This window comes from Hyaena hyaena, unplaced genomic scaffold (genome assembly GCF_003009895.1).
Source record: "Hyaena hyaena isolate Hyena2069 unplaced genomic scaffold, ASM300989v1 scaffold_38, whole genome shotgun sequence".
Taxonomy (NCBI): Eukaryota; Metazoa; Chordata; class Mammalia; order Carnivora; family Hyaenidae; genus Hyaena; species Hyaena hyaena.
This window is the reverse complement of record NW_024080670.1, coordinates 3,898,854-4,173,812: the sequence shown is the minus strand read 5'-3', so window position 1 is coordinate 4,173,812 and position 274,959 is coordinate 3,898,854. Positions and strand designations below refer to the sequence as shown.

The 274,959-nt window shown below is 51.9% G+C and overlaps 14 protein-coding genes and 1 long non-coding RNA gene across 46 annotated transcripts; 10 read left to right on the top strand and 5 right to left on the bottom strand.

Moving 5' to 3' along the window:
* Positions 1-15,467: 15,467 nt before the first annotated feature.
* On the bottom strand, positions 15,468-20,111 carry NAIF1 (nuclear apoptosis inducing factor 1). The gene is made up of 3 exons (XM_039229419.1): positions 19,572-20,111; positions 16,275-17,880; positions 15,468-16,192 (listed from the first exon to the last, which is right to left on the bottom strand). The coding sequence occupies exons 1-2, from the start codon at positions 20,080-20,082 to the stop codon at positions 17,408-17,410; spliced, it is 984 nt and encodes a 327-aa protein (XP_039085350.1). The 5' UTR covers positions 20,083-20,111; the 3' UTR covers positions 15,468-16,192; positions 16,275-17,407.
* Positions 20,112-21,196: 1,085 nt separating this feature from the next.
* Positions 21,197-52,636, top strand: SLC25A25 (solute carrier family 25 member 25). 3 transcript variants are annotated; one of them, XM_039229644.1, is made up of 10 exons: positions 21,197-21,553; positions 45,234-45,360; positions 45,442-45,529; positions 46,462-46,573; positions 47,738-47,896; positions 48,860-49,012; positions 49,301-49,408; positions 49,508-49,675; positions 50,247-50,397; positions 50,515-52,636. In XM_039229644.1, exons 1-10 carry the CDS (start codon positions 21,296-21,298, stop codon positions 50,697-50,699), a joined length of 1,509 nt encoding a protein of 502 aa, XP_039085575.1. In that variant the 5' UTR covers positions 21,197-21,295; the 3' UTR covers positions 50,700-52,636. The 3 variants fall into 3 exon arrangements, with proteins under 3 accessions (XP_039085575.1, XP_039085576.1, XP_039085577.1); XM_039229645.1 differs by lacking the exon at positions 21,197-21,553 and adding an exon at positions 35,634-35,852; XM_039229646.1 differs by lacking the exon at positions 21,197-21,553 and adding an exon at positions 42,597-42,844.
* Positions 52,637-61,779: 9,143 nt separating this feature from the next.
* Positions 61,780-67,691, bottom strand: PTGES2 (prostaglandin E synthase 2). Its single transcript, XM_039229712.1, has 7 exons — positions 66,761-67,691; positions 65,330-65,527; positions 64,560-64,618; positions 64,016-64,165; positions 63,553-63,753; positions 63,064-63,181; positions 61,780-62,381 (listed from the first exon to the last, which is right to left on the bottom strand). The coding sequence occupies exons 1-7, from the start codon at positions 67,028-67,030 to the stop codon at positions 62,259-62,261; spliced, it is 1,119 nt and encodes a 372-aa protein (XP_039085643.1). The 5' UTR covers positions 67,031-67,691; the 3' UTR covers positions 61,780-62,258.
* An 8,342-nt stretch (positions 67,692-76,033) lies between these two features.
* LOC120230201 (neutrophil gelatinase-associated lipocalin-like) lies at positions 76,034-177,636 on the top strand. Of its 8 annotated transcripts, none has more exons than XM_039229721.1 (7): positions 76,034-76,190; positions 76,701-76,837; positions 78,162-78,241; positions 78,387-78,506; positions 78,726-78,827; positions 92,861-92,891; positions 93,019-93,219. In XM_039229721.1, exons 1-6 carry the CDS (start codon positions 76,053-76,055, stop codon positions 92,878-92,880), a joined length of 597 nt encoding a protein of 198 aa, XP_039085652.1. In that variant the 5' UTR covers positions 76,034-76,052; the 3' UTR covers positions 92,881-92,891; positions 93,019-93,219. The 8 variants fall into 8 exon arrangements, with proteins under 8 accessions (XP_039085652.1, XP_039085656.1, XP_039085653.1 ...); XM_039229725.1 differs by lacking the exons at positions 92,861-92,891; positions 93,019-93,219 and adding exons at positions 79,520-79,550; positions 79,723-79,868; XM_039229722.1 differs by lacking the exons at positions 92,861-92,891; positions 93,019-93,219 and adding exons at positions 79,520-79,550; positions 79,673-79,868.
* On the top strand, positions 103,991-107,947 carry LOC120230200 (neutrophil gelatinase-associated lipocalin-like). 2 transcript variants are annotated; one of them, XM_039229715.1, is made up of 7 exons: positions 103,992-104,194; positions 104,716-104,852; positions 106,245-106,324; positions 106,467-106,589; positions 106,809-106,910; positions 107,599-107,629; positions 107,752-107,858. In XM_039229715.1, exons 1-6 carry the CDS (start codon positions 104,057-104,059, stop codon positions 107,616-107,618), a joined length of 600 nt encoding a protein of 199 aa, XP_039085646.1. In that variant the 5' UTR covers positions 103,992-104,056; the 3' UTR covers positions 107,619-107,629; positions 107,752-107,858. The 2 variants fall into 2 exon arrangements, with proteins under 2 accessions (XP_039085645.1, XP_039085646.1); XM_039229714.1 differs by lacking the exon at positions 107,599-107,629 and having other exon boundaries at positions 103,991-104,194; positions 107,752-107,947.
* Positions 118,189-122,977, top strand: LOC120230113 (neutrophil gelatinase-associated lipocalin-like). Its single transcript, XM_039229550.1, is given in 6 exon segments — positions 118,189-118,265; positions 119,976-120,114; positions 120,616-120,752; positions 122,130-122,209; positions 122,353-122,476; positions 122,698-122,977. Coding segments are annotated over 6 exon segments (666 nt in total). The 3' UTR covers positions 122,807-122,977.
* LOC120230204 (neutrophil gelatinase-associated lipocalin-like) lies at positions 146,579-151,773 on the top strand. 2 transcript variants are annotated; one of them, XM_039229729.1, is made up of 7 exons: positions 146,579-146,786; positions 147,273-147,415; positions 149,065-149,144; positions 149,288-149,407; positions 149,628-149,729; positions 150,425-150,455; positions 151,632-151,773. In XM_039229729.1, exons 1-6 carry the CDS (start codon positions 146,649-146,651, stop codon positions 150,442-150,444), a joined length of 603 nt encoding a protein of 200 aa, XP_039085660.1. In that variant the 5' UTR covers positions 146,579-146,648; the 3' UTR covers positions 150,445-150,455; positions 151,632-151,773. The 2 variants fall into 2 exon arrangements, with proteins under 2 accessions (XP_039085660.1, XP_039085659.1); XM_039229728.1 differs by lacking the exon at positions 151,632-151,773 and adding an exon at positions 150,627-150,771 and having other exon boundaries at positions 146,605-146,786.
* On the top strand, positions 160,039-165,445 carry LOC120230203 (neutrophil gelatinase-associated lipocalin-like). 2 transcript variants are annotated; one of them, XM_039229727.1, is made up of 7 exons: positions 160,043-160,290; positions 160,804-160,937; positions 162,317-162,396; positions 162,540-162,659; positions 162,880-162,981; positions 163,658-163,688; positions 163,811-164,015. In XM_039229727.1, the coding sequence occupies exons 1-6, from the start codon at positions 160,153-160,155 to the stop codon at positions 163,675-163,677; spliced, it is 594 nt and encodes a 197-aa protein (XP_039085658.1). In that variant the 5' UTR covers positions 160,043-160,152; the 3' UTR covers positions 163,678-163,688; positions 163,811-164,015. The 2 variants fall into 2 exon arrangements, with proteins under 2 accessions (XP_039085657.1, XP_039085658.1); XM_039229726.1 differs by lacking the exons at positions 163,658-163,688; positions 163,811-164,015 and adding an exon at positions 165,435-165,445 and having other exon boundaries at positions 160,039-160,290; positions 162,880-163,015.
* Positions 173,415-177,636, top strand: LOC120230205 (neutrophil gelatinase-associated lipocalin-like). Of its 4 annotated transcripts, none has more exons than XM_039229731.1 (7): positions 173,415-173,648; positions 174,407-174,543; positions 175,947-176,026; positions 176,172-176,291; positions 176,510-176,611; positions 177,289-177,316; positions 177,499-177,636. In XM_039229731.1, exons 1-6 carry the CDS (start codon positions 173,511-173,513, stop codon positions 177,306-177,308), a joined length of 597 nt encoding a protein of 198 aa, XP_039085662.1. In that variant the 5' UTR covers positions 173,415-173,510; the 3' UTR covers positions 177,309-177,316; positions 177,499-177,636. The 4 variants fall into 4 exon arrangements, with proteins under 4 accessions (XP_039085662.1, XP_039085663.1, XP_039085661.1 ...); XM_039229732.1 differs by having other exon boundaries at positions 177,289-177,319; positions 177,505-177,636; XM_039229730.1 differs by having other exon boundaries at positions 177,289-177,319; positions 177,442-177,636.
* A 2,170-nt stretch (positions 177,637-179,806) lies between these two features.
* Positions 179,807-183,218, top strand: BBLN (bublin coiled coil protein). Its single transcript, XM_039229428.1, has 2 exons — positions 179,807-180,031; positions 182,739-183,218. The coding sequence occupies exons 1-2, from the start codon at positions 179,953-179,955 to the stop codon at positions 182,909-182,911; spliced, it is 252 nt and encodes an 83-aa protein (XP_039085359.1). The 5' UTR covers positions 179,807-179,952; the 3' UTR covers positions 182,912-183,218.
* A 948-nt stretch (positions 183,219-184,166) lies between these two features.
* CIZ1 (CDKN1A interacting zinc finger protein 1) lies at positions 184,167-200,018 on the bottom strand. Of its 3 annotated transcripts, XM_039229425.1 has the most exons (17): positions 199,581-199,690; positions 198,944-199,082; positions 198,597-198,712; positions 196,995-197,066; positions 195,176-195,405; positions 192,940-193,033; positions 192,640-192,748; positions 191,511-192,127; positions 191,196-191,314; positions 190,656-190,853; positions 189,571-189,695; positions 187,557-187,644; positions 186,973-187,086; positions 186,613-186,771; positions 185,125-185,194; positions 184,851-184,972; positions 184,167-184,511 (listed from the first exon to the last, which is right to left on the bottom strand). In XM_039229425.1, the coding sequence occupies exons 2-17, from the start codon at positions 199,075-199,077 to the stop codon at positions 184,296-184,298; spliced, it is 2,583 nt and encodes an 860-aa protein (XP_039085356.1). In that variant the 5' UTR covers positions 199,078-199,082; positions 199,581-199,690; the 3' UTR covers positions 184,167-184,295. The 3 variants fall into 3 exon arrangements, with proteins under 3 accessions (XP_039085356.1, XP_039085355.1, XP_039085358.1); XM_039229424.1 differs by lacking the exons at positions 196,995-197,066; positions 199,581-199,690 and adding an exon at positions 199,822-200,018; XM_039229427.1 differs by lacking the exons at positions 196,995-197,066; positions 199,581-199,690 and having other exon boundaries at positions 192,940-193,018; positions 198,944-199,044.
* Positions 200,019-205,817: 5,799 nt separating this feature from the next.
* Positions 205,818-251,210, top strand: DNM1 (dynamin 1). 10 transcript variants are annotated; one of them, XM_039229541.1, is made up of 23 exons: positions 205,819-206,051; positions 218,914-218,987; positions 219,302-219,451; positions 219,805-220,008; positions 220,248-220,346; positions 220,444-220,604; positions 221,653-221,795; positions 221,910-222,045; positions 222,214-222,281; positions 225,159-225,297; positions 231,878-231,964; positions 235,430-235,500; positions 235,692-235,743; positions 235,949-235,960; positions 238,374-238,487; positions 242,239-242,348; positions 243,806-243,917; positions 244,327-244,338; positions 244,707-244,877; positions 246,039-246,280; positions 246,648-246,863; positions 248,981-249,017; positions 250,616-250,679. In XM_039229541.1, exons 1-22 carry the CDS (start codon positions 205,891-205,893, stop codon positions 249,000-249,002), a joined length of 2,556 nt encoding a protein of 851 aa, XP_039085472.1. In that variant the 5' UTR covers positions 205,819-205,890; the 3' UTR covers positions 249,003-249,017; positions 250,616-250,679. The 10 variants fall into 10 exon arrangements, with proteins under 10 accessions (XP_039085468.1, XP_039085472.1, XP_039085473.1 ...); XM_039229542.1 differs by lacking the exon at positions 225,159-225,297 and adding an exon at positions 223,412-223,550; XM_039229545.1 differs by lacking the exon at positions 250,616-250,679 and adding an exon at positions 249,937-249,999.
* On the bottom strand, positions 213,604-219,410 carry LOC120230110. Of its 2 annotated transcripts, XR_005527927.1 has the most exons (4): positions 219,346-219,408; positions 219,063-219,111; positions 218,215-218,302; positions 213,604-214,219 (listed from the first exon to the last, which is right to left on the bottom strand). It is a non-coding gene; the product is annotated as an uncharacterized LOC120230110 (long non-coding RNA). The 2 variants fall into 2 exon arrangements; XR_005527926.1 differs by lacking the exon at positions 219,063-219,111 and having other exon boundaries at positions 219,346-219,410.
* Positions 251,211-251,892: 682 nt separating the features above from the next.
* GOLGA2 (golgin A2) lies at positions 251,893-268,432 on the bottom strand. Of its 5 annotated transcripts, none has more exons than XM_039229531.1 (27): positions 268,005-268,432; positions 266,414-266,536; positions 265,432-265,512; positions 262,931-263,047; positions 262,594-262,637; positions 262,410-262,473; positions 261,707-261,766; positions 261,432-261,512; positions 260,602-260,640; positions 260,257-260,319; positions 260,077-260,170; positions 259,873-259,979; positions 258,693-258,751; positions 258,311-258,452; positions 257,108-257,197; positions 256,899-257,006; positions 256,611-256,698; positions 255,778-256,115; positions 255,366-255,479; positions 254,515-254,739; positions 254,361-254,436; positions 254,054-254,142; positions 253,609-253,791; positions 253,373-253,475; positions 253,182-253,288; positions 252,947-253,100; positions 251,893-252,860 (listed from the first exon to the last, which is right to left on the bottom strand). In XM_039229531.1, exons 1-27 carry the CDS (start codon positions 268,086-268,088, stop codon positions 252,634-252,636), a joined length of 3,060 nt encoding a protein of 1,019 aa, XP_039085462.1. In that variant the 5' UTR covers positions 268,089-268,432; the 3' UTR covers positions 251,893-252,633. The 5 variants fall into 5 exon arrangements, with proteins under 5 accessions (XP_039085462.1, XP_039085465.1, XP_039085464.1 ...); XM_039229534.1 differs by having other exon boundaries at positions 254,614-254,739; XM_039229533.1 differs by lacking the exon at positions 261,432-261,512.
* On the top strand, positions 268,370-273,448 carry SWI5 (SWI5 homologous recombination repair protein). Its single transcript, XM_039229570.1, has 6 exons — positions 268,370-268,373; positions 268,417-268,525; positions 268,826-268,874; positions 270,606-270,727; positions 271,436-271,530; positions 273,103-273,448. The coding sequence occupies exons 1-6, from the start codon at positions 268,370-268,372 to the stop codon at positions 273,165-273,167; spliced, it is 444 nt and encodes a 147-aa protein (XP_039085501.1). The 3' UTR covers positions 273,168-273,448.
* The last annotated feature ends 1,511 nt before the right edge of the window (positions 273,449-274,959 follow it).

Here is a 274,959-nt window from a genome sequence, read left to right as displayed (position 1 = left end):
GGCTCAGTCGGTTAAGTGTCCGACTCTTGATTTCGGCTCAGGTCATGATCTCAGGGTTCATGAGACCGAGTCCTGCATCAGGCTCTGCGCTGATGGTGCTGAACCTGCTTGGGATTCTCTCTCCTTTTCTCTCTCTCTGCACCTCCACTGCTTGCGTACATGCTCTCTTTCTCTCTCAAAAATAAATAAACTTAAAAAAAAAAAACCACACACACACACACACACACACACCAGCCTGGCTTAGTTAATAGAGCATGCAATTCTTGATCTTGGGGTCATGAGTGTGAGCCCCACATTGGGCACAGAGTTTACCTAAAGATAAATAAACAAATAAGATAAAAATAAAAATGACCACCACACTTCAGCGAATCTAAGACACCTCCGGTTGTAACGTGCACCATTACATATGCGCCATCAAGGAAAAAACTCTGCCAATTGCAGCTGTCAGGCGCACCATTGATTTTAAGAAGACATGTCTTGATTTTAAAGATGTTAAAACATAAATAAATGGGCATCTCAAACTCGATGAAATACAGTGTGTGCACAGAAAGCAAAATCAGCGTGTGAAGGGGGATAACAAAACACAGCGGTTTCCTGGGGCGCCTGGGTGGCTCGGTCGGTTGGGCGTCCGACTTCAGCTCAGATCATGATCTCGCGGTTCGTGGGTTCGAGCCCCTCGTTGGGCTCTGTGCTGACAGCTAGCTCAGAGGCTGGAGCCTCTTTCAGATTCTGTGTCTCCCTCTCTCTCTGACCCTCCCCTGCTCACGCGCACACTCTCTCTCTCACTCTCTTGAAAATAAATAAAAAACGTTAAAAAAAAACCCACAGCGGTTTCCGATCTGCCCCTCCCTGTGTCCCCACCCCATCTCCCCAAATGCAACCACAATCAACTCTCCGCTGTTTTTTTCTAGCACTTGCATGTCTCATATTTCCAGATAATAAGCACTTACGGCTCTCTTTTGATACATTCATTTTAGCCATTATCTACACCCTACCCTGCCCCTCTGTCTCCCCTATGCTACCTGCCTACTACCTGTTAGGGTGAAGGACTTATTCCTCCTGTATCACCTCTGCCCCCCCACCGCTGTTTCCACTACCCCATCATCCACTGTGGAAGTAGTGTTGCACTTTGGGGTTAAATCATTCATGACGTTTCAGATTTGTATACTTTTTTACACAACTCATTGGATATATTTAGTTTTTCCTGTGGTGAATAGTGCTGCCATGAATATTCCCGAGCAAGCATTTGGGCAGACATATGTTTTCATTCCTTTCAGGTAAATATCCAAGAGTGGATTATCTGGGTGTGCAGGAAGGGTAGATTTAATTTTATAAGAATTGCAAAATCGTTTTCTAAAGTGCTGTTCCTAATTTTACTTTTTTTAAATGTTTATTTTTGAGAGAGAGAGAGAGAGAGAGAGAGCAGGGCACTAGCAAGGGAGGGGCAGAGAGAGGGAGACACAGAATCCGAAGCAGGCTCCAGGCTCTGAGCTGTCAGCACTAAGCCCTGATGTGGGGCTCAAGCCCACGAACCACGAGATCTCAATCTGAGCGAAGTCGGGCGCTTAACTGACTGAACCACCCAGGCGCTCCTCCCCCCACCCTTCTTTTTTTTTTTTTAAAGAGAGAGAGTGTGAGTGGGGGACAGGACAGCGGGAGAAGAGAGAATCTTAAGCAGCCTCCACACTCAGCACAAAGCTTGACGCAGGGCTCGATCCCGTGACCCTGGGATCATGATCAAGAGTGAGATCAACTGACTGAGCCACCCAGGTGCCACCCCATTTGATTTTCTACCTGTGGGTCTTCCACACCCACCAACACTTGGAATTATCCTTCTTTCAAGTGTAGCCAACCCAGTAGGCAGCTGGAGATTCTCAACGTGGTTTTAATTTGTCCTTTCCTTATGACTAACGATGTTCAACATCTTTGTATGGGCTTATTGGCCCTTTGTACATCTTCTTTTGGGAAGGACCTGTTCAGATATTTTGCCCATTTTTCAGCTGAGCTGTTTGTCTTATTATTGAGTTGGAGACGTTGTTTGTAATCCTGGATACAAGTCCGTGGTCAGAGATACGTATCGCAAATCTTTCTCTCCCAGTCTCTGCCTTGCCTGTTCATTCTCTTACCGATGATCTTCGAAGAGCAAACATTTTGCATTTTGGTAGATTCTCCTTTATCAAGTTTTCACAGTTTGTGCTCTCTGTGTCCTTTCTGAGAAATCAGTGGCTTAAAAAAAAATCTCTTCACTGTGGTTACTAAAACCACAGGAGACAAATTAGGCATGTATGATTGATCCATCGTCTTGCTAAAGAACATGTCTTAGCTCCTTTCTTTCGTGGGAAATTCACTCCCATCTTGCCTTTTGCACCCCTTTCCATCGTAGGACGTCAGACGGCCACGGTAGAAGGAGCAAGCAGGTCCAGCGCTTACTCCTGGCTCCCACCACTCACAGTTCTGTACTCCTGGGAAAGTCACTGAATCTTTTCTCCCAATCCAGGGAGAAGGGAAACTTTCTTTATGACCTGAGTGGGAGGGGACAAGGTCAGATACGGAGAGGGCTGTCCTATGGCTTTGGCAGGTAACCCAGTGGCAGCTGGTGGAAGCCTTGAAGCCACCATAGACCTTTACTGCCAGGGCTCAGGTCTGGCAGGCTCTCACACCCTCCCTGCATGGGAGGGAGACTGAGGCCAGAAAGGGAAGGGGGGACCAGAGTCACACAGCTTGCCCAGACAGGGCAGAGCTCCCAATTTCTGTTTGTTCCTGAGCACTCCCCACACCCAGAGCTGCCTCTGGGCTAGATGGGCTGGTAGAATTGGCTGTGTCGTCTCCCTGGGGGTGGCAAGAGAGGCTACTCCTTGCCTGAACAGCACACTCCGGAGGCCTTCCTCCAGCCTAGAACGCTCTGGGCGATGCCCACAGAGCGGCGCCTGATTGTGGTTCTCTAGCGCCACCTGCAGGACACAATGGATAACGACACACCGCCCGGCTTCTCGGACCCCGGATTCCTCAAACTTCGGACTCGGAAGGCGCCTGGGAACCGAGCGCCCCCTGTGGCCGCCCTGAGCGCTGCGCCCTCCTCCGGTCTCTGCTGGAATTGCCCCACAGTCCCATTAAGGTAGGAGCCTGAAGCATCGAATCGAACCTAAGACGGCTTCCGTTGAAAGATGCAGCATTCGTTTTTGTGCCACTAGCAAAGATAAAAGCACTACTAAGTAAAATATAACACGGCACTTGTCACTTAGAAATTTCATTTTATATTTATTGAAGGTGCTCCCTTAAACTTAGACTTTTTAAAAATCATATTTCACTATTGTGCATACATATGATGAAAATAATTTAGTGAAGATATTCCTGAAACTTTTGCACATGCAGCGTCTAAATTTTCTGCTTCACTCTTTCCTTCAGAGTCATTGAGGTCTGTGTTGTTCAAGACAACATTGTACCGTGTCATCAAGAGCATGGGCGACACAGATTTCTTCCGAGTATGTTATTCTTGTCTCCAGACTTTCAAGCTACAAGTTTTGTTCCAAAAGCATAGGTATTGATGACTAGGTCACGGTTGCTACCGTTAACTGCAGTTGTGAAATACGTTCCGATTTCAGAGATGTCTAAATGCAGGGGAAAACACATCTTAGAATGGGCAAAGAATGGTGTCAGCACTGATTCAACAAAATTACTGGGGTGTCTGTAATCTTGCCAGGCCTGAGCAAGAGGCCCAAACAAGACTGTCTCGTTTTTGCTCTCGGGGAGCTCACAGTGCCGCCGGGAGACAGACACAAGACAAATAATCATGCAGACATAATTGCTTAATGACCACAGTTGTGCTGTGGAGGGAGAAGCAGTAGGCTGGATTGAGTCTGGAGTTAGGGAGGGCTTCCTTGAGGAAGTGGCATCTAAGCTCTGATAGATGAACAGGACCTAGCTAGGGAGAGGGCCAGAGACATGCAAGTCAGAGGTGACAGCATGTGTAAAGGCCCTGGGGTCAGAAGGAGGAGTTTAGGGGCCCCTGTGTGGCTGGAGTGTGATGAGTGATAGCGAGAGTAGCGGGAAGTGGAGCTGAGAGGTGGGAAAGGAGAGATCGTGAGGGCCTTTTTCCAAAGCATGATGGGAAGTCACTGCAAGACTTTAAGCTGAGATGGAAACTGAGGTACAAAAGGGTTAAGCAACATGCCAAGTCACAGAAAGCATTGGAGACAGACATGGAATTCAGGTCTGGCTGGTTCTAGCACCCATGCTTTCACCCCATGCTGGAGGGGGCAGAGGGGACTATCTGATCCACCTCCCCACTGTCTGGCTAAGGAGACCATGGCCTAGGAAAGGGAACAGGCACAGTAGAACAGAGACTAATCTAGAACTCAGAGCTCCAGGCCCCCAGCTCCCTTCTCTAGCAGTTCTGGCCCAGCCTTCGCGAAAGCCCCACCCCACCCTCCAATCCCCAGGAAACTACTGATGTGTGGAGAGCAAAGGGCTGTCTCTTCTTAGGCCCCAGGTAGCTGCCAGGTATCTCTGTGTCCCAGTTTGCACTGGTGGTGGTCGGTTACAACCTGCATCCCAGAGCCTGCCAAGGTCACGCCAGGCTCACAACGGACCCAGACTCCTGATGTAGTTGAGGGAGACCTGCACTGCACTCTCCGCTGGCCACCCTGCCAGGGATGGTCAAATTCCAGTCCCACTGACTTCCCGGGCCCTCTGAGCCTTCCACCTAGCCTTGACAGCAAGATGGCTCAGAGCACATGGGGACACAGTACCAAGACAGGCGGCCCACCAGCCAGGCATGTCTGCAGCCCCACTTAAAGATCCTGGGACAGACCACTCACTGTTTTCATTTTATTTTCTGGAAAAAACATGTCTAGCACTGAATCTGCAGAGTCAAAGAAACCTGCACGTAAAGATTTTTTTTTTTTAAATTTTTTTTTAATGTTTTATTTATTTCTAGGAGAGAGACAGCATGAGTAGGGGAGGGTCAGAGAGAGAGGGAGTCATAGACTCTGAAACAGGCTCCAGGCTCTGAGCTGGCAGCCAGCACAGAGCCCGACGCGGGGCTCGAACCCACGAACCGCGAGATCATGACCTAAGCGAAAGTCGGAAGCTTAACCAACTAAGCCACCCAGGCGCCCCTCCTGCACGTAAAGATTTTTGATAAACTCTCAGCACATAGTCTTCCCAGGGTTTTGCACCAATCACCACTCCTTGTAAAGGTGAATAAAGTGTGTCCCCAATTGTCTGTCACCAGTAAAGCCTGAGGGCTCTCTTTCTTTTTTTTTTTTTTTTTAAATGTTTTATTTATTTCTAGGATAGAGAGACAGCGTGAGCAGGGGAGGGTCAGAGAGAGAGGGAGTCACAGACTGAAACAGGCTCCAGGCTCTGAGCAGGCAGTCAGCACAGAGCCCGACGCGGGGCTCAAACCCACGAACCGCGAGATCATGACCTAAGCGGAAGTCGGACGCTTAACCGACTAAGCCACCCAGTCATCCCAATGAGGGCTCTCTTTCTTAAATTTTTGCTACTTGGATAGCCCAGCCCCTCTCATTACTGTTTGAATTTGCACTGTTTGTCATTGAGGAGAGGTTCTCGGACTCAGTGTGAATCAGTCATCTACAGCATTTGTTACAAAAGTGAAAAGGCATGCACACACTGGGAAAAAATACTTGCAAAAATAGAGTTAGCGAAGAACACATATGTGGATATATAAAGAACTCTAAACACTTATTAATAAGACTATTTAAATAGAAGAGACACACTGTCAGGAAAATCTACAGGCGGCTAGTAAGCACACCATTCATCTTAGAGAAATACAAATTAAAACCACAATGAGGTGCCACTTCACACCTATTAGAATGGTTAAAATTTAAATCCCACCAAATGTTGATAAGAATAGGGAGCCACTGGAACGGTCATAAACTGTTGGTGGGAATGTAAAGCAATGCATTCACTTTGAAAAACAGTTTGGCAGTGTCTTAAAATATGAAACATGCACCAAGTATGACCCAGCCATTCTGCTCCTAGGTATTTATTTTATTTTTTTAATGTTTATTTCTTTTTGAGAGAGAGAGACAGAGTGCAAGTAGGAGAGGAGCAGAGAGAGAGGGAGACAGAATCTGAAGCAGGCTCCAGGCTTTGAGCTGTCAGCAAAGAACCTGACGCAGGGCTGGAATCCCTGAACTGTGAGATCACGACCTGAGCTGAGGTTGGACCTTAACTGACTAAGCCACCCAGGCGCCCCATTCCACTCCTAGGTATTTATCCAAGGGGAGGAAAGCATTTGTATCTACAGAGTTGTACAGAAGGGTTCACAGCAGCTTAATTCATGATAGTTAAATATTGGAAACTAAAATGTCCATTAATATGTGATTAGATAAACCGATTATGGCATATCCTACTCAGCAAGCAAAGAGTGAGCTATTGATAACGCATCAACGTGGATGTACCTCAAAATACTTAGGCTGAGGGGCGCCTGGGTGGCTTAGTCGGTTAAGCGTCCGACTTTCGCTCGGGTCATGATCTCGCGGTTCGTGGGTTCGAGCCCCGCGTCGGGCTCTGTGCTGACTGCCAGCTCAGAGCCTGGAGCCTGTTTCAAAGCCTGTGTCTCCCTCTCTCTCTGACCCTCCCCTGCTCACGCTGTCTCTCTCTCTCCTAGAAATAAATAAAAATATTTAAAAAAAAAATACTTAGGCTGAGTGAAAAAAAAGCCATACAAAGGAAATCATGTTGCATGATTTCATTTAGCTAAAACTCTGGAAAATGCACACGATCTATAGTGACAGAAAGCAGACCAGTGGTTGCTTGGAGGAAGCAATGGAATGGAGCCGGGAAGAAGGGAGAATTATACAGATACAAAGAGGGGCGCCTGGGTGGCTCAGTTAGTTAAGTATCTGACTTTGTCTCAGGTCACGATCTCATGGTTCATGTGTTTGAGCCCCACATCGGGCTCTCTGCTGGCAGTGCCTGGAGCCTGCTTCAGATTCTGTGTCTCCCTCTCTCTCTGCCCCTTCCCCACTCATGCATTGTCTCTCTTCTTCTCTCAAAAATAAATAAACGTTTTTTTAAAAAGAGATACGAAGAAACTTCGTGGTGATGGAGATTTTCATGACAATTGGTGGTGATGGAGATTTTCATGACAATTCTTATGGTCTTAATTGTGGTGGTGGTTTCACAAATATACATACAATTTTCATTAAATTGTTAAGAGTGCCTGGCTGGCTCAGTGGGAAGAGCGATACTTGATCTTGGGAACCTAAGTTTGAGCCCCAAGTTGGGTACATGTAGAGATTACAAAAAAAAAAAAAATTAGTTAAAATTTTAAACTTGTTCAATATATGGAGTTTATAATATGTCAGGTACACCTTTAAAAACCCTGTATACTATATATAGAGAGAGAAATAATGGGGCCCTACCAGACCTACCCAATGATCACAGCTTGCACATGTGGGGTCCAGGAATGTGTGTTTTAGACAGGCTCCAGGTCATTTCAGTGCACACCAGAGCTTGGGAAGCACTGTTGTAGCAAAATCCTTCTGCCACCTTTACCCCACATTACCAAGACCTTAGCTGAAGGAAGGAATCTTTTAAGGGGGGGGGGGGGCCTCTTCTGTGAGGATCTGCTACATACGGGGAGAGGGTGTCTTGAATCACAAAACGTTGGTCATTTTACGGATAAGGAAACTGCGATCTTGAGAAAGAAACTGATTCTTAGGGAAGGGTCTCTTGGTTACATGTAACAGACATCACTCAAGTGAATTATGCAGTGCAAAAAGCGGAAGGGGCTGTAAAAACACAGGGGTCCCGCAGGCAGTGGCAAAGGCGGACTTGCAGTGGGAGATCCGGATGAGGAACATCAAGGAACCTTGGTCACTTGCGTCCGACTCTCAGCCCTGTTTCTTCTCACGTGCTCCCTCCTTCCCCTGCCTATGCTGAGCTATTTTTTCTACTTTTCGGTATGGAAGGGGGAGAGAGGTTTAAACAGCCTCCAAGACTGAGTGGTTCCTAAATCCCAGTTCCAAGTTTGGGGGAAGCAACCCGATTGGCTCAGTTCGGACTGTGTATCGTCCCTCCATCCAATCAGCTGTGGCCAGACGGGCGGGATCACCTGGTTCGGACACTGAGGGAGAGAGTGGAAATGTAGACCTGAGGTCGGGTCCGTGCTCTCAAACTTGAGCCTTCAAATCGCCTGGGAGCTTGTAAAACATCCTTAACCACCCCACTCGCAGCCAACACCCTGGTATCTGTTTTGGGTGGTCGGGATGTGGGCTCAGCAATGTGCATTAACAGCTAATGATCCTAAAGCTAAAACTCCTTGGGTTACAACTTGAGAAGCAGCTAGTCGAGGCAGATAACTCCGAAGGGATCTTGACCTGGAATCTGAATTGCGAACCCTCAGGGTGGGACCCTTAGGACTCTCAGCTGCTAATGACGGACACCTGCTTAAAATGGCAGAAGCAAACCTGGAGATTTGCAGGTGCTGTGACTGGATCCTGGAGGGTAGGAACTTTCCATGAACTTTCTCCTTGGGGTGACCCCCATCCGGGGCAGATGCTCATAGGTGGGTCACGTGCTCGCCCTTAACCAATCACTGTGCACAGAGGGATGCATTGGTCTCCTGGCCCAATCCTGGGCCACAATCCTACCGCGGAAACCCGAACTGGGGTCCCTCTCTCGCATTGCACGGACTCAAATGGAAGAAGGATGGGTAGTCAGGACCAAACCAGAGTGCCACAGCCAAGACCCGAAGAGATGATGGATGTCTTTTGGCCCAACCTCCCATCTGGACAGGACTCGGTTGGAGGCCTGCCCGGAAACTCTGCCCGCCTCTGCCTCCGTGGCGTCCCCTGCAATGGTCAGTCCCCATTTGTGCTTGGTTCTTGACAGGCAGGTAGCACATGAGTGTCATTACCACAAGTCAAGACTGACTCAGCTTCCAGCGAAGCAAAGAGCCCAACCCAGATCCTCCCAGTGAGTCAGGCCCTGCCTGGGCAAAGGAGGGGTGGCCAGGAGGGGTGTTCACACTGGGCACCGTTCCAGCGAGGATGGGCAACCCTGTCATATGGATGGGGAGACTGAGGCCCAAGAGAAACAGGAATTTGGCACCCAGGCCTCCGGCTTGCCAACCTCTGCCTCCAGCTGCCTTCCTCTGGCTCCTCCCAAAGGATACAAGCTGGCCCCAAAGGGTTAAGCACAGAGCTCACACGGTGATCTCTGCGGGCTGACTCTAGGCCACAGGTGTGTTTTGTTTGGCTTGCACAGGATGTGCAAATATTTCGTAGTCAATATGTTTAAACTGGGAGATTGCACATAAAAGCCCAGATTTCTGGCTGTTTTCGTAAAAAGGAAATATCTGGCAGGATGGGCCCACATTCCTGACTGTCAGACCTGCCTGAAGTCGAGTTCAGCCTCCAGCCAGCCAGGCCGATGCAGATGCAGGGCGGGGGACTTGCTTGTTATCTGAGCCACAGGACTCTTATCCGAGCGGCTGGAGGCCCGAGTTGGTGAGCCCCGGATTAGAATCTTCGGAGAACATGCAGAGAGGGGTCCTCGGGTGAGCCCCTCCCTGCCTCTTCATTTCTTCATATCTATTACCCGCCACAACCGAGGCCCTGTGTGGAGCCCTGGGGCCCCTCCTCGCCTGTGCACGGCCATCACGATTCATCTACTCCGTTTTCCTCACTTAATCTTCTCAGTACCCCTACCCCCAGAGGCAAGGGCTGCACAGGCGGAGAAACCCCACAGCCTGGTGGGGTGATGAGATCTGAGAGTCACAGATCTCAGGTGGGGCGTGTCCTCTCAGGGCGGAGCTCCTGAGGTACCTGTCACAGGACCAGGGTCCGGCCACAGCTCCGGAAGGCTGATTCATGCTCACACTCTCACGGGAGGCTGACTCACAAAGAGAAGGCTGTGTAGCCAGGCACACCTGGGGTGGACTCCCACCTCTTCCACTCACAAATTACATGCCATCAGGTGAGTCTTGCTTTCGTCTCTTTATCCGTCCAACGCAAAACATCTCGCAGGAAATGCTGCCACTATTCAATTCAATTGACAAAATGTCTGCGACAAAATGTCTGTCAAAACCTGTTGGCGAGCTGCACCATGTGCTTGAAAAGTAACCATGAGTAAAAGTGATGTTCTGACTCTTGGTTTCGGCTCAGGTCATGATCTCATGGATCGTGAGTTCGAGCCCCTCATTGAGCTCGCTGCTGACGGTGCGGAGCCTGCTTGGGATTCTCTTTCTCTCTGCCCTTCCTGCATCTCTCTCTCTCTCAAAATAAATAAATAAACTAAAAAAAAAAAGAAGACTAATGCCGTTGCTACAGGAAAGTTGTTCCTACCTGGGGGGAGATTTTGCACAGGGTGGGGGGCAGTTAGCAATGTCTGGACACAGTTCTGATTGTCACCCCTGGATGGAATGTGCTACTGGCATCTAGTGTGCACAGGTCAGGATGCCACTAACCAGCCTATGACACATAGGCCGGCCCCCCTGAGGAATGATCCAGTCCAAAAAACCAATCATGCGGAGGTTGAGACACCCTCCTACAGCAGGACCCGGACATTTAAACATGCGATTGCACTACAATGTGATAAACAGGCGAGAAAGAAAGCCCAGGGTGGGACCCAGGAAGACTCCCTGGAGGAAGTGATACCCAAGCTGGATGCGAAGGATGAATAGAAGTTAGGAAAGTGATGAGGAAGAAAGTTGTCCTGAATAAGAGGAACGGCAAAGGTAAAGGTCTGGAGGGTAGAGACAGCCTGACATTTTTAAGGAAGTAAACTTTTATTTTTATTTTTTCTCCCAGTTTTATGGAGATATACAATCAAAGGACAAGTGTGAGAGATAAGCCCACTGACCCAATCAAAGGAGGGATGCAGAGATGCGGAGCACAGTGAAGTGAGGCTTTCAGCAATGTTCTTGCAAGAACAGGTGTCTGACGGGCAGGCACACTCTGGGCGGCTACAGCAGATAATTTATCTCCTAGCATGAAGTCCCTCCCCTGATTCCTCATTGGCTGAGCGCTACAGAGGTTACAGCCGTACTCGGATGTCGCCTATGCCCGTGTAAGGCAAAAAGTAGTCTGATTGGACCAAATGTACATTCCTTGAGGTGACACAGAGACTTCAGTTCTTTGGCACACGCTCATTGCAAAGCCCACAAAAAATAAGCTCCCCAACCCCGAAATGGAGAGGGAAAGAACCAGGAAGTGAAGTGTCTAAGGGTTTGGGACTCCACTGTGCAGGGGAGAGGGGTTCGTACATAGATCCAATAGGTTATGATCCTATTGTTAAGTAGACAGCACAGCTTTTATTTGGTATTTCTGACAATGAATCACTTACTTCTCACAATAAGGAAGTGAACTTTCACTGTGGCTGGAATGAAGTACAAGATGGGAGGCAGCATCAGACCACGAGAGGCCCCTGTAGGTCACATTCGGGAGCTTACACTTCATCCTGAGAGTTGAGGGAAGTCACTGAAAGGATAGAACAGGGAGTGGCCTGGTTTGCTTTGCTTCTGAAGACTCTCCTCAGAAGGGTCTGGAAGCAGGGAGGTGGGCGAGGGGGATGCTGTAGGTAACCCAGGTGAGAGAGAGAGAGGTGGATAGATTTGAGAGCTATCAGCAGCCTTAACAACCAGAGGATGTGAGGGATGAGGCAACAAGGATGTGGCCTGGGCTTCTAGCTCGGGTAGCTGGGGAGTGGGGGTGCCACTCTCAGAGCTGGGCTAAGCCAGGAACAAAGCAGACAAGGCTGCTGAAACTGTGTAGCTCCCAGTGAGGGGATCGTTGGAAAACAAGGGAGTCCATGTGGACTCCCTGGAGTTAGGGAGAATAGTGTGGGGAGCCATGGGGGTGCACAGCAGGGGGGGACCTAGGCCCGTGGGAGGCTGGGAAGGGCCTCTAGAGGAAGTGAGATCCAGGCTGAGCCCCAGGAGTTGACACAGAAGGTGATGGATGGCCCGGATTTGACAGAGAACCAGCACATTCCAGCACAGCCTCTATATCTGTCACCAGACAGGCCATTTTGAGAACGACATCCCCCTGTGCAAATATCCATGCCAACTTTAGCTCATCTTCTCTTTCATTCATTCACTCATTTAGACAGGTGGGGGAGAGACAGAGAGAGAAGGGGACAGAAGATACAAAGCGGGCTCTGCTGACAGCAGAGAGCCCGATTCGGGGCTCAAACCCACGAGCCGAGCTGTGAGATCATGACCTGAGCTTAAGTCAGGTGCTTAACCGACTGAGCCACCCAGACGCCCCTCATCTTAATTTAAAAAGAGTGGGTTTGTCCCTGCCTGTTCCTCTCAGCAAGCACCTTGCCTTTCTCTCCAGCCCTGACCAATCGTCTCAAATTTCCCTGCAGGTCAGGAAGTCTTTTCCAGAGAGATCTCCAAGCAGGTCTGCACAGATGGGTCCCTCCAAGCCCCGGGCCCCTTTCTAATATGCAAAGATTTCCAGGATAGAAGGAGCTGAAGTACCCACCCCACCCCCCACCCCTACCTGCCAAGGGTTTTTGCTTTCTAATCTCTTGGCTCAAAGCTCCAGGAAATTGAAAGGAAGTTCAATAAGGTCTCTTTCAAAATCTGGGGAGCTCCCTTCTCTCCTGATTGGTGGAATGCAGGAATGTGGAGGAGAGGCTGTCTTTCATGGATCAGGAGTCCTGACCCCCCCATTTATAAAAAAAGCAGCAAGTTAGCTTGATTCCAGACATGGCCTCCTCAGTTCCTCCCCTCCCCCTTTGCAAGAGCCACACCTCCATCAAGAGGTGGGGTCTCCTTCCTTCAGGCCCTTGAATCCGGGCTACCAGGTGACTGCGTGACCAAGAGAAAAAGTGAAAAAGCAAAGTGTTGCTGTGCCAGAGGACAAGCAGCTTCCAGTTCTTGTTCTCGGAAGCCCACAGCATGCTGTGAGGGAGCCCAAGCAGCCGCATGGAGAAGCCCATGGAGAGGACTGAGGTGCCAGCCCCAGCTCCCTGCCCCCACGGCGTTCCCAGCCCACCATCCATCATCAGCTTGAAAGACATGGGAGCGAGCTCTCTTGGGAAGTGGATCTCCCGGGCCCAGGATGAGGCCCCAGTGGACACTGAGAGAGAGAGAGAGAGAGAGAGAGAAGCCACTCTCTCTGAGCCCTGCTCATACTGCAAAATCACAAACAAATAAATGATTTTGCCATCTTAAGCTCAAACCACTTTGGCCAAAGCTCCCATTGTGATCTCAAGACTCACAGTGCCTTTGGAGTATCAAGGCACTGCAGTAATGATGACAGCAGCCAGTGTTCACTGAGCACATGTCATATCCTAGGCACAGGCTGGGTGTTACGTCCCCGATCTCACGAAATCGGTTAATACATACAGTGCTTAGAACAGTGTCTGCACATGGTAAGTGCTCAATAAGCAGTAGCTATTTGGGGTGCCTAGTGGCTCAGTCCAACTCTTGATTTCAGTTCAGGTCATGATCTCATGGTTTGTGAGATCGAGCCCTGAGTCGGGCTCTGTGCGGACAGTGGGGAGCCTGCTTGGGATTTTCTGTCTCCCTCTCTCTCTGCCCCTCCCCCGTTTATGCTCACTCTCTCAAAAATAAATAAATAAACAAACTTTAAAAAATCAGTAAAAAATTGGGGCACCTGAGTGGCTCAGTCGGTTAAGTGTCCGACTTCGGCTCAGGTCATGATCTCACAGTTCGGTGGGTTTGAGCCCTACATCAGGATCTGTGCTGACAGCTCAGAGCCTGGAGCCTGTTTCAGATTCTGTGTCTGCCTCTTGCCCGCTCACATGCTGTCTCTCTCAGTCTCACTCTCAAAAATAAAGATTAAAAAAATTAATTTTAAAAAAACTAATAAAAAAATAAATAGTAGCTGTTTCCATTGAATAACACTGCATAATAGCCTTGGCATGCAGGGGCTGTAATTCATCATCCCCACTTTAGAACTGAGAAAACTGAGGTCTGGCAAAGGTAAGAGACACAGTGAGTAAATGGCGGGACCCAGCTCAAGCCCCAGCCTGCCTGAGCCCAGGGCCTTTGCTGGTCTCTTGGTCCTGCTTGGCAGACTATAGTTCACAAAGGACACCTTTCTGAAAGATTTCCATCAAAATGGTTTAAAATGTAAAAAAAGGCTTCCACTACTTGAACCTGTAAGCTTCAGTGGGTTGGAGGACTTGCTTGTTGCAAATTCCCACATTTCACGAAGGACTCCAAAAAAATCACCTCAGTATAACTGACAGTTTTCCAGGAGCACCATCAAAGTGAAGTGGGTTTAATTCTGTTAAACCATCCTTTTCCCTCTTGATATGAATGTCCAAAGCCTGTACAGAAAGAGAGAGGTCACTGTGTTTCTCTTTCAAGTGCCAAGAACAATATAGCACGCGGTGCCTCCTGGCTCTCCTCATCTGACCTAGAAACTTTTTTTTTTTTTAATGTTTTATTTCTGAGAGAGAGAGAGAGAGAGAGAGAGAGAGAGAGAGAGAGAGAGAGAGAGAGAGAGAGAGAGAGAGAGAGAGAGAGAGGGGGGGGGGGGGGGGGGGGGAGGGTCAGAGAGAGAGGGAGACACAGAATCTGAAACAGGCTCCAGGCCCTGAGCTAGCTGTCAGCACAGAGCCCGACGCAGGGCTCGAACCCACGAACTGTGAGATCATGACCTGAGCCAAAGTCGGACGCTTAACCAACTGAGCCACCCAGGCGCCCCTGACCTAGAAACTTCTTAAGGTTAGGCTCAAATGGTCTCTAGGTGACTTCACATCTGACTGGCAGCAAGACTAGCATAGTTAAGAGCATAGGCCACCCCAGAGAATCAGGTAGCTGTGTGACTTTAAGCAAATTGCTCAACCTCTCTGATCCTCAGTGTTCTCATCTGCAAACTGAGAACAGTATTATTACTTAAATCATGGGGCTATTGCAAAGAGTCAATGAGGTAATGCTTGTAAGGTCTAGACAGAGCAGGGGCTTGATTCATTCTGTTTTTATTATTACTAACTATGAGGGAGAGCGATAACTCTGTCCAGGAAGGCTGGGCTCCCTCCAGAATTAAGGCTGCTCTTAAGAAAGAATATTTGCTAGGCAGGATTTTTCAACTGTCAGTAGCCACTCCTGAGAACCACCTTCCCTGGGACATGATCCGTGATCCCACGATTTGTGAATCCAGCCGAGATTAAGTCTTCCAGCCACTAAGGCAAAGTTTGTCTGTAATCTTCAGGAAATACCAGAATCACCCAGAGAGCTTGTATACACAGCAGATTCTTAGAGCTCTCCTCCCAGCAGTCTCTTCTAGCTTTTACGTGGGGTCAGGTTTGGGGTCAGGTTTACCAAACAGCCCAAGTAATTCTCACCCAGAGTCAGAAAAATTGCCCTAAACTGAGGGTCAGCAGACTTTTCTATCAAGGACAGTAAATACCTTTGGCTCTGTGGGCCAGATGTCTCTGTCACAATTGCTCAGCCCTGCCACCAGAGCACAAAAACTGCCACAGACTTTCAGTAAATGAAGGGTTGTGGCTGTGTCCAATAAAACTTTATTGACAAAGACAGGTGCTGGGCCAGATCTGACCCCTGGGCCATACTATGCCAGCCCCTGTTCTCTGCCAGCCCATTATCTCCTACCTATAACCAATAAAGACACAGATATGTGTAAAAAAAAAAAAAAAAAAGTGATATGTTTTTAATTTAAAATTATGACCTGGCAAGAAGTAGTCAGTTTAAGTGATCACCCAGGATTCCTCTTTATACCCAATCAGAACAGATGCAATACTGGCTCAGGTTGCCAACCCCAGAGACAAAGCAAACTGAGTGGCAAGTCCGCAGGAAGGCCCCACAGCCTCCCTGCCAGGGCCGTCAGGCTCCCCGGAGGGAGTGTGCCCGGGCTGCCAGGGGCCGCTGCTTTCCAGCCTGTGGCGATTTCCTTCCTCCACTCACCCCCTCCCCAGCCTGATTCCTCTCCGTTGCTCTATAGCTGGCGCTGCCCCTGCCCTCCATAGAGAGGCTGACTGTACCATCCGGCAGTCACCTCCCGACCATCTCTGGGGGCACCTTGCTGTGGCTGCAACCACGGAGCAAGCAATTCCAAACACACGTGCCTAGAAGCGCAGCACCTTGACGGTTTAGCTGAGATCTGGAGCCTCAAGTAGCAATCGCTGGTCACGTGTGGCCGAGGCACCGGCAGCAAAATGGCGGTCCTGGGGAATGATCTGGGAAGACGCAGGGTCTCAGTGATGGATGGCGATTCTGAAAATGAAACAGACAAACGCCATCTGGGTAAATGCCCTACAAAAGGCGACAGAGCGTCGAGGCGGAAAGGGCACACTACCTTCTTCAGCGCTCTGAGGTCGATCTGCTCTTCCCCGAGCACGGAAGTCAAAGGTCCCGCATCTTAGGTCAGCTCTGGCTCTCCCACCTCAAACATTCAGGGCCAATCAGGCCTTCAGATTCACCCAGCCAGTGGGAGTCTCGCAGGAACATGAGGCGCCGAATAAGGGAAGAGGGAGTCCGGGGCAGGATGCTGAGCAGGCTTTTTCCCACACTGAGTTTCGGAATCACGGAGTCAGAAGAGGAAAGGAGGAAGGGTGTGGCCAGAGCTGCCCCCTCTTTCCCAGGAGGGGTCCGAGGCACAGAATAAATACAACTGTGCTGAAGCAAGCCTTCTGGAAGAAGCCAACCGGTCACCTCAGACTCACTGCAGGGGAGCCGGGGGGCAACATGTTTCCACGCGGGTCTGTTTTCTCTCAAATTTACAGCACCCAAAGCCTGATGCCTGACCTGGGTCAAAAGCTTTCAGGATGAACCACTAACGGGCTGCCCAGGGATCCAGTGGAAGACAAGATGGTGGCCAATCAGTCCCCATGACACCCAGCATTCCTGAGCCCAGAGGGCTGCACGCTGGGTGTACTGCAGAGCCAGCCCAGGGTTGGGGGGGGGGGGGTAGTGAGGAGAGCACAGATTGACTAGAATCCCCTGAGAACTGAGGCACAGTGCAAAGGAGAAAAGGGTGGAGTTTCCTCCTCAGGCCCCGCTACTGTGTCACTACCAGCACCACTGACATCTTATTCGAAGCGATGACACTGGGTCGGGTAGGGGGAGCCGTTCAGCACAGACCCCGGCTGGGAGACGGCCCCCAGCCAGAACCTTCCTTACAGTTGTCCTAGACAGAGTCTGGGTGGTGTCACAACCCTTGGTTCGTGACAACGTGTGTAGCAGCACCAGCGTCCAGCCTCCCCCATCCCCCAACCAATCTTCAGGTTCTCAGCAAGGCAGCTCAAGTGGTGAGGGTAAGAGAGTTCGAGTCCCAGGAGCCCAACAACTTCTTTTCAGTCTCCCTCACAGTCTAACAAAGAGAGAGCTGTCCACGTGGCCAGCGCTAGCCTCAGGCCAGTCACAGAGCCCACTTAGAAGACCACACTGATGTCATCCGATTACAGTAGAAGGCTGGGGCGGCCCCCGTCCTCACTGGATGATGCTGTCGGGCTGCCCGTTCTGGGCCACCTGTCCAGGGTCCGAGGCGGGAGTGGGGTTGGGCGTGTTGCTCTGCAGGTAGCGGCGGAAATCTTTGATCATGGGCCGGAGGACCTGGATGAGGACACTCAGCGCTGCCTGGGTGCCCTCCATGGCCTGGGCCTGGCGCTCCTGGGCGCAGGCCTGTACCTCCTGGGAGCGGCGGATCATCTGCAGTAGGTCGTTCTGCTGCTCCAGGTGCTGGGCGATCTCCTTCACGTGCAGATTGGTGACTCTCTGCTCCTGGATCAGCTTGGCAGAGTTGAGGGCGATGCGGCTCTTGAGCGCCTGAGGTTTGACCGAAGTGTCAGGGTGCTGAGCTATCATCTCCACGGGAGCCTCGGCTGGGAGGGCTGGTGGGGCCTCCGTGGTACAGTACTCTACCACTCCCTCCTCCAGCGTGTGGTAGGTGGTCTCCGTGGGGACTGTGGGGAAGAAAGAGCAAAGGCAGTGGCAGGTCACCTTCTAGAAAGAAAGAAGCTGGCCACATGGGGCAGGGAGGAGGCCTGAAGCCGTATTTCTGAGGGAATTCAGGTCCTTTGGCTTTATAGCTATTCTTGTATACATCTAGAACCTAGAGCGTTGAGAATCTACTTGGTAACCAAAGGACCAGTCTCAGATCTGGCGAAACCAAAGAGGCTAATAATACTAGTGCATAGAGCACCTACTATGTGCCAGGCACCATCTAAGCCCTTTGCACTCGGTAGCTTGATGAATGCTTGTAATGACACGGAGAGGCAGGCACTGTCGTGCTCAGTTTTGGAGATGAGGAAGCAGACTGAAAAATATGGAGTGACTTGCCCATGGGTACACAGTTTTATTCAACAGGCCCAGGAAGCAAACCCGGGCCTGCCTAACACCGGAGTCCAATTTGCTCCTAACCACCGCACTGGGACACTCCAGTCAATAATGGCGGCACCACGTGCTCACTGCAGTGACAGCTCTCAGCAGCCATCTTGGGTGGGACTCTCTGTGTGAAGTGTTTGCAGCCACACACTAGTCTTCCCTCCCTCCTTCTTTTATGGCCAAGCAGCTGCTTAAGTGCCCAATAAATGCCTCCCGTCTCCTTGGCCAAAGGAATACCTAGAGGTCCTTCCTGTTCTAGAGTAGCAACTGATTTAGACCAGCGCTCGATCCTCTTTAGCATCTTGATATCCTTAGAAAACATGGCCGCGGGGGGATGGCCCTCACATATACACGCAATTCCCCAGAGCCCCACTGAGAATCACTGACTGATACAGGCCCATAGCCCAGCACAACCAAGCAGTTCACAATCACTGGTACAAACTCTTATCTGAACTAAAAAATCCGACCAAACCATTGCCATTCATAGCTGAGAACCTCTGGAGGAATTCTGGGTGGGCTGTTTGGGCCTCCATGCCTGTGGGAAAGGTCAATTTTCTCTATCCTTCAATGCCAACATCAGCTCTGGGTCCCCACCCCAATCAGGAAGCCCCTTCCTCTTCTGAGTCCTTAGGTTCTCCTGAGGGAGTGTCTCATCTGTCCTATTAGAATATAGCTGGCCTGTTATTTTAAACAGTAATTTTTTAAAATTTAAACAGTAATCCAATCCCAGTGCCAAGCACAATGTTTGACATAGAATAAGGAAGTGCTAGTGTTGGAGGAGTGAATAAACGGATTAACACAGGAACCATGAGGTTTCTGAGCAGTGCCTGATGAATGTTTGCTGCACTGAGAACCCAGAACGTCTTTGTCCAGAATCGATGCCTGACTTGGGTATTATTCTTCCCATCCATCTATTCATTCAGCAAATATGTCCTGACTGCCTACTATGTGTCAGGCCCTGTGATAAGTCCCGTGGGGACATAGCCATGGTCTCTGACTTCAAGGACCACCTAGTTCAGTCAGTCATGGACATGAATGGTGGCAACACAGTTGGGAGCAATCCAGCCCATCAGGAGTCCAGACCGTGTGCTGAGGAAGTCCCAAAGAGAACCAGATCACTTCTGTCTGTGGAGCTCTCGGAAGGCCTCGTGGTCTTCCAAGACTCCCATCTGACCTTTGACCCTTTGCAGCCAACCTTCCCCCGGCTGCCCCAGCTCCTGCTGGCCCTTCCCATTTAGGCACGACGGACTGGGCGGGAGAGGTCACTCACTCTGTGTCAGGGTGACCGTGGCTGCGGCTGCAGTGGCTGTGGGTCCAAGGGCCACGGGGTGGATCTCTGTGGTACTAGGCAAGCTGATGATGGTGGCCTCGCCCAGCAGGTTACAGATGCGCTGTTGCATGGGGGTGAGCAGGACGGGGGCTACAGCTGGGCCACCGCCGCCACTGCCACCACCCGTCCCAGGCCCACCGGCTCCATCCTCCTCAGTGGGCCCTGGGGCCTCGCCACCCTCCACCGCTGCCCGGACCTGGGCAACCTTGCGACGGACCTCGGTCTTGAGGTCAGACCACTTCTTCTTGACCTCCGGCAGCTCCCTGCGGCAGGTGGCCACCGCGTTGACCCTTCTTAAGATGCCGTGCCAGGCCGCACTCTTGGCAGCCAGAGGGACCCCGGCGTTGAAATGGTTCACCAGCAGGTGCTTCTTCAGTTCCAGCTCCTCCACGATGATTTCCACCTCTCGCTCAGAGAAGTTCATCTTCCTCTTCTTGGCTGGGACGGCCATGGCCTCTCCCCACCCCCCTTTTCAAAGAAATTATAATCCCCTCAACCGCCCCAATTCCCCTTCCCTTCTTCCTCAGCCTCGCCTCTCACCCACTCCCCTACAGGGGATAGGCCGGGCTTGCCCAAGGCCAAGCACCAGGCCTTTGGTAACCCCCCTCGCTACGCAAAGTGCGTAGGGCCCAGCCCCGACCGGCCCGGCCGCTGCCAGCCAGCTGCGTAATGGCTTCCTGAATCTGCCTCTTCCGCCGGGGCGTGCGGAGATCCGCCCACTTCCCCTCTTCCCGCCTCCCAGAGATTCTCCGGGGCAACATGCCTCCCTGGTTGGTCGCGGCTCAGACATCACGTCGATCACTGGTTCTTTGGATCTGTCGCTCAGCTAAAGACCACGCCTATTTACTGGAATTGGCCTGATCATTGGTCTAAAGGTGTGTCTGTCGCTAAAGAGCGCTCCGCCCATCTGCCTTTATTCACTTCCATTGGAAAACCGTTCTGTCCTTCAGTCGTCAGTATTACGACTATTAAACGCCGTTAAATTCAGCTATTTTATTGGTGGTTTAGGGAGTTAGATTACCAAAACCCGGTCTCCTGAGGATACCTAGTGCTTTCCGCCTTGAGCCACCGGCCAATTAATTTTTAATTCTACTCACGGGGACAAACTCTGCCTTGCCGCCTCAGCTCACAAGTGCTCCTCACACAAATGCTACTTCCCACCAGAGACTACGATGTCTCCGTACACTACCGCTCCTCCCATCTTTACGATTCCTCACCCTCAACAGCGTTTCTTAATGGAAATTGGACACGGGGCCTTCCGCCTGCTAATCACGTAGCTTCTGCCTATCACGGCGTGATTTCCCCTCTCCGGCCCAGCTCAGCCAATCCGCACCTCCTTCAGTTTGAATCGGCCGTAGGCTGAGCCGGGATCGCCCCGCCTTCTCCATTGATCCTGGCAGTGCCCGGCGGCGTGGGCGGTCCCCGGGGAGGCTCCGCCCTGCCCAGATGGCCGTCCGGGCCTGTGACTGGCCGGCTGCGCACCCGGGGGCGTGGCCAACGAGGCGGTGCGCGGCGGGGCGGGGCTCCCGGAAGCGGCCCCTCCCGCCCCCTTGCCGGCTTCTTCCATCCCGCGCTCGCGGTCCGGGGACTCCCGCGTGTCTTCCGCGTTCTCCCCGCCGGCCAGCCGCCCTCGCCTCGCGCGCGGCGCCCCTGTCTCGCGCCCGATGGTGAGCAGTGTGTTGTGCCGCTGCGTGGCTTCCCCGCCGCCGGACGCCGCCGCCACCGCCGCCTCGTCGTCCGCTTCGTCGCCGGCGTCCGTGGACCCGTGCGGCGGCGCCGTCTGCGGGGGCCCGGACCACCGGCTGCGCCTGTGGAGCCTCTTCCAGACCCTCGACGTCAACCGTGACGGCGGCTTGTGTGTCAACGACTTGGCCGTGGGGCTGCGGCGCCTGGGACTGCACCGCACCGAGGGCGAGCTTCGGGTAGGCGGCGCGCACGGTCCGCGCGGTCTGGGAGGGGGCCTCTTCGCGCCACAGTTCCGGGAGCTCGGGGTGACAGGTCTGGGCTGCTTGGTGACAGGTATGAACAGCCCGGCTTCTTGAGCAGCTCCTGGGAGCGTGCCAGGTCTGGTGGACCGCCTCTTGGGCTGGGTGGGACACCCCATTTATGCCCTGGTGGGAGTGGAGCTGCTTCTTGACCTCTGTGGGTGCTTGAGCCAGAGGGAAAGGCTCTCCGTTGGCACAGGTGGGCACTGTCTGGGGCTGTCCGGTGGGCAATAGCCCTTTTTGCTTAGGTTTTCCCCAGGGTAGAGGGCCAAGTTTTGGGAGCCACCTTTTGTCACCTCCTGACCTTTCAAGCTAAGCTTGATGCTCTCCCCACCCTCCCACTGACTTTTATCCATCCTTCAGCGGCACCCCTCCCTTCCCCTCTCGTTTCCATGCCAGCCGTGGGCCCTGATCCGGTTCCTCTCAGAAACATGTGGGAGTTAGAAAAAATGGGAACTGGGGTTTGAGGCAGCTCTGTGAGGATGTGGGTGAAGACTGACAGTTTTCATCGCGTAGGCTCATCCCCACTGACATGCTTATCCAGAAGATGGGATCGTGATCTAGAGTGGAAGAATCTGGGAGGAAAGTCTTCCTAAAAGTGAAAGCGTTGCAAGCCTAGGATTTGTTACTCCCTGTTCTGGAGTGGGCTTTGGCCAAGGAGGATGGGGGGACAGAGCATGGCCATAAAGAAAAGTGCTGTCCTTTCGTTATAAGAACCCCAAGCCGAGGCTGCCCCTGCCCCTTCTGTCTCTGGTATTTCCCCCACCTGACTTGATAGCCGCAGGCACTCTTCCCAAGTATTTCATCTAGTGTGGCTTAACCTGATTTCCAGCCTGGGCTAGAACTTCCGAGTGCTTTACCTAGTAACCTGTTTCTCTCCTGAGTTAGCGTGTTTAGGCCATTTGTAGATAAAACAGTTGGAGAATCTCTCATAGCCAAATCTGAAAAAAAAAAAACCTCTGATAAAACACCAGTGAATTAAACCCATTTGTTGGTCGGGGTGGGTATATGCAAGGTGTTTTTAACTCCTGCCCATAGTATATTGGGTCAACATCTAAGGTATTTAACCTACTTAGGATCGGCCTGGAAGACCAAGCGTAACACTGTGCAAGATACAAGCTTTGGGTAAGTCCAAGAGGTTTGGAGACAAGTTTAAGATTTTTTTTTTCTTCTGAGTTTTACACAGAATGGCATTGCGAACTAGGTATTTTCCCATACATATCTGATGAGTAAGTCATTTGGAAAGATAGGCTGGCTAAACTCAGAGGGTCTGGGCTCAGTGAAGGGTGAGCCTGTGTGAACCTTTCTGCTTTTGTGAACCCACCCACCTAGCCTAAGATGCCAGGGACATGGAGGGCATCTGGCTGCAGGAGGTACTCAATATCTTTATATCATGCCTTGTGCGACAACTGTGATTCACAACACATCTGATATTGACGCCAATCCTTTTTTATTGGGAGGGGGTAGTAAATTTGTAAGGGCAAATAAGGAGAAAGTGACCAATTTTCTTTCAAGTGTTAAAAAGAAAACTTTTTAATTAACCAAAGAGAGCTTTGCCCCTTGGGGCCGCCTTGGCTCTAAAATCTTGGACTCTGACTTATCTCACTTCTGTGATATGAAACAATGCTTTATTACTCTTTTGGTGTGCGGATTTAGCATGGACTCCATTTCAACAACTCTTTCAGCTTTAGAGACCTTGAGGATGATCCGTTTTATTCACTTACCTACAAGTAAGTCCTGTGGCCAATGATTGAAGTATTAGAGAACCTGCTTTTTTTGTAAATAACTGGGCCACCGGAAGACAGGCTCCCTCTTGAACCCCCCATACCGCTTCCTGTTGAAATTCTATCAGTATTAGCTACATGCAGAAAAAGCAGGTCTGCAGTTTTGCAGAGCTAGCAAAACCAAAAGCAAACGTGGGGGCCCTTTAGTTTGAAATGGGCCTTGAAAAACACCGTATCAAATTTTGGTAGCTGCTTCACGTGACCCAGAGGGCCAGTCTGAGATGCTAGGGTTTGTGCAGGAATCCACTGTGAGTGCTTATCAGTGGTGAACCCAGGCCATGTGACTACACAGAGCCTCCTGCTAGCTTACAACAGGTCAAGTCAAGTTTTCTTTAGACATGAACCAGCAGTTTTTGGCACCTGCCTTTATTTCGGAAGAAACTGGGACAGCAGAGGGAAAATGACTTAAAATGGAAGTGGGCAGAGAAACCCATGGCAGCCAGCCAGGGACATTTTCTTTGTAAAGGGCATGTGAGCCAGAAGCCCGACCTGGGACAAAAGAGGGGCAGGGCTTATTAAAGAAAGAAAGAAAAGGGATGACGACAACAGTAGTGGCTTTGGAAGATGAGGCTTCAGCTGGAGCTAATTATAGATTGCCTATTTAAGGCAGTTTCATGTGACCAAACACAATCTTTGTTTTAAAACGAATTTAAAACCTAGGGTAGAACTCAGGCAGCCAATTAGAGGACCCAAGCTGTGTGACATGTAAACAGTGGTCCCTTTCGCTGAGGCTTGTGGGCCCTCTTAAGGGCCTAGTGTTTAACGCAGGTGAGGAGTCCAGAAGACCTGATGTGTTTGCTCACTCAAGAGATTTGCATATGTGCCATTGAGTTTGAGCTCCATGTTGACTTTGTGAAGTAAGCAGGACAGTGTTTTCACCCCATTTTATAGAGGAAGGAACAGAGCTCTGAAAAGACTATGAAACAACCCCAGAACTCATTGGCTGCTGAGGAATTACACCAGAGAAGCAACTGGAACGGTCTTCTGATTCCTGCTCCACTCCTGTATTACTCTACCAGTTGTCTCTGAGGGACACCCAGAGAGTTCCTTCTCGGGCCTGCAAAAGATGAGGAGAGATCCATGTAGAACCACAGCTGTTATTCCCAAAATAGATTTCAAGATTATCCAGAGATTATCCTGGCAAGAAATGAGAGTCCACCTTGCCCTAATTCCCTCTTTGACCTCAGCGTTGTCTAATGAGGCAATCTCTGTTGACTTGAAATAGTTGAATAGAAGATTACCAATATCAGGTGGGTGTTGCTTAATCCCAGACAGTACTGTTGAACTCTATACCTTTTACTTTATTTTCTGTCAAAGATTTCATTTTTAAGTAATCTCTACACACAACATGGGGCTTGAATTTACAACCCTGAGTTCAGGAGTCGCACGCTCTTCTGACAGAGCCAGCCAGGTGCCCCAAACTCTCTATCTTTTAAATGTTTGGCCTTCTTTGGGGAAGGTATTTACCTAGATAGCCAGACTTAGGTGAGATCGTCTGCAGAAGAAAGAGCCTTCTCAATAGAAAGGGCACGGACCACATTTCTTGTAATATAATGGCCCATTAGAAAAAGAAAAATGCTGGGGTGCTTGGGTGGCTCAGTTGGTTAAGTGTCCGACTTCAGCTCAGGTCATGATCTCACCTTTCGTGGGTTCGAGTCCCGCATCGGACTCTGTGCTGACAGCTAGCTCAGAGCCTGGAGCCTGTTTCAGATTCTGTATCTCTCTTTCTCTGACCCTCCCTTGCTCACACTGTGTCTTTCTCTCTCTCAGAAATAAATAAAAAATGTAAAAAAACTTAATAAAAAAAAAAGAAAAATGCTATTTGCAGATTGGATTGAATTCATATATTAAACTGACTGTGTTTTATTGTTGCGAAATTGGTTCCTGGCTTGCAGTAATTATCAAGTCAACTAGAAGGTTTTTTTTTTTAATTACTTGATATTTGGAAAGATGGAATGAGGTACCCCGATCCCAGGACCTAATGATAAATGGGAATATCTGAGTGGGCCTCATCTGAAGTTGCAGCTGGATTCCTCTGATGTTCAAAGAGTCATTAATTGTCGAAGCCTCATCGAAACCACGGGGGATTGAGAGAAAAAACCACAGGGGATTGAGAGAAAAGTTTGCTGATACTCATTTCCAGGACTGCTGAGTGCAGCCTCAAGATGAATCTGGTGAATGCAGCTCTACTTATTATCCATTTGCTCTAGTCTCATAAACCTAAGCCTGGGCAGACTTTTCGTTTCTAACCATTTCTTCCTGTACTAATGTGAATTTGGCAGAGTCAAAGAATTTAGTCTTGAGAGGGTCACCAGCCATCAGAGGCCAGCCTCCCACCCAGTGCGGGGAGCTTTGCTCCTATGGCATCCTTCTTAGATGGCCATCCAGCCCTCCATTGTGGACCTAGTCGGGGTCATCGTGAGTTCTTTCTTATGTCAGACAGTCTGCTTGTATTTCCAGATGCTACCCTACCCATTTGCCCCAAGTGATCCAGGGGTTCTTTAAGTATCTGAAAACAGCCGTCTTATCTTTCTGCAGTCTCTTCTGCTAAAAGCAGTTTTTATTAGGCATTTCTTCATATGCTGACCTTTTGGAGTTCGTCATCTGAGCAGGATAACATGGGAGCACAGACTTCTTTCGGAAACATTTTTACTCTAAGTCAAAGAAGCGAATCACAGAGTCATATCATGTATTATATGATCATTTATACAAAAGCCCAGAAGAGGGAAAGCTATAGCGACAAAGTAGACTAGTGTTTGCCTAGGCCTGGGAGGGGAAGGGAGTGGAGAGATACGATGATAACTAAAGGGCCTGGGGTTTCTTTTCGGGGTGAGAAAATGTCCTACGGTTGACCATGGTGTTGGATGCATATATCTGTGAACATACCGAAAAACCTCGAATTGTATAAATGGGAGATTTGGATGGTGTGCAGATTTTATCTCAATGAAACCGTTTTCAAAAACTTAGTACACGGGCGCCTGGCTGGCTCATTTGGAAGAAAATGGAGATCTTGGTGTTGTGAGTTCAAGCCCCATGTTGGGTGTAGAGATTGCTGAAATAAATTTAAAAAAAACTTAAAAACAACAACAAAAAGCACAGGACAGGATCTGTGGTACAAACCTGGGTTCAAGACTTGTTTCTGTTGCTCGCTAGCCATGTGACCTTGAGCACCCTCCCTCTGCCTCTCCACGCCTCAGTTTCCCTGTCAGAAACATGGCGGTATGAATACCTACGTCATTTTTTTTTTCATTTTTAAATTTTTTTTTTGAGAGAGACAGTGCGAGCAGGAGAGGGGCAGAGAGAGAGACAGAATTTGAAGACAACCTCCAGGCTCTGAGCTAGCTGTGAGCACAGAGCCCGATACGGAGCTCGAACCCATGAACCGCGAGATCATGACCCGAGCTGAAGTCGGACGCTCAACCAACTGAGCCACCCAGGCGCCCCTGAATACCTACTTCATAAGGTTGTTGTGGGATTAGATTAGACAAAGTTTATATGGAGCCTAGTAGAGTGTCTGACACCTAGGTGTTCAGCACAGAGTGATTTTTTGCACACTGAGTCTTTGAAAATAAGATGCCCAGCATTGGTTGTGGTCATCTACAGTTTCTCCCAGATCGCCTAGGTGAAGAGCGGAACAGAAGGAAAGAGAATGTCTGGGGACATCAGTAATTAAGGTGGTATAGCACCCAGGTCGCCTTCCTATCAGCCAAGAGGGCCTTCAGCAGTTTGGAAAAAGGCATGTGGGTTGTGGCACGGCTGGGCCCTACAGACACTAGGAAGAGGGAAATAAAGAAGTCCTTCCGGCAGGAAATCTCTTACTGAAGCGGTAGACTCACTCTACACGGAAGGAAGTGTCTGGCCCACATGTTCCCCTGGACGGCACTGGGCGCTTGAGGGGCTCTCCCCAGCCTTTTGCCTGTCTGGTGAGCCATGGATGGCCTTCTCTCACGTCTGAAGTTCACTTCGAAGTTGTGAAAATGGCAGCTTCCAGTGGAGCTGACTGCAAACCTTTGGAGATGAGCTCGCCAACCTCGATATTTTGCCAAAGTGGGACTGAGACTCAGAGGCCAGGCTGGCTTGAGGCAGAGGCAGTAGCAGAGCGCTGCCCAGTTTTGCCTCTGATTTTGACTCTGCCCAATTTAGCTCAGCTCGCACTGCCTCCTTGCTTCTGTGGCTGTGGGTACGGCGGCACTAACCCTCAAGACTTTGCAACTTTTATTTTCCCAGTTCATGACGTTGACACATCCGCCTGTAGCACCAGCTCAACATTTTAGGACCCCTGATGGTGCTCAGGAAACAGACACTAAAATGATACGCACACTCTTCCTAAGTATGAGATATAAAAGACTCAACACAATACCTAAGGGAAAAAAAAGAAGCAATTTCGGTCTTAAAGGTATACCCGCCTTTAAAGTAAATAAAAGTAAATAAATAGAGGCGCCTGGCGGGGGGCTCAGTTGGTTAAGCGTCCCACTTTGGCTCAGGTCATGCTGTCTCTGTTCGTGATTCTGTGTCTCCCTCTCTCTCTGCCCCTCCCCTGCTCATGCTCAGTCTCCCTCTCAGGAATGAATAACCTTGGGAAAAAATGTTGAATAATAAATAAAGTAAATAAACGAATACAAAGCTTAAGGAGCTTCTTATCTGCTTTGAACTCTAGGCCAGGAAGCTTGAAAAGGAGGTGAGTCATGACTCATTTTCTAGGGCCAAAGGGGAAACTGGAGATGGTGGCTCTCCCCTGTCCCTGCTGTTGCTTTGTGAAGCCTTCCGTGTTGTTCCCGACAACCCCTGGCCTCACGCCTTCTTTCCTCCAGCCCTCCTTCCTCGGCGAGAATCTGACGTGACTCTTCTCACCAAAACACAAAGGAAACCACCTATATTGTGTGGGAAAAGTCTCAAAAGCCACTGAAAGGCCAGCAGCAGGCAGAGGGTAGTTTAGAATGAGTACAAACTGTGTGTGAAATCTTGGCTGTGGGTGTGACACAGTGGAATTGTCCTGTGGGTTAAAACCAGCCAGCGACAGCCCCCACCTTCATTCATCTGTTGCCCCCCCCCCCATCCTTCCTGTGCAAAACCCGCTGCTGCTTTTGGTTAATGCCTTTAGGCTGAGTCTGCGTCCATGTGATGTTGGAACTGGAAAGGTTTTCAAGGTTTGTCCAGTTTGGTCCCCCCACCTGGCAGCCCAGAGAGGCTAATACAGCTTGTCCAGGGCCAACAGATGCACTAGCCGGGCGAAGGTAAGGTCCTTGGAGCACCCCTTAGTGATAATGCATTTATGGATGCAGTTAACTCCTTTTTTCATTCATTCACGATGGGGGATGGTATTCTTGTTGCTGGAGTCTCTTTAACCTATATAAGAGGTAAAGGTAGCATCTAATGAATCTATAGCTAAAATATGCCTTTTCTGAATTATTTCTGAGGACTGGTTTGATATACCCCAGTTATGCTCCCACAGAATTCCCAAGCCTGCCCTTCACACCCCAAGCAGCGTCTTTGCTGAAGGCAGTGGTTTGCTGGGTTTCACACCCCTGTCCTGGCTCCTCTCTGCAGTCCTCACTCAGCACCGTGCGAGCAGCTGGGGGAGAGCTATTTTTGCCCCATTGGTTCAATCTCAGTTTTAGTCTGCGATCCTGCAGTCAGTTTTAAGAAACTGAAAACATTCAGTGTTGCTTTAATAATAAATCTGCTGGTTTGCCTTTTTGAGTGGGAAAAGAGAAGGCGTGAATAAAGATAAAGTGGCTGCAGAAATTTGACTCCGCGTGTGCCCATGGGTTTGACTTCCACTGATCAAGTTTGGATTCGTTGAGAAATTTCTGATCATTTTAGGTGATTGGGTTTCTACCAGCTGGCCTCGGTGCCACATCCTGCCGCTTGCCTCAAGGAGAAGCCTGCTGTTCTAAAAGCACATCCCAGAAATATTATGCCAGTTTCCACGTGGTCTCTTGCCTTGCAGACCTTTAATTTACGTGTCACGTCTCAAAATCCTACACTTAAAAATCGGGTTAATTTTGTACACCCCTAACTTTCTTTTAGAGAAGAGAAAAAGACCTTAGGCATTGACCTTCAACTTGGGGCCTCGATGGGGACTGGCTGTTCACCAGGAGTAGATAGTAGCCCTCTCAGGAGTTTTTTCCAGAAGTGCACTTCTCTTTCCCACAGTCAAAGGAGTGTCCTTCAGGGACTTTTGCCAAAGCGAGGCTTTTTTTGGTTTTACTTCCTAAAATGGAAATAAACTTGGGGATTTCACCTTTGTCATCACTGCAGAATTGTCATCTTCAAAGCCTGAGGTTCTCGGATGCCAAAGGAGGCAAGTGCCTGGCTCCGCCTCATTGTCTCCCTACAACCCACTTGGCCAAGCCAGTCCTCATTTTCAAGGCAAATCAGTCTGGCTTTCTGTCAGATAAAATCTGGCTTCATTTTTCAGTTTAAAAAAAAAAGTTGTTATTAGGCTTCCGTTTGACAACAGCTGTTCTGAATGGTAAGTAATGCTAAGATAGATCGTAGGTAGTTAAACTGGTAGACACGGACCTGGAGCATCACCCTGGAGTCAGTCGTGGGAAATCCTCTCTGCCTTATTAGAAGACTCCTCAGGAATCTCCAGTTATTCTTCTGTGCCATGCTCTAGGGCCTTTTTGCACCCTGGGCAGTTCCTCAGGATAATTTGGAATGGGCTCCCATGGGGGGTCGATTCCACTGGAATCTTGTTTTCTTTGAAACATATGGGAGATCCTGTTTTATCCAGCAAATCTGTTTCCTGGATTCCTGGAAGAGTGGGTAACTTCTGCTGGTGATTAGCCTCATCTTAACTAGGTTCTGTTGATGTATAAGCAATAATTATAGGAAGGTAATACTTGCTCGCCCGGTCTCTGGATATGGGTGGGCTCTCATACCCAAGAAAGCCAAGTGTGGGAAAGTTGTATTATAAGAATTGCATGTAACCCAAAAGAAACTATACGGGCCTACCAGATACCGCTGGCTTCAGTGATGACGCATGATATAAGGAAAGCGATGTACTGCATTAACCCACAAGGGAACCAAAGATACAAGAGAAAGTGCTTTAAAATAAAAATATTGGCAAAGCATGTGATGGGACAAATTTTCATTAACCTCTGTCTTGGGTGCAAATTTTAAGATAAGGAATGCATGGTCTCTCCCTTGCCTAGTTTTATTATTTCCTTCCTTCTGCTTAGTCTAGGTTGATTTTGTTCTTTTCTGCTTTCTCGAGAGGGAAGTTGACGTCATTGATTTGAGGCCTGTCTTTTCTAATATGGGCTTTCCCATCTAAGTACTGCTTTGGCAACATCCCACAACTTTTTATGTGTTCTGCTTTCACACCGTTCGAAATACTTTCTCATTTCTTTCCTTTCCTTTTTTTTTTTTTTTTTTTTAGTTTTTAAAAATTTATTTATTTTGAGAGAGAGGATGCACGGAGGGAAGGAAGGAGGAGAGAGAATCCCAAACAGGCTCTGCAATGTCAGCTTGGAGCTTGATACGGGGCTCAAATTCACAAACTGTGAGATCATGACCTGAACCAAAATCAAGAGTCAGACACCTAACTGACTGAGCCACCCAGGCACCCCAATACTTTCTCGTTTCTCTTTTGATTTCTTCTTTGATACATGGATTATTTTGAGTTGTGTTACGTCGTTTCCAAATGTTTAGGTATTTTCCAGGTATCCTTCTGTCATTGATTTCTAATTTAACTCCACTAGGGTAGAAAAACATTTGGTACAAGCTGAACCCTTTTATTTTTATTTATTTATTTATTTATTTATTAACATTTATTTATTATTACTGACAGAGAGAGACAGAGCATGAGCATGGGAAGGGCAGAGAGACAGACGAAGACAGAATCTGAAACAGGCTCCGGGTTCTGAGCTGTCAGCACAGAGCTTGATAACCGGGTTCGAACTCAAGAACCGTGAGATCATGACCTAGGCCAAAGTTGGAATCGTAACTGACTGAGCCACCCAGGTGTCCTGTATCTCTATATTTAAAATATGTTTCTTACAGGCAACACATAGCTAGATCTTGGCTTTTTCAATTCCATCTGACCATCTCTACTTTTTAATTGGTATGTTTAGACCACGTGTATCTACTATTATTGATATGATTGGGTTTGAATCTACCATCTTGTTATTTGTTTTCTTTTTATTTGCTATTTCTTTTTCTATGTGTCCCATCTATTCACTTTCTGCCTTCTTTTGGGTCAGTTGAATATTTTTTATGATTCCATTTGGTCTCTTTTGTTGGCTTACTAGCTTTAACTCTCTTTTCAATGGTAGCTTTAGGGATTATAATATACATACATTTTTAACCTACCACAGCCTAACTTAACTGGTATTATATTAAATTGTTGAAGAGAGACACTTGTGTGGCTCAGTAGGTTAAGCACCAGACTTCAGCTCAAGGCATAATCTTATGGTTCGTGGGTTCGAGTCCTACGTTGGGCTATGTGCTGAGAGCTCAGAGCCTGGAGCATGCTTCAGATTCTGTGTCTCCCTCTCTCTCTGCCCCTCTGCCTTTCCCTCTTTGTCTTTCTGTCTCTCTCTCTCCAAAATAAACATTAACAAGAATTCTAAAAAATAGTTTAAGAATCTTTGAGGCACCTATGTGGCTTAGTTGGATAAGCATCCGACTCTTGATTTCAGCTTAGATCATGATCTCATTGTCCGTGAGATCGAGCCCTACATTGGGCTCAGTGCTAACAGTGTGGAGGAGCCTGCTTGGATTGTCTCTCTCCCTCTCTCTGCCCTGCCCCAGCTTGTGCACATGCTTTCTCTCTCAAAATAAATAAATGAACTTAAAAGAAGGTGGGAATATCAGTATACAGCTGACCCTTGAACAACACGAGTTTGAACTGTGCAGGTCCACTTCTACGTGGATTTTTAAAAAATAAATACACTACAGTACTGTAAATATATTTTCTCTTCCTTATTATTTTCTTAATAACATTGCTTTTTTTCTAGCTTTACAAACACTACGGTATATAATACATATACAAAATATGTGTTAATCGACTGTTGATCTTATCAGTAAGGCTTTTGGTCAACAGTAGACTAATTACATTTTTACGGAATCAAAAGTGTTTTTGTTTTTTTTTTTAGTTTATTTTACTTATTTTGAGATAGAGAGTATGGGAGGGGCAGAGGGAGAGGGAGAGAGAGAAACCCAAACAGGCTCTCCTTACTGTCAGTGCAGAGCCTGATGTGGGGCTTGAACTCACAAACCATGAGATCAAGACCTGAGCCCAAATCAAGAGTCGGTCGCTTAACCAAGCGAGCCGCCCCGGTGCCCCAAAAGGGGATTTTTTTTTTTTTTAAGTTTATTTATTTTGAGAGAGGGTGAGGAGGGGCAGAGAGAGAGAGAGAGAGAGAGAGAGAATCCCAAGCAGGTTCCACACTGCCAGCACAGAGCTGGTCGCCGGACTTGAAATCACAAACAGGAGATCATGACCTGAGCTGAAGTCGGACACTTAACTGACTGAGCCACCCAGAGGCCCCAAAAGTGGATTTTTAACTGCTCAGGGTTGGAGCCCCAACCTTCTGCAGTGTTCCAGGACCAGCTATACTTTTATTTCTACTCTCCTAGCTTTTGTGTTGTGGTTCTCATACATTTTTACTTCTACATATGTCATCAACCCACAATACATTGTTTTATTTTTGCCTTAAACTTATCTTTTAAGGAGACTTAATAATGAGAACAAAGTCCTTTATATTTACCTATACAATTACTGTTTTGGTGTTCTTCATTCCTTTGTGTAAATCTAGATTTTTCCTTCTACCTAAAGGGCTCCTTTAACATTTCTTGTATAAGTCTGAAAAGTTTTTTATTTTGCCTTCCTTTCAGTAGGTATTTTTTTGGGTTAACAGTTTCCGATGGGAAGAATACCCCCAGATATTCTATCTTCGTTCCTCTGTATGTCCTGGGTCTTTTTCTGTATCTGCTTTTAAGATATTCCTCTTCATCACTGGTTTTTGGCAATTTAATTTGATGTGCCTGAGTGTAGTTTGTTTGTTTTATATTTCCTATCCTTGGGGATTGTGGAGTTTCTTGGATCTGTGGATTTTAGTTTTCAATGAATTTGGGGGGGAAATGTAGCCATTATTATTTTTTTCTTTTTCGTTTTTTTTTTTTGAGTAGGAATTAAAAAACATTTTTTTTAATGTTTTATTTATTTCTGAGAGAGAGAGAGACAGTGTGAGCTGGGGAGGGTCAGAGAGAGAAGAAGACACAGAATCTGAAACAGGCTCCAGTCTCTTGAGCTAGCTGTTAGCACAGAGCCCGACACAGCTCGAACCCACGAACCGTGAGATCATGACCTGGGCCAAAGTCAGATACTTCACCAACTGAGCCACCCAAGTGCCCCATCTCTTCAATTTTTAATGTGTCCTTCCAGAGATAATTTGTCATGTATACACACTGAGAAATCAATGGCAGCGTATTATCCCCTTTCTTCGGCATCTTGCTTTTCTTGTTTAAAAAGATATGTTCAAGCCATTCCATAACAGTAGGTAGAAATGTCTTAATAACAGCTGGATAGGATTCCACTGTGTGGGTGTGCCAGAATCTTCCGTACCTGCTCCTCTTGTAAAGAACTTGAAGTTGTTTCCAAACTTGTACTATTATAAAAAAGGCTGCAATATAGATATCTCCTTATATGTATATATATCAAAATATATCATGTATGGGTATGTGATTTTCCATTGTGCAAATATATCCACAGGATACATCGCTAAAAGTGAAATTGTTATATTGAGGGCTTTGTGCTTTTGACATGTTGGAAGCCATGACTTCCTCTTGGGAGAGGTTGTACTGATTACATGCTTATAGCAGCATGTGAGGGTGCCTGTTTCCGTACACTGTCTGCAACACAGTTCATGAAATTTTTTTCATGGCTTGTGTTTTGTTTTGTTTTGTTTTGTTTTGTTTTGTTTTTTAATTTCTAGGGGAGAGAGAGAGAGAGAGAGACAGCGTGAGCAGGGGAGAGTCAGAGAGAGGGAGTCACAGACTGAAACAGGCTCCAGGCTCTGAGCTGGCAGTCAGCACAGAGCCCCACGCGGGGCTCGAACCCACGAACCGCGAGATCATGACCTAAGCAAAAGTCGGACGCTTAACCGACTAAGCCACCCAGGCGCCCCTTTGGCTTGTGTTTTTAAAATAATGGTTGTCAAGACGGGTATAAAGGGTTGCTTTGGGGGCGGGATACTGGTCACTGCTTATGTTAGCTAGTAAATTGAGAAGCAGATAAGCAAATATGACTTCCCTTTTACTCATGATCATCCACTCCATCCAGTCTACAGACTTCATCTGTGCCTGGTTCTGGGTACTAGGCGTAGAAAGATGTGTGACTTGGTCCCTGTCCTCTAGCAGCTCGTGGTGTAAAGGAAGACACGGGAGAATGAGTAGCTGGTATGGCGTGCATTGTTCTTGGCACAGTTGGAGAGAATGGGCTAATGGGGGGCAATTCTGAGTGTTGCTAGATGTGTTACGAGGTGTTTCCAGGGTCTCTTAATCACGTTAACCTTGATGGTGAAAGTCATCCCGGAAACAAGCAGGTGGGAGAGGAGGAAGTTGGGCTCCCGCCAGGGCGGGGGGAGGGGGGGTGCGCTAGCACCCGGAGGGTTCTGCGAGAGGGGAGGCTATTCTGGAGGTTGCCATCAGCACCTCCTGCAGAACTGCCGGCCGCATGCAGGGAATCGGCCGCCTGTGATTGGACGGCCGTCGCTGGTTGGGATAATGAACTCGGTAGTGTCGGCAGAGGTGATTGGCCGCGCCCTGCTGCAGTGAGATTGCAGACGGGGTGCTCCGGTCCAGGTCCGGGCTCCTGTGATGATCTTTAGTTGAGCGAGGACTGTTGAATAATTGGGAGCTCCAAGTTGCTTCTGCCTCCAGGAGAGATCTGTTGGGCTATTGCTTTTAGCTTTTTGAAAAAAGCCAAACATTCGATCACCATCTACCTGCAAAAGTGAGTTTTTACTGAAGAAGCTCCGGCTGCTCCCTCTCATCGCCAGCAGCCCGGCGGTGGGCCTCTCCTAGAGGGACCCCATCTCAGGCGAGGCAGGACAGCAGTGCTAGGCAATTGGAAAAAGCAGGAATCAGCCACTGCATGCAGAGCTCCCAGCCCCCCTAGGCTAGTCTTCCGAGCAGCCGTGTAGCCAGAGATCTTTGGTATTGTGGTCACATCCCTCCTCACAAGTGAAAGTCACCGGCGGCGACACCGGGAGGAAGCCGTGATGTTGCAGATGCTGTGGCCTTTTCTGTCTAGCTTTCTCCCTAGGGCTGGGTGCCAAGGCTCCAGAGAGGGGAACGATAATGAAGTCAGAGGCACCCCGGCTCCAGCTCGGGGAGACCAGATGTCAAGCTTTTTGGGGAAACAGGATGGAAGGGCCGAGGCCCCGGAAAAGAGACCCACCATTTTGCTGGTGGTCGGACCTGCAGAGCAATTTCCTAAGGTAATGGCACCCTCAAGAAGACCTCCTCCTTTAGGGGTTGTTCTAGGGTCGGTTTCCTGGAAAAAAAAAAAAAAAGCTGGAGTGTGGGTGGGGAGGAAGCGAGGACTTAGAAATCAATCACTTTGGTATTGGGGCCTGGGGAGAAGTGTTAGACAATGAAGAAACCCAGATCTTCAGTCTAGAATCTTCCGGTGGCCACGGTAAAAGCTTTATCACCCTATCATGACCGGCTCAGTGTGGCCATTTGGGGAAGGAAGGTCGAAGGCAATAGAGGATTTACCTTAGGATTTGTCATTTTGGTCCCAGAAAGCCATTTGGAAGGAAGAGACAAACGATCACACTCTGTCTTATGTCTTAGCTTGTCTGAACAATGCAGGGAGGACCTTTAAAGTTGAACCAGACTGCCTGGAGCTGGGAAGGGCCAGCCTGTCCTGCATCCCTAAGGTCAGACCTTTGGGTCTGTAAGGAAGGGAGGAGGAGGAGGAGTCAGGAGAGGCTGGAGTCCCAAGGTACAGAGGCCGGTCCCCTCACGGGTCTGCCAGGGCCATCCGTTCATCTGGTGCTGTGAGTGTGGGTCACCTCGCCTCATCTTCACAAGAGCCAAGGTAAGTCGTAGCACCCCCATTTCATGGATGAGGAAACTGAGATGCAGAAAGACTGAATAATTTGCCCAGGATTCAACAGTTACGGAGGGGTAGAGGTGAGATTTCACCCCGAGTCTGTGTGGAATTTGTCTTGTACTTGGCCTCGCTTTCCCTGAAGAAAGCAGTTTTAACGCGACCAAGTTGTGTTCTCGGGATTAGAAAGAAAGTGCAGCTTGCCTGGGGTTTCTCCTGCCTGAGCTAGAAGCGGCCTTGCTGACCTCCTGAGTTTTGGTTATTTTGAATCTGTTCCTCCTCTTTCAGGATAAAATCAACGAAAAGAGGGAAGGAGATTCTTCCCTGTGTCTGGCACATTGTAGATTCCCAAAAAAACGTTGTTTGAATTGAACTGCTGTATCAGAGAATTAAATGTTGGGTTTTCCTCTGCCAAGTGGGAGGGACCAGCTACTGGCGGTGTTTAGGTGCAAGCTTTGAGCAGAAGCCTCTGTCGGCCACGGCCACGGGCCTGTCCTGGTGGGCAGGGCCCTCTGCGTCTGTGTTCTACCTGCCGTGTGCTTTGAGCCCTGTCTCTTTCTACCTTTCGATCATCCTGGACAAGCTCAGAAATGGCAGTGGTGCTCTCCTTTGTGAGGACCTTTTTTTTTTTTTTTAACTTTTTTCTTTAATGTTTTATTTATTTCTGAGAGAGAGAGAGAGAGAGAGAGCGACCAGGGGAGGGTCAAAGAGAGAGGGAGATACAGAATCCGAAACAGGCTCCAGTCTCTGAGCTAGCTGTCAGCACAGAGCCTGACACAGGGCTCGAACCCACGAACCGTGAGATCATGACCTGAGCTGAAGTCGGATGCTTAACTGACTGAGCCACCCAGGACCTTTTTTTTTTTTTTTTTAAATATACAGACCTGCTTACCTGATGGCCAAGGGACTAAGAGACTGGCTGGCTCCCTTTTAAATTCACCCACCTTGGGCTTTAATAATTAACTGCTCCATTTCCCAAATTCATCCTGGCATCTCTTGCCAGCCCTGCCCCCAGGTGGCCTCGTGTCAGGACTTTCTGTTCTGAACAGCTTAATTCCTGGCCTGCCAATGGGGGGGAGGGGGGTGGGGGGAGGTCATGGGGCCTGGCCAGAGACCCACACCTTTCACTTTCCCCAAGAGGGAGATGGATCAGCTGGCTGGAGGTGGCAGACAGAGCAGCCCTTTTGGTTTGAAGCAAGAAAGCAAGCACATTCGGGCAGCGTGGACTCATGAAAAGCAGATAAACCGAGAACTGGGGAGAGAGTGTGTTTCTGCAGCGTGTGTCCTTGGCCAGTGCAGCGACTCCTGAAGGCGGGGCTTGGGGTTCGGGATCCGTGATCCCTAGCCTATGGTACCTCAGCTTCTCCCCAGCAGCAGCACTACTTTGTGGTGCTCTCACTTCCCCCTGCCTGCTAGGGAGTTGGGTTCCTGCAGGCTTTTCTTCAAGGAGCGAGTGGTTCCAGTTTGCCCCTTTATCTTTGTCTTGCAGTTAATCTGCAGTTGGGGAAGAAAGCCATTAGCGTGGAGTGAGAGAGGCGCCCTCGGGCCATTCAGGCTTGCAAATCCTGAGGGGCTGGCTCCTTAGAAGCTCAGAGAATTTTGCCCATTGTGTGTCTAATTGCCAAGTGTAGGCAGGTTTCATTGGAAACCGGCTACAGCGGGGCTGTCATGGCAACCCGATCATCAAATGACACTCCCAGCCACAGCAGCAAATGAGGTTCAAGAACCTTACGGGTGGGTGGGGCTAGAGCCGCCGGATGCTGGCAGGGCTCCTTCGCATATTAATATTTTTTGGCTATGTCTGAGTCATTGCAGAAGAGGGGGAGACACTTTATGACCTAATGCTACCCTCCCAGAGGCATTCTACCTGCCCTGCTCTTACTCACGCTGTTCAGCGCTTACAAGAAGCACCTGTTCTGGGCCATGAACCAGAGCGGTAGAACAGGGACGGCTGGTAGTGGCGTTGGCAGACTCCCGGGGAGCAGGAAGCTGGGGAGAGGAACTTCTTTACAGACGAGATGGGACCTGAGACCGCTAGATCCTGAGGGATCCAGAGTCGCGGTCATTGGCTTTGCACGCCAGCTGTTACATGAACAGAATCAGAAGAGGCCAGCAAAAGTAGATCTGGGCCACAGAATTCGAATAAGTCAAAAGAGCAGAGAAGAAGGGTAGATGGCAGAACGGGGAGAGGGGCGGCACGTGACGCCGTGAGCCGGTGTGAGTCAGGAGGATCGGAACACGAGCCCCGCTTCAGTCTTCCTTATTTGTGCTTCTCCAGTATGCGTTCAGAAGCTCTCGCACAGATGGGGATTTTCTTTTTTAGCCAAGCCTAAGCCTGACATTGCTCAGGTCACACCTTTCCCACACACCTGCCACCTTCCAATATGAAGCATTGCTCACCGTAATTCTCCGTGTCAGGCGTAAAGACTTTCTTTGGAAACCGAGTTCTAAAATCTCTTCTTGGCAGTGTCAGGTTTGAGCGCTCTTTTCCATGGAAGTAACCAGAGCCGGGTCCCGGGTGAGGCCCAGCCCTGCCGCCAACAGGCTCTGGGACCCAGGTGAAGCAGGGGACCTCTCTAGATCTGTTTGCTCATCTCAGAGATTAAGGATCACCCCCTCAGGGCCCGGCTGTCTGTAACCCCAGGGGTTGAGCCCTTACTTGAATCCCAAGTGCTTAGAGATGGGTCATTTGGGTGGGATTTCCAGTTCTGTGTGACAGTGGAATTCTGCAGGAACTGTGGCACTCAGGAGGATGGCTGATTTAAATAAAGAAGCGCGACGCCAATTCCAGTTTGTCCAGTGAGAACATTCTGTTGGACTCCGTCACAGTTGCACAATAAAAATATGTTGAAACCCTTTTTTATTTTTTTTTTAATGTTTTATTTATTCCTAGGAGAGAGAGAGAGAGACAGCGTAGCAGGGGAGGGTCAGAGAGAGAGGGAGTCACAGACTGAAACAGGCTCCAGGCTCTGAGCTGACAGCACAGAGCCCAACGCGGGGCCCGAACCCACACCGCGAGATCATGACCTAAGCGAAAGTCAGATGCTTAACCGACTAAGCTACCCAGGCGCCTCGAAACCCTTTTTTAAAGTCAACGTTGGAATAGAATTAACGTTAGCAGTGGAAAATAACATTTTGACAAGCACACGCAGAGCTTTTCAGAGAACAAAATGTTTGACCCCGTGATACCACTGGGTTGTGGAGTAATGAGCTCTGTTATAACCAAGGAGATTTCATCCTGGTTGTTGTTGGGGTTTTTTTCCCCTAGAAAACAGGTGTTCTTACCTGATAATGCTTTGAGAAGTTTTCTCTAAAATATAGAATATGGGTTTCACTTTTCTTTGGTACTGTTTTCAAACATTTTCTCACGTTCTGTAAATATATGATAAACCTCGATAGTACACAAAGAAAAATTCAGTAGTACAGTCATGTTGACGTGTTAGAAAATGAGCATCTCCAAGATGAACAACTTATTTTTTCAACCAAAATATTTGCCAGATTAGAGGCGCCTGGGTGGCTCAGTTGGTTGAGGGTCCAACTCTTGATTTTGGCTCAGGTCATGATCCCAGGGTCATAGGGTCGAGCCCCTCGTCAGGCCCTGTGCTGAGCATAGAACCTGCTTAAGATTCTCTCCCTCTACCCCTCCCTCCCTGCTTGTGCGCCCTCTCAAAAAAAAAAAAAAAAAAATTGTCATTATATTGGAATGACTGCAGTCATCACTGAAATGAGATATTTCAGCTTATCTCTTATCTCTGTAGCTTATTTTTGTTTCAGAGGCGAACATGAATAATTTAACAAAGGAAGATCAGCATTTCAAAATTTAGCTCTTTTATTTATAACTGTGAATCTCCTTTATTATTTAAAAAAATTTTGTTTTTAGGGGCGCCTGGGTGGCTCAGTCGGTTAAGCATCCCAACTTCGGCTCAGGTCATGATATTGCGGTGCTTCCGCGTCGGGCTCTGTGCTGACAGCTAGCTCAGAGCCTGGAGCCTGTTTCAGATTCCATGTCTCCCTCTCTTTCTGACCCTCCCCTGCTCATGCTGTCTCTCTCTCAGAAATAAATGAAATACTTAACAAATTTTTTTAAAAAATTTTTGTTTATAAGGAATCTCTATTCCCAACATGGGGCTCACACCCACAACCCTGAGATCAAGAGTCACATGCTCTCCTAACTGAGCCAGCCAGGCACCCCTATAAATGTGAGCCTCCTTTAAAATAAAAATAACAGTACATGTCCTTGTTGAGGTGGATGAAATACCCCAACGACTATGTTTGCAGACACTCAGAAAAACCCACTGAGGTCTTCATCAAGAGTGATGGTGTGTAGAGGCCCGTGCCACTGGCTTTACGAACTCAGAAGCTATTTATATCAGCACCTCCATGACCAAGTCAAGGTACAAAGGTTCAAAACAATAGTCCCCTGCCTTCAAGGACCCCAGTAGCAGTGATAAGTTGTATGTGAAAACAGTCCAAACCAGAAATTCTAGATGGGGCAACTGAAGAGAGAGCAGAGTGTCGTGGATTTAGGTGGAGGCTGAGCAGAAATCTTCTGGATAATCCAAGCCGCCTCTGAATTCCTCATCGGACAGATCGTCCCCAGTGCAGTCTGAGGCCTGTCATTACAGACTCATCATCAGATCTCTTCTCGAGGGGCTGAAAGGTCATATAAGTTCTTAAAATGTTTCCTAATGCTCTGTGTAAGCACCAACAGCTTCCTTTTGCTTAAGCTTTATTTATTTAGTCTCTACACCCACTGTGGGGCTCAAACTCATGACCCTGGGATTCAAGAGTCACATGCTCTTCTGACTGAGCCAGCCAGGCACCCCATCTTACTTTAAAATCCTTTTTTTCTAGTTCTTAACAAAAAGCTTTTTGGTAAGTTAATAAAGTCCTTTTGCTTTTGCGATTTCCAAATTATAACCATCCATTTTTATCTGTCCTGGTAGCAGCATTCGGTCTATATTAGGAAATGGTACATATAGAAGGAACATCTTTGTGACGCGGTTCTGCCTCCGCAGCACGACTCTATGACACTTTTGTTGGGGAAGGGATGATGTGGAGATGGTAGATGCATGGAGAGGAGGGATCACCCTTAACTGACGGCTCGAATCTGACCTTCCAGGACCTGAGATTTTTCTCTTTTCCTCACCTGAAAGGGATGTTCTGGAGCCATGTGCCCAATAGAACTTTCTGTGTGATGGAAATGGCTCAGTGAGTCCTTGTGGCTGTGAAGTACTTGAAATGTGGTCACACAACCGAGGAACTGATTTTTTTTTAAATTTCATTGAATTTTAATTAATTTAAAAATTCAAACTTCCCCTCTTGAATAGGACAGACCTAGGCCAGAAAGCTAGGACAGTACTGAACTTTGAAGTGTTCTGAGGGTGAGCTCTGAAGGCCATCTGGAGTTTTAAGTGACCGGCTGCTTGGTGCTTCCGGGGTGTCCCTCAGCACCCTGCTCTTTAGCGGGGATCCCTCCTGCCCCCATGTCAGCTCCTGGGTGCTTTCAGGACCCTCAGGGGAAGCCTGCTGGGGAATGGGTTGGTTCTGAGGTGCTCACATTGCAAAGTGGCCTGGAAAAAGGTCACTGGAGCCAGAGCCAGCTGGAAGGCGGCGGAACCAAGGCAGCCTGAGTCCAGGGCTCAGCCCGCTAGGGGCAGCCCCCCTCCGGATGAATGAGCCCGCGATGGGGCCGCTTCCAGGACGGCTGGGCACCCGGCACCCCGGCAGCCCCTGCCAACTTCTACCCTCACAGCTGAACTAGGCCCATTTCCAGTTAGCATTGACCCAGTCTGTACATGCACTTGGTTTTCTGCTGGGAATGACTTACTAAAGGGGAGAAGACCATTGTATTGTGTGACGCGTTTGGGGACCTTGCAGCAAAACATGCTGAAAGCTGTTTGCTCATCTGGCGGGCTTGGCAGCGGAGGGTGAAGGTTCCGACCTGCTTGACCTGCTTGCGAAGAGTTAAGTCGGAGCGCAGGTGACGTCAGCCCTGATATTTACACGCCTCCACTTGAGCAATCGCCGCCTCCTCGCGAGGGCCGGAGCTCATTGGCTGTGGGCAGGGCTTCCCGTGGGCAGGCTTTTCTCAATTAAGTAAAAGGGCAGGGCCCGAGCAGCCAATGACAGCCGCCTCCCGGCAGACCTGGTGCGAGTGTCCCCGGCCGGCAGCAGTCCCTGGCTTGCGAGCAGCGCGCCCGGCTCCCAGTCAGCATGCTCTGCCTGTGCCTCTATGTGCCGCTCATCGGGGAGACCCAGACCGAGTTCCAGTACTTCGAGTCCAAGGGGCTTCCCGCCGAGCTGAAGTCCATCTTCAAACTCAGCGTCTTTATCCCCTCCCAGGAGTTCTCCACCTACCGCCAGTGGAAGCAGGTCTGTGCGGCCCCAAACCGGCGGAGTGAATGCATGAGTGGTGGTTGACGGTGCGCGTGCGCTAACTGCCCGTTTCCCCCGCCACCTCCCCTCCCAACCGCCCCCCCGCCCCTCGCCTGCGGGGAAAGAATGTCTGAAATGTGCAAGTTCTTGCCGCTGTAGCTGGGAAAGGGCTATGTCACGTCATGGGAATGACTGGCTTTCATGTGACTTCCAAGGAAGGCTGGAATTACAGGGAAGATACTTGTGGGAGATGGAAAGGAATTCTCTTGCCGGGAGGGGGTGGTGGGGGTATAGTTCCGGAGAAGTACAGGGCCGGGAAAGGGGGGGGGGGCACAGCCCACGTGGAGGGAGGAATGGATAGGCAGAGAGGCTCCGGTTGGAGGCCCAGGAGTTGGAAGTCAAGTTACAGAGGTCGGAGCTGGGGGTGCTGTGGCCCGGGGAGGGGGAGACTTCCCTTGGGAGCAGGGAGGCAGCAGAAATCATTGCATTTTAAAGGTGGGGAAATGGCTCTGGCGCCCGTGGGGGGGTCCCTTGCCTCCTGAAGGGGCACCCCGACTTCTCTGTTAGTCAGATCTCATGCTGTTCCTTCGGTGCTTCTGATGGTGTGCCAGGGGTGGATATGCCTAGCATATACGAGGAAGGAGCCAGAAAGTAGCCCCAGTGGTTCTGAGGTACAACCAAGGACTTTGAAAATAGCTTGGAATCAGCTGCCATGAACACAGCCTTGGGTTTTCTGTATTACGGGGCACCCACCACACCAAGGCGTGTGGATTGCGTTGGTGGCAGAGCAGCCTAGATACCAAAGCCTCCTAGATTCTATTTCCATTCCTGTCATGAATCTAGACTGATAACCCTATATGTAATTCGTACCATTCTTGGTTGAGCACAAATGTCTGCAGGAAGTTAACTCCAGATAACAGATAAAATATGTACCAGCATCTGTCTCACATTCCAGCCACACCCCCAGAGTTGTTCTTTGGATCATGTTAGGTGACATGGTATCTGTCCAGGCCTCCTCCTAGCACTCTTAGTGGCTGAGCAGTCACAGAGAGCCATCAGGTGGTTCAGAGAGTGACTCTGATTGTAATTGTTGGAAGGCACTAGCTCGCCAGTGGTCCATCCATTTCCTGACCCATCGGCTCAGAGACTTTTAAAGCTGTATTGGTTTGTGAAGAGTGAATGAATTTCTCACTGAGAGAATTGGGCAACACAGGAAGACCATAGCCATGTTCCTTTGGGAATTCTCAGTCTAGATTTTGGGGTGTTGCTGGGTTGCAGTGACTCATGCGTGTCCCCCACCTTCTTGAGATTAAGTTTTAGGGCGGCAGCAGGATCTCTAGGGAGGTGGCTCTGAAGTCCCAACAGGCCCAGCTTGAATCCCGCCTACCACTTCCCTAGCTGTGTGACCTTGGCTAAATTACTTAACCTCCCTGAGCTTCTGTTTCCTTCTTTGTAAAACTGGAGGGGGGGCGGGATATGACTGTACCTGCCTCCTAGAGCTTCTTGAGAGGATTCAGCAGGTCACCAGAAGCAAAGCATTTAGCAGGCCCTGCAGCACAGGCCTAGTGCTCGCTTGTTTGGGGAGAAGTTCCAGGTGCCGAGCATCCAAAACCAACGGCCCCTGCCGATCGAGGCTCAGCCCTGAGGGCAGGCGCAGAGTGCTGTTAAGGAGCAGGGTCTCTTCAAGCCTTCTCGGGTCCGTAAGAAAAGCTGGCCTGCCTTTCGGTACCTGGTTGAGGGAGCTGAGGTCAGTTATGTCACCTGGGATCAGAGCCTGGCAGGGCCAGCAAGCCCAAGTCCAAGAATAGTTCCCCTGGCCCTTACCAGAGTCCCCTGGCAGCACATCGCCAAGCAGGCATGCGTGGGGGCCAGCTCTGCACCATACTTTACCCTGGTCACCCATTGGTTCTTGGACCAGTGCCACTTTTGGGGATAAAAAGCAGGCTGCCGCGTTGCTGGTGGCCTCCGAAGCGCGCAGGGCCGTCCCCACATTTGGGCAGAGAGCATGCCTGGTGCCAGGGCCAGTGCTGCACAGGGGAGCCAGGCAGCTGGCCCTGGGGTACAACAAGGTAGCCTTCGGGACACTGGGGATGAGAAGGTGCCAAGCCCGCCACTGTGGGCCCTTTTGGAAGGGCTTCTCCTGAGTGTATTCTTTCCTCTTTGCTTGTGAAGGAAGTGCAGTGGGCTCCTGCCTGGGTTCTGGCCAGCGCCCCTGGGGATCCAAGTGGTGGCTCTGGGAGTTGAGCAGGGGGGAGCATCTCGAGTCCTTGGGGCCACCTCTGTTCTGTTCGTGGGCTGGCACAGTGGTTTCCTGGGGATGGGGCGCTGTGAGGGACAAGGAAAAACCTAGCACACGAGCTCATGGACAGAACCTTCTGTTTTGTAGAAAATTGTGCAAGCTGGAGATAAAGACCTCGATGGGCAGCTGGACTTTGAAGAATTTGTCCATTATCTGCAAGATCATGAGAAGAAGCTGAGGCTGGTGTTCAAGAGTTTGGACAAGAAGAATGACGGTGAGTGGCCCGTGGCTGCCCCGGGTCTTGGGCCTCTCTCTCGCACTTGGACCCCGGCTAGAGCCTCTTGTGTTGTTGCAGGACGGATCGACGCTCAGGAGATCATGCAGTCCCTGCGGGACCTGGGGGTCAAGATCTCCGAACAGCAGGCAGAGAAAATTCTCAAGAGGTGAGCGCTTAGTCAGCCTCTGCGTTTGGTTTAACGACGGTGTGACAAAAGAAAGGCGTTCTTGGACTGACTCCGTGGTGCCCTTCACTGTACTGACCCTGTTTCTCTGAACTTTGGCTTCTGGTGGTTTGACGTGAGCCACAGGTAGCCCCTCCCCAAGAGCCGCTGCTTCCCAGGTTCCAGGCCAGGGTCACAAATCACTTGGAGGTGTGCCGACTCACTGGTGGTCCGTGAAGAGAAAGGACTAGTTGGGGATGTTTCAAGTGGGTGAAAGGTGAACCCTGCCTGACGGGGAAGGGGCTCAGACAGCCTGTTTAGGGTGGACTTCTTCCTGAGAAGGCCCACTTTTCTCCACCCTATCTTCGGAACAGCGGGGAGCCCTGGCCCTAGGGGGTAGCGTTAGTGGCTCAGCCAGGAAGTCACGCAGGTTTGCATTAGGAGCAGCTTCCTGTCCTGCCTACACCTCTTTCCAGATCCCTGGGGCCGGAAGTGGCTGGTCAGGGCCAGCCGCCTCTCATCTGGCTCCCCGGGCGTTTGTGCCGTGATGTGTGTCTGCTTCACTAACATCTGCTCCGAGCACTTATCTGTGTTTCTCCTCTCTCCTCTGCATCCTCCTTTGTCTGTCTGTCAGAATTCGAACGGGCCACTTCTGGGGCCCTGTCACCTAGTAAGTATCCGTGTCACCCTGGTGACTGCCTCCCTCCTTGACCTATGTGCCTGATCGTAACGGGGTTCTTGGGGGCCATGGTGTTCCCCGTTTTTGTGCCAAGTGGGGCAAGGAGCCACCTCGCCTCTTCACTGGGGCAGAGGCCCCTCCCGTGGGTTCGTCAGTGGCCCTGCGCCCGCCCCTGGCTCACCTGAGGGGGGGGGGGTGCAGCTGGCACACGGGGCCTGTTTACCGGGGGGGAACCGACCGTGCGTGTGTCTTGCAGCATGGACAAAAACGGCACGATGACCATCGACTGGAATGAATGGAGAGACTACCACCTTCTGCATCCTGTGGAAAACATCCCCGAGATCATCCTGTACTGGAAGCATTCCACGGTGAGTCCCTTGTCCCCCGAGGCGCCTTCTGCCCCGTCCATTCATGGGCCCCATCCCAGCGTGGGGATGAGAGCGGGCTTTTGGCTTGCCTCTTGCTCAACACGAGACTGTCCACTCCTCCAGCAGCTCCCCGGAGCCCTCCACGTGCACCCTCCGTTCCCACGCTCTGGCCACCCCGACCGTTTCCCAGACACAGGCTCCCTCTGCCGGGGGTGCCCTGGTGCCCCACACGCCGCCTGTTCTTCAGGGTCCACTCCAAACACCCCTTCCCCGATCTGGCCTGTTCTCCCAAAGCCCGCATGCGCCTCGGGCAGCGGAAGCACGGTACAGGGAACCAACAAAGAGCCGTTGAGTGTCTTCCCCCACGTCCCCACTCTCTGTGCCCTTTCTCTCTGCCTAAAGAAAACGTCCCCACGGTCCTATACATGCTATTCCTTCACTCCTGTCAGCGCTGCTGCTCAGAAAGACCTGCACCTCCCTAGTCCTGGCCACGTTGATGCCCTGCCTGCAAGCCTCTTCGTTGGGGGTGCCCCTCTGATCTGTCTACCACTGGGTCCAGGTCAGGGCCTCACCCTCAGGGCGTGCCTGGCTCTCGTTGGGGGAAGTTGGGTGCCCGGCTCCAGGCGTCAGAGCAGAGCTGGCGCGGACTAGGCAGGGTGCCGCCCAGGAGAGAGGCTGTTACGCAGGCACCACAACCCCTCTGATATTTGCTGAGGCCCTTGCACAATGTTCTGCCAGCATGATCTGGTTACACATCGGGTTTCAGAAGAATTTTTACCCCTGACTTGACCCTTTCAGTGCAGGCGGTGTGGTGATCCTCAGCTGAAATGCCTTTGTAAGTCATTCTTGCAGGAGCCAGGGGGCAGGGTCTGAAACGCCGTCCAAGTGGTTTTATAACTGCTTTCTTCCAGCTGCGCTCTCAGATTCTGTCCCCGGGCCTCTGCACCGCTCTGACAGGGATCGGAGCTGTGCCACCTTCACACAGGGAAGGGGGAGGGGCGCGCCAGTCTCCGACCCTGGGCGCCTTGGCATTCTCACCATCTGTGCGGCCCCTTGGGCTCAGCCCTTCTAGATGGTGGAAGCTCGTGGGCCTAGCTGTCTGCCAGCAGCTTGGCCACGAGCATCAGGAGCCTGCTCATTTTATCTTGTGGGTCTTCCTTGCAGATCTTTGATGTGGGTGAGAATCTGACGGTCCCCGATGAATTCACAGTGGAGGAGAGGCAGACAGGGATGTGGTGGAGACACCTCGTGGCCGGAGGCGGGGCAGGGGCTGTGTCCAGGACTTGCACGGCACCCCTGGACAGACTCAAGGTGCTCATGCAGGTACGTGGGGGCATGGGCCTCGGACTACCTGGTTCCTCGGTGGGTGGGTTTCCCCTCCTTCGTGTAACCCTCTTTGGCTTAGAGTTTTCTTTTTCTTTTTTTTTTTTTTATTAGAGAGAGAGAGAGAGGCAGCGTGAGCAGGGGAGGGTCAGAGAGAGAGGAAGATACAGAATCTGAAACAGACTCCAGGCTCTGAGCTGTCAGCACAGAGCCTGACGCAGGTCTTGAACCCACGCACCGCGAGATTGTGACCTGAACCGAAGTCGGACACTTAACCGACTGAGCCCCCCAGGCGCTCCTGGCTTAGAGTTTTCTAACCCAATAAATTAGATTGCAATTACTGCTCCGACAAGGGCAACAGAAGATCCAGATCTAGGTACCTTTTTGCACATAGCTTATCTCATTTTATCTGGGGCAGGAAGCCAGGGGTCACGTTTCAGGCCGAGATGAGGGCAGGTGAAGCCACCGAGAGCCGGGTGTGAGAGAAACCTGTTTCCTTAGGCACGTCTTATGTAGACACCCCACAGGGTTGGGATAAGCAGACCCCTACCTGGCCCAGACACCTTTACCTTGGCCGAGCGCCTGACTCCATGTCCGCAGGGCAGAGATAAGCTAGGCCCATGTCAGGGACAGGGTTGCAAAATCAACCAGCATGAGGACGCCCTGTTGGACTTCGGTGTCGCCTGAATGTGGCCAGTCAGCTGTTCGTCCCCTTGCTTGTGTGCTGATGCTTGTGTTTCTGAGCCTGCTCAGAAAAGGTGCCATCCTTTCCCCACCCTCCCCCGCCCCCACTTGCCCTCCTGAGCCTGCATTGGTTCGAAGCCTGTTAAATGCGAACTCCCTTCTTGTGCCCAAGTGGAGAGGCGGAATGGTTTGGGGAGAAGAGCTTTAGGGACTCCCCCCATCCTCACAGCTGTGACTCGGCCGCAGGATTCTTTCTGAGCGCCTGTCCTTCCCTCTCAGGTCCACGCTTCTCGCAGCAACAACATGTGCATCGTGGGCGGGTTCACCCAGATGATCCGAGAAGGTGGGGCCAGATCCCTCTGGCGGGGCAACGGCATCAACGTCCTCAAAATCGCCCCGGAGTCGGCCATCAAATTCATGGCCTACGAACAGGTGAGGACCCGGCTTCCCTGGGCTGAGGTCCCCGCCCTGCTGATGCCCTGGAACTTGGAGCCAGTCACTGTACCCGGGGGACAGCAGGGCGAGGCAGGTGACTGGGTCCGGCCCCCATCCTGCTGCCAGCTCCACTGTGGTTCAGCTTCTTCTATTTCTGGGCAGTGTCAGAGGTGCCAGGGACACCAAGTCGTGGTTACACTTGGCTGGCTCTGGGAGGAACGGGGTGGGGCAGGGGCTGGCGCGCCAGGCTCTGGGGTGCATCAGTCCGTTTGCTCTCTGTTCTAGATCAAGCGCCTCGTGGGGAGTGACCAGGAGACTCTGAGGATCCACGAGCGGCTTGTGGCGGGTTCCTTGGCTGGGGCCATCGCGCAGAGCAGCATCTATCCAATGGAGGTGAGGCCCGCGTTGGTCTTAGAGCGAATAGCGTGCGTGGGGCGGAGGGTGAGGAGTGGGCCGTGCTCACGCTCCCGTCGTTCCTTTTGGGTTCTGCAGGTTCTGAAGACCCGGATGGCCCTGCGCAAGACAGGCCAGTACTCGGGCATGCTGGACTGTGCCAGGAAGATCCTTGCCAGAGAGGGGGTGGCCGCCTTCTACAAAGGCTACGTTCCCAACATGCTGGGGATCATCCCCTACGCCGGGATCGACCTGGCCGTGTACGAGGTGAGGCCCTGGGCGGCTCAGGCCCCTTGAACCGGCAGCAGATAGTCGGAGACCCCTCGTAGCCAGGCCCCCGCCCGTTGTCACGCTTCCCGAAAGATGCTGGGGGTGGCGGCGACAAGGAACAGCAGTGTCCCCTCCCAGACTCATCAAGTCATTGCAAGGGTCTCCTGTCACACTACAGCCCCCAGGTCCTACACCCTTAGGGGTTCAGTGGGCAGATTGCCAGGGCACAGCGCCACGGGGGTCTGCTGCGCCCCCGGCGGCCTTTGGGCTACACGAGTCAGGCGCCCTGTGGGGGGGAGGGGCTGTGGCCCCTGCGTCACCCCCGCTCCCAGTCCTATCCAGGAGTCCCCAGAGACGAAGGGCAGGCCGGCCGGGAGGTCAGCAAGCCTCTGGCCGAGCGAATCGGGTTACAGTAGCCTCGAGGACCCCATGTGACCAGGAAATGCCTCCTGTGTGGATCCAATATCTGGGCCCCCACCCCCAGCAGTCCTGTCCCTCATGGCCTCACAAGCTCTTTGTGAGGCCCATAGTCACTCCGGCTCATCCCTGCTCACCTGCCCCCTTCCAGACGCTCAAGAACGCCTGGCTGCAGCGCTACGCGGTAAACAGCGCGGACCCCGGCGTGTTTGTGCTCCTGGCCTGTGGCACCATGTCCAGCACCTGCGGTCAGCTGGCCAGCTACCCTTTGGCCCTGGTCAGAACCCGGATGCAGGCCCAAGGTAATGCCGGGCCTGGACCAGTACCGGGCGGGGAGGGGGCTGGGGCGCGTCTCCCAGGGCAGCTCAGGCTCCAGGGAGGACCTGGCGAGCCTCTGATGGGTGCCTCTCTTGCTACAGCCTCCATCGAGGGCGCCCCGGAGGTGACCATGAGCAGCCTCTTCAGACACATCCTGCGGACCGAGGGCGCCTTTGGCCTGTACCGGGGGCTGGCCCCCAACTTCATGAAGGTGATCCCGGCCGTGAGCATCAGCTACGTGGTTTACGAGAACCTGAAGATCACCCTGGGCGTGCAGTCACGGTGATGGGACAGGGGGTGTGACCCCGCCTCGCTCGGCGGACTCCCAGATCCTGGGCCTGTGGCCCCAGGATGTGTAGCCATCTCATTCTGTGAATGTGCCAACACTAAGCTGACCGAAGCCCAGCTGTGAAAAGCCTGGGGTGTGCCCGCTGGGGAGTGGGGGTAGGCCCGGCAGGCCCACCGGCCGTGTCCCGCTGACCCCGGCCGACTGTCAGGTCCGCTCCGGGGGCCAGCTGGACACAGGCACGCACACACAGGGACAGGACGCTTCCTGCGGTGCCTGCCACACAGCAGGGTTCGGAGCCGGCTTGGTTCTTCCATCTCGCAGCCAGACCGCCAGCCGCAGGCCCTGCTGCCCAGCCTGCTGGGCGTCCACCCCGTGCCCGCCCGCCTGCCTTCCTTGCTGCTGTGTTAACATGGCCAGAGGAGGGCTGCCGGCCCACACCCATGTCCCTGCTCGCTCCTCTCCCCTCAGTTCGTGGGGACCTCGCACCCTGGCTTCGCGGCCCACAGTGTCCCCTCTGGCTAGGTTGTGCTGGGGAAGAGGGAGGAGTCTGGCTTTTGTGCTCACCCTCCTCTGAGCCCTGCTGTTGGCTTCAGAGCTCCCCAAGGCGGGCACCTGGATGTGCGAGTGCATGCAGGGGGCAAGGTCATGCCCCGCCACTGGCCGCCTGGCATCCTGGTGCATGGCTTCACGGAAGGCAAGTGCTGGGTCCCGCGACGCAGAAGGCCTCTGCTCCTGCTGCCGGGGTGTCCTGGGGCTCTGAGCTGGCCCCAGACTCTGTCAGGACTGGCACCAGCTCAGAACCAACTCCCCATCCCCTTCTATGGAGGGAGAGCCGTGAGGCATCACAGGGCTGCAGGAAGTGGGGCCGCTGCCTGGGGTCCAAGCGTCCTGGGGAGAGAAGGAAAAGGTTCTTAAAGGCCTTAATTATGTATCGTTGGGAAAAGGGTTTTGTTCAGAAGGACACACTGGACAAATGTGCAAGTTCTGTGCTTCCAGAGGGAAGGCAGACGGGGTCGAAAGCCTGGCCGACTGCATTAAAGTCTGTTTCTGACGCCCCCTGGGGATTCGTGTCCAATCCCAATCGGGGCAAAGTGGGACCAGCCTCACATTCCACCGGTGCAAGTGTCACACTGCTTAGAGCCTATTTATTTCATATTTATTTGAACAGAGTTATGTCCTAACTATTTTTATAGATTTGTTTAATTAATAGTCTGTCATTTTCAAGTTCATGTTGTATTCATATTTATGTTCGTGGTTGATTGTACCTTCCCAGCACCCTCCAGGTGGGGTGGGGAGAGGAAGGAGGGGCCATGGGAGTGACCTTTCCCGCCACTGGCCGCACTGACGTCAAGTCTGTCCAAAGAAATTCCTCAGAACTGGCAACAGAGGAAATGTCAGGGCGGGAGGGCCCTGGTCATGGGGAGGTGGCCTCTGGCAGGTTGGAGCGGGGCTTGCACCCGGAAGCCTTAGGATCTGAGGGTTTGGCTGGGGGCAGGAAGAGTGGCAGAAGTCCCCATTCCGTTGAACGTGGAAGTCCAAATCATTTCTTGGACTTTGAGGATCTCTTGATCCTTTAGACTGACAAGGCGCCCAGGGGCCTATCACTGTGAGTTTGGAGTGGGGGCTCCAGGAGAGGGCGGCCAGCTCCCTGCCCCCACCTGTGAAGTGGGCTCCCCCCCTCCCAGGCCCCCTTCCCCCCGCCTCCCGCCACTCCTGCTCAGCAATGCTGGTCAACTTGGCGACTTCACACAGTCGCGCTTCCATTCCACCAGAATGGCCTGGTGAGGATAATTCAAATAGGATGCAAAGATCAATGCAAAAATTATTGTTTTATCTAAATCTAGTGATAACTGGAATTTGTGAGAAAGCCAATTAAGACAGAATTGGAAGTTGTCATTTAAAGCAGCGTTCTAATAAAGTTGTTTCAAAGCTGATGACGGAGCCATGTGGTTTTTTGGGTAGGGGCTTGGGTGGGGGAGGGGGGCAATCGCATGTCAGAGAATGAATCCATCTTTATCATCAGAGGAAATAAAGCTAGCCTCCCTGGGCTTCTTGGAGGCACTCTCTCTTTAAAACGGGTGTTTGTTGGATTAGGGGTGCTCCACGCAGGTCACGAGAGCCCCCAGGGTGGTGAGCCTGAGGTTTCTTCCTTAGGCCTCCTTGGGGGGGGTGGGGTCTGTCTTGAGCAGAGCTGGCCCCTCCCTAGGCCGGAGCCCCTCCAGCCGCTGCGGTGCTGCCGTCCACTGCCACGTCTGTCCCTGCCCACCGGCACACTCAGACCTTGTGGGGCCCTGCCTGATACCTTGATTCTCTTTCTGCCTGTCTCCCTTCCTGGGAGAGGGGGAGGCCCCCTGGGGAACAGGGTGCGTTTGCAGCATCATCACCAGCACCTAAGACTGCCTAGTGCCATTTTCATTAAATAACTATCCACACTCTGTCCCTTGATCCCTCCCAGCAGCTTGAGGACTCCATGGGGGGGGGGGGCCATTCAGAGGCTGTAGGGAAGCACGGAAGTGTGCCCATGTTTGGAACTGGTATATACCACTTGTACTGGGTTGATTGAATAGCACCCCCTCCCCAAGTTCATGTCCCCTGGGAACCTCAGGATGTCACTATTTGGAAATAGGACTTCTACGGATGCAATCAAGTTAAAATGAAGTTGAACTGGATTGTGGTGGGGGCGCCGGGGTGGCTCAGTCGGATAAGCGTCAGACTTCAGCTCGGGTCATGATCTCACAGTTTGTAGGTTCGAGTCCCGTATTGGGCTCTGTGCTGACAGCTCAGAGCCTGGAGCCTGCTTCCAATTCTGTGCCTCCCCCGCTCGCACTCTGTCTCTCTTTCAAAAATAAACATTAGAAAACTTTATTAACTTTTATTTTAAAAAACTGGATTACAGTGAGCCCCAAGTCCAATGTGTGATGTCTTTATAGAACAGGGGAATTTGGACAGACATGCCCGGAAGAGGGAAAAGACCGTGTGACCACAGGGCATGCATCTACCAGCCAAGAAACGCCAAGGATTGCAGGGGGCCACCCAAAGCAGGGAGAGTGGCCGGTGGTGTTCTCCCTCAGATTGTCCAGAAGGACCCAACCCTGCCAGCAGCTGAATCCCAGACTCCGGGCCTCCTGAACTATGAGACAATGAATTTTTGTTTGGGGTCATTCGAGTGTGTGGTGATCTGTGGACAGCAGCTAGGAAACTAATATGGCACTGCTTCAGCTGTTCACTGCCAGGGTAACGGGCACATACCATTTCCTGACCACCGGGTCTTGCCAAGTGGGTCCCTTCACCCCAAACCTGCTCTCCCAACCGAATGTTCCATAGTGCAGTAGGCAGAAATATGCCCCCTCCCAAAGATGTCCCTGTCCTAATCCCCACACCCTGTGAATTAGGTTACATTGCACAGGACAATGGAGGTTGCTAATCAGCTGACCTTAAAATAGAGAGATTATCCTGAATTATCCAAATGGGGGAGCAGGGAGAGCCAGGGAGACCGCGGGGGAAGAAGGCCTCAGCCCAAGGTTGCTGTCAAGGCCACGAGTCAAGAAATGTGGGCGGCCCCCGGAGCTGGAAGAGGCAAGGAATGAGTTCTCCACCAAGGGTCTCCAGGAGGAACAGTGCCCTGCTGATGCCTTGACACCTTGATTTTAGCCCAGTAAGAGGCATTTCAGACTCCTGGCCTCCAGAACTGTAAGATAATAGTTTTATGCTGGTTAAATCATTATGTCTGTGCTAATTTGTTACAGCAGCAATAGGGAACAAATAAACTTGCTTAGTTCTGAACTTCCTTCATCTTGGCTGAGAAGAGCTGCCCCCCACCCCCTGCCCCTAGGTTGGGGTTTTCAACCAGCTGGCACCTTGGGGGTGGAGGATGTTGGGGATCGCACGGAGGAGGAGCACCTCAGGATCCAAGATTGGATGGGCTCTGGCCTAGCCCCTGACCCATCCGAGGAGGCAGCTGGCACTGACCCCTCAGCTGCGCCCAGTCGGGGACTGGCAGACCCCTCCTGCCCCTCCAGGCAGAGCCCGATGGGGGGCTTGAACCTACAAACTGTGAGATCATGAAGTCGGATGAAGTCGGATGCTTAGCCAACTGAGCCACCCCAGCGCCCCCACCATAATCCAGGAAGCCCAGACACTGCGGGGCCCTCTCAGGCACTCAGGTCTCTGGGGACGGCATCCAGTCACCTACTTGGACGTGACTCTGAGGTTAGGGCCAGAGAGCCTGGAGCAGTCTGGGGACCGGGGGCATGGGAGCTGCAGAAAGCCTGCCTGACTTTCCATGGTAGACAGTGGGACAGTGGAAATCCCTGCCCCGGGTTGGCCCAGCCGTGGCCTTGGGCGAGTCCCACCACCTCTCTGGGCCTGTTTGTCCGTTAGATGAAGAGAGTGCCTGGGAGGGCTCTTAGAAAGCTGGGGAGGGGGGTGCCTGACTGGCTCGGTCAGTGGAGTGTGTGAGTCTTGATCTCAGGGCTGTGGGTTCAAGCCCCACGTTGGGTGCAGAAATTACTTAAGAATCAAATCTTGGGCACCTGGGTGTCAGGTCATGATCTCACCTTCCTTGAGTTCAAGCCCTGCCTCCGGTGAGCTCAAGCTGGACTTCTGGTGAGCCCAAGCCCCACTTCAGGTGAGCTTGAGCCCCTCTTTGAGTGAACATGAGGCCTGTTTCTTTCTCTCTGTGTCCCTCATAGGATACTCTCTCTTCCTCTCTCTCTCTACCCTTGCTAACTTGTGCCCTCCCTCTCTCTCTCTAAAAAAAAAAAAAAAAAAACCCAAATCTTTGGGGCGCCTGGGTGGCTTAGTCGGTTAAGCGTCCGACTTTCGCTTAGGTCATGATCTTGCGGTTCGTGGGTTCGAGCCCCGCGTCGGGCTCTGTGCTGACTGCCAGCTCGGAGCCTGGAGCCTGTTTCAGTCTGTGACTCCCTCTCTCTCTGACCCTCCCCTGCTCACGCTGTCTCTCTCTCTCCTGGAAATAAATAAAACATTAAAAAAAAATTTAAAAAAAAACCAAATCTTTTAAAATATGAGACAAATTATAAAACTAAAATTAGGATGAAATTTAACATTGTCAATTATACTCAAATTTTAAAAATACTCATTTTTTAAATTTTTTATTTGAGAGAGTGTGCATGTGCACTGGTGGGGGGAGGGTCAGAGTGAGAGAGAGATTCTCCAGCAAGTTCCAGGCTCAGCTCAGAGCCTGATGCAGGCTCGTTTCCACAACCCTGGGATCATGACCTGAGCTAAAATCAAGTCAGATGCTAAACTGACTGAGCCACCCAGGCTCCCCTAATGATAATTTTTTAAAAAATATTTATTTATTTTTGAGAAAGACAGAGAGAGAGAGTACAAGCAAGTGAGGGACAGAGAGAGAATTCCAAGTAGGCTCTGCACTCTCAGTGCAGAGCCCAATGCGGGGCTCAAACTCATGAACTGTGAGATCATGACCTGAGCCGAAACCAAGAGTCAGATGCTTAACCGACTGAGACACTCAGGTGCCCCAGTAATAATTCTTTTGAAAAGGAAGTTGAAATTAGGGGGTCTGGGTGGCTCAATCAGTTAAGTGTCCAACTTTGGCTCAGGTCATGACCTCACAGTTTGTGAGTTTGAGCCCCACATCGGGCTCTGTGCTGACAGCTCGGAGCCTGGAGCCTGCTTTGGATTCTGTATCTCCCTCTTTTTCTGCCCCTTTCCTGCTCTTGTGCATCCCCCCTCTCTCTCTCTCTCTCTCAAAAACAAACATTTTGAAAAATTAAAGAAAAAAAATGAAGTTGAAAAGAGATCAGAAAAAGAAAAGGCTGGTCCTTAAACAACAGCTCCCCTTCCTGAGCCAGAAAGCCAAACACACAGTAAGTAACCCCCTCAACACTGGTCATTCTGCCTCCAGTGTCGAGGCTCGTGCAGGCCTGGGGCTCTGGCAGCTGAAGAAACTCAACCTGGGGCGGGGGGGGTTGTCATTTGTGCTGCAGGACCTGGGGAATCCTCTTCCCGTCTCCCTCCTGAAGCTAGACAGGCCCTTCCACCTCTAATCCTGAGGGCACAGCTGGGCCACTGTACACACAGGACTTAGCCCTCGGCGGTGTTATGAGGTGTTGCTGCCACCCTGACCCCATTTTACAGATGAGGAAACCAAGGCTGGAGGAAAAGTGACTTGCCCAAGGCCTCACCGTGATTAGGTGACAGGGCCTCAAATGTATGTCAGCCGCCCCCTGGGCTCTTCTGGGGCTGCCAGTCAGGAGCCCACGGGACAGAGACCACGCTGTGACCCACCCGTGGGGACTTTCACTCAGGAGAAGGCGCCTTTGCCTCGCCTCAGACAGGTGGCACCGGGTCCCTGGTTACCCTCCTGAGCCTGGAGGCCACCGAGACTCTGGGATGCGTTGGGCAGGCCTGTGCTTAAATCCTGGCACCTGGCGATATGATCTTGGGCAAATCCCATGCCTCCCTGAGCCTCAGTTTCCTCACAAGCAAGGTGGGCACAGAACCTTCCTGACGGCTCAGAGTGGGAAGGAACTTGTCTGGGTTCATACAAAGGGTACTGTTGAAGTGAGATTCAAACCAGCCATGTTCTCAACTTTGGCTCCCAGCCAGGCCGCCCCCATCCCGATCTCGCTGGTCTGAGCAGGTTGGAATGTAGGGGAGGGGAGAGGGGAGCACCTGTGTGCTGGGCCCAGCTGTCCAGGCGTGGACCTTGGTCCCTGCCCTCCAGGGCTGACGGGGAAGCCGGAGCAGACCAGCCGGGTCTGGTCACACTGGCTGGAAAGGCTGGCCAGGGCTGTCTACGAAGGGCCCACAGGAGGGACACAACGGGCCAAGCCAGGTGAGAACCAAGGATGAGGAAACTGAGGCCAGGGAGGGCCAGAGGCCAGCTGCAGTTCCCCCAGGGAGGCAAGACTGAGCTGGCCTCCCGCTCGGAGCTTCTTGGAACCGAAGTTGGCGGGGACGGCCACCCGGGAGTCATGTCGTCTGGCCATGTGCCCATCAATACGGCCCCTTATCTGCCCATAGCAGTTGTGGATGCTGAAGAGAGAGGGGGCTGGCTCCACCCCTGCTGGCCAGGGCGGGGCGCCCCCTCGGCACCACGGAGCCCAGCCCCACCCCTCAGTTCCCAGAGGTGACGGGACAAGAGACTTGCCCGAGGTCACTAGGCTCCTCCCAGTAGCCGATTCTCTTCCCCGGCCACACTGGTTTGTAGCCTGTGTATTTGCTGCTGCAAAGTGCCACAGAGTGGTGTCTTATGACAGATTAATCTCATCTCTTCTCTCACAGTTCTAGAGGCTTGGAAGTCCGAACTCCATTTCATTGGCTCAAATCAAGACGTCCGCGGGGCCGGTTCCTTCTGGAGGCTCCGGAGGAGAGTCTGCTTCTCTGTTCCTTCAGGCTCCGGAGGCGTCGGCATCCCAGGGCTCGTCACCCTTTCTCGAATGCCCCCCAGCCTCAGCTTCCGTCTCCTCACCTCTTCTGTCACACCTCCCTCTTACAGGACACTTGTGATGATGGTACCTTTAAGGCTCAATCCGAAGGCCCCATCCAGAAAGATCCCTTCATCTCAAAATCATTAACTTAATCATATTTATAAATTCCCTTGAGCGCATGAGGTAACAGTCACAGGTTTCCTGGGAGGAAGCCCAGACACACTTGGGGACCATTACTCAATCCACCACGCTGCTCCCCCACTGCAAACCTTGTGCCTTTAGACCCTTCTGCCTCTCACACCTCAAAATCCTTCCCGTTCGACTGGTGAAGTAAGTTGGGGACCAGTCGTTCCATGGCACATGGCTACCATGGAAAACCTCACAGTCATCAGACTTGGTAAAGGGAGAGCAGTTACTGTTCCGGAATGTTCACGATCTGAATCTTTACTTAAAAAAAGGACAAACTTGGAGCGCCCAGGTGGCTCAGTCGGTTAACTGTCCCAGCTCAGGTCAGGATCTCACAGTCAGTGAGTTCGAAACCCATGTCAGGCTCTGTGCTGACAGCTAGCTCAGAGCCTGGAGCCTGCTTCGGATTCTGTGTCTCCCTCTTTCTCTGACCTCCCCTGCTCACACTGTCTCTCTCTCTCAGAAATAAATAAAAAACATTAAAATTTTTTAAAAATTTTATCTATGCCTATCTGTGTGTGTATATACACACCTATGCACTATATGTGGGCTACATAAAAAATTATCTAGAAGGCTGTCCTCCAAAAATTTTTTGATTGATCATATCTCTAGGTTGGTGGGACCATGAATAATTAATATCATCTTTTTGCTTATCTGAAAGTTCTGTTTATGTACAATAAACATTATTTGCATGATCAAAGTGAAATTTTAAAATTTAACGGCATAACAAACAAAGAAGCAAGCTGGAATCCTCCTGATTCTTGAAGCCCCAGCTGTGGCTCGTCCTCCCCAGAGAGCTCCCTGACTCTCAGGGCAGAAGGATCTCGCTGTTCTCACGACCCGTCTCTTCTTCCTTCCTGGAGCTCTGGACCTAAAAGCCCGGTTGGGAACAGAGCAGGGAGTGTGCTCTGAGGACAGCAGACCCCACCGGCTGCATAAAACGCCCATCACACGTCAGCTGTGCACACCGACCCCGTGTAGTGTTCTCATTTCTAACCACATCAACCCCATGAAGGTTAACTGACCTCTGAGGGCTTGCCCAAGGTCACAGTAGGTAGTGACAGGGTTCCCACCTCAGGCCTTCTGCTGCCGTCAAGGCCACAGGGCATATGCCCTGATCTGAGCATGCCCCAAATGAGGCAGAGGTTCTTGGCTTGGGGCCCTGTCCTCTGAGGTGTGGCTTTTCCTGTCTGCCCATTTTCCGACCCTTACCTGGTAAGCGACCATCCAGACAAGAGATGCGATTCTGAAGTTGGTCACAAGGTGGCAGCATGAGGCCCATGTTTCACACCCTCTACTGCCCTCTGGTGGTTATGGGGAAATACACCCAGGGGCTGGCCAAGGAGCATTTGGGGAAACTGAGGCAGGGTTGTCAAAGGCAGTGGATACTCAGTGAAAGAAACATGCTCAGTTGGTGTCCCATGGTGGCCCTGAGTTGACTGGCCGTTCTTCAGCCCCAGTCACAGGGAACAGGTCTAGCTACTATAGTCCTTGGCCTTTTTAAAATTTTTTTTTAATGTTTTATTTATTTCTAGGAGAGAGAGAGAGAGAGAGAGACAGCATGAGCAGGGGAGGGTCAGAGAGAGAGGGGGAGTCACAGACTCTGAAACAGGCTCCAGGCTCTGAGCCGGCAGTCAGCACAGAGCCCGACGCGGGGCCTGAACCCACGAACCGCGAGATCATGACCTAAGCGAAAGTCGGACGCTTAACCGACTAAGCCACCCAGGCGTCCCGTCCTTGGCCTTTTCATCAAGGTGACCAGTCAGTGGAGGAGGGTGTGGAGGGTGCCGGTGGATGCCTTTGTGCCGGCACCAGCCCCAGGGAAAAAGCCCCAGTAATGTCCCTGTCCCCAGCACGCCTCTGCCACCAACCATATCCTCCTCTGCGAAACACGGAGGCAGAAAAAAATATCTGAATCCATGAAAACAGGGAGAAGGTAGCTGGTAGCCGGGACCTGGCCTGCACCTGGGCCCCCTTGGCCAGACCAGGCCTCAAGTGGGGAAACCGAGGCCAGAGACAATCCTCTGGCTGAGCAGGAGAGAAGGGGCAGGGAGCATAGGGCAGGGATGTGGGCGGTGAGACCCTCCCATGGCCACAGTGTCATGGACACGTGGGGTGGCAGGAAATGGGAAGAGGGTCAGGGATGCAGGGAAGGTCCTCTCTGGGGGACCCACGGCGCTGCTGGCCTAGCTCCTGTCCTGCTGAGGGAGGCTCTGGGATCCATGGGCCCCGGGCCCTGGAGCAAAGGCCTTTCAGGACACGGGGGTGGCTCCTGAAGGTGGCCTCATGCCACAAACTGAGGTGGCTTCTCTCCTTGCTCTCACAGGAGAGGCACCCCCAGGGAGACCGGAAGGGGGCCACGCTGGTGTGGCTGGGCCTGGCCAGCGGTACGGCGCATCCATGCAGCTGGGCCCTCTGCGGCTGTGAAGACCAAGCCAGTGTCACATGTGCTGACAGGGACAGAAGCCCGCGATGGGAACGAGAATAAGCAGGTGACAGAGCAGCTCTGCAGGAGAAACTGAGGCCACTGCCTCGTTATGCTGTTTGGCCTCAGGAGCGCTCATCAGGCCTCTAGCTTATTTCAGTGTTCGCCATCATGAGGCACATGAACTCTTTTTATGTTTTTCTTTTTTTAATGTTTATTTATTTTTGAGAGAGAGAGAGAATGAGTGGGGGAGTGGCAGAGAGAGAGAGACACACACACAGAATCTAAAACAGGCTCCAGGCTCTGAGCTGTCACCACAGAGCCTGACGCGGGGCTCGAACCTGTGGACCATGATATCATGACCTGAGCAGAAGTCAGATGCTGGGGGTAGAGTTCTGCCCACGGACCACCTGTCTGGCCTTTGGAGGCTGCTGTGCTCTTCATTTGCTGAAACCAGGGGAATGGGGACCCCCGACTCAGGGTGCTCTGCTCATACCTGCCCCCCCTCACTCCCAGAGCTGGCTTCTCCCTATAGAACCCCTGTCCCAGAGCCCCCTACCTGTGGAGCCGCAGGCCTGGGCCCAAAGCCTGGGTGCCCACCTGCCAGAAAGGCCAGGGCCCTGAAAGGGACAGTGTCCTTGGAACCTTGTCCCCTGCCGCTCCAGCCCCTGCTCTGAGCCGGGCGTCCTTCTCCACACTCGACCTGCACCTCCCCACAAACCCTCGCAATGTCCCCTCGAGGTGGACACTATCATCACGCTCACTCGGATGAGGACACTGAGGCTCAGAGAGGGGCGTCACTGCCCAGAGTCCCACAGTGAGCGATAGGCAGAACTGGCTCCGGGCCCTGGGCCACCTCAAACCTCCCGGCTGTGTATCCCGTGGTGGTGCCCCAGGGTTTATGTGACACGAAGCCTGCTAAGTCCTTCACCCCAGGCCTGACCCCTAGAAGGTACTGGACAGAGAGCAGTTACCGCCAGCGCTGGGCAGGGCCTTCTCCCGAAGCCTCTCCTAACCAGCAGCCACACAGCACTTCGCCCCAGACTCCCAGCACAGCAGCAAACCTTTTCTTTATTGCAAACATGACACAGAGTCCCAGGGGCACCTGGGAAGGGCAGGAGGCAGGAGGAGCCAGAGATGAAATCCTCCGTAAACCGGATTATTCCTACCTCCCCCATCGGGGCAGGAGCCCGACCCGATTCCCACCCATGAGGTGTGGACAGAGCAGCCACTGAGAGCCCCAGAGAATGGCTGAAAGTAGGGAGGCGGGGGTGGGCTGGCCGCCTGGGGCCGGGGTGCCCCTCAGGGGGACTATGAACAGAAATCAAACCTGGGTTTTTGTCCCCCAGCGCCCCACGGCCTCAGCAGGTGTTCAATGCTAGAACGCTGGGGCTGGGGTGGGGGTGGGGGTGGGCGAGACGCAGAACGATCCTGCCCCCCACTGCACAGCGTCACCAGGTCTGACCCCATGGTCCTGGTCCCGGTGGCCGGGGTCTTCCGCTGTCTGCCACCCCTCCTGGGGCTCTCAGGTCACTGAGGGACCTCAGCAATGGCTTTCTCTACCCGCAGGTACCAGGGCTGGATGCGGGTGTGACGCATCAGGTCATCGAAAGCCTCCAGGCCCTCCATCACGCGCAGCACGCCATATACAGCCTGGGGGTGGGTACAGAGGGGGTGTCCAGACCTACCCTGTCCCCCACCAGTTGTGTGCCCCGGGGCCCGTCACCTCTCCTGAGGCCAATTTTGCACTTGGGGCTTTGAGTGAAGTGTGTGGGATTTCTATAGGTTTTGCCTGCCTTGTACCCACACCCCACATCTAGGCAAGAACCGCCCCCCGCCCTCGCCCCGGAGAGATTCCTTTGGGAAAGTGTGCTACCCCACTCTCAGGTCCTGAGATTTGAGGAGAGGGGACCCCCCCCTCCATCCAGCTCCAAGACCCAGGCCTGGCCATCGATATATTCCACCTTGGCTTGAAGGACTGACTGCTTCAAGGCTTGGCACTGAAACCAGACCAACGAGACACCGCCCCCGGACTTTTGCTGGGTGCAAGCCTGGAGCACTGGACTCAGGCCTGCCTCAAGCTAGAGCCAACTCCAAAGGGTTGAGATGAAACAGGAGAGGCTGAGACCTAATATCGTCTGGGGCCCTTGATCAAGCTGGGCCTGAAGCCAACCCCTCCTCTGAACCTGTCAGTTACGTAAATCAAGACAGTTCCTCGCAGGGGGCCTCCGGAGCGGGAGAGCTGTTGAGCTGTACGTACTGCCTCCATCTGGGCTTTCCCTGCCCAGGCAGGCCCCTCGGGTCTGGGCGCCCCCCTCGCCACCACCACACTCACCAGATCAGCCAGATTCGGCTGCTGGCCCCCCATGAAGGGCCGGTCTTTGCCCACGGCTGTCACCCACTTGTTGGCAGCCTCGTAGAGGTCCTCACGCACGTCATCCTGAAGGTGGTGCCTGGGTGGGGAAGGCGGAAGTCCAGCAGGGGAATTCTAACCCTCCACCCAGGCTGGGAAAGCAGCAAGGCTGGGGGCCAGGGCTGCTCCCCTGGGGGGCATCACCCCTGCAAAAATCAGTTATCACCTGCCCCCAACAGGGAGGCTGTGGCCAAAGGAGGAAAGAGACCCGACCACAGAGAAGGAAACAGAAGAAGGCTTAAGGCAGGCACCCGGTTCTGGACGCTGAGGCCTGTTTTGCTTCCCCTGGGGTGGTGGGAGGCAACTGAAGTTCTGAGTTCAAGTCCTGACCCGGTTTACACTAGGGACTGACAGAGAGCAGGCCGCGAGTACATGCGCTCGCACACACACACACACACACCCCATCCTCACCTGCTCTTGAGTCTCTTGCTGATGAGGTACATGGCAGCTGCACCCATGTACTTGGCCACGGCACCCTCCACTGCCCCGAACTTGCCCTCCCTGACAATGTAGTCGAAGGAGGCCAGGGCCTCGGCAGGCGTGCGGTACACGTTGGGGGAGATCAGGTGCACCAGCCAGTCGTCTGCCCACTGCCGCCACTTCATCTCCTCCCTGTGGACAGAGTGGGGACAGTGGGGCAGGCCAGGTGAGCTTCCTAAGCCGGGGCCTGCGAGGTGCGGGAGCAGGCACGCGGTCTAGACCACACAGTGTATGGAGGGGAGGCGGAGGCTCAGCCCCGGCCCCGGCCCCAGCCCTCCTGGTGTCCAGTCCCGTCCCGTCCCCCCTGCCCCTGCTTACAATGTTTCGCTCAGCCCATCCCTCTGGGAAGAGCCCGCCCTTGCCACCTCCCGGGACCCGCCCCGGCCTCACTTACGTCCTTGCCTCCTTCCCACCATACATTCGCTGGGCCTCCTTCTCATCCAGCATGAGCCAATACTTGTTGCAGAATTCGGTCACCTCCTTGCCCTGGTCGTTCACGGCCTTCATGGGTGGATAGTAGGTGATGATGTCTTCCAGGGGTTGCCTTTGGGAGATGACACCCAGAGCCTCATCCCAAGTAGTCTTTCCTCCCGGAGGTGGTGTGGGGGGGCTGAGCCGTCATGTCCTCAGGGTAAATATCTACCCCAGCCGGACCCAGCTCGGGGTCGGGGGGGCCAGGACCAACCCACGAAAGCCTTCCACCCACAGGAAGTCCTGCAGCAAGAGGCACTTGGGGCAAACACCCGCAGCACTTCCCTCAGGGAGGGAGACGCGCAGAGGAAAGCAAGGGGGTGTCTCCGAGTAAAAAGCCCGAGGCTCATTCTGGAAATCCAGGCAGCAGCTGCACCCTGCGCCCCTGCAGGAACCCAGGTGAGGCCCCCCTGGAGATGAAAGGGATGAAATGAGACCCCAGACTGGGCCTCTGCGGGGCTCCTTACCCCGACACCAGGTAGGTCTTGAGAGCACTGATGATGACAGAGGAGTCGTTCAGTTGTTGCTGGAGAACGAGAGGCCGGTTTAAATGAGGGCGTGGGGGGGGGCTGCCTGGCCACCAGCAGGGTCACCAGGATTCTCCTAAAACAAACACCCGGGCATTCAAAGACACTGGTCTGGTGGAACCTTGGCATTGTCCATCCACCCCTGAAGGTCTGTCCCCCAAATCGATGCCCAGTGAGCTTTCCCCTCCTCCCCACAGGACCCAGTCCCCACCCTCAGGGAGGCCCATCCTGGGTAAGAGAGACCCAATTGTGGCCAAAGGGAAAGAGGGGGGGCGTGGGGAGAACCTAAGGTCTTGGACCCCCCCACTCACCTGCCTGGCCTCCCAGACAATGGGTGGGGGGGCAGGGTGGACTCTGGAAGCTACATTCTAGAAGCCAAGCACTGTACCAGCCATTCCCTACCACCCAAGAGTGTGGTCCTCCGTTGATTAATGAAGAAGCAAGCCCAGAGAGACTAAGTGACCGGCCCCAAGTCACACAACCAGTGAGGGACAGAGCCCCACCCTGAGCCCAGACCATCCTGCGTTCAGAGCTCACTGTTGAGTTCTGTGATGCTCTGTCTCCTTTGGGCACAGCTGGTTCATAATCCATAATCCTCAGCAAGGCCCAAAGACCCCATACTTGCCCAGAGCCACACAGCAGGGCCTGACTCGGGGCACTCCAGGAAAACCCAGGACATTGGGTTGGGGGGTTTGCTCCCTGAGGCTCACCAAGCTCTCTCCTTCCTGGGCCAGCAGGATGGGCACCTTCCTGTAAGAGGAGAACTTGATCTCGGCCTTGCGCACTGGGTTCACTTCCACCACCTTGTAGGGCAGGGCATGGAAGTCGAGGAAGGCGCGGACCTTGCTGCAGAAGGGACACGTTTTGTACTGGTACAGGGTCAGCTGCAGGCGGCTGGACAGGGACAGCTGGGTGGAGAGCAGAGGGAGGGGAGCTTCTGAGGCCTGGTGCCCAGGCCCGACCCCCAAGCAAACTTTTCCCAAGGGATCCTTCTAGAATGACTCCCGGAGAACATCAGGAGGAATGGGGGCACAGGAGGCAGAGAGAAAGAAAGGGAGGCACAGGGAGGAGGGGTGCGGTGGGCAGTCCAGCCTCAAGCATCCATCCAGCGCCCTCTGCAGGTGAGTAGAATGAATCTTCCGGGCCCTATTCAACATTAGACAGACACCTCTCCCCTCCCTCCTCTCCCAAGGGGACATCAGGCATCCCCAGGGGACATGTGTCACCGGAGATGCAGAGCAATTGTTTCAACTTGGGAGTGCCTACCCCCCACTTCCTCAACCCAAGGGACCTCTGGGTGAGGAGGCGGAGCCCTGCATTTGCCAGAGTGGGGTCTAGCTCAGATCTCCAAGTGGGGAGGCTTGTAGCTGGGCCTCAGCCTTGATCTGCAGGTTCAGCGGGTAAGCCTCAGGTGAGCTTTTGCTGCTGCATATTCATGCCTGAAAGCCGCAGCTGCAGTCCACCTTCTGCACCGCACCGTTCAGATGGGAAACTGCAGCCGGCCAATGCAGGTGGGCAGAGAGACAGAGAACACTCCCCTCTACCATCCTGTTCCCCTGGGTCCAGAGAAGGGGCATCTGCGGGTGGATGGTGGGTGCCATTCTCTGCGACAGCAGAGAAAGGCTGTGTTGGTAATGTGTACAGAGCACTGCGAGGGCAGCTGGCCCACCAGTCGACTAGGGGACACCTCCCTGTCCCTCTCTGTTGGGGGAGGGTAGGCCTGGAATCTAAGGGTCATCGGTTCCCTAAAAACACTAACACTAATCAGTACACAAACTTAGGATCTGAAGGCAGTGGAAGGGTTTAGGGAAAGTTTATTACTTTAAAAATGACAAAAATGTATGGAAAGTAATAAACTCTGAAAGCTTTCTTTCCCTTTCTTGTGATCTCCAAAGCTTTCTGTTAAAAAGTCTCAAAACATGTTAGAAAACGACTTTAGGGCAAAGACATCAATTCTAGTTAGGAGGCATTAGGAGCGACTCCATTTCACAGATGAAGACGCTATGGGCTCAGAGACTTAAACCCAAGTCACTCGTCCAAGGTCACGAACGGAGGAGGCGATACCTGACCCCACCAGAAGTCCCGAAGTTCGTTGCTGACCCCAGCATCCCTGCCCGCGGCTCGGTCCGGTCCGGGTTTACCTGTGCTGCAGAGCGCTCGGCTCGGAGGTCCTGGGCGCGCAGGTGCCACCGCGCGGTGTGGTACAGCCCCAGGACGCCCCCCAAGGCCAGCGCCGCCGCCCCCAGCAGCCGCGGGTTCCCCTTGCGGGTGGTAGCGGCGGGGCCCGGGCCTCCTGCAGCTCCTGCGAAGCCGGCCCGGCTCTGCGCGGGGAGTGCCGACTGGGGGCGACCGCCCAGCCTCCAGACCACCGCGTGCCGGGCCGGCCACAGCGCCCGCGCAACCTGGGCCATGTTCTTTCCGCCGGCGCCGCGGGCGGGCGCGCGAAACGAAGACCACCGGGTCTCAGGCTCCCCTTAAAGGGGCAGGTCTCCGTCGCGGGAGGGTTGCTAGGGGTGACAGTGACGCTGTGCTGGGAAGGACAGCTCTAGTGGGAACGGGCTTGGGTCCCGGGCGCCCAGTTTCCACGCACCCGCTGAAACACACCCTGGGATGTCTGGGAGTCGCTAAAGGCCCGACTTCTGAACACGAGCTATAACGTGTCGGTGGTGAGCCCGGGCCGAATGCAGGAACTCGCCGTGTGGCCTTTGGGTCCCAGGGTCGTCCGGAATGTGTGTTTATTAACTTCTACCTCATGCACCGAATCGAAAGGCATTGAACCCTTCAGAGTGTCAGAAAAAGGGTCACAGCATTGGGTCCAGGAGGGCCGCGGAAACAGCCGGACCAAACCTGGCGCCCCAACTCTGGCTCTTTCTGCCCTCCCGCGCTGCTGCACCGTTTCGTCTGCGTCCCGAACCATAAATTCTTCCACACACGTAAGGGGCCTGGGAAACCACGTGTCTCAGATTTCTCCCTAGCGGAGGCGCCGGCTCCCTGACCCTTAGGTCTCCAGCGGCAGGATGGGCTGAGTGGAGGCTGTCGCTGCCCCTCTGCGGGGCCTGCTCGCCGTAGCTGAAGGTTCAGCCCCCACCACCTAGGCTACTCGGCGGGCAGTCCCGGAAGGCCGGACGGCAGCTGGGGGAGGGGCGTGGCTCGGAGAAGCGGCTGAGATCCGAAGGCGGGTCAGGTTGTGAGCGGGAGGGGGCGGAGTCTGATGGTGGGGCGGGGACAGAGCTTGGCTCGCGGGAGAAAGCGCGAGAGCTGGGCTGCGCGGCGACGGAGCGCTGGGCGTGAAGGGCGGAGTCTGGCGGGAGCGGGGCGGGGCTGGCGCTGCGCAGACGGGGCGGGGCGTCGGCGTTCCTGCGGGTGGTGCCGCGCTGCGCCTCCCGCGGCGTGCCAGGCGTCCGCGCTTTCCGCCCGCCGCGGGCTGACGGCTGGGAAGGTCGCCGCGGCGCCGGAGCCCGCAGCTGCTGTCGGGCCCCAGCGGGGACCTGGGCATGCGCGGGGAAGCGGGCGCCGAACGCGAGGACGACGGCTTCGGGGAAGCGGTTGACTCCGGGTACTGCCGAGGCGACCATCTCTTTCTCAAGGCTGCCTCCTGGGAAGGGGCATCTGGGCCGCGCCGGGGGCTTGGAAGGGACCGCAGAGCCCTCCCAGCCCTGATTCATGATATGGCACAGAGTGCATTCGTTTTTCAGATTTCTAAGAGAAGAAGAAAATTCTCACAGCTGACCGATGTTTTAATAGTAGAAGACGTATTTAAAACGAATGATTGGCCTTTCCCTTCTTTTCCTTCTCCTTTTTTCTTTAATTTCTTTGCCTCTTGTTCCGCCTTTTAAATGAGGTGGGATTGTAACAGGAGGAGGTCATCCCAGATTATCTGGGTGGGCCCTCCCTGTCATCACGGGTGTGCTCGTAAGCGAGGCGAGTGCGATTACACACACACTGGAGAAGGTGATGTGAAGACAGGCAGAGGTTTGGGCAGGGGGCCACAGCCAGCGAATGCCAGCAGCCGCCAGAAACTGGAAGAGGTGAGGAACCCTCGCCTGGACCATCTGAAGGGAGTGCGGCCTTGCCCACACCTTGATTTTGGCACAGTGAACTTCTTTTTCTTCTTTTACGTTTATTTATTTATTTTGAGAGAGAGAGGGCATCCCAAGCAGACTGCACCATCAGCACGGAGCCCGATGTAGGGCTTGAACTGATGAACTGTGAGCTCATGACCTGAGCCGAAATCAAGAGTCCAGCTTAACCGACTGAGCCACCCAGGCGGCCCTGCACAGTGAACTGATTTTCGATTCTGGCCTTTGGAATGTGTTCATTTAACCCAAGAAGTTCGTGGTGATTTCTTGCAGTAGTTTGATGATTTGGGAAATAATCAGCCTATCCAGAAGATGCTGAAAGTTGGAAAGTCACTGTTTGGAGAGGTGCTTTGGAGAGAAGGTCAAGGGTATGGCTGAGCAGGAGACCAGAGGATGTGGGGGAAGAGGTGGCCCAAGACAGGGGTCTCCAGGGGGGTTGGGGGAAAGGTGGCCCAGGACAGGGAGATCCAGAGGTGTGGGGAGGTGACTCTCTCAGTCTCTAACAGAATACCACAGACTAGGTGGACAGAAGTTTATTTCTTTTTTTTTTTTTTTTTTTTTACAAATAGTTTATTGTCAAATTAGTTTCCACATAAAGAAGTTTATTTCTCAAGGGTAGCATAGGGAATATAGTCCATGATCTTGCCTGGCAGCAGATGGTAGCTGCACTTGAGGCCATAGCATAATTTATAGAAATATTGAATCACTGTGTTGTACATGTGAAATGTAACATTGTGTGTCAGCTGTACTCAAATAAAATTTCTTTAAATACATTTATTTATTTTTGAGAGCGAGAGAGCGTGAGTGAGCAAGGGGCAGAGAGAATCTCAGGAGGTGCAGAGGGAGAAAGGGGGAGAGAGTGTGGAGGGCGGAGCCCAGAGCAGGGCACGAACTCACCTGATGTAGAGCTCGAACTCACTCATGAACTATGAGATCATGACCTGAGCTGAAGTTGGATGCTTAATCAACTGAGCCACCCAGGTGCCCCTCAAATAAAAAAATTTTTGAAAGTTATTTCTCACAGTTCTGGAGGCTGGGAAGTCCAAGGTCAAGGCACTGGCAGATTCAGTGTCTGCTGAGGGCTGATTCCTGGTTCATAGATGGCTGCTTTCTCGCTGTCTGCACATGGCAGAAGAGGCAAAGAAGCTCTTTGGGGTCTCTCATAAGGGCACTAATCCCCCTCATAAGGGCTCCGCCCCTATTATCTAATCACCTCCCAAAGCCTCCCCCCCCCATACTACACTGAAGATTAGGTTCCAACATACAAGTGGTTATGACCTAAGCGTTCAGTCCCGTAAATGGGAACCAAGGGGTATGAGCAGAGAATGAGGAGCCATGGAAAACCCCAGTCAGTCCTGGCCAAGCAATTAGGGGGGGTCACTTGCAGCTGAGCTGACCTGAGGGGAGGCCAGTGCCCACCCAAAACCTGAAGGGCTCTGGGCCCAGAGGGAGGCACCCAGACCTGTACTCTCTAGCCTCTGCAGAGGATTCAGTGTATGTTCTCGGCGTTTCCTCCACCCCCTGCACCAGCCTCCTGGCCCTTCACCCCACTCTCTGCTGATCCCAAGTCACCCCTTCTCCCTATAAAGCTGGATGCGCTCTGCCTTTGGGTCTGACCTTGTTCTCACTGCCTGTCACAGCCTTGCTCATGACCCCCTTCCCAGAGGGAGTGACGCAGCTGATAAAATAAGCACTGGGGATGAGGAGAATCCACCATGAACCCAACCTTCCTCAACCAGGGATGAATGGGGAGGGGCAGAAGGGCTGCCGCTCTGCCCCCAGAGCACCCAGGAGGACCTTCGGCAGGAGCCTGAGCGCCTCCCAGACATTTGCTGTCTTTTCACCCTTCTGGAATTCATTCCCCTTCCCCCTGGCTTCAAGGTACAAAGGAGAACCAGCCTTTTGGGAGAGCCAGATTCATACTCTCACACAAGCCCCCTTTGATGGTGTCCAGTAGAGGCCCAGCCAAGGGGGGCAGGGAGCATGGGGGTGACCCAGGAGTGGCCAAGGTGGAGATCCCCTTTCCTGGACTGGAGCCCGCACAGGAAGGGTGGAGAGCTGGGAGGAGCAGAGGTCTCAATAGCCCCAGGACCCTGCCAGCAGAGGTAGGCACCTCCTGTCCAGGTCCACGGGAGCCCAGTGTCGACTCACCACCTGCTAGAAGCCTGACGCCCGCTGCAGACCCTGCCCAGGACAGTGGCCTCTACTCCCCACTGTGGTCTTCATGGGCCCTCTAGCCTGCAAGGGAGCTCAGGTCCGGGAGTAAAGGGCTGAGGTACCCAGCTAGGAGGCGTGGTTGGGCCAGGTACCTAAGGGCCAGGCTGATAAGGCAGTCCTGGGCCCAGATCCTGTATGGCCGGGCCTGCTGCCCCCTGCCCTGTGGGCCCAAAGGACCTTTGCAGAGGGAGGAACCCAGCGGGTGTATTGTGGGAGATGTAGGGAGGGACTGCCTTTCAGAGCTTTTCCATAGGCACAGTCCCCGAGGGGTGGAAGGCGCAGGAGCCAGGATATCCCGGAGGCCCCCTGGGGAGCCTTACCATGACAGGTGAGGCACTGCAGTTGGAAAACTGCTCCTGGAAACTAGAAACTCAAGCCAGGGCTCTGGAGGAGCAGGCCTTCCCCCTCCAGGGTGTTTGGGCCTGCGGGGGCCACGGTGGGCGCATCTGTGGACACCAAGAGCTGCTGCCGTGACTGGCCTCCCGGGGGCATCTCGTTTGGAGGCTCCTCCCATGTATGGTCCTGGGCTCTGAGAAGCCCAGTTGTCCTCTTCCCTGGGGACGTCCTGCCCAGCCTTCACGCAGGGGAGAGAGGGCTGCTTGTGTCTCTAATGTGGGCTGGGCTGGACACAGCTCACAGGCTTCTAGAAACCAGTCCGGGGGGTTAGACGGGATTCCTGAGACGCAGTGCCTGCCAGAGAGAATTTTGCTGCTCCCCTGGGTGATTAGACAAGAGGTGGGGCCTGGGTACCTCTATGGGAGGACAAGCCACTGCAGTCCGTTGGAGCTTCTCCTCTTGGGTATGTGGCGTGGGGAGAACCACCTTCCGGAGACAGTGGGGGAGGTCTGGAGCAGCTGGAGTTCTCCTGGCTTCTTGCCACAGAGCAGCATAGGTGTGGATGCCTTTTAAGTTTCTGCTATTCCTGTAGAGACCCAGAGTTTGGGTTAGAAGGCCCAGCCCTGGCTTTCCCCGGGGAGGGGGCTTGGCCCTAAAACTTCCGTGTGGCTTGTTATAGGTTCACACGGGTGAATGGTGTGGCCTTCAGGGTCCTATCTACCCTGGAGCCCTTGGAGTTGGCCTGAGTCCAAGCAGAAGGTCCATACCATGGTCCCTGTTCATCCCTCTGGGTGCTGAGTCTCAACTGACATGTGTGCATATTGAGCTGACCCTCTCCCTATAGCCCTGTTGGACTCTGAGGAGGGGGGGAAGACCTCTACCTTTATCCCCAGCCCAGCCCGCAGGACTCTTCCCTTCCTACGGCCAAAGGCAATGGGCACACCCAGCTGGTCCCCTCCCTCCAGCTCCAACCAGCCCAGTACCCCCATCTTGTTGGCTGGGATTGGCCACAGCTTGGCTTGACCTCTGCCCCAGCCATGGCCATGACTCCTTGGGCCCCCACAAAGTATGGCTGGGACACTGCACACCCTTGAGCCTCAAATCCATGGACAGGCCTTGCCTCCTTCACTTTTCTCCCCTCCCTCGGCTCCTGGGCTGAGCCAGCAGAGGAGGGAGGAGGCAGCTAGGTGAGGAAGGGGGAATGAGATGGCTCTCACCAGGTGTCAGCCGAGGCCAAGACCACACAGAGATGAGAACAGAGAGACAAGGCCAGTGCGCCTGAGATAAGGCTGGAGTCAGCACAGAGAGAATGGGTTTGGTCAGAAACTCCAAGATGGACTCATGCAGACACCCCGTGTATGTGTGTGTGCAAGGCCTCCACTAAACAACAAAAATTCAACTGAGTAATTTAAAACATCAAATTTATTTTCTTGAATGATTCATGAATCATTGCTCCTCTAGCAAACAGAGAGGAGCTTTGTTGAGCTGCAGAAAAGGAAAAGTTTTTAAAGGTAGAGAAGGAACAGAGAAAAGGAAATTATTATCAAAGAATCCATTGTTTTAGGCAAGCTTACCCTCCTAAAGGAAACAGAAAGGGTCTATCAGTAAGTTTCAACGAGCTGACCAGAAAATTCCAATCCAATCAGTTAAAGGTTACATAGTGGGGGCAGGGGACTGAAACTGCAGTGAGATTAGGCACTAGGTCTTAGCTCGCAGATGTGGGCCCTTAACATAAGTGAATCCATTTTGGGCCTGTGGTTTTCTTTTTAACACCTCACAGAATCCATGGGGCAGCTCTCTCTCTCTCTCTCTCTCTCACTTTTAAATCCAAGTTAGTTCACATATAGTGTAATAATACAGGAATAGAATTTAGTGATTTATCACTTACATATAATACCCAGTGCTCATCCCAACAAGTACCTCCTTAATGTCCAACACCCCGCCCAAAACCCTCACTTTGTTCTCTCTATTTAAGAGTCTCTTATGGTTCATTTGCAGCTCTCTTTACAGAGGGGCAAACCAGCAATGGGTGGCCAGCTCCTAGAGGAGTCAGGTTTCAAACAGGGGCCCATGAGCTGGGCCTTGTCCCTTCCTGCACCTGACCCTGGTTTTCTCAGGCTGCAGACCAGGCCCTAAGCCCTCCCCAACTCATACCCTGGTGAGCAGAGGTATGAATTAATACCAAAGGAGCATTGGACATTCTACCTCATGACATTTCAAGTCGAGAATATTCTGTCCAGTGACTCCTTGGTGATCCAGAGCACTGCCTCTCTCCTAGTTAGGTGCCTGGATGGCACAGTTGTTTAATCATCTGACTCTTAGTTTTGGCTCAGGTCGCGATCTCATGGTCATGAGATGGAGCTGCATGTCGGGCTCTGCGCTGACAGTGTTGAACCTGCTTGGAATTCTCTCTCTCTCTCTCTCTCTCTGTCTCTCCCCAGCTTGTGCTCTCTCTATCTCTCTCAAAATTAATAACTAAAAAAAAAAATTCTCTGGAGCTCTAGCCATCAGTCTCCCTCACATCTAGTAGTCATGCAAACTCAGGTACTTTTAAGGTCAAAGAGGAGCAGGGGTGGAGTTCCCGGAGCTGTGAGTGGGGATGAGAGGGGTGGGGGGTGGCCACTGGTACCTTCAAGGGCACTTGGGCTTTGATGGCAACATCATACCCCAAGGCTTTGTCCATCCTCACTTCCTGCCCTTTCATCACCCTGACAGGCCTGAGGGGGCAGGGATCCTATGGGCCTTTCTGGCATCAGGGAGGTGAAAGGCATCCCCTACCCACCACCTCAGGACCCCCAGAATCCCTTCCCTCAGGGCCCACCACCCAAAGCCGAGCCTAGGGGAGCTGTTTCCCCTGTAGCAGGTGGAAGAGCCACTGAGGTCCCCGGGAGTCTCATCTGTGAGCCGTCAGGTCAGCCTCAGGTTAGACATTTCATCAGCTCCAGCCCAGCCCTCATGGTGACAACTAGGAGACACTGCCTGGGGGCTGGGACCCATAGCTGCCTCCCATGGACAGCCAAGCTCCCATGAGGAAGTTGCTTCCCTCCAGGACAAAGCTGGGATCACCCACTGCAGGAACACTTCTGGGGGCCAAGGCCTAGGCCCCTGTGCTCCACAGCTCCATCTCTCCATGGCCAGAGATGGCAGGTGGTATCAAGTGATCTCTTAAGGATGAGTACTTTGCACTCACTGTGACCCAAAGTACCCAGTGTCCAGAATGGCAAGGTAGAGAGCCCCCCTTGGCCCCCCCCCTTTTTACACAGTGCAGATGCATGTCCTTCATCGATCCCCACCGGGATGTAACTGGGACTGTAGCCTCAGAGCTCTGCTATGTCCAGCTGTCTCATTGGTGGCTGGTATTCCCAGCTTGGGGTTCCCGTCCACTGGGCCACTGATCCTTTAGAGGCCAGCTGAGGTCTGGTTCCACCCAGCCAATGGGGCATGGAGGAGGGGAGGGGCTGACTCAAGGCGGGAATGATGAGGCTTTAGAATGGTAGGGGTTAGAACATGATGGCCAAGAAAGAATTCTTGAGACATCCTTGGTGCACAGAAGGTGATTTTATTAAAGCACAGGGACAGGACCCTAGGGCAGAAAGAGCTGCGCAAGGGCTGTGAAGAGTGACTGATTATATACCCTGGGGTTGGAGAGATAAAGTCATGAGGAAGTTTCTAAAGGGATTTTATATGCTCAAGAGACAAGAGGAAATCCCTGGAGAAGTGTGATACTCCATATTTGCCTCAAGAGTTTGTAAACGGGCTGCAGGTCTTAAAGAAATTGATCTGCAATTTCCTTCTTGCCTTTGTTCCCCACATCACTATGGGAGGGGCTGGTGATGACGCTAGGGCTCCAGAAAACTGAGTACAGGTTTCTGGAAATTGGGAGATTGATAAGATTCTCTTTTTCTCCTAGTTTACTAGGACATGGGTAAACTGATGGAGAGTCATGTCCTGCAGGACTGTGATCTGTATCAGTTAACCATTTGATGTCTTCGCTTTCCTTTGTTCTAGGGCAGCCAGGAGGGCCTGAGCAATGTCAAACAGATCCTGCCTGGGGGAGGGGCAAGCTAGCATGTGCTTTGCCCTCAGCTTGCCTTATGCTCCCTCATCAGTAACATTCCCAGTAGACCTTTGGTGGTGGGGGGAAGGAAAGGGTGTCTCACCCTGGGCCAAGGCCAGGTGCAGGTCCCTGGGAGGCCCAGGCTCTGGGCTCTATGAGCAGCACAGGGTACACTCTGTCCTTCCTTCCTTGCCAGGAATGTCCTCTTTCAACTACCTCCCCTTCCCTGTCCCTTTGGAGAACCACAAAGCAGCATGGGCCCTGTTGGTGTGAGGCATTCTCTGCTTTCATCAGGTGCAGGGAGGGGGGCCCCACCACACTTACCCCACCCTGCACTTGAACCCCAGCAGAGAGGCACCTGGAGGTCAGACATGACAGTTGGTCCAGATCTGAGACCCCTGACCACACACAGTGCTAACCGGGGGGAAGAGACTGTGGAGGGAGTCACTGACCCTGCCAGAGATGTGGAGATATGGGGAACACCTCACCACACTCCCGACCTTCCTGCCCCTCTCCCCCTTGCATAATCCTGATGTGGGGTAAAGGCAGAGAGCTTGCCAAAAGTTTCAGCATGAGTTGCTGGCAACTGCCTCGCCCTTCCTGGATTTGGCAAAGGATAAGTCGCTCCACCCTGGGGTGAGCCATTGCCCAGGAGGACCATAAAAAGGTCCCCAGAAAACTCCTCACTCACTTCCTCTTTCAGCTGATATCCAGAGCAGTGCCTGCTTCCTCCGCCCTGAATTCATGGCCCAGTGTCTTCTGTGGCTGGGCCTTGCCCTGTGGGGGGCCCTGCACACCCAGGCCCAGGACTCCACCCCAAACCTGATCCCAGCCCCACCTCTGCTAAGGGTCCCTCTGCAGCCTGACTTCCAGGATGACCAGGTAAGGAGCCGGAAGTGACAGCTGCAGGGAGGCCCCGGGATGAGTGTGAACAGAGGGGAGGAGGGGCTCGGGCTTCAGCTCAGTCTGCCCTCGGGTCCCCTGATGAAAGGCACACCCCAAGCCCCCATCCACACCCAACCTTGATGACAAGAAGGTCAACTGAGCAGAACTTCCCTGGTCCACATTCTCTTCCATAATCCCTGCAGTACATGCAATGTGGGAACATCTTCAGGCCCTCTACATGGTGAGGAAACTGAGGCTCAGGGACGCCAGCTGGCCACTTGCCAAGGGTCACTCTGTTCCTGACACACCCAGGGCTCCAACCTGTCCTAATGGGACCAGCTCCCGCTGGCTTCATCAGCACAGCCTGTGTGGCCAGTCTGGGTTCTAGCAGCCCCATTAGAGGGGCTTCTTGTTCAGGGCCAGGCTGCCTAGGGGTGCCTGCAGGCATGGAGCGGGAGGGTCCCTGAGGCTGCTCCTGGCTCTGCCTGTCATCAGCTCCCACTATAGTTCCAGGGAAAATGGTACGTCTTAGGAGTGGCAGGGAACGCATTTAACAGAGAAACACACAGCCAGCTGAAGATGTATGCCACCACCTACAAGCTGAATGAAGACGGCAGCTACAATGTCACCTCTACCCTGCTACGGTGAGAGCCACCACCTCCTAGGGGAGCATGGGGGGCCTAGAGGACTGCCGTGGGTGACCAAGAAGCAGACTGATGTCATAGCCAAGGGGTCACCAAAGCTGAAAGATGATCATTCATCCTACCGCTGAGTACACGAACCCTTTATTTATTCCTTCTCTCATTCACTAGATCAATATTTCTTGGTCACTTCACCACAGACACAAGACAGTACTGGGGATGGACACAGACTCTCTCCTAAATAGAGCAAGGGTGTCCTAGATGGGAGGAGGGTCACTGGATCCAGCCTGGGATCCCACCAGGGCTTTGTCAAGGGCTTTCAGGGAAGTGGTCTGTGGGCTGGGCCTTGAGGAAGCAAGTGGAAGGGCTGGCGGACTGAGTCAGAGATAGCCACTTTTTCAAGAAACAGCAAGCCATCGCACGGCTGCCCTGAGCAGGAGCTGATGAGCGGTCTGGAGTGGGGAGTGGCCACAGTGGCAGGGGCCTCAGGTACTGGTGAGGAGCGGGTCTGGCTGCAGCAAGGACAGGAATGATGGTGTGCAGCCCAGAAGGCTGATCAGTCATAGGTGGGAGATGACCAGAGCAGGGACAGATTAGGACCTAGAGAGAGGAGCCAAAGATTTCCCAGCTCCTCTGGGTTTCTGTCTCTAGCACTTGGGGATGCGGCTAGAGCATTTGTGATGGAGAGAGCAGAAGAAGAGCAGGTGTGGGAAAATCGGCTCTGGGTTCCCAGGGGATCGAATGGGATGCAGGCGAGAGGTCAGGATTGGCATAGCAGCTAAGGGAGTCTTTGGCCTCCAGCAGACTGGACCCTGGGTGGTGATTCCCTCGGAAGAGGTTACAGCAAGAAGCCTCAAGATAAGAATTGGGGACAGGGACACCGGGGTGGCTTGGTAGGGTAAGCCTCTGGATTTGGCTCAGGTCATGATCTCATGGTTCTTGAGTTTGAGCCCGGTAGGGGTCTGTGCTGACAGCTCAGAGCCTGGAGCCTGCTTTGCATTCTGTGTCTCTCTCTCTCTTCCCCTCCCCCACTTAAAAATTAATGAACATTTAAAATATTTTTTAAAAAAGAATAGGAGACAAATGCCTCAGGTGAAAGTGACAGTATGGAAGGAAGGCCACCAAGGGGAAACAGCCCCATGGAAGGACAGCAGGTGCTGGGGGGAGAGTCTGAGCAGGTCAGGTGCCTCAGGGCAGAGTAGTCAGGGACAGAGAGGGATGGGCTCAGTGGGGAAGAGCCAGTCCCATCTGAGGGGTGGGGGGCGTATCTCCTTCTGTGGCACAGTGGGCTGTCACCCTTTTACCCACCCATCTCTTGCTTCCACAGGAACCAGCGCTGTGACCACTGGATCAGAACATTTGTCCCAAGTTTCCAGCCAGGACAATTCAACCTGGGCAACATTAAGCGTGAGTCCTGCGTGGGGTGGGTCCCTCGGGGGCACGGACCTCCCTGCTGCTCCACACAGACAACATTCTGTGGTGCCAGGGGAGGAAGCAATAGCTCCCTCTGCCAGGCCCACAGAGGGCTGATTCCTCACCATCCATCATGCAGGTTACCCTGGAATACAGAGCTACACGGTACGAGTGGTGACCACAGACTACAACAAAGTTGCCACGGTGTTCTTCAAGAAAGTTTACAAAAACCAGGAGTTCTTCAAGATCACCCTCTATGGTGAGTCTTAAGCCCTCTAGGACCCAGCTGTTGGCCATGCTGGGGGAGAAGAGGCCCATCGCACCCAACCCCCAAGGTCCCTTCACCCTGGGCCCCTGGAGGCAGGAGAGTGGTCTTTCCACAGAACCCCTCAGGAGGGAGAGGTCTAAAGCATGGTTCATATGTTCAACAATATACATGGAGCTTTCGCCAGCCACTCACCAGCCATCTTGGCCACAGGGAGGACCAAGGAGCTGACTCCTGAGCTGAAGGAGAACTTCATCGGCTTCGCCAAATCCCTGGGCCTCACCGATGAGCACATCGTCTTCCCTATCCCCAATGGTAATCACCAGCTGGGGAGAGAAGGCCGATGGGGACTGTCCAGGCCTGATGTTGCCTAACCAGGGAAGAGGGGAGAGGAGGGACGCTGGCCCCGGCTGTGGTCACTGGAGCCCCAGGAGCCACTTTGGGTTCAGGAAGACCCTGCCACAACACAAGGGCTCTGGGCCCCAAGTGTTCCTCTTTCACGATAGCTCAGGCCTGCCCACGTGAGCACTGCACACCTGGGGCCACGTTTCCTCAGTCTCCTTGCCTGGCCACCTCCCCCTCCATCCAGGCCTGTTTCTCCTGGGCCCCCTCCCCTTTTGTCCTGGGCCTGGCTCACCACTGACTTGGGAGGCACCCTTGTCCTCAGGCAGCCTGGCCTGGGCAGGTGCCTCCCCAAGGCTGAGGGGCTGTCAGGGCTCAGCAGGTAAACAGGAAGGAGGCTTGGTGCCCAAGTAGGAGGGTGGCTGGGCCTCACCTGCCTCCTTTGGAGAATGGGTGTCACCCAGGTCTGCTTATCCTCAGGCCTGTCCCCCAGTCCCCTGCCCATCATCCAGCCCTCTGTTGTACCATGTCTGAAGGGAACCCCAGAGCTTCTGTGGCTGAGCCAGCCTGGGGTCCAGGGCAGCCCAGGGGCAATTCAGGGGCCCTGGAGGTCAGGGGTCCCACAGACACACTCCTGCCCATGATGACCACTCTGTCTCCCACAGATCAGTGCATCGATGAGTGAGTGAGCATGAGGTAAGTATGGCTGGAGCAGGGGCTGATGGGAGCCAGGGTGCAGCTGGGAGGGGGTCCCAGGTCTGCCTTTGTCCCACCTGCCCAGCACTGCTGCTCTCTCTATTCCCCCGACTCCCTCTCAGGTGCCCACTGGCTTTCTCCTCCCCATCCTGCTATGCCAATCTCTCCCCAGGGAACCAGCCAGCTGTCCCCACCAGCCTGGACACCACTGAGAGAGCCTGGAGACCCTTCTCATTGCACAGCCGACCAGCTCCTCCCCATGCTGCCCTGCTCACGGAACCCCGCCTAGCTTGCTAAATAAACACATGTCCCCCAGTCCCCAGTCTCTGATCTCTGGGCCTTCAGAGAGGGAAAAGAGCAAAGGGCAGGCTCCTATAGCATCACTTGCAGGAAACGTGGTCCCCAGAAAAAGATGGAAGCCACAGAAGCAGAGTCCAGCTCTGACTAAACACCTCTAGCTCCCAACTCCAGGCCTAGACCCAGACCAGCAGCAACCACCACTTCCCCTTGCCTCCTAGCACACTGATGGGACACTTCTCACACCCATGTTCAGCCACCCGCAGCAGGTCCAATGGCAGAGGCCCAGCCAGAACCAGGCAGCTGTAGAGGGTTGGGGGGCCAAGGTGCTCTCACCACCACTTAAGTGATGAAGTTTTGGGGTAATGGAGGGTCTGGGCCAAGGGCCCAGAAAGAATGTGAAGACATTTTGGTGTAAAAATGTGATTTTATTAAAGCACAGGGACAGGACCCGTGGGCAGAAAGAGCTGCACTTGGGTTGTGAAAAGTGACTGGTTATATACTCCGGCGTAGGAGAAGGTAAAGTCAAGGGAAGTTTTCTAATAGATTTTCATATGCTAATGATGATTTACAGAATACTGGTGACCTAGCTATCGTCAAGCTAAGGTACTTTTCCCTCCAGCAAAGCATTAACATTTAGACAGTAGGGAGTTCCTGGAAAAATGTTCCCTGCCAGCCTCAAGTATTAGTCAATGGGCTACAGGTTATCAGGAAGCTTAAGGTTACCAGCCATTTCCTTCTTGCCTTTCTTTCTCATATTACTATGAGGGATGACGTGGGGCTCCAGGAAACTGAGTCTATAGGTGTCTGGAGATTAGGCTATTGATAAGATTGTCTTTTTCTTCTAATTTACTAAGATATTTGTAAACTGATGGAGACTCATGCCTTGCAGGACTGTGATCTCTATCAGTTAACCATACTTTTTCTTTCCTTTGTTCTTGGGCAGCTCAAGGCCTGAGGAATGTCACACACATCCCACCTGAGGTGGAAAGGGATAATGTGAGCTTGTACTTTGCCCTCAGCTTGCCTTATGCTCCCTCATCATATTCCCCCATAAACAATTCTGACCCTTACATCTTTAAGGTTGTTGAGGTGGAAGAACTCATCTTCTGTAGCTTCTCTTGCTCAGGAGGGGCGTAGAGAGGTCCCTACCCATGAGACAATACTGATCATTTGGGGAACATAGAGAAGAGTTACAGAAGGCAGAGGGAGCTGAATCCAAGGTGGACAATGAGTACGATCATCCTGGAGTAAAAAGGACCATCTGTTGGGTTGAAGTTATTGTAGTGATGGAGTCTTGTCACCAGGCAGAAAGACATGGGAGAAAATAGCAAAACATAATTAGAATAGCTAGAAAGTTAGCTCAAATGAAAAGTCCTTTGGCATCTAACCAAAATGCTCCAGTCCAAGAGTTTAGCCCATCACTAAAGTAAAGACAGGGGTTATTTATTATGCCAATTTGAGTATTCAGGACAGTTATAAATCAAGAAATATTTTTGAGCTACTCTGGAATGTATACACACACTGTTTTGTTCTTAGGAGAGTTTACGTTCCACCTTGTGCAGCACTTAAAACATCTCATGCATCTGTTTTGTAGAAGTGTTTTATGAGTTTGAGTTATTTTAGTATTTAGTAATATAATGGTATTTTGAAAGTCATTTAAGGCCTTATCTCTGTAACAGGTGGTGTATACCCATCATATAGACTCTGTTTTGTTTAGTAAGCAAGCAGGGAATTAATAGCAGGTACATTTAAGGAAACAAGATAAATACAAGTAAATGGTTAGAGCAGATTACAAACCAGTATCTCCCAGTGCTGCCATGAGAGTTTTTAGATGTTAGGCTTGAAGCATCCTCGGATGCTTGTGGGAACAGACAGCAGGAATCAGATTGATTTTTCTGGTTTGTAACTCAAATGTCTGTGCTGGTGCATTTGAATGGCCCATTGTAGGACGGAACTGTTAGTAGACATTGAGAAAGGAGGATGAAAAAGAAAGGTCCAAACATCCTAAGAGAAGTTGGAGGTCTTGCACAGGTTCACAGGAATATGCAGGCACATTAGTTTCCTCACTGAATTCCTGTGAAGGGGGTCCAGGTTTTATTTTAGATATAGGAGCCCATGAAGTGTTCCCCTCTAACCATATTGCAGTGGAAGTAGATAATATGACCTAGTAGGGACTCTTTCATTTTGGAGTTAAATCCCCTGCTGTATTAGACTTTCAATCCTTTAAATAAACCAGGAGTTTCAGGTGTATATGGGGTGGGTGTCTAGTAACTGTCAGATCAGGTTTAGGAAATATATGTTTTCCATATTCATTTAGAGACTTAGGAATTGCACATATATTTGAACAGTCCCAGCATTTACCCAAGCAATATCATCTAAGGTTTACATTATTTAACAGGGCTTTTCACTTAACATACCAAATAAAAGACTTCCTTGGTCAAAAAGACTTTCTTTACAATTTAAATCCTGGGAAGTTTGTTAAACTTTAGAAAGTTATAGAGTACATCTGAAAAGGAATCAGATCATTACAAATCTTACAGCCTTAAATTATGTATTTAACCAAGATGGCAATAAGAGATTCCAAAGGCAAATATGTAGGAGTATGTAGTTCTCATCAAAACTTCGCCCCTTTAACAGTGAGAAGTTTAACTAAGTGATCAAAGACCTGATAAAGACATAACCTAAAGCCGTGATTTTCCCAGGAAACAAAAGAGAAAACAATCATTTGTATAGTATTATTATTATTATTACTAATTTTTTATCAAGAGCTGAACAATCCAAAAAACTTTGTGTTTTGAACAGAGAGACAAGCAGAATTTCAACCTCATACCAGTATACTTTTAAAAAGCCATTCAAAACAACCTAGTGTATCCTAACCACACATAAAATTCCTTTCCAAAGATTTCCCTTCATGAACCTTCTACAATTTTGCTTTGCATTTAAATTTTGTCCCAGGCCATTTTTCTCCAAGCCAGTTTCATTTAGGACAAAATTACTTTCTTTTGACCTGCAACAAAAAATATTTTTTCATTTCTTCTCTCTTTTTTACACACTCCTACTGTTTTACATATACAGTTGCTTTCCTTACTTCCATCAGTCTTAATTATGTTTAGCAGAATTTTGACTCTTAAAAACCTTAGTCTCCAGGGGAGACTAAGTAGTAACTATTTGTATACTGTTACATCAGAGTTCTTTAGATGGCAAATTCATGAATCAATTAAGCACAAAGCATGTCTTTCGATAGACCCAAAGTTTCTTATATTCTTCACAATAAGAAGTCAAAAGTGCAAACCTACATTCAGTAATCAATCCTTTAGCACTCCATTCTATTTGGAAAAGACCTAGGTATCCAACGAATTCAGTCCCATTTATCCAAGTGTCAGATTACCAAAGACTGTGAAAGCTATCTTAACAATTATCCATGAAAAGTTTGAGATACACAAAATTAACCATTATTTTAAATCATCTTTGCTACCAAATTGCAACAGAGGCCTCATGAGCTTATTTGACCTTTAGAGAACTTTGGTAGAACAAAAGTTTCGTATTTAATGCTGATAACTCTATATACATGTCTATCATAGTTAAATCAACAAACTTAATTAAGCTTAAAAACTGAATTTGTTCCACCTGCATTTACTTAAAGGACAATCAATGTGTTCCCCATTGTCACTCTTTCACCAGGGACACCAGTGGGGGAATTTGAAGTGGGTGATCCAAAGGGGTGCTCATCACTCCTTGACATTGAGGGTGGGAGGATGGTACAGAAGCCACTTTTTATGTCGGTCACACAGAAGGTGATGCAGAACCAGGAGAATGGAGAGGGGAAGGTAGAAAAGGTGAAGTCCCAGAAGGCAGAGAAAAAGGATTCCTGGTTCTACACCTTGTCAGCTGGGAATGAGGAGACTCCATGTTTGTTTGTTTGATATCCAACAAAGTGGAAATAGGGATCTATGTCAGGCTAGAGAAGACGGGATTTTCTTGAAACAAAGGGAGTTTGGACAGCTGCTTGGGAATATACTTTAAAGTCCACAGCTGAGGTAGACTAACCACAGTTCGCTCCTTTTTTTTTTTTTTAATGTTTTATTTATGAGAGAGAGAGAGAGAGCATGAGCAAGGGAGGGGCAGAGTGAGAGGGACACTGAAATCAAAGCAGGCTCCTGACATGGGGCTCAAACACACAAGCTATCAGATCTTGACCTGAGTCGAAGTCGAACGCCCAATCGACTGAGCCACCCAGGCACCCTCACTGTAGGCTCCCTTTATAGCTGTTCACTCAGCAAATGAATGAGGGAGAAGATCCCAAAATTATTAGGAGACAGAACACAGAGGAGTCAGCATCTCTTTGTCATGGAAGGCCTGTGTTTCCTTCAGCAACTGAGTTTCATCAGGAGGAGGCCTGTTAGGACATCCAGTATGCCAGGAGGGAATTTACTAGCCAAACACATTTGGACAAATATATTCCACAAGAAGCCTATCGGTATGGTTCCTGATTTAGAGCTGTGAAGCCTGGACCTCAAGTACTTCTGTCTATTAATCTTGTTAGAAGAAATTTAACTGCTAGTTCCTACTAAAGCCATGCAGTGGTACAGAACATCAGTCCTTTTCTAAATTTTGCAATCCAAATTGTTTCCAGTGGCTTGAAATAACATCCCAAGGGAAAGTCCTCGGGGACTGAGGAGAATGTCCCATCCTCCGCCTAGGGAGAGAAAAGTAGAGAAGGTCATTACCACAAAAATTCCCCTAAACTCCCAGGTGGTGTCCACTGCAGAGGATATATCAGAGGGGTTCCTGAGGTGTCAGAGTGACTTGAGGCATACTTCGGACCAAATCACTGTGATCTCCAACCAGGTGCAAAGGACCTCTATGGGAGGGATGCTGGTATCTCCTCAGTGTCCCATTGCAGCCTAGGCTACAATAGGGGCCAGCAGACATATCCTGCTTGCCTTGCTGAGAAGTCTGAAGAAACCACTGTTTTTTCACCTATGGAAAATCCTGGAAAAGTTTTACAAGGGGGAATTGCCCAACCTTCTATTTAAGTAGTAGTTAGTAGAGGACAATGACTGAAAAGACGGAAACCCATTATATTCTAACACATGACATTCCAACACATACCGTCATCAGAGCCAATTTCCTAGGAGACGGACCTCAGCTGGGTTCTAATTCAATCAGGTACTGGTTTTGCCAGCAACAGGGGAGGTCCCAGAGCCCAAAGCAGCTAGACCAGGGATGTGGAGGGGATCACTTTAGACCGATGAGGAGGAAACCTCATACGGGAGTCTATGATTGTCAGCCCCGCTAGTCACTTAGGTGGCTGTCCTGTGCCCAACACAGACAACAATATATAAGGACAGGAAAAAAGAGAGGGTCAAGTTTCTGGGTATTTTTACCATTTCGGCCTGGGGACTCACTTCCAGCCAAAAGGCAGGCTTTCTTCTCACTGTAGAGTAGCCACGGGCTAGAGGATTACAGACTGAGCAATGGACAGGAAAGTGTTGCAATAAGACCATACTTCGTGAAAAGTCCCTAAAGTAAGAATAAAGAAACAAAAGAGAAAGTACTCACCAAGTTTGCATGAATGCTCAGGGTCCAGATGAAAAGACTCAGACCCCCACACTGGAGTGCAAAAAGATGAGGTTTTAGAATAGGGTGGGCATCTTTGGTGCACAAACAGTGATTTTATTAAAGGAGGTGGAGAGAACCCGTGGGCAGAAAGAGCTGCACTGAGGTTGTGAAGAGGGACTGGTTATATACTATGAAGTTAGGGTGCCGGAGTCCAGCTCCAGCCGGTCCAGGGGTCCCCAAAGAATGGATGGTGTCAGCCAGAGAGTGAGAGAGCCCGGAGATTCTTCCTGATCACCAGGCAGGCATCTATGCACTGACTGAGTCTCAGCTTTATTTATAGTTAAGTGTATGGGGAACAGCACAGAAGTGGCATTTGCCTTAGACAATGGTTTCTGATGACAAATTCTTTGATATGTAAAAATTTCATAGATTTGTAGAAGACTCATGCATAGCCTTTATCAGTAGTGACTGATGTAGGCGATTTAGATGTTTATCATATGGGGAAGGAAAGTATCTTTAGCATTCAAATACAAGACAATGTTTTTAGCATAGCAAAGGCAAAAGTTAGTTCTTTGTGAGCAGGGGTCAATAGCCTGTTTGCTTAAGGGGAGTATAAGAAAAACAGGATCCTCAGGAAACACAATGTTTGCTCCCGTAATCACAAAAGAAGTTCCTACAATAAGTTTCTTCACAAGGTGCAATCAGCATATCAGGGCCAGAATAAGGGGACAAGTCACTCCTGATACCAATCAACAAGATGCTTCGGTGGTCGGTGCTTAAAGTGCTCAAGCAGAAACAATTAAGTGGGATGGGCGCCTGGGTGGCTCAGTCGGTTAAGCGACCAGCTTCGGCTCAGGTCATGATCTCACAGTTTGTGTGTTCGAGCCCCGTGTTGGGCTCTGTGCTGAGAGCTCAGAGCCTGGAGCCTGCTTCAGATTCTGTATCTCCCTCTCTCTCTGACACTCCCCTGCTCACGTTGCGTCTCTCTCTCTCTCTCTCTCAGAAATAAAAAAAATTTTAAAAAAAGAAGCAATTAAGTGGGGGTAGATATCGGTCATCATCTGATGGCAGGAGACTTTGCAAACCTGCCTTAACCTCACAAGGAGTATTCTCAACCAGTGAGCTCAGAATAGCTCCCAATATTAAGGGAAGTAATGTCAAAAGGGAGGGAGGTTTCCAGAGGGACTTTGATATGCTGATATGATATGAGGAACTATCTAAGATACCTGAGCCCTAGCTATGGTCCATCCCAGGTCGTTTTACCTCTAGTAAGGCATTAACATTAGGAATGGTAGGGGTTTCTAGAGAAATGTTGTACACTATTTCCCTCAAGTATTTGTCACTGGACTGCAAGGTATCAGAAATTTAACTCTACTTTCCATTTACTTCTTGCCTTTCTTCCCCACATCACCATGGAGGGGAGGGTGTTAATAGGGGCTCCAGGAAACTGAGTTGATTGGTTTCTGGAGATGAGACTATTGATAATATTGCCCTTTTCTTCTAATTTACCAAGATATTTGTAAATTGATGGAGACTCGTCCTACATGACAGGGATTTCTATCAGTTAACCATTTGTTTTCTTTCCATTCCTTTGTTCTTGGGCAGCCAGAGGAATGTCACACATATCCCCCCTGGGGGGTAAGGGTTTCTAGCTTATAAATTGCCATTACCTTACCATATGCTCCCTCTTTACCCACAGTCCCTTCCCTCAGGGTCCACCACCCAAAGTGCAGGCTAGGGGAGCTGGTTCCCCTGCAGCAGGTAGAAGAGCCCATGAGGTCTCTGGGAGTCTCATTTGAGGCCAGTGAGACCTCAGGTCAGCCTTAGATCAGGCATTCTGTCAGCCCTGGCCTGGTCTCGTGGTGACATCAGGAGACATGGCCTGTGGGCTGAAACCCATCACTGCCTCCCATGGACAGCTAAGCCTCCATGAGGAAACTGCTTCCCTCCTGGACAAAGTTAGGATCAACCACGGCAGAAAGACTTCTGGGGGCCCAGGCCTAGGCCCCTGGGCTCCATAGCCCAACACTATGGCCAGAGATGGCAGATGGTATCAGTGATCACTTAAGGATGAGGCTGAGTCCTGGCATTCACTGTGACCCAAAGTTTCCAGTGTCCAGAGTATCAGCATAGAGAGCCCCCCTTGGAGCCCAGGCCTCCAACCCTTTTCACACAGTGCAGATGCATGTCCCCCTTGGGCCCTCACCAGGATGGAGCTGGCTTAAAGCCTGCTCTGTCAAGCTGTCTCATTTGCAGCTGGCATGCCAAGCTAGGGTTTCTGTCCACTGGGCCACAGGAGGGGCCAAGTCCCTTAGGGGCCAGCTGAGGTCTGGGTCCACCCTGCCGATGGGGTGTGGAGGAAGGCGGGGACTGACTCAAGGTGGAATGATGGGGCTTTGGAATCGAGGGGATTCATAGTTGACAGCCAGGGAAAGAATTTTTGAGACATCTTTGGTGCACAGAAGGTGATTTTATTGAAGCACAGGGATAGGACTCTTGAACAGAAAGAGCTGCTCTGGGGTTGTGAAGAGTGACTGGTTCTATACCATTGGGTTGGGGGAGTTTATGTCAAGAGGAAGTTTCTAAAGGGATTTTCATATGCTCAAGAAGACTCACACATTACTGGAGGCCTGGCTGTTGTCAAGCTAAGGTTCTTTTGCCCTCTGTCAAAGCATTAGCATGCAGACAGTAGCCAATTCCTAGAGAAATGTTATATTCCATATTTGCCTCAAGTAGTTGTCAATGGGCTGCAGGTCTTAATGTGATTTCATGCCATCTGCTATCTCCTTCTTGCCTTTCTTCCCCATATCACTATGAAGGGAGGGTGATATTCAGACTCTGGGAAATGGAGTATAGGTTTCTGGAGATTCAGCTATTGATAAGATTCTCTTTTTTTCCTAATATACTAGGACATGGGTAAACTGATGGAGAGTCATGTCCTGCAGGACAGTGATCTCTATCAGTTAACCATTTGAGTTCTTTGCTTTCCTTTGTTGATTAGCAGCCAGGAGGACCTGAAAGCTAGCATGTGTTTTGTCCACAGCTTGCCTTATGCTCCCTCATCAGGAACACTCCCCAGTAGGCCTTTGGTGGTGGGGGTGGGGGGGTGGAGGAAGGGCTTCTCACTCTTGCCAGGGCCTGGTGTGGGTCTCTGGGAGGGCCAGGTTCTGGGCTCCATGAGCAGCACTGATTACACTCTATCCTTCCCTGCCAGGAATTTCCTTTTCAGCTGCCTCCCCTTCCCTTCCCTTTGGAGAACCAGAAAGTAGCCTGGGCTGTGTTAATATAATATATTCTCTGCTTTCACCAGTTGCAGCAAAGGGGAGCCACTGCAGTTAACCCCTCTGCACTGGGGCCCTAGCTGAGAGGTTCCTGGACGTCAGAGATGACAGCTGGTCCAGATCTGAGACACTTGTCCTCGCACTGTGCTAACCAGAGGGATGACAGTGTGGAGGGAGTCACTGACCCTGCAAGAGATATGGAGATATGGGGAATGTATCCTCCAAACACCTGGACCTTCCTCCCCATCATCTTGCATAATTCTGACCTGGAGGAAAACAGAGAGCTTCTCATGATCTTCAGCATGAGTTTTTGACAATTGACTCACCCTTCCAGGATTTTGCAACAGATAAGTCGCTCCACCCTGGGGTGAGCCATTGACCACAGAGACCATAAATAGTATCCCCCTAGATAGCTCCTCATGAATCTCTTCTTTCGGGGAATATCTGGAGCGGTACCAATTTACTCAGCCCTGAAGTTATGGCCCAGTGTCTCCTATGGCTGAGCCTTGCCCTGCTGGGGGCCTTGCAGATCCAGGCCCAGGTCTCCACCCCAAACCTGATCCGACCTCCGCCTCTGCACAAGGTCCCTGTGCAGCCTCACTTTAAGAATAAGCAGGTAAGTGGCCTGGAGGGGCATTTGCAGGGAGGCTCCCGGATGAGTGTGAACAGAGGGGAGTAGATGAAGGATGACCTCAGGCTTTAGCTCAGTCTGCCTTCATGTCCTCTAATGGAAGGCACACCCCACGTCCCCATCCACACCCAGCCTTGCTGACAAGAGGGTCAGCTGAGCAGATCCACACTTCCCTGGTCCACACTCTCTTCCATAATGCCCGCAGTCCTTGCAAGTGGGGAACATCTTCTGGCCCTCTACATGATGAGGAAACAGGCTCATGGAAGTCAGCTGGCCACTAGCTAAGGGTCACGCTGTCCCTGACACACTCAGGGCTCCCACCTGGCCTGATAGACTCCAGCTCCTGCTGGCTTCATCACCACAGCCTGTGTGGCCAGTCTGGGTCCCTGTAGCCCAATTAGAGGGGCTTCAGATTCAGAGCCAGGCTGCCTAGAGGTGCAGGCAGAGCCAGGAGGCTGCTTCTAGCTCTGCCTATCATCAGCCCCCATTGTAGTTCCAGGGTAAATGGTACGTCTTAGGACTGTCAGGGAACGAATTCAATAAAGAAAAACACAGCCAATTTAAGATTTATGCCAACACCTACAAGCTGAATGAAGACAAAAGCTACAATATCACCTCTACCTTCGCCTGGTGAGTGCCACTACCTCCTAGGGGAACATGGGGGGGTGCTATATGGCTGTCTTGGGGGTGCAAGAGACAGACTGATGTCATAACCGAGGGGCGACCAAAGCTGAAAGATGATCATTCATTATACTGCTGGGTACTCCATCCCTGTATTTATTCCTTCTTTCAATCACTCGATCAATATTTCTTGGTCACTTCAGCACAGACACAAGACAGTCCTGGGCATGTCCCTCTCCCAAAGAGAGCAGCGGGGTCCTAGAATGGAAGGAGGGTCACTGGATCCAGCCTAGCATTCCACCTACGACGTTCTCAAGGGCTTCCAAAGAGGTCGTCTGAGGGTTGGGTCTTTAGGAACCAACCTGCATCAGAAGGATGGCTGGGACCGTCATGAAAGGTCTGGTGGACTGAGTCAGATATAGTCACTTCTTCAAGAAGCAGCAAGCCATCACATGGCTGCCCTGATCAGGAGCTGGTGGGAGGTCTGGAGGGGGGTGTTGGCCACAGCGGCAGGGGCCTCAGGTATTGATGAGGAGGGGGTCTGGCTAGAGCAGGGAGAGGAATGATGCTGTGCAACCCAGGAGGCTGATCTGCCATAGGTGGGAGATAACCAGAGTGGGGGCAAATTAGGAGCCAAGGATTACCCAGAGCCTCTTTGTTTCTGGCTCTAGCACTTGAGGATGGGGCTAGAGTATTTGCGATGGAGGAGGCAGGAGAAGGGCAGGTGTGGGGAGATCAGCTCTGGGTTGCCAGGGGACCAGATGGGACACAGGTGGGAGGTCAGGGTTGACCCAACAGCTAAGGGAGTCTTTGGCATCCAGCAGACTGGAGCCTTGGTGGTGATTCCCCCAGGAGCGGTCACATCGGGATCCTGCAAGATAAGAATAGGGGACAGGGGCACCTGGGTGGCTCAGTTAGTTAAACGTCTGACTTTGTCCCTGGTCATGATGTCACGGTAGGTGGGCTCGAGCACTTTCGGGCTCTGTATTGACAGCTCAGACCCTGGACCGGCTTTGGAGTCTTTGTCTCCCTCCATCTCTGCCCTTCCCCCCCTCCTCTCTCTCTCTCTTAAAAATTAATGAACATAGGGGCGCCTGGGTGGCTTAGTCGGTTAAGCGTCCGGCTTTCGCTTAAGTCATGATCTCGCAGTTCGTGGGTTCGAGCCCCGTGTCGGGCTCTGTGCTGACTGGCAGCTCAGAGCCTGGAGCCTGTTTCAGTCTGTGACTCCCTCTCTCTCTGACCCTCCCCTGCTCACGCTGTCTCTCTCTCTCTCCTAGAAATAAATAAAACATTAAAAAAATTTTTTTTTAAATTAATGAACATATTTAAAGTAAAATTAAAATAAGGGACAAATGTTTCAGTGAGGGGACAGTATGGAGCAAAGGCCACCAAGGGGAAATAGCCCCGAAGAAGGAAGGACAGTCGGTCCTGAGGGAGAGTCTGACAGGTAAGGTGTCTCAGAGCAGAGTAGGCAGGGGTAGGCAGGGATGGGTCACTGGGAAAGTCCTAGGCATATCTCAGGGGTGGGATGTGGACCTCCTGCTCTGGCACGATTGGCTATCACCCTCTTACCTACCTATCTCTTGCCTCCACAGGAACCAGACCTGTGCCCACTGGCTCAGAACTTTCATCCCAACTGCACGGCGTGGCCAGTACTCCCTGGGCAATATTGAGCGTGAGTCCTGAGTAGGGTGGGTCCTCGGGGACACGGACTTCCCAGACCCTCCACGCAGACACCATCCTATGGAGGCAGGGGAAGAATCAATAGTTTCCTCTGCCGAGCCAGGGAGGGCTGAGATCTCACCGTCCACCATGCAGGGTACACTGGAATCCAGATGTACATTTTACGAGTAGTGGCTACAGACTACAACCAGTTTGCCATGTTGTACTTCAAGAAAATTTTCAGAAACCAGGAGTTCTTCAAGATCGCCCTCTATGGTGAGTCTTACCCCCTCTGGAACCTGGCTCTTGGTCATGGTGGGGAGAAGAGCCCCATGGTGCCCAGGACCCAAGGTCCCCTTCACTCCGAGCCCGGGGAGGAGGGAGAGTAGTCATCCAAGAACCCCTCAGTGAGGAAGGGGCCTGAGGCCTCGATCATGCTTTCAACAATATATATGGAGCATTTCTAGCCACTCACCAGCCATCTTGGCCACAGGGAGGACCATGGATCTGACTCCTGAGTTGAAGGAAAACTTCATCAGCTTCACCAAATCCCTGGGTCTCACAGATCAACACATCATCTTCCCTATCCGCATTGGTAATCACCAGCTGGGGAGAGGAGAAGGGCACATGGGGACTGGTCAGGCCTGATGTTGCCTCACTAGGGAAGGGGGGAGAGGGGCGACACAGGTCCCTGCTGCAATCACTGGAGCCCCAAGAGTCACTTTGCATTAAGTGAGACCCTGCCGCAATCAGGGTTCTGGTTCCCATGTGTTCCTCCTGCACAAGAGCTCGGTCCTGCCCACATGAGCACTGCACACCTGGGGCCACCTGGTCACCTCCCCCTCCACCCAGGCCTGTTTGTCCTGGGCCACCCTGGACATCCCCTGGTATTAGCTCACCACTGGCTTGGGAGGAATCCTTGTCTTCAGGCAGCCTGGCCCGGGCAGGTGCCTCCCCAAGGCTGAGGGGCTGTCAGGGCTCAGCAGGTAAACATGGAGAAGGCTTGGTGCCCAAGCAGGAGCGTGGCTGGGCCTCATCTGCCTCCTTTGGTGAATGGTGTCATCCAGGTCTGCTTGTTCTCAGGCCTCTCCCCCAGTCCTCTGCCCATGTACCATGTCTGAAGGGAACCCCCAGAGCTTCTGTGGCCGGATCGGGCTGGGGTATAGTGCAGCCCACGGGCAGTAAAGTTTCCCTGGAGGTCAGGGGTCCCACAGACACACTCCTGCCCATGGTGACCACTCTGTCTCCCACAGATCAGTGCATGGATAAGTGACCAAGCATGCGGTAAGTATGGCTAGAGCGGGGTCTGATGGGAGCCGGGGTCAGCTGGGAGGGGAGTCCCAGGTCTGCCTTTGTCCCACCTGCCCAGCACAGCTGCCCTCTTCCCCTGATTCCCTTGACTCCCTTTCAGATGCCCGTGACTCTCTTCATGCCATCCCCTCTTGCCAACCTCTGCCCAGCGCACCACCCTGCTGTACTCACCAGTCTGGAAACCACTGGGAGAGCCGGGAGCCTCTTCTCACTGTACAGTCCACCCCCACCAATGTTCCCCAGGCTGCCCTGCTAATGGAATCACTCTTGCTTGCTAAATAAATATGTCCCCTGGTCCCCAGTCTGTGCTCCCTGACCTCTGGGCCCTCTGAGAGCGAAAAGAACAAAGGGCGGGCTCCTATTAGCATCACGTGCAGGAACTGTGGTCCCCTGGAAGGGATGGAGGCCACAGAAGCAGAGTCCAGCTCCAACAGAACACCTCTGGCTCCCACCTCCATGCCTAGCCCTGACAAGCAGCTGCCCTCAATTACCCTTGCCTCCTAGCACACCGATGGGACACATTTCACACCCATGTTCAGCCACCCTCAGCAGGTCCAATGGCAGAAGCCCAGCCAGGGCTAGGCAGGTGGAGAGGGTTGGGGGGATCAAGGTGCCGGCACCCCCACTTCACCAGTGATGAAGTTTTAGGGTGATGGGGGGTTCTGGAGCCAAGGGCCAAGAAAGAATTCTTTGGTGCCAAAATGCAATTTTATTAAATCAGGGGGACAGGACCCATGGGCAGAATGAGCTGCACTGGGGATGTGAAAACTGACTGCTATATGCTCTAGAGTTTGAGGTAGTAAAGCCAAGGGAAGGTTTCTGAGATTTTCATATGATAAAGAGGATTGACAGAACACTGAAGGCTTAGCTATTGTCAAGTTAAGGTACTTTTCCCTCTTGCAAAACATTAACATTTAAGACAGTAGGGAGTTCCTGGAGAGATGTTCTTCTCTGCCAGCCTCAAGTATTGGTCAGTGGGCTGCAGGGTATTAGGAAATTTAATGTTCCCAGCCATTTCCTTCTTGCCTTTGTTCCCCATATTATTATGGAGGGGTGATGTGGGGCTCCATGAAACTGAGTCTATTGGTTTCTGGAGATTAGGCTATTGATAAAATTGCCTTTTTCTTCTAATTTACATGTCCTGTATGACTGTGACCTTTATCAGTTAACCATTTGGCTTCCTTTCTTTCCTTTGTTCTTGGGCAGCCAGGGGTACCTGAGGAATGTCACATACATCCCACCTGGTGTGGCGGTGGGGTAATGCTATCTTGCACTTTGCCTTCAGCTTGCCTTATGTTCTCTCATCATATCCCCCATAAACAATTTTGACCCTTACATCTTTAAGGTTGTTGAAGGTGGAAAGATTCGTCTTCTGTAGCTTTTTGCTGTTCAGTAGAGGCGTAGAGATGTCCCTACCTATGAATCGATATTGATCAGCTGGGGTACATAGAGTAAAGTTACACAAGTAAGAGGCAGCTGGATTCAATGCAGATGCCAAATATGAACCTCCTGGAGTAAAAAGGATCATCTGTTGGCTTGTGGAATCTTGTGACCAGACAGAGAGACGTGGGAGAAAACAGCAAAATGTAGTTTAGAAAAACAAGGAAGAGTAGCCCAAATAAAAGTTTTTTTGGTAATTAATGAAAATCCTTAAATCCAGCAGTTTAACCAATCATGAAAGGAAAGGGAGAGATTGTCTAAAGAAGCAACTTAAGTGGGGCACCTGGGTGGCTCAGTCGGTTGAGCATCCAACTTCAGCTCAGGTCATGATCTCATGGTGCGTGGGTTCGAGCCCCGCGTTGGGCTCTGTGCTGACAGCCACCTTAGAGCCTGGAGCCTGTTTCAGATTCTGTGTCTCCCTCTCTCTTTGACCCTCCCCTGTTCACACTGTCTTTCTCTCTCAGAAATAAATAAAACATTAAAAAAAAAAAAAAGAAGAAGAAGCAACTTGAGTTTTCAGGTCAGTTAGTAATCGAGAAATATTTGTGTGATAATCTAGAATATATAGCGATTAAGCTTTGGGGATTTGGTGGGTGATCCGGAGTCGACGGACAAGAAAGATTTCTGGAAATAGTCTTTGGTGCAAAAAATGATTTAATTAAACACAGGGACAGGACCCCAGAGCAGGAAGAGCTGCACTAGGGTGGTGATGGATAATTGCTTATATACCCTCAGGTTGGGAGGGGGTCAGGGATAGAGTAAGTCTCCAAGGTATTTTGGAAGCAAGGTTTCCAGGACCTTGAGGGGTTAGCTGTTGCTAGGAAAACACCACTTATTACCTTTGAAAAAAACCCACAATCCTGAGACCCTTCAGATGCATGTCTTGGGGCCATAAGCTTGGAGTATGATTACCAGCATATACCTTGGGGCAACTGATTGAAAGGAAGTAGACTTACAGGATCCTAGAGGTTGGGATAATGTTAAGCTAAGGTTCTCTTTGCCCCTAGCAAAGTGTCACCATCTAGGCAGTGGAGCTCCTAGAGGAAAGTCAGTCTGCTGGTTTCAAGGACTTGTCAACAGGCTGTAGGCAATAAGGAGATTTAATTTTTCATTTGCCTTACTTTTCCACATCACCATGGCAAGCACTTAAACAATTTGTTCTTGAATAGCCATGAGTGTTTGAATATCACACATATTCTCCCTGGGCAGAGGGTGAAGGTTCGGGGGATGTGACTCCCCTCTGCTTGCCCCACGCTTCCTCATCATATCCCCCCTGAACAATTTTGACCCTTGTATCTTTAAAATTGTTGAAGGAAGAAGGTCTCACCTTCTGTAGCTTCTTCCTGCTGAGTAGGGGCAAAGTGTTAACCCTCCCTATGGGTCAATATTGGTACGTCAGGGAACATATTGGGCAGTTAAGGTGAGGCAGCTGAATCCAAGGTGGATAACATGTATGAACATCCTTGAATAGAAAGCATCATCTGTTGGCTTGAAGCTATTGTAGTGATGGAGTCTTGGCATCAGGCAGAGAGATGTGGGAGAGAACAGCAAAACATAACTAGAATAGCTAGAAAGATTAGCTCAAATGAAAAGTCCTTTGGCATCTAACCAAAATCCTCCAGTCCAAGAGTTTAACCCATCACTAAAGTAAATACAGGGGTTATTTATTGTGCCAATTTGAGTATTCAGGACAGTTATAAATCAAGAAATATTTTTGAGGTACTCTGGAATGCATACACAAACTGTTTTGTTCTTAGGAGAGTTTACGTTCCACCTTATGTAACACTTAAAACATCTCCTGCATTCTGTTTTGTAGAAGTGTTTTATGAGTTTGAGTTATTTCATTATTTAGTAATATAATGGTATTTTGAAATTTGTTTAAGGCCTTATCTCTGTAACAGGTGGTGTATACCCATCATATAGACTCTTTTCTTTAGTAAGCAAGCAGGGAATTAATAGCAGGTACTTTTTTTTTTTAATATTTTTTTATTTATTTCTAGGAGAGAGAGAGAGACAGCGTGAGCAGGGGAGGGTCAGAGAGAGAGGGAGTCACAGACTGAAACAGGCTCCAGGCTCTGANGAGAGGGAGTCACAGACTGAAACAGGCTCCAGGCTCTGAGCCGGCAGTCAGCACAGAGCCCGACGCGGGGCCCGAACCCACGAACCGCGAGATCCTGACCTAAGCGAAAGTCGGACGCTTAACCGACTAAGCCACCCAGGCGCCCCTAATAGCAGGTAATTTTAAGGAAACAAGATAAATACAAGTAAATGGTTAGAGCAGATTACAAACCAGTATCTCTCAGTGCTGCCATGAGAGCTTTTAGAAGTTAGGCTTGAAGTATCCTTGGATGCTTGTGGGAACAGACAGCAGGAATCAGATTGGTCTTTCTGGTTTGTAACTCAAATGTCTGTGGTGATCCTTTTGAATGGCCCATTGTAAGAATTAACTGTTAGAATAAATTGGTAAAGGAGGACAAAAAAGAAAGGTCCAAGCATCCTAAGAGAAGTTGGAGGTCTCCCAGAGGTTCACAGGAATACGAAGGCACATTTATTTGCTCATTGAATTCCTGTGAAGGGGGTCCAGGTTTTATTTTAGATATAAGAGCGCATGAAGTGTGCCCTTCTAACTTCTAATTGCACTGGGAGTGTTACAGGATCTGGTCTGGACCACCCGGCGGAAGAACCTAGCGGTAGTCTGAGATCTTGGAAGTGTGGAGGTTTATTTTACACCGGTGGGCTCAGAGGAGATCATTCTCCAGAGGTCTGAGGCCCAGAGCATTAGCACGGGGAATGGTTTATAGCCTGTTACTTCTGCATTCCTCATTAATCAGGGACAGATGTTTTCTAATTAGTCCTGTCGGCCATCTCACAACAAGTTTTCCCCATCAGGAGTACCTACTATGACCCAGTAGGGGCCCTTCCATTTTGGAGTTAAATCCCCTGCTGTATTAGACTTCCAATCTTTTAAATAAACCAGGAGTTTCAGGTTTATATGGGGTGGGTTTCTAGTAACTGTCAGATCAGGTTTAGGAGTATATATTTTCCATATTCATTTAGAGACTTAGGAATTGCATCTACACTTGAACAGTTCCAGCATTTACCCAAGCAATATCTCCTAAGGTTTACCCTTTTTTAACAGGGATTTTCTCTTAACATACCAAATAAAAAGACCTCCTTTGTCAAAAAGACTTTCTTTACAATTTAAATGCTGGGAAGTTTGTCAAACCTTAGACAGTCATTGAGCACACCAGAAATAGAATTCAGATCATTACAAATCTTACAGGTTTAAATTATGTATTTAACCAAGATGGCAATAAGAGATTCCAAAGGGAAATATGTAGGGGTATATAGTTGTCATCAAAACTTAGCTCTTTTAACAGTGAGAAGCTTTAACTAAGTGATCAAAGACCTGATAAAGACAAAACCTAAAGCTGTGGTATTCCCCGCAGACAAAAGAGAAAACAATCATTTGTGTATATATATATATATATATATATATATATATATATATATTTTTTTTTTATCAAGAGCCGAACAATTCAAAAAAACCTTTGTGTTTTGAACAGAGAGAAAAGCAGAATTTCATCCTTATTCCAGTGTACTTTTAAAAATCCACTCATGGCAACTTAGTCTGTCAACCACACATAAAATTCCTTTCCAAAGATTTCCCTTCACAAACCTTCTACAACTTCCCTTTACATTCAGATTTTGTCCCAAACTATTTTTCCTCCAAACCAGTCTCATTTAGAAAAAAATTACACTCTTTTACCTGCAACAAAAAATATATTCCCATTCCTTCTCTTTTTTACACATTCCTACTTTTTACATATAGAGTTGCTTTTCTTATTTCCATCAGTCTTAATTATGTTTTGCAGAATTTTGACTCTTAGACACCTTGGTCTCCAGCTGAGACTAAAAGGTAACCATTTGTAAACTGTTACACCAGAATTCTTTAGATGGCAAATTCATGAATCAGTTAAGCACAACGTATTTTTTCCAATAAACCCAAATCTTCTTAGTTTCTCTGCAATAAGAAGTCAAAAGCACAAAACTATATTTAGTAATGTATGCTTTAGCACTCTATTCTATTTGGAAAACACCTAGATATCCAACGAATTCAATCCCATTTATCCAAGTTCAGATTCCCAAAGACTTTGAAAGCTATCTTAACAATTATCCATGAAAACTTTGAGATATACAAAATTAACCATTATTTTAGGTCACCTTTTTTCTAACAAATTACAACAGAGATAACATTAGCTTATTTGACTTTTAGGAAACCTTGATAGAATAAAAGTTTCATATTTAATGTGATAACTTTAAATACATGTCTATCTTAGTTAAACCAACAAACTTAAATAAGCTTAAACACCACATATGTTTCACCTGCGTTCACTTAAAGGCCAATCAGTTTGCTCCCCATTGTCATTTTTTTTTTAACCCAGGACAGCAGTGGGGGAATCTGAAGTGGGTGATCCAACGGGGTGCTCATTGCTTCTTTACATTGGGGGTGGGAGGATGGTATAGAAGCCAGTTATTTAGGTCGCATGGAAGTGATGCAGAAATAGGAGGAAGGGAAGGGGAAGGCAGAAGAGTCCAAGTGCCAGGAGGCACAGAAAGAGGATTCTTGGTTCTTTTTTTTTTTTTTAATATTTTTATTTATTTCTGAGAGAGAGAGCGCGCGAGAGAGACAGCGTGAGCAGGGGAGGGTCAGAGAGAGAGGGAGACACAGACTCTGAAACAGGCTCCAGGCTCTGTGCTGGCAGTCAGCACAGAGCCCGACGAGGGGCTCGAACCCACGAACCGCGAGATCATGACCTAAACGAAAGTCGGACGCTTAACCGACTAAGCCACCCAGGCGCCCCGAGGATTCTTGGTTCTAAACCCTATCAAGTCAGAAAGAGGAGACCCTATGTTTGTTTGTGTGTTTCATTTCCACCAAAGTGGAAATAGGGAGGCTATGTCAGGCTAGAGAAGACAAGGGATTTCCCCAAAACAAAGGGAGTTTGGCAGCTGCTTGGGAATATTCTTTAAAGTCCACGTCATGAGGTAGACTAACCACAATGGACTCCAATTGTAGCCATTAACTCAGGAAATGAATGAGGGAGAGCTCCCCCCCCCTCCCCATCTATTAGGAGGAGGAACAGGGAGAGTCAGCATTTCCCTTTGTTAGGGATGGCCTGTGTTTCCTCTAGCAACAGAGTTCCATCAGGAGGCCTGTTCAGGCATCAACTATGCCAGGAGGGAGTTTACTATCCAAACACATTTGGGCAAACACATTCTGCAACAGATCTTTTTGTCCAGATCCAGACTTCGATCTGTGAAGGCCTGGACCTAGGGTACCTCTGTGCATTAATTCTGTTTCTTGCAGAAGACATCTAACTGCTAGATCCTACTAAGGCCACACAGTATTACAGGACATCAGTCCTTTCCTAAATTTTGCAATCTAGATTGTTTCCTGTGGGTTGAAAAGGCATCTTAAGAGCAAGTCCTTGGGGACTGAGGAGACGGTCCCATTTTCCTCCTAGGGAGAGAAAAGTAGAGATGGTCCATTACCACAAAAACCCACCGCCCCCCCAACTCCCAGGTGGCATCACCCATGCAGGATATATCAGAAGTTCCTTAGGTGTCAAAGTGACCTAAGGTGTACCTGAAGCCAAATCACTATTATCACCTACCAGCCATTAATGGCTTCTGTAGGAGGGATGCTGGCATCCCTGCTTTCCCATCACATCCTAGGCTACAAAAGGGGCCAGCAGATGGACCTAGTTTGCCTTGCTGAGAAGACTGAAGAAACCACCCTTTTTAGCCTCAGAAAACACTGGAAAAGTTTTACAAGGGGGAATTTCCAGATTTTCTAATTTTAGTAGTAGTTAGTAGAGGACATTGACAGAAAACAGTGAAGACAGAAACCCATCATGATCTACTCTACATGCCAACACATATAGTCTTTACAGCCAACTTCTTAGGAAATGGTCCCCAGTTGGGTTTTAATTCAATTAGGTAGTGGTTTTGTGGGCTTCCCCGGGAGGTTCCACAGCCAGAAGCAGCTAGACCAGAGATGTGGTTGGGATCACTTTAGACCAACACAGGAGTCTTAAGATTTGCATCTGTGATGGTCACTTAAGTGACTGTCCCGTGCCCAACACAGACAACTATGTATAAGAACAGGAATAAAGAGGGGACACAAGTTTCTGGGTCTTTTTACCATTCCAGCCTGGGAATTCACTTCTAGCCAAAAAGCAGGCTTTCTCCTCCCTGTAGAGTAGCCACGGGCTAGAGGAGCACAGACTGAGCAATGGACAGGAAAGTGTTGCAATAAGACCATACTTTTTGAAAAGCCTCTAAAATAAGAATAAAGGAAGAAAAGAGAAAGCGCTTACCACATTTGCACCAAAGCTCAGAGTCCAGATGAAAAGACCCACACCCCTACGTTGGACGCCAAATGGTGAGTTTTTTTAGTGGGGTGGAGAGTTCCAGAGCTGACAACCAAGAAATAATTCTTGAGGGTGTCTTTGGTGAAAAAAAAAAAAAGTTATTTTTTTAAAGCATGGGGACAGAATTTGTGGGCAGAAAGAGCTGTACTGAAGTTGGGAAGAGTGACTGGTTATATACTAGGAAGTTGGGGGAGGTAAATCAAAGGGGAAGGAGGCCTCCAGAAGGAGTTTGATACGCTAGAGGACTCCTAATCTACCTTGCTATTTTCTTTTTTTTTTAATTTTTAATGTTTTATTGATTTCTGAGAGAGAGAGAGACAGCGTGAGCAGGAAAGGGTCAGAGAGAGAGGGAGACACAGAATCTGAAGCAGGCTCCAGGCTCTGAGCTAGCTGCCCGCACAGAGCCCGATGCAGGGCTCAAACCCACGAACCGTGAGATCATGACCCGAGCCGAAGTTGGACGCTTAACCGAGCCACCCAGGCACCCCCTACCTTGCTATTTTCAAGCTTAGGTTCTTTTACCTCTAGTAAAGCATTAACATTAGGAATGGTAGGGGTTCCTGGGGAAATGCTGTACACTATATTTGCCTCAATTATTTGTCACTTGCTGCAAGCTATTAGGAAATTTAATTTTACCCGTCGTTTCCTTCTTGCCTTTCTTCCCCACATCACCATGGTGGGGAGGGTGTTAATAGGGGCTCCAGGAAACTGAGTCTATAGACCTCTGGAGATGAGACTATTGATAAGATTGCCTTTTTCTTCTAATTTACTAAGATATTTGTAAACTGATGGAGACTCATGTCCTGCATGATTGGGATCTCTATCCGTTAACCATTTGTTTTCTTTCCTTTCCTTTGTTCTTGGGAAGCCAGAGGAATGTCACACATATCCCTATGGGGTGGGGGGAGTGGTTCTAGCTTGTACATTATGCTCCCTCTTCACCCAGAGTCCCTTCTCTCTGGGCCAGCCACACAAAGCCCAGGCTAGGGGAGCTGGTTCCCCTGTAGAAGGTAGAACTAATGATGTTTCCGGGAGTCTCATTTGAGGCCAGTGAGCCCTCACGTCAGCCTCAAGTCAGGCATTCCATTACCTCCAGCCCTCGGGGTCACATCTAGGCGACACTACCCAGGGCCTGGGACTCAGCAGTGCCTCCCACAGACAGCAAAGCCCCTATGAGGAAACTACTTCCCTCCTGGACAAAGCTGAAATCAGACACGGCAGGGACAGGTCTGAGTGCCCAGGCCTAGGCCCTGGGGTCCACAGTCCAAAACTACGGCCAGAGATGGCAGATGGTATCATTTATCACTTAAGGATAAGGATGAGTTCTTGAACTTTCTGTGACCCAAAGTACCCAAAGAGAGGCAGGGTAGAGAGCCCCCCTTGGATCTGAAGCCCCCCACCCCACAGCCCAGATGCCTGTCCCCATTGTCCCCCACCAGGATGCAACTGGGACTGTAGCCTCAGAGCTCTACTATGTCAACTTGTCCAATTTGTAACTGGCATGTCTAGATGGGGTTTCTGTTCATTGGAGCCACAGGAGGGGACAAGTCCCTTAGGGGCCAGCTGAGATCTGGATCCACCCTGCTAATAGGACATGAAGGAGGGGAGGGGCTGATTCATGGTGGGGATGATGGGACTTTTGAATGTTGGGGGTTCAGAGTCTACAGCCAAGAAAGAATTTTTTTTTTAATATTTTTATTTATTTCTCGGAGAGAGAGAGACAGCATGAGCAGGGGAGGGTCAGAGTGAGAGGGAGACACAGACTCCGAAACAGGCTCCAGGCTGAGCTGGCAGCCAGCACAGATCCCGACGCGGGGCTCGAACCCACGAACCGCGAGATCATGACCTAAGCGAAAGTCGGACGCTTAACCGACTAAGCCACCCAGGCGCCCCAAAGAAAGAATTCTTGAGAAATCCTTGGGTCAAAAAATGTTTTTCTATTAAGCCACAGGGACAGGGCTCTTGGGCATAAAGAGCTACACTGGGGTTGTGAAGAGTGACTGGTTATATGCCATGGGGTTGGGGGACATAAAGTCAAGAGGAAGTTTCTAATGGGATTTTGATATGCTCAAGTAGACTCCCACATTACTGGAGGCCTAGGTATTGTTAACCTAAGATTGTTTTGCTCTCTAACAGAGCATTAACATTCAGACGTAGGGAATTCCCGGAGAAAGGTTTTGCTCCATATGTGCCTCAAGTATGTGTTAATGGGCTGCAGGTCATAATAAAATTTAATGCCATCTGCCATTTCCTGCTTGCCTTTGCTCTCCATATCACTATGGAGGGAGGGTGGTGTTGGGGTTCCAGGAAACTGAGTATAGAACACCTTCCAGCCCTCTAAGTTTCCTGGTTCAGGAAACTTAGGCTATTTAGAAGAGTCCCTTTTTCTTCTAATGTACTAGGACATAAGTACAAGTCCTGCAGGACTGTGATCTCTATCAGTTAACCATTTGTTTTCTTTCCTTTCCATTGTTCTTTGGCGGTCAGGAGTGCCTGAGCAATGTCACCCAAATCCCACCTGAGGGGAGGGGCATGCTAGCATGTGCTTTGCCCTAGCTTACATTATGCTCCCTCATCAGGAACACCCCCCAGCCAGCTGTTGGGGGAGTGTGAGGACGGGAAGGATGTCTCACACTGTGCCAGGGCCTGGTGTGGGCCCTTGAGAGGGCCAGGATCTGGGCTCCATGAGGAGCAAAGGGTACACCCTGTTCTTCCCTGCTAGGAATTTCTTTCAGCTTCTCCCCTTCCATTCCCTTTGGAGAACCAGAAAGCAGCATTGGCTCTGTTGGTATGAAGCATTCTCTGCTTTCATCATGTGCAGGAAGGGGGTCCCACCACACTTACCCCACCCTGCACTTGGGGCCCCGTTGAGAGACTCCTGGTGGTCAGATAGTTGGTCCAGATCTGAGGCCCCTGTCCTCGCACAGTGCTAACCAGGGAGAAGAAAGTGTGGAGGGAGTCACTGTCCCTGCCAGAGATGTGGAGATATGGGGAATGCATCCTCAAGCCTTCTGGACCTTCCTGCTCCTCATCTTGCATAACCCTGACCTGGAGGAAAGGGCAGAGGTGGCCATGGTCTTCAGCACGAGTTGCTGGCAATTGCCTCACCCTTCCAGGATTTGTCAAAGAATAACTCGCTCCACCCTGGAGTGAGCCATTGGCCACAGAGACCATAAATAGCATCCCCACGAGAAGCCTCCTCACTCATCCCCTCTTTCAGGGAATATCTGGAGCAGTGCCTGCTTCCTCAGCCCTGAAGTCATGGCCCTAGGTCCTCTGTGGCTGGGCCTTGCCCTGTGGGGGGCGCTGCACACCCAGGCCCAGGACTCCACTCCAACCATGATCCCAGCTCCGCCTCTGCTCAGTCTCCCTGTGGAGCCTGACTTCCAGAATAAGCAGGTAAGGGATCTGGAGGAGCAGCTACAGGGAGGCCCTGGGAAGAATGTGAAGAGAGGGGAGGAGAGGCAGGATGGGCTCAGGCTTGAACTCAGTCTGCCCTCGAGTGTCTTGATGTAAGAGACACCCCATGCCCCCATCTACACTCAATATTGCTGACAAGAGGGTCAGTGAGCAGAACTCCCCTGGTTCACACTCTCTCCCATAACCCCCGCAGTCCATGCAGGGTGGGAAGTTCTTCAGGCCCTCTACATGGTGAGGAAACTGAAGCTCAGGGATGCCAGGTTGCCACTTGTCAAGTGTCACCCTTGTCCCTGACACACTCAGGGCTCCTGCCTGGCCTGATGGGCACCAGCTCCTGCCAGCTTCATCAGCCCAGCCTGGATGGCCGGTCTGGGTCCCTGCAGCCCTATTATAGAAGCTTCTGGTTCAAGACCAGGCTGCCTAGAGGTGCCTGCAGGCATGGAGCGGGAGGGATCCCTGAGGCTGCTCCTGGCTCTGCCTGTCATCAGTCCCCACTGTAGTTCCAGGGGAAATGGTACGTCATAGGAGTGGCAGGGTATGGTTTTAAAAAAGAAGATAATAACAAGTTGAAGATGTACATTGACACCTATGAGCTGAACGAAGACAACAGCTACAATTTCACCTCTGCCCTGGGCTGGTGAGTGCTACCTCCTCCTAGGGAAACATGGGGGGTCTAAAGGACTGTACTGGAGGTACAAGAGGGAGACTGATGTCATAGCCAAGGGGTGACCAAACCTGAAAGATGATCATTCATCCTACCTCTGGGTACTGGATCCCTGTATTTATTTCTTCTTTTATTCACTAGATCAACATTTCTTGGCCACTTCAGCACAGACACAAGACAGTATTGTAATAGACAAAGGTGGTCATCAATGACAAGACAAAGAGAGTGCAGGGTGTTGTAGAATTGGAGGAGGGTCACTGGATCCAGCCTGGGATCCCATTAGGGTGTGTCAAGGGCTTCCAGAGAGGTGGTCTATGGGCTGGGCCTTGAGGAACCAACATGCATCAGAAGGAGGCTTGGGTCCTTCATGGAAGGGCTGGTGGACTGAGTCAGAGTTAGCCACCTCTTTTAGAAATGGTGAGCCATCGCATGGTTGCCCTGAGCAGGAGCTCATGAGCAGTCTGGAGGGGGGATTGGCCACAGTGGCAGGGGCCTCAGATACTGGTGAGGAGTGGGTCTGGCTGCAGCAGGGACAGGAATGATGGTGTGCAGCCCAGAAGGCTGATCAGTCATAGGTGGGAGATGACCAGAGCAGGGACAGATTAGGACCTAGAGAGAGGAGCCAAGGATTACCCAGAGCCTCTTTGTTTCTGCCTCTGGCACTTGGGGATTGGGCTAGAGCATCTGTCATAGAAGTAGCAGAAGAAAGACAGGTGTGGGGAGATAGGCTCTGGGTTCTCAGGGGACCAGATGGAACGCAGGTGGGAGGTCAGGGTTGGCCCAATAGCTAAGGGACGCTTTGGCCTCCAGCAGACTGGAGCTTCAGTGGTGATTCCCCCAGGAGAGGTTCCATGGGAGCCCACAGAATAAGAATAGGGGAGAAGGGCAGCTGGGTGGCTCAGCTGATTAAGCGTCCAACTTTTTGTCTGGTCATGAATTCATGGTTTGTGGTTCATGCCCTGGTTGGGTACTGTGTTGACAGCTCAGAGGCTGGAGCCTGCTTTGGATTCTCTGTCTCCCTCTCTCTCTGCACTCCCACACACAGGCTCATGCTGGGTCTCTCTCTCAAAAATTAATGAACATCTAAGAAAAGTTAAAAAAAAAAGATAATCAACAAATGCCTCAGGTTGGGGGGGAGACAGCATGGAGCAAAGGCCACCAAGGGGAAACTCCCCTAAGAAGGAAGGACAGTAGGTGCTGGAGAAAGTCTGAGCAAGTCAGGTGTCTCAGGGCAGAGTAGGCAGGGATAGTCAGGGATGGGCTTAGTGGGGAAAATCCAGGCCCATCTCAGGGTTGGGGGGTGGACCTCCTGCTGTGGCACAGTGGGCTGCCACCTTCTTACCCACCCATGTCTTACTTCCACAGGGGCCAGAACTGTGACCACTGGACCAAAAATCACGCCATAAATTTGCATGTAGGCCAATTAAACCTGGGCAACATTGAACGTGAGTTCTGAGTGGGATGGATCTCTGGGGGCATGGACCCCATTCCCCTCCACACAGATGCCAAACTGTGGAGGCCAGGGAGGAAGCAGTAGCTCCCTCTGCCCAGTAAGGGCTGGCTGATCCTTCACCATCCACCATGCAGGTTACAATAATTACCTGAGGTACACTACACGAGTGGTGACGACAGACTACAATCAGTTTGCCATAATGTACTTCAAGAAAGTTTACAACAACAAGCAGGAGCACCTCAAGATCGCCCTCTATGGTGGGTCTTACCCCTTCTGGGACTCAGCTCTTGGCCATGCTGGGGGAGAAGAGGTCCATCACACCCAGCCCCCAAGGTCCCCTTCACTCCGTGCCCCAAGTGGCAGAAGAGAGGTCTTTCCACAGAACCCTCATGAAGAAGGGGTCTGAGGCCTCGTTCACGGGTTCCACAATATCTATGGAGCTTTCGCCAGCCACTCACCACCCATCTTGGCCACAGGGAGGACCAAGGAGCTGCCTACTGAGCTGAAGGAACTCTTCATCAGCTTCGCCAAATCCCTGGGCCTCACAGAAAACAACGTCGTATTCACTCTCCCCAACGGTAATCACCAGCTAGGGGAAGAGAAGGGCACATGGGGACTGCCCAGGAATGATGTTGCCTTTCTAGGGAAGAGGGGAGAGGAGGGATGCAGTCCCCTGCTGTGGCCACTGGAGCCCCAGGAGCCACTTTGGGTTCAGGAATCCCCTGGTGCACCCAGGGATCTGGTTCCCATGTGTTCCTCCTTCACAAGAGCTCAGGCTTGCCCACAAGAGCACTGCATACCTGGAGCCACGTTTCCTCAGACTCCTTGCCTGGCCACCTCCCTTGCCAGCCACTTCTGTTTCTTCAGGCCACCTCCCCCTTTGTCCTGGGCCTGGCTCACCACTGACTTGGGAGGTGCCCTTGTCCTCAGGCAGCCTGGCCTGGGCAGGTGCCTCCCCAAGGCTGAGGGGCTGTCAGGACTCAGCAAGTAAACAGGAAGGAGACTTTGGTGCCCAAGCAGGAGGGTGGCTGGGCCTCACCTGCCTCCTTCGGAGAATGGGTGTCACCCAGGTCTGCTTGTCCTCAGCCCTGTCCTCTAGTTCCCTGCCCCATCATCCATCTCTCCTGTACCATCCCTGAAGGGAACCCCAGAGCTTCTGTGTCTGGGCCAAACTAGGGCCCAGGGAAGCCCAGGGGCAGGGCATGGGCCATGAAGGTCAGGGACCCCACACACCTGTTCCCATACTAACTACTCTGTCCCCTGCAGATGCGTGTGCCAATTACTGAGAATGTGTGTCGTAAGTATGGCTGGAGCGGGAGCTGATGGGAGCCAGGGTGTAACTGGAAGGGGGTCCCAGGTCTGCCTTTGTCCTGCTTGCCCAGCACTACTGCCCTCTTTAATCCCTTGATTCCCTCTCAGGTGCTCTCTGGCTCTCTCCACCCCATCCTCCTCTCAATGACCTCTACCCAGGGCATGACCCAGCTGTCCCCACCAGCCTGGACACCACTGAGAGAGGCAAGAGACCCTTCCTACTGCACAGCCCACCAGCTGGTCCCCAGACTGCCCTGTTGACAGAATCTCTCTGGCTTACTAAATAAACACATGTCCCCCAGTCCCCAGTCTGTGCTCCTTGATCTATGGGCCCTCTGAGAGAGAAAAGAGCAAAGGGCAGGCTTCAATTAGCATCACTTCCAGGAACTGTAGTCCCCAGAAAGGGATGGAGGCCATAGAAGCAAGGTCTAGCTCTGACTGAACACATCTAGTTCCCCACTCCAGGCCCGACCCCTACCAGCAGCTGCCCTCACTTGCCCTTGCCTCCTAAAATACTGAGAGGCCACATTGCACATCTCACACTCATATTCAGCCACCTGCAGCAGGTCCAAAGGCAGAGGACCAGCCAAGGCTAGGCAGGTGGAGAAGGTTGGAGCGCTGAGGTGCTAGAACCCCCACTTCACCAGTGGTGAAGTTTTGGGGAGATAGGGGATCCAAAGATATCCTGAGGTCCCTGCACATGCCCGGAAGTCACATTCTTTACTCACCTGGTAAGGCTGCTGGGAATTCTGTAATCAAGGTATCAGGCCAACATTTCCAAGGGACTTAATTGGCTCCATGTTTCATAAAGTCAACCTTAGTTCCTTAAAGCCATATGGTCATATCTGGGACTATGCATTTCTCTCAAATAGGATATTCCAGTCAAAACTTCGGTAAAATAAAAAGTCTTTTCAATGGTGGCTTTTACAAGGAGAACTGATTCTCACTGAACTTATGCAGATAAATATGATTGCTGTGGAAGTTCTGAGACTGAGACTTTTTGAAGTTCAGAGGGTTCAGGTAAAGAGAAAAGTTAAATGCTTCAACTGATTTACAGAGGAACATTGTATCAATTTCTGTACATTATAAATATCTTTAAAGAAAGTCCCCTTAATCTGGAAGAGCAAACATTAGAGAACCAGTAATGTTTCAAATGAAACAATATCTGTATCCTAGGAATTCCAAAAGAAGAAGAAGAAGAGAGAAAGGGGATGAAGGGGGTACTTGAACAAATTATAGCCGAGAACTTCCCCAATTTGGGGAAGGAAACAGACATTAAAATCCAAGAGGCACAGAGAACTCGCCTCAGATGTAACTTGAATTGATCTTCTGCATGACATATCATAGTGAAACTGGCAAAATATAAGGATAAAGAGAGAACTCTGAAAACAGCTAGGGATAAAAGGACCCTAACATACAAAGGGAGACATACCAGGGTAATAGCAGACCTATCTACTGTAACTTGGCAGGCCAGAAAGGAATGGCAGGAAATTTTCAATGTGATAAACAGGAAAAATATGCAGCCAAGAATCCTTTATCCAGCAAGCCTGTTATTCAGAATAGAAGGAGAGATAAAGGTTTTCCCAAACAAACAAAAATTGAAGGAATTCATCACCACTAAACCAGCCCTACAAGAAATCCTAAGTGGGATTCTATGAGGGAAATGTTGCAAGGAACACAAAGTACCAGAGACACCACTACAAGCATAAATCCTACAGAGAACACAATGACTCTAAATCCATATTTTTCAATAATAACATTGAATGTAAATGGGCTAAATGCTCCAATCAAAAGACATAGGGTACCAGAATGGATAAAAAAACAAAATCCATCTATTTGCTGTCTACAAGAGACTCATTTTAAACCTAAGGACACCTTCAGATTGAAAGTGAGGGGATGGAGGAGCACCTGGGTGGCTCAGTCGGTTGAGTGCCCAACTTCAGCTCAGGTCATGATCTCATGGTTTGTGGGTTCAAGCCCCACATCAGTCTCTGTGCTGACAGCTCAGAGCCTGGAGCTGCTTAGGGTTCTGTGTCTCCTTCTCTTCTGCCCTTCTCCCTGCTCGTGCTCTGTCTCTGTCTCTCAATAATAAATAAACACTAAAAATAAAAAAAAAAAAGTGAGTGGATGGAGAAACATCTAACATGCTACTGGAAGTCAAAAGAAAGCCGGAGTAGCCATACTTATATCAGACAAACTGAACTTTAAAGTTAAAGGCAGTAGCAAGAGATGAAGAAGGGAATTATGTAATAATTATAGGGACTATCCATCAGGAAGAACTAACAATTATAAATGTCTATGCACCAAATTTGGAAGCACCTAAATACATAAAACAATTAATCATAAACATAAACAATCTTATTGATAAGAATGTGCTAATAGCAGGGGACTTTAATACTCCACTTACAGCAATGGATAGATCAACTAGACAGAAAATCACTAAAGAAACAATAAACCTGAACGACACTTTGGACCAGATAGACTTGACAGATATATTTAGAACTCTACATCCTGAAGCTATGGAATCACTTTCTTCTCGAGTGCATACGGTAGATTCTCTAAGATAGATCACATACTGGGTCATAAAGCAGCCCTCAATAAATACAAAAGAATTGAGACCATACCATGCACACTTTCAGATCACAATGCTATGAAACTTGAAATCAATCACAGAAAAAGTCTGGAAAACCTCCAAAAACATGGAGGTTAAAGAACAGCCTACTAAGGAACTAATGGGCCAACCAAGCAATTAGAGAAGAAATTTAAAAATATATGGAAACAGGGGCACCTGGATGGCTCAGTCGGTTAAGCATCCGATTTCGGCTCAGGTCATGATCTTGTGGTTTGTGGGTTCGAGCCCCACATCAGGCTCTGTGCTGATAGAGCCTGGAGCCTGCTTCTGATTCTGTGTCTCCCTCTGTCTCTGACCCTCCCCTGCTCATGCTGTCTGTCTCTCTCTCTCTCTCTCTCAAAAAAAAATAACAAAACATTAAAACATTTTTTTTAAACATATGGAAACAAATGAAAATGAAAATACAACAATCCAAACTCTTTGGGATGCAACAAAGGCAGTCCTAAGAGGAAAATACATTGCAATCCAGGCCTATTTCAAGAAACTAGAAAAAGCGCAAACACAAAATCTAACAACACACCTAAAGGAACTTGAAGCAAATAAGCAAGAACACCACCAACTCAGAAGAAGAAGAGAAATAATAAAGATCAGGGCAGAAATAAACAATATAGAATTATAAAAACAACAACAACAACAGTTGAACAGATCAATGAAACCAAGAGTTGGTTTTTTGAAAAAATAAACAAAATTGATAAACCTCTAGCCAGGCTTCTCAAAAGGAAAAGAGACAGCACCCAAATAGACAAAATCACAATGAAAATGGATTTATTACAACCAATCCTCAGAAATACAAGCAATTATCAGGGAATACTATGAAAAATTATAGGCCGACAAACTGGACAACCTAGAAGAAATGGATAAATTTCTAAACACACACGTACTACCAAAATTCAAATGGGAAGAAATAGAAAATCTGAACAGACCCATAACTAGTGAAGAAATTGAATCAGTTATCAAAAATCTCCCAACAAATAAGAGCCCTGGACCTGATTGCTTCCCTGGGGAATTCTACCAGACATTTAAATCAGAGTTAATACCCATTCTTCTCAAGCTATTCCAAAAAATAGAAATGGAAGGAAAACTTCCGGACTCATTCTGTGAAGCCAGCATCACTTTGATTTCCAAACGAGACAGGGACCCAGCAAAAAAAAAAAAGAGAACTACAGGCTAATATCCCTGATGAATATGAATGCAAAAATCCTCAACAAGATACTAGCAAATAGAATTCAACAACATATAAAAAGAATTATCCATCAGGATCAAGTGGGATTCATTCCTGGGTTACAGGGCTGGTTCAATATTTGCAAATCAATCAATATGATACACTACATTAACAAAAGAAAAGATAAAAACCATATAATCCTGTCAATAGATGCAGAAAAAGCATTTGACAAAACACAGCATACTTTCTTAATAAAAACCCTCGAGAAAGTCAGGATAGAAGGAACTTACTTAAATGTCATAAAAGCCATTTATGAAAACCCCACAGCTAATATCATCCTCAATGGGGAAAAACTGAGAGCTTTCCCTCTGAGATCAGGAACACAACAGAGATGTCCATTATCACTACTGTTGCTTAACATAGTGCTGGAAGTCCTAGCATCAGCAGTCAGACAACAAAAAGAAATAAAAGGCACCAGAATTGGCAAAGATTAAGTCAAACTTTCACTTTTTGCAGATGACATGATACTCTATATGGAAAACCCAAAAGACTACACCAGAACTCTACTAGAACTGATCCATGAATTCAGCAAAGTTTCAGGGTACAAAATCAACGCACAGAAATCGGTTGCACTTTTATACACCAATAATGAAACAACAGAAATAGAAATCAAGAAACTGATCCCATTCATAATTGCACCAAAGCCCATAAAATATCTAGAAATAAACCTAACCAAAGATGTCAAATATCTGTATGATGAAAACTATAGAAAACTTATGGAGGAAATTGAAGAAGACATACAAAAAAATGGAAAAACATTCCATGCTCATGAATCATGGATTGGAAGAATAAATATTGTTAAAATGTCAATACTACCCAAAGCAACCTACATATTCAATGCAATTCCAATCAAAATTGCACCAGCATTCTTCTCAAAGCTAGAGCAAACAATCCTAAAATTTGTATGGAACCACAAAAGACCCCAAAAAGCCAAAGTAATATTGAAGAAGAAAACCAAAATGGGAGGCATCACAGTCCCAGACTTTAGCCTCTACTACAAAGCTGTAATCATCAAGACAGTATGGTATTGGCACAAAAACAGACACATAGACCAATGGAATAGAATAGAGGACCCAGAATTGGACCCACAAATGTGTGGCCAATTAGTCTTTGACAAAGCAGGAAGAACATCCAATGGAAAAAAAGACAGCCTCTTTAACAGATGGTGCTGGGAGAATGGACAGCAACATGCAGAAGAATGAAACTAGACCACTTTCTTACACCATACACAAAAATAAACTCAAAATGGATGACGGACCTGAATGTGAGTTAGGAAATCATCAAAACCCTAGAGGAGAAAGCAGGAAACAACCTCCTTGACCTCAACTACAGCAATTTCTTACTCGACACATCTCCAAAGGCAAGGGAATCAAGAGCAAAAATGAACTATTGGGACCTCATCAAGATTAAAAGTTTCTGCACGGCAAAGGAAACAATCCATAAAACTAATAGGCAACCGACCAAACGGGGAAAGATAGTTGCAAATGACATATCAGATAAAGGGCTAGTATCGAAAATCTATAAGGAACTCACCAAACTCCACACCTGAAAAACAAATAATCCAGTGAAGAAATGGGCAGAAGACATGAACAGATACTTCTCTTAACAGGACATCCAGATGGTCAACAGACACATGAAACGATGCTCAGCGTCACTCAACATCAGGGAAATACAAATGAAAACCACACTGAGATACCACCTCACGCCAGTCAGTGGTTGAAATGAACAAATCAGGAGACTATAGATGCTGGCGAGGATGTGGAGAAACGGGCACCTTCCTACACTGCTGGTGGGAATGTAAACTAGTGCAGCCCCTCTGGAAAACAGTGTGGAGATTCCTCAAAAAATTAACAATAGAACTCCCCTAGGACCCAGCAATAGCACTGCTAGGAATTTATCCAATTTATTTATGAGTGCTGTTGCATAGGGGTTCATGTACCCCAATGTTTATAGCAGCACTTTCAACAATAGCCAAATCATGGAAAGAACCTAAGTGTCCATCAACTGATGAATGGATCAAGAAGATGTGGTTTATCTATACAATGGAATACTACATGGCAATGAGAAAGAATGAAATCTGGCCATTTGTAGCAACGTGGATGGAACTTGAGGGTATTATGCTATGTGAAATAAGTCAGGCAGAGAAGGACAGATACCTTAGGTTTTCACTCATATGTGGAACAGGAGAAACTTGACAAAGGACCATGGGGAAGGGGGAAAGTAGTTAAGAAGAGGGAGGGAGGAAAACCATAAGAGACTCATATACTGAGAACAAACTGAGGATTGATGAGAGTAGGGAAAGAGGAAAATGGGTGATGGGCCTGGAGGAAGGCACTTGTTGGGATGAGCAGTGGGTGTTATATGGAAATCAACGAGACAATAAACTATAAAAATTTTAAAAAGAGAAAACACACTTTGTAAGAGAATATGTACAGTAATTATAAATGAAAAAAATAAAAAATGGACATAGTTAACAATCTGATGAGAGTTCATTATGATGTAATTGACAAGGAAACTCGGTTATTTCTGTAATACATAACACGTTGATATTCAGAATGTCAAGTGACAACATTATTACCAAAATGTATTAAAACTCTAGGAATTGCACATATCTTTGAACAGTTACAGCATTTATCCAAGCAATATAAACTAAGATTTACCAGTATGTAACAGGGCTTTTCAGTTAATGTACCAAATAAAAAGGCCTTCTTTGTCAAAAAACATTCTTTACAATTTAATTCCTTGGAAGTTTGTTAAATGTTAGAACGTTATAGAGTATATCTGAAATGGGATTCCAATCATCACAAATCTCAAAGCTTTAAAATATGTATTTAAAGATGGCAGTAAGATATTCCAAAGGCAAATATGTAGGGTTATATAGTTGTTAGCAAAACTTAGCTCCTTTCCCAATGAGAAGTTCTAACTAAGCAATCAATAACCTGAAAAAGACAAAACCTAAAGTTGTGGTTTTCCCAGCAGACAAAAGAGAAATACAAATTTCTCTGTATATATATATATTTTTTTTATCAAGAGCCAAACAATAAAAAAAAAACTTTGCCTTTTGAACAGAGAGAAAAGCAGAATTTCAACCTTATACCAGTGTACTTTTAAAAGTCCATTCATTACAACTTATTCTGTCCTAACTACACATAAAATTCCAAAGATTTCCCTTCATGAACCTTCTACAACTTTCCTTTGCATTCAAATTTTCTCCAAACCAGTCTCATTTAGGACAAAATTACTTTCTTTTACCTGCAACAAAAAAATATATTTCCATTCCTTCTCTCCTTTTTACACATTCCTACTTTTCTACATAGAGAATTGCTTTCCTTATTTCTATCAGTCTTAATTGTGTTTAGCAGAATTTTGTCTCTAAGAAACCTGTCTCCAGTGGAGACTAAGGAGTAGGCAATTGTTAACTGTTACAACAGAATCCTTTAGATAACTGTTACAACAGAATCTTGACAAATTCAAGATTCAATTAAGCACAAAACATGTTTTCCAATAGACCCAAATGTTCCAGTTTCTCTGCAATAAGAAGTCAAAAGCACAAATCTATGTTCAGTAATCAGTGCTTTAGCACTCCATTCTATTTGGAAAAGACCTAGATATCCACTGAGTTCAATCCCATTTTTCCAAGTTTCAGATTACCAAAGACATTGAAAGCTATCTTAACAATTATCCATGAAAACTTTGAAGATACACAAAATCAACCATTATTTTAAGTCATCTTTTTGCTAACAAATAGCAACAGATACCTCCTGAGCTTATTTGGCCTTTAAGAAACCTCGATAGAATAAAAGTTTCATATTTAATGCTGATAACTCTAAATACATGTCTATCTTAGTTAAATCAATAAACTTAAATAAGCTTAAAGGCCAAATACATTCCACCTCCATCCACTTAAAGGATAATCGATTTGTTCCCCATTATCACTTTTTTTTTTTTTACCTGGGACAGCAGTGGGGGAATCTGAAGTGGGCGATCCCAGGGGGTGCTCATTGCTCCTTGACATTGAGGGTGGGAAGATGGTGGATGGTAAGGGTCAGTTTTTTTGCAGGTCGCACAGAAGGTGATGCAGAACCAGGAGGAGGGAGAGGGGAAGGCAGAAAAGGCGAAGTCCCAGAAGGCAGAGAAAGGGGAATTCTTGGTTCTAAACCTTGTTAGCTGGGAAGGAGGGGGCCCCATGTTTGTTGGTTGGTTTGTTTGTTTGCTTGTTTGTTATCCACCAAAGTGGAAATAGGAAGTCTATGTCAGGCTAGAGAAGACAGGGGATTTCCCTGAAACAAATGGAGTTTGGGCAGCTGCTTGGGGATATTCTTTAAAGTCCACATCCAGAAGCAGACTAACAACAGTTGGCTCCAATTAGAGCCATTAACTCAGGAAATGAACGAGGGAGAGGCCTCCACCTCTCTTAGGAGGAGGAACAGAGAGAAAGAGTCAGCATCCCTTTTGTCAGGGATGGATTGTGTTTTTTCTAGCAACTGAGTTCCATCAGGAGGAGGGCTGTTCAGGCATCCACTGTGTCAGGAGGGAGTTGACTAGCCGAACATATTTGGGCAAATACATTCTGCAAGAGGCCTTTGGCTCTGGGTCCTGACTTAGAGCTCTGAAGGCCTGGACCTAGGGTGCCTTTGTCCATTGACCCTGTTTCCTCCAGAAGAGATCTAACTGCTAGATCCTACTAAGACCCTGCCATTTTATGGGACATCAGTCCTTTCCTAAATTTTGCAATTTGAATTGCTTCCAGTGGGTTAAAAAAAAATCACTGGGGACTTAGGAGAGGCTCCCTTCCTCTTCCTCCTAGAGAGAGAAAAGTAGAAAAGGTCAATTACCATGAAAATCCACACCCCCCACCAAACTCCCAGGCGGTGTCAACTGTGCAAGATATATCAGAGGTTCCTTAGGTGCCAAAGTGACCCAAGGCATATCTCGAACCAAATTGTTATGACCACCGACCAATGATTAAGGGCCTCTGTAGAAGGGATGCTCATGTCTCCCCGCTTTCCCACTGCATCCTAGGCCACAAATAGGTGCTGGTAGATGGACCTAGTTTGCCTTGCTGAGTTTGCCACCGTTTTTAACTCATCGGAAACACTGGAAAATTTTATAAGGGGGAATTGCCAGATTTTGTAGCTTAAGTAGTAGTTAGTAGAGGACATTGATGGAAAACAGTGACGACAGAAACCCAGCATGATTTACTCTACATGCCAACACATACAATCTTTACAGCCAACTTCCTAGGAAATGGTCCCCAGTTGGATTTTAATTCAATCAAGTTCTCCTTTTGTGAGCTTGCAGGGGAGGTCCCACAGCCAGAAGCGGCTAGACCAGGGATGTGGATGGGATCACTTTAGACCAATAAGGAGGAAACATCACACAGGAGTGTTAAGATTTGCAGCCACTTAGGTGGCTATCCCATGTCCAAACCCAGACAACTATGTATAAGGACAGGAAGAAAGAGAGGGCACATGTTTCTAGGCCTTTTTACCATTCCAGCCTGGGAATTCACTTCCAGGCAAAAGGCAGGCTTTCTCCTCCCTGTAGAGTAGCCACAGGCTAGAGGAGCACAGACTGAGCAATGGAGAGGAAAGTGTTCTAATAAGACCATAGTCATTGAAAAGCCCCCGAAATAAAAATAAAGGAAGAAAAGAGAAAGTACTCACCACATTGGCACCAAAGCTCAAAGTCCAGATGAAAATATCCACACCCCCACATTGGACGCCAAATGGTGAGGTTTTTGAGTGGGGAGGGTGGGGAGTTCCAGAGCCAACGACCAAGAAATAATTCTTGAAGACATCTTTGGTGCAAAAAAAGTGATCTTATTAAAGCGCAGGGACAGGACCCGTGGGCAGAATAGGCTGCACTGAAGTTTCGAAGAGTGATTGGCTTTATTCTAGGATGTTGGGGGAGGTAAAATCAAAAGGGAAGGAGGCCTCTAGAAGGACTTTGATATGCTGAAGAGGATTCTAATCTACCTGAGGCCTTGCTTTTATCAAGCTAAGGTTGTTTTACCTCTAGTAAGGCTTTAACATTAGGAATGGTAAGGGTTTCTGGGGAAATGTTGTACTGTGTTATTGCCTCAAGTATTTGTCACTGGGCTGCAGGGTATCAGGAAAGTTAATTTTACCTGACATTTTCTTCTTGCCTTTCTTCTCCACATCAGCATGGAGGGAGGGGTGTTAATAGGGAGTCCAGGACACTGAGTCTACCGTTTTCTGGAGATGAGACTATGGATAAGATTGCCTTTTTCTTCTAATTTACTAAGATATTTGTCAACTGATGGAGACTCATGTCCTGCATGATTGGGATCTCTATCAGTTAACCATTTGTTTTCTTTCTTTTCCTTTGTTCTTCAGCAGCCAGATGAATGTCACACATATTCCTATGAGGGGTGGTTCTAGCTTGTACATTATGCTTCATCTTCACCTACAGTCCCTTCCTTCAGGGTTCACCACTCAAAGCCCAGGCTAGGGGAGCTGATTCACCTATAGCAGGCAGAAGAGACAAAGAGGTCTCTAGGAGTCTCATCTGAAGCCAGAGAACCCTCGGGTCAGGCATTCCATTATCTCTGGCCTTTGTGGTAATATCTAGGAGACAGTGTCCAGGGGCTGGACCCTTCACAACCTCCATGGAAAACCAAGCCCCCATGAGGAAACTACTTCCCTCCTGGACAAAGCTGGGATCAGACATGGCAGGAACACTTCTGGGGGTCCAGGCCGAGGCCTGGGCTCCAGAGCCCAAGACTATGGCCAGAGACAGCCGATGGTATCAGTGATCTCTCAAGAATGAGCCTGAGTCCTTGAACTCACTGTGACCCAAAGTACCTGGTATCCAAGGTGGCAGGGTAGAGAACCCCTCTTGGGGGCTTAGACTCCCACCCCTTTTTTACACAGTGCAGATGCATGTCCCCTATTGACCCCCACCAGGATGGAACTGGGACTGTAGCCTCAGAGCTCTGCTATGTCCAGCTGTCTCTCATTGATGGCTGCATGCCCAGCTTGGGGTTTGGGTCCACTGGGCCCACAGAGGACCCAGCTGAGGTGTGGATCCACTCTGTCAATGGGGCATGGATGAAGGGAGGATCTGACTCAAGGTGGGAATTATGAGGCTTTATAATGGTAGGGATTTGAACAAAAAAAGAATTCTTGAGATATCTGGTGCACAAAAGGTGATTTTATTAAAACACAGAGATAGGACTCTTGGGCAGAAAGAGCTGCCCTGGGGTTGCGAAGAGTAACTGGTTCTATACCTTGGGGTTGGGGGACATAGACTCAAGAGGAAGTTTCTAAAGGGATTTTCATATGCTCAAGAAGACTCGCACATTACTGGAGGCCTGGCTGTTGTCAAGCTAAGGTTCTTTTGCCCTCCTGCAAAGCATTAGCATACAGACAGTAGCCAATACCTGGGAAATGTGATACTCCATATTTGTCTTAAGTAGTTGTCAGTGGGCTGTAAGTCATAACGAAATTTAATTCCATCTGCCATTTCCTTCTTGCCTTTGTTCCCCACATCTCTATGGAGGGAGAGTGATATTTGGGCTCTAGGAAATGGAGTATGGGTTTCTTGATATTAGGCTATTGATAAGATTCTCTTTTTCTCCTAATTTCCTAGGACATAGGTCATGCATAACTGTGATCTCTATCAGTTAGCCATCTGTTTTTTCCTTTCCTTTGGTCTTTGGCAGCCTGGAGTGACTGAGGAATGTGACACAGATCCTACCTGGGGGAGGGGCATGGTAACAGATGCTTTGCCCTCAGCTTGCCTTATACTCTCTCATCAAGGACACTCCCCAGTGGGCCTTTGGGGTTGGGGAGGGGAAGGGCTTCTCACTTTGTGCCAGGGCTTGGGATGGGTCCCTGGGAGGGTCAGGATCTGGGCTCCATGAGCAGCACAGGGTACACTTTGTCCTCCCCTACGAGAAATGTCCCTTTGAGTGGCCTCCCTTTCTCTGTACCTTCAGAGAACCACAAAGGAGCGTGGGCTCTGTTGGTGTGAGGCATTCTCTGCTTTCATCAGGTGCAGGAAGGGGGTCCCACCACACTTACCCCACCCTGCACTTGGGCCTCATCAGAGCAGCTCTTAGAGGTCCGACATGACAACTGGTCCAGATCATAGACCCCTGAGTACACAGAGTGCTAACCAGGGGGAAGAGAGTGTGGAGAGAGTCACTGTCTTTGCCAGAGATGTCGAGATATGGGGAATGTATCCTTCAGCCTCCTGGATCTTCCTGCTTCTCATCTTGTATAATCCTGACCTGGGGGAAAGGGCAGAGCAGTTGCCATAATCTTCAACATGAGTTGCTGGCAGTTGCCTGACCCTTCCAGAATTTATCAAAGGATAAGTCGCTGCACCCTGGGATGAGCCATTGGCCACAGAGACTATAAATAGTACCACACCCCCACCCCCAGAAGCCTCTTCACTCACCCCCTCTTCCAAAGAATATCTGGAGCTGTGTGTGCTTCCTCAGCCCTGAAGTCAGGCCCTGTGTCTCCTGTGACTGAGCCTTATTCTGCTGGGGGCCCTGCAGATCCAGGCCCAGGACTTCACCCTGCAACTGATCACAGCCTCGTCTCTGCTTAAAGTCCCTGTGCAGCCTGATCTCCAAAATGTGCAGGTAAGGGACCTGGAGGGGCAGATGCATGGAGGCCCCAAGAAGAGTGTAACAAGAGGGGAGGAGAGGCAGGATGGGCTCAGGCTTTACCTCAGTCTGCCCTCAGGTCCCCTGATGGAAGACACACCCCATGTCCCCATCCACACCCAACTTTGCTGACAAGAAGATCCGCTGAGCAGAACTACCCAGGTCCACACTCTCTTCCATAGTCCCTGCAGTCCATGTAAGGTGGAAACACCTTCAGGTCCTCTACATGATGGGGAAACTGAGGCTCAGGGACATAGCTGGCCGCTTGTCAAGGGTCACTCAGTCCCTGAAACACTCAGGGCTTCTGCCTGGCCTGATGGGCTCTAGCTCTTGCTGTGTTGTCAGTCTGGGTTCCTCCAGCACAGTTAGATCGGCTTCTGGTTCAGGGCCGGGCTGCCTAGAGGTGCCTGCAGAGATGGAGCAGAAGGGACCTTTGGGGCTGCTCCTGGCTCTGCCTGTCATCAGCCCCCACTGTAGTTCCAGGGGAAATGGTACATCTTAGGATTGGCAGGGAACGGTTTTAATAAAGAAAAACACAGCAAGTTGAAGATGTTTGCCGCCACCTATGAGCTGAACGAAGACAACAGCTACAATGTCACCTCTACCGTGCCCAGGTGAGAGCCACCACCTACTAGAAGAGCATGTGGGGCCTATGGGGCTGCCCTGGAAGTCCAAGAGGTTGACTAATGTCATAGCCAAGGGATGGCCAAAGTTGAAAGATGATCATCCTACCTCTGGGTACTGGATCCCTGTATTTATTTCTTCTTTTATTCACTAGATCAACATTTCTTGGCCACTTCAGCACAGACACAAGACAGTATTGTAATAGACAAAGGTGGTCGTCAATGACAAGACAAAGAGAGTGCAGGGTGTTGTAGAATTGGAGGAGGGTCACTGGATCCAGCCTGGGATCCCATTAGGGTGTGTCAAGGGCTTCCAGAGAGGTGGTCTATGGTCTGGGTCTTGAGGAACCAACATGCATCAGAAGGAGGCTTGGGTCCTTCATGGAAGGGCTGGTGGACTGAGTCAGAGTTAGCCACCTCTTTTAGAAATGGTGAGCCATCGCATGGTTGCCCTGAGCAGGAGCTCATGAGCAGTCTGGAGGGGGGACTGGCCACAGTGGCAGGGGCCTCAAGTACTGGTGAGGAGTAGGTCTGGCTGCAGCAGGCACAGGAATGATGGTGAGTAGCCCAGGAGGCTGATCAGTCATAGATGTGAGATGACTAGAGTAGGGGCAGATTAGGACCTACAGAGAGGAGCCAAGTATTACCCAGTTCCACTGGATTTCTGGCCCTGTACCTGGGGATAGGGCTCTTGCATCTCTCATGGAAGTAACAGAAGAAAGACAGGTGTGGGGTGATTGGTTCTGGGGTACCAAGGGACAGGATAGGATGCAGGTGAGAGTTTGGGTTGGCCCAGCAGCTAAAGGGGTCTTTGGCATCCAGCAGACTGGACCCTCAGTGGTGAATCCTTCAGGAGAGGTTTCAATAGGAGCCCACAAAATAAGAATAGGGGACAAGGGTGGACACCTGGGTGGCTCAGTTGGTTAAGCGTCCAACTTTTTCTCTGGTCATGATCTCACGGTTTGTGGGTTCATGCCCCACATCGGGCTCTGTACTAACAGCTCAGAGACTGGAGCCTGCTTGGTTCTCTGTCTCACTCTCTTTCTGCTCCTCCCCTGCTCTAGCTCTGTCTCTCTCTTCTCAAAAATTAATGAACATCTAAAATATGTTAAAAAATAAAATAAGGGGCAAATACCTCATGTAGAGGAGGGAAGGCCACCAAGGGGAAACAGCCCCACAGAAGGAAGGACAGCAGGTGCTGGAGGGAGAGTCTGAGCAGGTCACGGGTCTCAGGGCAGAGTAGGCAGGGACAGTTAGGGATGGGAACAGTTGGGAAGATCAAGGCCCAAATGAGGGATGGGATGTGAGCCTCCTTCTGTGACATGGTGGGCTGTCATCCTCCTACCCATCCATCTCTTCTTTCCACAGGGACAAGCGCTGTGATCACTGGACGAAAATTTTCAGCCCAAATTTGCATCTAGGCCAATTCAACCTGAGCAACATTGAGGGTGAGTCCTGAGTGCAGTGGATCTCCAGGGGCACGGATCTCCCTGCCCCTCTGCACAGATGACAAACTGTGGAGACCAGAGAGGAAGCAATAGCTCTCTCTGCCTGGCCAGGGTGGTCTGAAATCTCACCATCCACCATGAAGGTTACACTGGAATCCAGAATTACACTACGCAAGTGGTGACCACAGACTACAATCAGTTTTCCATACTGCACTTCAAGAAAGTTTACAACAACCAGAAGTACATCAAGGTCAACCTCTATGGTGGGTCTTGCCCCCACTGGGACCTGGCTCTTGGTCATGCTGAGGGAGAAGAGGCCCATCACATCTAGCCCCCAAGGTCCCCTTGACTCTGAGTCCCAGGGAGGAGGGAGAGAGGTCTTTCCACAGAACCCCTCATGAGGAAGGGGACTGAGGTTTCCTTTATGCTTTCAATAATGTGTATGGAGCTTTCACCAGCCGCTCACGAGCCATATTGGCCACAGAGAGGACCAAGGAGCTGCCTAATGTGCTGAGGAAAATCTTCACCAACTTTGCCAAATCCCTGGGCCTCACCGATGACAATATCATCTTCACTGTGCCCACCGGTAGTTACTAGCTGGGTAGAGGAGAAGGGCACATGGGGATTGCCCAGGAGTGATGTTCCCTCCCTAGGAAGGAGGGGAGAGGAGGGATGCAGGCCCCTGCTGTGGTCACTGGAGCCCCGGAGTCACTTGAAGTTCAGGAAGCCCCTGTCACACCCAGGGTTCTGGTTCCCATGTGTTCCTCTTTCACAAGAACTCGGACCTGCCCACGTGAGCACTGCACACCTGGGGCCACGTTTCCTCAGACTCCTTGCCTTGTCACCTGCCCATCCAGTCACTTCTCTTTCTTCTGGGCCCCCTCCACCTTTGTCCTGGGCCTGGCTCACCACTGACTTGGGAGTCGCCCTTGTTTCAGGCAGCCTGGCCTGGGCAGGTGCCTCCCCAAGGCTGAGGGGCTGTCAGGGCTCAGCAGGTAAATAGGAAGGAGGCTTGGTGCCCAAGCAGGAGCGTGGCTGGGCCTCATCTGCCTCCTTTGGAGAATGGCTGTCACCCAGGTCTGCTTGTCCTCAGGCCTGTCCGCCAGTGCACTACCCCATCATCTATCTGCTATAGCATCCCAGAAGGGAACCCCAGAGCTTCTGTGGCTGAGCCAGCCTGGGGGCCAGGGCAGCCTAGGGGCAGTGCAGGGGCCCTGCAGGTAAGGGATCCCACACACACACCCCTTCCCATACTGACCACTCTTTCCCCCCACAGATGAGTGCATGGATAAGTGAGCAAGCATGAGGTAAGTGAGGCTGGAGAGGAAGCTGAAGGGAGCCAGGGTGCAGCTGGGAGGGAGGTCCCAGGTCTGCCTTTGTCTCACCTGCTCAGCACTGCTGCTCTCTCTATTCCCCTGACTCCCTCTCAGGCGGTGTCTGCCTCTCTACCCCATCCCCTCATGCCAACCACTGCCTATGACACCGTCCAGCTGTCCCCACCAGCCTGGACACCACCGAGAGAGCCAGGGCACTCTTCTCTCTCTCTCTCTCTCTCTTTTTTTTTTTAATTTTTTTCATGTTTTATTTATTTCTGAGAGAGAGACAACATAAGCAGGGGGTCATAGAGAGACAGACACAGAATCTGAAATAGGCTCCAGGCTCTGAGCTAGCTGTCAGCACAGAGCCCAACGCGGGGCTCGAACCCACGAACTGTGAGATCATGACCTGAGCCAAAGTCGGACGCTCAACCAACTGAGCCACCCAGGCACCCCCAGGGCACACTTCTCACTGCACTGCCCCCAGCTGCCCCCCAGGATGCCCTGCTCACAGGACCCCTCCTTGCTTGTTAAACAAACACATGTCCCCCAGTCCCCAGTCTGTGCTCCTTGACCTCTGGGCCCTCTGAGAGGGAAAAGAGCCAAAGGCAGGCTCCTATTAACATCACTCCCAGGATCTGTGGTCCCCAGGAAGGGATGGAGGCCACAGAAGCAGAGTCCAGCTCTGAATGAACACTTCTAGTTCCCAACTCCAGGCATGGCCCCAGACCAGCAGCCGCCTTCACTCGCCCCTGCCCCCAAGCACACCGAGGGGCCACACCTCACATTTCACACCCATGTTCAGCCACCCGCAGCAGGTCAAAAGGGAGAAGACCAGCCAGGGCCAAGAAAAGAATTCTTGGAGATGTCTTTGATGCGAAAATGTGATTTTATTAAAGCACAGGGACAGGACCCATGGGCAGAAAAAGCTGCACTACATTGTGAGGAGTGACTGGTTATATGCTATTGCAGTGGAGGAAGCAAGTAAAGAGAAGTTTTCAAAGACATTTTCATATGCTAAAGATTTACAGAATACTGGAGGCCTAGCTATTGTCGGGCTAAAGTACTTTTCCCTCCAGCAAAGCATTAACATTATGACATTAGGGAGTTCCTGGAGAAATGTTCTTCTCTGCCAGTCTCAAGTATTTGTCAATGAGCTACAGGGTATCAGGTAATTTAATTTAATTTTCCCTGTCAATTTTTCTTACCTTTCTAACGGACATCACCATGGAGGGCAGAGTGTTAATAGAGGCTCCAGGAAACAGAGTCTATAAACTTCTAGAGATGAGACTATGGATAAGATTGCCTTTTTCTTCTACTTTACTAAGGTATTTTGTAAACTGATGGAGACCTATGTCCTGCATGACTGTGGTCTCTATCAGTTAACTGTTTTCTTTCCTTTCCTTTGTTCTTGGGCAGCCAGCAGTGTCAGAGGAATGTCACACATCCCACCGGGGTGGGGGGAGGGGTAATCCTAGCTTGTACTTTGCCCTTAGCTTGCCTTTAACTCCCTCATTCTAACATCTCTAAACAATTTAGACCCTTGTAACTTTAAGGTTATTGAAGGTGGAAGGTCTCTTTTGTAGCTATTTCTTGTTCAGTAAGAGTGTAGAGATATCCCTATCTATGAGTTAATATTGATCAGTTGGGGAAACACAACCGATTGCAGAAGGCAGAGGGAGCTGGATCCAAGGTGGATGATGAATAAGAACATTCTGGAGTAAAAAGGATGATCTGTTGGCTTGAAGTTATTGTAGTGATGGAGTCTTGTCACCAGGCAGAGAGACGTGGGAGAAAACAGCAAAACGTAATTAGAATAACAAGAAAGAATTGCCTAAATAAACGTCCTTTGGTAATTGATAAAAATCCACAAGTCCAGGAGATTAACCAGTCATGAAATGAAAGAGAAGGGTTGTTTAAAGCACTAGTTTGAGTAGTCAGGTCAGTTAGAAATCCAGGAATATTTGTGTGATAATCTAGAGTGTATACGGATGAAGTTTTGATGTGTTGGTGGGTTGGTCTGAAGCCTAGAGCCAAGAAAGAATTCTTGAAAATGTCTTTGGTGCAAAAAGGTGATTTTATGAAAGCACAGGGACAGGACCCAGGGGCCGGAAGAGCAGCACTGGGGTTGTGATGGGCAACTGATTATAGTCCCTCAGGTTGGGAGGGAGTCAGGGATACAGTAAGTCTGTAAGGTATTTTGAAAACAAGGTCTCCAGGGGCTCACTGTTTCTGGAGAAACACCACTTATTACCGTTGAATAAAACCTCCATCAAGAGACCCTTCAGATGCATATCAGAGGGCCATAAACTTGGAGTATGATTGCCGATATATACCTTGGGGCAGTTGAGAGAAAGGAAGTAGATTTACCAGATCCTGGAGGTTGGGATAATGTAACCTAAGGTTCCTTTGCCCCTGGCAAAGTGTCATTAAGAGTTCGCTGAGCTCTAGAAGTAGGTCACTGTGCTGGTTTTGAGGACTTGCCAAGAGGCTGTAGTCAGTAAGAGGATTTAATTTGTTGTTGGCCTTGGCTTCCTACATCACCATGGCAAGCACTTACACACCTTTACTTTGCTCTTGGGTAGCCAGGAGTGTTTGAGGAATATCACAGATATTCTACTTGGGGAAGGGGGGATATGCCAATCTGTTTTGCCCTCAGTTTGCCCCACGCTCCCTCATCATATCCCCTCTGAACAATTTGACACTTATATCTCTAAGGTTGTTAGAGAAAGAAGGTCTCATCTTCTATAGCTTCTTCCTGCTGAGTAGGGGCATAGAGTTGTCCCTGCCTATGGGTCCATATTGGTCCATCAGGAAACATATTGGGCAGTTAAGTGAAGCAGCTGAATCCAAGGTGGACACGGTGTATGAACCTCCTTGAGTAGAAAGGATTATCTGTTGGCTTGAAGCTATTGTAGTGATGGAGTCTTGGCACCAGGCAGAGAGACGTGGGAGAGAACAGCAAAACGTAAGTAGAATAACTAGAAAGATGAGCTCAAATGAAAAGTCCTTTGGTAGCTAACAAATATCCTCCAGTCCAAGAGATAACCCATTGCTAAGGAAAGAAAGGGATTGTTTAATGTGCCAATTGGAGTATTCCTGTCAGTTAGAAATCCAGAAATATTTTTGAGGTACTCTGGAAGGTATACCCACCGTTTTGTTCTTATGAGACTTTAACTTCCACCTTGTGCAGCACTTAAAACATCTAATACTATTCTGTTTCATAGAAGTGCTTTATGCATTTGAGTTATTTTAGTATTTAGTAATATAATGGTATTTTAAGAGTCACTTAAGGCCTTAAATGTGTAACAGGTGGTGGTGTATAGCCATCCTATAAATTCCATTTTGTTGTTTAAGCAAGCAGGTAATTAATAAGAAGTACTTTTATAGAAACAAGACAAATTCAGGTTAATGGTTAGAGCAGATTACAAACCCAGTGTCTCCCAGTGCTGCCATGAGAGTTTTTAGACGTTAGGCTTAAAGCATTCTCGGATGCTTGTGGGAACAGGCAGCAGGAATCAGATTGGTCTTCTTGGTCTGTAACTTAAATGCCTGTGGTGATCCTTTTGAATGGCCCATTGTAAGAAGGAATTGTTAGTAGAAATTGGGAAAGGAGATTTTAAAAAAAGGTCTAAACATCCTAAGAGAAGTTTGAGGTCTTCTACAGGTTCATAGGGATAAGAAGGCACATTAGTTTGCTCATTGAAACCCTGTGAAGGGGCCCCAGGTTTTATTTTAGATATAGGAGCCCATGAAGTGTTCCCCTCTAGCCATATTGCAGTGGGAGTAGATAATATGAGCCAGTAGGGGCCCTTCCATTTTGCAGTTAAGTCCCTTGTTGTTTTAGACTTTCAATCCTTTAAATAAACCAGGTGTTTTGGGTTTATATAGGGTGAGTTTCTAGTAACTATCACATCAGGTGTAGGGTGGATATGGTTGGCATATTTAGAGATTTAGTGTTTAACCTGGCCTCAGGTGGATAATAAAGCCCTATAGTCTTTATCTAGTCATAGGTCTGCAGTGAGAAAAGTCTTTGCATACAATTGTTGGGGGAATCCATCCCATTTTCCTGTTATTTAAATAACCATATGCCCATGGGGTCTTATGATTATCCCCACTGAATAACAAGCACAGAAGATTTTCTATACACAGAAATATTGTGACCATTTTTCTGAAGTTTACCTCACGTTGTCTAGTTTAGGCAAACAGCAAACATTTCAAGACAGAGCTAGAATTTAACATCCAGAGAGCTGCGTTATGGAAACATAGTTTTTTCTCTCTAAAAATCCTCATTTCCAGAGATAGCCAAATCAAGACTGTTCATTTGCAAAACAAGTCCGGTTTTAACATCTTTGGCCTAATGATTTATGTAAGCTCAGCAAGAATAGTGATTGATCCTAAGGATCCTTTCGAGTTTTGCTTTGCTAGAACCTTTTATAAGCAGTCTCCAGACTGAACAGGAGACTGAACTAATTGGCCTCTCCAAGCCAGAAGCGAAGCCAAGTACTTCTGTCAGACAGCCTGCAATACCTGCAGATTAGGGCGAATTCCTCTCCATGAGGTCTCAAAGATATATGAGGTCCCTGCACTTCCCGGAAGTCACATTTTTTAATCACCTGGTAAGGCTCCTGGGAACTCTGCTATCAAGGTATCAGGCCAACATTTCCAAGAGGTTTTATGGGCTCCATGTTTCATAATGTCAACCTTAGGTCCTTAAAGTCATATGATCATATTGGGTCTATGCATTTCTCTCAAATAAGATATTCCAGTCAAAACCTCGGTAAAATAAACAGTATTTCCAATGATTCCTGTTACAAGGAGAATAGATTCTCGCTGAACTTAGGCAGATAAGTATGATGGCTGTGGAAGAATATTCACTGAGAGTGATTTTCAGAAGGTTCAGGTAGAGAGAAAAGTTAATGTTTCAATTTATTTACAGAGGAATATTTTTTCACATTTATGTTCATTATAGATATCTTAAGAGAAAGTTTCCTTAATCTGGAAAAGCAAACATTAGAGAACCAGCAATGTTTTCAACAAGAGTCACAAAAACTATAACTTTTCTCTGTCAAATGTAGGTCCCATATTACTAATTGTTGTTCAGTTCAAATGCAGTTTTTTTAGTTCTGGAAATTCTTACCCACGTTTTAATTTTAGGATTTTAAAGATGTCAAATACCTGAATTTGTCCTAAAAACCATTTTTAGGGGCGCCTGGGTGGCTTAGTCGGTTAAGCGTCCGACTTTCGCTTAGGTCATGATCTCGCGGTTCGTGGGTTCGAGCCCCGCGTCAGGCTCTGTGCTGACTGCCAGCTCAGAGCCTGGAGCCCGTTTCAGTCTGTGACTCCCTCTCTCTCTGACCCTCCCCTGCTCACACTGTCTCTCTCTCTCTCCTAGAAATGAATAAAAACATTAAAAAAAAACATTTTTATAAATCTCCTTAAGAGGAGACACATTTTGTAAGAGACTAAGTGCAATAATTGTAAGTGACAAAACTCAAAAATGGACATGGTTAACAATCTGATGAGAGCTCATTATGGTGCAATTGACAAGGAAATTTGGTTATTTCTGTGATGATAACACTTTGATTATCAGAATATCTAAGGATAACCTTGTTACCAAAATATATTAAAACTTTGGGAAATGCGTATATATTTTAACGGTTACAGCTATAACCCAAGCAATGTCACCTAATGTGTACCATTAACTAACAGGGATTTTCACTTGACATGTCACATAAAAAGGCTTCTTGGTCAAAAGAGACTTTTTTTTTACAATTTAAATTCTGAGAAGTTTGTTAAACTTCAGAAAGTTATAGAGCCATTTGCAATAGGATTACAAGAGATTACAAATCTTAAAGCTTTAAAATACTTATTTAACCAAGATGGCAATAAGAGATTCCAAAGGCAAGTATGTAGGGTTATATAGTTGTTAGCAAGATTTAGCTCCTTAAACAGTGAGAAGTTTTTAACAAAGTGATCAGAGACCTTAGAAAGACAAAACCTGAATCTGTGGTTTTCCCAGCAGACAAAAGAGAAAGCACTCCTTTGTATATTATTATTTTTTTTTTACCAAGAGCTGAACAATCCAAAAAACCTTTTTGTTTTGAACAGAGAGAAAAGCAGAATTTCAACCTTATACCAGTGTACTTTTAAAAGTCCATTCATTGCAACTTAGTCTGTCCTAACTACACATAAAATTCCTTTCCAAAGATTTCCCTTCATGAACCTTCTACAACTTTCCTTTGCATTCAAACTTTGTCCTAGGCCATTTTTCTCCAAACCAGTCTCATTTAGGACAAAATTACTTTCTTTTACCTGCAACAAAAATATATTTCCATTCCTTCTCTCTTTTTTACACATTCCTACTTTTCTGCATATAGAATTGCTTTCCTTATTTCCATCAGTCTTAATTGTGTTTAGTATAATTTTGATTCTTAGAAACTTTAGTCTCCAGTGGAGACTAAGTAGTAAGCAATTGTTAATTGTTACACCAGAATTCTTTAGATGGCAATTTCATGAATCAATTAAGCACAAAATGTTTTCCAATATACCCAAAAGTTCTTAGTTTCTCTGTAATGGGAGGTCAGAAGCACAAACCTACATTCAGTAATTAAAGCTTTAGCACTCCATTCTATTTGGAAAAGACCTAGATATCCAATGAATTCAATTCCACTTATCTAAATTCAGATTACCAAAGACATTGAAAGCTACCTTAACAATTATCCATGAAAACTTTGAGATACACAAAATTAACCATTATTTTAAGTCATCTTTTTGCTAACAAATTGCAACAAAGACCTCCTGAGCTTACTTGACCTTTAAGAAACCTTGGTAGAATAAGTGTTTCATATTTAATGCTGATAACTCTAAGTACATGTCTAACTTAGTTTGAAGAGCCTAAGTAACATCATTTTGAGATTAAGGCCTCCATTAAGAGCAACCTCGGGTTGCACATAGCCCCAGGTCCTCAGATTGCTCAAGGCTAAAACCGTCCTCAGACCGCCCTCAGGTCAGCTAATCAAAAAAACATTCCTGTGGTCTGAGTCAAGGCTGGGAACTGTAGACAGTTATTCTGTACAAACTAGCCAATTTCTCACCGCTTGCCTGAACCCCACATGGGCCCTTTGAACTCACCTCATAATTGGTCATTTTCAAAGGATCCTCAAAAGTCATGATTAGGTCCCACCAAAAGTAATGAACACGTCACAGATACTGAATGGTCAAAGCTGTTACCATGGGTGCTGTACAATTGTAATTGGTGCTTATGTGATGATGCTATACGTACAACATGTACACTGTAACACCCCCGTCCCTTACCCCATAAAAACCCTGCTCGCTATTGTTCGGGGCTTCACCTTCTGCCACTACACCAGTAGGTGGGTGAGCCCCTGCCCGAGCTTGTAATAAAGACCCTTTTGTACTTGCATCGGTGTCAGATCCTTGGGGGGTCTCTGGGGACTCGCGAATCGGGCACAACAAGTTAAACCAACAAACTTAAACAAATGTAAACACTGAATATGTTCCTCCTGCGTTCACTTAAAGGACAATCAATTTGTTCCCCATTGTCACTCTTTTACCTGGGACAGCAGTGGGGAAATCTGAAGTGGGCTATCCAAGGGGGTGCTCATTGCTCCTTGACATTGAAGGTGGGAGGATGATATAGAAGCCAGTTATGTAGGTCACATGGAAGGTGATGCAGAGACAGGATGAGGGAGAGAAGCAGACAAAAGATGTGAAGTGTCAGAAGGCAGAGAAAGAAGAGTCCCAGTTCTAAACCTTGTCACCTGAGAAAGAGGAGACCCCATGTTTGTTTGTTTGTTTCATTTCCACCAAAGTGGAAATAGTCTATGTCAGACTAGAGAAGACAGGGAATTTCCCTGAAACAAAGAGAATTGGGCAGCTATTTGGGAATATTCTTTGAAGTTCTGGTCCAGAGGTAGACTAACCACAGTTGATTCCAGTTAGAGCCGTTAAGTCAGGAAATGAATGAGGGAGAGGACTCCACATCTACTAGGAGGAGGAATAAAGAGGAAAGTCAGCATCACCTTTGTCACGGAAGGCCTGTGTTTCCTACAGCAACTGAGTTTTATCAGGAGGAGACCTCTTAGGACATCCACTATGTCAGGAGGGAGTTGACTAGCCGTACATATTTCGCAAACACATTCTGCAAGAGGCCTTTTGGTCCGGGTCCTCACTCGGAGCTGTGATGGCCTGACCTAGGGTACCTCTGTGCATTGATTCTTTTTCCTGCAGAAGAGATCGAACTGCTAGATCTTAATACAGCTCTCCTGAGTTACAGGACATCAGTCCTTTCCTAAATTTTGCAATTTAAATTGTTTCCAATGGGTTAAAAACACATCTCAAGGGAGAGTTTGGGGCTTGAATAGAAGCTCACATCCTTCTCCTAGAGAGAGAAAAGTAAAGGTCTATTACCACAAAAATCCTTCCCCCAACCCCAGGTGGCATTCCAAGCACAGGATAGATCAGAGGTTCCTGAGGTGTCATAGAGACTCGAGGTGTACCTTGGTCGAAATCTCTATGATCACCGACCAGCCACCACAGACCTCTGTTCAATGGCCAGGAAAGTAAAAAACTGCGCTGGCCCCTTCATCCATTGTTGTCAGAGGCCAGGAGAGAGGCCACTTTTCAAGGGCCCTGTGACAGAAAGGAAGGCTCGCCGCTGATGATTTTACTGGGTCCGGCAATAGTCAGCCCCCACTGCACTAGGACTGACTGTTGGGGGATCAGAAAATTTTGTCAGGACAGGGCATAGGATTGGATCAGTGTCCCTGGGGACTCAAGACCGAGTTCAGCCCCGCTCTAAAGGCAGAAGAGGAGTCTGATCACCTCTCGGATGACACGCTCACTACATAAGACGGGGAAGTCCTAGGTGGAAGTCTACAATCTGTCTGAATGTGTGTGAGTGTCCCTGCTGCATGGTCTCAGCTACAGAGCCTCAGTGGGTCCTACCCTGGGATTCTGTGACAACCTCATACAGCTCAAGGTAGAATCAGGTCTGCAGAGACCTGATCCAAGTCAGGGTGTTATACTGACCTGCCAATGCCAAGAGGCATGTAAATCCCCATGAGGAGAGTGGCCAGGTGGACCAAACAACCTCTTCCCTCAAGTTTGTCCTGCCACACCATACATTGAGAGGGATCTATCTAGGATACCAGGATAAGGGGAAATTCCTTAGAACCAATTGTTTTGGAGTGTATGATTAAGAATTTTAAAAAGGGATTTTCAGGTGATTATGAGGTCAAATTGACCCCCAAGAACTTATCCACCCTCTGTGAATTTGAATGGCTCACGTTTGGTGTAGGCTGGACCCCCTGAGGGTACCCTAGATGTCCCCACAGTCCGAGCTGTTTATAAAGTAGTTATTGGAGACCCTGACCACCCAGATCAATTCCCATATATTCATCAATGGCTGGAAATAGCCCAAGTCAAGCCTCCCTGGGTCCGGTTCTGTGTTAATAGTGAGGAACAATGTAGGGTCTTGGTGACATGGGCTGAGAAGACTTCACAGCAGAGAAAACTGCCCCCCCATCCTCCAAGAAAATTCAGAAGAAGCCCCTCCATTTCTGCCACCATTTGCCCCCAGTGCCCCATCAATCAAGGGAGGGGAACCTTGCTATGTCTATCAGCCACACCTCTGCCAGCAGACAGCCCACTCCAACCAGGGACACCTGAACTGGTAGGAAGATGCCTTAGGTCTGTGGCTCAAGGTCCAAGACCCCCAACAGCAATGCAGATGCCATTGCAGGAGACTAGGGGTCTGAGAGTATAGGCCCTGACGGGACCCTACAAGAAGGGGAATTGTTTTTCTACTACCAATCATTCTCCACTACTGACCCCCTCCTCAACTGGAAACACCACACACTGCCCTACTCTGAGAAGCCACAGGCAACAATAGAATCCATAATCCAGACTCACCTCCCTCCCTGCCTGGATAAGTTGTAAGCAGCTTCTTCTTACCCATTTAAAAATGGAAGACCTCCGACAAATCATCATCAAAGCCAGAAATGGCTCCAGGATCAGGCACCAGATGGGAATTTAGATGTTGAGGCTTGGATATGGGAGGCTATGTCCAAAAAGGAGTCACACAGGAACCCCAAAACAGAGATGTGGAGGGTCAGATTAGAAAGATACTGACTCACTTTCCTGCAGGGGGTAAAAGCAGGGGCCAAAAAGCCCACCAACATGGCAAAGTTATCTGAGGTCCTACAAAACCAGAAGAGAGTCCAGCTGATATCTATGAAAGATTATGTGAAGTCTTCAGAGTTTACACTCCATTTGACCCAGAAGCCCCTAAAAATCAGCGCATGGTCAGTACTGCCTTTGTGGGATAGGCCCAAAGTGACATTAGATAGAAATTCCAAAAATTGGAAGGATTTGCTGGTAAAAACACCACCAAATTATTGGAAATCGTCAACAAGGTTTTTGTAAACTGGGATCAAGCTTCCAGATAAGAGGCAGACTGAAAAATGAAACAGGTCGCAGCTCTCCAGGTCGTGACCTTGGGGCACCCCCTCTGGAAGGGCCCCCACAGAAACCACGAAGGATACAAGAACAAAAAAGAAGGGTGCCACTGGGATGGGATCAATGTGCCTACTGAAAGGAATTTGGACACTGGAAAAATGAATGTCCCAACCACCAAAAAGGGAAACTAGAAACCTCCACTCCACCCAGTTGCTACCAACCATAGCCACCTGAGGCTGACCTGATTGGACTGGCAGTAGTGAACTCTGATTAGGAAAGACCAGGCTTTATCCAACTAGGCCCCCATGAGTCCATGGTCAAAATGAAGGTGGGGGGCCAAACAATAGACATCATGGTCGACACTGTTGACACTGGGGCCAAAACTCTTTGGTGACACTCAAGGTGGTACCTCTGTCAGGTCAAGAAGTCTCCATCGTAGGAGCCACAGGGGTGTAAACCCGAAGGCCATTTCGTGGTCCCTGACAGTACCAGCTGGGCGGGGGGTGGGGGGTGTCACCAAGTAGTTCATGAATTCCTGTATCTACCCAACTGCCTGGTTTTACTGTTAGGTAAAGAACTCCTAGCCAGGTTAAGCACAGAAATAGCCTTCTCCTCAGATGGACAGAGGCAACTGTGCCTAAACAAAAAGGCTCAACCCATGATTTTGTCTCTGACAATTCCATGGGAAGAGAAATAGAGATTATATACTTCCCCTCCCAGTAAGCCAACTGTGGCCCTCGAGCTAGAAGCTGAATTCCTTTCAGTTGGGTGGAAGGAAACCCCCCTGGTCTGGCAAAAAAACCACCCCTCCCCTGCTGATATTAATTGACCTAAAGCCTGGATCCCAACATGTCAAAATATGCCAATATATGGTTCCACGGAAGACATGCCTGGGGATTCAGACACACTTGGGCAGGCTACTTAAATGGGGACTTCTAAAACAATGCCAGTCCCCATGGAATACTCCCCTGCTGCCCGTGAAAAAACCTGGGACAAGTAATTACCTCCCTGTGCAGGATCTAAGAGCATTAATGAAGCAGTCGTCAGGTTGCATTCAGCAGTGTCTAACCCACACACTCTACTAGGACTCCTACCCTTGGAAGCAGGATGGTTCACATGCCTGGATTTAAAAGGCGTCTTCTTCTGCCTTCAGCTAGTGCCTAATACCTAACCCCTATTTGCTTTTGAATGGGAAAACCCTAACACAGGGGCAAAGGAACAGTTCAGTTGGACTCGATTGCTACAAGGATTAAAAAATTCACCAACCTTATTCAGGGGGGTGCTGGCATCTGATTTAGCCAGGTTTCTGGTATGGGACCTAGGATGCATCCTCCTCCGATATATGGACGATCTTCTGCTAGTCAGTTCCACGTGGACCCAGTGCTGGGAGGGAACCAGGGCCCTACTCAGGCTACTAGCAGAGTCAGGATACCGGGCATCAAAGAAAAAGGCACAGATTTGCCAAGAAAAAGTTAAATATTTGGGCTTCAAAATCACCCAAGGCATCAGATGCTGGGAGCCAAAGGAAACAGGCAATCTGTGCCATTTAGGCTCCCACTACCCACCAGCAGATCTGAGAGTTCCTGAGAGCAGTAGGAGTCTGGCAAACATGAATCCCAGGATTCTCAGAGTTGGCCAGATCTCAATACGAGGCACTAAAGGGAGAAGAGAGTGTATCCCTTTTCTGGAGCCCTAATCAAGAAAAGGCATTCGAAACTATAAAAACAAAACTCATGAGGCAACATCCTTGGGACTCCCAGATGTATTACAAGATTTCAGCCTTTTTGTGCATGAGAAGAATGGGGTGGCCCTGGGGGTTCTCACCCAGGAATTTGGACCGAGGCAAAGATCAATGGCATATATTTCAAAGCAGATTGATTCAGTTGCAGCAGGATGGCCACCCTATCTGAGGGCACTAGCAGCCACTTTTAATCAAGGGAGCAGACAAACTCACATTGGAGCAAAACCTAAACATTAAGATTCCCCATTCTGTTATTACCTTGAGGGATGCCAGAAGGCAACTGGCTAATGCATGCTCAGATGATACAGTATCAGGGACTGCTATGTGAGAACCCACAAATAAGATCAGAAGCTATAAAAACTCTAAACCCTGCCACTTTCTTGCCCGCAGTGGCGGGGCCTCCAGAGCATGATTATCTAGAGATCCTTGATGAAGTCTATTCTAGCCAACTCGATGTATCAGACAGGCCCTTACAAAATCCTGACTTCATTCTGTGTACCGATGGAACCAGCTTCATGAACAAAGGCAAAAGATATGCTGGTAATGCAGTAGTCTCTAATTTTGAGGTCATATAAGCAAAAGCCCTTCCACAAGGATGGGAAGCCCCAAGAGCAGAACTGTGGGCCCTAATAAGAGCACTAGACCTCAGTAAAGACATAGGAGCCAACATATACACTGATTCGTGCTATGCCTTTGCCACTTTACATGTACCAGGAGAGAGCACTTTTGACCGCAGGAGAAAGAGAAATGAAAAATCGGGAAGAAATCCTAAAACTATTTAGGGCAGTCTGGGAATCGAGGGAGGTAGCGTCATCCACTGCAAGGGACACCAAAGAGGAAAGGACTCAGTGTCAGAAGGTAACCGATAAGCTGACACCACAGCTAAACAAGCAGTGGGAAAACAAAAAACACCTTCTGTGGACCTGATTCTGCCTTGAGACATATGAGGTCACTACAAAATCACAGGGCTGAAAACGTGGAGCAGAGGCACTCGCACTCACGTTCAGACAGACTGCAGACTTCCACCCAAGATTTTCTGTCTTATGTGTGGACTGTGTTGCCCAAGAGGTAATCAAGCTCCTCTTCTGCCTCTAGGGCAGGCCTGAATTCAGTCCTGGGTCCCCAGGGACACTTAACTGATCCAATGTCCTGTTCTAGCAAAGTTTTCTGATTCTACCAATAGTCCATTTGAGAGCAGCAGGGGCCAGCTATTGTCGGGCCCAGTGAAGGTTGGGGTCCAGTGAAATCAGCAGCAGCGTGCCTTTATTTCCATTGCAGAGGCCTATGATAAGTGGCCTATCTGCTGGCCTCCAACACCACTGGCTCAAGGGGCCAATATGGCTCTCAACTTTCCAGCCAATTGACAACAATGTTACGGCAAATACTCGGCACCCAGGAAGAAAAAAGTGACATTCACTCAGGGAATCAAAAAAGACTGTTTATTTTGCACCAGTACTGGCCCAGCAGAGTCACCTCCAAAGGCTGAGCCCCAAACCTTGGCATCAGCCTTCTTTTATGATTGGGATGGTAGGGGATTGAGACACAAAAGTAAAAGGGGAGGGGGCACTTATCAGTGGTGCTACTCAGGCAATTGGTGGCTGCAGGAGGCAAGCAAGATTACAGAAGCCAAAAGCATGCAAGGGGAGTATCCTGCTTTGGAAATCTGGCTGGCCTCTTTTATCTCGTTTTTAGTAGCTTTTCTTCTCACTCTAAGTGACATTCCAACACATACAGTCTTTACAGCCAACTTCCTAGGAAATGGTCCCCAGCTGGGTTTATATTCAATCAGGTACTGGTTTCACTGCCTCCCAGGGGAGGTCCCACAGCCAGAAGCAGCTAGACCAGAGATGTGGAAGGGATCTCGTTAGACCAATTAGAAGGAAACCTCACATGGGAGTCTTAAGATTGGCAGCCATGCTAGTTCCTTGAGTTTTCCCAAGCCCAAGGCAGACAACTATGTATAAATACAGGAATAAAGAGAGGGCATCAAGCTTCTGGGTCCCTTTACCATTCCAACCTGGGGACTTACTTCCAACCAAAAGGCAGGATTTCTCCTTCCCATAGAGTAGCCATGGGCTAGAGGATTACAGCCTAAGCAATGGACATAAAAGTGTTCCAATAAGACCATACTCCTTGAAAAGCCCCTGAAATAAGAATAAAGGAAGAAAAGAGAAAGTACTCACCAAGTCTGCACCAAAGTTCAGAGCTTGACTCTGAGTCAAAGACTCAGACCTCCACATTGTGTGCCAAATGATGAGGTTTAAGAGTGGAGGGGGAGGAGGTTCCTGAGCCAATGGCCAAGAAACAATTCTTGAAGATGTCTTTGGTGCAAAAAAAGTTATTTTATTAAAGCATGGGGAACGTACCTTTGGGCAGAAAGTGCTGCACTGAGGTTGTGAAGAGTGAATGGTTATATATAATGAAGTTGGGGGAAGTAAAGTCAAAAGGACTTTGACCTGCTAAAGAGGACTCCTTATCTTCATGAGACCTAACTATTGTCAAGCTAAGGTTCTTTTACCTCCAGAAGGACTTTGACCTGCTAAAGAGGACTCCTTATCTTCATGAGGCCTAACTATTGTCAAGCTAAGGTTCTTTTACCTCTAGTAAGGCATGAACATTAAGAACGGTAGGGGTTCCTGAAGAAATGTTGTACTCCATATTTGCCTCAAGTATTTGTCACTGATCTGCAAGGTATCAGGTAATTTAATTTAATTTTGCCTGCCAATTTTTCTTGCCTTTCTTCCCCACATCACCATGGAGGGGAGGGTGTTAATAGGGGCTCCAGGAAACTAAGTCTATAGTCTTCTGGAGATGAGGCTATGGATAAGATTGCCTTTTTCTTCTAATTTACTAAGATATTCATATCGTGCATGACTGTGATCTCTATGAGTTAACCATTTGTTTTCTTTTCTTCTTTTGTTCTTGGTCAGCCAGAGGAATGTCATACATATCCCACCTGGGGAGGATGGTGTTCTAGCTTACACAGTCCCCTCAGTTTGCCTTATGCTCCCTCTTCACCCAGAATCCCTTGTCTCAGGGCCCACCACCCAAAGCCCAGGCTAGGGGAGCTTGATCCCTGCAGCAGGTGGAAGAACCAATGAAGTCTCTGGGAGTCTCATCTGAGGCCAGTAAGCAATCAGATCAGCCTCAGGCCAGGCATTCAACAGCTCTGACCCTCATGGAGACATCTAGGAGACCATGCCCAGGGGCTGGGACCCATCACTGCCTCCCATGGAGAGCCAAGCCCCTATGAGAAAACCGCTTCCTTCTTGGACAAAGCTGGGATCAGCCACAGAGGGAACATTTCTGGGGACCCAGGCCTAGGCCCCTGGGCTCCACTTCCCAAGACTATGGGCAGAGACGGCAGATATTATCAGAGATGTCTCAAGGATGAGGCTGAGTCCTTGCACTCACCTATGACCCAAAGTACATGGAGTCCAAAGCACCCCTTGGGGGCCTACCCATCCACTTCTTTTGACACAGGGCAGATGCATGTTCCCTTCTGTCTCCCACCAGGAAGAAGCTGGGACTGTAACCTCAGAGTTCTGCTCTGTCAAACTGTCTCATTTGTGGTTGGCATGTCCATCTTGGGGTTTCTGTCCACCAGGCCCACGGGAGGAGCCAAGTTCCTTAGGAGTCAGCTGAGATCTGGTTCCAACATGCCTATTGGCCATGGAAAAGGTGGGGATGATTCATGGTGGGAGTGATGGGGCTTTGGAATGGTGGGGGTTTGAAGCTGACAGCCAAGAAAGAATTCTTGAGACATCTTTGGTGCATAAAAGGCAATTTTATTAAAGCACGGGGACAGGACTCTTGGGAGAAAGAGTTGCACTGGGGTTGTGAAGAGTGACTGGTTATATACCATTGGGTTGAGGGAGGTAAAGTCAAGACGAAGTTTCTAAAGGGATTTTCATATGCTCAAGTAGACTCACATATTGCTGGAGGACTAGCTTTTGTCAGCTAAGGTTGTTTTGTCCTCTAGCAAAGCATTAAAGTTCAGACAGTAGGGAATTCCTGGAGAAATGTGATGCTCCATATTTGCTTCAAGTAGTTGTCAATGGGCTGCAGGTCATAATGAAATTTCATGCCATCTGCCATTTCCTTCTTGCCTTTGCTCCTCATATCACTATAGACGGAAGGTGATGTTGGGGCTCCTGGAAACTGAGTATAGTTTTCTGGAGATTAGGCTATTGACAAGATTCCTTTTTCTCTTAGTTTACTAGGACATAGGTAAACTGATGGGGACTCACGTCATGCAGGACTGTGATCTCTATCAGCTAACCATTTGTTTTCTTTCCTTTCTTTTTGTTCTTGGGCAGCCAGGAGTGATAGAAATGTCACACAGCTCCTTCCTGGGGAAAGAGGCAAGCTAGCATGTGCTTTGCCCTCAGCTTGCCTTAAGCTCCCTCATCAGGAACAGTCCCCAGGAGGCCTTTGGTGGTGGGGGGAGGGGAAGAGTGTCTCACCCTGTGCCAGGGCTTGGTTGGATCTCTTGCAAGACCAATATCAAAACTCCATGAGCAGCACAGGGTACAAGCTGTCCTTCTCTTCCAGGAACCTCCTCTTTCAGCTGCCTCCCTTTCCATGTCCCTTTGGAGAACCAGAAAGCAGCATAGGCTCTGTTAGTGTGAGCCATTCTCTACTTTCACGAGGTGAAACAAGGAGGCCCCACTACAGTTACCTTACCCTGCACTAGGGCCCCAGCAGAGAGGTTCTTGGAGTTCAGAGATGACTGCTGATCCAGATCGGAGACCTCTATTCTCCCACAGACCTAACCAGGGAGAAGAAAGTGTAGAGGGAGTCACTGTCCCTGCCAAAGATGTGAAGATTTGAGAATGCATCCTCCAGCCTCCTGGACCTTCCTGACCCTCATCGTGCATAATCTTGACCTGGGGAAATGGCAGAGAGCTTGCCATGATCTTCAGCATGAATTCCTGGCAATTGCCTCACCCTTCCAGGATCTGGCAAAGGATAAATCGCTCCACCCTGGGGTGAGCCATTGGCCACAAAGACCATAAATAACATCCCCCCAGAAGCCTTCTCACTCATATCCTCTTTCAGGGAATATCTGGAGCAGTGACAGCTTCCTTAGCCCTGAAGTCATGGCCCTAGGTCTCCTGTGGCTGAGCCTTACCATTCTGGAGGCCCTGCAGACCCAGGCCCAGGAATCCCACCCAAACTTGATCCCAGACCCCCTTCTGCAAATGCTTCTGCAGCCTTGCTTCCAGAATAAGCAGGTAAGTAGGCTGGAGGAGGAGCTGCAAGGAGGCCTTGGGAACAGTGTTAACAGAGTGGAAGAGAGGTAGGATGGGCTCAGGCTTTAGCTCAGTCTGCCCTCGGGTCCCCTGATGGAAGGCACACTTCATGCCCCCATCCACACACAGACTTGCTGACAAGAGGGTCAGCTGAGCAAAATTCCCCTGGCCCACACTCTCTTCCATAATCCTCGCAGTCTGTGCAAGTTGGGAACATCTTCAGGCCCTCTACATGGTGAGAAAACTGAGGCTCAGGGATGTCAGAGGGCCACTTGCCAAGGGTCACCCTGTTCCTGACACACTCAGGGCTCCTGCCTGGCCTGATGAGTCCTAGCTCCTGCTGGCTTCATCAGCAGCCAGAAGGTGGGGTTCCTGCAGCCCCATTAGAGGGGTTTCTGGTTCAGGGCCAGGCTGCCTAAAGGTGCCTGCAAGCATGGAGGAAGAAGGCCTCCTGGGGCTGTACCTGACTCTGCCTATCATCAGCCCCCACTGTAGTTTCAGGGGAAATGGTACGTCTTAGGATTGGCAGGGAATGAATTTAATAAAGAAAATCACAGCATGTTTAGGAGGTACATCATCATCTATAAGCTGGATGAATACAACAGCCACAATGTCACTGCTTTCTTGACCTGGTGAGAGCTACCACCTTAGGAGAACACGGGGGGCCTAAAGGGTTGCCCTAAGGGTCCAAGAGGCAGACTGATGTCATAGCTGAATGATGACCAAAGCTGAAAGATGGTCATTCATCTTACCATTGGGTACTGGATCCCTGTATTTATTTCTTCTCCAATTCACTAGATCAACATTTCTTGGTCACTTCAGCACAGACACAAGATGGTACTGGGGATGGACACAGGTCTTATCAGGAAACAAGACAGAGAGAGCAGAGTTGTCCCAGATGGGAAGAGGGTCACTGAATCAAGTCTGGAATCCCACCTAAGACGTTCTCAAGGGCTTCCAGGGAAGTAGTCTGTGGATCAGGTCTTTAGGAACCAACCTGTGTCAGAAGGAGGCCTGGGACCATCGTGGAAGGGCTGGTGGACTGAGTCAGAGGTATCCACATCTTCGAGAAACAGCAAGCCATCGCATGGCTGCCCTGCGCAGGAGCTGATGATCGGCCTGGAGGGGGACAGTGGCCACAGTGGCAGGGGCCTCAGGTACTGGTGAGGAGCAGATCTGGCTGCAGCAGGGAGAGGATTGATGGTGTGCAGTCCAGGAGGCTGATCAGTCATAGGTGGGAGATGACCAGGGCGGGGGCAGATTAGGACCTAGAGAGGAGAGCCAAGGATTTCCCAGCTCCTCTGTATTTCTGGCTCTGGTACTTGGGAATGGGGCTAGAGCATCTGTCATGGAAGCAGCAGAAGGGCAAGTGTGGGGAAATCATCTCTAGGTGCCAGGGGGCCAGATGGGATGGAGGTGGGAGGTCAGGGTTGCCCCAACAGCTGAGAGAGTCTTTGGCATCCAGAAGACTGGATCCTGGGTGGTGATTCCACCAGGAGAGGTTACAATGGGAAGCCACAATATAAGAATAGGGGACAGGGATGCCTGGGTGGCTCAACTGGTTAAGCCTCCTACTCTGGCTCAGGCGTAGGAGTATATTTTGTGAATCTGAGCACCACATCAGGTTCTGTGCTTATAGCTCAGAGCCCGGAGCCTGCTTTGCATTCTTTGTCCCCCTCTCTGTCTGCCATTCCCCTGCTCATTCTATGTCACTCTTTGTCTCTCTTTGTCTCTGTCTCTCTCAAAAATTAACAAACATTTTAAAAATGTAAAAAAATATATACATATACATATATATATATATATATATATATGAGACAAATGCCTCGGGTGAGAGAGGCCATCAAGGGGAAAGAGCCTTGAAGAAGGACAGTAGATGTTAGAGGAAGAGTCTGAGCAGGTCAGGTGTCTCAAGGCAGAGTAGGCAAGAAGAGGCAGGGATGGGCTCAGTGGGTAAGAGCCAGGCCCATCTCAGGGGTGAGGTGCGGGCATCCTGCTTGGCAAGGTGGGCTGTCATCCTCTTCCCCACCCATCTCTTGCTTCCACAGGAACCAGCGCTGTAACCACTGGTTTGGAACTCTCATCCCAAATTCTCAGCCAGGCCAATTCAAACTAGTCAACCTTGAGCGTGAGTCCTGAGTGGAGTACGTCTCTGGGGGCATAGACCTCTCTGCCTTTCCACACAGACGTCAAACTGTGGAGGCTGGGGGGGTGGGGGGGAAGCAATATCTCCCTCTGCCCAGCCAGGGCGGGCTGATCCCTCACCATCCACCATGGAGGTTACCCTTAAAAACAGGACTACACTGCATGAGTGGTGGCCACAGACTACAACCAGTTTACCAAGCTGTTCAAGAAATATCACAACAACCAGGTGTACTTCAACATCAGCCTCTATGGTGAGTCTTGCCTTCTCTGGGACCCGGCTCTTGGCCATGCTGGGGAAGAAGAGGCCCATCGCACCCAGCCCTCACGGTCCCCTTGACTCCAAGCCCCGGGAGGCTAAAGGGAGGTCTTTCCACCAAACATCTCATGAGGAAGGGGGTCTGAGGCCTCATTTATACATTCAACAATAATTATGGAGCCTTTGTCAGACATTCAGCAGCCATTTTGGTCACAAGGAGGACCAAGGGGCTGACTCCGGAGCTGAAAGAAAACTTCACCAGATTCGCAAAATCCTTGGCCTCACTGCCAACCACATCATCGTCTTACTTATCCCCATCGGTAATCACCAGCTGGGGAGAGGAGAAGGGCACATGGGGACTGCCCAGGACTGATGTTGCCTCACCAGGGAAGCCAGGAGAGGGGGGATGCAGGTCCTCGCTGCAGTGACTGGAGCCCCAGGAGCCTCTTCATGTTCAGAAAGATCCTGCCACATCCAGCGTTCTGGGCCCCAAGAGTCCCTCCCTCACAAGAGCTTGGGCCTGCCCACATGAGATTTGCACACCTTGGGCTACAGTTTCTCAGTCTCCCTACCTGGCCACCTGCCATCCACCCGGGCCTGTTTGTCTGGACCACCTCCCCCTTTGCCCTTGGGTTGGCTAACCACTGAGCCACCAAGCAGAAGTGTGGCTGGGCCTCACCTGCCTCCTTTGGAGAATGGGTATCACCCATTGCATCAACCATGAGATCATTACCTGAGCCGAAGTCGGACGCTTAACCAATTGAGCCACCCAGGCGCCCCTATACCAGTATACTTTTTTTTTTTTAATATTTTATTTATTTATTTCTAGGAGAGAGAGAGAGAGACAGTGTGAGCAGGGGAGGGTCAGAGAGAGAGAGGGAGATACAGACTCTGAAACAGGCTCCAGGCTCTGAGCTGGCAGTCAGCACAGAGCCCGACGCGGGGCTCGAACCCACGAACCGCGAGATCATGACCTAAGCGAAAGTCGGATGCTCAACCGACTAAGTCACCCAGGAGCCCCTATACCAGTATACTTTTAAAAATCCATTCATTGCAACTTTGATTATCCTAATCACACACAAAATTCATTTCCAATGATTTCCCTTCATGAACTTTCTATAACTTTCCTTGGCATTCAACTTTTCTCCTAAGCCATTTTTCTCCTAACCATTCTCATTTAGGACAAAACTACTTTCTTTTATATGCAACAAAAGATATATTTCCATTCCTTTTCTCTTTTTTACACATTCTTACTCTTTTACATATAGAGTTGCTTTCCTTATTTCCATCAGTCTTACTCGTATTTAGCAGAATTTTGACTCTGAGAAACCTTAGTCTCAGCTGAAACAAAGTAGTAACCATTTTTTAAAAAATGTTTTATTTATTTTTGAGAGAGAGATAGAGAGACAGAATGTGAGCAGGGAGGGTCAGAGAGAGAGAGGGAGACACAGATTCTGAAGCAGGCTCCAGGCTCTGAGCTGTCAGCACAGAGCTCAACGCGGGGCTCGAACTCACGAACTGTGAGATCATGGCCTGAGCTGAAGTCGGACACTCAAACGACTGAGCCACCGAGGTGCCCCAGGTAGTAGCCATTTGTAAACTGTTATACCAGAATTCCTTAGGTGGCAAATTCAGGAATCAATTAAGCACAACGCATGTCTTCCTTTTCAAAAAAATATTTTTAATGTTTATTTATTTGTGTGTGTGTGTGTGTGTGTGTGAGAGAGAGAGAGAGAGAGAGAGAGAGAGAGAGAAAGAGATTGAGAGAGAATCCAAAGTAGACTCCAGGCTCTGAGCTGAGGTCTGGGTCCATCCTACCAATGGGCCTGGATGAGAGGAGGGACTAACTCAAGATGAGAATAATGGAGCTTTGGAATGGTGGGTGTCCAAAGCTCACAGACAAAAATGAATATTCGAGACACCTTTGGTGCACAAATGGTGATTTTGTTGAGGCATAGAGACCAGACTTTTGGGCAGAAAGAATTGCACTGGGGTTGTGAAGAGTGACTTGCTATATACTTTGGGGTTGGGAGAGATGAAGTTAAGAGGAAGTTTCTAAAGGGATTTTCATATGCTCAGAGAGACTCAGATATTACTGGAGGGATGGCTGTTGTCAAGCTAAGGTTGTTCTGTCCTCTGGCATAGCATTAATATTATGACAGTAGGCAATTCCTGGAGAAATGTGATACTCTATACTTGCCTCAAGTATGTGTCAATGGGCTACAGGTCAAATGAAATTTCATGCCTCTTCCTTCTTGCCTTTCTTCCCTATTATGGGGTGTTGGTGACAATAGGGCTCCAGGAAACTGAGTATAGGTTTCTGGAAATTTGGCTATTGATAAGATTCCTTTTTTCTCCTAATTTACTAGGACATAAGTAAACTGATGGGAACTCACGTCATGCAGGACTGTGATCTCTGTCAGTTAACCATTTGTTTTCTTTCCTTTCCTTTGTTCTTGGGCAGCCAGGAGTGCCTGAAATGTGGCACAGATCCTACATGAGGGGAGGGGCAAGCTAGCATGTGCTTTGCCCTCAGCTTGCCTTATGCCCCTTCATCAGGAACACTCCCAGTTTACCTCTGGGGGTGGGGAAGAGAAACGGTGTCTCACCCAGTGCCAGGGCCTGGTTGGGTACCTGTGAGGGCCAGTATCTAGGCTCCCAGAGCAGCACAGGGTCACCTGTCCTTCCCTGACAGGAACGTCCTCTTTTCAGCTGCCCTCCTTTCCCTGTCCCTTTGGGGGAACCAAAAAGCAGCATGGGCTTTGTTGATGCAAGACATTCTCTGATTTCATCAGGTGCAAGAAGGCGGCCCCACCACACTTACCCTACCCTGTACTTGGACCCCAGCTGAGAGGCTCCTGGAGGTCAGAGAGGACAATGGTCCAGATCTGAGACGTCTGTCCTCTCACAGTGCTAACCAGGGGAATACAGTGTGGAGGGAGTCACTGTCCCTGCCAGAGATATGGAGATATGGGGAATGTATCCTCCAAACACCTGGACCTTCCTCCCCCTCATCTTGCATAATCTTGACCAGGGGAAAGGGCAGAAAGCTTGCCATGATCTTCAGCACGAGTTGCTGGCAGTTGCCCCACCCTTCCAGAATTTATCAAAGGATAAGTCGCTCCACCCTGGGGTGAGCCATTGGCTACAGAAACCATAAATAGCATCCCCCCAGAAGCCTCCTCACTCATATCCTCTTTCAGGAAATATCTGGAACGGTGCCTGCTTCTTCGGCCCTGAAGTCATGGCCCAGTGTCTTCTGTGGCTGGGCCTTGCCCTGCTGGGGGCGCTGCACACCCAGGCCCAGGACTCCACCTCAACCCTCGTCCCAGCCCCACCTCTGCGCAATGTCCCTAGGCAGCCTCACTTTCAGGATGACCAGGTAAGGGGCCGGGAGGGGCATCTGCAGGGAGGCTCCGGGATGAGTGTGAACAGAGGGGAGGAGAGGCAGGATGGGCTCAGGCTTTAGCTCAGTCTGCCCTCGGGTCCCCTGATGGAAGGGACACCCCAAGCCCCCATCCACACCCAACCTTGCTGACAAGAGGGTCAACTGAGCAGAAATCTCCTGGTCCACACTCTCTTCCAAAGTTCCCGCAGTCCTTGCAATGTGGGAACATTTTCAGGCCCTCTACATGGTGAGGAAATTGAGGCTTAGGGACAGCAGCTGGCCACTTGCCAAGGGTCACTCTGTCCCTGACACACTCAGGGCTCCCCAGCTCCTGCTGGTTTCATCAGCGCAGGCTGTGTGACCAGTATGGGTCTCTGTGGTCAGGGGACTGATTCAGGGCCAAGCTGCCTAGAGATGACTGTGGGATGAAGCATGAGGGCCCCTTGGGCAGGCTCTGCCTATTATCAGCCTCCTCTGTAGTTCCAGGGGAAGTGGTACGTCTTGGGATTGGCAGGGAATGAAATTAATAAAGAAAAACACAGACAGTTTAAGGTTTACACCACCACCTACAAGCTGAACGAAGACTACACCTACAGCTACAATGTCACCTCCACCCTGGCCTGGTGAGTGCTACCACCTTCTAGGGCAGCAAGGTGGGTCAAGAGGGTTGCCTGGGGGTCCAGAGGCAGACTGATGTCATAGCTGAGGGATCACCAAAGCTGAAAGACGATCATTCTTCCTACAACTGGGTACTGGATCCCTTTATTTATTCTTTCTACCATTCACTAGATCAGCGTTTCTTGATCACTTCAGCACAGACTCAAGACAGTACAGGGGATGGGGCACCTGGGTGGCTTAGTCGGTTAAGCATCCGACTTTCGCTTAGGTCATGATCTCGCAGTTAGTGGGTTCGAGCCCCGCGTCGGGCTCTGTGCTGACTGCCAGCTCAGAACCTGGAGCCTGTTTCAGAGTCTGTGACTCCCTCTCTCTCTGGCCCTCCCCTGCTCACGCTGTCTCTCTCTCTCCCTCTCTCTCTCTCTCTCTCAGAAATAAATAAAACATTAAAAAAAATTAAAAAAAAAAAGACAGTACAGGGGATGGACGTAGACTGTCAGCAGGGAACAAGTCAAAGAGACCATGGTGTCCTAGAATGGGATGGGGGTCACTGGACCCAGCCTGGGATCCCACCTAGGGCTTTGTCAAGAGCTTCCAGGGTGGTGGTCTGCGGGTTGGGTCTTGAGGAACCAACCTGTGTCAGAAGGTCTGGGACTTTCATGGCAGGGCTGGTGGACTGAATCAGAAATATCCACATCTTCAAGAAACAGCAAGCCATCACATGGGTGCCCTGATCAGGAGCTGATTAGCAGTCTGGAGGTGGGGGTGGCCACAGTAGCAGGGCCTCAGGTACTGGTAAGGAACAGCTCTAGCTACAGCAGGGAGAGAAATGATGGTGTGCAGCCCAGGAGGCTGTTCAGTCATAGGTGGGAGATGCCCAGAGCTGGGGCAGATTAGGACCTAGAGAGAGGAGCTAAGGATGACTCAGCTCTTCTGGGTTTCTGACTCTGGCACTCAGGGATGGGGCTAGAGCAGAATGGCAGGTGGGGAGATCAGCTCTGAGGTGCCAGGGACCAGTATGGGATGCACATGAGAGGTCAGAGTGGCCCAACAATTAAGGGAGTCTTTTCCATCCAACAGACTGGAGTCTTGGTGGTGATTCCCCCAGGAGAGGTTACAGCAGGAGCCCACCAGATAATAATAGGGGACAGGGGAACCTGGGTGGCTCAGTTGTTTAAGCGTACAACTCTGTCTCAGACATGATCTCATGGTTTGTGGGTTTGAACCTCGTGTCGGGCTCTGTGCTGACAGCTCAGAGCCTGGAGACTGCTTTGGAATCTGTGTCTCCCTCTCTCTCTGGCCCTCCCTGCTTGTGCTCGCTCTCTCTCTCTCTCTCTCTCCCTGTCTTCTCTCTCAAATTAATGATCACCAAAAAAATTTTTCAAAAAGGGAAAAGAAAGGAATAGGGGACAAATGCCTTGATGGGTGGGGGGAAGTATGGAGGGAATGCTACCAAAGGGAAACATTCCGGAAGAAGGAAGAACAGTAGGTGCAGAGGGAGAGTCTGAGCAGGTCAGGTGGTTCAGGGCAGAGTAGGCAGGGACAGGCAGGGATGTATCAGCGGGGAACAGCTGGCCCATCTGAGGGGTCCAGGGGACCTCCTGCTGTGGCATGGTGGGCTGTCACCCTCTTACTCACCCATCTCTTGCTTCCACAGGAACCTGAACTGTAGCCATTGGTTCAGAACTTTCGACCGAACTTCATTCCCAGGCCTATACACCCTGGGCAACATTGAGTGTGAGTCCTGAGTGGGGTGGGTCCTCAGCAGCATGGACCTCCTTGCTGCACCACACAGAAACAATCTTATGGAGGCAGAGGAAGAAACAATAGCTCCCTCAGCCCAGCCAGGGAGGGCTGAGATCTCACCGTCCACCACACAGGGTACACTGGAATCCAGAGGTACGTGTTACGAGTGGCGTCCACAGACTACAAAAAGTTTGCCATGGTGTTCTTCAAGAAAATTGTCAAACAGCAGGCTTACTTCACAGTCGCCCTCTACGGTGGGTCTTACCCCTACTGGGACCCAGATCGTGGTCATGCTGGCGGAGAAGAGGCCCATGACACCCAGTCCCCAATGTGCCCTTCACCCCAAGCTTCGGGAGGCAGGAGAGGGGTCTTTCCACAGAACACCTCATGAGGAAAGGATCTGAGGTGTCATTCACACATTCAACAATATACATGGAGCTTTTGCCAGCCACTCACCAGCCATCTTGGCCACAGGGAGGACCATAGAGCTGACTCCTGAGCTGAAGGAGAACTTCACCAGCTTCGTCAAATCCATGGGCCTCAGAGATGAACACATCATCTTCTCTATTCCCATCGGTAACCACCAGCTGGGGAGAGGAGAAGGCCGATGGAACTGTCCAGGCCTGATGTTGCCTCACTAGGGAAGGGGGGAGAGGAGAGACACTGACCCCGGCTGGGGTCACTGGAGCCCCAGGAGCCACTTTGGGTTCAGGAAGACCCTGCCACAACCAGGGCTCTGGGCCCCAAGTGTTCCTCTTTCACGATAGCTCAGGCCTGCCCACGTGAGCACTGCACACCTGGGGCCACGTTTCCTCAGTCTCCTTGCCTGGCCACCTCCCCCTCCATCCAGGCCTGTTTCTCCTGGGCCCCCTCCCCTTTTGTCCTGGGCCTGGCTCACCACTGACTTGGGAGGCACCCTTGTCCTCAGGCAGCCTGGCCTGGGCAGGTGCCTCCCCAAGGCTGAGGGGCTGTCAGGGCTCAGCAGGTAAACAGGAAGGAGGCTTGGTGCCCAAAATGGAGCATGGCTGGGCCTCACCTGCCTCCTTTGGAGAATGGGTTTCACCCAGGTCTGCTTGTCCTCTGGCCTGTCCCCCAGTCCCCTGCCCCATCATGCAGCCCTCTGCTGCACCATACCTGAAGGAAACCCCCCAGAGCTTCAATGAATGGGCCAGCCTGGGGTCCAGGGCAGCCTAAGGGCAGTGCAGGGCCCCTGAAAGTCAGGGATCCCTCACACACAGCCTTGCCCATACTGACCACTCTGTCCCCTGCAGATGAGTGCATGGATAAGTGAATAAGCATCAGGTAAGTATGGCTGGCGAGGGAGCTGATGGGAGTCCGGGTGTAGCTGGGAGGGGGTCCCAGGTCTGCCTTTGTCCCATCTACCCAGCACTGCTGCCCCCTTTATTCCTGACTCCTTCTCTGGTGCCCTCTGACTCTCTCCACTCCACCCTCCTCACACCAATTTCAGCTCAGGGCACCTGCCCAGCTTTCCCCTCCAGCCTGGACACCACTGAGAGAGCCAAGAGACCCTTGTCACTGCACAGGCCACCAGCTGCTCCCCAGGCTGCTCTGCTCACGGAATTCTTGTTTGTTGCTAAATAAACACATATCCCCTGGTCTCCAGTCTGTAGTCTTTGAGCTCTGGGCCCTCGGAGAGGGAAAAGAACAAAAGCAGGCTTCTAGTAGAATCACTCGCAGGAAATGAGGTTCCCAGGAAGGGATGGGGGCCACAGAAGCAGAGTCCAGCTCCCACTGAACACTTCTAGCTCACAACTCCAGGCCCGGCCCCAGACCAGCAGCCGCCCTCACTCGCCCCTGCCCCCAAGCACACTGAGGGGGCACATCTCACACCCATGTTCAGCCATCTGCAGCAGGTCCAGTGACAGAGGCCCATCCAGGGCCAGGTAGTTGGAGAGGGTTGGGGGACTGTGGTCCTGTGACCCCCACTTAACCAGTGATGAAGTTTGGCAGTTATGTGCGGGGTTGGGAGCCAAGGGCCAAGAAAGAATTTGAAGATGCCTTTGGTTCAAAAATGTTATTTTACTGATGTACAGAGATAGGACCCATGGACAGAAAGAGCTGCACTTGGGTTGTGAAGGGTGACTGGTTATATACACTGGTCTAGCTACTGTCAGGCTAAGGTATTTTTCCCTCCAGCAAAGCATTGACATTAAAACAGTAGGGAGCCCCTAAAGAAATGTTCTTCTCTACCAGCCTCAAGTATTTGTCAGTGGACTGCAGGGTATCAGGAAATTTAATGTTACCAGCCATTTCCTTCTTGCCTTTGTTCCCCATATTATTATGGAGGGATGATGTGGGGCTCCATGAAACTGAGTCTATTGGTTTCTGGCTATTGATAAGATTGCCTTTTTCTTCTACTTTACTAAGATATTTGTAAACTGATGGAGACTCATGTCCTGCATGACTGTGATCTCTATCAGTTAACCATTTGTTGTCTTTCCTTTCCTTTGTCCTTAGGCAGCCAGGAGTGCCTGAAGAGTGTCACACACGTCCCACCTGGGATGGGGGAGGGGTAATGCGAGCTTGTTCTTGGCCCTCAGCTTGCCTTGTACTCTCTTATCATATCCCCCATAAACAATTTTGACCCTTACAACTTTAATATTGTTGAAGGTGGAAGGTCTTATCTTCTGTAGCGTCTTCTTGCTCAGTAGGGGTATAGAGATGTCCCTACCTATGAGTCAATACTGATCATTTGGGGAACATAGAGAAGAGTTACAGAAGGCAGAGGCAGCTGAATTCCAGGTGGACAATGAGTATGAACCTCCTTGAGTAGAAAGGATCAACTGTTGGCTTGAGGTTATTGTAGTGATAGAATCTTGTGACCAGGCAGAGAGACATGGGAGAAAAAAGCAAAATGTTATTAGAATAACAAGAAAGAATGGCCCAAATAAACATCCTTTGGTAATTGATGAAAATTCTCAAGTCCAGGAGTTTAACCAATCATGACAGGAAAGAGAGGGGTTGTTTAAATCACCAGTTTGAGTATTCAGGTCAGTTACAAATCCACAAATATTTATGCGATAATCTAGAATGTATACTGATGAAGTTTTGGGGGGTTTGGTGGGAGTGGTCCAGAGCCGATGGCCAAGAAAGATTTCTGGAAGATGTTTTTGGTGGAAAAAAGGTGATTTTTATTAAAGTACAGGGACAGGACTTATGAGCAGGTAGAGTTGCACTGATGTTGTGATGCGTAAATGACTATATACCCTCAGGTTGGGAGGGGGTCGGGGATAGAGTAAGTTCTAAGGTATTTTGGAACCAAGGTCTCCAGGACCTTGAGGGGCTAGCTGTCGCTAGGGAAATGCCACTTATTACAGTTGAATAAAATATCAGTCATGCATATTAGGGGGATGTAAGCTTGGATCAAGCATATACCTTGGGGCAGTTGAGAGAAAGGAAGTAGACTTACAGGATCCTCTAGGTTAGGATCATGTTGAGCGAAGGGTCTCTTTGCCCTTAGCAAAGTGTCATCATCGAAGCAGCTGAGATTGTAGAGAGAGGTCATTCCGCTGGTTTCAAGGATTTGTCAGTGAGGTGTAGGCAGTAAGAGTATTTAATTTTTCATTTGCCTTACTTTCCCACATCACCATGGCAAGCCCTTAAACACTTTTTGTTTGTTCTTGAGCAGCCAGGAGGATTTGAATATCACACATATTCCACATGGGGTGGGAAGGGGGAGGATGTGTCAGCCTCTTTTGCCCTCAGCTTATCCCATGATCCCTCATCATATCCCCCCTGAACAATTTTGGCCCTTAAATCTTTAAGGTTGTTGGAGGAAGAAGGTCTCATTTTTTGTAGCTTCTTCCTGCTGAGTAGGGGCAAAGTGTTGTTCCTACCTATGGGTCAATATTGGCCTGTCAAGGAACAAAAAGGGAAATTAAGGTGAGACACTGAATCCAAGATGGATAACATGTAGGAACCTCCTTGAGTAGAATGGATCATCTGTTGAAGTCTATTGTAGTGATGGAGTCTTGGCATCAGGCAGAGAGACATGGGAGAAAACAGCAAAACGTAAATAGAATAACTCGAAATATTAGCTCGAATGAAAAGTCCTTGGTAACTAACAAAAATCTTCCAGTTCAAGAGTTTAACCAATTATTAAAGGAAAGAGAGGGTTTATTTAATGCACCAATTTGAGGATTCATGTCAGTTAGAAATCCAGAAATATGTTTGAGGTATTCTGGAATATACACACACCATTTTGTTCTTAAGAAAGTTCATGTTCCACCTTGTGCAGCACTTAAAACATCTAATGCCATTCTGTTTTTTAGAAATGTTTTATGCATTTGAGTTATTTTAGTATTTAGTAATATAATGGTATTCTGAGAGTCATTTAAGGCCTCAACTGTGTAACAGGTGGTATATAGCCATCATATTGACTCTGTTTTGTTTAGTAAGCAAGCAGGTAATTAATAAGAGGTACTTTTATAGAACAAGACAAATTCAGGTTAATGGTTAGAGCAGATTACAAACCCAGTGTCTCCCAGTGCTGCCATGAGAGTTTTTAGACGTTAGGCTTGAAGCATCCTCGGATGCTTGTGGGAACAGGCAGGAGGAATCAGATTGATCTTTCTGATTTGTAACTCAAATGCCTGTAGTGATCCTTTTGAATGGTCCATTGTAAGAAGGAATTGTTAGTAGAAATTGAGAAAGGAGGATGAAAACGAAAGGTCCAACCATCCTAAGAGAAGTTTGAGGTCTTGCACAGGTTCACAGGAATAAAAAGGCACATTAGTTTGCTCATTGATTTACCTTGTAGGGGTCCAGGTTTTATTTTAGATATAGGAGCCCGTGAAGTGTGCCCCTCTAACTTTACTGCAGTGGGAATACATAATATGACCCAGTAGGGGCCCTTCCATTTTGGAGTTAAATCCCCTGCTGTATTAGACTTTCAATCCTTTATTTTTTTTTTAATATTTTTTATTTATTTCTAGGAGAGAGAGAGAGACAGCGTGAGCAGGGGAGGGTCAGAGAGAGAGGGAGTCACAGACTGAAACAGGCTCCAGGCTCTGAGCCGGCAGTCAGCACAGAGCCCGACGCGGGGTCCGAACCCACGAACCGCGAGATCATGACCTAAGCGAAAGTCGGACGCTTAACTGACTAAGCCACCCAGGCGCCCCAGACTTTCAATCCTTTAAATAAACCAGGTGTTTCGGGTTTATATAGAGTGGGTTTCTAGTAACTCACAGATCAGGTTTAAGAGAGATATGTTTTACATATTCATATAGAGATTTAGGAATTGCATATACATTTGAACATTTCTAGCTTTACCCAAACAATATAAACTAAGGTTTATGATTATATAATAGGATTTTCACTTAATATACCAAATAAAAAGCCTTCCTAGGTCAAAAAGACGTTCTTTACAATTTAAATTCTGGGAAGCTTGTTAAACCTTAGAAAGTTTAGAGCACATCTGAAACGGGATTTAGATCATTACAAATCTTAACGCTTTAAATTACTTATTTAACCAAGATGACAATAAGAGATTCCAAAGGCAAATATGTAGGGTTATATAGTTATTAGCAAAACTTAGCTCCTTTAACAGTGAGAAGTTTTAACTAAGATCAGTAACCTGGTAAAGATGAAAGCTAACCCTGTGGTTTTCCTAGCAGAAAAAAAGAGAAAACAATCCTTTGTATATTATTATTATTTTCTTATCTAAAGCCAAAAAATCCAAAAAAAGCTTTGAGCTTTTTTTAAAAGCTCAGTGTACTTTTAAAAATCCATTCAATGCAACTTAGTCTATCTAACCACACGTAAAATTCCTTTCCAAAGATGTCCCTTCACAAAACTTCTACAATTTTCCTTTGCATTCAGACTTTTTCCCAAGCCATTTATCTCCAAGCCAGTCTCACTTGGGACAAAATTACTTTCTTTTACCTGCAATAAAAATATATTTCCATTCCTTCTCTCTTTTTTACACATTCCGACTTTTTTTACATATAGACTTGCTATCCGTACTTCCTTCAGTCTTAATTATGTTTAGCAGAATTTTGACTCCTAGAATTGACTAAGCAGAATTTGACTCTTAGTACCCTATTGTAAACTGTTACACCAGAATTCTTTAGATGGCACATTCATGAGTCAATTAAGTAGAAAGCATGCTTTCTAATAGACCCAAATATTCTTAGTTTCTTTGCAATAAGAAGTCAAAAGGAGAAACCTATGTTCAGTAATCAATGCTTTAACACTCCATTCTATTTGGAAGACACCTAGATATCCAACGAATTCAATCCCATCTATCCAAGTTCAGATCACCAAAGACTTTGAAAGCTATCTTAACAATTATTCATGAAAACTGAGATACACAAACTTAATCATTATTTTAAGTCATCTTTTTGCTAACAAATTGCAAAAGAGACAACATGAGCTTATTTGACCTTGAGGAAACCTTGGTAGAATAAAAACTTTACATTTAATGCCGATGACTCTAAATACTTGTCCAGCTTAGTTAAACCAACAAACTTAAATAAGCTAAACCACCGAATATGTTCCACTGGCATTCACTTAAAGGACAACCAGTTTGTTCCCCATTGTCACATTTTACCTGGGACACGCTTGGGGGAATCTAAAGTGGGTGATCCAAGGGGGTGCTCATTGCTCCTTGACATCAAGGGTGGGAAGATGGTATAGACACCAGATTTTCACCAAAGTGGAAATATGGAGTCTGTGTCAGGCTAGAGAAGACAAGGGATTTCCCCAAAACAAAGGGAGTTTGGCAGCTGCTATTTTCTAAAGTCCACGTCCCGAGGTAGACTAACCACAGTTGGCTCCAATTATAGCCGTTAACTCGGGAAATGAAAGAGGGAGAGGCCCCCACATCTATTAGGAGGAGGAACAGAGAGAGTGAGAAATACAGCATCCCCTGTCAGGGATGGCCAGTGTTTCCTCTAGTAACAGAGTTCCATCAGGAGGAAGCCTCTGAGGACATCCACTATGTCGAGAGGGAGTTTATTAGCCAAACACATTTGGGCAAACACATTCTGCAACAGGCTTTCAGTTCAGGTCCTGACTTAGAGCTGTGAAGGCCTGGAACTGGGGTACTTCCATCCATTGACCCTGTTTTCTGCAGAAGAAATCTAACTGCTAGATCCTACTAAGGCCACACAGTGTTATAGGACATCAGCCCTTTCCTAAATTTTACAATCCAAATTGTTTCCTGTGGGTTGAAAAGACATCTCAAGGGAGAGTTGTTGGGCACTGAGGAGAAGCTCCTGTCCTCTTCCTAGAGAGAGAAAAGGAAAGAATGTCCATTTCTACAAAAATCCCCCTCAGCACCCAGGTGGCTATCCCACACACAGGATATATCAGAAGTTCCTGAGGTGTCAAACTGACCCGAGGAATACCTTGAACAAAATCACTGTGATTATGGACCAGCCCCCAAGGGTCTCTGTAAGTGGGATGCTGGTATCCCTCCACTTTGCATTCTAGGCTACAAATAGGTGCCAGCAGACAGACCTACTTTGCCTCTCTAAAAAGGCCAAAGAAATCACTGTTTTCAACCCTTTGAAAAAATTGGGAAAATTTTACAAGGCAGAATTGCCCAATTTTGTAATTTAAGGAGTAGTTACTAGGGGACATTGACAGAAAACAGTGAAGACAGAAGCCTATCATTATCTAATCTACATGCCAACACATTCAGTCTTTACAGCCAGCTTCCTAGGATATGGTCCCCAGTTGGGTTTCAATTCAGTTACTGGTTTTGCAGGCTTCCAGTGGAGGTCCCACAGCCAAAAGCAGTTAGACCAGATATGTGAATGGGATCACTTTAGATCATTGAGGAGGAAACATCACACAGGAGTCTTAAGATTTGCATCTGTGCTGGTCACTTAGGTGGCTGTCCCAAGCCCAACACAGACACCTATGTATAAGGACAGGAAGAAAGAGAGGGTACAAGTTTCTGGGTCTTTTTACCATTCCAGCCTGGGAATTCACTTCTAGCCAAAAGGTAGGCTTTCTCCTCCCCGTAGAGTAGCCATGGGCTAGAGGATTATGGCCTGAGCAATGGACAGGAAAGTGTTCTAATAAGACCATACTCCTTGAAAAGCCCCTAAAATAAGAATAAAAAAAGAAAAGATAAAGTACTCACCAAGTTTGCACCAAAGTTCATGGTGCAGATGAAAAAGACTCAGACCCCCACATTGGGTGCCGAAATATGAGGAGAGTGGGATGGGTGAAGGGTTCCAGAGCTGATGGCCAAGAAAGAATTCTTGAAAACATCTTTGGTGCAAAAGAAGGTGGTTTTATGAAAGCACAGAGACAGGACCCTTGGGCAGAAAGAGCTGCACTGAGGTTGTGAGGAGTGACTGCTTATATACTATGACGTTGGGGGAAGTAATCTTGAAAGGGAGAGAGACCTCCAGAAGGACTTTGACATGCTAACGAGGACTCCTAAGGTACATGAACCCTTGCTATTGTCAAGCCTAGGTTGTTTTACCTCCAGGAATAAATTAATATTAGGAACGGTAGTGGTTCCTGAGGAAATGTACTCTGTATTTGCATCAAGTACTTGTTACTGGGCTGCATGGTATCAGAAATTTAATTTTACCTACCATTTCCTTCTTGCTTTTCTTCCCTACATCACCATGGAGGAGAGAGTGTTAATATCGGCTCCAGGAAACTGAGACTGTAGGCTTCTGGAGATTAGAGTATGGATAAATTGCCCTTTTCTTCTAATTTATTAAGATATTTGTGAGCTCATGGAGATTCATGTCCTGCATGACTGGGATCTCTATCCGTTAACCATTTATTTTCTTTCCTTTCCTTTGTTCTTGGGCAACCAGAGGAATGTCACACATATCCCACCTGGGGCTAGCATGTACATTGCCCTCAGCTTGCTTTATTCTATCTTTTCACCCAGAGTCCCTTCTCTCCGGGCCCACCGCCCAAAGTGCAGGCCAGGGGAGCTGATTCTCCTGCAGCTAGTGGATGTGCACATGACATCTCCAGGAGTCTCATTTGAGGCCAGTGAGACCTCAAGACAGCCTCAGGTCAGGCATTTGACAACTCTGGCTGTCATGGTGACATCTTAGGAGATACTGCCCAGGGGTTGGGACCCATCACTCCCTCCCATGGACAGCTAATCCCCCATGAGGAAACTGCTTCCATGCAGGACAAAGCTGGGATCAGCCATGGCAGGAACAATTCTGGGGGCCCAGGCAGGGCCCCTGCGCTCCACAGCCCAAGACTATGGACAGAGATGGCAGATGTTATCACTGATCTCTCAAGGATAAGGCTGAGTCCTTGACTCACTGTGACCCCAAATACCTGGTGTCCAGTGCTTGCTTTGGCAGCACATATACTAAAATTGGAACCAAATACCCGGTGTCCAGAGCAGCAGAGTAGAGAGCTCTTTGAGGGCCCAGCCCCCCTCCCCTTTTCTCACATGCAGATGCATGTCTGCCTTTGTCCCCCACCAGGATGGATCGGGACTGTCACCTCAGAGCTCTGTTATGTCAAGCTGTCTCATTTGTGGGTGGTATGTCCAGCTTGGGGTTTCTGACCACCGGGCCCGCGGGAGGGGCCAAGTCCCTCAGGGGTAGCTGAGGTCTGGGTCTGCCCTACCAATGGGGCATGGAGGAGGGGAGGGGTTAACTCAAGCTGGGAGTGATGGGGCTTTGGAATGGTGGGGTGCAGAGCTGACAACCAAGAAAGAATTATTGAGACATCTTTGGTGCCCGAAAGGTGATTTTAATAAAGCACGGGGACAGAGAGAGCTGCACTGGAGTTGTGAAGAGTGACTGGTTGTATACTATGGGGTCGGCAGAGATAAAGTCAAGAGGAAGTCTCTAAATGGATTTTCATATGCTCAAGAAGACTCGCACATTGTTGAAGGCCTGGCTGTTGTCCAGCTAAGGTTGCTTTGTCCTCTAGCAAAGCATTAACATTAAGACAGTAGGGAATTTCTGGGGAAATGTGATACTCCATCTTTGCCTCAAGTAGTTGTCAATGGGCTGCAGGTCATAATGAAATTCCATGCCATCTGCCATTTCTTTCTCGCCTTTGTTCCCCATATCACTATGGGTGGGGGAGGGTGATGCTGGGTGCCTAAGAAACTGAGTATAGTTTTCTGGAGATTAGACTATTGATTAGATTCCCTTTTCTCGTAATGTACTGGGACTTAGATAAACTGTTGGAGACTCACATCCTGCAATACTGTGTTCTTTATCAGCGAACCACTTGTTTTCTTTCTTTTGTTTTGAGCAGCCAGGAAGGAAGGTCATACAGATCCCCTGGGGGAAGAGGTATGTTAGCACGTGCTTTGCCCTCAGCTTGCCTTAATCTCTCCCGTCAGGAACACTCCCAGGAGGCCTAAGGAGATGGGGGGAGAGAAAGGGTTTCTCACTCTTGCCAGGGTCTGGTGTGGGTCCCTAGGAGGGCCAGGATCTGGGCTTCATGAGCAGAACAAGGTACACACTGTCCTTCCCTATCAGGAATGTCCTCTTTCAGCTACATCCATTTCTCTGTCCCTTTGGAGAACCAGAAAGCAGCATGGGCTTTGTTGATGCCAGACATTCTGTGATGTCATCAGATGCAAGAAGGCGGCCCCACCACACTTACTCTACCCTGCACTTGGGCCCCAGCTGAGAGGCTCCTGGAGGTCAGAGAAGACAACTGGCCCAGATCTGAGACCCCTGTCCTCACACAGTGTTAACCAGGGGGAAGAGAGTGTAGAAGGAGTCACTGTCTCTGCCAAAGATGTGAAGATTTGAGAATGCATCCTCCAGCCTCCTGGACCTTCCTGACGCTCAGCTTGCATAATCCTGACCTGTGGGAAAGGGCACAGGTTGCCATGATCTTCAGCACGAGTTGCTGGCAATTGTCTTACCAGGATTTAGCAAAGGATGAGTCGCTCCACCCTGGGGTGAGCCATTGGCCACAGAGACCATAAATAGCATCCCCCCAGAAGCCTCCTCACTCATATCCTCTTTCAGGAAATATCTGGAGCGGTGCCTGCTTCTTCAGCCCTGAAGTCATGGCCCAGTGTCTCCTGTGGATGGGCCTTGCCTTGTTGGGGACCCTGCAGACCCAGGCCCAGGACTGCACCCCAAACCTGTACTCATCCCCGCCAGTGAGCAAGATCCCTCTGCAGCCTAACTTCCAGAACAAGCTGGTAAGGAGCCTGGAGGGGCAGCTGCAGGGAGGCCCCAGGAAGAGTGTGAACAGAGGGGAAGAGGAGGGGCTCAGGCTTTAGCTCAGTCTGCCCTCGGGTCCCCTGATGGAAGGCACAACCCATGCCCCCATTTGCACCCAACCTGGTTGACAAGAGGGTCAGATGAGCAGAACTCCCCTGGCCCACATTCTCGTCCATAATCCCCACAGTCCTTGCAATGTGGGAACATCTTCAGACCCTTTATATGAAGAGGAGACTGAGGCTCAGAGATGCCCGGTGGCCACTTGCCAAGGGTCACCTGTCCCTGACACACTCAGGGCTCCCACCTGGCCCTGATGGCTCCATCTCCTGCTGGCTTCATTAGAGCAGCATGTGTGGCCCTTTGTGTGCCTGCAGCCTAGTTAGTGGAGGCTTCTGGTTGATGGCCAAGCTGCCTAGAGGTGCCTGCAGGCATGGGTCAGGAGGGTCCCTGGGGCTGGTCCTGGCTCTGTCTATCATCAGCCCCCGTTGTAGTTCCAGGGGAAATGGTACGCCATAGGATTGGCAGGAAATGAAATTAAAAAAAAACACCGCCTGCTTAAGATGTTCACCGCCACCTACAAGCTGAACAAAGACGACAGCTACAATATCAAAGCTAAACTGGTCTGGTGAGAGCTACCACCTACTTGGAAGCATTGGGGACCTAGAGGGCTGCTCCGGGGTTCAAGAGGCAGACTGATGTCATAGCCTAGGGGTGACCAAAGCTGAAAGATGATCATTCATCCTACCACTGGGTACTGGATCCCTGTATTTATTCCTGCTCTCATTCACTACATCAACATTTCTTGGTCACTTCTGCACAGACACAAGACAGTACTGAGGAAGGGCACAGACAGGCATCAGGAAACAAGACAAAGAGAAGAGGGATGTCCTAGAAGGGGAGGAGGGTCAATGGATCCAGCCTAGAATTCCACCTAGGACTTTCTCAAGAGCTTCCAGGGAGGTGGTCTGTGGGCTGGGCCTTGAGGAACCAATCTGCACCAGAAGAGGCCTGGGACCTTCGTGGAAGGGCTGGTGGACTGAGTCAGAGGTAGCCACTTCTCCATGAAGCATCAAGCCATCGCATGGCTGCCCTGAGCAGGAGCTGATGAGTGGTCTGGAGTGGGGAGTGGCCAGTGGCAGGGGCCTCAGGTACTGGTGAGGAGCAGGTCTGGCTGCAGCAGGGAGAGGAATGATGGTGTGCAGCCCAGAAGGCTGATCAGTCATAAGTGGGACATAACCAGAGCGGTGTACAGAGAGGAATCAAGCATTACCCAGCTCCTCTGGGCTTCTGGCTTTGGCACTTGGGGATGGGGCTAGAGCATCTGTGATGGAGGGAGCAGAAAAAAGGCAGGTGTGGGGAGATCGGCTCTGGGTTCCCAGGGGACCAGATGGGATGCAGGTGGGAGGTCAGGGTTGGCCCAACAGCCAAGGGAGTCATTGGCCTCCAGCAGACTGGAGCCTCAGTAATGATTCCCCTGGCAAAGTACAGCAGGAAGTTGCAAGATAAGAACAGGGAATAGGAGCACCTGGATGGCTCAGTGGGTTGAGCATCTGACTTTGCTTAGGTCATGACCTTGCAGTTTGTGAGTTAGCCCCCAGCATCAGGCTCTGTGCTAACAGCTCAAGCCTGCAGACTGCTTTGGATTCTGTTTCTTCCTGTCTCTCTGCCCTTCCCCCACTCAAGTTCTGTCTCTCTCTTTCTCTCTCAAAAATTACTGACCGTCTAAAAAACATAAACAAACAAACAAAAAGAATAGAAGACAAAGGTCTCTGATGAAGTAGGGAGGGAAGGCCACCAAGCGGAAACAGCCCCATAGAAGGAAGGACAGCAGGTGCTGGGGGGAGAGTCTGAGCAGGTCAGGTGGCTCAGGGCAGAGTAGGCAGGGACAGACAGGGATGGGCTCAGTGGGGAAGAGCCAGGCCCATCTGAGGGGTGGGGGGCAGACCTCCTGCTGTGGCACGGTGGGCTATTACCCTCTTACCCACCCGTCTCTTGCTTCCACAGGAAAAAGCGTTGTGAGCCCTGGGCCAGAACATTTGTCCCAAGTCCCCATCAAGGCCTATATACCTTGGGCAATATTGAGCGTGAGTCCTGTGTGGGGTGGGTCTCTGGGGGCACGGACCTCCCTGCCGCTCCACCCAGACTCCATCCTGTGGAGGCCGGAGAGGAAGCATTAGCTCCCTCTGCCGGGCCAGGGAGGGCTGATCCCTCACCGTCCCCCATGCAGGTTACACCGGAACCTTGAGCTTCACTTTCGGAGTGGTGGCCACAGACTACAAAAAGTATGCCCTTGTGTTCTTCAAGAAAGTTCATAAAAACCAGGAGTACTTCATGATCGTCCTCTATGGTGGGTCTTACCCCCCCTGGGACCCGAATCTTGATCATACTGGGGGAGAAGGGGCCCATCGCACCCAGCCCCCAAGATGCCCTGCACCCCAAGCCCTCGGAGACCAGAGAGTGGTCTTTCCACAGAGCCCCTTACGAGGAAAGGGTCTGAGGTGTCATTCACACATTCAACAATATTTATGGAGCTTTTGCCAGCCACTCATTAGCCATCTTGGCCACAGGGAGAACTAAGGAGCTGACTTCTGGGCCGAAAGATCTCCTCATTGCCTTCGCCAAATCTATGGGCCTCCAGGATCACCACATCGTCTTCACTATCCCCAACGGTAATCTCCAGCTGGGGGAAGGAGAAGGGCACGTGTCTGATGTTGCCTCACTAGGGAAGAGGGGAGAGGAGGGACCCTGGCTCCTGTGGCAGTCACTGGAGCCCCAGGAACCACTCTGGGTTCAGGAAGACCCTGCCACAACCAGGGTTTTGGGCCCCTAGTTGCTTCCCTCAGGATATCCCTGGCCTGCCCACGTGAGATTTGCAGGGGCCAAGTTTCTTCAGTCTCCTGGCCTGGCCACTTCCCACTCCAGCCAGGCCTATTTGTCCTGGGCCACCTCGCCTTTGCCCTGGGCCTGGCTCACTACTGACTTGGGAGGCACCCTTGTCCTCAGGCAGCCTGGCCTGGGCAGGTGCCTCCCCAAGGCTGAGGGGCTGTCAGGGCTCAGCAGGTAAACAGGAAGGAGGCTTGGTGCCCAAGCAGGAGGGTGGCTGGGCCTCACCTGCCTCCTTTGGAGAATGGGTTTCACCCAGGTCTGCTTGTCCTCAGGCCTGTCCCCCAGTCCCCTGCCCCATCATGCAGCCCTCTGCGGCACCATGCCTGAAGGTAACCCCTAGAGCGTCTGTGGCTGGGCCAGCCTGGGGCCCAGGGCAGCCCAGGGGCAGTGCAGGGGCCCTGGAATTCAGGGATTCCACACACAGACCCCTACCCATACTAACCACTCTGTCCCCCACAGATCAGTGCCAGGGAGACTGAGCAAGCATGCAGTAAGTATGGCTGGAGCAGGGGATTATGGGAGTCAGGGTCCAGCTGGGAGGGGGTCCCAGGTCTGCCTTTGTCCCACCTGCCCAAAACTGCTGCCCTCTTTATTCCCTTGTCTCCCTCTCAGGTGCCCTTGACTCTCTCCAGCCAATCCCCCTCACACCGACCTCTGTCACAGCACTGCCTAGCCATGCTACGCAGCTGCCCCACCAGCCTGGACACCACTGGGAGAGCCAGAAGATCCTTCTCCCTGCACAGCCCACCAGCTGCTCCCCAGGCTGCCCTGTTGATGGAACACCTCCTTACTTGCTAAATAAACTTGTCCTCCAGACCCCAGACTGTGCTCCTTGACTTCTGGGCCCTCTGAGATGGAAAAGGGCAAAGGGCAGGCTCCTATTAGCATCACTCCCAGGAACTGTGGTCCCCAGAAAGGGATGAAGCAGAGTCCAGCTCCGACTGTAAACTACTAGCTCCCAACTCCAGGCTCAGCCCCAGACCAACAGGAGCCGTCACATGCCCCTGCCTCCTAGCACACTGCCGGAGTGTATCTCACAGCCATGTTCGGCCAGGTCAATGGCAGAGGCCCAACCAGAGCCAGGGGGCTGAGGTTATGTCACTCTCACTTCACCATCGATGAAGTTTTAGCAGTGATGGGGGTGTGGTCCAGAGCCAAGGTCCAAGAATTCTTGAAGACATCTTTGGTGCAAAAAGTGTGATTTTATTAAAGCGTGGGAACAGGCAGAAAGAGCTGTACTGGGGTTGTGAAGAGTGACTGCTTATACACTCTGGTGTTGGAGGTGGTAAAGTCAAGGGAAATCTTCTCAGAGATTTTCATGTCCTAGAGAAGATTTAGAGTACTGGAGGCCTAGCTATTGTCAGGCTAAGGTACTTTTTCCTCTAGCAAAGCATTAACACTAAGACAGTAGGGAGCCCCTTGGGGCGCCTGGGTGGCTTAGTCGGTTAAGCGTCCGACGTTCGCTTAGGTCATGATCTCGCAGTTCGTGGGTTTGAGCCCCGTGTCGGGCTCTGTGCTGACTGCCTGCTCAGAGCCTGGAGCCTATTTCAGAGTCTGTGTCTCCCTCTCTCTCTGACCCTCCCCTGCTCACGCTGTCTCTTTCTCTCTCTCCTAGAAATAAATAAAAATATTAAAAAAAAAAAAAAAAAAGACAGTAGGGAGCCCCTAAAGAAATGTTCCTCTCTGTCAGCCTCAAGTATTTGTCAGTGGGCTGCAGGGTATCAGGAAATTAAATGTTACCAGCCATTTCCTTCATGCTTTTGTTCCCCATATTACTATGGAGGAGTGATGTGGGGGCTCCATAAAACTGAGTCTATAGGTTTCTGGAGATTAGGCTATTGATAAGATTGCCTTTTCCTTCTACTTGACTAAGATATTTGTAAACCGATGGAGACTCATGTCCTGCATGACTGTGATCTCTGTCAGTTAACCGTTTGTTTTCATTCCATTTCTTTGTTTTTGGGCAGCTAGAATGCCTGAGGAAGGCCACACACATTCCACCGGGAATGGAGGAGGTGTAATGCGAGCTTGTACTATGCCCTTAGCTAGTCTTATGCTCTCTCATCATACCCCTCATAAACAGTTTTGACCCTTACATCTTTAAGGTTGTTGAAAGTGGAAGGCCTCATCTTCTGTAGCCTCTTCTTGCTCAGTAGGAGAGTACTGATGTCCCTACCTATGAGTCAATACTGATCATTTGGGGAACATAGAGAAGAGTTACAGAAGGCAGAGGCAGCTGAATTCCAGGTGGACAATGAGTATGAATCTCCTAGAGTAGAAAAGATCATCTCTTGATATGAGATGATTGTTGTGATGGAGTCTTGGCAGAGAGGCAGAGAGACATGGGAGAAAACAGCAAAACATAATTAGAATAAGAAGAAAGAGCAGCCCAAATAAACATCCTTTGGAAACTGATGAAAGTCTTCAAGTCCACAGGTTTAACCAATCATGAAAGGAATGAGAGGAATTTCTTTAAGCAACAATTTGAGTGTTCAGATCATTTAGTAATCCAGAAATATTTGTGTGATAATCTAGAATGTATAGTGATTGAAGTTTTGGGGGTTGGAAGGGTGGTCCGAAGCCTGTGGACAAGAAAGGTTTCTAGAAGACGTCTTTGTTGAAAAAAGGTGATTTTCTTAAAGCACAGGGACAGGACCCAGGGGCAAGAAGACAGCACTGGGGTTTGTGACTGGTAACTGCTTATGTATCTTCAGGTTGGGAGGGGTCAAGGATAGAGTAAGTTTCTAGGGTATTTTGGAAGCAAGATTTCCAGGACCTTGAGGGGCTAGATGTTGCTGGGGAAATGTCACTTGTTACAGTTGAATAAAACTTCAGTCGAAACCCTTCAGATGCATATGGGGGGGGTGGGGCAGGGCATAAGCTTGGTGTATGATTGCCAGCATATACCTTGAGGCAGTTGAGAGAAAGGAAGTAGACTTACAGGATCCTTGAGACAGGGATAATGTTGAGCTAAGGTTCTCTTTGCCTATAGCGAAGTGTCTTTAAGGAAGCAGCTGAGATCATAGAACGAGATCACTTGGCTGCTTAAAGAACTTGTCAAAGGGCTGACAATAAGGCGATTTAATTTTTCTTGACCTAGTTTCCCACATCACCATGGCAAGTACTTAAATGCCTTTCCTTTGTTCTTGGGTAGCCAGGGGGGTGAATATCACACATATTCTACCTGGAGGAAGGGAAGGATGTGCCACTCTGTTTTGCTCTCAGCTTACCCCGGGCGCTCCCTCATCACATATCCCAAAGCTATTGTAGTGATGGAGTCTTGGCACCAGGCAGAGAGCCGTGGGAGAAAACAATAAAACCTAAGTAGAATAACTAGAAAGATGAGTTCAAATGAAAAGTCCTTTGGTAGCTAACAAACATCCTCCAGTCCAAGAGTTTAACCCATCGCTAAGGAAAGAAAGAGATTGTTTAATATGCCAATTTGAGTATTCCTGTCAGTTAGAAATCCAGAAATGTTTTTGAGGTACTCGGGAAGGTATACCCACCATTTTGTTCTTAGGAGAATTTAAGTTTCACCTTGTGCAGTACATAAAACATCTACTGCCATTCTGTTTTGTAGGAGTGTTTTATGCATTTGAGTTATTTTAGTATTTAGTAATATAATGGTATTTTGAGAGTCATTTAAGACCTCAATTGTGTAACTCGTGGTGTATAGCCATCATGTAGACTCTTTTTTGTTTAGTAAGAAATCAGGTAATTAAACTGGGGCGCCTGGGTGGCTTAGTCGGTTAAGCGTCTGACTTCGGTTCAGGTCAAGATCTCACGGTTCGTGGGTTCGAGCCCACGTAGGGCTCTGTGCTGACAGCCAGAACCTGTTTCGGATTCTGTATCTCCCTCTCTCTCTGACCAGGGGAGGCCCTGTTCATTCTGTCTCTCTCTCTCTCTCTCTCTCTCTCTGAAATAAACAAAAAATTATAAAAAAAGAAATCAGGTAACTAAAAAGAGGCACCTTTATAGAAACAAGGAAAATACAGGTTAATGGTTAGAGCAGATTACAAACCCAGTGTCTCTCAGTGCTGCCAGTGAGATTTTTTAGATGTTAGGCTAGAAGCATCCTCGGATGCTTGTGGGAACAGTCAGCAGGAATCAGATTAGTCTTCTTGGTTTGTAACTCAAATGTCTGTGCTGATGCATTTGAATGGCCTATTGTAAGAAGGAACTGTTAGTAGACATTGAGAAAGGAGGATGAAAATGAAAGGTCCAGCCATCCTAAGAGAAGTTGGAGGTCTTGCACAGGTTCACAGGAATATGCAGGCACATTAGTTTCCTCACTGAATTCCTGTGAAGGGGGTCCAGGTTTTATTTTAGATATAGGAGCCCATGAAGTGTTCCCCTCTAACTTTATTGCAGTGGGGATACATACTATGACCCAGTAGGGACCCTTTCATTTTGCATTAAATCCTCTGTTGTATTAGACTTTCAATCCTTTAAATAAACCAGGAGTTTTGGGTTTATATGGGGTGGGTTTCTAATAACTCTCCGATCAGGTGTAGGGAGTATATGGTAGCCATATGCAGAGATTTAGGAATTAACTTGGCCTTGAGTGAATAATAAATCACTATAGTCTTTATCTAGTCATAGGTCTACAGTGTGAGAAAAGTCTTTGCATACAATTTTTGGGGGAATCCATCCCATTTTCCTGTTATTTAAATAACCATATGCCCATGGGGTCTTATGATTATCCCCACTGAATAACAAGCACAGAAGATTTTCTATACATGAAACAAAATATTGTGACCATTTTTCTGAAGTTTATCTCACGTTGTCTAGTTTAGGCGAACAGCAAACATTTAAAGACCATCAGAAACAGAATTTAACATCCAGAGAGCTACATTATGGAAACATAGCTTTTCTCCCTAAAAACCTTCATTTCCAGGGATAGCCAAATCAAATCTATTCATTTCCAAAACAAGTCCAGTTTTAACAAACTTGGCCTAATGATTTACATAAGCTCAGCTAGAATGGTGATTAATCGTAAGGATCTTTTAAAATTTGCTTTGCTGCAATCTTTCATAAGGAATCTCCAGATTGAACTGGAGATTGAACTGATTGGCCTCTCCAGGACAGAAGCCAAGCCAAACGTGCAATACCTGTAGACTTGGGTGAATTCCTCTCCACGAGGTCCCCAAGATAAGGGTCCTGCACCTGCTCTGAAGTGACATTCTTTACTCACCTGTTAAGGCTGCTGGGAACTCTCTGAGTAAGGTATCAGACCAACATTTCCAAGGGGCTTAATGGCTCCATGTTTCATAAAGTCAACCTTAGTTCCTTAAAGCTGTATGGTCATATCTGAATCTATGCATGTCACTCTCAAATAGGACATTACAGCCAAAGCCTTGGCAAAACAACTAGTATTCCTGGGGTGCCTGGGTGGCTCAGTGGGTTAAGCATCTGACTTTGGCTCAGGTCATGATCTCACAGTTCGTGGGTTCAAGCTCCACGTCGGGCTCTGGGCTGACAACTCAGAGCCTGGAGCCTCTTCAGATTCTGTGTCACCCTCTCTCTCTGCTCCTCTCCTGCTCATGCTCTCTCTTGCTCTTGCTTTCAAAAATAAACAAACATGAAAACAACAACAACCAGTATTCCCAAGGGTCTCCTGTTTACGAGAAGAATCTTACTGCACTTATGCAAATACCTGTAATTGCCATGAAAGAAAGAATACTCACTGAGTGTTTGAATTTCAGAGGGTTTAGGTAGAGAGAAAAGTTAAATGTTTCTATTTACAAATGAATACTTTGTGACATCTTTGTACATTATAGATACATTAAGAGAAAATTTCCTTGATCTGGAAGAGAAAACATTAGAGATATTTCTAACAAGAGTCAAAAAAAATATATAAGCTTCCTCAGTTTATTTAGTGTCATGTTCCTATTGCTCGTTCAGTTTGAATGCAGCTTTTTAGTTCTGGAAATTCTTACCCATTTTAGTATTAATCTTAAAGATATCAAATACCTGCATTTCTCCTAAAAGTCCTTTTATGAATCTCCTTGAAGATGAAATATGTTTTGTGGGAGAACAAGAATTATAAATGACAATATCTCAGAAATGGACATTGTTAAAGATCTGGTGAGAGTTCATTATGATGCAATTGACAAGGAAACAGTCATTTCTGTGACACATAACACGTCAATAATTAGAATATCAAGTAAGGACCCTATGCCAAGATATTAAAACTTTAAGAATTGCATGTACATTTGAGCAGTTACAGCATTTAGCCATGCAATACAACCTAAGGTTTACCATTATTTGACAGTGTCTTTCCAAGTAACTTAGCATGCCAAATAGAAAGGTCTAATTGGTCAAAATCTTGGGAAAGTTTGTTAAACCCTCAGAAACTTATAGAGCACATTCTAAATAGGTTTATAAATCATTACAAATCTTAAAACTTTATTTATTTAAACAAGATGGTAATAAGAGATTCCAAAGGCAAATGTGTAGCATTGTATAGTTGTTAGCAAAACCTAGCTCCTTTACTATTGTGAAGTTTTAACTTTAAGTAATCAAAGACTCGATAAAAAGGAAACCTAAAGCTTTGGTCTTCCCAGCAGACAAGAGAGAAAAAAAATTTGTTTACATTTTCTTAGAGAAAAAAAAACATTTGTTTACATTTTCTTATCAAGAGCAGATCAACAATCCCAGGAAACTGTCCTTTAAAAAGAGAGAAAAGCAGCATTTCTACCTTAGACCAGTGTACTTTTAAAATCCATTCTTCTTAACCTTAGTCCATCCTGACCATAGATAAAATTCCTTTCCAATAATTTCCTTTCATGAACCTTCTACAACTTTCTTTTGCCTTCAAATTTTGTCCCAAGCCCATTTCTCTCCAAACAACCAGTCTCATTTAGGACAAAATTATTTTCTTGTGCCCTCAAAACAAAAAATGTATTTCTATTCCTTATATCTTTCTTACATATCTCCCACTTTCCTACATACAGAGTTGTTTTCCTTATTTTCCCTAATGTTAACTCTTAGAAACCTTAGTCTCCAATGAAAACTTAGTAACCAATCGTAAACTGTTACAACCGAATTCTTTAGACGGCAAATTCATTAATCAATTAAGTAGAAAGCATGTTTTCCAACAGACCCAAATATTCTTAGTTTCTCTGCAATAAGAAGTCAAAAGCATAAACCTACATTCAGTAACCAATGCCTTAGCACCGCATTCTATTGGGAAAACACCTAGATAGCCAACAAATTCAATCCCATTTATCCAATGTCAGATTACCAAAGACTTTGAAACCTATCTTAACAATTATCTATGAAAAGTTTGAGTTACACAAAATTAACCATTATTTTTTAAATTAAAAAAAGTTATTTCTGAGAGAGGAGGAGAGACAACGTGAGCAGGGGAGGGTCAGAGAGACAGGGAGATACAAAATCTGAAGCAGGCTCCAGGCTCTGAGCTAGCCATCAGCCCAGAGGCCGACACGGGTCTTGAACTCACAAACCGTGAGTTTTCAGATCATGACCTGAGCTGAAGTTGGACACTTAACCGACTGAGCCACCCAGGCGCCCCAAAATTAACCATTATTTTAAGTCATCTTTTTGCTAACAAATTCCAACAGAGCCCTCCTAAGCTTATTTGACCTTTAGGAAACTTGGTAGGGGCGTAAGCATTCCAATAAGACCATACTCCTTGAAAAGCCCTGAAATAAGAGTAAGGGAAGAAAGGCGAACATACTCACCAAGTTTGCACCGAAGCTCAGATTTCAGATGAAAAGACTCAGACCCCACATTAGGCACCAAATGATGAGGTTTAGAGTGGGGGTGTGGTGTTCCAGAGGTGACAGCCAAGAAAGAATTATTGAAGACGTCTTTGGTGGAAAAGAAAGTGACTTTACTAAAGCGTGGGGACAGGATGTGGGAAGCTGCATTGGGGTTGTGAAGAGTGACTGGTTATATACTATGAAGTAGGGGGAAAGAAAGTTAAAAGTTAAAAGTCCAGAAGGACTTTGATATGCTGAAGAGGACTCCTAATCTACCTGAGGCCTTGCTATTGTCAAGCTAAGGTTCTTTCACCTCTAGGAAGGCATTAACTTTAGGAACGGTAGGGGTTTCTGGAGAAATGTTGTACTCAGTATTCGCCTCAAGTATTTGTCACTGAGCTGCAGGGTATCAGGAGAGTTAATTTTACCTGACATTTCCTTCTTGCCTTTCTTCTCCACATCACCATGAGTGGAGGCTGTTAATAGGGGCTCAGGAAATTGAGTCTATAGGCTTCTGGGGATGAGACTATTGGTAAGATTGCCTTTTTCTTCTAATTTATGAAGATATTTATAAACTGATGGAGACTCATGTCCTGCATGACTGGGATCTCTATCTGTTAACCATTTGTTTTCTTTCCTTTCCTTTGTTCTTGGGCAGCCAGAGGAATATCACACATATCCCACCTTGTGGGAGAGAAGGATGGGATTTTAGCTTGTACCTTACCTCAGCTTGTGTTATGCTCCCTCTTCACCCAGAGTTCCTTCTCTCAGGGCGCACCACCCAAAGCCCAGGCTAGCGGAGCTGGTTCCCCTGAAGCAGGTGGAAGAGCCCATGAGGTCTCTGGGGGTCTCATCTGAGGCCAGTGAGCCCTCAGGTCAGCCTCAGATTAGGCATTCAACTGCTCCAGCCCATGAGGTGACATCTAGGAGACAATGCCCAGGGGCTGGGACCCATCACTGCTTCCCATGGACAACCAAGCCTCCATGAGGAAACTGCTTCCCTCCAGGACAAAGCTGGGATCAGTCATGGCAGGAACACTTCTGGGGACCCAGGCCTGACCCTGGGCTCCACAGTCCAAGACTATGGCCAGAGATGGCAGATGTTATCACTGATCTCTCAAAGATGAGGCCGAGTCCTTGCACTCACTGTGACCCAAAGTATCCGATGTCCAGAGTGGCTGGGGGAGAACCCCTCTTGGGGCCTACCCCTTTTCACACAGTGAAGATGCATGTCCCCAGTTGACCTCCACCAGGATGAAGCTGGGACTGTAGCCTCAGAGCTCTGCTCTGTCAAGCTGTCTCATTGGTGGCTGGCATGCCCAGCTTGGGGTTTCTGACCACTGGGCCACAGGTGGGGCCAAGTCCCTCAGGGGTCAGCTGAGGTCTGGGTCCACCCTGCCAATGGGCATGGATGAGGGGAGGAGGGGCTGACTCAATCTGCGAATGATGGAGCTTTGGAATGGTGGGGGTTCAGAGCTCACAAGAATGAATTCTTGAGACACCTTTGGTGCAAAAAAAGGTGATTTTGTTAAAGCACAGGGACAGGACCCTAGAGCAGAAAGAACGGCACTGGGGTTGTGAAGAGTGACTGGTTCTATATCATGGGGTTGGGGGACATAGAGTCAAGACAAAGTTTCTAAAGGGATTTTCGTATGTTCAAGAAGACTCACACATTCCTGGAGACCTAGCTGTTGTCAAGCTAAGACATAGGTAAACTGATGGAGACTCAAGTCCTACAGAACTGTAATCTCTATCAGTTAACCATTTGTGTTTTTTCCTTTCCTTTGGCCTTGGGCAGCCAGGTGTGCCTGGGGAATGTCACACAGCTCCTACCTGGGGGAGGGGCATGTTAGCATGTGCTTTGCCCTCAGCTTGCCTTATGCCCCTTCATCAGGAACACTCCGAGTAGCCTTGGGTGGTAAGGGCAGGGGAAGGGTGTCTCCCCCCGGGCAAGGGCCTGTAGTGGGTCCCTGGGAGGGCCAAGATCTGGGCTCCCTGAGCAGCACATGGTACATTCTGTCCTTTATTGTAAGAACATCCTCTTTCAACTACCTCCCCTTCCCTGTCCCTTTGGAGAACCACAAAGCAGCATGGGCCCTGTTGGTGTGAGGCATTCTCTGCTTTCATCAGGTGCAGGGAGGGGGCCTCAGCACACTTACCCCACCCTGAACTTGGGCCCCAGCAGAGAGGCACCTGGAGGTCAGACATGGCAGTGGTCCAGATCTGAGACCCCTGACCACACACAGTGCTAACTGGGGGGAAGAGACTGTGGAGGAAGTCACTGTCCCTGCCAGAGATGTGAAGATCTAGGGAACGCCCCCTCCCTACCTCCCCGACCTTCCTGACCCTCATCTTGCATAATCCTGACCTGGGGGAAAGGACAGAGAGCTTGCCATGATCTTCAGCACGAGTTGTTGGCAATTGCCTCACCCTTCCAGGATCTGGCAAAGGATAGATAAGTCGCTCCACCCTGGGGTGAGCCATTGGCCACAGAGACCATAAATAGCATCCCCCAGAAGCCTCCTCTCTCATCCCTTCTTTCAGGGAATATCTGGAGCAGTGCCTGCTTCCTCCGCCCTGAAGTCATGGCCCTAGGTCCTCTGTGGCTGGGCCTTGCCCTGTGGGGGGCGCTGCACACCCAGGCCCAGGACTCCACCCCAAACCCGATCCCAGCCCCGCCTCTTCACAAGGTCCCTCTGCAGCCTGACTTCCAGAACGAGCTGGTAAGGAGCCTGAAGGGGCAGCTGCACGGAGGCCCCGGAATGAGTGTGAACAGAGGGGAGGAGAGGCAGGATGGGCTCAGGCTTTAGCTCAGTCTGCCCTCAGGTCCCCTGATGGAAGGCACACCCCAAGCCCCCATCCACACTCAACCTTGATGACAAGAAGGTCAGATGAGCAGAACTTCCCTGGTCCACAGTCTCTTCCATAATCCCTGCAGTACATGCAATGTGGGAACACCTTCAGGCCCTCTACATGGTGAGGAAACTGAGGCTCAGGGACGCCAGCTGGCCACTTGCCAAATGTCACCCTGTCCCTGACACACTCAGGCCTCCTGTCTGGCTTGATGGACTCCAGCTCCCACTGGCTTCATCAGTGCATCCTGTGTGGCCAGTCTGGGTCCCTGCAGCCCCATTAGAAGAGTTTCTGGTTCATGGGGCGCCTGGGTGGCTTAGTCAGTTAAGCGTCCGACTTTCGCTTAGGTCATGATCTCGCGGTTCGTGGTTCGAGCCCCGCGTCGGGCTCTGTGCTGACTGCCAGCTCAGAGCCTGGATCCTGTTTCAATCTGTGACTCCCTCTCTCTCTGACCCTCCCTTGCTCACGCTGTCTCTCTCTCTCTCTCCTAGAAATAAATAAAAAACATTAAAAAAAAAAAAAAGAGTTTCTGGTTCAGGACCAAGCTGCCTAGAGGTGCCTGCAGGCATGGAGCGGGAGGGTCCCTGAGGCTGCTCCTGGCTCTGCCTGTCATCAGCCCCCACTGTAGTTCCAGGGGAAATGGTACATCTTAGGAGTGGCAGGGAATGAAATTAATGAAGAAAAACACAGCCAGTTGAAGATGTACACCACCACCTACGAACTGAATGAAGACAACAGCTACAATGTCACCTTTATCCTGCCCTGGTGAGAGCCACCACCTACTAGGGGAGCATGGGGCTGGGGGAGTCTGAGGACGGTACTGGAGGTACAAGAGTCAGACTGATGTCATAGCTGAGGGGTGATCAAAGCTGAAGGATGATCATTCATCCTACCATTGGGTACTGGGTCCCTGCATTTATTCCTTCTTTCATTCACTACATCAACATTTCTTGGTCATTTCAGCACAGACATAAGACAGTACTGGGAATAGACACAGAGTGTCATCAAGAAACAAGACAGAGAGAGCAGGGGTGTCCTAGATGGGGAGAGGGGCACTGGATCCAGCCTGGGATCCCACTAGGGTTTTGTCAAGAGATTCCAGGGAAGTGGTCGGTGGGCTGGACCTTGAGGAAGCAACCTGTGTCAGAAGGAGGCCTGGGACCTTCGTGGAAGGGCTGGTGGACTGAGTCAGAGATAGCCACTTTTTCAAGAAACAGCAAGCCATCGCATGGCTGCCCTGAGCAGGAGCTGATGAGCGGTCTGGAGTGGGGAGTGGCCACAGTGGCAGGGGCCTCAGGTACTGGTGAGGAGCGGGTCTGGCTGCAGCAGGGACAGGAATGATGGTGTGCAGCCCAGAAGGCTGATCAGTCATAGGTGGGAGATGACCAGAGCTGGGGCAGATTAGGACCTAGAGAGAGGAGCCAAGGATTTCCCAGCTCCTCTGGGTTTCTGTCTCTAGCACTTGGGAATGCGGCTAGAGCATTTGTGATGGAGAGAGCAGAAGAAGGGCAGGTATGGGAAAATCGGCTCTGGGTTCCCAGGGGATCGAATGGGATGCAGGTGAGAGGTCAGGATTGGCATAGCAGCTAAGGGAGTCTTTGGCCTCCAGCAGACTGGACCCTGGGTGGTGATTCCCTCGGAAGAGGTTACAGCAGGAAGCCTCAAGATAAGAATTGGGGACAGGGACGCCTGGGTGGCTTAGTGGATTAAGTGTCCGACTTTGTCTCAGGTCACGATCTCAAGGTTTGTGGGTTTGAGCCCCATGTTGGGCTCTGTGCTGACAGCTCAGACCCTGAAGTCGGCTTTGGATTTTGTGTCTCCTTCTCTGTGCCCCTCCTCCACTCATGCTCTGTCTCTCCCTCTCTCTCTCTCAAAAATTAATGAACACCTAAAAAAAATTAAAAAAAAGAATAGGGGACAAATGCCTTAGTTTGTGGGGACAGTATGGAGGGAAGGCCACCAAGGGGAAACAGCTCTGAAGAAGGAAGGACAGTAGGTACAGAGGGAGAGTCTGAGCAAGTCAGGAGGCTCAGGGCAGAGTAGGCAGGGACAGACAGGCATGGGCTCAGTGGGGAAGAGCCGGTCCCATCTGAGGGGTGGGGGGTGGACCTCTTGCTGTGGCACGGTGGACCGTCACACTCTTACCCACCCATCTCTTACTTCCACAGGAACCAGCGCTGTGATCCCTGGGGCACAACTTTCATCCCAAGTTTCCAGCCAGGCCTATTCACCCTGGGCAACATTGAGCGTGAGTCCTGCGTGGGGTGGGTCCCCCGGGGGCACGGACCTCCCTGCCGCTCCACACAGACACCATCCTGTGGTGCCAGGGGAGGAAGCAATAGCTCCCTCTGCTGGTCCAGGGAGGACTCTCCCCCTCCCCATCCACCATGCAGGTTACCCTGGAATACAGAGCTACACGGTACGAGTGGTGACCACAGACTACAATGAGGTTGCCACGATGTTCTTCATGAAAGTTTACAACAACCAGGAGTTCTTCAAGATCACCCTCTATGGTGAGTTTTACCCCTGCTGGGACCCAGCTCTTGGCCATGCTGGGGGAGAAGAGACCCATCGCACCCAGTCCCCAAGGTGCCCATCACTCTGAGCCCTGGAGGCGGGAGAGGGGCCTTTCCACAGAACCCTCATGAGAAAGGGGTCTGAGGCCTCGTTCACGGGTTCCACAATATACATGGAGCTTTTGCCAGCCACTCACCAGCCATCTTGGCCACAGGGAGGACCAAGGAGCTGAGTCCTGAGCTGAAGGAGAACTTCATCGGCTTTGCCAAATCCCTGGGCCTCACTGATGAGCACATCGTCTTCCCTGTCCCCAATGGTAATCACCAGCTGGGGAGAGAAGGTCAATGGGGACTGTCCAAGCCTGATGTTGCTTCATTAGGGAAGGGGGAAGAGGAGGGACGCTGGCCCCGGCTGGGGTCACTGGAGTCCCGGGAGCCACTTTGGGTTCAGGAAGACCCTGCCACAACCGGGGTCTGGGCCCCAAGTGTTCCTCCCTCATGATAGCTCACATGAGAATTGTAGGCCTGGGGCCATGTTTCTTCAGTCTCCTTGCCTGGCCACCTTTATCTCCATCCAGGCTGTTTGTCTTGGGCCACCTCCCCCTTTGCCCTGGGCCTGGCTCACCACTGACTTGGGAAGCACCCTTGTCCTCAGGCAGCCTGGCCTGGGCAGGTGCCTTCCCAAGGCTGAGGGGCTGTCAGGGCTCAGCAGGTAAATAGGAAGGAGGCTTGATGCCCAAGCAGGAGCGTGGCTGGGCCTCACCTGCCTCCTTTGGAGAATGGTGTCACCCAGGTCTGCTTGTCCTCAGGCCTGTCCCCCAGTCCCCTGCCCCATCATGCAGCCCTCTGCTGCACCTTCCCTGAAGGTAACCCCTAGAGCTTCTGCGGCTGGGGCAGCCTGGGACCCAGGGCACCCCAGGGGCAATGTAGGGGCCCTGAAAGTCAGGGATCCCACACACACTGCTACCTAATCCGACCACTCTGTGCCCCACAGATGAGTGCATATATAAGTGAGTGAGCATGAGGTAAGTATGGCTGGAGCTGGGGCTGATGGGAGCCAGGGTGCAGCTGGGAGGGGGTCCCAGGTCTCTCTTTGTCCCACCTGCCCAGCACTGCGGCTCTCTCTATTCCCCTGTCTCCCTCTCAGGTGCCCTCTGACTCTCTCCACCCCCACCCCCTCCCTCTGACCTCTCCCCAGGGCACAGCCCAGCTGTCCCCACCAGCCTGGACACCATTGAGAGAGCCTGGAGACCCCTCTTACTTCACTGCTCCCCAGCTGCTCCCTAGACTGCCCTGCTCATGGAACCCCTCCTTGTTTGCTAAATAAACATGTCCCCCGGTTTCCCGTCTGTGCCTCTTGACCTCTGGGCCCTCAGAGAGGGAAAAGAGCAAAGTGCAGGCTCCTATTAGCATCACGTGCAGGAAATGAGGTCCCCAGAAAACGATGGAAGCGACAGAAGCAGAGCCCACCTCCCACCGAACACTTCTAGCTCCCAACTCCAGGCCCGGGCCCAGACCAGCAGCCGCCCTCACTCACCCCTGCCCCCAAGCACACTGAGGGGGCACATCTCACACTCATGTTCAGCCCCCTGCAGCAGGTCCAATGGCAGAGGCCCAGGGCCAGGGAGCTGGAGAGGCGTCAGGGGTTGAGTGCTGTCACCCCTACTTTATCAGGACCCCATGGATGCTGGAAGATTGCAGCTCGGGCAACAGGGGTGCACAGAGGGTGAGGCAGAAGGTTGCCCGGCTTGAGACTGTGCCAGGCACAGAGTGTCAGCAGAGGCGGTCCCCTTTCCCTCTGCGAGGCCCCTACGGGCACACTGGTGGGTGGCAGTGTCCGTGCGGACCACATGCTGAGTGCTGCCCACATCTCTCCCCGTGAGGATCCCTGGATCACCTGGAGCAAGGCCAGGTGTCAGCGCAGAGCCCGCTTCGGATCCTCTGTCTCCCTCTTTCTCTGCCCTTCCCCTACTCACACTCTCTCTCAAAAACAAAAAAAAAATTTTTTTTAATAGAAATAAAAAGTAAAAATAAATAAATAAATAAATAAATAAACGTCATGTCATCACATCTGTACAGGTCCTTTTCCCAAATAAAGTACTGGTCTCAGATTCCAAGGATTAGGATCCAGGTGTCCAGCCTGGATCCAGCCCACCGCACTGGGCTTAGAGAGGGAATGATGGTCGGACTATGGGCCAGGGAGATCGAGGTGAACAGGGACCCCAGAAGCAGGGCAGCACCAAGGCACACGCCCTTCCCCCATTGGGGCTGGAGGGAGTAGGTGACTGTTTTGTCCTGTGGTCTGGTTTATGGGCCTTCACCAGGGGAGTGAAATGGGCAGAGGGAGAGGCCCTCCCTGGGACCACAGCACTCCACCAACCAGGAGCGTGCCTGGGGGGCAGCTGGGCATTCAGATGGGCACTCAGACTTGTGCATTATGCATCCCTGTGCAGGCTCCACACATGCGTATTTGCATCCACCTGCTGGGTCCACGTGGCATGTGTATCTGCGCATGCCTTGCCTGTCTTTCTGAGAGTGTTTTTGCCCATCCCATGTTTCTCCCCTGCTCTGTGGGCTCACACATAGAGTCAGGGTCTGTGATCCCAGGCGTGGTTTCACAGCTGAGAGAAAAACATGTGCCCGTGTGTTGTGTTTCTTTGGCTGTCTCATGCTTACAGGGATAGATGCGTTTGGATTATGTCAGCACGTCCACATATGTGACTGGTGTTTCTGCCGTGTCTCTGCAGATCTGTGTGCAACATGAAGCTACAGGTGTTTCTAGGCCATGCAGGGCACGTGGGGCTCTGCTCTCTTGGCTGGTGAGATGCTTGATCCTAAGGAGGGCCTCTAACCCATCAGCCAAAGGGGGATGCCCAGCCGTCTTTGTCAGCCCCGCTCACTGGGCCAATGCAGGCCTCACCCCCACTCAAGCCGGTTCAGGGGAAGACTGAACTGCCAGTACGCAAGTCCGCGGTGCCTGTGATTGCCGGCTGTGGACTCAACCTCACCTCCACCTTTCTCAGGCCAAGTGATGGGACAGCTTCTGGGGCACAGAGGATCCCTCCCTGTTGTCATCATTTGGGACATACCCAGATCCCCGCTGCGGCCTGACATTGCAGGCTTGACGATGTGAACATAAATCTTCTGAAGCCATAGGAAGCCTTAGAAGCCATGCGTCTCAGGTTTTGCCCACGCGGAGGCGCACGCTCCGGAACTCACAGGTCCCCACCTGCAGGAAGGGCACCCCACCCCTCTGCCGGGCTCGCTTGCCCTAGCTGGGGGCCTGCACCCCCACCACCTAGGCTCTTCAGCCCGCAGCCCGGGAGAACCACACCCGGAGACCTGGAGAGGGGCGGGGCTCGGGGGCGGAGCTCGACTGTGAAGCAGGGTGTGGGCGGGACACGGTACGTGGGGGCGGAGTCTAACGGCTGGCGGGGGAGGAGTTCTGGCGGCGGGGCGGGGTGGGGGCGGAGCTCGGGCCGCGCGGTTCCGGCCTTGGGAGCGGGGCCCCGGGAGGCCGGCCGTGATCAGCCGAGCTGTTCCACTCTTCCGGCCCAGCGTTCCATCCGGCGGCGCCACCCTCCGCCCGGCGCCGGCTGTCGGCGCGACGGTCGCCCGGTTCCGTCGTCGTGCTGCCCTCGCGGCGCCGGAGCCCGCAATGTCGGGCCCCAACGGGGACCTGGGCATGCCGGCGGAGGCGGGCGCGGAAGGCGAGGATGACGGCTTCGGGGAAGCAGGTGACCCAGGGGCGCTGCTGAAGCGACCTTTGCTTTCTCAGGGCTGCCTCCTGGAAAGGAGAATCGGGGTGGGACTGGGGGCTTGGAAGGGACCGCAGAGCCCTCCCACCCCTCGCTCCTGGGTGTGTTTCAGCTGCGGGCACCGGCCGGGGGTTCAGGGCGAGCACCAGTGAGTGGGTCCCTGGAAACCGCAGCATTGGAGAACTGCAGGCAACCGGCCCCGTTTTACAGATGGGGAAACTGAGGCCGCTTCAGGGTCACTCGCCCTTTTGGCATTTGCTCCAGCCATTTCCTCCAGCCCCTATGGAGAGGGAAGCTCCTGAGGGGGCTGGGCGGGTGAGCCGTTTTGGCTTAGCAGAAGGGGCTGGGTGGGCGAATCCGTCCTGCTGAGTCAGCATCCCCAGCCACCTTTGCTAGTGTGACCTGGAGTCTTGGCGAATGTGACCTGCTTACAGAGCAGCCTGTTGCCTATACAGCACTGCGGGAGCGGGGTGGGGGTGGAGAGAGAACCATCAGCCCCCCTTTCATCTTTGGGAGCCTCAGTTTCCCCATCTGTAAAATAAGAATAATAATTAGTGTCTCTTGCATTGAGATGTGTCAGGATTAAATGAAAAAAACAAATGGAAAATAGTAGGTTCGAAGCATGCAAGTGGGTGAGTGGTTATTATTCTCTTTAGTGTAATAAAGATGGGTTTCTCAAGTCAGAAGGCAGGACCTAGTAAATATGAGATAAGTATGGAGTCTGCTTTTTGTTTTGTTTGGATAACAGCTTTATTGAGCTATAATTCACATACTATACAATGTATTCATTTAAAATGTACATGTCAGTGGATGTTAGGATATTCAGAGTTGTACATCCATCACAATAGTTTTAGAACACTCTGATCACCCAGGGTCTGCATTTAATAAAGAGGTAGAGGGCCTCCCACAGGGTGGCAAGTGGTGGGCTGGCCAGTTTTCCCTCAGCACTGCAGGTCAGCAGCGGCCAGATGTGTGTAATTGAGCCCACCACAGTGGTGGGAGCCATCCGGAAAAGCCACATAAGTGTCACAATGAGTAGACGATGGCAGATTCACGGGACTTAGTACAGTGGGGAGGAGGCTTAGAAGGCAAAGCTTAGAACTAGGAAGTGCCCTTGACACGGATAAAGCCTGACCCCAGTGCTGTGGAAACACTCGCCTCCCCCATCCTGTTTCGGGCCTGTGTCTCATGACACAAAATGTACCGGGTTGATAATAACCATCTACTAAGTACTTGCTGTGGCCAGACCCTGTCTGAGTTCTTCATGTATTTGAATCCTCACGACAAGCCAGTCCTTAGTCCCTTTCCAAAAGACGCAGTCACTTGCTGGGGTGGAGTAGAGCTGGGAATGAAACCCGTGTGCCCCTGCTATCTCTAAATCTTGGCTATGCCACCAACCAGCTGCTGGATCCTGGGTAGGTCCCTTCCTTCTTGGGCCTCGGTTTCCCCATCTGTACCATAAGGGGGTTGGACTCTTAAGATCCAGCAGAGACTTTCCAGGACTCTGTGAGGTGTGCCAGCTCTGGATGATGGTGCTTTCCCCCTCAGAATGCAGACGCACCTGCACCCATATCCCAGACACACTCCTCCAGCCCTGGCCTTTTCCAAACACTGCCGGCCGCTTCCCCTTTGTCCCAAGCTGGCACCTGAGTGTATCTGAGTCATGGGCTGGCTCAGAACTGGGTCTGCAGTGGGCACAGGCCCAGCCCTTGGATCCTAAGGGACATTGTGTTGCTGAGAGGCAGGGCAGGAATGGCCATGGAGGAGGGAGTGACAGTTTCTGGTGGACACCAGGGAAGGCTTCTTAGAAGAGACGTTTTGAACTGGTCCTTGAATAGCTGTTGTGGTTGAGGCATTCTGAGTGTCAGAGACAGACGGGCAAAGGCAGAAAGGCTAGAAAGTCAGAGGCTTCATGCATTCATTCGTTCAACAAGTGCTTATAGTGTGGCCGTGAGGGCGTCAGGGGGGCCGCAGTGAACACAAGGGCATTCCCCCTCTCGAGAGCTCTTCAGTCTGGTCAGGGAGACACAGCAGCACACACAACAGTCAGGCCAGAGGTGAAGGCTGGCGGTGGAGGTATGTGGAGGGCAAGGCGATGAGAAATAGAGGCCTGATCCGGTCTGGGGCATCAGGAAGTCTCCCTGTGGCAGCACCCATGCTAAAACTTGAAGGAGGGGAGGGGGAAGAGGGGAAAGGAAGACAGAAGAAGGCCGCATTGCAGGCGAAGGCAACAGCAGCCTCTTCTAGCACCTTCCTCCTCCTCAGGTGGGCAAAGGCGGGTGGGGAAAGGAAAGAGTTTGGGAGGTGGGGCCAGAATGGGGGCGGGGCCTTGGGGTTGGGGATGTTCTTTTCCCTCAGGGCAGTGGGAGCCGCAGTAGGGCTGGAGAGTAGGGCCTGCCTGGGGTGGGCTCCGGCCTCTAGGCAGCGGATGTAGGAAGTGGAGAGAAAACCTCCCCCGGACCACCCTGACCCTAGGAAAAGGGATGGTTCGCTAAGGTGTTATTTCTTCAAAGCTTTTCATTTTTGGTATCCACCCATTTCTGATGGTGACACAGAGACTCAGGAAGGAGTAGGGACTTGCCCAAAGCCCTTTTATCCCCCAGGCCTGGAGACAGGGTCGGGAGGGGGCGGGTATTTATGAGCCCCGAGGAGATGGGACCTTGGCTCTCTTTTCCCTTCCTCCCAGAATATGCTGCCATCAACTCCATGTTGGACCAGATCAACTCCTGTTTGGACCACTTGGAGGAGAAGAATGACCACCTTCACGCCCGCCTCCAGGAGCTGCTTGAATCCAACCGACAGACGCGCCTTGAGTTCCAGCAGCAGCTCGGGGAGGCCCCTACTGATGCCAGTCCCTAGGCTCTGGGAGCCTCCAGCCAGCCCACGCTGTGTCTTCCTGGGCTAGGCTCTGGCCTGGGCACTCACCACCTGGCTTAGATACCTTCTTAAGGGCAGGCCTGCAGGTCCCCTAGTGGGTATGCCTTCCCCGGGCCACCCTCCCGGTACTCCCTGTGGCATGCCTGGGCCAGCCCCCAACACCTGACATCCCCTCCTGGGGTCAGGTGTGGTCCTACGTCCCACCCACCTTGCCTGCCTGCCCAGTTCCAGGGCACTCCCCACTCCGCCCAGGCCTTGAGCATCCACATTAAACGGGTCTCCAACATCACTCTGCCTCTCCTCTGTACCCCGGGGTGGGGGCCTCACTGGCCGCTAGAGGTGAACAGGTCAGTGGGGGCATCCCAGGCACTGATCGTGCACTGATGGTTCCCGGGCCTGCTGGTAGGCCTGGGTTCTTAGCTTTCCTGTATTTCTGGACACAGAGGGTACAGGTGAGACAGGGCTGCCTCTCCACCTGGTACACCCCTGGCCAGCGGCTGCCTCCGGCCCAGGTGAGACAGACAGCATCCCACATGCTGTGTGACCCAGTATGATACGCTCAGCTTCTCTGGGTCCGAGGGCTTTTCACTCAGACAGCCAACAACAGTTCATGCTGTGTAACCTTGGGCATCACCCTCTTGCTCCTGGCTCTTCTCCGCTGGCCAATAACCGGGTTGGTCTGGCTGTCTGTCGCTAAGGGTCTTTCCAAATGGGGAAATAGCAGAATTGAAGAACCAACTCAGCCTCGCTCCCATTCACGGATGATTCATCTTGGGGCCGCCTGACAAGAAGGGCGGGACCCGAGGAGCAGGGAGGGCCCCCACCCCTGCACTTCCACGGGGTGCAGCCGGAGAGGCCAGCACAGGGGCCCAGAGCTCAGGCCCAGGACCGGTTGTATGAGCTTCAGCAAGTCACTTGCCCTTGCTAGGCCTCTGCACCTGTTCCTTCACCTGTAATTTGGGGATAAGAGTAAGACCCGCCCCCTAAGGTCCGGACTCTGAAGACTGAAGCAGGTCTAAGTTGAAGGTGCTTTCCTAGCCCTGAAATCCTCATCGAGAGGGAAGCAGACTGTGGGGGAGGTGAAGCGCCTTGTGACCCCAGAATCCCTGGTTAGGGAGCCCGTCTTTGACCCTCCGGCTCGGCCACCACCCCGTGCCGGAAGAAGATGGGTGCTGGCTGAGACTGGCAGGGCTGCCCCTTCCCCTGTCCACCCGGACAGAAAGGCTGCTGGGCCCTGTACAGCCGAACTACCTTCCTTTATTAGATTTTCAGTACAAACACCAACCATGTCAAAATTTCCACACAGACTTCTAGAAAGCATAGCAGACCTAGGCTCAGACAGGACGGGTGTGAGGAGCTCCCTCTGTCAGGATTTGAGGCGGGTTGAACGCCGGGGAAGTGGGGGCGAAGGGGGCTGGGCGGTCACCTTGCTGGGGGTTTTAGCCGTGTCCTGGGCGCTGGGCTGGGTGGGCATGCGGCCGCCGGAAGTGAACAGAGCAGTCAAGGCGTTCCGGGCGTTGATCGCACACCGGCGGCTCACGGGCCTGCTGGCAGGGCTGGGGTTCTTGGCCTTCTTGTATTTCTGGACACAGAGGTGGCAGGTAAGGCAGGGCTACCTCCCCACCACATGTGCTCCCTGCCAGCGGCTGCCTCCCCAGGCCAGCTGAGACTGCACTGGACACACTGTGACCCTGTGTGATGTACTCGCCTCCCCGCGCCAGAGCTCTGGAGCCAAAGCCTGGCCCTCGGCAGCACCCCACCGCCCCCCCCCCCCCCCCCCCCCCCCCCCCCGGCTAACAGGGACAACAGAAAGAGCTGGGCCCCACCCCTGCTCTGATTCCCACTGTGGGCAGGGCCTCCTATTGGGGGGCTGAGGCCTTACTCATCAGCTAGACCTTGTGGGGCAGGGAGCCTGGTTCACCTGCAGGTTCTCGAAGTGGGCCAAGGACTTGCAGTGGGAGAGCTGTGCCCCCGAGTTGCTGTGGTAGAACTTGTGGCAGATGCGGCAAATGTACCCCATCACGGGCACCAGGAAGTCCACGCCTGTAGGACAACAGAGTCTGTGCACTATGCACTCATGCCCCCGGGCCCGGCCAAGCCATGTCCGCTCTCTATAGGGGCCCATTTGCTCACCACCCTCTGAGTGGGAGGAGGGGAGGGGACGAGGGGAGGTGGGGTCAGGGCTCGGGTCTTACCGTATGCGGTATTGGGGCTATAGGTCTCTGAGCCTTTCCACTCCTCTATGGACATATCTCTGGACCTCACCTGGAAACAGGCAAGTGTGGGCCTCAGCTCTGGCCTCCCCTGAGCTCTTCAACTCTATGCCCTTGCTTCTCAGGAGGATGATCCCCAAAAGGTTGTGGGTGGCATTCTCTGAGCCTTTGCACATGCCAATCCTGCCAGAGTGCCCTTCCCAATCTATACGTTTGGGGTTCAGCCCCATCAGTCCCCTCCTCCAGGAAGCCCTCCTGCCTCCACAGTGGCCATAATCCATGCCAGGTGTGCCCAACACATCACAAGGGTCGTCTCTGAATTCCATACCAACCTTCTAGGCTTCACTCATTTTACAGAAGAGGAAACTGAAGTCCAAGCCCACTAGCTCACTGGCCCACTGGCGGAGGAGGAGGGTAGTTAACCCTGGTGGGCCCCAAGCCCTCGGGACTCAACCACAAGCCCCCCTGCCAGCTTCCTGAATTCCTATCTGATGTTTCAGTGACCTCTTCAGGTGACTAAGGACCCCTCATCTCACCTGGTGGATGCGAGCCCCTTCCAGACGACGCCATCTGATTCCAGCCACGGCAGCCCCACCGTGTTAGTAGCGCCCTCCTCCACTTGCCAAGCAAACCAATGGGCCTTCCAAGACTGACAACCGCTCCCATTTGCCACCCCGACCTGGGGCTTCGGCCCTTCCTTAAAGCTTGAGCTGGGACTATTAGTTCTAAGCAGAGGAAACTGGGGCTCAGAAGTCGAGGGGCTCCCCTGAGGTCACACCACTGCTGACTGCTGAGTAACAAAGCGGCCTCACCTCAAACCTGCTTAGGGCTGGAGGCCACCCTGGCAACCCTCCATCCACAGCCCCTCCACGATGCCCCTTTGGGTGCCCCCCCACCCCCTGGACTGCAAGATCAAGCTCTGGGAGGGCAGGGCCAGACCTGTATCCCCACGAATCCCCACATCGAGCACCAGGGCCTGGGGCCTGGCTCAGACCAGCTGCAGTGTTAGGAGCAGGGCTCTGGCATCTCACTTCCTGGCATCCAAGCCGGTGAGTCTCTGCCAGGAAAGTGCTCGGTACATACCTGGCATACGGTAACTGCTCAAAAAGTGCCGTCTGCTATTACTGTCATCATCATCATCATCTTATGCTGACACTTCCTGTGTCCCCTGCATAACTCCCTCCATGCCGTTACTGGCCTAGGATGCCCTTTCCCTTCCTCAACCCAGGTCAAAATTTCAGCCAGGCTTCGAGGTCCTCACCCATGTAACCGCCTGCCCTGCAGTCGTGATGTGTACTTACACCTAGTCATACGGAATACAGTCCTATTTGTACTAAATCGTGGCATGCATTCGTGCCTACAAATGCCAGCACCGTGCCCCCTGGCCCCTGGTAGGTGGGGTGAGGTCCCGCCTGGTCTGGGAGCCCAGCCTCCAGCCTGCCTTCCACCCCCCTCTCAGCCCCCAAGTACCTGCTTGCAGAACTCTTCCTCAACCTCGATCTCTTCTTCTTCATCTTCCTCCTCCTCCTCCTCCTCCTCTTCTTCATCACCTTCAAAGCAGCCCACTGCGTCCACTGTGATGAAGTGGTCCTCATCTTGACCGGCCATCTCCTTCTCAAGCATCTTCAGCTGCCCAGGAGAGTGGGCCAGGGCTCAGGTCAGCTCTGGGCAGCCGAGGTACCACACCCCACCCGCCGCACAACTTTGAGCGTCCTGATCCCTCTGGACCTGCTATGAGTTCAGGCTGGGATAAATCTCGACTTGCTGTGTGGCCCTGGCAAAGGCTCTGTGCCTCTCTGGGCCCATGTCCTGTGAGGGAGCCGGGGTTACCTCCTTGGCTTTGTCCTTATGTCCCTGGGACTTCACGTGCTCCACAAACTTGCGGGGGGTCTTGAAATAGCGGTTGCAAACAGTGCAGAAAGGTCGCAGGGATTGCTTGGCGATCTGGGGAAAGCAGGGCAGGCCGAGTGGGTGGCACGCAGCGTCCCCGGCTGCAGCCAGGCTGTGCCCAGTGGGACCTCCTCCCCCGCCTGCAGGCTACCACATCTGTAATCAGCTGGCTGTGCTCCACCCCTTCACCAGAACATGGGCAAACACACTCCCTGCGCTGTTGGTTACAGGACGGGATGGCAACAGGACAGATATAAGACGAGACAGAGAGAGAGAGGAGCCGCCAAGGGAACCCCCATCAGCCTCGTGGCCGAATGGCAGGGTGAGATGGTGCTTCGCCCACTTGGACAGATGGAGAAACTGAAGCCCAGGGAGGAAACATCGAGAAGCCGCGCTTCTGAGTTACGGCCATCCAGAGACAAAGGCTGCCATTTACTTTCCATCCCCCACCTCTGCTCCCTCCTTCCCAACCCTGGGCTTGGAGACAGACTTGTGGAACCTCCGCAGCACGCAGGCCCTCATACCTTGTGGTCCTGAGTCCTGCGGTGCTGAATCAGGTCCCCCATGTAGTAGACCTGGCAGGTGTTACACCAGCGCCGCGGCGGGGGCTCGCTGAATGGTGGCAACCGAAACAAGTACATAAGGTGGGACGCTGCTCTCGCTGGAGACAGCCGCCCTCCCGAGATGCTCCCCACACACGTAATGCAGTTCCAGCGGGATCTTTTTTAGAAACTTAACAGTGGTTCTGAGATTCATCCGGAAGAATACTTAAACCAGAATAATGACCAAGGAAACTTGGGAGGCGGGGAGAGATCGAGAAGCATTTGGGATGCCGGGAGGCTGCTAGAACCGTGACACAACTAAGTGTACCTCACCTTGAAAGCTTGATCCTTCCGTTTAGATGCCTTGTTGTTCCTGGAGCTGATCTGGCCCCTCCCCCATTCCTGGACCTGTCCCTGTCCCACTAAGCGAGGGACCCCTCCGACGCCCCAAAGGGCCACCGCCACAGTATTTTCTACAAGGGACAAGGAGGACCTGATCCCTTCTCGGCACCCCCTGGAGTGTGGTGAGCTCTGGGAGGCCAGGACTCCATCCCAGAGTCCCAGGGCCTGCACGGGATCAGCCCAGAGTCTCGGACTGCGTTGCATGAAGGGAGAGGCAGCCAGTCTAAAGGACTGTCGTGTTCTGTGTGGCCTCAGGGGGCCAGGCCTGGATTCAAGGGGAGACCTCATCAGGAGACAATTCAGTGAATCTTGTGCACCTGAAGCCTGTTAACAGATGGGCCACATTCTTCTACTTTTCTTGTGTCACGAGATCCCAAGCTCATTCTGCAAATGGCGGTTTTGTACCTGTTCTAACCCGACAGGCTGCATCATAGCTGTTTCCAATTCTCGGGAATTCCCTGCCATTTTCCTGTTTGTTAGCTATTCCACCAAGTGGACAAGGCTGATCTAACTAATCCCACGGGTTTGGATATTCTGGAAAGTTTCCAGTTAAAATCTGTCACCATCACGTTCCTCCTCAAGGAACACCTGTGAGTCATCTTTCTCCTGTATTTAGGAGTATTTCACCAAAGTACGATTCCTAGGTCTGCGAGCAGGTTTAAGGATCAAGAACATACTGCGCAACCACGTATGGGGAAGTTCAAAGAACCACCTGACGGAGACGCCGCTGCCTCTGGAGAGAGTGCTCCGTCACCCAGAGCGTGCAGGTGGGGAGCTCCGAGCTGTGACCCTCTGTAAGTGCTCATGGCTAAGTCCCCAGCCACTGCCCTGGGGTCTGTCCAGCCTGTGAAGGGGATTGACTCGGCCTCTGTAGGCTTTGTTTCATTTTGATTCTGAACTAGCTGCTATCATTTTGAAATTGAGAGGCTTCACATACAAAGCTGGGTTTCTAGATTCTCTGGAACAGTTGGGAGACCTGGAGCTGAGGGGTAGCTGTTCTGTGACAGAGCCCATGTCCCCAGCATGGCCTGAGGCAGCAGCAAGCTGCTCTCCCCTCTCCCCTCACCCACCCAGCAGGCCTCCACGACGGCCCACAGGGGTTGAAAGGTCTCATACCTTCCACCAGGCCTTCTTAGCCCAAGAGCTAGTTCTGGACTCCAGGAGGGCACATATTTTGGGTCAGTGAAGCCTCCACGGCAATGAGAAAGGGGTAATGCAGTATAGCTGTAACCTAAGGCCACACGATGACGGATCCTCACCATCGTGCCCCCACCCCTGCTGGGGTCAGCACATATGCCAGGGAAACAGGGGTCTTTGCCACAACCCATTTCCTTCCCATGCGGGTGGTCCCGCTGTTCCTGCCTGGATGGAGCCTTAAGAGGCTATCTAGTTCATGAGTTCTAACATTGCATCCTTCACCAGGCCATTTTACAGATGAGGAAAACTGAGGCGAAGAGGCCTCTGGCAGAGGGCGATGCTTAACTCAAAGGCAGGCCTTGAAGACGGCAGACTCAGGGCCCCTCCCAGCTTTGCCTGGCCGGCAAGACTGTCTACCCCCACCCCAGGACAGAGCCTCCGCGGCCCCCCCACTCACTCGTCCTCTCTCTCCAGGACGTCCCGGGGCACGGGCAGCAAGGACAGGAGGCAGGCTTGGCTCATGTGCTGGATCTCCCCGAGCCGCTGCTGGTGCTGGGCCCCCGACATGTGGTCCTGGAACTCCTGCAGCCGGCAGGAGCGAGGGATGGGCATGAAGAACGAGCCCCGGAACAGTGGGTAAGGGGGGGGGGGCCCGGGGAGGAGGCCTCCAGCCTCGGCTTCACGGCCACTCCACGGCGGCCGAAGCCACCCCCTTACAACAGCCCCGTGTGGGCCACAGAAGGATGGTGGACTGAGACACCAAGTGAGCACACAGCAGCCGGAGCTTCGGGCCTCCTGGAGACTGTGTGGACCCCTCAGAGACAGGGAGCGGCCGATTAACCTCCGGATCCCATGGCTCTGCTCCAGATGACAGAGGTAACAATAGCAAGGGTAATAGTAATAATGATAGCAATAATGCTGTTTTTAATGCACTGCTCGCTGCTCCGGGTGGTGCCTGGGCTCCTGATTTCTTTCTTTTTAATTTTTCTTAAATGTTTTTAATTTATTTCTGAGAGAGAGAAAGAGTGTGAGCAGGGGGGGTGGTCAGAGAGAGAGGGAGACACTGAATCTGAAACAGGCTCCAGGCTCTGAGCTAGCTGTCAGCACAGAGCCCGACGCGGGGCTCGAACCCACGAACCATGAGATCATGACCTGAGCCGAAGTCGGACGCTTAACCGACTGAGCCACCCAGGCGCCCCTAGGGCTCATGGTTTCAATGTCAAGTCACTGAATCCTTGGAACCTCCCGGTTAGGTGGGTTCTAAGGGTTTCTTCATCTGATGCGTGAGGAAATGGAGTAGAATTCACCTTCCGGGGTCTACACAGCTAATCAGGGCTGATTTATACCTGGCCTGTCGGACTCTAAAACCCTAACTTCCTGGCTGACCAGGAACTGTTTTCAGGGCAAACCACAGCCACCCGGGACGGTGCTCGCGGGGCCCCTGTGGCCTCTCAGGCACCGCGGGGAGGCCCGGGCATCCCCTAGAGCCCCCCTCCCCCGCCCGCCAGTCCTTCCCCCGCGCCGGCGCCAGGCTGGAGGTACCTGCTGGCTGCTGCAGCTGGCCTTGCAGAGGTAGCAGAAGAACTGGAGGGTCTGCTTCGAGGGTGCGCTGGCAGAGGCAGGGGCGGTGGACGTAGAGTCGCCAGCGCGGGGTACAGGCGCGAGGGGGGCCGTGCTGAAGGCCCGGCTGTCACTGCTCTGCAGGATGGTGACCTTCAGGGAGCCCCCGGCACCCCACACCTGCACCAGGAGCAGGGGCAGGGCTACTAGAGCAGTGCTCCCCCTCCGTGCTTTCTCCACTGGAGCAGTGCGCCGCCCGACAGGGGACCAAGGGCTCTAGTCCGGGGACCCGCAGGTGGGCAGGGACTTGTCCCCAAAAGTACCTCTAGCTCTCCAGAGCAAAGGCATGTGAAGGCAGCATGTGAGCACAGGAGCCTGACGACCCGCCATCCAACCCCGTCTCCTCTGCCCACGGCCCCGGCAGAGGGCGGCTGTCACCTTTCACGGGTGGGGAAACGTGAAGGGTCCTCCCGCCACCGGGCCCCGCGGTAAGCACGCAGCTGCGGTAGCACGTCTACCCACCCCTAGCATCTCTCTTGCTCTTTTTTCACATTCTCCCACATCCAGGCCGCTGGTCAACTCCTCCTGGCTCTCCACACTGACCTGGGCGCCCCCTGGCTCTGGCGAGGCCTCCTCCAGGCCTGAAACGACAGAGGGGTCTGTCTCCCACCCGGGCCCAGAGCGATCTGGGCCTGAGAGCCACTGTTTCTACCCACAGCTGGGACCTTGAAGCCTCTGGGGGGAGGGGGGCGGGGGACAGTGCCAGGGGAAAGGCAAAGGGTCCAGGCAGGGAGAGCTGTCCCATCACAGGGCACCTGGGAGCCAGCGCTCACTGACCTGCTCCAGCATCTCTCGGATCTGACGGTGTCTCCGGCACCGTGGAATGAACCGGAACGGGGCCTTGCTCCGAAGCCGGCACGGACACCTGAGGCCGGGTCTGAGGCTGCCCCTCAGCCCGGTCAGGCGGCTGCACGGGAGGCTGTCCTGGTGGCTGCTCTGGTGGCGGGACCTGAGGATATGTCTGCGTCTGTGCCTGCTTCTGCAGCTGCGGCTGCACCTGCCCCGGGGGCTGGGAACGTGCCTTTGGCTGCACCTGTTTCGGTGGCTCGGCCTCCTTCTGCACCTGCTGCGGCGGCACCTGCTGCGAGGGCACCTGCTGCGGCACCAAGTGGTCTGGAGAGGTCTGCGTCTGTGCCTGCTTCTGCAGCTTGGGCCGCGCCTGGATGTCCCCTGGAGGCGGTGGCGTCTGTGGCGGCGTCTGCGGCGGCGTCTGCGGCTGCACTTGGGCCTGGATCTGCAGAACCCGCGGCTGGAATCGCGGCAGCACTCTGGCTTCCGGTGGCTCGGGCAGCAGCTCAGGTGTCTGGGTCTGCTTCGGGGCGGTGGCCCGGGCCTGAGGCTGGACCTTCGCCTGCAGCTGCCCGGGGGGCCCCTTCGCTGTGGGCAACTCCGAGCTAGGGAGGATTGAAAGAGATCTTCCAGTGTCTCCCGGTTGGCCCCAGGGGCTCCTCACAAAGGCCAGGACCCAAGTGCAGTCCTAGTTGTAGCACATGCGAGCCGGGCATTTGGGCAAGAGCCTCTCCGGCTCTCCAGGCCTCAGTTGTACCTAAATAAATGGGGAGGATCACTCACCCCCACCTCCCACCATCTGCTATTATGTATCCAAGGCCCTGCAAAGCCGCCCATCCTCTGCACAGTCTGAGGTCCCAGATGCACACATTCACCCCTCCGATCTGGCCACCTAGCCTGCCTCTGGGTGACTCAGACCGGAGGGACTCTCTGGCCTGGGGCCTTCCCAAGTAAGATGCAGAATTGGGTTTGACCTTCCTCCAAGCCAAAGGTCAAGGCCCTTTCTTTATTCCAGCTCCCTATAAAGGGTCCCGACCGTCAGCTACACCCACCCCGCCGGGCTTCGCAACAAGAGTACAGGGCACCTGGGTCTGGACGGGTTTTCAGCATCAGTTACCTCTTTGACTTCTTAGCCGGTGGCTCAGTTTCCTCACAAGACTCGGGCTCAGGTGCTAGAGAGTGTGTCTCCTTAGCAATGCCATCTGGGCAGGGTGGGGAATCTTGGTCTGGAATGGAGGGCAGATGAGTGATCGCCAATGCCATGAGCAGCACAAACTAGCTCCTCGAGATGGGGCCTGGCCGCCCCCCCAACACCATCCCTGCCTCCCATGTCTGCCTCCCGTCACCATCACCGGCCCTGGACGTGTCTGCTCCAACCTGTGTCCCCTCCAGAGAGCCAGCAGTCTCCCTCCCTTACCTTCTGGTGTGTCTGTTTCGGACTCAACAGCTTCCTCAGACCCCTCTGGGGGGTCTGACTTGTCTTCCACGGGTGTTGTCTGAGAAGAAGAATCCTGCTTCCTTTCAGAAACTGTCTTTGACATCTGCCAGCCACCCCTGTAAGCAACCCCCTGGTCCAAGGGCAGCTGCAACAGTCCCGCAGGGGGTGAAGAGCTGCCCAGAGATGATCCTCAGCACCCCGGGAATCCTGTCTAGGCTACCTGGCTGTTAACTCAGGTTTGGGGGACACGGAGCCCCCTCCTGGCCGGCCCAAGGTGCTGCCTCCTGACTCCCCAACCTTCTAACATGCAAATCATGTCTTTTGTCTCTCTCAGGCTGAAACCCTCCTGTGGCTCCTCCAATTCTAGAGTATTCCTTCCTTACCCAAGCCCGACCCAATCTGCCCTCTGCCCCCCACGCCCCCCACCTCCAACCAGCTGTCCCCACTCTCCCCCTCGCCCTCTCTATGTCCACACTGGCCTTCTCTCTGGTTCCCCCAAGTCCTAGGCCTCTCCCTGTCCCAGGGCTTCACCCAGAGCCTCAAAGGCACTTCTTGCGGGAAGCCCTCCTGACCCGATAGAGCCTTAACACAGGCCCCCAGAAGACCTTAGACTTCCTTTCTGTGGCCTTTTCCACAATCTGAATTGGTGGGGATATTATTTGCATTAATGCCTTACCACTGCCACCACCCTCCTCCCCAGCCTAAGACCTCCAAGGAGGATCAGGCCAGTCACGCCATCGGTACCACTGTGGCTCCGACCAGACTCACAGTTGTTTGCAAAACACATGCATGGCTCTGGCTGGTCCCGGGCACTCCAGTTAGTCCCAGGAGCCTGCCGGCAGGCTCCGCCCCTCCTCCTAAGCCCGAGGAACTGGTGCTGAGCGCAAACGTGCACCCCATCAGGACTCCATGCCCTTCAGAAACTGCCTGGCTCTCACCCTGCGTGGCACGGGCCCTACTGGCCTGTAAATCAGGAGGCCCGAGCTCTGGGCACAAGACAGCCTCCACTGCACTCCCTGAGCCTCGGCCTTCCCATATGTAAAATGGGTACTGGATAACACAAGACAAGACCATGTTAGGAGGGGCCCAACGGGCAGGTTGGAGGCCGGGACCCTCTCTGGAGGGAAATGCTTCACCTCCAGACGTGGGCTGGCCTCAGAGCAGCCCAGAAAGGGGCGGGGGAAGTGCCAGACCTGCCCCCTGGAATGCTCTCAGAAGGGTGTCATCTGTGAGGGGCTGCCAGGACATTCAGGGACACGACAGTCCCAGAGAAGCTATTCCCTTGCAGGTCTCCTTGACTCTTTCTGCTTATGTCAGGAAGAGCCTCCTTCTAATGCCTTTCACCTTCTTGAGGGCCCAAGGAGCTGGGGGTGCAGCCCCAGAACCTTCTGATGGCAACAGTATAGAGCTTAGGGTCCTGTAAGGTTGTTTTACCGCACTACCTTTCTTTTGCTTCTGTATACAGCAATGAATTTGGACTGTGTGTGAAATTTCAGGTAGTGACACAATGTTTCCTTGGTAAATAAATGTAACTGAGGAGAAGCTAATTGATTTAAAACTCGGCTACTGTAGTGGGTAACCCCTGGCCGCAGGTGCTGGGCTTTTGAGTTCTCCAAAGGTAGCAAGCCAAACTGACACACACGCCAGACTTTGAAGACTCAGTACAAAAGAAAAAGGAACACAAAATGCCTCGTTCGGTTTTGAAAATATTGATTGAGGTTGAAGTTATCGTGTTTTTTTGCGTAGTAAGTTAACAAAAATCTGTCTGCAAAATCTGTTCATCTCACTGGTTTCTTTTTACTTTGTTCATATACGATTGCTAAAGAAATTTAAATTCCACATATGGCTCATGTTTTATTTCTACAGGGCGGCGCTGATTTACAGAGAACGGTGACAGGACACCTAAGGCAAATACAGTGTTATGGGTCATTTGTATCTCCGTGTTGTTTACGAAGAGAGAAATATCAGGTAAATAATTGTACCGGTGGTGTTTGGATGTGGCAAAAATCACATCAGAGAGTCACAGAGATGTGAAATTTGGGGAGCACTAGACAAGTGCAACCCCTTCCCCCTTTTTACAGATGGGGAAACCGAGGACAAAAACGGATGTGGCCTGCCCAAGGGCCAAGTGTGCCAGAATGGATGGAGCTGGGCTGATACCAGGTATGACCTTCCCACGCCCGTCCCCACCTGCTGCGCCCCGGCCATCACTCACCTTGCGGTTGGGGGTGGTGCAGGAGGGGGTGCGTGCCTGTTTCTGGGGAGTCCGCCCTGCAAGGTTGATCTGGGAGGGGTTTATGGGGACCCCGACAGGAGGGGGCCCCAGCAAGGACTGCCGAGTGGCCTGAGGAAAGAACTGCTGTATATTTGGGGTGGCCAGCTGGGGGGGCGTGAGGCTGGGGCCTGTCAGGTTTGGGGTTGGCAGGTTGTAGCCACGGAGGTTACCTACGGGCAGCAAGAGCGGAAAAGAGGGATTACGACGTGGTTGGACGGTAGAGGCCAAGGTCAGGCATCGGCCCCCCAAAGCATCATGGTAACAACACAGATAACTTCAAAGGGGACCCTTCCCACACAAGGGCAGCCAGGGGAGGGAGATGAGAGCCAAAGGCCCACTCCCGCCTTGGGCATTAATGGTGAGGGGGCCGCAGGGCTCGTTTCCTGCTCTAGCTGAGGAGAGGAGAACTGCCATCCCCCTCTGCAGATGCCTCCCTGGTCAGCGGCTCGCGCAACCCCAGCAACCCCACTCACCCGCAGGCATGCTTTAGGGTACACCTTAAGGTATGTGAAAGACCCAGCACAGGGCCCTTAGGGAGAACCAGCAAGTTGGCTGACTGGTCCCTGACCCCCATCCCTCTGCTCCTTCATCAAGTCTCCTGGGAACCAGGCACTTGCTAAGCACTTTCCATGCACGGCCTGCTACTCGGCCCAGCCACCATTGGGGTGGGTATTGTGATCTCTACCATTGACAAAACAGACACAGAGCAGAGGCGTGGCTTGCCCAAGGTCTCTGCACCTTCTGCCTTTGCCCCTCCCCGTGCTACCTAAGCCCTTCCTACCTAAGCCCTTCCGTAGCTCCCTGCTGCTTGGAAAGAAGCCCATTCCTCACCTTGCAGGGTCTGACCCTGCCCTCCTCCCAGACCTCCTCTCTTGCTCTTCTCCCCCTACACGTACCCACTATGCTTCAGCTATATGCTTCTGTGCATTGCCTCAATAAGCCTGGTTTCTTCCCGCCTCTGGGCCTTTGCACATGCTGTTCCTTCTGCCTCGGCTGTTCAGCCCCCATTACCTCCCGGTCATCCTTCAGGCCTCCCTTTAGGTGTTTATCCCCTGAGAGGCCTTCCCACATCTTCTCTGTGTCCCCAGAGGCCCCAGGTTCTCTGTTCTAGGACCAGCTGCACAATTTCCTTGTCTGCTTCCCACTGCCTGCCACCCAACCACACTGGCAACTCCTTAAGGGCAGGCGCCTCATCTAACTCAGAGGCCCAGTGCTTAGGAAGTATTATAAAAGTTCAAATCCTTGCCCCCAAAGCTGGGACAGGAAGCACAGGGTCGAAGGCATGGGTCAGATGTGCTGTAAGAGCTAGTTTGAGTCCTATAGCCCAAGCTCTATGACCTAGAGCAAATCATTCCCCTCTTCTTAGCCTCACTTCCCTCATCTGTACAATGGGATAGTAATAGTGCCTGATTCACTGCTTTATGAGCATCCAATGAGATATGCGAGTGTGCCTGGTACAGAGTAAGTGTTCAGTTAACATCAAAACAAATACATGTGCATGTATGTGCCGAGAACCAACTGGCTCTTAAAAACAGTAAGATCAAGAAATCTAAAAGATCTAAAGGAAAAATAGACAAAGGACATGGACAAGTCACAAAAAGAAATATGAATGTTTAACAGACAAATATAAAACGTTTAGCTGCACTAGGACTCCGAGAAATGCAAACTAAAAGATTAATGATATAGCTTTTTTGCCAACCAAGTTAGTAAGTTGTATGCATATATACATATATATATATATATAAAAAGCATATAATACCCAAGGTTGCCGTGGGCATGGTGAGACCCGCACTGTCAAACGTGGCTGGTGGCAATGCAAACTGGTCCAGTCCTTCGGGAAAGCAAGTTGGCAATACTTATCAAGAGCCATAAAACATCCACCACCCGACCCAGTCATCTACTTTTGGGAATCCAGTCTAAGAAAATAGTCTCAAACATGATATTCGTCCCAGGGTTATTTAAAACAGAAAAAAAAAAAAAAAAACATGAAAAGAAAGAAAAAAAAAAGCTGTATTTAGGTACTTGAGAGCAAAATGAAACAGCTATTAAAAAATCATCTTTACAGAGACTGTCAAATCATCTGGAAAACAACCAAGTCATTCTACTCTGTGAAAAAGAAACAAGATCTAGCTTTTCACTTACATCGACAATCAACCACAATCATATACAAATTCCCAAGTTTGTGCCTAGAAAAAAGGTGGGAGGAAGTACACCAAAATCTTCACCGGTGTCTTTGTTGTTGTTGTTTTCCTTCAGGAGGTGAGTGAGTCTATCTGTGACAATTGGGGTTTTCTTGTCCTCTGAAATTTTTTTTTCCCTTTTCTTTGAAGAGTGTGACTTTTTAAATGGGAAAGAAAAGGGGGATGTGTACATATGTATACATCGTGGGTCCCGGTGTGTGCTCTTCTGTCTCCATCTATTTGTTGATCATTTGTCAGTCAACCCCAGGACCATCCCTGCCTATGTGGCAGGGCTGAAGAGTGACAGCCACATCTTCTGACCTGACAGCATACCCAGCGGGATGGCAGGATAGCCTAGTGTATGCAAGACCTGGGCTCTAATCCTCCCTCTAATCCACACCTACTCCCTGTAAGACTATGGGCACATGATTCCTCTCTAGGCCTCAGCTTTTTCATCTGTAAAATGGGATCATGAGTGTATCTGTTGTCAGCAGAGTCAAGGAATTGTGTATGTAAAGGTCTTAGCACAGTGCCCCGCCCAGAAGGACCACCCAGCAAGCCACAGCTACCGTCTGGGAGGGGCTGGGTCTGAACCTGAGCTGGCCCCAGGTCACTGGGCTCCTAAGATTACTCCCAAAGGGGCTGAGGTATCTGGAGCAGCATCTTAGAAGGAAGAGCTGCGAGACTGCTCTCCCCATGGGAAAACCGAGACAAGGGCACCGCCTTAATACACAGGGCTAGAGACGCCCACTCAGAGATCCAGGGGGTCAGGAGGCTCAGGCCTTAATCTACATGTGTGACCCGGGGAAAATGACGTCCCCCATCTCTGGACCTCAGCTTCCTCATCTGTCAAATGGGCCACTGGGGTAGGGTGTTGGGGGGTCAAAATAGACCTTTTCACCCATCATTTCCTCTCATCTGAATGTGAGTGAGGGGTGCTGAGGACAGCCCACAGAGTCAGCACCATGGCCAAGGGCACACCTCGGTGATCAGCGTAGGGCATCCAGCTGAGCAACTTTGGGACTTCCACCTCCTGGAGCTTCAGCGTCATCTGCAAACTAGGACGCTGACAGTAGCTCTCCCCCAGAGTCAGCGTGTGCACCTGGGGGAGATCTAGCGGACACGGGGCGATGCCAGGGCACCGCCACGAAGATGCAGAGGGGAGGGGCCAGTAGCCCTACCTTGCAACTGCTGCAGAAGCAAAGCCCTCTGTAGCACCGAGCCGTTGAGGAGGGAGGCGGGGCTGGCGCCTGGGAGGTTCAGGAGCTGCGGCTGTGGCTGCTGTTGGGGCAGCCCCCTGTGTGTTGGGAGGGGGGCGTCAGAGGGCTTCGGGAGAGCCGGCCCTTCCCTCCTCCCTTCACCTCCATTCTCTGCCCCCCTCTCGGGCAGACGGAGGAACCCATTGGGGCGGGAACTGATGGCTCCCAGGACTGAAACAGGGACGCCCCTGGGACAAAGGGCTGGGATAGGGTCACAACAGGGGCCTGAGTGCCCCTGGAGCCGCCCACCCCTCCAGAGGGGAACTCACCTGCTGACGGCCATGGGCAGGGAGGCCTGCGGTGGGGACTGCTGGAGCAGCTGCTGGAGCTGGAGCAGCTGCTGCTGCTGGAGCTGCTGTTGCTGCAGCTGCTGCAGCTGCTGCTGCTGCTGCTGGTTGAACATGGTGGCTGAAGGGAGGACGCAGAATCAGGCGGGATCCCTCTTTCCACGCCCCGCCCCCTGCCCACGGCCCTCAAATACCTGCCCGCTGAGCCTCACCGCTACACTCCAGTCTTGCCAAGAGCATGCCCATCTGCACCCTCATGCTTTCAATAACCCCCTCCTCCCGCCACTTTCCCGTAAATCCTGTTGACAGCCCCTCCCTCAAATGCCCAGCCCCGCCTGCCATCTCCCCGACTCCGAAGGCTCCGTCTTTCCAGGGGCGTCCTACCCAAATGCACCTCCACCCCCCCACCGCAGCCTTTCTCGCGCCATCACGTCCCGATGCCAGCCCTTCTCCACGACAACCCCACCCTCTTCCTCGCGCCTGTGTCAAAAACAGCACCCCCCCCCAACCTTTCGCTTTGGCCTCCGAACAAAGTGGGAGGAAGGCTTCCCTCCCCATTCAGTTAACCCCTTTCTCTGCAGATCCAGCCAGACTTACACACCAAACCCGGTCACCCCACCTGCCCGCGACGCCCTCAGCTTCCATCCAAGGGGCTCCTAACCCTTCCGTGCGTCCCCCAGCCGCGCTCGGCCCGGCAGAGCGGGCGGGGCGGCCCGAGCGCTAGGTTCCTCCGGGGCCTGGCCGCTTGGAAGGCCAGTCTGCGGACCGGAGTGCAGCAGCGCCCTCTGGAGGCCGGGAGGACCAGGGCGCAAGATCCTGCCCCCAGCTCGCGTCCCGCGGCGGAGGCGGCACCCGCTTACCCGGCGCCTTGGCTGCGGCTGGCGCGGCTCGGGGCTGCGAGGGGGCCCCAGGCGGCGCAGGCCCTCCGCCCCGCATCCTCCGCCCCGGGAACCCGCGGCTCCGACCCCGAGGTCCGTCTGTCGCCCGGAGGGGTCTGTCGTTTGGTGGGGACATCGCGGGCTACTTCGAGGAGGACCGTCCCCAACCGACCTCCCCGCGGCCGCCACCGTCCCGCGATCCTGGGGCTCCGCGCGGGGCTGGGGTGGGAGGGGCCGTGCAGACGGCCGCGGCACATTCGGGGACCGAGACCGGGCGAGAGGGTGACCAACCCAGCGGGCAGAAGAATTTGCCCTCAAAGAGGGTGGCGAGGTCCGTCTGAAGGGTTTTATTCGATTTGACTCGGGAGGGGGTGAGGAGGGCTGAGTTCGCTTATTAAAAACGGCGCTCATTCTGACCCTGAAATTGTCCTGCCCCAAGGACCCTTTAATTACGACTCGTTCGCGCATCCCAACGCCCCTCTCCTTGGTCCCCACGTGGAGTCACTGAGCCAGACGACCCGCGGTTACTAAGTAGCGATCCCTTTTCCGTTTTCTATTACCTAAAGTCTTCAATACAGGTAACAGCCGGGGGCAATCCCCTTCTTTTGCAATAAGCGCCAACTGTGCGCGGACACCGCGCAGGGTGGCGCTAGAGGCGCGCAGATTGGAGGCCCGCCCTGCGCGCTTGGCCGCGGAGACCCGCCAGCCAATCCCCGCAGTCGTGCGACAAGCTCCGCGCTAAAGCTCCCACCGACTCCCCTGCAGCCCCCGGTAGCCGCACTAGTGCCTAATTCCGCCCGGATTTAGAGACGCGAAAGTGGCTCAGCGTGACCACAGCGGGAGGCTGGGGCCCGAGTCAGCAGGGCGTGGCGCCCTTGGGCGGAAGGGCAGCCTGGAGCCTTTGAAGGCCTGGCCTTGGGCTTCACCCCTGCAGGGGATAGAGCGCTAGAGCAGGGAAAGGGAGCATCACATCCGCCAGGATTAGAAAACTCGGTGAGAACCGAGACCGAGGCAATGGTAAGAGAGAGAAGGGGCCGAGTCAAGACCGCTGAGGCTTCCACCCAGGTCGAAGCACCTGGTCTGGGTGTCAGCGGAAGTTGGAGAAATTGAATGGGGGCTCCTTCTGGTTAGGTGACCGAGGCTGACAGGGGAGTCCTCTCTGAGCCGGTTTCTTCTTCCCTCCCAGGGTGGGCGTGAGAATAATATTACGTAATGCTTAGTACTGGCACTTGACACAGAGTGAGTTTAGCAAATTGCCAAAGTAAAAAACAAACAAACAAAAATTAAAAATAATGTTCATGCTGGTGATCCTGTGTTGATTCATCTTTCTGAAAAGCAATCTGCAAATTCTCCGTCAAGACTATTGACGTGTTCTTCCCTTCGACCTGGTAACCCCTCTTACAGGAAACTTGCCCAAGAAACTAATCAGAAACAAGACTTTTTAAAGCCAGTAGGTCATTCATGGAAATATTACTGATAATAGCTGTCTGGAAAGTAATCAACTTTAGGGGAACAGCTAGGTAAATCATAGGGTCTGCCTCTTAAGGAGTGGCACACAGCCATGAGAAATTATGCTCTCTGGGGCTCCTGGGTGGCTCAGTCGGTTGAGTGTGGGACTTTGGCTCAGGTCATGATCTCATGGTTCATGGGTTCAGCCTGCATCAGGCTCTGTGCTGACAGTTCAGAGCCTGGAGCCTGATTCGGATTCTGTATTTCTCTCTCTCTCTCTCTCTGCCCCTCCCCTGCTTACTCTCCGTCTCTCAAAAATGAAGAAACGTTACAAATTTTTTTAAAAATATGCTTTCAAAGCCCAAATGTCCATCAACTGATGAATAGATAAAGAAGACGTGGTATATGTATTCAATAGAATATTGCTTGGCGATCAAAAAGAATGAAATCCTGCCATTTGCAACAGCGTGGATGGAACCAGAGTATATTATGCTAGGCAAGATAAGTCAGTCAGAGAACGACAAATATGATTTCACTCAGGGAGTTTAAGATAAAAACAGATGAACATAAGGGAAGGGAAGCAAAGATAATATAAAAACAGAGAGGGAGACAAACTGTCAGAGACTCTTAAATACAGAGAACAAACAGGTTTGGTGGGGTGTTAGGTGGGAGGAAGGGGTAAAGGGGTGAGGGGCATTAAAGAGCACACTGGTTGGGATGAGCACTGGGTGTTATATGTAAGTGATGAATCACTAAATTCTATTCCTGAAAATAAATAAATATATTTTGATTTAAAAAAAGAAATTATGCTTTCAAAGGGTTTGTAAACACTCACGATATGATGTGAAGTGAACTCAGCAGGCTACAAAACTGCATACACAATTATGATCCTGGTTTTGGAAAAAATAAATATGTGTGTAGTGGAGGGTTTTTACTTTCCTTTCTTCTGATTTGCTGTGATGGGTTTGGATGAATTTGGGAAGGGAGGGGATTTTTTAATTTTTTTTTTTTTTACATTTTTAATTTATTTTTGAGAGACAGAGTGAGACAGACAGTGAACTGGGGAGGGGCAGAGAGAGAAGGAAACACAGAATCTGAAACAGGCTCCAGGCTCTGAGCTAGCTGTCAGCACAGAGTCCAACGCGGGGCTCGAACCCATGAACCATGAGATCATGACCTGAGCTGAAGTCAGACACTCAACCGACTGAGCCACCCAGGCGCCCTGAGAGTGAACTTTTAAAATGTATATGACTTTGCTCTGATTCCTTGAAGACCAAACATTAGAGTATCTGGTAATTCACTGGGGACTCTGTTCAGCACTAGACTCATGTTAATTGCTTTTAACCAATACCTTGCTGGCAAAGCCCCACCAGTGGATGAGGTTCAGAGGCAGAAGAGAAGCCCCATCTCCTTGCATCTGAAATGAAGTCTGAGGCTGTACCATCACCTGGAGGCCTCTTTCTTGCCTCTAATTCAAGCTGTGCCTTTATTATGTAATAAACTCTCATACTCATGTAGACCTATGTCCAGACCTATTCTGCTCCAGGAATTTACCTGTCTCTTTCCAAGCTGCTACTACATATGTGATTATTACGGTTTTGGAATATATTTTAATGCTTCATAGCACAAGCCCCCAGCACAGTCATGCTTTATAAAAAAAAAAAAAAATGTCTTGCCGATTCCTAGTCATCTAACATTTTTCCCCCAGGTAAATCATAGAATGATTTTGTTAAATCCCTCTCCCAACTCCCCCCCGACCAGATCCCAAGGTGCATATAATAATATATATCAGGGTTTCTCCAACTTCAATAGGAGTTGAAGGAATAGAGTATCTGGGGAAGGAATAGGAATCTCTTGCGGCTCATGGTTCTTGTTAATTGCAGGTTGTGACCCAGCAGGTCATGAGTAGAGTGTGAGCTTCTACATTTCTGACAAACTCCAGGTGCGACCCTGCATCAGTGATACAGGAAGACCAGACCTATAGTATGATCCCATGTCTGTGAAAACAAAATGAAATAAAATGAATATATATGGGAAAGCCCAGAGAATAAACACTATAACAACTATAAGGGCTGCCCCCCTCCCCGGGGTGGCTCGGTCAGTTAAGCATCCGACTCTTGATTTCAGCTCAGGTCATGATCCCAGGGATGTGGGATCAAGCCCCGAATTGGGCTCTGCACTGAGTGTGGAGCCTGCTTGAGACTCTCTCTCTCTCTCTCTCTCTCTCTCTCTCTGTCTCTCTGTCTCTCTCCCCCTCTGCTCCTCTCTCCCCCCTCTAAAATAATACGAATAATTAAAACTATAAATAATGGTTATCCGTGGGTAGGAGGATGACCAGAAGCTTTCAAATACTCTGTAAAGTCTCTGACGGTAAGTTTCACTACTGTAATTAGGGAAAGCAGCCCAGCCGTGATAGCAGCCCCTCCCGGCAGACATCTGTAAACTGCACCCCCTCCCCAAACTAATGGCTCCACTCCAGGCTTCCTCTCTGGCCTCTCTGGTTCTGGGAGCATCATAAAGGGGCTGGCTCTACACAGCTCCTCAAGATGAGCATCGTGCATAGCTGATGCTCCTGCTGCCCGGAGGGCTCAAAGCGCTGGTTTAATGAAGTTCTCCTGAGCACCAGGCCAGGGCCAGGCTTTCACAGGGATTCTATTCTCTCATTATCCCCATTACCTGGATTAGATAACTGAGGCCCAGAGACATAAAAGCACCTGAATCACACAGCTTAACTAAAGCGCAGGCCAGGCTCCTGGGGCAGGACCTGCTCAGTCTCCTCTGCTTGCTGGGAACCCCACCCCGACCTAGACATCCATGTGGGTCATTTCCTTACTTCCTTCAGGTCTCTGCTCACATTACCAGAATCCCACTCTCACCACCCTAAACAAAGAGCAACCTTCCCTTGCCCCTGCCTCCCCCCAGCTTTCTTACTTTCCAAAGCACCCATCACGATCTGACGGAATCATATCCACTGGCTTATGTGTACTGTATCGGTCTTTTTTTCTTTTTCTTTTTTTTTTTAATTTTTTTAAGTTTTTTTTTATTTATTTCTATCTAGAGAGAGAGAGAGCGTGAGCAGGGGAGGGTCAGAGGGAGAGGGAGTCACAGACTGAAACAGGCTCCAGGCTCTGAGCTGGCAGTCAGCACAGAGCCCGACGCGGGGCTCGAACCCACGAACCGTGAGATCATGACCTAAGCGAAAGTCGGACGCTTAACCGACTAAGCCACCCAGGCGCCCCTATCGGTCTTTTTTTCCATATAAGGGTAAGGACTTTGTTTAGTTTGCTCACTGCTTTATCTCTGGTGTCTAGCATAGTGCCTGGCTCAGTTAATATGCATTAAATGGGTGAGTGAATGACAGTCTCTGATTCCCAGGTCACTGCCCTCCCAGCAGTGCCCCCCTCCCCTCGCATTCACAAACAGGGTGACCTGCTGATGCGCAGTAGCAAAGGGTAGGCTGACCTCTCTTCCCTAGACTCCTTGTCCAAATGAGGTTCCTTAAATGCAGAGGTGGGTGGCTGGGCCTGGGGCCCCTGGTCTCTCCGTGTGAAAGGGATAGATAGGGTAGGGCTGTAGGAGTCCTGGATTCAAATCCCAGGTTTACCACCCCCCTGATGGATTGGGGCAAAGTCTGCCACTCTAGGACGAGAAGTCCCAACTCTCGGAAGAAGGCCTTGCAAGGGTCAGGGCCCTTGTACTTGCTATTCATTCAGCCTGGCCGGCTCTCCCCTCCTGATCTGCCTGTGGCTGGCTCCTTCTCACCATCTAGGTCTCTTCTCAAATGTCACCTTTTCAGAGAACCACCCAACTCTTTCCAGGCTAAGTAGACCTGTGCACCCACACAGGTACCTCTCTTCGGATCCTGTTTTTTTCTCCCATCACTATTGGTATAAAGTATTTTCACTCTATTTCATTTACTTAGTTATTCATTTACCGTCTCCGGCACCCAGTGTAAGATCTATGAGGGTGGAGACATTGTTGGTCTTGTTTATTGCTGTATTTCTGCTGCCTATAACAGGGACTGGCTTTTGGTAGGTGCTCAATATTTGTTGAAATAATGTTCTTTCTCCTTCTAGAAACAGAGAAACTGAAACCCAAAGGCGGGGAGGGGCATGCCGCCATGAATTAGTGTCAGAACCTAGAGTAGAAAGCAATAAGGCCAAGTGGCACTCCAGGTCAGGATACTGTGACCTTGAAGGAGAGCCATCTCTTTCCAAGCCTCAGTTTTCTCATCTGTAAGATGGAGTGAGACAGCCATGACCACTATCCGAGAGGCCACGTACTAGGGGTACACCTCGCCCATTTCCAGGAAAGATATCGCTATGCGGCACCAGAGCCCCCCAGACACGGCTCAAGCGCCCCAAAAGCCGCAGACGGAGGAAACTACAATCCCCATGGTGCCGCAGGCTGCACCTGCGCACCGCTGCCATCCCGCAGCGCCGTGGGCGCCCTCTGGCGGCGTCCTAGCGCAGAGCTCTGCTCCACTCCCGGAGGGGCGGGGGTCCGCGGCGCAGGCAGTCGGAGCGCGCGGCTGCAGCAGCGGAGCCAGAGCCGGGAGCCGGAGCGGCGGCGGGATCGTAGCCCGCGGGGCCCGCCGCAGCCATGGGGAACCGCGGCATGGAGGATCTCATCCCGCTGGTCAACCGGCTGCAGGACGCCTTCTCCGCTATCGGCCAGAACGCGGACCTCGACCTGCCGCAGATCGCGGTGGTGGGCGGCCAGAGCGCCGGCAAGAGCTCGGTGCTCGAGAATTTCGTCGGCAGGTAGGAGCGGCGCGCCTCGCAGCGGGGACTCCCCCTGCCCGGGCCCCCGGGCCTCCGCCCCCCGCCCCGACGGCACCGCGACCTCGCAGCCCTTGGCGCTGTACCCGCAGACGGCGCGCCCCTCACCTCCAGCCAGAAGGAGGCGCCCCCCCTCCCCGAGAGCCCCTCAGGGGCAGCAGCGCCCCCCCACCCCCACGGCTTGTCCGCAAATGTCGTCAAGCCACTGGCCACGGTATCACACCCCCTTACTCTGCCACATCCTTTAGGGAAGACGGCGCTCTGCTTAGAGACCCTGGCAAAGGGTCCCCCCTCCCCCCGTATAGGCACCAAGGGGGCCTGCATTACTCAGCGCCTCCCTTCGGCTCCCGCGTTCCGCGGAGCCGGCAGCACCCCAGGGGCAGTGCTCCCCAGCCCTGGGCTCCACGGAAGACAGCTCCCTTCCCCATGAGGATCCCCGGGCCATGGCTAGGAACCCCCTCCCCAGCTGCGTCCCTGGGAGAGGACACAGCCCCCCGGCACCGAGGGCCAGGCACAACCTCCCCCCTCACACACACACACACACACACACACACACACACACACACACACACCTCTGCAGCTCCCGCCGCCATCCGTGCGCAGCGCGGCGGCGAGGGGGGGTCGGGGGAGCTGCAGGACCAGGATGGGGGGTGGCGGCGAGACCCATTCTGATCCTCTTGCGAGCCGCCTGCCGCTGGCTCCGCCGCCGCCCCGGGGTGGGGGGCGCCTGCCACCGTCGCTCTCCCCTGGGCCTGGCGGAGGGATTGTAATGGAGGGAGAAGGCGGCGGAGGGCAGAGATGACTAAGACAGGGAAGCAGGATGGCGGGGAGGGGGGAGCCATTTGCAGAACCTAATCCCTCTCCTGCCTCTGATCCCACAGGGCGCTGGGAGGGCCAGGTGGCAGGGAGTGGGGGGCAACCGCAAAGATAAAAGGTCCTGGGTTTAGGGGGGCAGGGAGGGTCGTGACCCCCCTGCCCAGGCTCCCCAAATGAAATGGAAGCAGCAGGGATGGCTTTTTGGTGCTGGGGAGAAGAGGGTGGCGCTCTCGGAGGGGGCTGGGGGCTGGGCAGACAGGCAGGAGGTAGTGACTCTGGCCTCCCCACTCCGCCACCTCCCTCCCTCCCCTTCTTCAGAAACCCTAGCTTTCTCCCAGTGACCTTCCAGGCCCAGGAAGCAACTGGCGAGGGATGCAGAGGCCCCTCCCTCAGAGGGGCGGCAGTTCTAAGGAATCACCCTGGGTCCTGCTGTGAAGCCTTAGGCAAATCACTTGCCCTCTCTGAGCCTGTTTCCCCACCTCTAATAAGGACAGTTGGACTGGATGGTTGTTCCTGCCCCTCATATGACCTGAGAAGTCCAGTGGCCGCCCTGGGGCTTGAGGGAAGGGTCCTGACTGGAGCAGTGGATCTGACAGACATGGGAAAGCCACGGTGGGGGCGGCTGCGCCCATCTGGTCAGCTGAGGGGGAGGCCGTCTGTCTTGGGGGGACCGGCTCCCACAGAGGCCCCCTCCTGCTCACGTGACCCCCAGAGCTGCAGAGACCAACAGGCAAGAGATACACAGATGGGCCCCTTCCCTGTGGCCCAGCAGTCAGGGTGAGGGGGTGGGGGGACTCTGGAGACCGTAAAGCCCAGAGGCCTTAGCACTTTAAGTGGCATCCATGGAAAGGCAGCACTTTACGTGTACAGACCATATTCCTGCCTTTCATCCGTTGAACATTTGCTCCATGCCTGCTTATTGCAGGCTGTGTGCCCTGGGCGAGAGGCACGGTGGGGGAAGGTGACCTCAGTCCCCATCTGCTGAGCCCTTCTCATGTGCCCCGCACCGTTCTCAGGATGGCTCACAACAGCCCCAGGAGGCAGGTACCACGATGTCCATCCCGCAGATGAGGAAACAGACCCAGAGTCACGCAGCCAGGAAGGATAGCATCTATTAGATCCCAAAGCCCAGGTTCCTAATCTCAATCTTGAGAGCCTCCGAGAACCAGGCCCTGAACCGGACACGGGGACAAACAGGTGCATGGGCCTCCATTTTCCCCATCTGTGGGATGGCGACACTAACAGTTGCTGCCCTGCCTTCCTGAGACGGTGGTGCCGGCTCCAGTGAGTTCATGGGGGTAAAAGCCCGTGTGGGAGGGAGCTGCTGATGGTCAGTTAGGCTTGGGGACCCGAGTGTGCCAGGGCAGACCTGGCCTCTGGAGTCCTGGAGTTCACTGTCCAGCAGAGACGGGTGCTAGGAAGTAGGCAGCCCCGCAGGCCAGCCGGGCCACAGCTGACTTGGGCCACACTTAGCTTGCCGAGTGGAGCCCTGGGCCACACTGCTCCTGACAGTGACGACAGGAGGATGTCACTGGCTCCTGGCCTCTCTGCCGAGGGCTGGGTCCCCAGACTGGTGCGCATGGTAACAGCCGCTCAGCTCGGCCTCCTGGGGGTTTCCAGGAGCCAACACCCCATGGAGAGGAAGTGGAAAATGCGCCAGGGCCAGCCTGGGCTCCTGGGCACCCCGGGAGGCAGCTCTGCCACAGACGTGGCCCGGCAGCTGCCCAGGACAGACTTCTATGGGTCTATGTTCTTTCTTCATCCCCCTTCGATAGAAGGGGAAACTGAGGCTAATTCATTCAGTCACGCGGACATTTGTAGACTGTCCACAGTGTCACAGCACTGGAGAGTCCAGGGTGGAAAAGACCAAAGCTTTGCCTTCCAGAGGGGGAACCTCGGAAATAGTAAACACAGGGACATGTAGATGAAGAGGGCAACCGGAGAATGTGGTCAGGCCTGTGGAAGGGAGAAGGGCTGCTTTCCGCAGGGAGGTCAGAAAAGGTTTCTAGGCGAGGGGAGCATCGGAGATGAGAAGCCGCGGGAAGGGGAAGCATTCTAGGCCGGGGAAACAGCAAACGCAAAGGCCTTGGGGCACCGACAAATTTGGTGTGTTCAGAGAACAGAAAGGAGCCACTGTGGCTGGTTGTTTGGTGGGCAAGGGCAACGTGGCCTCAGTGAGAGGGAGGCAGGGCTTGGGTCTGCAAGGACCTGAGGCTACGACGAGGGGTTGGGTGTGTTTTCATTGTCAGAAGCTTTTAAGTCCTAGAGTGCCTCAAGCAGATCCCAGCAAATGTGTAAGTTGGGGAGGGGGGCAGGGGGCAGGGGAAGAGGGTGCTGTCGTGGGCCAGAGCTGTCGGGGAGCCTGGCCCAGGGCTTTCACAGTGGGGAGGAGAATGGTGGGCTTCAGGGGGGACATTTCGGAGAAAAGTCCCCGCAAGACTTGCTGGCGGATGGGATGTGGAGGGTGAAGAAGGGGGACTCAAGGCTGACGTCAGTGTCTTTGACTCAGGGTGGGTGTCGCTGCCATGATCGGAGGACAGGAGGAGCAGGTGTGGGGGGCGAGGGTAAGATCAGGAGCTTGCTTTTGAACACGTTCAGCCTGAAGTGCAAGGTGGGCATTGTGGCGATGCCAGCCGGCAGCTCAGGGGAGGCCAGGCTGGAAACGTAACTTTGGAAGTCGTCCATCCCAGTAGAGGTGGGATTTAAACCCATGGAGTGTAGATGAGATCATCTCGGGGTAGATGCAGCCAGAGGAGTTGGGGGGGGTCCCAGGACACCCCAGCATTTTGTGAGCAAATGCCTGCTGCCCCGGGCCACCCTCAGTCTGCCCCTGGCTACGTGCCCCCTCCCTGTGACCCCTGTCCAGTCCCAAGAGTGGGGTGGCCTGGGGCACGCTTTCAGGGTCCGCTCCCCTCGCTCTGGTGCCGGGTAGGCTGACAAGTGGGTAGCGCCCACCCTCCCTGCCTTCTTGGCCCCTGGGGAGGCCAAGGCCGGTGGGAACGTGGCAGAGGGGCTGAGGGCTCGGGCTCTGGAATTGGACCTGGGCTTGTAGCTCAGCTCTGCCACTTCCAAGCTGAGTGGCCTTGGACATGGGTCTTAAACCCTGCTCAGCTGCTATTTCCTCATCTGTAAAATGGGGATAATTTTACCTTCAGGGTAAGGCCTGGCACAGGGGACGTGCCCGTTCTATTCCAGAGGCACCGGCTGGGAGGCAGGCCGGCAGGTGCAGGGAGGGCAGGCGGTGTGGTGAGTGGGCCTCTGCTCAGAGCCCAGGAGGAGGCTCTGAGAGGCAAGGTTTTGGGTTTCCCTAGTGATTCTGCCTACGCCTGCTCAGGCTCCCTGCTTCCTATCAGTCTTCTTGCCCCTTTCTCTACGTTCTCATCCCAGGCTCGGGCTCGGTGCTGGGCTCTGGCCTCTGAGAGCCCCTCTTTTGGTCAACCCTCCCTCCTCCGGTGGGGGATAGCCCACTCCCCATTACTAAACTCTGTCTCTTCTTCTGAACACATTGGGATACACTTGAATGGTTCCATTCCCCAGATTTGGAGACTGAGGCCAAAGAGGATTACGAGATATCTGAGACATCGTAGGTAGAAAGCCACTGACTGGAGGGGACAGAGGGGCCTGACATTTGCTTGGCACTTACAGTGTGCCAGGCCCTGGCTATACAGCTGTGAGCAAGAAGGACTCATCCCTGTTTTGGGGGGCGGGGGGGAGGCTCACAGCTGAGCAGGACAGACACTAAATGACACAGAGAGCTCTTTTGTTGTGTGGGCCCCCTGGGGAGGTGGCATTTGAGGCTGGACATGAACAAGAAAGGGACCTGGTTGGGCAAAGAGGTGAACTCCAGGCCCAGGGTCGCTGAGTGAGGGAGGAGTGGAGGCCCCAGTGAGACCAGGAAGGCCGGGAGGCACTGGTGGCCCCTCAGCAGCCACCCCCCGCCCCCCCCAGAAAGCCAACTCACTGCCAGGCTGCCATCCCGTGGCCCAGCCTCCATAGGCTCAGAGCCGGTACCTGCCAAACACACGTCTATGACTACACTCGTGTGCTCAGCCCAGGCCCGAGAACACCTTTTCCAAACCCCCACCCTACCCAGTGGCCCCAAGGAGTCGGGAGTGAAAGGTGACTCTGGCAGACAGCCTCTGATCCTGGCCCCAGTAGCATCGAGTTTCCCAGGCCTTGGCCAGGGTCAGAGGTTCAGAACCTCGGGGGAGGAGATGCATGGGGGCCGTTGCCCAGGAGGCCCGTCCAGGGCACCGTGTTATCGGGCGTGGAACACGAGCAGGAATAGGGGCCCACGTGCCATGTGTCTACATATCCCAGTTAAAATCGAGCTAAGGGACTGCCAAACACAACACATTCTGTCCTCCCACCAAAGGTACCTTCAGAACGACCTGGCAGACTGGGTTTGAATTAGAATCTCAGACTCCTCAGAGTCCCGCGATGGGAGGTAGAGTGTGGGGACAGGTGACCTCTCTCCCCGAGCTGCCCCTGCCCCTTGATGCAGCCTGCAGCACAAGGGGCCTCCAGGCTCCCATGCGGACAGCCAGCCCTCGCATCTGAGCTCCATCCGTGGTGCCAGAAAGGATCCCCGCCTAGGCCCTGGGGACCCCCCAGCAGTAAGGTCAGACCCTGGGGGAGGGCTTGAGACCCACAGGAAATTCCAGAGCCCTCCAGTGTGGCCTACGAAGGGGACCTAGGCTCCAGCTGGGCACCGACCCCTGGCCTCTCCTTGCTCTAGAGATCCAAAGAGGGACTCCCTAGGGGCGCCTGGGTGGCTTAGTCGGTTAAGCGTCTGACTTTCGCTTAGGTCATGATCTCACGGTTCGTGGACTTGAGCCCCGCGTCGGGCTCTGTGCTGACTGTCAGCTCAGAGCCTGGAGCCTGTTTCAGTCTGTGACTCCCTCTCTCTCTGACCCTCCCCTGCTCACGCTGTCTCTCTCTCTGTCTCCTAGAAATTTAAAAAAAAAAAAAAAGTTAAAAAAAACAACAACAAAGAGGGACCCCCTAAAGGATTGGGCAGGGGCCCTGGTTCCCCATGTCCAAGGGCAGTGCTGATTATTTTCATGGAACCAGAGGCAGACTAGCATCCTGGGTTTTCAAATGGCGAGATGGCTCAGAGAGGGTAGGGGCCTGCCTGAAGCCCCACAGCAATGGAATTAGAGGCAGGACAGGAGCGTGCCCCGGTCTCCTGCCTCTGGGTCAGTGTCCACCGTCTTTACCCCAACACGTGTGTGTACGTAACACGCCCCTCGGCTTCCCTGCTGCTCTCTCCAGTTGTGTCTCTGGACTCCCACCCCTCCCTGGACTGAAATCCGGGAAAGGAACGGGAGCTGTATGCGGAAGGCAGCTCTGGCACCAGGCGCCAGGGAGAAGGACTGTTGGCCTTGGAAGGTGTCCAAGGAAGTGGCATCTTCCCACTGCCCTGGCCTAAGGCTCCCGGACCAGCCTCCCCTCCTGCGTTATCCTCCTCATGCGAGTCAGGCCCGAGCCCTGTGGGTCCTGCCTCCGGTCCAGCCTCAGCTGCACCCACCTTGGTCTTAGCCCCTGGGGCAGCCTTGCCTCGTGCTCCCGTTCTCCACCCGACAGCACGGACCTCTCTGTGGCCTCCCAATCTGACCCCCTCTGCTTAAAGCCCTTCCCGGCCCCTGCCCTCCAGCCAGAGGCCTCGCTCCTGCTCCTGAGTTGGGCCCCTGAGGCCAGCCTGCTTACCCAGCCTCACTCCCCCTCCAGCCTCTCCCTGCAGGTGCGCCCTAGTTTATGGGGAAAAAAATGGGTCCTCGTCTTCACTGTGCCTTCGTCTTCCGCTCATCCTCAAAGTCTCACATCCGCCAATACCTCCTCCAGGCTGTCTTCCCTGACCATCTTCTCCCCTATGACCCCACCCTCGGTGTGGGGGGTGAGGCTCAGTCTTCTCCCAGGATGAGGGGCTGCAGAGGAAGAGAGAGGCCACTGCCTTGGGCTGAGGGCTCCCACAGACAGCAGTTCCGGGTTACTATGAACATTTTACCTGTTTATTAGTGCCCCGCCCCTTCATGACTCTGGCTCAGGTACTTCTGGTCTGAGTGCAGGGGAATGAGGCCACCAGCCAGGATGGGGAGAAAAATCTCAGCAGGTGAGGGCACACTCACCTCTGACCCGAGTCTCAAATTTGAAGGAATGAAATGCTCACTAGCACACACACAAGGCACCTCGTCCGCGAGCGCTCAGATGGCTCTTACGGCACCACCAACGGGCACCCTCTGTTAGATTCTACCGCAGCCAGGATCTCAGCAGCCCTGTTAGGGAGCTGCTGGGTTGTGCCCATTTCACTGATGCGGAAACTGAGGTTCAAAGCAAGGAAATAATTCAGAGGTAGCACTAAGATTCCTTCCCATCAAGCTGCTGGTGATAATAAGCATCCAGAGGTAGCCCCATATTGAATGACTTGGTGAATGTCCTTGATGAGCTGTTCGGCAAACAGAGCCCCTACTTAAGTGGACTGGAGCCCAGTGCGTGTATGGGCACGTGAGGGGTACCTGACCTCGTCTCTCATCCCACCAGCCTCACACAGCTTCACAAGGAGCAATCAAGAGGACACAGGGGACACCTAGCGGGCTGAGTCAGTAAAGAAGACGACTCTTGATCTCGGGGTCGTGAGTTCAAGCCCCACGTTGGGTGGAGAGATTACTTAAAAATAAAACCTTAAAAATAAAAAGCGGGTGCAGATTTCTTAAACAGCTTTATTGAGGCATAAATTGCATGCCATAAAATTCACCTGCTTGTGGTGCACAGCTCAATGGTTTCTTAGTGTGTTTACACAGTTGTGCAGCCATCATCACAATCTAATTTTAAAACGCTTCCATCACCCCAAAAAGAAGCCTCGTGATGATGCAGATTTCCAAGTGCCTGGCAGAGCCCCTGGCCGGCGGCGCGCGATCAATCAGTGTTTGCCACGATTTTTTATCGTAAATGATAAAATGTTTACAGTGGAGAGCCCCAGGTTTTGGGGTGATGGTTGCTCTTTATTTTTAAACATTTTTGTGTATTTTCTGAATATGTTTTCAGAGGGAGAACATACGACTTTTATAAGTAGGAGGCAAAAGAGAAATCTATTTCCATCTTGAAAATAGAAAGTCATCAACACTTGAAGGAAGGGAGGGAAGGAAGGGAAGAAGGAGGGAATGATAAGGAGGCAGGAAAGATCATAGATTTTCTTTAGCAGGGAGAATGGTTGCTGAGGGGAGAGTGCGTACTCAGAGTCCAGACCCCTGAGTGCCGGTCCTGGCGCCCAGTTACCAACTTGCGCTATGATCTTGGACAACAGTCTTTCCCGCCTTGCGCCTCAGTTTGCACACCTACAGAATGAGGGTGATGGAGGAAAACTGGTGAAGCTCATCTTCAAATCATTCTTTTGGCCAGCAGGGCTGTCCCGGGTGCCAGCTGCCTGCCCTGCTCCATGCTGGGGGCTGGGGACACTGTGGTAAGCAGCACCGGCCCAGTCCCCGCTCTCTGGACATCAGAGCATCGGGAGAAGCCTGGCCAGGACTGCCCTGAAATGTTCAAACCTCAGCTGGAAATTCACGGGCTGTGTGATGTGGGCATGCCTGGGGCCTCCTGGGATAACAGGAACAGAGAGGGACTTGTTGGCTGGAGGCAGCCTCACCTCCTCCCAACTGTATTTCTTGGCCCACCCACTCCCTTGCCTCCACCCCTGCTCCGTGGTTCAGAGGGCACCTCAGAGCCTGCCTGCCTCCCTTGCCTTCCGCTTTTCAGGGGCAAGATCTGGCTGGAAATATCCTGGCCCACCCGCCCACTCTTCCGCCCAGCCCCCAGGGGACCCACCTTCCAACTCCCTCCCTGATGCAGCATTTGGTGGGAGCCCAGCCCGGGTTCTCAGCTTGCTCAACAAGTTACATTATTTATAACCATAATAGCTACCATTTATTCAGGCATCCAGTTATATAAGCCTCACAGCAACCCATTTTACTGATGTGGACACTGAGGTTCAGAGAGGTACAGTCATTTGTGTACAAGCACCCAGCTCCTAAGTGGCAGTTCTGACATTCAACGCGGGGCCTAGCGCAGGAAACTGGAGGCTTAGAAGAGACTGGGTCCAAACACGCTGTCTTCTGGTGGTGTTTGCATTCAACAGGACGGGGAAGCAGGGTCCCTGAGCTCTGGCCCCAGATCTCAGGGATGAGAGTAGAGTAGGGGAGGGCCCCTTTGGGCGTTTAGTGTACTTTCCCCAGACCCCTCTGGGTGTGACAGTGCCGATGGAGGCAGGGAGCCTGTGGCACCCGGGGGTCCTGAGGGGCGTGCACTTCATCCCCCTGGTGCTTAGGTTTGAAGGTGCCTCTGCAGATGGCAAGGCAAGGCCTCCTCGGGAAGCCACCATCTGTCCAGAATGAGTTGGGAGAGCTGGCATGCCACCACGCACCCCTCCCACATGGCCCCCGAGGCTGGTGGGCCCAGCATGCTTTTCTCTGGGCACCTGTTCTGTCCTCCCTCAGCCTAAGCAGGAGCTGGGTGGGAGGTGCAGGGTGGCACTGGCTGGAGGCCAGATCAGGCCCGCGCCCCCACTTCGTCAGAGCGCTGCGGGACAGTGTGTCCGGGTGGGAAGCAGGAGGCATGGCGCTATTCAGCCAGACTTGCTCCTTCGAGCATCGCCTGAGCACCTACGGTGTGCCAGGCCCCTCGTGAGCGCGGGAGTCCAGCGGGGAGCAAGGAGCTCACAGTCTGGACATGCGAACCCGCAGGTGCTCTTTGCTGCCTGCCCGGCCTTGGAGCCCTTGACCCCCGCTCGGCCACCTCCCTCATCACACCTCCCTGCCCCTCGCTGGGCCTCTGTCCCCACCCCTGGACAATGATGGGGGAATGACATGGCCTCTGAAAACTTCTCTTCAGTGTTCATCATTTCTGTCTAACACTTCATGGTCAGAATCCCAAGATCCAAGTCAGTGCCTGGAGGAGGCGGTCAGAGGGTTCTGTGGGAACTTGCGTTCCTTGGTGACATTTGGGAACCCTCCTAGAGAGGGGGGCTGCTGAGCGCCTACTGTGTACCAGACCTAGGGGAAGCTCTTTTCATGCCCCCTCCCCCTCGCCCCTGAAGCTGCTGGGCCTTCTCACAGCCCACATGTGGTAGACGAGAATGCCTGGTTTCTATAAGGCCAGTTTGCAGCAGAGGGCTTTGAGGCCCAGAGAGTGAAGTACCTTGTCCAAGGGCACCAGGCCGCAGAATGGCCAAGATGGGATTCGAGCCCAGGGCCTAACCCACTGGCTCCTAACCACTGAACTTGAAAGGGAGCAGGAAAATAACATGGGGATCATGCTTAAAATCCAGATTCCCTCTCTCCTCCCCTGCCCCACTAGATCCTACCCCAGTGTACCTGAGGATCGTGCATTTTAACAAGCTGCTCGTGCAGGCCGTGTGAGGGCCTTACCCTGAGAACCTGGGCCGTGGCAGAGACGGGGCCTCTCCCAACCCGGGCACCTCCATCCCCACCCTGGCCCCACAAGATCCTGCTCTGAGGAGGGGCTCGACTCCCACACATAGCCCTGCCCCTCTAATCTCTGCTTCCCTTAAGCTGCTTGTCCCTAAAGTAGCCCTGGGGAGGCAGTGACTTGGGGCACGCCACGCTGGCCCAGACCCCTGACCGCCCCTCCAGCGGGGCCCTGGGCTCCCCGTACCCCCTAGGCGGCACCTCATTGACCTCTGACCTGCAGATGGCCGGGGGCCCAGCAGGCCCGTCTGTGCAGGGGAGGCCTCTCAGGAAAGAGCTCCAGGGAAGGTCCGTGTGTCTGCGTGGGGGGCTTTCTGTGGGGAGTCCCGTCCTTTCCAGCCCCTCCTGTAGTTTCCATGGCAACTACTGTTGCCATGGTATTGCTGGGTGAGGAGCCAGTGGGGAAAAGGGTGGACCCCAGGCCCCCATGCCCAACCCAGCCTCTGTGAGAACAAATGTCCTATCTCCACAGCCCTGAGGGATCCCAAATACTAGAGGGTCAGCCCCCCTCAAAGGAATGTGTAAAGGATGACAGGAGCCACCCGCAACTCCCGTTAATCCCCTCCTTCTCTCCGCTGGCTGGTGCACCTCCTTTCCAGCACATGTCACACTGTATTGCATTATCTGTTTACTTGTCTGTCTCTCCCACCACACTGTGAGCTCCTCCTCTGGGTAGGGAGCCGTCTGACTCATCATCTCACTTCCCCAGGGCCCAGCACAGGGCCTGGCACAGAGCAGCTGCTCCCAAATATGTCCTAGACTGAATTTAATTGAATTACATAAAAAGCCAAGTCTGGCTTCTAGGATTGAAGGAGCAGCAAACTTTGACAGGGAAGCTCCCAGGCTCTGGAGCCCAACAGACCCTTGGGTTTGAATGAATCCTAGCTCTGCCATTCCCATCCGGATGACCTTGGACAGGTCCTCTGAACCTCGGTGGCCTCATCTGTAAAATACTTTCCCTATCGGAGCACTGTTTGGAGGACCTGGGGATTCAGTCAACATTTATTAAGGACCTCTTGGGTGCTAAGCCTTGGGCTGGGCAGTGGGATCCAGTGGTGGACAGACACATGCCAGCCCTGCCCTTCTGAGGCTCAGTCTTGCAAAAATGAAAAGTGCTTGCGTAGCACCTGGAAATGATGAATAAATGCAGGATTCATCATCCTTCTCCTTCCTCATTGAAGTGGCTGGCCCCTCCCTATTAGCCTCTAACCTCCCCAAAGGAGGGGCAGGCTGAGAACAAGGGGTGGAAGAGGTCTCCCCAGGGCCCAAGGGGAGGCCTTGAACCCAGGAGCTTGGGCCTACTCTGTTGTGCCCAGGACCCTCCAGGCTGGGGAGTGGGGGCCGGGGGTGGTGGTGGTGAGAAGCTGTGTGGTTCCGGTCAGGCTCTGAGCTGGAGGTCGGAGACCTGGGTTCTTTTCGAGCTCTGTCCAAGTCCTTTAGGAGCTCGAATGTGGCTTTTCCCCTTCTTGGGCCTCCATGTGCCTCTCCATGAATGAGGTGGCCAGATGGAGCCCTACGGCCCCTCAGGCTGTAGCCTGCTCCCCCTTGCCCTGGGTCCTGGGGATCCCGTGACTGCAGTTCTGACAGCCTGGTCCCTGAAGAGAAACCCACCCTCATGCTTGGGCTGGCCTGGGTGGGGCCGGGGGTGGGTGGGGAACATGAGAAGAGCGGATGGGACAGAGATTCCACCCACAAGAGTTAGCCAGAAGGACTGCTGAGGTTCACATTAGCACAAGCGGATATCTGAGGTATAGACATCAGGTCTAGGGCAGGGGGTGACTTTGGGAGCCCTCGGGTCCAGTCCTTCAAAGACTGGGTCTGCAAGGGACTGAAGGGCAAGGAGCACTCACTGCAGAGTCAAACAGATCTGGGTCCTGGGTCCGCTCTGCTAGGTACTGACTGCACAGCCTGAACACCTCTGAGCCTCAGCTTCCTTATCTGCAAAATGGAGATAATAATAGCACCTGCCTCACAAGGGAATATCATGAGATATTGCCCACAAAGAGCCTGGCATGCAGTAGGCACTTAGAAGCATGAATTCTTTTCCTTGCCTCCTCCTTCCCCCCATCCCCCCTCATCCTCAACCCCAGCCAGATGGGGCCCTGGGAAGGGGAAGTGAGATGCTGCCTTTCCCCACAGCGGAAGGGAGGGAAGAAGGTGCAGCTCCATTTCCTTGAGATGCATGCACTCTGTGGCCACTGCACACTTGGGCATGTGGGGTACCCGTGCCTCAGGGGGACGGCAGTGCCGGGGTTGAGGCAGGGACTTGTTGGCCCAGAAACAACACAGGGAATACGTGAGAGAGAGATCTGGGAGTCATTAGTCTTGTCTCCTGGCAGCTCACATGCATAAATCTGTGACCCAGGGTACCTGGGGGAGGTCCTTTCCACCTTTCTTGCCTGTCATCTCCCCTTAGTGACCTGAAACCCTCAGGCTAAGGTGTGGTGGGCACTTTAGGAGAGCGCTGCAGCTCCCAGTGGCAGTGACAGGTGACAGGTGCCCCTGGGACAGGCTTTGACCCTCCTCTCGCTGCTCCCAACTCATTGCAGAGACTTCCTGCCCCGAGGGTCAGGCATCGTCACCCGACGCCCCCTGGTCCTGCAGCTGGTCAATGCCACCACAGGTATGCGCTCTCATCCACCAGCATCCCGACCCGGTCTCTTCAGTCCCCTACCCTATCCCCAAGGAAAAGTCCAACCTGGCCGCTGAACTTGCTTGCTATGTGACTTTGGCCCGCGATTCCCCAGCTGGACAACGGGAATAAAAACGCATAACGTTAGACATGGCGTTGTTGTGGAGAGGGAGGGGGGAGGAGGCGGTATTTGGGGGTGTGTGGGGGTCTATTACCAGTGGAAGATGCGTCCCAGGTGGGCTCTGGGCTAAGATGCTTACTCCTCCACCCTTCTTCCCTCCACGCCACCCACCCTTTGGGGGCAGAATATGCCGAATTCTTGCACTGCAAGGGGAAGAAATTCACTGACTTTGAGGAGGTGCGTCTGGAGATCGAGGCTGAGACGGACCGAGTCACTGGCACTAACAAGGGCATCTCGCCGGTGCCGATCAACCTCCGCGTCTACTCGCCGCACGGTGAGGAGACGTGGCCCCGCCCCCGGGCTCCTGGCGCCCTCGCTTAGCTCCGCCCCCGGGACGGTCTTGGCCCCACCCCTTGGCTCGTTCCTTTTTCCGCGGGCTCCGCTCCTCCTGCAGACTCCGCCCCCACAGCGACCCCTCCTCTGCTCCTCCTACCCCCAAGCTCCACCCTGCCGTCCCTGTGGCCACGCCTCTAACCGGCCGCCGCTTCAGTCCCGCGTGTCCCTAATCCCGTCCACCTGCCGTCAAACTGCCCAACGAATCCTCTGTGAACCCCGCCCTGTTCCCTAATCCGCCCGCCCACGGCCACGCCCCTCGCCTCGAGCCCGCCCTCTCGCCGCCCTGTCCAGTGCTGAACCTGACACTGGTGGACCTGCCCGGAATGACCAAGGTCCCGGTGGGGGACCAACCTCCTGACATCGAGTTCCAGATCCGGGACATGCTCATGCAGTTCGTCACCAAAGAGAACTGCCTCATCCTGGCTGTGTCCCCAGCCAACTCCGACCTGGCCAACTCCGATGCTCTCAAGGTGGCCAAGGAGGTGGACCCCCAGGGTAGGTTCCTAAGGGCAGCAGAAGTGCAAGGCCCTGGGGGTCTACGCTCAGTGCCCGGCGGGGGGCGCTGCTCTGTGAAGAATGAATGAGGCGGGAGAGCGGGGGCAGGCAGTGGATGAGGCAGGGTGTGGGTAGGGAGATGTGGGGAGCGCGAGGGCAGTGGGGTGCATGTGGGCTCCTGTGCGAGGGCAAGTGCCCGTGTAGACGGTCCTCTTCTGCTGCCCGCCGCCCCCCCCCAGGCCAGCGCACCATCGGGGTCATCACCAAGCTGGACCTGATGGACGAAGGCACAGATGCCCGTGATGTGCTGGAGAACAAACTGCTCCCCCTGCGCAGAGGTAGGCCGGCTCCCCTCCTGACCCGCCCCACCCACCCTTCCCTGTCACCCCACCCCGTGCAAGCCTGGTTGCCCCTGACTTGGACCCCCTTCCACAGGCTACATCGGGGTGGTGAACCGAAGCCAGAAGGACATTGATGGCAAAAAGGACATCACCGCGGCTTTGGCCGCTGAACGCAAGTTCTTCCTCTCCCACCCGTCCTACCGCCACTTGGCTGACCGCATGGGCACGCCTTACTTGCAGAAGGTCCTCAACCAGGTAGGACCCCAGGCCTGGGGAAACCAGCATGAGGACAGAATCATTTACATGTGTTTTTGTGAGAGTGACCAACAGAGGTTAGCGTCGGTATCATGCGTCTGACCTGAGACCCAGAAAACAAAGCAACTTGCCCACAGCGCCACCATGAGGTAGCACCAGGGCTTTGCTGGCTTTTCCTGACCGGGGCCTGGAAAGGGTGCCCTGAGCCCCTGCGGGGGAAGAGACCACTCAGACCTTGTGTGGAGGGTGACACTGACAAGGGCTTGGGTTTGGGGGCCATTACTAGAGTGTACTTGGCCGAAGACCTTGCTTCCTTCTGAAATGGAAAGAGGCCCATCTGGAGACAGGGATGGGCGATCCCAGGGTCTTCCCTAGGATGTTTCTCCATCTGGAATGGAGCTTCCAGAACCGAGGCATGTGTGTATGTGCGTATGTGTGTGTGTGATGATGGAAGGGAGGCAGTGGGGAAAGCAGGATGGTGTAGGGGCAGAAGTGGGGACTCTGGAAGCCACAGACCTGGCACTCGAGCTCTCTGAACCTCTATTTCTGCACCTGTAAAATCGTCGTGATGGTAATAGGGCCCTGATTCATAAGATCATTGTGCAGCTTCAGGGAGATACTGTGTGTGGGGAGCTAGCCAGAGGGAGCCCCAGAAAGTGAGACTTCCCTCAAGGGAGGCCTAAACCCAGAGGGTACAAGGGGGCGGCCCCCCAGCCATCCCCGCCCCAGACACATTTATTTGGCCCCCATGGTGTCTAAAAATATTGTTAATCAAAAATCAGGTAATTTCAAATAAAAATCTAGACTTCTGGCTTCTATTGAAAATTGTGTTATTCATAACGCTCATGAATTTAGTTAATACACCCACTACTGTATGCCAGGCCCTGCCCTGGGCAGCTTTCCTTCTCATGGGCAGGGCGATGGCCGCCTTCATCAGTTCTCAACCTGACCACACCCACAGGCTCCCTGGCATCCTGGTCCCTGCTTGGTCCTGGGGGCATCTGCCAGTGGTGCCCACGACCTTAACCCTTGTCTCATCCCTCCCCAGCAACTGACCAACCACATCCGGGACACCCTGCCAGGGCTTCGGAACAAGCTGCAGAGCCAGCTACTGTCCATCGAGAAGGAGGTGGAGGAGTACAAGAACTTCCGGCCTGATGACCCCGCGCGCAAGACCAAGGCTCTGTTGCAGTGAGGCCCTCTCCCGAGTCCTGACTCCTGGGCACTGAGCTGCCCCTCCAGCACGGGGTTCGCCCAGGGCGCCCTCCACTAGGCTACTGACGTCACACCACTCTCCCCCCCCAGGATGGTCCAGCAGTTTGCCGTGGACTTTGAGAAGCGCATTGAGGGCTCAGGGGACCAGATCGACACCTATGAACTGTCAGGGGGAGCCCGCATCAACCGGATCTTCCATGAGCGCTTCCCCTTTGAGCTAGTCAAGGTAGGACAGTCTCCCCAGGGGCGGGGGGCGGGGCTTAGAACTACCCACCCTTCCCCCAGGACTTTCACACCAATCTTTGCTGACCTGGCACCCAGCCTTGGGTGTGGGGCGTTGGCCTTCCAGGGAGGAGGAAGGCCCTGACCAGCTGTCTCTTGCTCTCCCACACAGATGGAGTTTGATGAGAAGGAGCTCCGAAGAGAGATCAGCTACGCCATCAAGAATATCCACGGCATTAGGCACGTATTGGGACTGGGGAAGGGGGCTGAGCCCTGGAAGGCAGGGGCTGTAGTGCGAAGAAGGCACAGGGAGCGATGAAGTGAGCCGCCCTCAGAAAGGACCTAGAGCTCTGGTCCCCAGTCCCCTCAACCCCTTCTGGCTCCCAGCTCTAATGGGCTGGAGCTGGGGGAGGTGGACGGGAGGCCTGGGCCCCTCCCTCCGCAACCTGCTGTCCTTCTTTGCTGCCCCTGGGAGCAGGGCCTGGAGGCTGGACCAGGTGGGCAGAGCCCAGGACGTAGGTGGCTGAGGCCTGGGCCCGTGCCCATCCTCAGGATGAGATAGCTTCTCTCCGCCGCCCCCCCTCCCCCCTCCCGCCGTCCTATCCAGGTAGCAGCACAAAGCTGCCAGACCACTGGGGAGGGCCTGGGATGGAGCATCGAGGTGTTGCTCTGAGTCCTTTTATGATAAGACAGGGCCTCTCAACCTCCAGATCCTCCTGTCGTCCCATTAGCCTAAAGTGGGCCCCATTCCACACCACTCTCCTCCTTCTAGCTAACCCCACTGCCTTTGGAACAGGAAGGGGGAACTGGAAAAAAAAAAAAGCTTAGCCCCCTTCAAGGACCCAGATCGACACTGTTCATTCGACAAGAAAATTTAAAGCAGCTGCTACGTGCCAGGCAGTGAACAAGACCAAAATGTCCCTGCTTTTATACAGGTTCAATTCCAAGGTTTGGTATGGAATTTACAGACTGATAACTGCATTGGCCAAGGCACAGAAAAAAAAAAATCTCACTCCTCATCTTAAAATAAAATGTTTTATTCCCAGAAAGGCTCTTAAAGAGAACTCAGTTTGGCATTTTTCATACCATTTCTGGCCATAGAACCTTTATTATGAACAGAATCTTAAGAGGAAGCTGGACGTATATGACAATTATAAGCAGACATTGTCTTGCGCCAAAGAGCATCAATGGAAAGTCCTTCGTTCGAATCTCTCCTGCCCATTTTACAGATAAGGACACTGAAGCCCAGAGAGGGGTAGTGGGAAGACCCTGAGGGCAGAGTTCAGGGGGTCGGGGTGGGGCCCTGACCTGGCACTCCTGGTGCCAGCTGGCCTGTGACACTGTGCCCTTCTCCCGTTCCGGGCGTTCAGAACGGGGCTCTTTACCCCAGACATGGCCTTTGAGACCATTGTGAAAAAGCAGGTGAAGAAGATCCGAGAACCGTGTCTCAAGTGTGTGGACATGGTTATCTCGGAGCTAATCAGCACGGTTAGACAGTGCACCAAGAAGGTAACCCGGTGGCCCGGGCCAGCCCTCCCCCCCTGCCTCTGCCCCCACCCTGCACTGCTGCCAGGCGCTCCTTTCCCACACCCCCCACTGCCTCCTCGGTAGCATGTACAGACCTCAGCGGGGTGGGGGAGGCAAGCCACCATAGACCAAGATGGGGGGGCCTCTCTGAGGGGGCCTTACTCACCCCCTGGCCCCCAGACAGGTGTGATGGTGGCTATTGTCCTAAGAGCCCACCAAGAGCTCCCCCAGCTCAGGGAAACTAGGCCTTGAAGGGCCCCAAGCCCCCTTCCTGCTCTCAGAGGTGAGGTCATCTCCGGGGGCTTCAGGGAGAGGACTTGGGGACACCTTGGCCCTGCAGACAGATGAGTTACAGGACCCACTTGGGTGCTGCTCTGGGGATCTGGATGGTCAGAGGGGTGCAGAGGACCCAGGTCTGGCAGGTACCTGACTCCCCATTCGTCCTTCATCGGCCCCCATTCTCACGCCAGCCTCACTCAGGACCCTGTCCTTCCCTTACATCCACATCCAACCTTCCAGGGACAGAACCCTCTTCCATCTGTTGTGTCATCTGAGCCTCACAGAACCACCCAAGGAGGGCAGGGCGGGGCAGGGAGGATGGCACCCATGTCACAGCAGGAAAACTGAGGCTTAGGAGATCAAGTGACTTGTCCAAGGTCATATGAGCTAGCAGGTGGCAGAGCTGTTACTCAAAGCCAAGGCTTTGGACTCCAAATCCAGTGCTTGTTTGATTCCACCCCTAGCCTCCTTTCCTTTCCTCTCCCCACTACTGCCCTGGCCCCTCTCTACAACCACCTCCACTCTTTCTGTCTTTCCTCTTCTCTCTTTCTGTCTTTTCCAGCTGAGATCTCCAGACCCTTTTGGGAGAGAGGCAAAGGATGCCCCTTTCGGAGACAGGGAAGGGCAGGAGTTGAGTAGGGAGCTGGAGAGTGGAGGTCAGGCAGCTACCCTGCAACTCCAGGAGGCATTGTCTGCACCACAGTCTATGCAAATGGAGCCCCCTGGAGTTTTGCAGTGCACGGCCTGGGCAGCTGCATGTAGTAATCCCGGTCTAGGTACAGAACCGTGCTGGGCTTTGGAGTTGGGAGGAAGTGAATGCAGGAGGTGCTGGCAAACCTAGAACTGAATAGAATGGGTGGGTGGGGTCCTGGCCTGGGTCAGCCCCTTAGGAGGACCCAAGGCTGGGACAATGATAGCTTTGGAAAAAAGACAGAGAGGGCCGGCTCAGTGTAGCTGGGGTGGGGAGTGCACCAAGCCCTGGGGAGAGGATCTGAACTCTGTAAGGGGCCTTGTGTGGAGCAAGGGCTTGGTCCCTCAGAAGCCCCCACCCTCACCCCATACCCACAGAGCCCTTCAAGATACTTGGCAGCACCTGGGAGGTGCCGACCCTGGGGGGCGGTAGGGAGGGCCGGTGCCACGCTCACATTGTCTTCTGTTCTCTCCTTCTCTGTGTCGGTGTCTCTCTCTTTTCCCCCATGCCTGTGCCATCCTCCATTCCTAAATCCTGGCTCTGCTTGGCTTTCATTCCCTCTCCTCCCGGCCCCGCCCATGGCTGCTCCTCCCCCGTCCCCTCCTCCTCCCCGGGTGCAGGACGGGCCTCTTCACACCTGACCTCGCTTTTGAAGCCACAGTGAAAAAGCAGGTGCACAAGCTCAAAGAGCCCAGTATCAAGTGTGTGGATATGGTAGTCAGTGAGCTCACGGCCACCATCAGAAAGTGTAGCGAAAAGGTATGACGGCCACCAGGGCGGGGCTGGGCCTGGCCGTCCCTTCCTCATGGCCAGGGACTCCTGTGGGCAGAACCATCTGCTGAGCAGGCCTGGCAGCGTCTCGGCCACCCACGTGGACCCAAACGCCTGTGCTGTGATCCCGGCCCCTTAAGTTTCATGCCAACTTATCACCCTGGGTCTGTTTGAATTCATGGTCCTTTTAGGCCCCCATCTCTGCCAGTAGACTGCCCCAACCCGTGCATCCTCAGTGGCCCCTTTTCGCCAATAAGAATGACAGTGGCGACAATGATAAGGGGATGGCTGATATTTATTGGGCACCTACTGTGTGCCATGCACTGAGCTAAGTGCTTATCCTTTTTATCTCACTTAAGCCTCTCAACAACCCTAAGAAGCGGGTCTTATTATCCCCATTTTACAGATGAATAAACTGAGTCTCAGACAAGAAGAGCAGAATGGGATTCCGATTTAGGAAAGCTGAGGGAGTCGACCTGGGATCAGGGCCTCCTGGGGTGGGGGAGCTATCCCAGTTCCTTAAAACAAATCTGCCTAAAAGCATGTTGGATTACTCGCTTTCTAGTAATCCATAGGCGTTCGACAGGGTCAGCCTCTTTTGGGTCTGTGACCTTTTAGATGCCTTCTTCCTATTTGTCTAGTTTGGGGCATTTTGAGGATTTTTAGCCAGATCTTTGGAACACAGTTCTTCCCAGGGAGCCAATGAGAATCAGTTGCCTGGGGGAACCTTTCCAGAATCCAAATGCCCCTGCCCAGCCGGCTGAATCAGAATCTCAGGGAGAGCCCAGCCTCACCTGTACTTAAAAAAGCTCCCAGTGCTGGGAGGTGGGGGCCCTTCTGCCCCAACTCCATGTTTCAAGTAAGCGGGTTTTCTTGGCTCGTGCATAACTAGTCCCGTGCACCTCTCTAGTTATCCTCTCTCACTTTGCCCATTTTCTTGCCTAATGCAGACAGTAATTAGCATCCACTCCATCCCCGTTTCAGGTGGAATAAAATCTGGGCTAGACTCCCCACTGCATGGTATTTACCACAACATCTGAGTCACGGTCCCTCTGCACCTTGAATACTAAGCAACACAATCTTACTTTTGTTAAAATTTTTAAGATACCTAGTTTATTTTAAGCTGCCTCAAATCTGTTTACAAAAGAAGACAAGATATAGCTGCATTTAAAATTTTTTTAATTAAAAAAAAATGTTTTTAACGTTTATTTGTTTTTGAGAGACAGAGAGAGACAGAGCATAAGTGGGGGTGGGGCAGAGGGAGAGGCGGACAGAATCCAAAGCAGGCTTCAAGCTCCGAGCTCCAAGCTCTCAGCACAGAGCTCAATGCGGGGCTCAAACTCACGCACCATGAGATCATGACCTGAGCCAAAGTCAGACGCTTAACTGACTGAGCCACCCAGGGGCCCCAACCACATTTCTTTTAAGCTTTGGCTTTTAATTGTAAAACGGATACATTCTCTGTATAAAAATGTTGGTGAATGCCAAAGCTTAAAAAGAAGGCCACCTCCCTCCCTTTCCAGGGAGCCCCTGTGGAGGATTTTGTACATTTCTTGCAAGTACACTCCTTACAAAAAGAAAGAGAAAGAAAGAAAGAAAGAAAGAAAGAAAGAAAGAAAGAAAGAAAGAAAGAAAGAAAGAAAGAAAGAGAAAGAAAGAAAGAAACAAAAAGAAAATGAAATGATCAGTATTGATTTTGTTCTGATCATACATGATTGTTATAAAAATATCCAACAGCCCAGAGAAAGCAAGTCCCTATAATTGAACAACTCTAAAGATAAGGCAAGACAAGATAAGAGAAGATAGGTGTCCCACCCTCCCTAACTAATTACATACATATGCCATGTAACCTAAATGGGATCATACCACACACACTGACTCGGGAACTCTTTTTTTTTTTTTTTTTTTACCGAGCAGTGTGTAATAGAATCCTTATATGTAACTATAGGAAGATACGTACCCTTGAACTACTGAACCGTATTCACTATAGAAACATGCCGTGATCTACATACTCAATATCCTATTGACGTTTAGATTGTTTCAAACTTTTTTTTCTTTTACAAACGGTGCTGCAGTGAACATCCTTATGGATGTATTTGTAATATATATCCTGTCGTTTCTTCTTTTTTTTTTTAAATGTTTATTTATTTTGAGAGAGAGAGAGGGAGAGAGAGAATCCTAAGCAGGCTTCACGCGGTCAGTGCAGAGCCCGACACGGGGCTCGATCTCACAAACTGTGACATCATGACCTGAGCGGATATGAAGAGTTGGATGCTTAACCAGCTGAGCCTCTCAGGTGCCTCTCCTGTTGTTTCTTTAGAGCGAATTTCTAGACAGAGAATTTGCCTAGTTGAGGATTATGAGCATTCACAATTTTGGTAACTTTCACAAGATTGCTCTCCAGAAAGTTTTACCTATTTATTCCTCCAAGCCTTTTTTTCTATATGTAGGCTTATTTACTGTTAGCTAGTCACACTGTAAATTTATTAACATTCTGCTTTTTCTGTTAGTAACACACATTTTGGGGGGTATTATCACATAGACTACATAAACATTTTGTAGTGGCTGCGTGGTACTCGACTGTAAAGATTTATCATGGTTTACACAACAGTTTTTCCAATTTTAGTATATGTGCTGCCGAAGCGAGCACAACACAACAGTTTTTCTACTGGTGAACATTTAAATTGTCTCCAGTTTTTCAATATTATAAATAATCTGACAGTGAACACCTTTTAAAAAAATATTTCTGAGTGAGAGAGAGACAGACAGAGCATGAGCAGGGGAGGGGCAGAGAGAGAGGGAGACACAGAATCCGAAGCAGGTTCCAGGCTCTGAGCTGTCAGCACAGAACCCAATGCAGGGCTCAAACTCTGTGAACTTCGAGATCATGACCTGAGCCCAAGTTGGTTGCCCAACCAACTGAGCCCCCCAGGTGCCCCCCTCCTTTTTAAAAGTAAGCTCTACACCCAGCGTGGGGCTTGAACTCACAATCCCGAGAACAAGTGTCACAGGCTCCACCGGTTAAGCCACTCAGGCACCCCTGAACATCTTTATCTATTAATGTGTTTACTTTTGTGTGTCTAGGATTTTTTTCCTTAGGATAGATTCCTAGAAGACAGATTACTAGATACAAACATTTAAAAACTATGAAACACTCTGCTGAATTGCATTCCAAAAAAAGAGCAGTAATTATCATAAATGGTAAAATTTGGAAACAACCCACATATCCATCAAGAGGGGATCAATTATGTAAAGTATCCCTCAGTCAATGACAGACTATATGTTAGAAGGGCAAGACACATTTATTTCCATTCACAGGTCTCTCTACAGTGTACTGTCGGGGGAAAAAAGCAGGTTTCTGAAGACAATGTATATTTGGGGGAGGAAATAATATATACAAATAATAAAATTTCAAAGGCACAGTCACCAAATTGCTGTTGTTTTAAGAGAGGGCTAGGAAAATGGGAATTTTCCCATTTCCACTTTGAAAATTTTAGTCTTACAGTGAGTCTGTAGATTTTTGTCAGGAGGAACATGGATCAATAAAAACTTTAAAGAAGAAAGCTTAGGGGCGCCTGGGTGGCTCAGTCAGTTAAGCATCCGTCTTTGGCTCAGGTCATGATCTGATGGCTCATGGGTTCGAGCCCCGCATCGGGCTCTGTGCTGACAGCTCAGAGCCTGGAGCCTGTCTTCGGATTCTGTGTCTCCCTCTCTCTCTCTCTCTCTCTCTCTGACCCTCCCCTGCTCATGCTGTCTCTCTCTCTCTCTCTCAAAAATAAATAAAACATTAAAAAAAGAGGAAAGCTTATATATTATTTATTTCTAAAGTTTATTTACTTTGAGAGAGGAAGAGCGAGTGGGGGAGGGACAGAGAGAGAGGGAGAGAATCCCAAGCAGGCTCCACACTGTCAGCACAGAGCCCAAAACGGGGCTCAGTCCCATGAATCATGAGATCAGGACCTGAACTGAAACCAAGAGTTGGACGCTCAACTGACTGAGCCACCCAGGCGCCCCATAAATTACTTCTAAAAAATTTTGCCTTTTGACTCATTTAACAAGTAGTAATTATCTTTTTTCTTTGCATGGCAAAATTCACCCATCTTCACCTGTTTTTTTCTTCCCCATGTCTTCTAAGTTTAGCAAGGCACCCCTGACAGAGGCTTCTAAATAGTCAGCTCTATTCCCAGGCTTACTGGGATTGCAACTTTCCTCTCTGGAGGAAATCTAAAGTTTATTGTCGCGTGTGGGGCGTACTGTACTGCTCAGTCTCTCAACAACCCTAAGAGGGAAGGCACTGTTACTACCCCATTTTACGCATGGAGAAATCAAGGCTCGGAGAGGTTGCAGTCACTTTTTTAAGGACAGTCAGCAGGGCAGGGGCTGGCTTTGAAACAAGAGTCATGTGGCTCCGGGGCCTGCGTCCTTGGCCACTAACTCGTGGGCTCCAAGCTGACCGCCCCACTCACTCGGCCAAGGACTGAGAGAGAAATGTTCCATTTTAAAAACTGGCTAAAAGTCCTGGAAATACTCCGAGGCAGCCAGAATGGAAAAAGATGCTCAAAGGGAACAGAACTCCTCAAAGAGGCTGAGGTTGCCCCGTCATGTGTGACACGTGGAAAACTTGACAAATGTAACGTCCAGGCGGTTAGTGGGAGAACCGGCCATGGTCTTTGGCAAATTGCAGCCCCCCTCTCCGCCCCCACCCCCACCCCTGCCACAGCCCCGCCGGGGGAGGGAGCACTCGGGACCACCTCAGAGGAAGCCTTCCGCCTCTGGTGACTCAGTCCTGAATCTCTGCCCCAAGTTGGAGACTTCGAGAAGTAGGAGCCCCTCTTCGGGCCTCATGGGGCAGCGGGGCCACCAGGCCCGTCCAGCCAGTGTTCGTTTTGAAGCCCCAGGTCTCAGGCTACGTCTCCCCCAGGTCCCCTGTGCTTGGCCACATCAGCCACACCTTGGCATAGCCATGGGATGGCCCAGGGCGGAGGGGGGAACGGCCCATCTCTCACGTCTGCCTCTCCTGGCCATCCAAGGTGCCACTTTCTTCCCCATCTTCTTGCCTCTCCCCCTGCCCCCCGCCTATCTCCTTAGCCTCCATCTTGCCCTCAGAATCACTAGCTGTGACCCGGGCATGCTAACCTCCAGGTCTCTTCCCACATAGGAGGATCCACCTGAGGGCCCTGACCCAGGCATGGGCAGAGGGACAGGACTGATTTGAGGTTGGCCCTACCTGGGTCCCACGTGACCACCAAGTGGGGAGGACAGGCCAGCGGGACTCGAGGTTCCTGTGGGAGGGTCCCCATCATCAGCTCAGCGAGGCCCCCTCCCTGAGGAGGAGCTTGTTCATGAGCCAGAGGAAGCGATGTCCACTCACCCTGGCAAGGAGGGCAAAGACATCCATCCTTCATTCATTCTCTCTTTCCTTCAACGTGCTCTCTTTGAGCCCCAGCCTCATGCCTGGACCTGCCCCTGCCCTCAGGGCAATCGCAATCCAGTTGGTGGGCTGGGTGGGGGGTGGGGGAGCACAGAGAGGCCCCTAACTCAGCTCTTGGGGTGGTCAGGGCAGGCTTCCTGGAGGAGGTGGCATCCAACGGTCTTGAAGGAGAATGAAGCAGCCTGGGCCGAGCTGAGGGCAGAGTTCACAGGCAGAGGGAGAAGGGTTTGGAGCACCTTCCCCTTCGTCCTCAGTTGATAAAAGCTGGAGGGAAATGGGTGCTGCTGAGCCCCTACCCCAGTGCTGTGGGGTAGAGACAGGCCGGCTGGCCAGCGCGGAGCTGGGCGGACAAGGCTGGGGATGATGGTGCCAGGCCGGGGCATGCAAAGGGAGGCAAAACTGGGTGGATCCTACCAAGGGGGCCCGGGGCCCAGTCAGGCCCCCGCGGGGTACTGCTCATGCTGCTGGCACCCCCCTCTGCATGCCGCCCACCCTGTGCCCTCGCATGTCCTGCCTGTGGGCTCCCGCATGTCCTGTCTGTGCCTGCTTGTTTCCCCTGCCCCCCACCCCCCCAGCTCTGACGGGACTACTGCCTGTCCCCAGCCCGACTCAGGAGGCCAACTGGCACCTTGGGCCCTGCCCTCCCCAGACTCTTCCTGGATAGGAATCTCGAGGCTGTTCTCCACCCAAGTCCCCACCTGACTGTCCCCCCAAGCTTTGGGGAGGACAAGGGGTAGCCCCGAGGGTCAGCGAAAGCTTTGGGAGCTACAGGCCCCCCAAACAAAGGCCTCAATTGAACAGTGTTGTTTCCAAGGTGGCAGAGCAGGCTGAGCCCCGGGGCATTTCTGCCCATGGGACCCGCCCTCCCCCGAAGCTGCCCCAGTAGGCCAGTGAAGAGGGCCTGGGACCAGAAAGACCCTTGAATTGCCATTTGGATCCTACACTTGGGGGAAAGGGTGGCCTTGGCTTGGTGCCTTCAGCTTCCTGGGACCCCCAGGCCTCTCTTCCCCTCATCTCGGGCATTCTGTGTGTGCCTCCCACCCCACGCCCCTGGATCCCTGGATTCTGGTGGGGTGGGGGTGCTCCCCGCCGGTTCCCCCTGTGTACGTGGCTCTCTCCCCTCCCGCCCCTCCCCAGCTCCAGCAGTACCCCCGCCTACGGGAGGAGATGGAGCGCATCGTGACTACCCACATCCGGGAGCGCGAGGGTCGCACCAAGGAGCAGGTGAGTCCCTCCTGCCCCTCGGGTTCTCCTCCTCCTTCCCATTTTGTCTCTTCTTCTTCTTCTTTTTTTTTTTTAATTAAAATTTTAATGTTTTATTTATTCTTGAGAGAGAGACAGAGCATGAACAGTGGAGGGACAGAGTGAGAGAGGGACACAGAATCCGAAGCAGGCTCCAGGCTCTGAGCTGTCAGCACAGAGCCTGACATAGGGTTCAAACTCACGAGCCATGAGATCATGACCTGAGATGAAGTCAGACACTTAATCCACTGAACCATCGGGCTCCCCTCTGCTTCTCTTTTTTATTGTGGTAAAATATATATAACATGAAATTTACTATTTTAACCATCTTTAAGCATGCAGTTCAGTGGCCTTAAGTACATTCACAGTGTCACACAGCCATCACCACCATCTGTCTCCAGAACTTTTCCATCTGCCCAAACTGAAGTTCATCAAACAGCGACTTGCCATCCCCTGCTCCCCACCAGCCCCTGGCAACCACGTTCTACTTTGTGTATCTGTGAATTTGACTTCTCTAGGTAGCTCATATGGGTGGAAGCTTCCAACAATTGTCCTAGTTTCTTTTAATTCCAGTTCTTTTTTGTTAGCTTGTTTATTTATTTTTGAGAACTAAAGAGAGATAAGAGAGAGAGAGCATGAGCAGGGAAGGGCAGAGAGAGAGAGAGAACTCCAAGCAGGCTTGGAGCTACCAGCGCAGAGTCTGAGGTGGGGTTCGATCTCATGAACCTCTGAGATCATGACCTGAGCCAAAACCAAGAGTCAGACGCTTAACTGACTGAGCCTCCCCGGCACCCCAACAATTGTCCTTTTGTGTCAAGTTTATTTTACTTAGCCCAATCTCCTCAAGGTTCATCTATATTGCAACAGATGTCAAAATTTCCTCCCATTGTAAGTCTCAATAATATTCCATTGCACACTTACACCACATAGTGTTTATCCATTTGGGTTGTTTCCACCTTCTGGCTCTTATGAATAATGCTTCTATGAACATTAGAGTGCACATGTCTCTTTGAGACCCTGATTCCAATTTTGGGGGTATATGTCCAGAAGTGGGATGGCCGAATCCTTTGGTAATTCTATAGTTAACTTTTTGAGGAGCCGCCATATTGTTTTCCATACTGTTTACTGGAGCTGCGCCCTCTTACATTTCCACCGTCTCCTTCTCAACCTTCTGGCAGTCTGTCCTCTGGTCATTTCTCTTTGGGCCTCCCTCTCTATATATTCTATTTTTCTGAGTCACCATATACCTGTCATAGCCACACTCTCTTCCTTTTATGTAGTCATTTATCAAGTATTCATTCATTCATTCAATCACAAACATGGTCACTGAATGCTGCCTCTGAGCCTGGAGGAGCAGAGATGAGAAGGCTCCCTCACAGCCCTCACGAGGCTCATGGGCGAGTCCTCCTTACTCATCCCTCAGTCATCCTTCTGTCTATACTGACCTCTGGCTCCCAATTCCCAGCGTCCCCTCCTCACCCACCCCTTCTCTGTGATGGTGCTGTCCACATCTTTGTCTGGATGTGTTGTGTTTCTGAATCCTTATGGATCTCTTTAACTACAAAAGTGATAAATACTTAATAAAATATTCAGTCAGTATAGAAGTAATTACAAGTAAGTATTTCTTCATTCACTCTTCCCTGCCCCCAGCTCCTCCCACAAAATAACCATTATGAACAGCTTGGTGTGTTCCTTTCCGGGCCCAGGCATTTTTTTTTTTTCTAGGCACATACAGACTCCAGATTCTATCTTAATCTTCCATAACCACAGCCCTGCTCTGTGTCTTGCTTTTTTCCTCTACCGATAATTGTAGTAGCTAACATCTGTTGAGCCCCCATTACATGTCAGACATGTGATCTGCCTCATTTCAGGTGTCTACATCACTCCTGTGAGGCAGACACACTTCATCTGTGGAACTCAAGGCTCAGTGAGCACAGACTTATTACAGGGAGCGGTGGGGCTTGGGTCAAACCCGGAGGCGAGCATCAGGGATGTCACTCTGGGGAGCCCGTGGGGGGCTCAGTCTATTGAGCGTCTGACTTGGGCTCAGGTCATGGTCTCACGGTTTGTGGGTTCAAGCCCCACATCAGGCGCTCTGGTGTCAGCGCAGGGCCCCCTTCAGATCCTCTGTCTCCCTCTCTCTCTGCCTCTCCCCCACTCTTGCTCTCTCTCCCTCTTTCAAGAATATTTAAACAAATTTTATTTTTTCCACTTTCCACTTAAAAAAAAAAAAGGAATGTCATTCTAATCGTGACTTAGTTATGAATCCCATTACTCCTCACTGTTTGCAAAGGGGATCTTCCCGTGCCAGAGCTTAGAGACTGTCCTCATTCTTTTTTAAAAAATTTTAAAAGTTTACTTATTTCTTTTGAGAGAGAGAAGGCACAAGCAGGGGAGGGGCAGAGAGAAGGAGAGAGAGAATCCCAAGTAGGCTCTGCACCATCAGCTCAGAGCCTGAAGTGGGACTCGAACTCACAAACTGGGCAAGATCAAGAGTCGGACGCTGAACCGACTATACCACCCAGGCACCCCTGTCCTCATTCTTTTGAATAGTTGTAGAGTGCTTTCTTGCTTTGAGGATACCATAATTTATTTCACTTTCTGATGGCCACTGGCTTGTTTCCAATTTTTCTCTATTACAAACGACACCACACTGAACACCTTGGGACATAGATCTTTGCTCACTTGATGAGTTTATCTACTAGATCGATACATATATTTCTAGAAATGAATATGTGCATTTTATTTTATTTATTTATTTTTAAAGTTTTTTTAATGTTCATTTATTTTTGAGACAGAGAGACAGAGGGTGAGCACGGGAGGGGCAGAGAGAGAGGGAGACACAGAATCTGAAACAGGCTCCAGGCTCTGAGCTGTCAGCACAGAGCCTGATGCGGGGCTTGAACCCACGAACGGTGAGATCATGACCTGAGCCGAAGTCAGGTGCTTAACTGACTGAGCCACCCAGGCGCCCCTGAATATGTGCATTTTAATATTACTAAATATTTCCAAACTACCCTCCAAGAAGGTGATACTGATTGACACTTCCACCAACAATATATGAGAGTCCCTCTCCCCACAGTTGTGCCCACACTGGTCACTATCAATATTTATTATTAACTTGATAGGTTATAAAAGGGTCTCATTGTTTTAATTTACATTTCTTTATTAAGGAAGGTGAGCATCTTTTTACATATCCTTATTGATTATATGCATTTCTTCTATGAATTATGCATTTGTGTTCTCTGACTATTTGGATTTGTTTCTTGTTAGTTTCACTTACTGACTTGTAGGAACTCTTTTATTTATTGTGGACACGATTACTGATGCATTGATTGATTTATGATGGATCCTATATGGGCTCCAAGTAAGTTTCTTCCAGCTTGTCATGCATTTTAAAACTCTGTCATACTTTTTCTACTTGCCTGCTGACCTGTGTCCTCCAAGGTCATGCTCCTCATCGACATTGAGCTGGCTTACATGAACACCAACCATGAGGACTTCATAGGCTTTGCCAAGTGAGTGCTCCCTAGACAGAGAAGGTGGTGCCTCCTGTGAATGTGCGTGTGTGTGTGTGCGCGCGCGCATTTGTGTGTACAGGACCCAGGCCTGCTGGGCTAACCCTCTGTGTGTGGCGCCCACTGAGCAGTGACATTGAAGCCAGTCCTCTTGAGAGAAGTTCTGAGACTCTTCCTTCTCTCCCCGTTAGTGCTCAGCAGAGGAGCAACCAAATGAACAAGAAGAAGGCTTCAGGGAACCAGGTGAGTGAACCCAGATGCCCCAGCCGGAGGGATGGAGGGTGCCGGATGGACGCCGAGCTCTGAGAGTCCCCTCCCCCGAGGGGAAGGGTCTCACAGGGGCCAGGGAGCCTGTCAGCTGCCAGCCACAAGCCTCCCACTCTGCCTCAGTAACCCTCTCTCCTCTCTCCCGATGCTTCTCGTGGTTGCTATGGTTACCTCTTTGCAGGATGAGATTCTGGTGAGTACCAGGACTGGGGCTCTTGGCTTATGTAGTGAGGGGGAGGAGGGGGCCCCTGTGTAGTGGGGATGCACAAGAGGGTAAAAGGGCACTCTGGCTTGAGCTGCTTGCACACACCAGCACATGGATGTCCACACATGCTCTTAGTCCAGAGGCAAGGCTTAGCCACACACATAGCCCATCAGCCTGTCCATCAGCACACATGAACTAAGTATGTACTGCAGGCAGAGGTAGACCATGTGGGCTGGGTGGGTGAAAATGGCTGGAGGGGGCCTGGCACTCACTAGGTGTTCCTTAAATATCTGTTGGATGGATGGACGGATAGATGGATGCATGCATAGATGAATAGATAGATAAGAGAGAAATCTGTTTTTAAGGTAGCCATCTCTACCGGAGAGTTGAGTAAAGAGATGAATGAGATGAATGAAATATCAAGAGACATATCTCTTCTTGCCTGTTCTGCCCTTCCGATCTCTGCTGAAACACTGCTTCTCATCCTCACCTGTACATACAAGCCATTGTCTGGAATTTTCCAGAGACCATAGCTTCTTTTCAACAATCTAGGTGTTTGTGTGATTATTGGCTTCATATCCATTTCCTTCTCAAACCCCATGAGGGGAAGGGCTGGGTCTCTCTTGTCCATCAGCAAATTCTCAGCCCTCGGCCCAGGGCCTGGCACACAGTAGATGCTCAATAGAATGAAGGCATTGATGAATGTAATATCCCAGGGCAATTCGGTTCAACAAACGCTCGGTGGCGTCTACACTGTGCTGACCCCTGGACACGAGTCAGACCCTAGCCTTGCCCCTTGGAGACCTGAGCCTGCAGTTGGGACCCAGGCAGGGTGGGAGCTGGGGGAGCAAGAGATGTCTGGTGCAAGGGCTCTGGTGCAGGGGGGGTTGGCAGAGCTGGGGGTGGCCGAGGGAGTACAAGGCTGCAAGTCAGAGCAGGAAGTAGCGGGACAAGGTCTGCTGGTCAAATCACCAGGTATGAAGTGCCAGGGCGTGGCCTTTGGACTCAGTTTGGAAGACAGTGACGAGACACTGAGGGGATCCTCTCCGAACCCAGACAGGGTGGGCGAGGGATCGTGGGGCACCTGGCTATCTTGTTTCTGTTAAAGGCTAAGGCAGCTGCGCAGCTACTGATCCACCGTGGGACTTGGGTTCTCTGCAAGTTCTTGGGGAAGCCAGAGAGGATCAAGGAAGACTCCAGAAGGGTTTTGAGGGCCTCATAAGCAGGCCTGACCCCCAGAGGGCTTTCCTGCCACCCCCGGGCTCCTCATGTCTTCTCTGGGTGCTCTTCATGTCTTCTCTGGATGCTCAGAGAAGCCAAGGAGGTCAGGGCTGGGGGACAGAGCAGAAGGCGCTCCCCCATGCTCCATATGGCCCACCGCTAGGGTCTACTTAGTAGCCTTGCCCTTGGAGTAGAATCTACAGGCCTTGGTCTATGGTGATGGCTCAAGATGGTCTTGGGGACAGCAGCTTCCTACTATGAAAAGAGACCTTTGCCTGATACTCTGGGCTCCCCGAGGTGAAGGGGCCTGTTCAATCCATGCTCAGCCCTTCCCTTTGCTCCCACTCCTGAACACCCCACTCCTGTCCAGAGCCTGGGGCCAAAGACCCGGAGAATCCTACTACTGTTGCATTCATGTATTCATGTCACAAACGATTACTGATCACTTCCTGTCTGCCAAGCACACTGCAAGGTGCTGGGATATACCAGTGAGCAAGAGAGTTCAGTTTAGCAAGACAGGCATCAACAGATAATCTCTCTCTCTCTGTCTCTCCTTCTCTCTCTCTCTCACACACACACACACACAATTTTGAATCTCAGCCATTGTCACAGAAGGTTGAGCATCTGTCTTGGGCTCAGGTCATGGTCTAGTGGGGGTCCTGATCCTCTGGGGGCCAGGGAGGGCCCACCTGAGAATGCGACTCCTGAGCTGACACCTGGGGGTGCATAGGAACTTGGTAGGCTAACAGGAGGGGAAGTGCGTTCCAGGCAGAGGCAGCAGCAGCATGGGCAAAGTCCCTGAGGTCAGAAACAAGTCTTACAATAAGGTGCATCTCAAGCTGAAAAGACATTCAGAATCGCATTGCCCCATTGACCACCCCAACTCCGCTTGCACACTTTGAGCAGTGGGGAGCTCATCCCCCATGAAGGCTACCAGTCCCCTACTCAGGTGGCTTTAGCTATCAGAAGGCTCTTTACCCTGAGCCGACCTCTGCCTTCCTCCATCTTCCAGTCTGTTCACTCATGGTTCAAACCGGAGCAGGTCTGGCCCGCTCTGACCGGCCAGGGCCTCCAAGAGCTAGAGGAAGCCTGGGCTTTTGAGCACCTCTGTCTGCCTACCCCATCCTCCACAGGGAATCCAGGCCTCTGCCCACTGACCTCCTGCCCTCTCACCCCCCAGGTCATCCGGAAGGGCTGGCTGACCATCAACAACATTGGCATCATGAAGGGGGGCTCCAAGGAGTACTGGTTTGTGCTAACGGCCGAGAATCTGTCCTGGTACAAGGACGACGAGGTAAGGGAAGGGCCACCGGCCAGGGGGTGAGGCTCGGACACCGCCGTGGGCTTGGAGTAGACAGAACCACCCAACAAACGGGTTTTTTAAAATCCCATCAAAGACCCTTGGATGGAGGTGGGCTGCAAGGATCCAGGCAATCCTGGGAGCTCATCCAGGCTGGCCAGAGAAGACGGCTTATCAGGATCGGGGAGCCTGGGGCTCAGCGCCCTGGAGAGGGTGGGCAGGGGTGCTGGGCACCCCCTGACCCCGCCAGGCCCGTGGCCTTCCTGTTTTCCTGCTCCAAGGGCGTGCCGCCTCCTCCGTGGCCCCCGCTTGTCTATGACACACACACGTCCAGCTGCAGACGCCCTGTTAACCCCTGCACCCCAGTCCCCCGGACTCAGTGGGGCAAGGGAGGTGCCCCAGGTGCCTCTATGCAGAAGGGCCAGGAGGGACGGGGCCCAGTCAGGGAGCCACAGAAAACCCCTCCTTGCCCACAGGGGCAGGCGGAGCTTTTGCCATCTTCCTCCCCTGACATCTCCCTCCCTTGCTGCCGGTCTCCTTTAAGAATGAGTCTATTTGGCTTCCACATCTGGATTCCAGAGGTGACCAGAGAGAATAGGGAGGATTGGGGGGGGCTTGTGGTAATGAACTCCAGCTGGCCACAGAGTGGGGGAGGGGACCTTCTTCCTGAGGAAGCTTTTAGAGGAGAGGGTGCTCTCAGTGGGGGAGTGGGGCTGGGGTGGGGGCTGTGATTTTCGTCTCCGAGCCCCCTCCTTGATCCCTGCTTCCTCCAAGTTGTCCTGGGCAAGCTCCCCCCCCCCCGCCCCGATCTTGGGCCGGGCCCTCTGTCGTCACTGGCTGGGGCGCCAAGCCATCTGGACCTCATTACCCCAACGCTGGCCTCTCCCGGAGCATGGGGCCCCTGGAAGGGATGGAGTGTGAGGTGGCGTGACGCGGGTGGGGGGGTCGCTTCCTGCTCTGTCGCTCAGGCAGGCTGCCTAGACCCCTCATGGGCTGGGGGTGCTGACTGCTGGCCCCAGAACTCCTGGTGCCCTTGTGCTGGGCTCCTTATACAGGCCAGGGGACCGTGTGACCAGGGGCTGAGGGCTACGCTGCAGGGAACTGTATGCAAGAGGGGTCCTGTCCTCCTGTGATGGGGTCTCTTTAGATTTGTGTGTACAGTCGAGTCGGGTCGTGTGTGGGAGCCGCGCGTGGGAGTTGGTGTGGGTGGGGTGGGGGTGGGCAGTGAATGCCGTGAGGTGGGGTGTGTGAGGCTGGTGGATGTTGTGGGGGGGTTGTGGGAGAGTGTTTGGGATGTAAGCATCTCGGTGTGGTTGGGGGCAGACGGTGTGTGCCTGAGGTATGACTCTGGGGTGTGTGTGCCCGTGCTGGGTGTACAAATGAAGGTGCGAGTATGTGGCAAATGGACTTGAGGAGCGAGGGTGTGCATGTGGAACATCCGAGAATACGCATGTATTTGGGACGTAAGGATGGGAGAGAGCTGGCGTTCCATTGTGAGGGTGCGTGTGTGCGCACGTGTGTGCACTTGAGATGTGCAAGGAGCACAGATGTGGGATTTTAGTTTGGGTGTGGGAATGTATGTGCCTGAGTCGTGGGGGTGTACATGTCCAGTTGTTGAGATCGTGTGTGTGTGCGTGTGTGTGTGTGCGTGCATGTGTGTGTGTGTGTTGGGTGTGAGTGGAGTTTTGCACTAGAACACCTTGGGGACATGGAGGTAGTCTGGGCTGCGGGGAGCGTGATCTGTCCCCCTCTCTACCCAGCCACCAGCCCTCTGGTCTTTGGGACTTGGGTGGCCCTCTGGGCAGATAGGCGGCTGCCCAAATCCCCAGCCCTCACTGCCCGCCCCCCAGCTTCTCAGTTCTTCCTCTGCCACCCATCAGCACCCCCATCCCGTCTCACAGCAGGGTGCCCCCCTTCCCTCTGCACCTCCTCCCAGCATCCCTCCCAACCGCCCCCCTCCAGTCCCCTGCCCCGTCTCCAGACTCCGGTTCTGGGATGGCCGTGTGGGGGTCGGTCCAGCTCTCCAGCGGCGGCGCCGAGGGTCTAACCCAGCCCAGCCTAACCAATGTGCAGACTACTGTACAATTTGGGAGTCCTGAACAGATAGTCTAAACACTGGGTAGACGGAGTGGAGGTGTCCTCTGGTCCATCCAGGCAGCAGTGTCTGTGCGTCGGGTGGGAGCTTCGGCCCCATCTCCTGGAGATCCGAGGCCCCCCAGCCCCAGCCCAGCCAGCCCGTGGTCCCCTCTCTGCTCCCGACTCCCCTTCTGCCTCCTTTGACGTGGCAGGGGTGAGCGGGAGCTGTGGCTGGGAAGGAGGGGCCTGGGGAGGGGGCCGGCCAGCAGGAAGGGAGGGGTGGGGGGAGGAGGCCGCTCCTACCTAGAGTCCAACCCCAGAGCACAGGGCGGGTGGTGGCGGGGCCTCCCTCGAATGCTTCCAGATGTTCCCTGGCCGTGTGTGCAACTTCCTCCTCTCCTCCCCCAGCCGCCCTCTGGGGCTCCTGGCCACCCGCCTGGCATAAAGAAGGCTTTATGTGGCTGGACGGGCCAGGCGGGTGTGGGGGGGCAGAAGGAGGTGGGCAGGATGGCGCCAGGACGGGGGAGCAGGGTCCTCCTAAATCCAGCCAGCCCCCAACCCGTGATCCTGGTCGAGGCTCGCGCCCAAGCCCTGAGTCCCTGAGATCCACATAGACGTCCTCCCCCGGCCACAGCACGGGTCCTGTGGTGTGTGGGCAAGTTGGTTACCAGCAGCCAAAACCCTCTCCTCCCCCCAGAGCCCCATCCTGGACTATCCTCCGCCGCAGACCCCTGGGCCTTCCCTTGAACATAGCAGGCTACAGACATCTCCACCCATGGCAGGCGTATACGCGCATGCGTTGGCCTGGCACCCACATGGGCATCCACAGATACACGTCACTCCTCCAGGAGGGCTGCAGACAAGCCAATCATATTCAACAAGCCATAGGCATATAAATCTGGGTGCCCACAGGGCAGCCCACAGGCACGTTCCGAACAACACAGGTATTTACAGTCGCCACACGCATCTACAAAAGCATGCACACGTCCAGCTTGACACAAACACACTCACATGGGCACACGTGTGCGCACGCACACCTAGGCGACACAGACACGGGCACGCGTACACGATGGTGACGGCATACATGCTCGGGCCAGCATGCGTTCGCACAGGCACACAACCACGCACGCGTTGCACACACAGACACACCACCTCCAGGTTTGTGCTGTGTGCCTGATTGCTAACACATGGGCGGGTTGGGGGGAGTGGGCTGGGCTAGCCTTTTGAAGCCGCTGGGGCTGCCAGGGGGGCCCCCCTTCTCTGTCTCCACAGTCAGGAAATGAAGTCAGCAGCTCATCCTAAGCAGGTCTCTTTTGTCCAGCCCGGGGCGAGAGAGGCTTGAGTGTGGGGTGCCTGGCTGGGGCTGGCCTGGGCTGCCTCCGGGGCTTCCTTGGGGTGGGATTGGGAACACCCTCAGTCTTGGCACCCTGCGCTTTTGGGAATGGCTTGAATGTCATTGGGAACCAGAGGTGCTCAGCAGGCCCAGGGCTCCATGGCCAGGGTCTCTTCAGACCCCTGTTCAGGGGACCCTGGTGCCCAGAAGCCCAGGGCCACTCTGGGGGTCCACAGCCCCAGCCCCACCCCCCGCCCCCAGCACGGAGCACTCTTTGGTGTGAGACGCGGCAGAGAGCAGTGCCAAACTCACCCCTGCTCCTATCTCTATCCACAGGAGAAAGAGAAGAAATACATGCTGTCCGTAGACAATCTGAAGCTGCGAGATGTGGAGAAAGGTTTCATGTCGAGCAAGCATATCTTTGCCCTCTTTAACACTGAGCAGAGGTGGGTCCCCAGACTCTGTGAGCCCCAAGCCACTCACGCTGAGCAGAAAGGAGAGGGGCCTGCCCCAAGCCCCACAGCAAGTCATGCGTTTGACAAATATTTACTCAGTTCCTACTCTGAGCTCAACTTCATGTCAAAATCTCCTTCCCCCTTCCCGCCTGCCCCCCTCCCAACCTCCCCGCCTCCTTCCCTTCCAGTCCCTGCTCTGCATAAGAGACTCTGCCAGGCACTGGGGGCAAAGAAGAGCCCATCAGGCCCGGTCCCCTTTCTGTGGTCCCCTTGCTCAGTGTCCTGTGGGGTCTGTGACAATACGGGGTCTCTCCCCTCCCAAGCCAGGGCTGACTCCTATGGGCTTCTGCTCACTCAAGATGAGGGTTCAGTACAGTTGCCATCAGGGAGGTTTCCAGAGAGCCAGGGAGGGAGCCACTGGGGGCTACCTGGTCAGGGATGACCCTCTTATGAGGGCCCAGGTCCCCCTTTTATTTTTTTATATTTTTTAAACAGTTTATTTTGAATTTTTTTTTTACATTTATTTATTTTTGAGAGACAGAGCATGAGCGGGGGAGGCACAGAGAACGAGGAAGACACAGAATCCAAAGTAGGCTCTGTCAGCAAAGCGCCCAACGCAGGGCTCGAACTCACAAACCATGAAATCATGACCTGAGCTGAAGTTGGACTCTTAACCGACTGAGCCACCCAGGCACCACAGCACCCACCCCCCACCTTTTTTTTTTAATATTTTTTTTAATGTTTTATTTATTTCTAGGAGAGAGAGAGAGAGAGACAGCGTGAGCAGGGGAGGGTCAGAGAGAGAGGGAGATAGAGACTCTGAAACAGGCTCCAGGCTCTGAGCTGGCTGTCAGCACAGAGCCCTATGTGGGGCTCGAACCCACGAACCGTGAGATCATGACCTAAGCGAAAGTCGGACGCTTAACGGACTAAGCCACCCAGGCGCCCCCCCCCCACCTTTTAATAGAGCATTTTACACTGGGTCCTCAAAATGACCCAGGAAGGTAGGAGTCATTTTTTTTTTAATTTTTTAATGTTTATTTAGTTTTGAGAGAGAGAGACAGAGACAGAGACGGAGAGACGGAGTCAAGCAGAAGAGGAGCAGAGAGGAGACACAGAATCCAAAGGAGGTTCCGGGCTCTGAGCTGTCAGCACAGAGCCCGACATGGGGCTCGAACTCACAGACTGTGAGATCATGACCTGGGCCAAAGTCAGACACTCAACCAACTGAGCCACCAGGCACCCCTACGAGTCATTATTATTAACCCATCTTCTAGACAAGGAAACTGAAGCTTGGAGAGAGGAGGAGACTTGCCCAGGGTCGCACAGCTGGGAAATGACAAAGCCAAGAATGGCCCCCAGGCATGTTGACCCCAATCCATGCATGGCCTTAACCACCTGGGCGAATGGGTTTTAATGCCTTTTCCCCTCACTGCCTGCCCTTGTAGGAATGTCTACAAGGATTATCGGCAGCTGGAGCTGGCCTGTGAGACACAGGAGGAGGTAGACAGCTGGAAGGCCTCCTTCCTGAGGGCTGGCGTGTATCCTGAGCGTGTCGGGGTGAGTGGCAGCGTGGGGAGAGGGCAAGCTACCCGCCATAAGGGGTCCTGGGTCACCATCCTCAGCCCTTATGGGCTCAGAAACAGCACAGATCCTCCCCCTAACTGTCCTGGGGCGGGATCAGAGTTAAGCCTTCCTGCCGTCCTCCAATGCGGGCTTTTACCTGACCATCCTCTGCCACGGATGGCGTTTCCCGCATATAATGGTGGTTTCTTGTGGCTACTTCACTTTCCTCCTCTTTTACTGTGGCGATGTCTAGAGTTGCCTTAGAGCTGGGGTAGAGTGCCCCGAGTTCACTCCCCCCTTTTCCTCCCTGTGTGTGTCTGCTTCGGCTGCGCTTGCTCGTGGCGGTGGCGGCGGTGGCAATGCTGGTGTCGTGACCTCTATGGCTTTGGCGTGGGCCTCCCAGGACAAGGAGAAAGTGAGTGTGCCGCTCCCTCGCCTTCAGCCAGGTGTCCAGCCTGGCCAAGTCTTTAGAATCAGGAAGGGACCTTGAAAAGGTCCTTTCCGAATCATAGACTAGGAAACTCAGGCAAATTCTAGACACTAGACTGAGAGCCGAGATAAGGCTGAACAGGGTCTGGGTCGTAAGAGGCACTGGGTGGAACCCAGATGCAGAGTATCCAGGGCAGGGGGTGGGGGTGGGGATTGGCATCTGTGTGTTCAGGCCGTTTGTTCTCTGTGCCTCAGTGTTCCAGGCCACCCTTGGAGGGGCCAAGACACCTGGGGGTGCCTGGAACCTGGCTGCGGGAGCCCAGCCACCCTAATGCCCTCTGTTCTCAATGGCAGGCCAGCGAGACTGAGGAGAATGGCTCGGACAGCTTCATGCACTCCATGGACCCACAGCTAGAGCGGCAGGTGGAGACCATTCGGAACCTGGTGGACTCATACATGGCCATCGTTAACAAGACCGTGAGGGACCTCATGCCGAAGACCATCATGCATCTCATGATCAACAATGTGGGTGCAACACTTCGTGGGTGGTGGGTGCTCTTTTGGGACCAGGGAAGCAGCAGCCAGGATGCCCCAGGGGAGGCACAGCCTCGTCCCATGGGACCAGCTCTAGAGAGCTAGGTATGGGTCCACACCAGAGCTGTCGAAAAGAAATCAAATGTGAGCTCCTTATATTATTTTGTCGATTCACATACCCAAGCCATTACAAATATTCTTAAATGTTTTCCAAAAGGGACTAGGAATCACATCTTTTGAGAACTCCCAGACCATGTTTTTAAACACATACCCCACAGAACCACTAACACCCATGGCTTAGTGAAAAAGCATGGCCGCCAGAGAAATAGTACTGTGTTTGAATCCTGGCTTTGCCACAAATTCTGTTTGACTTTCAGTCAGCTGCCCTCTCTGAGCCTCTGTTCCCTTATATGTAAAACATGGATAATAATAGAGTTGAGAAATAAAGGAATATATAGTAAGAGTAACACAGTGCCTGGCACATAGTAGGTGTTCAACATATCACTGAATAACAAGTAAGACACAGGCCTATGGCATAAAAAACCTCAGTGCCTCTCCATGAGTTTAAGGAGAACATTAATCACCCCCCCACCCCCCTACCACACACACACACACACACACACACACTTCTTTTTTAAGTTTATTATCAAGTTGGTTTCCATATAACACTCAGTGCTCACCCCCACAAGTGCCCTCCTCCATGCCCATCCCACCCACACACAGACATTTCATCCAATCCAGGCACGCAAGGGCTCAGAAAATTTAAACTTTCATCCACCTTATTTTGGCCCAGTGGAGCCTGCAAGTCCTTGGAAAGGGTGGAACTGCCCCATTTGACAGATGGGGAAACTGAGGCTGAAAAAAAGCTGAACAACTAGGTGTCCTGGTGGCATGACAGGCCCTTGGTGCCCTCCCAAATCTATGACCTTGAACAGGTCACTTTTCCTCTCTGGGCCATCTGAGGAAAGAGCAAGAACGGAGAAAGGGAAGCGGGAGGAGATCTCCGAGTTCGGGTGGTGGCAAAGCTAGGGTACCCCCCACCCCCACCCCCTGGCCCGAGTTCTCGGTCCAGCGCACAGTCCCACCGGGCAGTCAGGTCCCAGTACAGGTGTCGGGTCTCAACCTGTCCTCTTTTCACTTCCTCGCCCGCAGACGAAGGAATTCATCTTCTCGGAGCTGCTGGCCAACCTGTACTCGTGCGGGGACCAGAACACACTGATGGAGGAGTCGGCGGAGCAGGCGCAGCGGCGCGACGAGATGCTGCGCATGTACCACGCACTGAAGGAGGCGCTCAGCATCATCGGCGACATCAACACGACCACTGTCAGCACGCCCATGCCCCCGCCTGTGGACGACTCCTGGCTGCAGGTGCAGAGCGTACCGGCCGGACGCAGGTACCAGGGCCGGCCCCCACGGCCCCAAAGCCCCCCAGCCCGGGGCCCGCGGGAGGAGGGCCGGGACCGGGCAGTGGCGCGCCCGCGTCACCGGAGCGGCTCCCACCTGGAGCAGGGGGCGGAGCTTAGAAATGGGCGGGGCTTGTCGCGGGGCGGGGCTTGCCGTGAAGCGCTGGCTGCGGGGCTGGGTGGAGCTGGAATTTTAGAGCCACCGGAGGCGAGCCTTAAACTCCGGGAATACGTAGGTTGCGGCAGGGCGGGGCTTGCGCGCATGGGCGTGACCAGCACGGGGCTGGGGGCGGGGCCTCCGGGGGGGCGGAGCTGCTCATCTCTCCCTTCCTTGTCTTCCGCACTCTGTCGCCCGCAGGTCACCCACGTCCAGCCCCACTCCGCAGCGCCGAGCCCCCGCCGTGCCCCCAGCCCGGCCCGGGTCGCGGGGCCCTGCTCCTGGGCCTCCGCCTGCTGGGTCCGCCCTGGGGGGGGCGCCCCCCGTGCCATCCAGGCCGGGGGCTTCCCCTGACCCCTTCGGTCCTCCCCCCCAGGTGCCCTCGCGCCCCAACCGCGCCCCGCCGGGGGTTCCCAGGTGAGTAGGGGCTGTCAGCGTCGGAAGAGACCACTGGGCGGGCGTAGCCGGGAGGGAGGTGGGGCCAGAACCGGTCCTCTCCATCCAGGGCGCTTCGGACGTGGGTGCCGGAGCTACGGGAGGTGTGGCCGAGGGTTGGCGGAGCCTGCCCCCCAGGGAGCGCTGAGTCCCGGAGGTGGTCGTTTCTGCGGAGGGGGCCGTGGGACTCATCCCACCTGCCCCCTTCTTTCCAGCACTTGCATGGCGCTTCCCTCCCTTTTCACTTCTCTCTCCCACTATTGCGTCCCTCCTCCTTTCTCCTCGCTCTCCGTTTTCCATTCCGCCCTCAACTCTCTCTCCCAGCCCCTAGTGACTCACCTCAGGTCTGGGGATTTGAACTCAGATCTTCTCCAGATGTGGAGTTTGTTCACTTACACTCAGGGCTACTCTGATGCCCCCCTTCTGAGTCCTGACTCTCTGAATTGTCCTAAGGGGGATGTCTGGCCTCTGGCCCACAGCAACAGAGACCAGGCTGTGACTGTGACCAGCAAGGTGTGTGATGTGTGTGTGTGGGCGTGCACACGGGTGTGAGTGTAAGAATGGCACTCAGGCACGGGGCTAGGACGCGGAGCAGCTGGGAAAGGGGACCGGGAGGGATGGGGCAGTCTAACGGCTTTCTTCTTTCCCCCTTGCCCCTACGTGGTCTGGACCAACATGGTGGGTGGGGGGCAGCAGTGGATGAAAGGCTGCCCCATTCCCAGAGATTTCCAGGAAAAATAATTCTACTTCATCCCTTGGCTTGCCTTCTTGATTCATGACCCTTTTTCAAGGAAGCTCGTTTTGATATCTCAGTCCCTGTTTCTACTGGCCACATCCTCTGAGGAAGAGCACATCAGACCAATAGCACCCACCTGTGTTTCCAGATGGCTGGAGGGTAGGATCTAGCCTTCATGGGTCTAGCTTCCATGAAGCCCAAATGGAGCAGAGATGGGACTTGCTTCCACGATGATCCGATGACCAAAGCAGATGGGGTAAAGCAGGCAGCAGGGCATTGGTCGAGAGCACTGGACCAGAGCCCAGAGATTCTGGTTCACCCTGTGCTGTAAGCAAGTCCCTGTCCCTACCAGGGCCTCAGTGTCCCTTCTGCAACATGATAGTTAACATTCTGCCTTTCTCCCAGGGTTGGCGTGAGGATCAAGGGAGAGAGACCGTGACTGTAGAGAAGCCGCATGAAGTGCAAATGTGGCTGTAGGAACACTTTGCTAACTTCCCTCGTGTGTTCAGATTCTTAAGGGAATTTGGCACGCCCAGGTGTGCACTGGGGTGTGACGTAGGGGAAGAGGAAGATTTGGCATCTGCTTTAACTCCAGTCTCACAAAAACACACAGGAAACACTTGGCAAGTCATGCCCCTGCCTCGGGGAAGAGAACAGTCTGGGAAGCTTCAAGACAGCTTGACACGGGGGAGGTCTGGGGGCCGACCGGGATAAGACTCAGGCACTCAGGCAGTGAGAAGTCAGGAGCGGCGGTGTGGGCGGAGGTTTAGCATGGGATGCATTGAGGAGAGCCGCTGGCCAGAGGAGAGTGCAGACAGAATGAGAAAGAATAAGAAAAAGTTGCCCTGGGTACAGTCGGGCGGGCTGCCAAACCTTAAAAGTTCACAGAAGAGTTTGTCCTCCTGAGGCTCAATGCTGCGGGGACTAGGGAGCCATGGGAGGTTCCTGGGCAGAGAAATGACAGCTAAGAAAGCAAGACCCGTCCCTTACAGAGCACTGCAGGTGGCCCTCGGAGCACGCCAGGCACGAGTGTGCAGGGAGCTGGTGCAAACCCCTCCTGTGTACGGGCGAGCTTCTGTGTTGTGACTCAGCCCACGCGTGTGCTTCAATGTGCCGAGTGGCTGCATGCCCCGGATCCGTACTGCACGTGCCGGCCAGTGAGGGTGCTGGGCAGCGGGGCGGTGGGGGGAGGTGTACGTATGCGTGTTGTTTGTGGGCATGTGTGTCAGCGTGTGCATGCGGGGCCGTGGGGCCTCAAAGCATGTGTGTGCACGCCCGGGCGTGTGCGTGTGCGTGACCCCACCCCTGGGCCTGCCCCGGCCGTGAGTGTGAACTGCCATGTTGATTTCGTGCTGTCTTTCAGAATCACTATCAGTGACCCCTGAGGAGCGTCAGGCACGGTAGGTACACACATGCCTCTCTCTGCCTGCTGCATGAAGGTGTGTCTGCCCCCTGCTGCACCAGCTCCACACTGGGGGGCGCACCGGGGACCTCAGAGCCAGGCTCCCCTCCCCCTCCCTTCTGCAGCTCCAGACTTATTCTTTCCTCTTTCTGTCCTTGCTGCCAGCTGGCTCTCTCACCTCCCTTCTCAGTGAGCCTCGGGACTCAGTGCCACTGGTCAAGAGCTCCATGGCTGAGCCTGGGGAGCTCTTGGGACGGGCTCCGCACCCAGGCTGGCAGAGCTGGGTGCTCTCAGGAGCCATCAGAGAGGGCAGGGAGCTCATGGTTTATGGCGTAGAGGCAGGGAACGCAGCAGGGGGCGTCGTGCGTGGGGCTGGACTCAGACAGCCAGAGGCCTTGGAACTTCATCCTGGGAATGCCACGCTCATTCCCCGATCTGAGCTGTGCTCTTGGGGCCGGGAGGTCTGGGAACCGAATCCGCGACAGGGCAGAGGAGGTCAGAGCCGCATCTCCTCTATCAGACAACCAGCAACTGAGCAGCAATCTGGGGCGAAGGCTCTGGCTGTTTGCTGGTTTCTGAAAGCTGGAGGGCCCCCGTCCACACCTCACAGGTGAGGCAGGGTCACACTGCCCCTTCCTCCCCCTACCTCCTTGGTGTTGTTATGCCTGCAAAGGCACGACAGACCACGGCGTCCTCGGCCCTGGACAAAGCACCAGAGCCAGTCCACAGGCTCATGGGCCTGGGCCTGTTGCTCCTAGGGGTGACCTACACTTTCCGGCCGAGGGGACAACAGTGTCCGCCGACCTGGGCCAAGTCAGCTTCTCTGAGTCCCATCCTGTCTGGGCCGCGCATTCACCCAGCGACCCGCCTGCCACTCTGCCCCTGCCGCTGACTCTTGCTCTTCTGCTTTTCCCCAGCAGGAAGGGCCCAGCCTCACCTACGCGACCTGTGGTCCCCCGACCAGCTGAGGCTCCCCTCTTAGACTTATAAGCCTGTGGCCACTGGCATCCGGCTGCCTGACCTCCCTGCCTCCCCAGGGTCCCTTCCGAGGACTCCGGGCTTTCTGCCCGCCCAGAGGGGTCTCCAGTGCCCCCTCCAGCCATCCTTGTAGCTTTGCCGTCCTGGCTCAAACAGTGTTCTTTCTCCCGTCTCTCTCCATGAGGACTGGTAGCTGTGGCTACAGGGCACGCGGCCCCACACTCCAAGGCTAGGGGTGGCCCTGGGCCAGTACGTTGAAAGACGGGGGCGGGGGGCACAAAGAGAGGGAAGGCAGAGGGGCCGAGCATGTGTCTGGAGCTGTGGGTGCACTGCCTGGTGGTGTATGAGATGAGAGACCAGCGTGCGTGGCAGGGGGAGGGCCGCCCTGACCCCCACCCCAGACCCCCGGGAAGCTGTGGCCCCCATTCATCTCCAGGTCCTCCCCCCTTCCCTTTCTCATCTCTCTCCTCCATTCCAGAACCCTTGCCCACACCCTCAGCTTCCTCTTCTCCCCCTGCCTCCCCCTGCCTCCTGCCCCGCCGGGCCTGGCATCGCTCGCCTTACCAGTTCTCTCCCTCCTTCTCTCCGTTCTCTCTTTGCTTTCTCTCCAACTGCCAGCCGATCGGGTCAGGCAAGTCCATCCCGTCCTGAGAGCCCCAGGCCCCCCTTCGACCTCTAACCAGATCCCTCTATTCCTCGGAGACCTCCCTTTCCAAGCCTGCCTGGACGGCTGTCCTGTGACCTGACAGTGGCTCCCCAGCCCCAAAGCCTCCTCCTTCCTCTGTGACTTAGTCTGTTGTAGTGGTGAAGCTGACACATCCAGGCGTGATGTTGGTGAAAACTTGTGCCCCCTCTGTGGTATTGCTCCTCCCCCATTCTATAAATATCTATAAATATTCATACACACACACACACACACACACACACACAGCCGCCACAGCCTCGCCGCTAGTGTTGGGAATCAATCACCATGCTGTCCCTGAGGAGTCTTGTGGCTCCACTACAAGGGAACACTGTCACCCTAACACCCCCCTCTCCAATGTGTGCCACCTCTGATGAGCCTCCCGAACACGCCCAGCCCGTGGACGGCCACCTTTCCGTCCCTCCCCCAGTCGAGCACGGGGGTGCCGTACCGGCAGCTGTGTGGTTCTCCGACCACCACCAGTCTTGCTGTCTCTTGGCTGAGAATAAAACGCATTTCTGGACAATGGGAGACTGTCCTCTGTTGGCTTGTGTTCTTTGTGGAGTTCAGGGCAAGGTGAAGCCTTAAACCCTGGGACGCAGGGGTGGGGAAGGGCCTAGCCATTGCCAGTGTGCTGTGAGGAGCAGCAAAGGAAGTCCCCGTCCCTTCCAAGCCCTACTGGGAAAGCACCGGGGGGAGTGGGGTGGGGGTGGGGGCTCTCAGGTCCTTATCTTAGGAAGACTGCTGGGCCCACCAGGAGGGCAGGGCCACCGACTCAGCCTGGAGGGAGGACTGGGGGCATTGGCACACACTGTGAAGGGACATGACAACGAGCCACCAGAGGGGCAGGGTGATGCCACAGACACTGCCTGACCTGGAAGTCAGCATTCTTGAGTGCTGGGATCTTGCTTGCCCTTCCCCAGGACTGGATCAGGCTTCTGAGGCTCTCGGCCGTTAGGGCAGGAGTACCCCACCACCACCTGTGAGTACCCCCCCCCCCCCCAAGATCCCCCAGGCTTCCCCAAGCAGCAGGAAGGTGACGGCTGGATTAACTCTAACAGCTCCTTTGGGCAGGCTCGGACTCCTGGGGGCTGTGCACAATCCGGAAGCCTGCCCTCTGGTGGCAGGGCCCGCTCCCTGCTCAGCGCCCACAGCACAGACCCGAGGACCTAGTGGCCACTGACTGGAAAGAGGCACACGCAAGGCCAAGCAGTATGGCTAAATCCATTTATTCCGAAATAAAAAGCAAAACAGGAGTCGAATTACCCCTGCAGGACCCCGGCCCCGCCCCCGTCCTCTCTATCCCATGCTATCAATAAATAAGTTTCCCTATATTCAAATATTTAATAGAAGTTTCTCCCCATTTGCCAGTTCCACCCTCTGCTATGATACAGGGGCTGCCCTGTCCCCAGAATATACAAAATGTTACATAGATAAGTATGTACACTGGGGAGGGAGCCCACCCCGCCACCAGCTTATGCCTCTGCATGGCCTCAGTTAGCCCTGACATCCCAAGGCCTGGGAGAGTGCTGCCCAGTCGTCTTGCTGGACAGTGGGGAGGGAGGGCACTTGTGCCCCAAAATGCCTCTGAATAGAGGATGCATGAGCCCCTCAAAATGAAGGACTACTTGATGGGGGTGAGGAGGCCACCAGGGAGCCCCTGCTCCCCAAGAGAGGCAGCTTCCTAAATAAACTATATTTATCGAGCCTCTGGCTCTTTGTTTTTCTGGAACCCTGAACAGCCCAGAGATAAAGATACAGCATTGCCAAGGCAGCAAGGGGTCTGCTCCTGGATGTCTCCCCCATTAGGGAGCTCACTATACCCCTCTCAGGGGTCTCAGCTTGGTAGTCGAAGGATAAAAGGGGGATTGGGAAGGAATGGTGGGGTGGTGGGGACGGGGGGGCCAGAGCCCCCAGCCCCATGTCTCTAGGTTTTGTGGCTAGTGTCAACTCCTCAGACCACCGTGATCTTCACCTCGTCGTTGTCGTCAGCCCGGTAGAAGAAGGGGATGCAGGGGTTGTTGCCCAAGCCTGGGCGTTCTCGGGGGTTCTGGATCTCGCACAGCAGCTTAATGATCTGCTGTGCGGTGGGGTTCTCGGCGCCAGTGTGGCGTGGCAGGGCCTCTCCCTGCGGGGGCTCCGCACTGTCGCTGTCGGCCAGGCTCACTTCACGAAGATCATCTTGGGGGCGGTGGGGGAGAAGGGAGGGGCTCTGAGTGCTGTGCAAGCCCTCCCCCACCGCCCGCCAGCCCGTGGGCTCTACTCACCACCCTGGCCATCGACAGCGCCAAGCTCTTGGGCTGGGGGTGCTGTAGTGGCTTCCCCAGCAGGGTTCTGGGCGGTGGCCAGGAACTTGCCCTGCCATTCATTCCGCTCGTCCACCAGGCGGAGCACCAGCTCCTGCAGCTCCAGCAGCTTGACCTGGAGGGAGAGGTGCTGAGCCCTAGCCCTGCCTCCCCACCTCTCCTCTCCGCTCCGCTCCCAAGGATGCTGAGGGCCCACCTTCATTTCCTCTTTGTCCTGAGCCAGTCGGCTAATGTACTCCTCTTTCTCTCGGTGCCGCTCCTTTAGCACGGCCCTCTGATTCTGGTAAAGGGTAATGTACTCTCCTGCAGGGCAGACGGTCTGACGCTCAGGGCTCTCCGACCCCTCACAGAGCTCCCCCACCCTGGGGGGCCAGCTGTGCCACTAACCAATAGTGTCAGTCTCTCCAGAAAGCTGGATGCAGCGATGCTCCAGTTCCTCCACCCGCTCCTTCAGATCCACCTTCTCCTGCATGAGCTCCAGGAAGCGGCTCTGCGGCGACAGCAGCGGCGGTCAGGGCGCAAGGTCAGGGCAAGGGGGTCGGGCGCAGGGTGCAGGGCAGAGATCAGGGCTCGGCAGCCCGCCCTAGCCACCGCCCCCGGGCCAGGCCAGAGCACCCACACACCTGCAGCTTGTCCATGGCCGCCTGGAGGGCCTGGTGGGTCTCCCCGGGCACACTGTCGCCAGTGGTCCCAGGGGCCGCCAGGCGAGCCAAGCGCTGGCAGCGCAGCCTCTGCTCCTTCAGCTGCCCACGCAGGCGTGCCTGCTCCTGCTCGGCACTGGCTAAGGCTGAGTTACAAAATGCCACCTGCGGGTAAGACGTGTACACGTGCACCTTTGTGGGGGAAGCTCGGGATGAGTGGGGGGCAGGGAGGCAGAGAGGAGCGCCTCTCACTGCCCAGGTGGGCACACGTGGTGTTTCAAGGAGGCGCAAGGTCGGACCGTCGGCTCCCAGGGGGGAGGTTGGGCCTCAAGAGGAGCTGAGGGGGGCAAACCAGGAGGTGAGGAGGCAGTCGGGGGCGGGGGGACCAGAGGGAAGCAGGAAGGTGGGGCAGGGAAAGGCCGCTCACCATGGCCTCGTGGCTCTCTAGGTCGTCTGGCATGCTCAGCTTCGGAGGCGCCGCCTCCCGGTCCTCCTCCTCACTGTCCAGTCCGTCTCCTGTTGAGGCGGCCGGAGGGGCCTCAGACAACCCAACAGGGGAGGGGGAGCAGGCCAGGGAGGAAAGCCCGGCTCTGCCCCACCAGCCCGTCCGACCCCGGAGGAGGAGGAGGAGGATTCACCACCCTGAGGGTCCCTTTGAACTCAGTTCTGTGCTGCTCCAGGGCCCCCTCTCCTCCCTGGGCTCTGCCCTCTTCCCCTGGGCAGGTCCCACTTACCCTCCTCAGGCACAGCCATGAGACTCAGCTGGGCCTGGAGCTGCTGGTTCTGCTGGGTGGCAGCTTCCAGGCGTCCCTGAGGGGCCAGGAAAGAGTGAGAAGGGGTGTAGGTCGCAGGCCCGCCCCTGGGGGCCCGGCGCTCCAAGCCCCTCACCCGGGTCTCCTGTAACTCTTGGCGGGCTATCTCGGCCTCCGCCTTGCCCTGAACTTCCTCATGCTGCAGCCGGTCCATGAGCTGGGTCTGTAGCAGCACCTGCTTTTGCAGCATATCCTTGTCAGAGGCCATCTGCTGAAAGGTGGCCGCATACTGCTGCAGGTGGCTCATGTACATGTCCCGCTGCTGCTGTAGGCTCTCAGCCTCCTGGCTCTTCAGCTCCACCTGCAGGAAGACCCTGGGAGTGAGTGAGGCAGGCGGGGGGGGGGTGCCAGATTCTGAGCCCGGACTGGGGAGGTAGGGAGGGGCACAGCTCTTTCTGCCGCCCTGTTGGGGCCCCTGGCTTCTTCACTCTGGGACCTAAGAGACTGCCCCCTTGCCCAGAGCCCCACGCCTCCCTCACCCAGCCTCACACCTCATGACAACCTTCTTTCTATTTTAGCTTTAGTGGGAAAACCAAACCGCGGCCCCACCATACAGGCATTAATCCTCAACACCTCTGTGAGCAAAAGGCTCATCTCCCTTCTAGATTAAGGAAATTGAGGCTGAGAGATGAGAAGTGAGGAGTGACCAGTGGAGCTGGGGTCAGAAGCCAGGGCTGAATCCAAAGAGCCTTCCCCTCTCATTGCGGGGTTGAGGTCTCTAGCCAGGGTGACACCCTCCGGGCCCGGGACTACCCACTTCTCAAAGTCAGAGAGCAAAGAGCAACAAGGAGCCGCACTCAGAGGGACTGGAGTCAGTGCCCTGACCCCCCAACCCCAGGCCAGAACCGCCCATCCTGGCCAAGACCCCTGCCCCCCCGCCGCCCCAACTCTAGGCTCCCAGGCGTCCCCAGCGGGCGCAGGGGTTACCGTCTCCTGTAGCCCGGCCAGCTTCTCCTGCAGCTGGCCCACCTTCTTGGCCAGCTCCTTCTTCAAATGCTGCTCCGACTGCAGTGCACTCGTGATCTCCATATTCTCGTTGCTCTGGTTGGAGAGAAGGAATTGGCGGCTACCCAGTGCGGCTGGAGACCCCAGAACTTGGTGTCTGCCACCCACAGCTCAGGGAAAAGTGGAGGCAGGTGGGAAAATCCCCCCCCCCCCACCGACCCCACCCCATTCACTTGCGATCGGAGGGTGCCTTGATTGGCACCATTTCCCATGAGGTCCATACCCCGCCCCGCACCGGCCCCATTTTACAGGCAGGGAGACAGGGGCCTGGAGAGGGTGAGAGTCCTGCCTTCCCAACACCAGAGGACACGGCCGGCGAGGAAGGGCCGCGCACCAGCCTGACGAAGCCATTCTGCAGCTCGGCCAGCTGCTCCTTGAGCTCGCGGTTCTGGGACAGCGCGCGGCTGATGGTGGTCCGGTCATTCTGCATGGTTTCCAGAATCTGCTTGCGCTCCTCAGCCTGCTCCCCCCAGCACTCGGCGGCCCGCTCCAGCTCCAGCAGCCGCTGCTCCTGCTCCCAGTTCAGGCGGCTCAGACCTTCGTTGTCCTGCACCTGAGCCCGCAGCTGCCCTGCCAGGCTCTCCAGCTCCTTCTGTAGCTGTTCAGCCTCCGCCTGCAGTCGCTCTTCCGCCTCCGAGGGCCCTGCTGGGGCCTCCTGGGCAGGGGGGACAGCTGTGGGGAGCACGCGGTAGAGGCTTCTTATTGCTGTGCCTTCAAAAAACCCCTCTTGCTCCACAGCTCCTTTTATTTAATCTTTTTTTCTTTTTTAAAGTAGGCTCCACGCCCAGTAAGGGGCTAGAACTCACGACCCCAAGAGCGAGAGTCGGACGTTCTACCAACTGAGCCAGCCGGGTGCCCCTGGTCCACAGCTCCTACCTGGGCTTCCTCACCGCAAGCCTTGGCTTGCTGACCAATAATCCCTCACACTCACAGGACATGCAATCTTTCCAGACACTCTAGAGAATAGAGTTCTTTATGTTTTTATGCTCAAGACAACTCTGGGTGGTTGACAGTGGGCACTCGACCCAGACTTGCCAACTCCTGGTACAGACCTCCTTCCCTGGGCCACAGTGCCCTTCCATCCACCCACCTCCCTAGGGCATACGAAGGTGTCCTCACTGGCCCTGAGACCAGCGCTGTTTCCAGATCACTCCGGCCCCAGCTTACCTAGCTGTTTCTTCAGTTTGGCCAAGCTGGCCTCCAGCTCCTGCACCTGACTCACGCTGTGCTCCTTCTCCTCCTTCAACTGGTTCATCTGCCCAGAGCACAGAGGGGATGGGCATGTGGGGGATGGGCAAGCGGGGACAGCCAGGGGGACCATCGCCCTCTCCACCCACACCCGCAAAAAGCACCCAGCCACGTCTGGCTGCACACAGCAAGTGACAGGCTTCCCATTTTACTGATGCCCAGGAAGATCGAATGACCTAAGGTGGGGGGCCGAAGGTCCCCTCTTACCTTTTCAGACATCTGCTTCATCCTTTCCTGCCAAAAGGCATTGTCTTCTTTCAGGTTCTCTACATACTTGTCTCTCTCCAGCTGCATATGCTTGAGGGTGTCTTTCAGCTGCAAGAATGGGCACAGAGGTCACAGGGGCTGCCACGGGGCCGCACCCGCTCCCGCTCGCCTGGGGTCTTCCCGTTTCCACACCCCTCGCAAGGCCTCACCTGCTCCATACGGGTCTCCAGCCGCGCCCGCTCTTCCAGGGCCTGCTGTAACTGCTCACTGCTGTCGGGGGGTTGAGACCCACTAGAAAACTGGTGAGAAGGAAACGAGAAGGTTAGTGTGGGGAGCCCAGGCTGCTCCACGCAGTTTCCCCCAAACGGGTGTGAGCTAGGATAACGTGCAACCCCGGATGGATGAAGATCTCCATCCTCACGTCATTAGTACCACATCTGCAGGCCTTACATTTACTAAATGGTCACTGTGAGAGGCCCTCTGCCTCCCAATCCCGCCAACCTGCTGTGCTTCCTGCCGGATCCTTTTCTGGCTATAATAAGGCTACAGACCAGTGCTCGTCCTAGAGACGGGGTGTTCGGGTCCCAGAGTACGGGCGCCCAGCAACTCCGGAGCAAGTATAAGCCCTCACTTCTTATGTCTCCAGCAAGCCATCTATCAGATTAGGAATGGGCACAAAGGAGGTGTGCCAGTGCTACTGGGCGGATGGGTACAGAGCTCTGTATGCTGCCCAGGCAAGTCGGAATCCACAGACTCGTGTTTTCCTCTGAGGGACTGACCCTAAGAGGAGCCCTGACAATTCAGGTCCCATCCACGAGAAAGCAATCAGAAGGGTGACAGCCTAGGGGAGAACCAGCCGGAGCTGTTTCGCTTGGAAAAATCTTAGGGAGGACAAGGAACCTACGCACACCCCTCTCCACACCATCTGAAGGTCTGTCTTGGGAAAGAGGTGAGATTTTTCCTGTGTTGATCTGAAAGGAAGAGCCTTGCTGAAGAAAGTGACATGAAGGCCGAGTATTGCTGAGTGTGAAAAAACACGGATTTGGCGGGGGGGGGGGGGGGGGGGGGGGGGGGGGGGGGCACTTTCTGACCCAGGCACCCTGACCACCGGGTGGCCCGGCCTCCGAGAGGAAGCAGCAGACAGACTCACGGGCTGCTAACTGCCTTGCCACGTGCCATCCCTCGGAACTACCATCTAGACAAGTTTTCAACTAGGGCGCTTTAAAAAAAAACAAACCTAAAAGTTAAGCCCCACCCCTGAGATTCTGATTCCACAGGTCTGGGCGGGGCCCGATTCGTAGGACAGGAAGTTACAGCAGGAGCAGAACAAAAGTGCAAACCTTCCAGCGCCTGGCTGGAGGCGGCGGCTCCAGGCCGATGGGGCCCTGACTCCCTGGGACCCGGGGCCTCACCTGCTGCAGCAGGAGCTCCGACATCTCCAGCTTCTTCTCCAGGTCCTCCACCCCGAGCTGTAGGGCCTCCTTTTCTTTCATACAGACACGCAGCCTCTCCTGCAGTTCCGAGTTCTGCTCCTTCAGGTCCTCGTTGTCTTTGCTGTAGACACAGGCGGCAAGGAAAGGCACGGATAAGGAACGGAAAGGAGCACTCTGGTGACCCGCCCACCACCACCCTCCCCACAGAGCCACGAACAGTGGCATGGGAAGGGACCCCGGGGATCAAGGGTCACAAGTGGCAGGCCGGAGAGGAGACCCCAGCCTGGCTCCGCACCTGTCCTAACCCCCCCTCACCACGCTCCTGTCCCCCCTCCCACTTCCCAGCCCCCCGCCATCCTACTTGTTCTTGTATAATTCCAGTCTGAGGGCGTCTCGCTCTTTGGTCAAGTCCTTGTGTCTCTGCAAAGACAGAAAGGCGAGGTCAGGCTCACAGACAGCGTGAGCAGGGGAGGGTCAGAGAGAGGGAGATACACAATCTGAAACAGGCTCCAGGCTCTAAGCTAGATGTCAGCACAGAGCCCGATGCGGGGCTCGAACCCACGAACCGTGAGATCGTGACCTGAGCCGCAGTCACCGACTGAGCCACCCAGGCGCCCCACCAGCACTTCAGAACCTTTACTGAGTGCTTTGCTGGGCGCCGAGCTGACAAATCGCATCGAACCCCCGCAATCACCACCCGGGGGAGGCATGGGTGCAGCTCTGTTTTACAGGTGAACAACACAGAGTGGCACAAGTCGGCACCAAGGCGGAGCTGGGATTAAACATCCAGTCTGTCTGATTCTTCACCCATTTTCTCCCTGGGGTGGGGGAGCGGACACAAGGAGAGGGGATTAAATTTGCGTTGTGATCCTCGGTTCCTGTTTTTTGAACAGATGATCTATTCACACGGCTCACCACCCAGAAGGCCAGAGGTGACGTGCCTCCCAGCTACTCGGTTCCTCTCCCTGGGTGTTTATAAATCCTTCCCCGCACTTTGTATCTTTGCGCACACACCCTTCTCTTCTTCCTACACGAGTGGTGGCATACTAAAATTACTGCTCTCGGGGAGCCTGGGTGGCTCAGTCGGTTAAGCGTCCATCTCCTGGTTTCGGCTCAGGTCACGATCTCACGGTTCATGTCAGGCTCTGCACTGACAGCACAGGACCTGCTTGGGACTCTCTCTCTCTCTGCTCCTCCCCCACTGGCACATGTCTCTCTCAAAAACAAACAAACAAACACACACACACAAGTGCTGTTCTGTACAGGCCAAGGCCCACAGCCCATGGAGGGCGGGGCTGGCTCTCAGCCTCTGGGCTCTGCATTCGGTGCTCCCTCCAGAAAGCAGCCCCCACCCCTACCAATTCCCCCAAGCCAGCCAGCTCAGCCCCAGGTTGCTTTTAATAACCACACAACTTTCAGGCAGCGAGAATGATCCCTGCTGCCTTCTGGGCAGCAAAACACCCCATCGTGCGGGGGGACCTTCAGGCCCTTCCCGTCAGGGTAGCCGCGCCTCCAGCGGATGGGCCAGCTGCCGGGCTCACCTTGTCCACTTGTTTCTGCTGTGTAGAGACAGCAGACAGCGTGCGCTCCAGCTCGCCTACGCGCTTGCGGGAAGACTGCAGGCGGCTGGCAAGGTCTTCAGACTCCCCTGGAATGACACAGGTCGAAGCGGGACCCAGGAAGGAATCCCACCAAAGCCCTGCCGATGTGGTGGGCTGCGGGGGGGTGGGTGTCCAGACCCCTACCTGCTTTCTGCCTGACCGCCTGCTGTGTATGCACCAAGGCTGTATGTAAATCGGTCTTCTCCGACACCAGAATCCCTATGGTCTGGATGTGAACCTTTGGGAGGGAAGGAAAGGAGTAGTGAAGGGGAGGAAAGGAAGCATTTCCTGGGGGGACGGGAGGGAGACCTCGGCACCACGCACCTGCAGCTGTTCCCTTAGAGACCCCTGTTCCTTCAGAAGCTTCTGCTCAAACTCCTTCCTCTCCTGCAGGAAGGACACAACATCCCTGACTGGGAGGAGGCAGAGTTGAAACAGCAAAAGACATGCTCCTGGAATGTCACTGACGGCCCAGGACAGGCCCAACAATGCGGCCAGACTTTTTTCTGGGGGGGGGGGGCAAGCAGAGGGGTGAGGCAGGGGTGTGGGAAATGGGGGTCCTTTATTTCTCCAGGCTGGGAGCAGCCATAGATGAAAACGGGCCTCTACAACTCAATCCTCCCCAAACCTATCCGCCACATAATCAGCAGACAAATCACGTTACATTACTTTTTCCAGTTGATCCAAAGCTTCCTGGTTCTGCTGTTTCTGTGGGGAGAGTCAAAGGAAGGTAACTGAGGCTGTCCCCATTTACTACCCTCCCCAGACCGACACAGAGGGATGGGCAGGGGCCAGAAATGGGTTTTAAAGGGAAAGTTCACGGGGACATGAACTGACAGACTCTCCTCAAAGTTCCAAGGAAAGAGACCTTGGGTCTTGGGCACTTTGCCTCACAGCTACACAAGCGAGAGTCTGAATCCAGATGCCCATGAAAGGCCGAGGACATAAACCTCTGGAAATGGGAGTTGAGAAACGAGACTACCCTTCCACCAGTTCATGGCTTGGCATCAGATATTTATGGAGCACATACCAGAGGCCCCGTTCTGTTCTTAATAGCAGGGATACAGGAATGAGAGGGACCTGATTTTCTGAGCTAAAAGGGACCTTGGACACCTCGAAGTCTACCTCCTCAGGAAACTGAAGCCCAGAGAGGAAAGGTGACGTGTCCAAGTTCAAAGATGGAGCAAATTAGGGGCTGAGTCAGGGCCAGAGCACACCAGTCAAGCCAGTGCTTCCTCCAGGGGTAACAGCCCCGGGGCAAGTGGGGCAAGGACTGAAGCAGGGATGTCTAGAGAACAGAGAGGAGGCAAAGAGGGCAGCCACAGAGAGCCATGCTGCATGCTCCGTGCTCCGGGGTCCCTCCAGCTGAGACCCAGGCCCCCCAGCACCCCGTTCTCCCTTGGCATCGGGGCCCCCAGCCCCTCTCTTCAGAGCCCCAGGGGAAAAACGAGAGCCCCAGATTGGCAGTGTGAAACCAGGGGACCCCACTGGACTCTTACCAATTCCTCTATCTTGCTACTGAGTTGTTTGTTTGTTAGATTGCTGGAGTCCAGGGCTAGTGATAGCTCTTGGTACCGGCTCTGAGGCGCATGCAGAGGAGGAGGAGGAGGAGGAGGAATTGGACGAGGGCGGGGGGAGAGGTAGAGAGAGCAGTCATTAGGGTTGGGGGCTGTCTGGGCTGTCTCAGCTGGCAGCGGGGCACCCAGCCCCCACTGTGGGAGGAGGTGGGGGGCTGGCCTGCAGGATCACTCGGCCAGGGTCCAGGCCAACTTACCTCTAGATCCTTTATGTTAGCAGGAGATGCCAGGCCCTCCCCATTGATGTAGGACGAAGACTAGGAGACACGAAAGGGCTCACATGGAGACGCGCTCGGCCCCCCTCGGTGCCTAAGCTCTCTGACTTCCTGTCTTGCCCAACAACTGCAAACTTTTCTTTTTTTTTTTGGTAGCGCTTTTTAAAAATTTTTTTAAATCATTATTTATTTTTGAGAGACAGAGAGAGACAAGCAGGGGAGGGGCAGAGAGGGAGGGAGACACAGAATCTGAAGCAGGCTCCAGGCTCTCAGCTGTCAGCACAGAGCCCGACACGGGCCTCGAACTCACAAACCAGGAGATCATGACCTGAGCCCAAGTCAGGCGCTTAACTGACGGAGCCACCCGGGTGCCCCGCAAACTTTTCTAACTTGGCAGGAACCCCTTGGCCAACTCCTCTTGGTTCTTATCTCCCCCTCCTCCGTCCCCCTCCCAAGCAGCTCTCATTCTGTGCTTTCTGCAGAAGGATCAAATGATATAACCAGCCTCAAGGTCCAACCCGTTCATTCAGGGAGCTTCAAAGAGGACACTCAGAGGAGCTGTGGCGAGCCAGACATCAGCCAGCAGGCCGGGGGTCCCAGACTCTTCCCTTCCTCCCCCTCTGTTTCTTTCTATCATATCTTCCCTCCCCAGCTACCCTACTTTGGGCTTCAAGTTCTGAGGTACCTCAGACACTAGACCATTGAGCTGCTGAGAAAGTTGTCGCAGGCTCTCGGTAGATGACAGACATCTGGGGATGAATACGGGAGTCAGGGGTGCAGGAGGCTCGATGGGGAAGAGGGGGTCACGGGCAGCGGCCTGCCCTGACTCCCTCAGCCTAGGGGCCGCTGCTCCCAGAGGAGATACTCACTTGCTTTCTTCCATGAGAAAAGAATCATTTTCTGCATTATGGTTCTGTTTGGGAAGAAATGCACGAGGTGGTCACTCAATTTCCGGTGAGACCACCCAGGGACAGGGCGGGGGGCAGGGGGAGCCAAGCTCGTTCTGACAACCTTCCGTCTTCCCAAACTTCAAGGAAAGGCCTGGTCCTGGCCTCCCTCGCTTCAGTCCTCGGAAGGGCGCTTGGCTCTAGGAACCAAGCGACCTGGAGAGAGGGCAAGAGGACCCAAAGCAGGGACGGTCCTCTGAGGAGGAGGAGAGGGTGAACGGACAGTGGGGCGGCAGGCAAAGGGGGAGGAGGCACAAACCTGAGTTGATGCCATGCTAGTGACACGGGGGGGACTAGCACAGGGGGAAGGGACACCGCCAGGTGACACGGTGTCATCAACAGTTGGTGCAGCAGGCACGGCGCTGTCTTTGGGCGCCTGTCACAGAATAGAGCAGGGGGTTAGGGGCCATGCAGGTAGGAAGGCGCCTCACTGTCATGGGTGCAGGGGTGCAGAGCGGGCAGGACAGGTGTGGCTGTGGTCAGAGTGACAGTCGCACATGCTGGGAGCCACTCTGGTGCGTGGAGGGCCACTCTGCAACCTTCTGGACGGCCAAAGCTCAAAGCAGAGTATGCACAACCTCCTTCGTGAATGCATGATGGCTTTGCTCTCCCTGGAGCTCAGTAAGACACAGTACCAGGCTCTGACCTTGGCAGCCACAGCAGGTGGAAGATAGGTGTGCCTAGTCAGGGAGGAGACAGGCACGGTTCTTCTGGAATGCCAGAGTGACCTTCACCCTGCACCCCTGCTGGCCAAGAGGGTGCTGGTGACGGAGGCATGGTCAACACCACCGTCCGCCTCCTTCCCCTCTTTTCCTCTGCCCCCTGCTCCCCCGCCAACCACTGGCTGTACTTGACCTATTCAGGCCTTCTCTGGGAAAGCAGCTGCCCAGCTAGAAGCCTCACCTACACCTACCCATAGAAAGAAAAACATGGCCACTACCCCCACCTCAACCTGCTGGTTCTAAAACCAAGACTCAACCTGAGAAACCAGAGGTAAGATGTCTACCCTCTGATTCGTGACATCCTGGAGAACGATCTTGGGATTGGGGACAAGGAGCCATGGAGAAACCACTTCCTCTTCCCTACCTGGACCTACTTGCTTGACCAGAGCCCCACCCAGCCTCTTTCCAGGCTCAGGCCTGACACTTAGTCCAAGTGTCCAGCCCTAGAGATCTAATGGCTGGCAGGCCAGAGGAGCAAAGAGATGGGGAAGATGGTTGACAAACTCAAGTTTGATGAGGGGAGAGGACTAGGGAGCCAAGGCCTGGCCAGTGAGGCTGGGGCCAGGAGGAGGAGGAGGCCAGACCGCTCTCAGGGCCCAGGGCTAGCTGCTCTCTGGACCCATCAGCCCTGGCCTCTGAAAACCCAGCTCTACCTCCCTCTGTAGAGCAAGTGCTGCAGAACCTAGGGAGCTAAGGATGAATCAAGCCATTTGTATGTTTACTGTCCATGCTGACCTTTGACCCCAGAACTAGGAGCTGCAGTGCCAACCCGTTCAACAGAATCTAAAAATTTTTTTTTTTAATGTTTTATTTATTTCTAGGGGGGAGAGAGAGAGAGAGAGAGACAGCATGAGCAGGGGAGGGTCAGAGAGAGAGGGAGTCACAGACTCTGAAACAGGCTCCAGGCTCTGAGCTGGCAGTCAGCACAGAGCCTGACGCGGGGCTCGAACCCACGAACCGCGAGATCATGACCTGCGCGAAAGTCGGACGCTTAACCGACTAAGCCACCCGGGCGCCCCCCATTCAACAGAATCTAATAGGTAAGACCAGAGGCTCAGTGGCCGGCCAGGCGTGAGACTCTGGGGGAGGTGGGCACTTGTAGCCATGGGCCCTGGCAAGCTCTGGACACCTCCCAGGTCTTGGGTTCCCATCGATCCCTAGCACTAAGCACAAGAAAGTTTAGGAAAAGACAAAAGTAATTTTCTGAGAACTTAAATATATATAACACGACAATTTTGTGAACAACCAAATTATTTTACACTGTTAGGCCCTGTAGCTAAAGTCTGGGATATTTAAAAACACTGTCCACTTCCCCACATGTCCCACTGAAATTTGTTTCTCCAGGATTCCCCATTTCTGGAAATGCCATCAGCTCTGTCCAAGACCCTGCAACCGCCAGCCTGCATTGCGGCAGCAGAAAACTGAAATGGGCAACGGTTACTGAGACAGAGAGGATTTAAAAAGTGACAAGAAGGGGTGCCTGGGTGACTCAGTCAGCTAAGCTTCAGCTCAGGTCATGATCTCACGGCTCGTGGGTTCGACCGCGGTGTCGGGCTCTGTGCTGACAACTCGGAGCCTGGAACCTGCTTCGGATGCTGTGTCTCCTTCTCTCTGCCCCTCCCCTGCTCACACTCTATCTCACTCTCAAAAATAAATAAACATTAAAATAATAATAGTCACAAGACAAGAAGGATCTGGGTCTTCGTTTCCAGGACAACACCAGGGTGTGGACATGGAATCGTAGAACTCAGTACAAGCTGCCGGACTCCTCGGGGCCTGTACTCCCTTTCCCATGCCCCTTAGCGGCTCCTCTGAGCCCACAAGGTGTGTCTCACCTTCTCCAAGATGATAAGGGACGTGGGAGAAGGAGAACAAACCCAATCAGCCAAGCAGGTGAAAAAGCAGACATGAACAGCTGAGGGTTAATGACAGCAACATAAAATAAGCCAGAGGCGAAGTATCCCCCAAACCAGAGAAGCCTTGGGGCATGCACAGCTGGGAAAGAGCAAGCCAGAGAGGGGGCTCGGCACTGCCTCACCTTCCACTTGTCCAATGGGGGGAGCGCTACCCCATTGGAGCGGTTAAGGTCGGACACCAGCACCTTCAGAATGTCCTGAATCTACAGGAGGCGAAAAGGGAGAGACAAGGGCAGGGGGAGAGAGAGAAAAGTGGCTTAGAGAGAGGAGAGAGAGTCAGGGAAGGATGAAGAGATGGCTTCAGGAAAATGGAATGCTGGAGAAGAGAGACAGGAACAAATCCACGGCCTGTGCCGCCTTCCCTGACAGCCACCTGGCGCCTTGCAGAAATCAACGTGCACAGAGAGAAAAGTCCCCTGAAAGACGCAGTGACATAGGATGCAGTCACCTGCCCGATGCAGCTGTTTTCTGAATACATTCGCTAGAGCCTCTCCTCAGGCCCAGGGTGCAGGGGAGGACTCTCACAAGACTCTCGTCTGTTTTAAAAACCAGACTTCCGAGGGAAGGGTTCACTTGAACAAAGGGGGCTCCAGCTAAAAGTCTGAAAGACACCGACCTGCTCCAGCAATATCATCTTACAGAGGAGGCAACGGAGGCCCAGGGGAGGCATTGATTTTCCTGAGCTCGCCCAGCCAACAGGGGGCAAAGATGGACTCAAAACCCACCGTCTCCTGCCCCACCACACCCTGGGCCTCTTTTGGTGCTTCCTAAAGGAAGAGTGTGGTGGCAAACGGCTATTCCCACCGCCTGGCTTCTCCTTGAGGCTGGGGATGTGGAAAGTCACCCGATCCGCAAGTCAAACAGCACCACCCTGGACTGAATGGTTACCCTGCACAAGGCCCTATACTAAGGGACTCATATAAAAACATCATCAACCATCTCATTTCCGGGTCACAAGTCTAAGTCAAATTTTTACTGATGTGGGAAGAGATCCCCAGCAGGGACATATCTCCCACACCTGACACTTCCTCCACACCCTGCATCACTGCCTTTACGATCCCTCACATAACCGTGTCCCCGGAAGTCTGGCCAGCCAGTACTCACATCCTCAGGAGAGTGACAACCATCAGAAGTGGCTGTCTCAGGGCTACTGCCATTTTTAATCTTCCTTTTCTTCTTCGCTCCTGCAGGAACACCCGGGCTGTTCCTCTGCTGATATTCTCTCAACTGCAAACAAGGAAAAGCAATAGGATTCGTGAGAACCGCAAACTCCCGTATTCACGTCAAACTTTGTAGTTTCCGATATATGCCTCTATCCGCCACTTGATTTAATGCCACCAGCAAGCCTACAAGGTGTTGTAATCCTTAATGACTGCAGAAATAGACTGACAACATGGCTTAAAAAAAGGTGGGGGGGAGGTAATAATGGAATTTAAACCCAGTCTTCTGCTTCCGAGTTCTAGGGTTATACCATGAAATCAGCAGGTGCTAAGAGGCAAACCCAGAGGCAAAGAGGTGGAAGAGTAAATATCTGCATAATCAGACATCAGAGTCCTTGCCTACACATCTGTCAAAGCTTCACACTGGTATTTCTCAAACTTTTACATCAACATATCCTGATGGCAGAAAGCGGCAAAGGCACGCGCCTGGTGAATCTGGGAACGTAACAGAACAAGGGGCAACCCAAGCACCATGTCAGAGAGCAGTCTATTGTAATCTTACAAATCTATGCAAATGTCATCCCGAGGTATATGAACCTAAAAGGATTTTTCTCAAGAGCAGTCAAGCAAAACGGATGCTTTGGTCCCATGTTTATCTGGTGGCATTCAGGACGCTACATGCTCAAATGATGATTTGGGGAAGATTCCCAGCTGTGTTAACAGAGATCTGGTCGGCAGAGGGTAAGCGGATCGCACCCCAAAGAGCACTGATTATGAGGCACCCTGGTTCCAGAATCATAGGGAATTAAAATGTGAGGCAGAGAATTCAGATTAAAAATGTCAAAAGTCTTTCTGGACAGTAGAAAGCTAGGAAGATACTAAACTAAAGGAAATACATTTTCTCCATTGTTACCAAGGTGTTATCAACATGTCTGGATCACTGGTGAAGTCAATGTCTAAGGATGGGGTACAGTCTAGAGTAAGGGAGCCTGAAACCTCTCCCACCTGAGTCCTACAGTCCCCAGTTCCCTTCAAGCTGGAAATCTGTGCCATGACCAGAGACACTGGAAAGGGGATGAAAACAGGGAGACGGGGTAGTTAAGATCAAACACCGGGCGCTAATGACAGTTCCGAGGGGGATTGTGACGTAACTACATTCCACTCCTCCCTACCGACGCCCGCGGCTCCGCGCTGGGGGAGGGGAGAGCAGGGCCGGGACCCAGGTCCTTGGAGAGTGGACTCGGCCCGGGGAGCCCGGGTCGTCTGGTTCTGGGCGGCAGAAGGCGAGGGCCGAGCCCGGAGCTGTGAGCCCAGGGAGTCACGGCCCAAAGTCACCCAGGGGCGACGGGAGAGGGCGGGGGCTGGGCTGCCAGGGGGCGGGACTGGCTGAGAAGACTTTGGGTGGGGGGGGGGGCGCCAAGGGGCGCCGAGGGGCTCTCCCTGTGTGCCTAAGGGGCAGCACAGACTCTGGCCACCGCCCGGCCGTCAAAGGTGCCTTTGGCTGGGTCAGGGAGCCGCGACTCGGCACGTTTTACCTTTTTCTTGGCCGCAGCCAATTTGCTCTGTCGGGTTTCTTCCGACATCCCGGGACAGGGAGGGGAACGGGGGGGCCACATCATCGCGATCCCGGCAACCACCGCGGAATTGCTCCCGGTAGTCACCGCGCCGGATTGCAACTGAGCCAGAAAGGGAGGGACAGGGGCGTTTCTAGGCTACAGCTGGGTGGGCACGGCTTCAATTCTCTAAGCCTATTGGTGGATAAGAAAGATGACAGGGAAAGGGGGAGGGGTTAGAACACCGCGAGCCCAAAGGAACAGGTGGAGTCACAAGGGAAGCTGCGCACGCAGCCGCGGTCTCCGCCCACCTAGGGGGAGGGGGGTGGGACCTGGGCTCACACAGGATGCGTGCGCAGCTCGCTTCCGGACGGTTGCCGGTCTCCGTCATAAGCTTCCGGTTACCTGGCTGCCCCGGGAGTCTGCTCTCCCGCCACCGTCCTGGACCCTCCTGCGCTGCAGACGCCCCCGAGACGGGGGCCCCGGACCCCAGGGCTCAGAAGGTGGGCGAGGAGCGGACAGCAGGGCGAAAGCGGATCTCTTCACAGTCCCTTTCCTGACTCCTCTTAGCCCTGCCCAACTCTCGTCTCCGAGATCACTTCCAGAGACCCGCATCCAGCCCTCCACACTCCCCCTCTCAGAATCCCCCTCCCTTGAGGCTCCCTACCCTGATCCCGGACCCTGTGTGGCCCCTTCCCAACTCCTTACCTCCCACCCACCACCCACCCCACCCCCACATACCCCTTTCCTCCCAGCGCGGACTCTAGGTTCAATCAGTCTTTTTCCCTCGGATTCTTCTCCAGGACTCAACCAGGACTTTCCAAAAGTTGCCGCGGGGCCTTCCAATCCCCTGTGAGTACGCTTGGGCCCGTCCCCCTCCCCCCGGCCGACCTTGTTCTACTGAGAAACTCCAGATCTTTTCTCAGCCCTTCCCCTTCTTTTCCTCCCGCCCACCACGCTTCAAGGAAGCAGCAGCGCCCTGGTCTTTGCCCGTGGTAGCCCAGGTTCTCCAAGGGGGCTCTGTCTCTCCTCCTCCCTGACAGCAGCGCAAGTGGTTGGTTTGTTCCTTTTCACACCACGACCCACCCCACACAGAAACCATTCTCACTCCCTCAGCCACATGTGTTCTCTCCTGCCTTTGCCATTTAGGTGTACGCTCCCCTTCTGGAATGCTCTCCTTCCGGCTTTTTGCCAGGCTGATGCCTGCTCATCCTTTAGAGTTGAGGTCCCTAAGAGGAGCCTCGCCCCAACTTCTGGCTCAGTTCAGCGTCTCAGCGAGGCACTCCCTTAGCACACTATACTTCAAGTTCAAAGCACTTTTCAGGCTTGTTGTTTGTTGATTTATTGTCATTCACTCATTCATTTGACACATTTTATCGAGTGCCTGTCATGTGCCCGGCACTATTGGGGACCCAGTGGACAAAACAGTCCCTGTACTTGTGCAGTTTACACTCAAGGGGTGGAAGGCCGACAAGGAACAAAAGGTTATTAATGAAATGTCTATGTCAGGTGGTGACCGATGTTATAAAGTATCAGGACAAAGGAAAAGTGGGCCACCGAGAAGTGACCATTTTAGGCGGGGTGGTCAGGCAAGGCCTTTCTAGTGAAGTGAGTGTGGAGCTTTCGATGGAGATATCTGGAGGGAAAACACAACCTGGCTGTTTTATATACATTCTGTGAAGACGGGGGCCAGGCTTGATGTCTTATCCGTTGCTGAATCCCTTCCTTGGTCTCTTCTATCTTGTGCAAACAGTTGATCCAACACACATTTCCTGAAGATTAGCGGTGTCCCAGGCACCGGCCTTCACAGAATTTAGAGACAGAAAGTCTGCAGCCCCAGGGAAGGGTTGTTATCCAAGGAGATTATAAGCCCAGCGACATCATAGATTTGGGAGGAGAATCCAAGAAATAGACTTGAAGCCGATTAGCTGGGGTCAGATTAGGGGCCAGGGTGAGCCCGTTGGTTAGGATTAGGTCTGGCTGGGAGTGAAAGAAAACCCCAAATAATGGTGGCCTAACCCGTCCTCGGTGACCCAGGCCTCTATCTTGTTCTCCCACATCTTCAACGTGGGTTCCATCTCATCCCCCAAGATACTGATCAGCTGTTTTATTACGTTTACACGCCAGCCAGCGGGAAGGAAGAATGCCAAAGAAAGGGAGACCCTCTTCCTGGAAGGACTATTTCCAGATGTTGCATACACCATTTCTGATTAATTTCTACTCACCAGAACTTACAGGGGCCACATCTCATTCCAAGGGAAGCTGCGAAATGTAATCTTATTAAAAGGGAGTCAGTCACCAAGCAGAAGCAGGAGGTGGCTGTTGGGGATGATTTGTAGGTTCTGAATTGTGGATAATGGGTCAGTCTGGCTAATGACTTTTTTTAATGTTTTATTTCTGAGGGGGGGGAGGGGCAGAGAGAAAGGGGAATAGGATCCAAAACAGGCTACATGCTGACAGCAGCAAGCCCGACACGGGGCTCGAACTCAGGAACCCATGAGATCGTGACCTGAGCCAAAGTCGGATGCTCAACCGACTGAGCCACCCAGGTGCCCCTGGCTAATGACTTTCTGTGCCACTCAGCGGCCATCTCCCAAGTCTGGCCAGGCTGATGGAGCCGGCAAGGATTCTCTGCACCTTGACATTCAGAAACTGAAGGAGAAGAGCGACCTGCTGGACAAGGAGATCTCCCAGTTTATCTCTGAGTAAGTCTCGCTGGGCCCCTCAGCGCGCTTCAGAGAACTTTTAACCAGTGCCCAGTAACTGAAACCCAGCCGCACTAGCTGAGCGCAGCACCAGGACCGTGTCCCACGCCCTGCTTTGGATTCAGGGTGTCTCAGCAGCCTCTCTCGGGTAGGGGTGTGGTCAGACCCAGGAGGAGCGGGAACCAGGACGCGGAAAGCTGTCTAGAACAGGTTATCCCTCTCCGGGTCTCCCCACGGGCCCTGGTTCTCTGCCTCTGCTCCCATCTGCACACAGACTCCGTTCTGTCTCTCTGCAGGTAGGGCTCTCAGAGCCTGGGGAAAGCTGGCTCTTTGGCAGCTCCTAGATTTTCCCATGTCCTCATGCTCCAGCTGCGTGGCCTGGACTGAGCAGCCTTTGAATGTGCCTTCAGACGTGAGGGGATTTGACTAGCCACTCACGTGCTGATCTGTGAATCCCTCGGCTGTGGCCAGGGTCACATAGTACCAGTGTGGCTGGGAACCGCCCCCTAAGGGCACAGAGACTTTTGCCAGGAGTGAGGGGCTGGGCAGATCCCCGCCCTACCGTAAGTTTCCTGAGGGCCAACCCTGTGTCCCTAGTAGCTCCTTAGTGAACGTTGGGTAAATAGATGCCTTGTTACTCTCCGAGCCTCGCGTCGTCTTCAGCTTTCTTAAAGATGTTCTATCTTTCTCTCCCATCCCACATCCCAGAGGCTACAGTGTGGCTGAACTGGAGGACCACATCTGCCAGCTCCATGAGTATAATGACATCAAGGATGCAGGCCAGATGCTGCTAGGCAAGCTAGGTGGGTGCCAGGGCCCCCGAGGAATAGCCAGGGCTCAGAGGGAAGGGGCCCCCACTCCTCAGGGTGCTGGGATTTTGCTCCTGGGCCCCCTGATTTTCCAGCTCTCCCAGCCTTCTCAGCTGCCCTGCTCCCCAAATGCCCCAGAGCAGCTGGACAGCTCTTTCAGGCGCCCCTGAGGTACTTTCCTTCAAGTTTAGGGCCTCCTTCAGAGCCAGAGACAGGTTTGAGCATGAACTCACCTACCTGCTAGATTGAGGGCTACGGTTCCTAGTCTTCTGGGGCCTACTCAGTGACTGAAACACCGTCCTCGCCTCAAGTGGCTGACTTATTACGGAGGCAGAAAGTCCCAGAAGGGCGACGACTCTGTGGCTTAAAGGAGTATTTTGTTCTTCCCTGAACACAGTCCGACTATCCGGAGGGCTCGGCCAAGGCGTAGACACCTGTGTCCTGGCCGGTTAGGACAGTCCACCTTGGAGGCCAGCTTCTGTCACCTGGCTCTGGTCGGTGGGCACTCCCATGTTCAGCAGCCAGTGACTGTTTGGGACAGTGTGCAGCGCTGGGCTGTCCCCCTGGTCGCTACAGGGGACTGCAGAGCTATCTTTCAGCACCCAGGAGTCCGTCAGAGAGGGCGCCTCTGTTCCAGTGGGGAATGGGTCCCAAGGAAGGAAAGGAGACAGTAGGAGGAGGCAAATATGGATGGATGGAGAAAGGAGGAGGATCAGGCCCCAAGAAGAAATGAGGGTGAGGGGACTACAGGCTGGTGGTTAAGGGCAGACACTCATGGGAGGTAGAACCCGGCTTGAGCTCAGTCTGTCTGGTCACAGGGCCTGGAGCGGGCAGCCCGCCTTCTTTCATCGGTTCAGGTGGTATTTACTGAGCACCTACTCTGTGCTGCTCTGCAGGGTGGGGGGGCACCCTCGTGAACCAGACCCTTGAAGCTCCCTGTTCTCGAGTGACTTCTGGTTTGGGGGTGGAGGTGGGGGAGGGGAACAGGCAGTAAGCAAAGGAGCACGAAGAAAGGAATTCTAAAATGTGTGAAGTGCTATGAAGGAAACGAGGGCCAGAGCTGGGGAACATGGAGACATGAACAGGGTGGCGGGTAGGGAAGAGCTAAGGCGGTCGGGGAGGCCCCCTGAGGACACCCTTTTCCCTGGGAGAAAAAAAGAGTCTTTGAGGGAGCAGGAAGCATGGCATCACCAGACGGCCAGGCCGGGGCCCGGGGTGGGGGGGGGCGGGGGGGAGCGGGCTGAGGAGTGAGGGTTTTCAGCGGGCCCCACGTGCAATGTAAATACGAAGTTACATTTCCCACAGATGGCGCCAGTGCTCGGCGTGCAGCCTCGGGGAGCTTTGCTTGACACCTCTGCAAAGCAGGGTGAGGGTTCAGTGGGTCTAGTTTAGAGTGGCCAAGCAGGGCCCACAGTGGAGGAGTCTAGAAGGAGTAGCAGGAGGGTATCCCGGGCAGGTGGAGAAGGAAGGCGGTGTAGGAGTGGGTCCTGGGTAGCTCAGGCCTTGGGTCATTCTCCTTCCTACGCCTCCGGCCAGACACATCCTTTCTTTCTCCTTTCCTTTCAGCCGTGATCCGAGGCGTCACCACCAAAGAGTTGTATCCAGAATTTGGCTTGGACATGAATGACTGAGCCAAGGCTAACAGCCCCTTGTCCATGGCCCAAGGGGACAGGCAGATTTGGACATGAGAGGCAGTGAGAGCCCAATCAGAATACCCACTCACTTCCCACCAAGAAAGTGTCAGAAGCCCTTTTCTAGAGAGCTCAAGCTGAGTGAGGAGGGAGCCCAGAGAAGAGGCGGACAGAGAAGGGCTGTTTCCTGAAATGTCCAGTGATATATGTGTGTGTGTGTGTGTGTGTGTGTGTCTCCTGTTTGTAAATAAACATACAAGCAATCTTGGTATAAATCTTTACACTGAGTCCCTCTCCTCTGGTAGCCCCCTGATCTTCCCTGGGAGAAAGACAGCCTGCCTTGGATTATAACAAGCTTACATGGGGTGTCTGGGTGGCTCAGTCAGTCAACCATCCAGTTGACTCTTGATTTTGGCTCAGGTCATGATCTCGTGACTGTGAGGTCGAGCCCTGTGTCAGGATCCATGCTGAGCATGGAGCCTGCTTGAGATATTCTCTCTCTCTCTCTCTCTCTCTTTCTCTCTCCCCCTCTCCCTCTCTCTCTCTCTCTCTCTCTCAAATTAAAAAAAAAAAAAAATTGGCGTGCCTGATTGGCCTAGTCGGTTCAGCGCCGGACTTTGGCTCAGGTCATGGTTTCAGGGTCTGTGGGTTTGAGGCCCGCATCGGGCTCTGTGCTGACAGCTCAGGCCTCGAGCCTGCTTCAGATTCTGTCTCCCTCTCTCCCTGTCCCTTCCCCTCTTTCTGTCTCTCTCAAAAATAAAGATTAAAGGGAAAAAAAATTTTTTTTTAATTAAAAAAAATTGTGGGGCTCCTGGGTGGCTCAGTCTGTTAAGTGTCTTAACTTCGGCACAGGTCCTAATCTCATGGTTCGTGAGTTTGAGCCCTGCATTGGGCTCTCTGCTGTGAGCATAGAGCCTGCTTTGGATCCTCTGTCCCTCTCTCTGCCCCTCTCCTACTCTCTCTCAAAAATAAATAAGCATTAAAGAAAAAAATTGGAAATAAGCTTACACGTACCAGGCACTATGCTGAGCCTTTCATCCATCATCTCTCATGTGGGGAGTCCATGCTATGAGGATTTAGTATTGCTACCCCCATTTTACAGATGAGGAAATTGAGGCTCAGAGAAGCAAAGTGACTGACTTACCTAAGGTCACACAGCCAGTAAGCGGCAGAGCAGGGATTTGAGCACAAGTCTAATCCTGAAGCTCGCGGTTTGCAGTGTTGCCTCTCTGGGCTGGGGCACAAGCCGGTAAGGGCTGCGGGTGAAACAGGGACGCTGGAGGAATTCTTCCCTTGTGAGTCCGTCTACACGATGAGCGATCCAGTCTCCAGCTACAGTCCGCCAGGCCAGGGCGGGCTGTCATGTGTTGCTTGTGGGTTGCTTATCCTGAAGCACCAGCACTGGCAGAAGTAGAACTAGTGTTTCAAGTGCTCAGTACCATCCAGAATGACAGGATTTGACACTGAACTTGCCAAATGTCCTGACTGTTCCAGCTGCTCATCCTGCTGTCCCTGCAGGACATCTTGAGATCTTAGATGTGATAGCAGCACTTGAGAACAGGCTGTCATGAGGTGGGGGAAGTGTGGTTTCTTTAAGACTTTTTTTTTAATGTTTCTTTTTGAGACGGGGAGAGAGAGAGAGAGCATGAGCGGGGAAGGGGCGGAGAGAGAGGGAGACACAAATCTGAAGCAGGCTCCAGGCTCCAAGCTGTCAGCACAGAGCTCGATGTGGGGCTCAAACTCACGAACTGCAAGATTGTGACCTGAGTCGAAATCTGACGGAGCCACCCAG

What these genes read in the sequence shown, in the direction of transcription:
- NAIF1 (XM_039229419.1), bottom strand. Translation starts at nt 20,082, where the DNA reads ATGGCCGTCCCAGCCAAGAAGAGGAAGATGAACTTCTCTGAGCGAGAG. An exon ending in CACGGTCACCCTGACACAGA is followed by an intron (nt 17,881 to 19,571) that starts GTGAGTGACCTC and finishes TCTTCCCCACAG; the next exon opens with TCCCCACGGAGACCACCTAC.
- SLC25A25 (XM_039229644.1), top strand. Translation starts at nt 21,296, where the DNA reads ATGGTGAGCAGTGTGTTGTGCCGCTGCGTGGCTTCCCCGCCGCCGGAC. An exon ending in GACTCAAGGTGCTCATGCAG is followed by an intron (nt 47,897 to 48,859) that starts GTACGTGGGGGC and finishes CTTCCCTCTCAG; the next exon opens with GTCCACGCTTCTCGCAGCAA. An exon ending in GCAGCATCTATCCAATGGAG is followed by an intron (nt 49,409 to 49,507) that starts GTGAGGCCCGCG and finishes TGGGTTCTGCAG; the next exon opens with GTTCTGAAGACCCGGATGGC.
- PTGES2 (XM_039229712.1), bottom strand. Translation starts at nt 67,030, where the DNA reads ATGGCCCAGGTTGCGCGGGCGCTGTGGCCGGCCCGGCACGCGGTGGTC. An exon ending in CCCAGGAAGGAGAGAGCTTG is followed by an intron (nt 64,619 to 65,329) that starts GTGAGCCTCAGG and finishes CTCGTTCTCCAG; the next exon opens with CAACAACTGAACGACTCCTC. An exon ending in AGCCGAATCTGGCTGATCTG is followed by an intron (nt 62,382 to 63,063) that starts GTGAGTGTGGTG and finishes ACCCACCCCCAG; the next exon opens with GCTGTATATGGCGTGCTGCG.
- LOC120230201 (XM_039229716.1), top strand. Translation starts at nt 76,053, where the DNA reads ATGGCCCAGTGTCTTCTGTGGCTGGGCCTTGCCCTGTGGGGGGCCCTG. An exon ending in CAACCTGGGCAACATTAAGC is followed by an intron (nt 78,242 to 78,386) that starts GTGAGTCCTGCG and finishes TCCATCATGCAG; the next exon opens with GTTACCCTGGAATACAGAGC. An exon ending in CTTCAAGATCACCCTCTATG is followed by an intron (nt 78,507 to 78,725) that starts GTGAGTCTTAAG and finishes TCTTGGCCACAG; the next exon opens with GGAGGACCAAGGAGCTGACT.
- LOC120230200 (XM_039229714.1), top strand. Translation starts at nt 104,057, where the DNA reads ATGGCCCTAGGTCCTCTGTGGCTGGGCCTTGCCCTGTGGGGGGCGCTG. An exon ending in CCTCAAGATCGCCCTCTATG is followed by an intron (nt 106,590 to 106,808) that starts GTGGGTCTTACC and finishes TCTTGGCCACAG; the next exon opens with GGAGGACCAAGGAGCTGCCT. An exon ending in CGTATTCACTCTCCCCAACG is followed by an intron (nt 106,911 to 107,751) that starts GTAATCACCAGC and finishes ATTCCCTCTCAG; the next exon opens with GTGCTCTCTGGCTCTCTCCA.
- LOC120230204 (XM_039229729.1), top strand. Translation starts at nt 146,649, where the DNA reads ATGGCCCAGTGTCTTCTGTGGCTGGGCCTTGCCCTGCTGGGGGCGCTG. An exon ending in CTTCACAGTCGCCCTCTACG is followed by an intron (nt 149,408 to 149,627) that starts GTGGGTCTTACC and finishes TCTTGGCCACAG; the next exon opens with GGAGGACCATAGAGCTGACT. An exon ending in CATCTTCTCTATTCCCATCG is followed by an intron (nt 149,730 to 150,424) that starts GTAACCACCAGC and finishes TGTCCCCTGCAG; the next exon opens with ATGAGTGCATGGATAAGTGA.
- LOC120230203 (XM_039229726.1), top strand. Translation starts at nt 160,153, where the DNA reads ATGGCCCAGTGTCTCCTGTGGATGGGCCTTGCCTTGTTGGGGACCCTG. An exon ending in CTAACTTCCAGAACAAGCTG is followed by an intron (nt 160,291 to 160,803) that starts GTAAGGAGCCTG and finishes CCCCCGTTGTAG; the next exon opens with TTCCAGGGGAAATGGTACGC. An exon ending in CTTCATGATCGTCCTCTATG is followed by an intron (nt 162,660 to 162,879) that starts GTGGGTCTTACC and finishes TCTTGGCCACAG; the next exon opens with GGAGAACTAAGGAGCTGACT.
- LOC120230205 (XM_039229731.1), top strand. Translation starts at nt 173,511, where the DNA reads ATGGCCCTAGGTCCTCTGTGGCTGGGCCTTGCCCTGTGGGGGGCGCTG. An exon ending in CACCCTGGGCAACATTGAGC is followed by an intron (nt 176,027 to 176,171) that starts GTGAGTCCTGCG and finishes TCCACCATGCAG; the next exon opens with GTTACCCTGGAATACAGAGC. An exon ending in CTTCAAGATCACCCTCTATG is followed by an intron (nt 176,292 to 176,509) that starts GTGAGTTTTACC and finishes TCTTGGCCACAG; the next exon opens with GGAGGACCAAGGAGCTGAGT.
- BBLN (XM_039229428.1), top strand. Translation starts at nt 179,953, where the DNA reads ATGTCGGGCCCCAACGGGGACCTGGGCATGCCGGCGGAGGCGGGCGCG. An exon ending in TGACGGCTTCGGGGAAGCAG is followed by an intron (nt 180,032 to 182,738) that starts GTGACCCAGGGG and finishes CCTTCCTCCCAG; the next exon opens with AATATGCTGCCATCAACTCC.
- CIZ1 (XM_039229424.1), bottom strand. Translation starts at nt 199,975, where the DNA reads ATGTCCCCACCAAACGACAGACCCCTCCGGGCGACAGACGGACCTCGG. An exon ending in CTGCCCATGGCCGTCAGCAG is followed by an intron (nt 198,713 to 198,943) that starts GTGAGTTCCCCT and finishes CCCAACACACAG; the next exon opens with GGGGCTGCCCCAACAGCAGC. An exon ending in GCTTCTGCAGCAGTTGCAAG is followed by an intron (nt 195,406 to 198,596) that starts GTAGGGCTACTG and finishes TGCTGCCCGTAG; the next exon opens with GTAACCTCCGTGGCTACAAC.
- DNM1 (XM_039229537.1), top strand. Translation starts at nt 205,891, where the DNA reads ATGGGGAACCGCGGCATGGAGGATCTCATCCCGCTGGTCAACCGGCTG. An exon ending in GACTTCATAGGCTTTGCCAA is followed by an intron (nt 235,501 to 235,691) that starts GTGAGTGCTCCC and finishes TCTCCCCGTTAG; the next exon opens with TGCTCAGCAGAGGAGCAACC. An exon ending in TGCATCTCATGATCAACAAT is followed by an intron (nt 244,878 to 246,038) that starts GTGGGTGCAACA and finishes CCTCGCCCGCAG; the next exon opens with ACGAAGGAATTCATCTTCTC.
- GOLGA2 (XM_039229531.1), bottom strand. Translation starts at nt 268,088, where the DNA reads ATGATGTGGCCCCCCCGTTCCCCTCCCTGTCCCGGGATGTCGGAAGAA. An exon ending in CTAACATAAAGGATCTAGAG is followed by an intron (nt 261,513 to 261,706) that starts GTAAGTTGGCCT and finishes CATGCGCCTCAG; the next exon opens with AGCCGGTACCAAGAGCTATC. An exon ending in TGGAGACCCGTATGGAGCAG is followed by an intron (nt 257,007 to 257,107) that starts GTGAGGCCTTGC and finishes CCATTCTTGCAG; the next exon opens with CTGAAAGACACCCTCAAGCA.
- SWI5 (XM_039229570.1), top strand. An exon ending in CGGACCCCAGGGCTCAGAAG is followed by an intron (nt 268,526 to 268,825) that starts GTGGGCGAGGAG and finishes ATTCTTCTCCAG; the next exon opens with GACTCAACCAGGACTTTCCA. An exon ending in GCGGGGCCTTCCAATCCCCT is followed by an intron (nt 268,875 to 270,605) that starts GTGAGTACGCTT and finishes TGTGCCACTCAG; the next exon opens with CGGCCATCTCCCAAGTCTGG.